This window comes from Filicampus tigris, chromosome 6, assembly GCF_054856515.1.
Source record: "Filicampus tigris isolate MCC_2025a chromosome 6, RoL_Ftig_1.0, whole genome shotgun sequence".
NCBI lineage: Eukaryota > Metazoa > Chordata > Actinopteri > Syngnathiformes > Syngnathidae > Filicampus > Filicampus tigris.
In genome coordinates this window covers 8,347,837-8,589,044 of record NC_141222.1, presented here as the reverse complement: position 1 = coordinate 8,589,044, position 241,208 = coordinate 8,347,837, and the positions used below count along the sequence as shown (strand labels likewise).

At 40.2% G+C, this 241,208-nt stretch overlaps 7 protein-coding genes and 1 pseudogene across 26 annotated transcripts; 5 read left to right on the top strand and 3 right to left on the bottom strand.

Moving 5' to 3' along the window:
- The first annotated feature begins 8,777 nt into the window (after nt 1-8,777).
- Nucleotides 8,778-36,380, top strand: chrna6 (cholinergic receptor, nicotinic, alpha 6). 2 transcript variants are annotated; one of them, XM_086033186.1, is made up of 8 exons: nt 8,778-8,970; nt 21,973-22,112; nt 25,281-25,325; nt 26,863-26,972; nt 28,611-28,800; nt 30,731-31,333; nt 32,094-32,366; nt 34,250-36,380. In XM_086033186.1, exons 1-8 carry the CDS (start codon nt 8,913-8,915, stop codon nt 34,373-34,375), a joined length of 1,545 nt encoding a protein of 514 aa, XP_085889312.1. In that variant the 5' UTR covers nt 8,778-8,912; the 3' UTR covers nt 34,376-36,380. The 2 variants fall into 2 exon arrangements, with proteins under 2 accessions (XP_085889312.1, XP_085889311.1); XM_086033185.1 differs by having other exon boundaries at nt 28,611-28,818.
- An 11,020-nt stretch (nt 36,381-47,400) lies between these two features.
- Nucleotides 47,401-62,507, top strand: chrnb3a (cholinergic receptor nicotinic beta 3 subunit a). The gene is made up of 8 exons (XM_086032935.1): nt 47,401-47,665; nt 56,744-56,895; nt 59,455-59,499; nt 60,305-60,414; nt 60,499-61,012; nt 61,464-61,654; nt 61,737-61,929; nt 62,058-62,507. The coding sequence occupies exons 1-8, from the start codon at nt 47,617-47,619 to the stop codon at nt 62,187-62,189; spliced, it is 1,386 nt and encodes a 461-aa protein (XP_085889061.1). The 5' UTR covers nt 47,401-47,616; the 3' UTR covers nt 62,190-62,507.
- Nucleotides 62,508-69,908: 7,401 nt separating this feature from the next.
- LOC147145618 (neuronal acetylcholine receptor subunit alpha-7-like) lies at nt 69,909-101,694 on the top strand. 2 transcript variants are annotated; one of them, XM_086032934.1, is made up of 10 exons: nt 69,909-70,348; nt 75,447-75,586; nt 83,812-83,856; nt 88,543-88,649; nt 91,327-91,406; nt 91,619-91,786; nt 95,916-96,110; nt 97,334-97,420; nt 98,546-98,655; nt 99,204-101,694. In XM_086032934.1, the coding sequence occupies exons 1-10, from the start codon at nt 70,279-70,281 to the stop codon at nt 99,804-99,806; spliced, it is 1,605 nt and encodes a 534-aa protein (XP_085889060.1). In that variant the 5' UTR covers nt 69,909-70,278; the 3' UTR covers nt 99,807-101,694. The 2 variants fall into 2 exon arrangements, with proteins under 2 accessions (XP_085889060.1, XP_085889059.1); XM_086032933.1 differs by having other exon boundaries at nt 88,540-88,649.
- On the top strand, nt 80,552-81,196 carry LOC147145619 (uncharacterized; annotated as a pseudogene).
- Nucleotides 101,695-103,162: 1,468 nt separating the features above from the next.
- Nucleotides 103,163-170,374, bottom strand: dnah6 (dynein, axonemal, heavy chain 6). 3 transcript variants are annotated; one of them, XM_086034276.1, is made up of 81 exons: nt 169,661-170,374; nt 168,397-168,461; nt 167,744-167,923; nt 166,896-167,252; nt 165,413-165,547; nt 164,773-164,851; nt 164,618-164,690; nt 164,345-164,531; nt 164,156-164,257; nt 163,952-164,059; nt 163,763-163,843; nt 163,568-163,688; nt 162,690-162,841; nt 162,408-162,560; nt 162,061-162,309; nt 161,813-161,941; nt 160,924-161,037; nt 160,669-160,812; nt 160,416-160,568; nt 160,169-160,219; nt 159,852-159,944; nt 159,646-159,765; nt 159,013-159,193; nt 158,810-158,906; nt 158,397-158,622; nt 156,250-156,414; nt 154,490-154,600; nt 154,273-154,398; nt 153,970-154,125; nt 152,606-152,767; nt 150,201-150,338; nt 149,938-150,105; nt 149,658-149,806; nt 148,003-148,110; nt 146,105-146,231; nt 145,679-145,891; nt 145,363-145,584; nt 145,112-145,234; nt 143,507-143,689; nt 143,249-143,392; nt 142,597-142,822; nt 141,745-141,888; nt 141,369-141,526; nt 140,855-140,986; nt 140,596-140,767; nt 138,367-138,513; nt 138,171-138,244; nt 137,603-137,757; nt 137,013-137,244; nt 136,788-136,940; nt 132,823-132,963; nt 129,185-129,427; nt 128,892-129,059; nt 128,560-128,795; nt 127,589-127,733; nt 127,257-127,373; nt 126,596-126,719; nt 125,768-125,964; nt 122,982-123,185; nt 122,605-122,730; nt 121,636-121,800; nt 121,331-121,398; nt 121,016-121,196; nt 120,376-120,555; nt 120,023-120,256; nt 117,232-117,367; nt 116,958-117,130; nt 116,211-116,401; nt 114,342-114,502; nt 114,038-114,126; nt 113,675-113,821; nt 113,441-113,579; nt 112,777-112,896; nt 112,340-112,461; nt 111,892-112,021; nt 111,643-111,770; nt 105,846-106,031; nt 104,880-104,952; nt 104,476-104,627; nt 103,420-103,642; nt 103,163-103,316 (listed from the first exon to the last, which is right to left on the bottom strand). In XM_086034276.1, exons 2-81 carry the CDS (start codon nt 168,427-168,429, stop codon nt 103,213-103,215), a joined length of 12,009 nt encoding a protein of 4,002 aa, XP_085890402.1. In that variant the 5' UTR covers nt 168,430-168,461; nt 169,661-170,374; the 3' UTR covers nt 103,163-103,212. The 3 variants fall into 3 exon arrangements, with proteins under 3 accessions (XP_085890402.1, XP_085890401.1, XP_085890403.1); XM_086034275.1 differs by lacking the exon at nt 169,661-170,374 and adding an exon at nt 168,914-169,243; XM_086034277.1 differs by lacking the exons at nt 164,773-164,851; nt 165,413-165,547; nt 167,744-167,923; nt 168,397-168,461; nt 169,661-170,374 and having other exon boundaries at nt 166,896-167,105.
- A 164-nt stretch (nt 170,375-170,538) lies between these two features.
- sclt1 (sodium channel and clathrin linker 1) lies at nt 170,539-203,288 on the bottom strand. Of its 8 annotated transcripts, none has more exons than XM_086034280.1 (23): nt 203,196-203,288; nt 198,543-198,686; nt 197,473-197,520; nt 197,210-197,277; nt 196,920-196,972; nt 196,692-196,764; nt 196,114-196,169; nt 194,460-194,595; nt 192,934-193,056; nt 192,725-192,790; nt 192,318-192,388; nt 192,041-192,131; nt 188,890-188,981; nt 184,510-184,687; nt 181,402-181,500; nt 178,895-178,966; nt 178,694-178,768; nt 178,007-178,149; nt 176,789-176,981; nt 175,776-175,972; nt 175,268-175,346; nt 172,542-172,637; nt 170,539-171,139 (listed from the first exon to the last, which is right to left on the bottom strand). In XM_086034280.1, the coding sequence occupies exons 2-23, from the start codon at nt 198,565-198,567 to the stop codon at nt 171,080-171,082; spliced, it is 2,094 nt and encodes a 697-aa protein (XP_085890406.1). In that variant the 5' UTR covers nt 198,568-198,686; nt 203,196-203,288; the 3' UTR covers nt 170,539-171,079. The 8 variants fall into 8 exon arrangements, with proteins under 8 accessions (XP_085890406.1, XP_085890409.1, XP_085890412.1 ...); XM_086034283.1 differs by lacking the exons at nt 198,543-198,686; nt 203,196-203,288 and adding exons at nt 197,648-197,693; nt 197,835-197,906; XM_086034286.1 differs by lacking the exon at nt 198,543-198,686 and having other exon boundaries at nt 203,196-203,287.
- c6h4orf33 (chromosome 6 C4orf33 homolog) lies at nt 197,949-202,450 on the top strand. Of its 2 annotated transcripts, none has more exons than XM_086034297.1 (6): nt 197,949-198,131; nt 198,507-198,700; nt 198,805-198,865; nt 199,001-199,052; nt 200,921-201,120; nt 202,015-202,450. In XM_086034297.1, exons 2-6 carry the CDS (start codon nt 198,514-198,516, stop codon nt 202,109-202,111), a joined length of 597 nt encoding a protein of 198 aa, XP_085890423.1. In that variant the 5' UTR covers nt 197,949-198,131; nt 198,507-198,513; the 3' UTR covers nt 202,112-202,450. The 2 variants fall into 2 exon arrangements, with proteins under 2 accessions (XP_085890423.1, XP_085890422.1); XM_086034296.1 differs by having other exon boundaries at nt 197,949-198,433.
- Nucleotides 202,333-227,168, bottom strand: LOC147145614 (sodium channel and clathrin linker 1-like). Of its 8 annotated transcripts, XM_086034287.1 has the most exons (17): nt 221,213-221,645; nt 216,575-216,630; nt 216,373-216,508; nt 215,974-216,099; nt 215,213-215,283; nt 214,645-214,735; nt 212,058-212,149; nt 211,738-211,924; nt 210,833-210,931; nt 205,310-205,381; nt 205,127-205,201; nt 204,863-205,002; nt 204,514-204,706; nt 203,981-204,177; nt 203,705-203,783; nt 203,196-203,291; nt 202,333-202,552 (listed from the first exon to the last, which is right to left on the bottom strand). In XM_086034287.1, exons 1-16 carry the CDS (start codon nt 221,390-221,392, stop codon nt 203,199-203,201), a joined length of 1,887 nt encoding a protein of 628 aa, XP_085890413.1. In that variant the 5' UTR covers nt 221,393-221,645; the 3' UTR covers nt 202,333-202,552; nt 203,196-203,198. The 8 variants fall into 8 exon arrangements, with proteins under 8 accessions (XP_085890413.1, XP_085890417.1, XP_085890419.1 ...); XM_086034291.1 differs by lacking the exons at nt 202,333-202,552; nt 221,213-221,645 and adding an exon at nt 226,977-227,168 and having other exon boundaries at nt 203,199-203,291; XM_086034293.1 differs by lacking the exons at nt 202,333-202,552; nt 221,213-221,645 and adding an exon at nt 226,981-227,168 and having other exon boundaries at nt 203,199-203,291.
- Nucleotides 227,169-241,208: the final 14,040 nt, after the last annotated feature.

The window sequence follows — 241,208 nt, the reverse complement described above, 5'->3', positions numbered from 1 at the left end:
GACCCCTTAACACCATCACAACATACAAGGATATGCTCTGATCACTTCATATCAGTTGCTGTTTTCATCTGCAGTGGGTCACAAGATTAACCTTTGATTGTATATTCAGGGCAGACGTGATGCTTACCTGTTTGCATACCCATTCAAGTTTTAGTTCGCATTGTCGTTCAACAATCTGTTAATTATGAGGTGTGCAAATTTTATACATTGATGGAACATTATAGAACATTTCTTCAGTTTTTCACTCAATCACAACTAATCAAACGCATCTCTCTGTTAGCACTTAGCAAGCTAGCGCTAGCTTGAAAGGTTTCAGCGGCACACAAAAAAATGAGTTTATCCAGACACAAACAACATACATACCTTTGCCAACATGCTTTCCCCATCGGAACACAAAGTAATTGCAAGACTCCAGGCTCATGTCTGCATCAAAGTCCCCCCAAGCAACTGCCTCCAATCTGGCAACGTGTGGACAGGTGTCCTAAAAGGGGCCCTTTTCACCAAACTAGACTAATGACCAATAACACTAACAATGAATAAGGTTTCACTTCCTATTTTCCTTATGGGAGCGTCTCTCAAATATGCGCACTGAATTATACCAGCATCAATAACCGGCATCGGCGCTTCATTTGTTAGTGCTCGCCGATGACAATAACAGCATTTGAATGCCGTATCGTGATCCATCCCGATACCAGTATTGGTACAACACTTATATATACAGGTCCTTCTAAAAAAATTTGCATATTGTGATAAAGTTCATTATTTTCCATAATGTAATGATAAAAATAAAACGTTCATATATTTTAGATTCATTGCACACCGACTGAAGTAGTTCAAGCCTTTTATTGTTTTAATATTGATGATTTTGGCAAAAAAATAAAGCAAAACCAAAAATCCCCAAAAATTTGCATATCATGAAAAGGCACTCTAAACGTGCTATTAACCTATTCATCTGAATCAACGAATTAACTCGAAACACCTGCAAACGATTCTTGACGCTTTTAAAAACTCCCAGCCTGATTCATTACTCAAAACCACAATCATGGGTGAGACTGCCGACCTGACTGCTGTCCAGAAGGCCATCATTGACACCCTCAAGCAAGAGGGTAAGATACAGAAAGAAATCTCTGATCGGATAGGCTGTTCCCAGAGTGCTGTATCAAGGAAAAAGTGTGGCAGAAAACGCTGCACAACCAGAAGAGGTGACCGGACCCTGAGGAAGATTGTGGAGAAGGGCCGATTCCAGACCTTGGGGGAGCTTTGGAAGCAGTGGACTGAGTCTGGAGTAGAAGCATCCAGAGCCACCGTGCACAGGCGTGTGCAGGAAGTGGGCTACAGGTGCCGCATTCCCCAGGTCTAGCCACTTTTGAACCAGAAACAGCGGCAGAAGCGCCTGACATGGGCTACAGTGAAGCAGCACTGGACTGCTGCTCAGTGGTCCAAAGTACTTTTTTCGGATAAAAGCAAATTTATCATGTCATAAATGTCATTCGGAAATCAAGGTGCCAGAGAGGGATTTTTGGTTTTAATTTACTTTTTTTGCAAAAATCATCAATATTAAAACAATAAAAGGCTTGAACTACTTCAGTTGGTGTGCAATGAATCTAAAATATATGAAAGTTTAATTTTTATGGAAAATAATGAACTTTATGACAATATGCTAATTTTTTTAGAAGGACCTGTATATATACAATAGTAAACAGTCTCATCTTGCTTTTATCTTATTAAAATGCCTCAGGTTGCACTTAACAATGCTGATTTCCATTCTCACGCCTTGTGTGAATGAACAGTGCTTTGCATCATGGTGACTAGTGTGGCTTTCTGCTTGAGTTTCCTGAGGTACGCTCCTATATAAGCAGAGTGCGTCAGACAGCCGTGCAGTTGTCCAGAGGACTTACAATCTCTACGCCAGCGGGAGAGAAAGCACAACTACCCCATCATTAACACTCAGTCAAACCCTGACACCAGAGATGGAACAAGTGCCATCTCTCTTGCCCCTTTCCTCCCTTTTTTCTCTTCCTTCTAACACTGCAGTAAACTCAGCATTACACTGGAACAGAAGCTACAAATGTTCCATGCTTTAAACCCAATTATGGGTCCTTTTTCACACTACATGTCCAAATTGATTCCATTTGCTTGTGTGTGAGATCCAACATTACAGCTACCTGCTGCTGTTAGCAAATAACGAGGCATTAATCACAAGGCCAGGCTATGCTCAGTTATTGACATTATTGTAGACCATAATCACATTAGAAAGACAAGTGAAAGTATATCCCTGCCTCAGTGCTCATTCTGATCCGGTTAGTCCCAGGTGGTCACTTCAGCTGTGCACATCATCTAAAAATCTAAAAAAAAGTGCATCCTTGTCGTACCTGATGTACAATGATATGTAGCTGGGTTGGTACTCTCAAAGACACACTGGGTACCCTTGGCATTTTACTTTTACAGTTTAGTAAACTCCTTGTCACCGTTTGTACCTCTGTGCCTTGCACCCACAGTGAACATTACTCTGTAAAATGCTAATGTGAATGTAATCTTTTTTTTAAAAAAGTGACACGTGCATGCCTAAAACATGAAATCATTATGTTAAGGTCTGATACGCTTTTTAGGGCTTGTAAACTACTAGTCCTTCTTTTCCAGCTGCATGGTAACGACTAAAGTATACATAGCACTTCTTCTACTTTGTGTTTGCCTCCTTGGCTCTCACACAACTTTACCAACAACATTTTTGTGTCAGTGGTCTTTTCTTTGGCTTTTCTCACTATTCTTTTTTTGACTGTACAGCCTAATCATTACATTCTTGGTATCATCTATCCATCTTCTATTGAGCCTATCCTGTTCTATCAGTTTTCTTAAGAGGAGGGTACACCCTGGACTGTCATGTCTGTTTTCAGTTGTGTTTTTCTGCTTCAGTGCTTGGTGAGCATGGTGGGTGGTGCCTTGGAGACACACCTGTTTCAGACCACAATCAGTAGCCTTTTAGGGGCATCTGTGGCAGTTTGCTAGTGTTGGACTTTTGCATTTCTTACCTCCATGTGTTCAGTATTGTTTAACTGGTCTCTGTTTTCTTTCGGTGCTTGCGGTTTCTTGTCCTGTCTGTTGACTGTTTTGTCTTTCCTGCTAACTGCAAGTACGTTAGAATTTTTGTTTGTGTGTTTTTGGCCGAGATTTTTGATACTTTACAGGTTTTTCACTGTGGCACCATACGTAATTTTAGTGTCTGTTCTTGAATATTTTTCATAGCACCAACCATTAGTCTTGTCCTTTTTGGTTGTTTGCTAGATTTGAAATCCTTAGGCTATTTCATGTGTCCCTGAGTTTGTATTCACCTTTCTCATTCAGAAAACAGGTCAGCCATGATTGGTCGTCGTGATGTCATTTTCAGTCGACAGAAGACAAAATGGCCGCCCCGCGAGATGGCTAAAAACGAGTGCATTTTGCTGCTTAACTTATATTCCACAAACGCAAAATTAATCAGAATGCCGTGTTTCAACTAGTGGGCCTGCTGGTATCCTATTCTTGAAAAAATATGTTTGGGTTGACTTCCTCTTCAAGAACTAGTTGCCATGAACTGATCATCGGTTCAACATAGACTTGAAAAAGAGAAAGACCTCCATTTCAATTGAGATTCAGTTTGGAGCCGTAACTCTGACATAAATGGTGGAGTGCAGTCTCGTTTGTTCCATATAAGATCATCAAGTCTTTTATGATACAATTGTAAGTCCATTCCTATGAACAATCCTTTTTCATAAAATAAATATGTTGGACATGTGTGCCGGTTTATTATAATGTGAGTACTTGTGGATATAACCAACAAAAGAACACAGGAATGTATTTAAAAGTTTTTATTCCAAAATAATTTCTCACACTCCACAATAGGTTTTAGGCAGCTCCTCTTCACGCTCACGGTTTTCCTACCTTTTGATAATTTGTTCATATGACACTGATGATACTGGAAGACACGCATTTGCAAGCCACTTCCCACAAATGGTATAAGATCGAAACGATCCCAAACTTTTGTACGTCGCATTTCACAGGTCACCATTGCTAACACGCACAAAAAAAACCCTCCGATTGTTCAATAGTTTAGTGGTTATTACACAAGTTAGTGCCGAAACAACCTGTCAAACTATTCACAGCCACCAAGCGGTTTCGAGCAGTCAAAACGCGTTGTGACGTATGACATTTTGAACGTAATCGGTTACGTGATATTAGAACAATACAAGCTCCAAGGCACTATTTTGAAGCGGTGTGCTTCAGGAATGGTGACAACTATTCATCAGTCCAGGAAACTATGTGTATGTGCTGTCCACACTCGAAAGCAAGGGCCAGCGTTTTTAGATCCATCCAATCAGGGGCCGGGTAATAAAAATGAAGATTCGTTCTTAAGAAAAAAAAATCTTCAGTTACAGTTCTGCAGTATAAAACTGCCACTTCTATTTGTGTTTTAAAATTGCATGCAAAGTTTGATGGTTCGAGTCAGGTTGTCATTTTAGATACACAGCTATGAGCAGCCCACAGCATGTGATCTCCGGTGCGTCACCTTGTGTGCACATGCATGGGTGGCAAAACTTGAACGACCTGCCTTGTCAAATAGATTCAAGAGTCATGAAAACCAAAATATCCAACTTGTCTTGAGTGTGAAATAAAACAAGAGTTAACATTCAATACATCAAAAATGTACCACATTCATACACACTTGCTTTGGGGGAATGTCTCATTTGGCATTCTGAGTTGATTTAATGTGATTTGTAACTAAGGCATGTGAGAGGGTCACAACTTGTGTTGACTGTTGCTCTAATTTCAATGCCCTATCCTTTTACTGCTTCATCAATAATGAAACTATCCAGCACTTGACTTTAATGAGTGGGATGCTCTTAGACAGCACTTATGATGTACTAATGGCGGTTTTCAGCTTGTTTAAGTAATTAATTTGCCTGTGGCTTCAGACTGTGAAAGTGTCAGACACTCCATCCGTCTCATTTCATGAAAAGTACCAATCAGTGTTGTCAGACTAAATTCCAGTTTTATTCATCATTTATAGCCGTAAGTTTTTATTCACTGAGGAGTGATCTCTGATGCAAATTGAGACCTGCTAAATGCTGATTTGCATGACTTGCAAGTGTGTGTGTGTCCTGTACTGTACTTTAATACTAAACCACACAATGGACTTGTGCAAACTGGTGAGCTAGTATTTTTATATTTAATTTGGAGCAAAAATAAAGGTGGTAAATTGTATTCTTGGAGCAGACGTCAGCATACTGTAAGAAAACCCATTTGGGCTACATGCACCAAACCACATGACCCTCAGTACCCCTGGGGAGATTCTTTTATAAAATCAGCTTGTGTACTTTCTGTGTACTCTGCATGTTTTAAAGTACGGCACCTGAAGCAGATTGTAAATCATTGGCCCTGTATATAGGTCTACAACCGGCACAGGTGTGCAGAACACACAGTCCATGCAGAATAAAATGTACACATTGCTCGAGACAGATTAGGGCTTTCCTTATTCAAAAACACTAATATCGTGGTTGTGTTTTTTTTCCACATTGGTGTGTGTTAAAAACTACAGTAATAAACCAGTAATACAATACAATACAAATTTATTTATATGGCGCATTTCCTAGCAGCTACAGCTGTAACAAAGCACTTTACATGAACAAAATAGCAATAAAACAACAAAGACAGTGAAAGCAATAAATTCCATCCATCCATTCATTATCCATACCGCTTCTCCTCACAAGGGTCACGGGTGTGCTGGAGCCTATCCCAGCTGACTTTGGGCAGTAGGCAGGGGACACCCTGAATTGGTTGCCAGCCAATCGCAGGGCACACAGAGACAAACAAACATTCGCATATTCAATACAATAAAAAACAAAACGAAACACAATTTACTATAGATGTAAAAGTATATATTTTTTCAGGAGATTCATGAGTAACGGAGAGAATTCGAGTCAAACTAAAATATTTTTCAGCCTCTGATAATAGATAAGTATGGTACGTTTTTCTTTTTCCTTTCATCTGTGCAGCTCGGTGGTTGGGGACCCCTGTGTTAAAACATGATATGATACATTTTATTTTCCCCCTTTGTTGTTTCATAAAAAGGGTCTTTTTCAAAGGAATGACAATGATTGGCAGCCGTAATGATTCTTGGGCATTACTATTTCATACGGTGTCACATTTAATCTACTGCAATGTTTGAAATGACTGAGCATGGTATAGTTCCTTTGAATTGCATTGGAAAGGGCAGCCAGTAATGAAATGGACCGTACAGCAAAAGGTTAGTTGATATGATTTCCTAGACTCAGCAGCAATGGATCGACAGTGTATCCACCTCCATGCTTTGTAGAATCGTCTGGATAGAATCTGCTGATCATCTGTGTTCTACTAAATCCACCTCAGTGAGGCGATGTGGCCAAGAAGTGTAAAAAAAGGACATTCAGATTTTATTATGTGGGATTGAGAATAAAAGCACTTATCTTGGGGTCAGGAATATGCTGCAGATATGTGTGTGTGAATAATTCAAGAGAGTCTAAAAGTTCTTGCGGGGGAAGCAGATATTGTTATGTGTTATGTTTCACTTGAGGCAGAAAGATGGCACTAGTGTACGTTGGATGAACGAGAGCAGGTGCAAAGGGGAGAAAGCCTCTTCACGTGAGGTGAAAGGAGAAGGAAGGATGGCACGAAGGGTGAAAGACGTATGAAATAAAAAAAGAGATATTTAATGAATGACAAGGAGAGATTGTTGGATGAGGTGAACTGAAGAGTTACTGTGACACTAGGGAGTGAAGAAAATGTGATCTTAATGGCTTTTGGAGTGTGTGCAGCCAGCCTTTACAAAAAAGAAGCATGAATTAAACATGTCTGGAGGCAGAGCAGAGGGCCAAGCTCGGGTGCGTCAGACTAAACAATCCTGGCAGAAACACTGACTCGCATCTAGTTCTTCCTTGAAACGTCCTCACTAATAAGACGGGCAAAGGGAAGCATATGACAACGCTTCGCACCAAGGTCCGATGGCATCACCAGCAACAACAAAACCACATTACATCTTTTCATTGTGTCCCTTGTTGTGATTGTGTGCGGGAATTAGACTCGATCGTGAAACACTGACAGGTTGCACTAAAAAGGAAGTGAGGAAACTGATGGATGGTTTTGTCTATGATAGATATTGTTGTGATCCAACTAACATGCTCACTGGAAGTTTGATCGACTTTACCTGGATTCAATATGGAGTGCGAATAAATTCACCTACCACACGATCGGCACTATCCTGTCTCATTCTCCACTTTCGGTCTATATTCTCTCTAATCCTCTCACTACTTAAGTTTGCAGTAGTGAAGAACGGCACGTCTAATGGAACTGCAAAAGGTAACCGCGACCGCAATATGAAGGCACATTTTCAGTTTGACAAAATAAATACACACACACATTGCACATTCCCACGGGCACTCAAACAAGGTGCATGATTGGTTCCTGGTGGGAGATTGACCAATGAGAGCATGAGTGGATTTATCCCGTGATCTGATTTGCTGCGCATCATCGCAGCCTCACCAAGCATCAAGAAGAAGAAAAAAAAAATAAGGCAAGAAGAAGCAGCAGCAGCAAAAAGAGCAGAAGTAATGACACTAACTTTTGCTTTGCACAACCACAACAAGGGTTTAAAAGTGCATTAATCCACCAGGATTGTACCTTTGGCTAAAATGCACCGCAGGATTCTAGTTACAGTAAGCCAATTCTAGGATATTAATTAAAACTTTAAAGCAGCAGTGGGCAAGAATTCGACCTTAATATTTTTTTCCCACAACTCTTTTGATGAAACATTGACTTACAAGTAGTTGAATGGGACTTTTGTCATGCCCTGGAGTGGTCTGTATCGTTTTTACTGGCACTAAGCAACTTTGAAGGATGGAAGCAACCCTGGCACACACAAAAAATACAAATGTCCTGAATTGCTTTACGGCATACTCACTTCCTCCTTTCGCTATAAGGACGGAAGTCGATTCAAACGTCTACGCGCTATTACTGGTGTCACCAGGAGCTACATCCAACACGGGCATTAAAAAAATCCAGCACAGCCAACTGCAAAGACAAAGGAATGATTTGGCGTTTTTATGGTGTTGTTGCAGAGCATACAACTGAGAACTGATTACAATAAAAGAAATCCCAGGTGCACGCCTCCTTGTTCAACTTCCCCCCAAATATAGGGGAGAGTCAACTGACTACTAGGGTCCAAACAATAGAAACATCCCTAAGATGCAGTGCATTTGCACACCACTGCAAACTATAACCAATATGCATATTTCTATTAGTTATACATATGTAGTGTAGCAGTGTCAAAAAAAAAAAACCTCCACTTTTGTTTCATCAGACCTTTTCATACAGTTCTCATACTTCATTTTGTTGTGGTACAAAATAAGATCTAAGCTTAACATGATTTTAAAAAAGTATATACCGTATTATGTATATATTACAAAAAAGCACAAAGTTACATTGAGGACACAACCTACTCTTATTTAATGAATGTCACAACAATTCATGTTTGGAATTTTTTTCTTTGTACATTGAAGCGTGGGAACTATTTAATCATTAATATCGTTATTATAATTCCACTGGGTTATAGTATTAAGGTTTTTTTCCCCTTGCACATGTTTGCATGTGTGTGCGTGCATGGAGTGAGTCGTAGGGATGCAGCAGACCCGAGGAGGAGGGGGAGGAGGAGGAGGAGGAGGAGGGACGAGCTCAGTCAAGTTTGGATCAGTAAAGAGCGACCCGGCAAATTCACACCGACGGCACTGGTTGAGAGACGCGAGCACAGTGCCACTTGTCTTCTCAAATCACATTGAACTCCAGCGATTCCCACAGAAAGGTGAAGGACAGCGGCATAAAAAAAAAAAAACAACAACAGATGAGAGATGCATCCAGCTGTAAAATGGACTTGGCTACTTCTTCTTGGAGGTTTGGTGACACAAGGTAAGTAGGATTTGCCTATAGAGTTGTAAGTAGGATTTGCCAGTTGTCCATGTGCGTTAGACACCTATAGAGTTACAGATGACTAGATGGCATGAGTTCTCTTTAAGTCGCAAGAAGTCAGAAGAAAGGTCCATTAAAGTACGGTATACTGCATATATGAGTGTAAGTAGCCAATTACTAATTTGCAAGCTGTAGACAACACATACATTATTCTTTTCTGGAGAGAGGATAATGATTGTTGTTAACTAGGCCATCAAAATGAAATGCACTGAAGGCAAATGAATTTTGATGAATGCAAATGTTGTTTTGGAGACGTGAGTCATGATTTCAGGAAACAACATCCAGATTACTGGATCTAATTTCCTCTTTGCAGCTAATGAGGGAGGGTAGCTGGCGGTCGGTGGGCTTGTTCCAATATGACCTTCTTGTCTTGTTTTGGAATTTATGTTCTGATGTTTGCAATTGTGTGAGGGGATATTTTTAGTTATCTGTGCTGTTATTGAGGCTGACAGTCCGCATCTGACATGTAAATTTTCACAGAAAGGGTAATTATGTGGTGGCATTTCAAAGCATTAATGCAAACATTTGGCTGCAAGGGCACTGATACAATGGCATCAGGTACAGTATCTCATCTATGTCATGCGACACATGGAACTTTTCTAAATTATCAGCCTCTGCACATAATTCTTTATTCAATATACAGTACCCAGTTGGGATGGAAGGTGTGGCTTTCATTTGCTCTCCATCAACATCATATTATAATCAGAGGTGGATGACTGACGGACCGGTCCGTCTGTCCGTCACTGACGGACGCCCGTTTTGCTGACACTAGACGAGAGAGAGGAATACAACCCGCCTGCCCCGCGTGTGTTGTTTTGAAGGCATCCTTCCTGGAGTAGACTGCATTGACTGAATATGCACAGTAGGCGGGGGTATACACCAAAGAGAGACTCATGAGTTAGGCTGGCTGTAGTGCAAGAACTAACTACGTGCTAAGAGGTAAAAAAGTAGCTTTGAATAAAGTGACAGTTTTACAGACAGAACTTGTTAGTTAAGGTTTCTAGTTTTAATTTTTGGAAAGAATATGGTTAGGATGTTGTGAAACGGTATTTTGAAGCCCCCCACACTCAATTTCAGAAGATGGTAATAATAAACCAAAGGTTGTTTGCCGACTGCTAAAAGACAGAAGTTGAAGAAAAAGACGAATTTGGGGAAAAAAACATTCATTTATTGTAATGGCTACTTTATTTCGGTTTGCACAAGGACTAGAACACATTTTAACCCAACAGGATTGTACCTATGGCAACAATGTGACATGGGATTTTATTAGTTAAAGCGGCAGCAGGCTCCGTCAGATGTATGTGCGTGAAAATCTGTTTGCGCAGCAAGCCGACAATATGATGTATGACATTCCATTTTAATCAAATCGGTTCAGATAATGGATGGATTGATAGATGGATTTTTCATATGTTGGAGCTTTTTTTTTCCCCCGGATTGACGGCTGGATTACCTTTGTGATGTTTACTGATGGAGCCTCGGTTAAAATAACATGACGGACTGACCGATAGACGATTACAGTTTGGTTCGGCTTGAGAAAAAAAAGACAGCTTGACGATGATGGACAGGTACCCAGGCCCGCTGACAGATGACGAATGACGGACCGGCAAACTTTAGTAAAATTCCCACCTCTGATTATAGTAATCATAGACATCCAAGTTTTCATGAATAATTTCTTTTTAAATTAAATCAGTAATTGTCACTAATGGTGCAGTGGTACATTTGCCTGACTTTGGTGCAGGTAGTGCGGGTTAGATTATCCCTGCTGTTCTTCCAGTTTCTGGCTGTTTGGATCCATCTTAATATATGTGCAACTGCATTCGATCAGTACTGATTGAAGGTCCGTCAGTCCGTTAGTGAGAGACTGACGGTTTGCTGGTAAATGACACATGGTGGACTAAGCCCCGACAGAAGTTGGCTTTCAGCCATCTCCCAAATCATTACTAACCGGATCAGTACAGAGTAGGGATGGCTCGATACCACTTTTTCATATCCGATACTGTACCAATCCTGTAACCTCGAGGATCGGCCGATAACAATCCTATACCGATTTGATCCATTTTGGCACTCCAAAAGTTGTTAATCCTTTGGGTAGGTCTGCATAACACATTTTTCCGGATGATATACGTATATCACGATAAATGATAATATCACCCAAATTCAGCTCTCGCGAGACTTAAAACGTCAGTGCCAAAAATGCACAAATTGCTCTGAATGCTTGGCTTGTACTTTTACGTTTTTACTGTCTACTACTCAACAGATATGGCAAAAGTACTTAATTTGAAGTATTGATACTAAAACAACAAAAAAACAAAAAACGCTGACGTGCTGATTTAGCCGCTAGCCGCGCCAGCGCACCATTGGCTAGCACACTAACCATCCCAGCCGGCTAGCTCGCTAACCGCAACGAACTACCCAGATCCCGTTGAAAATCATCGGCACAGTAGTACTAACATCGACAGACTCTATCCGTGCCACATTCCACCCATGCCTCCTTCTATTTCTCCGTCCGGCTGCGCCGGCTGTGCCGGCTGCGCCTGCCTCGCTGAGAGGATCTCTGAGCTTGAACAGAGGATCTCCACACTCCACTACATCGGCGAAGCTGAGCTGCAGATGGACACAATCACCTTCGGTCCTGCTCAACCAGAGTCTCCATCGTCCACCGACTCAACTGCTGCTCAGCTTGCTTGTCCGTTGGCTGATGACGTCACCGGTGCGGACCCGGCTGCTGCAGTCCACTCGCCGCTCGCCGATCCGGACGACACCTGCAAGCGGCTGGGTGTTAAGCCCAGGTCCATGGCCAGCTCCACCCCACAAGGGCCTGAGTCCTGGTCAACTGTCCCTCACAGCGGAAGAGGCACGGGCCGCTCTCCCCGCTGGACCTTCTGGATTGCCTTAACTTCACTCAACATGTCAACTTCCCCACCCACAACCATGGCCATACTCTGGACTTGGTCTGCTCTACCGGTCTCAGCATTCAAAATCCCTCCAGCACCAACCTCAACATTTCTGACCACCTGGCTATCACTATGGACCTCCACCTCCCCTCTCCCCTCCCCAAGGAAAAGCGCACTATATTATTCAGAAACCTTAAATCCATCTCCCCACTTGGCTTCACTACCTCCATCCTTACCCACCTGTCCACCTCACCTCCTCCTCTACCCCACGACCCCACTGTCCTTACTAACTACTACAACAGCACTCTCTCCACCTGTCTGAATCAAATCGCCCCTGTCAAAACCAAATTTGTCTCCTTCACTCACTCAGCCCCCTGGTTCACTCCGGAACTCCGCATACTAAAAATCCGCAAGCGCCAGCTTGAAAGACTTTGCAACAAAACAAATTTAACGGTCCATCACATTGCCTACACTGATCACCTTCAGCTTTACAAGACAGCCCTCAACTCCACCCGTTCCGCCTACTACTCCAACCTTATTCGCACCGATTCCAATAACCAAAAGGCACTCTTCCCCACGGTCAACAAACTCCTCAAACCCTGTGAGAACATTTCTACCTCTTTCAACACTGAAAAATGCAATTCATTCTTATCCTTCTGTCAAACTAAAGTCGATATCTCCACTCCTCATTAACCACCACTCCCTCCTCCCCTCTCTTCCTACCTGCCTCTATCCCTCCTACCACTCCGCCCTTCCTCTACCGATCTCACCAAAATCATCTCTACAATGAAATCGTCAACCTGCATACCGGATCCCATTCCATCATCCCTCGTTCAAGCACTGCTTTCCCACCATCTCTCACCTCATCACCACCATAGTTAACTCCTTCCTCAAATCTTCCTCTGTTCCCTCCTCACTCAAACTTGCTGCTGTTACCCCCATCATCAAAAAACCTGGATTCAACCCTGACATCTTGAGGAACTTCCGAACCATCTCCAATCTCCCCTTCCTGTCCAAAATTAAAGAACGTGATGTCGCATCCCAAATCAAAGCCCACCTCGACAATAACCAACTCTTTGAACAATTTCAATCTGGATTCCGCACACAACACAGCACTGAAACCGCCCTCCTCAAAATCACCAACGACCTCCTCTCCTCCTCTGACTCCGGCCAACTCTCCATTCTCATCCTCCTCGACCTCACCGCCGCCTTTGACACCATCAACCACTCCATCCGACTCTCTCGCCTGCAATCTGTCAATATTACCGACAAAGTCCTCACCTGGCTTCACTCCTACTTCACACACAGGAAACAATTCATCCACATCAACAACTGCTCCTCATCCACTGCCCCCTTGTTCCATGGTGTCCCCCAGGGTTCTGTGCTTGGTCCTCTTCTCTTCATCCTCTACCTTCTCCCCCTCGGTCAAATTATCCGTCACCACGGTCTCCGCTTTCACTGCTACGCCGATGACGTCCAATTGTACATCTCCACTAAATCCATCACCTCTACTACCTACTCCACTCTGTCCAACTGCCTTTCTGATATCAAATCCGGGATGCAAACAAACTTTCTTTTCCTCAACTGCTCCAAATCCCACCTGCTGATAATTGGTCCTAACTCCCTCACACAGACTGCCTCCAACTTCAACCTTACTCTTGACAACTCCACTCTGTCTGCCTCCTCTCACTGCCGGAACCTTGGTGTCCTCTTTGACAATAATCTTTCTTTTGATCAACACATTACCCAAATCACCAAAACCGCTTTCTTTCACCTCAGGAACATTTCTTGCCTCCGGCCCTCACTTTCCTTTACTGCTGCTCAGACCCTCATCCATGCCTTTATCACCTCCTGCCTTGACTACTATAATAGCATCCTCTACGGCACAAGCTCCAAACTCCTCAATAAATTACAATACATCCAGAATGCTGCCGGCCGCCTTCTCACTCACACCCGTTCCCGTGATCATATCACTACCATCTTTACAAACCTCCACTGGCTCCCCGTTCCCCACCGCATCCAATTTAAACTCCTCCTACTCACCTACAAAGCCCTTCACAACCAGGCCCCCTTCTACCTCTCCGATCTTCTCCACTCATACACCCCTTCCCGCACCCTCCGCTCCTCAAATGCGAACTTCCTTGCCATCCCCCGACCAAGTACAAAACCTGGGGGGACCGAGCTTTCTCTGTTGCCGGCCCCACCCTCTGGAACTTCCTTCCAGAACACATTCGTAACTGCACAGACCTCATATCCTTCAAAACACTCCCCAATACTCACCTATTCCGCCAATGCTTTTTAACATCACTGAATCTTTGTTATTTTTTTCTTCTTCTGTTGGTTTTAACTGTCTTTGTTTTAACAGCAGGTTTTATTTTACTCACTTATTTTTGCTGTGAAGCGTCTTTGAGTGATATGAAAAGCGCTATACAAATAAAATGTATTATTATTATTATTATCATTGTTGTTGCTTTTTTTTAATGCATCATCTAGTGATGATGTTAAGTAACAAGTACATCCTTTTTAAGTGCAATTATCTTTAAATTCTTAAAGATATTGAACATTCACATTGAATAATAAAGTATCCTAGATAAAAAAAAAATAAATAAATAAAAATGACAAGTTCTGGGTTAGGCTCTGTCAACGATCTCCTATTGACAAAATGAGTATAGCTTGGTTTATTTTGTGATAGCCAATTTGGACATCAATAAATGTTAATAAAACTCTTTTTTCTACTCTGTGGTAATCGATCTGTTCATCCATTTTGTATACTGCTTATCAGAGGTGAGCATTCCGTCAGACTGATGGACCGGTCCGTCTGTCCGTCACTGATGGACACCCGTTTTGCTGACAATTGATGAATGACTGGACATCGTTTAACAATGACGTATTGACGAATGACGGAAGTGGGTTTTCATCCGTCAGTCTAATCATCACTAACCGCGTCCGTCACTGATGCTCCGTCGCCCGTTCTTCTGACATTTTTTGCGGGGACCGACTGATGGACCAACGGACTTCTGATGGACTTAAAGGGGATATGGCGGAGTGACGAATGACGGACGGGTACCCAGGCCGCTGACGGATGACGAATGATGGACCAGGAAAATTTAGTAAAATGCCCACCTCTGGTGCCTATACTGTTCAGCGTCACGGGAAGATGCTTTGGGCAGAATGGAAACTAAACCCTGGACCGGTAGCCAGTCAATCATAGACAGACAACATTTCACACTCACATTTACAGTCACTGAGTAATAATTCAATTTGTCAGGGCACAGTCTAGGGGAGGGGTCCTCGAGGGCCGCTTTCCTGCATTTTTTTTTTTTAAGTTTCCTCAACACACCTGATTCAAATGTTCGGGATCGTTATCAGGCCCTTGCAGAACTTGTTGATGAGCCGATCAGTTGAATCAGGTGGGTTGCAGGTGGCAATCTTATTAAACATAAAGGAAAAAGCGGCGCTCGAGGACTGGAGTTTGAGACCCCCTGGTCTAGGGACATTCTAGTGAAATGAAAGGCTATGTGATGATCTATTTGATTTTAAATGTAATATTATACATACGGTGTAAAAGTTGCAAAATGTGTCTCTTCAAATGTGTCATTTGAACTCCACTTTAGTTTTAACACATGCAGACGAGGCCCTGTTTTGTCCAGTATTTAAATGCATGACTGACGAGCCAGTCAGTGAACTGTGCAATACAACAATGGTATGGTGTGTGTTTGTGTGCATGCGTGTGCATGTGGTGTATGTAGTTGTGCGCTAACAAGGATTATATCACCAGAACATTTATAGAGCAGAACACAGAACAGAAGGGGCATGGCTAAGCACCAAATGAATCACAGACAAATGTGTCGAAAATACCTCATAAACAGCTGTCATTACCAGACCATTTTATTAACACTATATTTAACTTGGATAATATGCCATTTCAACATATTTACACCTGATATGACATTTTCCAACCAAATATTACTACTGAAGTCTCATTCTAATGTTTTAAGGTCAAAGTCATGTTCTAAAACCCCAGAGAGAACAATAAGACCTTCAACATGCTCTCATTTAGCAAGCAAATCATTTGCAGAACAGTGGAACAATTTTTAATTTTATAGGTTGGAATGATTGTCACGTCGTTGAAAGAACTCACTTTTGGCACGAGTGTTCCTCAAGGGAAATTTGTGCAATTTCTTTTTCACCTGCTCATGTTGAAAGCATAAAACAATTACCGTATTTTCTAGACTATAAGCTGCACGTTTGTATATTTCTCCTGTATTTGAAATCACTTTAATCATCTTCTCTGAAACCCATGTAGTCATCTTCTATGTTGAACAATTAAATATTTACTGCATTTACAGAATGATTTTGAACTGTAAATGTACATGTATGTACCTGAACAAATTCTTTTCGATTGGGCAGCAACTTTGCTGATTAAAACGGAATTTAACAAAGAGGAAATAACCAGTACTTATCTTCATTTCACTTCCTGCTGCTGCCACCATAGATTCATTGATGCTAAGCTTGCATGCAGCAGCGCGGTTTCCTTTCCCAGATAGCAAGATCGATTGCCTTCAACTTAGAACTTGCATCATACAAACTTCTTCGTGTGGGTTACATGATGAAGGGGCAAGGATTTGAAAATAATTGACTGTTTGTAATTTGTTGTCCGTGTTCTATCTGCTAAAGAAAAAAGTAGCGTATTCTTCCTCGCATTGAGTTTTTCTTAGTTTTGATTCTAATTCCGGTTAGAGCGCCCCTAGCAGTGGAAGAAAAATCCACAGAATAGCCGCACATTTATATAAACTGCATGGTTCAAAAGATAGGAAAAAAGTAGCGGCTTATAGTCCGGAAAATATGGTAATTAGCTAATTGGAAAGAGATGGGTGAGAAAGCCAGTCTTTAGCCACTCTAAATGCTGGTGTAGCCCTGCTTGAGACAATGTCATCCTATCCCACTGGTAAAGTTGTCACTCACACTGCATTTAATGTTAAGGACATTGAAAGTTGACTCATCCAATGCACCGAAACTCAACTTTCTCTCGCATTTAAAAGCCTTCAAACACTCAAGAGTTAATCAAGCCAAAAAGGCTTTCACACAGCAAGGACTCATCTACTTCATCAGCGCGTCTCTCCTCCCTGCTTCCATTCCCTCCTATTCCCTCCCCATCATCGTCCTGAATGACACTCATCCGCAGCCATTTTTCTTCTCACGATCCAAGTTGACCGCCAATCCTCAATGCTTGGCTGCGTTAAATATCCCTCATGAGAGCTACACTTCAAGAAACTTGTGCTCCAAGTTTTGACAGCTTCGGCACATTATGTTGAATAATTCATATTGTGCATTTTAGGACATAAAAGGAACATCCTTTGCACTTCAGGATGTCTTCTATTCTCGTCTCTGTAGTATTTTAACATAATCCGTCTTATTTTTTTTCATAATTGTGTTTTGCAATTGACAAAAACATGTCAGATTATATGCCATGCGTGTCCATGTGTGTCTGTTCAATAAGCATCCAGGTCATCACAGATGCTTTCAACTAATTCCAACATAAGCCCTGCTGGCATTTTGAGATGTACCAGATAATATCACGGAGAGGGGGGAGCAAATGTAGCCCATTATTCAACCAGTGGATAAAGGTGTCTATTTTCATATAGTATTGTATCATAAAATATGTATTTTTAGATGTGTAGGCCTATAAAGTCACAGAAAATTTAACATTGACATTTACTGGACATTTTATTGGGAACCGCTGAGTTATTAGTAAGCTCCCTTAGACGTCCTGTACAGTACATGAAAAAAATCTGCCACTAATATAATGAAATAAGTCAAAACCCCTTAAATAAATATCAATATCAACATCAGCCCAAACTGAGCATTGAGATGGTTTGATATGTTTTGTCTTTTATCAGACATTGCGACAGACTGTGGTCAACAACATGCTGGAGCTGTCGCAGTCAGTCATTTGGGAGTAACTGTTAAAAGGTGGTGGAAAAAATCATGAAGTGTAAACTAGAAAAGAACATGCAAATACACTTCAGTCAACCATAAAAAACAGGGACAAGCAACTGTGATGAAATTGGGGCTGGATTGTGAAAATGCACCTCTTCTGCCCAGGATTTTATTTTATTATTATTTTTTTATGACAAGCAAACAAAAAAAACTGTTAGAAATTATTATACCTGCATGAATACATTATACATTTAATTTAAGTGACTGATGCTTGTACTCATTAATTATTTAAAATGAACGGAACATTCATTTTTTAATGTTTTTTTTTCTTTTGTAGCTTTTACAACGGTGATTTGGTAGTTTTAATACAAATATCTCACTGTGCAATTCAAATAAAACATCAATAGCGCCTGTAAATACTTTGTACAAGTAGCTGGCCTTAAAAAAAAATCAACAAAACAGTTAACAACAATAGCTAGAGTAGTTTTCCTGGTCTGTAATCTACATAAGTGAGGAGTGACCGACCATATTTGGTCCCACATAAGAGAACCAAGTCGAAGGGCAGATGTCATGTACTTTAGCGGCACAAAAAACATTTTACTTCATACCGCCATGCTGATTGATGTCAAGCTTTTAAAATCAACTTCATACATGCTCATACAGTTTTTATGTACCATGATGCACAAACATCAATGTCCATCAAATTTCACTTTATGATACTCCAGTTTGACTTACCTCCCTTAATGTTTACACACACATCTTATATTTATTTTACGTTTTATTTGGTCAAATTCACTTTTGCATATGAATCAATGTACCTTTCATCAGGAGACTTAACGTAGTTAATCTCTTATAATCCAATAGGAAAAATTCTGCATGTTTTTCCAGGAGGATTATATTATAGGATCAGGACAAATTCTACTTTTATTCCTCTTAAATTAAATGAGATAGCACAGATACTTAAGTGGCTACTAAGTGTACATACAAACTGATAGTTTGGGATAACATGGACAGTGCATTTTAAAGTTTTAAATTTTAGTCAAATAAAAAGAGTTGAAGTATTTGTTAAAGGAGTTTCAGGAGATATTTTCAGTTGAATTGCGTGGGTCTTTTTGATGCAATTCATTTGATGTTTTCTATACACCTGTATTTCACACCATTTCATATCTTTTCAAGTCTTACTTCCTTCAGTTTTTTATATTTTGCATTCTTACTTCGCTACCTCTCATTTTTCATCCTTTGATGCCATCTTGCTGATGTATATGTGATATTGATCTAGATATTAATAGGAAGGGAAAGACAGTGAGGTTTTTTTGTGTGTGGTTTCACTGAGCATAGGGATTGTAGGAGGAAGAATGGGGAGATTACACAAACAACAGATTTGGTCCCTTTTATGACTCACTTGTTGAAAGACAACAAACTGTGTGGGGAAACTTTCTCCTGGTTTTCCTTTATGTTCATTTCATACCTGGTTTTTATTTAGGGTGAGATGTTTTGCTTCATCATCTAAATAATCTAATTCAAAACTATGATTGTAAAGATAAAGTCCTAATGGGTATTGAAATGTTATTTTACTGCATTTCAAAAGAGCAGTAAAATAATGTTTTCTATTGCACATACCAACCATTGTGATTAATGATAATAATAATAATAATAATAATAATAATAATAATAATAATAATAATAATAATAATAATAATAATAATAATAATAATAATAATAGTCCGCTGATAGTGTAGTGGTACACACGTCTGAGTTGTGTGCGGGCAGCGTGGGATCGATTCCCGCTCAGTGACAGTGTCTATGTGTGCCCTGCGACTGGCTGGCGACCAGTTCGGGGTGTAGTCTGCCTTCGCCCATTGACGGCTGGGATAGGCTCCAGCAACTCCCCGCGACCCTATATAGGATAAGCGGTTTGGAAGATGACATGACATGACATAATAATAATAATAATAATAATAATTAATCGTGGTTGTTGTTAGTAGTATAGTACAGTAGTGGTGTTGTAGTTGTATTATTATGTATATTGTACCTCTGTTTACTGTAATATTTCCAAAGTCACAGTTCAGATCAGTGGCAGTGCCAAAAATCTTATACCTCGTTATCATTCATTACAGTTTTGCCAGTTTAAAAGGTCATACCTCAATTGTTTACTCATTCTCTCTCTCCATACATGTGCAAAACCGTGAATAGATAAGAGTATATACGGATCAAGATAACAATTATGAAGGTAAATTATAGTAAAAATTGTATAGCGATCCATGATGGACCCTCTCGACTCACAAATTGCCAGGCCATGAGAAGAAAGCATATGGTCACAGTAGTTTTACAAAAACAAAATAACTTTGTACAGATATTGGCTCACTTTGTTTGTCATCACTGGTGCAAGTGTGAATTGCTGGGAAATTGTTCTAAGTAGGAGTAAGACTGCTGGGGATCCTGGCTCAGTAGACCAGCTGGTGGCTTTCAAATGAATTGAAATAGATGGAAGCTGTGAGACTCTCTGCCGTCATGTGATTCAGGTCAGGGTAAAAGGTCAATGTGGAGCCCACAGATCTCAAATGTAATTTTCCCCTGACATTTTAATGTATATTGTCACTATATAATGGAACCAACATTGTGAGATGATATACTGTAGGTACAACCTCCCCAACGGCCCACACAATTAAGATGATTTTGAATTAAATGATGCGTGTATGACTTAAACCAAATTAATATTGGAGCTTTTGTTTGGGCAGCATGTGACTTCTTGGTTAGCATGTCTGCTTCACAGTGGTGTGCTTACCATGGGAAGGATCACCACTCTTCCAGTTTTCTCCTTTCGTTGGTACAGTCCTGACAGTGGTTATTTTGAGTCTTGAAGCCTTGGTAATGGCTTCGTGACATTTTACAGACTGATAGATTTCACAATGCTAAGGCCAGAAAAACGAGCTGATCCAAAGGATGCAGGAGACTCCCGTTTTCAGCCGTTTACTGAACAGGACAAAGCTCTTGAAACAGAAAGCAAGTCGAACCGAGGAAGGAAGGGACAGGAGAAGTTCGCTACAATTGACGGTGTCAGAAGGAAGGCTGAATGGAGTAACAGGCACACTGATGAGAACTGGGACAGCAGTTAGCAAAAAAATACAGGCGTGAAGACACATGGACAAAAGACCTAAAGCTTAAATCACTGGAGAAAAATTCAGTATGAAAAGACATAAGACTACCTAACTTGACGGAATTACTGTATCTGGAAGGATGGTTTTCCGGATAAGTTGATAAGTGGCTAAAGGAATCAGATGTTCTCTGTTGCAGCTCAGTGAATGTCGGTCAGTTTTTCAAAAGGGGCCAGGTTTGAATTCTTTCACCTTACTTAATAAAAACATTACAAAGAAACTGCATTTTGTATTTACTTTTCTTTTCTTCGTGAGATTAAAGTGGACTTGATGATCCGACACGTTTAAGTGTGATAAACAGACCTGGGCATCGCCTAACCATCACAGAGTTTCCGTCTCCATATTTACAGTTTTTTTTTTTACAGTTAGGCGATGCCCATCTCTGGTGATAAATATTCAAAAAAATCCTTAATAGGAAGATCTACTTTAATTCCAAACTGCAACTTTTGTTCACTAAAATCTAGATTCATATAGATTTTTGAAACAGAGAGTTAGTTTGATACTCATTTCTGAAATTTAATCACATTACCTTGATTACATAGTACTAATCATGAATGAAATCAGTCAATGTGAAGAGATTGAACACGTTAATGATTTCTCACAATGATTGTCAAAAATGATTTAACAGGGGCAGAAACAGCTGACTATCAGTATGTAACAATTTATTTCTTCATAATTTGAAACCCAATGTATAAAATGCAGAGTTAAACCTCTGATGATTTAAGTAAACGTATGATGTGAAGATCCTCAGGTAGTTGATCAACATCAATTACAGTCAAAACATTTTTTCACATGTCTTGAAGCAATTACATTCACTTGAACGGCTGTTGTGATGTCTGCCTGTGATTATGTTACTCATTAACATCCCGACTTATCATTTCCAAATTCAGATGCGGTTTTATCAAGCATACCTGCTCTTGGCTTGTCTCTCTCTTTTCTCACTGCACCTTCAGACTGCCTTGCATCTAAAGCAGAAGACCGCCTCTTCCGAAAGCTTTTCAGGAGGTACAACCAGTTCATCAGACCAGTGGAGAACGTCTCGGACCCCGTCACGGTGGAGTTTGAAGTCTCCATCTCACAGCTGGTCAAAGTTGTAAGCTAATCTCACACAGACAGTATGAATGGCATGCAAGGTAGAGCATTTGATTCTGTGATCTCACCTCGGAAGGTGTTTACGGCCTTGGTAATGTGAAAGACAACCTGCAGGAAAAAATACTGTAGTACAGTAGGTGTAAATACCCGTAGTCTTTTTTTAAGTTCGTGCAATTGTACAGATTCAGATGTTACAGCTCTTCAAGTAAAGCGAATACATTAAGTCCAAAACATTGCTGAATATCCCTTAGAGAAGTCATCTGTTTGGCTCCGAAAGGAAAGCCACAGATAAGGGGAAGAAAATTGCCTGCTGAGGCATTTTTGAGACTAGACTGATATGTGGCTTTATCTCTTCAAGGTGACATTACGCTAAAGGGGAGTTAATAGACTTGTAAGCAAAGATGCTCTGAGTATATCCTGTGTTTAAGAATCCTCCTCAAAAGAGGTTGACTGGAATAAATAGCCTCTTTTTGTGTTGATTTATGAATTGTCCTCATCTTACCTGCCACCCGTATCAGTCAGTAATGGAACAATTTCCCATAACTATGTGCATTATAATCTCATTTAACATTCCTTTCACATCTGTGGTGCTGTGATTTGTAGCACATAATAACGAGGTAGGTAAAAGTACATACAGTATCTAATGGTTCATTCTATCATTATAAATAAAGACAATTAAATATATATATAAAACACATTTAAAGGTTATAAATTAGTTTTATGTTGACAAAATCAATTCAGATTTACAGTTTTATAATATCATTTGATTATGTAGTCATATTATACGTATACATGCAGGATTTATTTAAGTCATAAAGGATTTCTATAGGGCTATCACTATTGAATATCTTTATCTATCAATTGAATTATTTCACAATTTCAAAACCATATAACCAGCTAATGTTGTTTTTTCGTCATTGTTTAATGATACAAAAAAACAGCAACTAAATAACAATCAAGCAATAGCACACGAAAGGGGTTGCTATTGTACTCACCACCCTCTTTGAAATTGATACAGTGTGTCTTTCGGTCATTGTTTTCCAAAGTAAAAGCAGATGTTTGCAAATGTTTTATTATGACTAAACCCAAAAGATAACACTGGTCAACAATTTTAGACAATATTTTTCAATCAGAGATGCAAGTAAATTTTTATGATTTTTTTTGGTACTGATTCCAAATCTGCCCTGATTTTTTTTTGTCGATCACATCAGGTTTTCATAATAATAATGATAATTATTATCATCATCATCATCATCATCATCATCATCATCATCATCATCATATAACGATAATATAAGAATAATATTATATGTAATATAGCAATACATTTAGCATTATGTATTAAGTAAGGGTTAGGAGTATCATTTTTTTCTGAAACATCATAGCCATAAATTACAATGCATGGTAAAATTTGTATTGCGAAAGCTTTAAGAGGTCAAACTTAAAACCCAAAAATGAAAATATCTCAAAAACCTGGGGGAAAAAAAATCAGCGTCAAAAATACATTTAGGTACTTGTAAAGCCATGTCTGTGTAATCAGTCTGCTTTCGTGAAGGACTACAGCAATCAGAGAGTAATCTCTTTTGAGAGGCTAGAATCATAAAACAATTTTAAGTTAAACAATGGCTCTAAATGATTCTTCGATTATTAAAATAGTTATTGATTAATTTGATAATCGAGTAGTTGTCAATTAATCAATTCATTTTGACACCTCTAATTTCGCACCAACTGACTAGCTGGGCCAGCAAATGCAAAGACCAACAGAATTGCTCAGATTCTTTGCCTGGTCACTTCACCCTTTCATGGTTGCCTGTTGCTATAGGCAAGTTTCATGGGGTACAATCACTTATTTTCCCAAAGACCTTTAAGTAATTGTCATACAATTGCAAGAAAATGTATGTTATAACATAGACAGCACATATACACATGATCTTCAACCCAACACTACACTTGGGAAACAGCCTGCTCGAATAAATACCACACAAACAATTGTTCATGTTTTCATTGAACACACAATGTAAACATTCAATTCATAGGGTGAATCCCTTGGCTAATAATGTTTTCCAAGAGCTACTCTGGGCCAGGAGTCAGCTAACCGATGTTGGTTAACGCTGCCCTGCCCTACAAAAAGCACACACCAACACCTCAGAGGTAGCCACTGTGGTTTGAAAAAAAACGTTGCTGCAGGTTTATGTTTGTAGACGAGTGTCTTGGGGTTTCAACGCAATAGTGGCAAAATGTTGTGTGGGCTCATGAAACAAAAATGAAATTGTTTGGAAAGCGCACAGTGCTATGTGTGGGGAAAAAGCTGTGAAGTATAGTTGAGCGGGCATCATGGTTTGGTTTTACTTTACTACCTCAGGTCTGGAATGCATTGCATCAGTGATGGAAACATTTATTTCCAAGGTACGTATTCAAAAAATTTTGTTGGAGAACTGAAGCCACAAACATCCCTCTGCCAATCAAAGCCTTCTGAAGTGGCCCAGTCAGAGTCCTGACCGACTCAATTGAGATGCTGTGGCATGACCTCAAGAGAGTGATCCACACCAGACATCTCAACAATACTGCTGAGCTGTCTCAGTTTTGTAAAGAGAAAGGGTCCAAAATCCCTCTTGACAGTTATGCAGGTCTGATCTGCAACTGCCGGACACGAAACAGTCGGTTGAGGTCATTGCTGCCCAAGGATGCCCAACCACTTCATTTCATCAGCTTTCAATGTGACGTTTATATGGTGTGTTCAGTAAAAGCATGAAAACGATCATTTGTGTAGTATTAGTTTTAAAAATAGTGTTTGTGTAGTGTTGTGAATTTGATGCAAATACGGTCACAATTGATGACAAATTTATGCAAAAATTCAGGTCATTACAAATTACATTTTTTTTTTTTGTCAATTAGGCAATGTCGACTCTGCTGCTGAACATGGATAGGGAAAACCTGCAGTTAAAAATAAAAATAATAATAATAAAAAAAAAATGAAGTGCTATATGAAATAATGAATTAATTTATCAAACAAAGCATGACTGTGAAAACAAAAACACAAAACATTTTACACCCAAGCAAATGTACTGGGACATTGTCCCCCTTTCTCCCTTTAAATTCATATACAATATTGGACTGACTGAAAAAAAAAGTTGCACACAAGGTCACAACCTTCTCTGCTTCTTTGCAGGATGAGGTCAATCAGATCATGGAAACAAATTTGTGGCTCAGGCATGTAAGTACACACACCTGCACACGCACACACACACACTATTAGGTAACATCATTCTATTTTCCCTTGTGGATCAGGACGTTAAAGATGGGCTGTCAAGGTTTGTGGTAAAGACAAACTTGTCAAATGTGTGCTTGCCCTTTTACTCATGAGGGCCCACAGAAAGAGAGCCGAAGCTCTACATATATACATATACATATTAATCAGTGTGAAATGCCACTATTAATTCTTGCGCCTCACTCCATACATGCCACCGTGCCATTTCCAGTTGTTACCGAAATGTTAAACACATCAGTCGAGGTTGTACCAGGAAAACGAAGAGATTTCAGATGGATGAAACGATCAGCGCTAACATTAGCATGTCTAGTCACGCATTACCTCTCTGCAGTCTGCAGCTCCTTAGCCACATATGCTGACCTCTTGACTCACCTACTCATTCAATCGCCATATTTGCAATCATGGCCTGTATGCATTAAAGTGCTTTTGATAGGAGCAAAATCAAAGCATTACATCAGAGTCACAATTTTCAAGTGTGTAGATGTCTGTTTGATGCTGACACCATTCAACAGAACACTGGCTGTTGTTGCGATCTCTTGCTCCACTTAAAATGCATGAAATTGTCTGTAGAGGTTACTTTTGTTCGTAGTGTCTCAGCTGTCTATTTTTACGAATATCATTATAGAAGATTAACGCCAGGGTAGCAACTCTCTGGGGGATTCCACTAATACGCCTGTTTTTAGGTGTCTTCAACTCATTCTTTAAAAACGTAATTTTCATGCTGATGCTTCATACGTTGATGTTAACCCTGTCAAATGTGTTTCGTGCTTAATGTCTTTTCACAACCTCCTTGCTAGTGATGTATTTTGTTTGATACAAAATGTTGTGTACATCAACCGATTTGAAGCGCTTCTATGTTTGCGCCAGTGTGGAATCGGTGGCATTTTAGAAACGATAAGGCATCCAGCTCACCCTACCAGGAATTTCATCTCCAGCTAAACATAATCCCAGATAAATGGAAAAGCCAGTGTAGCGTGAAGTGGTTAATTAAACAGCGCTCAGGTTGTTACTGGGCATTAATCCGCCTTGATAATGAAAGACTTCATCTTGAATGGCATGCAAATGGCCAAGACTAATGGATCCACGGCTCATGAAACGTTACCTTCATGTATGTTGACAGAATAGCAAGTGAATCCTCGCTCTCTCTCTCTGTTGATGAGATACTCACACAACTTCTTCTTTATTCACCTGGTCTTCAATACAGACTGACCGTACAGTACCTGGTAAATGTTATTTTCCGCTCACTTTTACGCTGTCTGTGCTATAAGTAGGCAATAAAGCATTAAAACCCTGCCATGCAATTATTTGTTTCTGTCTGTAGGTATTCATTTTCTGACAGAAGAAACAACACAGTAAAACCTCAAAAGAATATACTGTATGTGCAATATGAATCTGTCATTTAAGGATTTCCCGTGAGGGGTGGTGTCTTGAGGGGCCAGCACAGCAAAAACAGACTGATCATGACCTCTTTTGTTGTTTTCAGATTTGGAATGATTACAAGCTGCGATGGATGCCCGACGATTTTGATGGAATTGAGTTCATTCGAGTCCCATCAAACAAGATTTGGAGACCCGACATTGTTCTCTACAACAAGTGAGCCCTTTACTGTCCCTTTGTCAGCACGCTGGCAAGCATTGTGTATTGAATGGCTACGTTCATTGGATAACAAGATTGTTTATTCAGCTTGTGGTGCTACATTCTGTACATTTCTCCAAAAAGAACATTTACTGTCGGACTGGATATTCAAATTAACTGCATACAAACACTGGTGGAGCTACGATTTTTTTTTCCTTGGGAGGCCATTGTTTGGCCAATCATATCTCAAGGGGTCCGCACAGCAAAAACTTGTTTTATAAACTCAAAATGTTCAGCCTATGCTGATAAAAAATCATTATATGTTTTCTACTGGTGATGGGGGGGAAATGCGGAAAAAAATCTCAGAAAATAAAAATCGCAAAATACCCAAAAGTCAATTATATGGTCTGACACCTGGGGGGGTCCAAGCATATTTCGGGGGCAGTGTCCCTGAAGCTCCACGTTTTAGCTCCGCCAGTGCATATAAATGACACTTGAACAAACAGACTAAGAATATATCTCTATGTCTTATTTTTATGATCGGATACAGAACTAGAAATATGCTAGAAATGACCGTTTTACTATATGTTCAGTCGAGTGCAAATTCAGTTAAAGGGGAAGTCAACCCAAACACATTTTTCAAGAATATGTTCTATGCAGGTGGCACGGTGGTCGACTGGTTAGCACGTCTGCCTCACAGTTCAGAGGTTGTGGGTTTGATCCCGGCTCCAGCCTCCCTGTGTGGAGTTTGCATGTTCTCCCCGTGCCTGTGTGGGCTTTCTCTGGGTACTCCGGTTTCCTGCCACATTCCGAAAACATGCATGGCAGGTTGATTGATCACTCTAAATTGCCCCTAGGTGTGGATGTTTGTCTCTGTGTGCCCTGCGATTGGCTGGCAACCAATTCAGGGTGTCCGCCGCCTACTGCCAGAAGACAGCTGGGATAGGCTCCAGCATGCCCCACGACCCTTGTGAGGATAAGCAGTATCGGTAATGGTTAATAATGATTAGGTTAATCAACACATTTTCAGCCATCTCTGGGGCCAGCCATTTTGTAACTTCTGTTGACTGAAAATGACATCAGAATTTCTCAGGGCTCAGGTAACGACCAATCATGGCTGACCTGTTTTCTGAAGCTGAGCCGTGATTGGTCGTTATCTGAGCCTTGAGACACTGTGATATCATTTTCAGTCGACTGAAGTGACAAAATGGCTGCCCCCTGAGATGGCTAAAAAAGTGGTGGATTTTGCTGCTTGACTCATATTCCACAAATGCAATATTAATCAGAATGCTGTGTTTCAACTAGTGGGCCTGCTAGGAACATATTCTTGAAAAAATGTGTTTGGATTGATTCACCTTTAAACATTGATTTATCTTGTGTGCCCAAACCGCCTGTTTTCTCTATGTATTCTTCTATTATTGGTCCAAATGGTGAGGCTGAAATCTTCAAACCTCACGGTTGATTTCTTTCTTTTTTTTTTCTGAACATCACCTATTTTATCTTGTGTTCCTTGTTTTTATTTCCTCCCTCAATATTTAACATGTCATCCTTTAACCTGTGTGTCCTTTTCAAATCCACATGCGCGTTTGTCTTTCGTTACCATGTCAACGCTGATGTTGCAACACACATACACATGCACATGCACTTCATATACAGCGCTGTTGGGGATTTCCTGGTGGAGGATAAAACCAAGGCACTGCTGAAGTTTGATGGTACCATCACCTGGATTCCTCCTGCAATTTTCAAATCCTCCTGCCCTATGGACATCACCTACTTCCCCTTCGACTATCAGAACTGCTCAATGAAGTTTGGCTCATGGACTTATGACAAAGCCAAGATTGACCTGGTACTTATTGGATCTAAGGTCAGTGTTAGGGACTATACAAGTGGGGTGCAAAATTAGGTCGACAGTAATATCATATCAGTTAAGTGAGTTGGTTTTTTTTCAATTATAACTGAATACGTACTTTTGCACCACACAATATATTTGAGTTTATTGAAATGAATCTTTTTATTCTGAAGCCCTTGGACACTAATTAAGTGATGAAATCTTTCAAAACATCTAATGTTGTCATTAAGGTATCTTGTGAATTTGAGATGCCTAATTTACTTAACAAGACTGTCAGCTAACATGACTTCAGCAATATTTTTGTCAATCAAATATATCTTGTAATTTGACTGGATGAATGTTCTACTAGTCACATCCATTATGGAGTAACACAGAAATGAAATCTACAGTGTGCTAGGCTGGCAAGTATCCAGACCCTGTAGCAAGTTTTTGAAAAAAAATTAAAAATAAAATAAATAATAATAATAATAATAATAATAATAATAATAATAAAATAAATAAAATAAATAAAATAAATAAAATAAATAAATTAATAAATAAATAAATGCTGAATTGTACTGATTACATTGCATGAAAAAGAAAAATCTGATACATATCATGTGGGCAAAAAAAAAAAAAAAAAAGAACAGGATTTGACCTGCAGTATGCGCATAGCCTACTTGATTGCCACTGTCTTAAAGCGGAAATCAACCCAAACATATTTTTTTTTCCAAGAATATGTTCCATGCAAGCCCACTAGTTGAAACAAGGCATTCTGATAAATATTGTGTTTGTGGCATAAGAGTTAATCCATCCGTTTTTAGCGATCTCCGGGGGCGGCCATTTTGTCACTTCTGTCGAATGAAAATGACATCACAAAGGCTCAGGGCTCAGGTAACGACCAATCACGGCTCAGCTTCAGAAAACAACAGGTGAGCCGTGATTGGTCGTTACCTGGGCCCTGAGCAACTGTGATGTCATTTTCAGTCGACAGAAGTGACAAAATGGCCACCGCCAGAGAGGGCTAAAAACGGGTGGAATAACTCTTATTCTACAAATGAAATATGTTTCTGTTGACCTCCACTTTAAAGTTTGCAGTTGTTTCTGTTCTCGTTTCATTTAAATTCAAGTGGGTGGCTGCTCCCAAGTATATCACCTTAGCAAGAAGGAATTGCGAGACCGTCGTACGAGTTGAGCACACTGTAGTGGTAACAAAAAATGTGAACGTTTGTATGTATGCAGGACTGTGGTGCCCGTGTATGCCAAGAACTAAACCGATTTATAGGAAACTTTGTAGAAGAAAAGCAATCAATAATTCTGGTGTCGATTTAGTTAAAGTAACAGAAAAAAAAAAAAACATTTACTTTTTGTAAGAATTTTGCAAAAAGCCTTTAAAATTACATTTGGTATTACTTCACAAGGTAGGGTTTTACTTTTCATGTATGGTGGTTAAAAAAAAGAAATAAGATAAAAGTAAGCTCACATTTAAATGCTTGAGCTTTAGGGCCTTTTGTATTTAAAGGTATCGGTTGCAAATTGCAAAACAATATGTATTTCACTTTACAGTAAGGCTTCCCTTGCCGTTATACAAAAGTAGTTAATAATGACTACAGGATGAAAAGGTTAACATTAGAGATGCAAAGATACTTTGTCTGAAGTGTGTATGTAGTCCGTGCTTGCCATCAATCAATGTCAATTTTCTCAATAGTTTATCAATGATGAAACATTCATACTGTATATACATTCATAGGGGAACCCTTATAGTAAAGTGATACCATATTCACTTTCAATTTTCAGTAAAGAATGCATGCGCCGTTGGGACAAAAGTGTAGGCCTAAATGAGAGGTCTCGGAAAGTATATTAATTGGCGCAGAGCCAAATTTGGATTGTTCAGATGGGCGGATCTCTTAATTGATTGTGCAACTACAGCTTTGTATGCATCATTTAGGTCAACCTCAAAGACTTCTGGGAGAGCGGTGAGTGGGAGATCATTGATGCTCCAGGCTACAAGCATGACATCAAGTACAACTGCTGCGAGGAAATCTACCCGGACATCACTTACTCCTTCTACATCCGTCGACTGCCACTCTTCTACACCATCAACCTCATCATCCCCTGCCTCCTCATCTCTTTCCTCACAGTGCTGGTTTTCTACCTCCCGTCCGACTGTGGAGAGAAGGTCACGCTCTGTATCTCCGTCCTGCTCTCCCTCACTGTATTTCTACTCGTTATCACCGAGACCATCCCCTCCACATCTCTGGTCATCCCGCTGATTGGAGAGTATCTGCTCTTCACCATGATCTTCGTCACACTCAGCATTGTCATTACGGTTTTCGTGTTGAACGTGCACTACCGCACCCCCATGACGCACACCATGCCCGGATGGGTGCGCTCAGTGTTTCTGAAAGTGCTGCCGAGGATTATGTTGATGCGGAGACCGACCGATGAAGACGGCAAGGCTGGAGGGTTGGACAACAGTGGGGAGGCAGGAGGAGCTGGAGGGGGAGGAGGAGGCGGAGGAGCCAAGAAGAGGAAGAATAACTTGACGCAGGCAAGAGTTCCTTCATCCTTTTGTGGATAAACGTGAATGTCATGTCACAATTTGTCGAACAGAGCCACCTCTACCAAATGAGTAAACTAAAGTGCGCTACATTCAAGGAAAAATTACAGTACGCTTCTACTGACACTTCTAAACTACAGTACACTCTTCTAGTGACTTGTGTGTGTGTTTTTCTAAAATTCTATTTTCTACTCTAAACACAGTGCTTACTCCCACATTCCCATGACATCCGACCACACACGTCTGCGGAGCTGACTGAGAAGTAGATTTGCATCCCTATAGACATAAAACCTCTGGTTTGTCAAATTGTTACACAGACGTCTGGTTGATGTCAAATAATGTCATAAATGTGATTTATCTCTGATGTGGGAGCTAACTTCGAAGAGCTTAGTGGTGCATGCAGTCATAAAGCAGTTAATATCAATATTTTTTGTTTGCATTTGGTCTTCTCAGAACTGCACACTCAAGCTGAGCATTTTATAGCATTCTGGCTATACATAAATTCTTCAGTCTTCTCACAGTGCTCTGAAATACTGTATTAATCAAATACTGGCTTGTTATTGATTTTGTTGGTTTAATTTACATAATTTATTTCTGTCTACAGCAATAACAGAGGGAACAAAACTTCATCAACCACATTGTTGAAAAGAAGTTTCTTTTTAAAAGCATAGAGTACATTATGGTGCTCTTTGAGATGTATCTCAGATGATTATCAAGAGACAGAACTTTTGTTTTTATTTTTGCTCTTCAGCAGGCTGGCGGGGGTTCCCTAAATTGTCTGGAGTTTGGGGACACTACGTTGTCCTCCATGGAAGGCTGCGCTGGGAAAAAATGCTCTTGTCCCTGCCAGCATGAGAAGGAAAGTCCTGAATCGACAACAACTGTAAAAACGACATGTCAGAGGAGTCCACAGAGCATAAATTCAGTCGTGGCCTTCTCTGTTGTGTCACCCGAGATTAAGCAGGCCATCGAGAGCGTCAAGTACATCGCTGAGAACATGAGGAGCCGAAACAAAGCCAAGGAGGTCAGTTGTTGTCCTTTGTGGTTTACACAAAGTGACAAATGTCATGTCGATAGAGATTTGCATGTCAAATGTGCTTAAATTTAGGGATGCGCGAAAATGAAAATTGTTGGCCAAAACCGAAAAACGAAATAGGAAACCAATGCTGAAAGCCAAAACATAGAAAGACATTCTAAGACTGCACCTTAGAGTGGAAGTCAACCCAAACATATTTTTTTCAAGAATATGGTCCCAGCAGGCCCACTAGTTGGAACACGGCATTCTGATTAATATTGTGTTTGTGAAATATGAGTTAAGCAGCAAAATCCACCCGTTTTTAGCCATCTCTAGGGGCGGCCATCACGTCTCTTGACTGATCACCGATGCTCAGAGCTCAGCTAATGACCAATCATGGCTCAGCTTCAGAAACCAGGTGAGCTTTGACTGGTCTTTAACTGAGCCCTGAGCAACGGTGATGTCATTTTCAGTCGACAGAAGTGACAAAATTGCCCCCCCCCCGGGAACTTTTATTCCACAAACGCAATATTTATCAGAATGCCTTGTTTCAACCAGTGGGCCTGCATAGAACATATTCTTGAAAAAAAAATGTTTGGGTTGACACCACTTTAAAACCATACATTTTCCCCGACTGGGTCATTTTTTTGCACTTTGTCAAATTTGACTAAAGCCATATTCATACTTGGGCTCTTTCGTAGGTGGATATACGTAAATCGGATATGTTTCTTATGCAATTGCAGCCTGCACACTCAGCTTACGTTCATCCGACCTATACGTCATCAAAAGAGGACAAATGTCACAATTGTTCAATACAATACAGAGGAAGATTTCAGGCCGGATCAAAAGCCAGAGAATACAAATGTGTCTTCAACCGGGTTTTTAAAGTGGACAGAGAGGCAGGCCCCAAAAGCAATGGCAGGCGAAGGAAAAGAAAACAGTCAGTGGCGCAAAGTTGCTTTAGAATAGCTAAACATATTGGGGGACCGGTCAGTCCAAGTACAAAATGCTGAACCAACCACCAGTTTCTAAGGTTTGTCGTAATTAGATTGCTATTTCCTCAAATGACAAGAGTCTTTCGGACAAATAACATATATGAATATTATCATTGTTTGTTTACAATTTGAAGAATTTTTCTTCATGTTGAAAAAACGTCCCCATATATTTTCGATAGAGAGAAAAACTAGTTCATGTTGAGTTCACATTCCTGTTTGGCGTAACTACTGTACTGTATAGTTGAGAATTTTAAGGAAGGTGGCTAAATGTCCCAATGACAATTCTAACAACAAAAATGCTGGAGGGGACTTAAAACATTTCACAGTTTTGTACATCTTTTGGTCGGCTTTAGCATTCTAGGCAAAATAATTGTCAGAATTTTAGAATGAAATCTAATAGGAAATACATGATTCCAGTGTTTGGCCTTGATAAAATCCTGCATTGTTTTATCGGGAAAATATATACAGTGTGGCACACAAACCCCATACATAATGCATGAATGCAAAAGCACACCATGGAGAGTTCTGCTTGATATCAGAACACAAATGTTGCAGATCACCGCCTGTCCCAAAACACAACAATAGTATTATTTATAAACACACTACTTGGAATTGAATCGCTTTCCCAACTCACTCTGTCACTTAAAAATGCAGCAGCTGAAAATCCCTCACAGGAGAGTAAACCTCTGGTATGCAAAATGGTATGCAAAATCATAACAGCTGTGCCAAAGCACTTCTATTGACACTCTGATTTTCACCGTAGCAGTGTCTATTAAGCTGTCAATTTTCGGTGAAACACCAATAATTGTTTAACTCCTTCAATGCTTAAGGGTTATTTTTAAAACTACGACTGAAATCGTTTCTGTCATTTTGGTTTGCCCCTTCTTTCACTCACAGGTGGAAGATGACTGGAAGTACGTTGCCATGGTGATCGACAGAATCTTCTTATGGGTGTTTGTGACTGTGTGTGTCCTGGGGACAGTGGGCCTATTCCTCCAACCGCTTTTTGGATTCGTTTCATAACCCCTCACCAATCAGGGTTTACTGTTTCCCTGATTGGACAATTCTGAACAAATGATCCATTTGATGACGAAAAAAAAAAAATTACTCAAAAAGCACTTGTTGATCAGCTCGTTTTGCCTTTTGCAGAGAGCAGCACACATTTTTAATGCCTTAATTTTATGCCTCTTAACGCTGCATATTATTTTACCCCAACTACCCCCAAATTAATAGCATGGCATAAGAAGGCATCCTCATAAACGTTTTATAAATACTTTCCAAACAAGGCAATTATTCTATTCAACTCTGCAACTCATTAATGAAGCAGCAATTATGTGAGATGTTCTTGCTATTGCTGCCCTTCTCCAATATTCTGCTTTCAAAAACTACTCTTGCAGTCACTTGCGCCCACTTACTTGTTAAAAAGGAACCTTATTGAAGAGTGTAAGATATATGGTAGAACTGCTCGTTACAAAAGCTAATGCCATTTAAAAGTTCCCACAGGGCAAAACGTTAGTGCTAATTTGCTGTATAAATTTGTTTTAGGCTGGCGCCTGTGTTCACTTCAAATTACTTGTCCCCACTTGCTCTGCTGATCATGTTTGTATTTTAATTCTCAATTTAACTTATTATATGAAACCGTTTAGAATTCCTCAAGGGGGAATTCACTTTACACTGCTGTATATTTGTTGTTCCATATCACACATAACCGTATCACACACCTGCAGGCATGCAAAGAGAGATGTCAGAGTGCAAGCCGTGCTGCACTTCTTGAGCTAGCGGATGGGTTCAGTGCCTTGCTCAAGGCTACCTTGACAGTAGTCAGGAAGCAGACTAGCATCTGTCCAACTACCAAGCACTTGATTAATGACCCTACAGTTCCAAGGTCATGAACAAAAGCCACCCCACACATTACTAAAAACTCACTGATTTGATTCACATTTTACAACAATCTTTTGGCACTAGTGGCCTTCGGGCCGCTGTACTTGTTGCTACATAATGCTTGAGTGCTTACGCTGACTCAGCTATACTGAGTGTCCCCTTTTGCCGGGGACACAATGTATGTTTACTTCTACTACCTGCATTTGCCAAAGGAATGAGATGAAAACAAAATAATAGTCATTTTTAGTAGAGCTAAAAGCAGCAATAGACAGACAAGAGGAAAACACACAAGTTAAGGATGGAGGCAGATGAGTTGCGGGTGACGGGTCTTGCTAACCATCACTAAGTTAACATACATGAAGATCTCGTGTGTTGTTTTCTCTAGTCTTTATAGAGGCGTAGCGTTTTACTTTACATGATGAAACAGATTCCAATAATTACAAAATAAAAAAAAACTGGATGTGATCATTTTGGGTTGCACAACCTATTTTCTGTAGACAAAGTACCGGTAGCTATGTTGAAAAACAGACTTTAACTGATTTCCTCCCAGTGAATGCTACCTTATAGCAACCACGCTTCTCTCTCTCTTGGTGACTTTGATTGGACCACATCATACTGAGTCTGATTCATTAAGCTGCCTGAAGTCAAAGACAATCATTCACACTCTCACCGCCTCTTGGAGTCATTTTCATATTGAAGTCAGATTTGTGACGTGTACAAGCAATTAATGAATAAGGGCAGGCTGTTTTTCTTTTGTAATTAGAATCCATGTGTTTTGAAATATTCACTATGATTAACATTTCAGATGTTAATTGGTTTGGCCCAGAAAATATTAAATCCAATGTACTTGGTTGGTTGCTCCCAAAATAGCATTGCATTTAATCATCAAGGAATTCTTTCTAATTCAGTGGGTATTAATTCTTGTTTTTCTTGCCACTTTTGATTATGTACTTTAATGCTCTGTGAGAGGCAGCATTTAGGATTGTCATTAATGTATTGTAATGAAATGTGCAGTTCTGACTGCAGGGATTCATTCAATTTAATTGGGCCTTTTTGATACATTGTATGAAGGGTTTATAAAATGTTATTTGCTTTTTTAATGAGTTGACTCTGAAATACAAATAAATGTAATATTCTTTTATTGTGATACTGTATTGTACTGTACTGTCTTGTTCATCTGTACAACATACAAGGGTGGTGGTGTTGATTTAGTCTAGGCATTTATTGAAAGTAAGCATTTATCAGGAATAATTAATTACCCATGCTTAGCATTAATAACTTAAATTAAAATCCTGACACTTACAATTGTTCAAAAACAATTTCAATACAAGATGCAAGGTAAGAAAAAAATGCACTGATATGATACATGACTTGTTCAGCACGTATATGACTTATTGGGAGACATACTTCTCTCATCTTAAAAGGGAAGCCCATTAAAAAACAATCTTTACAATAATAATTTCTATGTGCATCACTTGTCGAAACACAGCATTCTGATTAATATTGTGTTTATGACTGATATGGCTCACCTGATTTCAGGATTTGGCCATGTGATATCCGCAAGCTCAGCCCTTAGGTATGCGCTGTGATGTCATTATCAGCCGACAACAAGTGGCAGTACAAGGCAAAATGGCATCACGAGATGATAAAAAAAGTGGATTTTTTTTCTAATTCATATTCCGCATACGCAGTATGAATACCGTGTTTAGTCGAGCGGGGCCACATAGAACGTATTATTGAAAATACGTTTTTTTGGACTTGACTTCTTTAAGTGCAATATAGGAAAGCAGATGGTTATGACGAAGAAAAAAACGAGTAGTTGAGTAAGTACAATATGCTAACCGAGTGAGCATTCAGCCACAATTCCACTGCACAGTAGGTACTCACCAATCTGTACTTGGTGTTTTCGGTTGGCAAACCAGGTAGTTCAAGGAGGTATTTGGCGTAGCTGGTAAATTGTTGTCCCAAGCATGCCAAACCAGAACCATATACTGTAAAAGGGTTCAGCAAACTCAAATAATCAGAGTTATTTGGAGCCACAAAACCCTTTTGACATCTAAAGTCACACTAAAATGCATATATTGTTTTTACATGTACCTATAGTGTGTTGCATTAATAAAATCAATTAACTGCTACACAAAAATGTTACTCTACTACTGTTAATGCACTCTGAAAATTGAAGGCTTAGTTGAAGCCTACTTTCAAATGAATAAGTCAGTCTCTGTTTGAGTCCTCCTCGTGTTCAAGAAATTAAAGCCACTCTAAAATGATCCACCTCTAGTGAACCGAGACTGGAAATCAAAAAAAGCCGTCTGCTTCTGTGTTCCGTCATCATTTTATCATTTTATGTGGAGCATGCAGTCAGCTGTCAACTTGAATGAAAAAGGAGTATTTCACTTAATAATATGAAATATATATTTGGAAAACAATAGCCAATTAAAATATTTATTTTAACTGGTTAATGTCATTTTTTCCCCACCAGAACCTTGGCCCCGTAGTTCTTGGAAGAGGAAAGGGGGCCAGGACAAGCTTGAGTCATCCCTGATGATAAGCCTAATAAAAAAGTTACGTTTTAAGTTTACTCTTGAATAGAGAGAGCATATCTGCCGTTTGGATTGTTTCAGGAAGATGTTTCCACTACAACCTGATAGCTTAAGGTTCTACCTCCCATTCTACATAAATGAGAATGGTAAGTACTGTGGTGCTGTGAATTATGAGTTAAGTTCTGTCACCGTGCTCACAATTCACGTGTATCTCAAATCAAATTTCCCCATTGAAATGAATGAAAACACCATTAATCTATCCCAGTGTCGCAAAAAAACACAGTAAAAATGTCTGTACAGTTGGGTCGTTCGCGAACAATTCGTTAAAAAAGAATGAATCTTTCCAGTGAATGTGAGTGAATAAATCGTTTTTCCTCAAGTGCTTCATTCTTTTTTCAGTTCATTTAAGCTCAGCCATGCACATGTTGTTAATCTTTGCGAACGACCAATCAGTAGCCAGCGTCAGATGGAGGAGGGATTTTACTGAACATACTGCGACGCTATTGGCGTACACAAAGGAATCAGCGGTGGACAATTCGATTAAGGAATCTTTTGAACGGTTCTTTTTGATGATCTAATTTTAATGATTCAGTTCAATTAAAATAACTGTCATGCCCATCACTACTGTGAAGTGTTTTATATTTTATATTATTGTTATTAATATTTATGATTAGATTTGAAGAACAATGGCAGTCTACAGCATTTTACTTAACAAATAACATACGGTACATAGAATTTAATAGAATGTATAAAATTACAAAAACATCATGATTATTCAATGGGCTTCGTGTTGCTTATTCTGGCGTGAGTGTGTTTGCTACCAGGTAGCAGTATAAAACATATCACACCCGAATATTGGCAATATTCAGGTTTTAAAAATCTATGTAAACGTGCAAAAACCAGAATACTGGCGATTCTGGTTTTTAAAAAACAGAATAAGACCTGTTGGTTACTCCTTTTCGAACCCGAATATTTGGTCATACAAACACAATTGGAATACCTCCGTTGAAAGGTTCATTGGTTTGTGTTCTGCGCATGCTCTATCCACAAGGAATCCTGGGGAATTTTTGAATTCTCATTTTTGCCCTAGGAAATGCCCTATCCTATCTAAGTGAGATGACCCAGACGTACTTGGAGGATTGAAAAATTTACAAAAAATAGAGATAAAGAAAATATATTAACTTAGATGTAACTCACAGCACTGCAATGAGCAGTCCCTCTTTGTCTTGGCAAACGATAAGGAATCCTTTTATAATAATATTCAGTCATTTTATGAGAAGGTCAGTGAGGATTCAAGAGGAAAGAAATCTGACATTTTTGTATAAGCTTTGTCCATCCAGTATCAAAAAGCAAATATGGGCTTCTGTTATCTGTATCAACAACAAACCTGAAACTCCACAGTGATTTGAAGTACCCCGATAGCCTTTCAAAGTATCTGCAGGTGACAAAAACAAACAAAAATAAAAACAAATGGCAATAACGAATCGAAACAGATCATTTCCTACCAATAAAAACATTGATGGCGTAGCGGCTCCATTTTCACCTTCCAGCTGCAGATGGAAGATAGAGAGATAGTTCCTACCTCAGCCTGGTTCCGTGAGCAGATAATGTTTGTAAAAAAGGACAATTCGAGAAATACGTTTTTCCTACTTTTTTATAGATGGTATGGTGATAGCTGCACCTGGATACTAGTGTGGGAGCCAGAATGGGAGAAAAAAAAATAACTATAACATTTTTGGAATGATTAATTTTCTTAAAAACAAAACTATGAACTAAACTAGTTCATTTTACAAATTTGCGAGCTAAATGAACTTTGAACTACTTGGTGCAAAAAAGAATTTTCCCAACACTGCTTATAGACTATTTTTATTCTTCAATGAACCCAAAACACACGTTTTTGAAATCTCAGCAGAAGCCAGAGAAAATCCATGCAAGCGCAAAGACATGCAAACTCCAAATTGGAAGGCTACAGCCAACATTTGAATACTAGACCCCAGAGGTGTGAGAAAGACATCGTGCTTCCTTTTGAAAAACAAAATTGTACAAAGAAATCTGGTGGGCCTGTAAAGGAATGCAGCTTTCAGTGGCTCTTGTAAACCACTTGTTTTATGCCCCCAAAATAATAGGATATACAGTAAATGAAATCATGAACTCCAACAAATCCTGTGTAAAGGTTATTCTACAGTATAGACAAACATTTGTCCAACATTCTCTTCACTCTTTTGCTTATATGGGGGCGGTGCTGATTTTCCCTTGCTGAGATATCAATTTGTTTGAGGGATACTGGGGGAGGAAGAGGTAGGAAAAGAAGAAAGCCAGAGATGCAGTCCATAGCAGCAGGGAGGTGTTTTCTTTGATAGCTAGCAGAGATAGAGAACAATCATATTTTACATGCATTGTTTCTCCCAGGCCCACGTTTAACGGAACAGTGGGAGGACAATGCAGAGGGAACATTTCTCTCTGGCATTACTTTGTGATTTCACAACAAAATGTATCCTATTGAATTTGATCTCAGAATATTCTCGATTAATATTATGGCCTAACACAGAAGGGTGTCGCTCATGGAATCGTTAATGTAATAAATTGCTCAAATGTTGTAACCACTGTGTTCTGTGATATTCAAATCTTTTAAGATGTCGTGAACAGTTTAAAAGTCCAATTCTGATTAAGGCTGACCTTGTAATTGAAAAATGTGAGCCAAACGGAATGTAGCTTTGGTGGTCGCTGAGGCAAAAACTTGGGCACATGAGGTGAGGCCATGCAGCATATGCCCTCCATAATTATTAGCACTCTTGGTTAAGATGTGTTCTTTCGCCTGTACTAAATTCATTTTTTTTCTCTAAATAATATAAAAACAAAAAATACAAAAACAATTTTAAAAACAAGAGGAAGCTCCAACCTTTAATTCAAGCGCAATTAGTCAGTACGTTAACACATTAAGAAGTAATTCTTTTAAATCAAATCATTTATGCCACAATTATTAGCACCACTGATATTATCACTTTGTAAACCCCCCTTTTGCCAACAAATCGCCTATAATGTTTCACAATATGAGAGAATACAGCAAGAGGAATCTTCGACCGTTCCCCTTTGTACAGTCTCTCTAAATAGTCCAGTAACCTGGGTCCTCTCCTCTGCACACTCTAAAAACATCTTGTCATCTTCCAAACCGCTTATCCTATACAGGGTCGCGGGGAGTTGCTGGAGCCTATCCCAGCCGTCAATGGGCGAAGGCAGACTACACCCCGAACTGGTCGCCAGCCAGTCGCAGGGCACACATAGACACTGTCACTGAGCGGGAATCGATCCCACGCTGCCCGCACACAACTCAGGCGTGTGTACCACTACACTATCAGGGACCACTCTAAAAACAGTTGGGTTAAAAATAACACAATTTTGGGTCAAAAATGGACCGAGACACAAATTGGGTCAATTTGACAAACTTTCTTGCATTGTTTTGTACAAAACGGCTAATTTTTCTGGGTTGTTTTGTACAAAACTACCAATTTTTGGAGTTGTTTTCTGCAAAAACAACCCAGGTTGTGGATCGGTCCATTTTTGACCCAGAATTGTGTTGTTTTGAACCCAACTGTTTTTAGAGCGCACTCTCCCCCTAAGCTCACTCCATAGGTTTCCAGTGGGGGTGAGGTCTGGGGACTGACTTATTTTGGCTTCTGCCTATCACATTTTCATTTTTTCCCCCCTATGCAGTATGTACTGTATTTTCTGTAGACATCTTATGTTGGGGTTCCTTTAGTTTTTTGCATTAATTAATTCTCAATTTGGTCACCTGTCTCTGGTTGTGTGTGTGGGTGTGTGTGTGTGTGTGTGGGCGTGTGTGTGTGTGTGTGTGTCGGGGTGCGCGTGTATGCGTGTTGCATTTCCTCAGGTCAATTATAGTAACACTATTTTAACTACTTAATGTTTAATGCCAACATTAAACAGCAGAGCTGGGCATCCTGCCAATGTGACGGACCGGTCCGTCTATCTGCCAATGACGGATGGACGGGAAACTTAAAAAAATTGTCGGACTAAGCATAGTCGGAAGCCCATTTTTTCCGTCTATGTAATCTTTATCATCTATTTTTGCGGTGAGGCTTCAATGGCCGCGGTGTGGCTTCCGTTTCCTGTTGGCCGGGGCTGAGGTCTTAAAAGGTAATCAAAGGTCCAAAAAGATCCTAAAAGGAGGCACATTTAGTCCGACCTTTGTGCGCTTGTGTGTTTAATTACATTAAACACAACACCCTCGATTTCAGGTTTCAGCCTTATCACTCGCACTGACACTGGTTTTACAGACAGGAGTAAGACATTCTTATCTCTTACTTAAGATAAACAATCATATCAATCATAATTGTGCGGCAAAGTTCAAAGCCTGTCCTTCCTGATGCAACCCTGTGCAAAGCGAATACTACCTTTCCACTGCAGCTGCTTCTGGCCACCAGAGCAACTGGGGCAGAAAATCAGACTCATCTCTTTGTCATAATCCGGATAAATGATCGTAGCCCCCGCTCCCCACACCTCTCCCCGCCTCCCAAAATATTTGAATCTTTGTTGAAAGGTTAATTTTCCTAAGAGTTGCTACTTGCTAATGACCAGAGGTGGAAGTTGCAGATTAACTTGCAATGAGATTTTATCACAGCATTTCCTCAATGACAATAATAACACAACGGAACAATAATACATTAATGGATATAGCAGAAGAAAATCACCTGCATTACATCCTGATATCTGTGTAATTTCATAAGGAATCAAACTGTAGAAACACATTAAACACACTAATATCAAATTGTACTTTTTCTGTGATGATTCAGTTGGAGAAGACAACATTTCGGAAGTTTGGTCCAGACAGCCGCGGCTTGTAAGCTGAGCTAAATAAGAAGCTAAGAATAAGAGAGGCACTGTTAAAATGAAGAAGAATACAAATGTGACACAACATTGGTATAACAACTGACAGATGCTCACAAAGCCTAAATCCACATCTTAAACTCTTTCAGGAGGGATTTCCGAAATCTTCTTATGTGAATACATTACTTTAATATCCCAATACAGTATTTGGAGGGTAAAGAAGGTTTTAATTTTTTCCCCCTTTGTACACTGCAACAATATGGTTTAAATGAATAATTGTGATGTAGGCATCAGCATGACTCGTAAGTGGTTAGCATGTTCACCTCAAAGTTCTAAAGGTTGAGTTTTTTTTAATCCGGCTTTATATTCCAAGGTACCGGTAGGTTCATTGAAGACTCAATGTTCCTCAGATGCGTATGAATGGTTTCTGTATGTGCCCTACCATTGGCTGGCGACAAGTTCAGGGTGTACGCTACCTGAACTGATCTTGGGTAGGCTCCAGCACACTTGAGAACCTAGAATAGAAGATGGACAAATGGATACTTACGATGTGATTGAAGAAGACATGCTCAATGACCTGATGTTAACCTAGTCAAGCATGATTTTCTCTGTTGATTGCCTAATCTCAAACTCACTGACATTTGACAAGGCAAAATCACAAAAACTGTAATTCGTCATGAACAGATTGGTACAGGTTGAAAGAAGGCTTATTCTGTGGGCTGGTACAACTATTTCACACCTTTTAATCTACCTGTCCATTCACATTTACCAAAAATGTAATCATCAGTGTGAGAGGGACAACAAAACAACAATTTAATGAAATTTCAAGACCTCAGGTTTCAGCAGATAAACCGGGACACTGATAAAGGAAATCTATTCTTCGTTTTCAGAAATGTTGAATTACAACACTAGCATATTGCCATCCATCCATTTTTAGTGCTTATCCTGTTTAGGTTCATGGTTGAACAAGAACCTACATCCGGTTGTTGAGAGGTGGGGTACACTTTGAACTTATTCTTAGTCTTCGCCATCCATCCATTTTTAAGCATGCATGCTTTTGATGTGTGGAAAATTATAATGCTGCATTCACACCAAATCTGTTGTGAGCGTTTCTGGTGGTGCGTTTCAATTGAAGCCAATATAGTTCGTGCCAGCGGGCGCGGTTGCGTGTGGGGCAGCGCGGCGCGGGTGATACGTTTGGTGCAGTGGGACGCGGACTGCACACTGCACTGCACTGCACGGTCAACAGAGGAGTGTGATTTTTGGACTGTGCACGAAGCCCTCGACGAGATAAGTAAACTTGGAGGGAAATTTCCCTTCTTGCCCATTTCCAGTGATGGACTTCTTGCCGACCTGCTGGTTCGAACTATCTCCCCCTCCCCTGAACTACTGCCCACCTGCCATTCCTTGATCTAATTGCCTGCCTTCTGTGGACATAGATAGCAAATTGTCCCTCCCTTGAACTCTTTTTATCACTTTTGTGGTGTGATGAGTTTTAATGTCGACGTTGCTGTGAAGTCCTAACCGCAGGCTCTGGACCAAAGTGGCACTGGGCAAGGGTGGCAGCTGGACTGATCAGGACCCTAAAGAATTGAGTGGGGGGATGGAGGTGGCCTTCAAGAGCCGGCAAGCGACTCCCACGGCGCCCAACAGTGCCTTCTATTCAAAAGACTGGTGTTACTAGACATTTTCACCTTGGGCTAAAATAAATAAAAGAAGCAGATTGCTGATCCTCTGTATTCTATTGACGCGTGTCATTCGTTGGGGCAAATGGGTACACGGCGGTTGGCCTAGCACCCCCAACCGGTCACACGTAGCATAAGAATATGGCACGCACAAAAGCACAGACAAGTGATTTAGTTTCAGTCTTTGCCTTCATTCCCATTTGTGTTTGGATTTAAAAAGGTCACTGAAAACACATGGAGTGTAAAATAGGAGAAGGTTGTTTGATTAAAAACAAAACACAATGTGTCACTGATGGTGTAGTGGTACACACGCCTGAGTTGTGTGTAGGCAGCGTGGGATCGGTTCCCGCTCAGTGATGGTGTCTGTGTGTCCCCTGCGACTGGCTGGCGACCAGTTCAGGGTGTAGTCTGCCTTTCGCCCATTGTCAGCTAGGGTAGGCTCCAGCACCCTCGTGCGACCCTGAGCAGGATAAGCGGTTTGGAAGCTGACATGACAAAACACAATGTGTGTGTGTGTGCGTGCGTGTGTAAGTGTGTGTGAATTGTAGTGGAATGATTCACCTTAAGGTTTCTCTTCCAGCTGCTGTAAGATCAAACTTAATTAGGAAAAAGCAAGAGTCCATCTCCCTCTAGAGCTCAACATGACTTGTTTATGAGTCAGCCAACTGCTTATTTGATTGCCTAACCCATTAAGCCCTGGAGCGCATAACCGCATTTCTACCACTAGAGCCAGGAGCGCTGTTGCGTCTTTCTACCTATCAATCCAATTCTCCGTCTCTTAGCCAACTTAATGCATCAGAATATACACGTGACGGTTTATCTGTGAGAGCGCGGAGGATGTCGTGGAATTTTTTTGAGCCGTAGGTAGGCTAATGGCAGACGGCGTCGATCGCCGGGAGCTCTGATTAAAGTAAGTAACGGCAGTGATATATAGACGACGTGCACGACCAGTGGAACCAGTGGAACGTGATATGATATGGTTTGTAGACAATTACGATATTGACGTCTTTGTAACAGAATAGAGGATGGTAATTACCACTCGATTTTTTTTTTTGAATTAAAATAGGGTTTCCCTTGCACTGACACGTTATTTTTATATCTTCGATTGAAACTATAATAATAATAAATTCTGCCTGTGTGAAAGCCACATGTCTAAACTCTTTAATTCTTTTGGAATTATGTTTCTGTCTGCTACAGGGGCTGAGATATTAATCATTTTGTAAGTGTTGAATTTCTGGGAGAACTTCAGGTTTTCAAGGGTAATTCCAAAGCCGACCTTAGGTTTTGGGGAGCTGTTGAGAAAGGCGCTTTAGGCCTTAATGGGTTAAACAAACGACATGTAGGACTGCTGCTGTGTGTCGTTCAGGCTGTTGGCCCCTTGGATGTGCATACATTCCCACCAAGCTTCACTCTCCACTGCAGTCTCCCAGATATAGTTTCATGTTTAAAGAGCAGATAACCTGCAAACAACAATACATTATGGAACTCTCTGTTCAGACAAGTTGATGATACAAGACACCATTACATTTATTAGTTTGATATCCATATCATCCGATCTTTGCAGTTATATTATTTACTACACATTCCCCTCCATAAATATTCGAACGACAGGGTCAATTCCTTTCTTTTTTCTGTCCTTTCCCTTTTTCAGATCAAAAAATGAATGTGAGACAAAAGTTCATAAGTCCAGCTTTTATTTCATGGTATTTACATCTAGATGTGTTCAACAACTCAAGACTCAACTCAAGCATCTTTTGTTTGAACCCACCCAGTTTTCAAGTGAACAAAAGTATTGTACCCATTTGGGTGTTTGTTGTTGCTCAGGTGTTGCCTTTTATGTTGATTTCTTAAAGGTTAGATTGTACTTGTTTGTTGTTTGGGGCTTTTGTTTTTGTTTTAGGTTTTACTTACGAAAACTGCTCTGGCTAAAAATGACACCACATGTGCTCAGGGCTCAGGTAACAACCAATCACGGCTCGTGTGATGTTCGAAAGCTGAGCAGTGTTTAGTCGTTACCTGAGCCCTGAGTACATGCAATGTCATTCTCAGTAGACAGCAAATGGCAAAATGCATTTTTAAAGGTGTTAATTGTAGATGAAAAAGCAAATTTACTATAGACAATATTAATTTTATACCGTTGAAAATGGCGAAATAGGTTTGGTATCCTTTTGACATACAGTACATGCACACGCTCTCACACACACAGACGCACGCACGCACATACACACACTCACACCTATTAGAAATCAGATTTCCAGTACATTCAAGTAATGTGTATTTACTCACTAATGTTTTTCTTAACTCCTGAAAGCTCATCTTCGGACAGATCTTATCCTGAAATTGTTGCATAAATTATTTTACTTTTCTTGCAAGTTAAACAACATATTTTTCATTGATAATATTTATGTACTTACAGTCAGTAAATTCATCAAACGTCTTCTTTGTACATCTTTTTGTTGGCTCCTGGTATCGTCGTGGAACTTTCATGGTCATTTTGGGTTGTAGTATAATCCATAATCCATCCATCCATTATCCATACCGCTTCTCCTCACAAGGGCCGCGGGCGTGCTGGAGCCTGTACCAGCTGTCTTCGGGCAGTAGGCGGGGGACACCCTGAATTGGTTGCCACCCAATCGCAGGGCACACAGAGACAAAAAAACATCCACACTCACACTTACACCTAGGGGCAATTTAGAGTGTCCAATCAATTTACCATGCATGTTTTTGGAATGTGGGAGGAACGTACGGCGAACGTCTGGCGATCATTTGGTAAATATTTGCGACCTTGAACGGACCCTGACGTGAATGCACATTTTTCTATGCATTCACGTCAGAGTATGTAATTTTGACAGTTGATCTGATGTAAAATAAGTTTTCTTGTACCGTGTTTTGCATTAGCACTCTAATTCTCGTCGCGTACATGCGCAATGAGTGAAAAAGTATCATCATAATTTCATACAACTCCACCGGGGGAGGACGTGTACAAGTATTCATATTTTATTTTTCTACTTGACACAGTGGTCCTTCTCCATCCTTTAACGGGCCCCCCCCCCCCCTTCTTCCTCTCCCACCTCCACCGCCTCCTCCTTCGACAGCAGCGGTCTCTTCACCGGGACTCACTCGCAAAGAGACGCCGGGTTTGGTGACAGAACAGCGGCACAGAGCGTCTTGACAGCAAGGGAGCGAAGACGTGCGGTGCTCGCGGCGCCCGTTAGTAGATTTTAAACAGAAGGTCAAGGTAGCAGTACGCCTGCTTGCTGCAGAAATATGGTTTGAAATAGGCTGACTCACAAACTCGAATGTTTGCACGATGAAGTTTGTGCTGGTCGTGTTGTGGTCGCTCCTGAATGCTGGACAAGGTAAGAATGTGCATTTGTAGGCTTGACAACCGCTCTGGCATTTCTCATCACGTTACATATTCATGTACTTTTTAAACGTTTTTTTTTTTAACTATTGAGAAATATATGCATACTTGTTTTTCAATACAGTCACAACTGTAGACAACGACCCAAACATATTTTTATTAAGTAACATTCATATGAATTGCATCAATATGTTACCTTTAGGCTTTTACCAACATATATTTCCACCTCAATGACCTTGAGATTCGAAGCACGTTTTAATTACAGTTTTGTGTGTTGTACATTCAGTATATTGTGTACAATTTATGTCTGTATGTGTGTTCCTTGACAAATTGATTCAATGACAAGTAGCAGGAGCATGACATAGCTGTTTTTACCGCCATATGCAATCACAGATCACTCTTTGATAGGACAATGTGTTCATAAATATAGTAAAATTAATTTCTTATACAGCACAGTCAAAGGGACGTTAATTTGTGTCACTGGGCTCCAGTCTCCACTATGTCATCACTACCCTACTTTACAGGTAATACAAGAAGTGGGACACTTAATTAGTCTCTGTAAGAGAGGATTGGTGTGTTTCTAGAAATAAGGTTCCATTTGTATTTATGTGGTCACTGTTTTTTGATAGCTTTGCTCTCCCATTAGGACAATCAAAGCCCATATAGCCCATATGTGGCCATGCACAGTTTTACGCATGTTCATTTTCAGATCAATTTTGAATGTTTTAAACTGAATGTTTGAAATTGATAAGGTTAACCATTGCAAAAAATCAGTGTCAGTGGATTATGGGTAAACAAATCCATGCAAAATCAAATAGACATTATGAGCAAATTTGAAAAGCACAGTCTTAACAAGATAAAAAAGGACAACACCAATATGAAACAGTCTTTGTAAGAACATCTTAATCTATAATGAAAGGAAAAAGGGCTCACCTCTGTGTTCCCTTGCATCCCATTTCCCCCCTCAGTGGTACAGCCCACTGTGTCTCCACAAATAGCAGATGGTGGCATTGTCAAAGGTGAAATGACTGTTTGGCATTTACGACCCGGGGTGGGTTGAATACCGAGGAGTGCTGTTGTCCTACATACACAGTACCATGAACAAACAAAGACCAAAACAAACCAATGTGTCATGATTTTTCCCCCTCAGTTAACGCCCGCTGTGGTCCAATCAATATGCTGACCATCACCTCTGTGCCCAATCACACGTGCACATAGTCAAATAGATCCAGGTGAGGGAGGAAGCTTTTGCAACCAAATGTGTTTTTTTTTTGTGCCCTTGTGAACTGAGGTTTTTGAGACTGCATCCGGAGGTAGAAGCGTTCAAATGACAGAAAGTTCTGCAGGTCTTGAATTATGTGTGTGATGCAACATCTGATGGAATGGGGTGAAATCCATCTGAGGTTGAAATCAGCATTTATTTAATATCAGACACACAAACATACGGGGAGACAGCGTTGAATGCAAACTATAATTTTGGGATGAGATAACAGATCATTTGGATACAGTCACAAGTTGGACTGGACCTTTAGCCCTTTGTCTTTATCATAGTAGATGCTACAATTAATCAATTTATTGATGCTGAATTAGCTTAGTCGATGCTTGGTTATTATTTAACTAATAACTGTAACTTGTCGTATTTAACTAATAAATCTACCTCATCAATTATCAAATTAATCGACAACTATTTTGATAATCATTTAGAGACCATGGTTAACTTAAAAATTGCCCAAATCCTCTGAATTTTAGCATCTAAAAAGTAACTATTATAAGATTTCTCTCATCCTCCATGAAAGCATTTGTTGTGTTGTTTCAAAATCAGACATTTGCAAACAGCTGCTATTACTTTAGAAAAGAATAATCCGCATTTTTGCCCATTATCTGACATGTTACTGACTGAACAAGTAACTGAATCGTAATCAACTTATGTTTTTGTATTATTCTCCCCTTCAATGTGATTTGACGTGACGTGTTTTTGATTGAAGGGATGGAAATTATTATCATTATCAAAAAAAAAATCTGATGCATGGATATTTAATAAAGAAAAAGACAGATTACTTGATTATTAATATAATTGCTAGTTATAGCTGTAACTAGGCTAGCCCTCCTTTTCCAAAGCAATGTCTTCCCCTTGTCGCTCTCTGACACCACCGGGAGTTTGCCATAGGTCAAACCGTCTCACTCTTTGTTTATCGGCTCACTCCACTCCTCATTTGTTGATGCGTCTTTGTCACTGTGATGCAGTATGAAGCACAATTGAGTTATGCCTGCTGAATATTCAGAGCTCTTGGTTTACTGCTGATTTACTGTGGCGTCCTGTGTCGTGCAACTTCAGGACAATTACTGTGTAGTGCTGCTAGTGTCCAGTGAATCCCAATGTCATCTGCTTGGGAGTAACAGTGGAGATGTTAGCCATAATAGGCCCAATGATCTAACCAACAAAACAACAAGATAAGCTACACTAACCAATCACAATTGGACATATGGACAATATACAGTAATTACATCGACGGAACAGCTGTTTAAAATAAAAACTACTTTCAAGAATCGTAATGGTCAGTTTTGCTTGACACTGTCATAGCTTCACAATATGCAATTATAGTTGTATTTGTATCCGTATGGAGCCCCTAAGGTGACATGGAAGAAAAAAAAATTCCGTCGCAATGACTGTGATTAACGGAAATTAATTAAAAATATGCGTTATGTACTTCCAGGTCATCTTTCGGGTTAACAAAAGCATCAACTATGGATCACTCCCTTTTCATGTGTGTAATGTCCACATGAGGGGCATTTCTTGACCTCAATAACCGTTCAAAGTCCTCTTCCATGACTCTTTCTGTCTCAGACAAACTGCTGTTTTATTTATTTATTTATGTATTTATTTATTTATTTTAAAAGCCATGCATTCCAGGATACAGTAGCCAAACTGACCCGGAAGTACAGAAATGCTCACTTTAAAAAAAAAAAAAAGAAGAAAGCTTGTGGTTTCCGAATCATTCGGTAAAACCCGTTTTCATGCGTGAGTGTACAGAATTAGTCACACATACGTTAATTGTGATCAATTGGCATATACCGATCTAAATTGTGACGTAAGGATAAGGTCACGGTGCAAATTGACGTCATTTTCGCTTCTTACTTTCTCCCGTCACTAAAACACATTATATTCATGTCAACCACCACAGTAATAAAGAAGTTGGATTCCTTTTCACTCCAAAAGTGTGGTTGTGTGCTACGCTGGTGAATTTTGCCATGTTTGTTTATCTCTGCTTGTGTATTTTTGGCGAGTTGCATGCCAGACGCACGGACTAAGGCTTCGTTCGCACTGCAGGGTGTGCCCAATTTGGATTCATTGTTAAATCCGATCTTTTTATGTACCTGTTCACATTACAAAAATGAATGCTACTTCTAATGTGAAAGCAACACGTCCACTATGTGACACACGTGCACACAAAGCATGACATAGAGTGATATGCACCCCAAAAAAAAAAGCTGTGACATGGCGCAGTGTTTGTGGAAGTAAATATGGTTCCTCAAGTAGGGGCTCATTTTATCATCTCCTATTGCCAGAGTAGTGAGGTGGGAGGAGGTAGAAATATTTGGGGGATATGAGGCAACGGCCCTCGATCACCTCATTTAATGGAGACGTCTACTAAGATGATGTCACATCATTGCCGCACGTAACTAATGAACCGTCTTTGTGGCTAAATTACTACTATCACCACAAATGTTCGCTTTATGCTTCATGTTTCGAGTAGGATTAAATTAAAGTCAAATGTAAAGACAACAACTGTTACTCAAAACAACTTTAAGATTCCCGGACAATGTCGAGCACTCTTTCCTGCCCGGGCGGAGCATCCACTGGGTTTTTTGATTACTTATAAATCGGATGGGTGCAGATGAGCGTTCATACTGCAGACGCATCGCATACAAATCCAATTTCTATCCACACACGAAATAGGCCCTGCTCCCATTTAAAAAGAAAAATTCCTATTGTACTGTTCACACTGCATGAAAAAACTCAGATAAACGTATCACAAGCCCAAAAAAAGGAATTGAGCTGCACACATATATGTGCATATGCACTGTGTCATTTTCGCCACAGAGACAGAAAATAATATGAAAACACAGCGGACAAATCAATGTCTTAAAGTTTGGCTTGTTTAGCGAGCGGCGACGTAAGATGGCCACCAGTGGCTTCACTTCTTGCTGTGGCGAGTAAGTGACATCGCCGTGTATACAAGTACTTCCTGTACTGAAAAGATGAAGATTCCTTGCAGCTAGATCATGTTCAGAACACAAACCAATATTCCTTTCAAAGGAAGTATTCCTATCACATTTATATGGGCCATTCTACTGAATTGCTTCAAATTCAGAGTTGGAAAATGTGTGAAATTTGTATTTTATTTCAGAAAAACTTTTATTGTATTCATGTTGCACCATATCTAAGGGGCACAAATATAGTAAAAGTACAGTCAATTTTCAAATAGTATTTTCTAGCTTTTCCCAAATATCTTGCCTGTCCCTAAAATGTGTCACTACCGAAACACACAATTACAGAAGAAAAAAAATAATTCTACTAGCCGATTCATATATTTTGCATTCCCCCTTATACAGAGTATTTTTATAAATTAATATATACGGTTTTGACATCAAAATCAATCTAAATGAAATTTTAACAGAATTTAATATTAGTTTTTCCGAAATAAATCAAAATGTATATGCTAGTTTTCATTGTAAAATGTAGAAAGTTGATCATATTGACTTTAAAAGTCATCATTAATTAAAACAAACATACCCCTAAACAAACATTATCAAAAATTGTTGGTTGACAATTCAATACTTTTTATTTTTGTTAAAACATCAGTTTTTTCGGTACTGACTGCAAAATTTCAAAAGTGACCATATTGTTGCTGCTGTTGCAGTAATACTTTGTGTGAGGGTAGCATTGTAATCACTTACCTATGTTTGCTTTCCTTCCATCTCTTATTTCTTTCTCTTTTCTTTATTAGATATTCTTTGGATTTCACTGGGTCATTGTAACCCTTCGCCTGTACTCTGTCTCTGCTAGGCTTTTTGGCATTTTGGTGTTCTTCCCTTCAAATTAAGATAAAATATGAAAGAGAATATTGTTAAAATCAGAAAGATCTATGTATGACCTATGTATCTATGTATTATATTATTTCAAACTTACTTTATTAAAAAATAAACATCACATTGTCACTACCGAAAACTTTCTGTATGTTTCCGTAGTGGCTGTTTCGGTTTGATTTTTCCCTCAAATTAAGATAAAATATGAAATAGAATATTCTATCAGACGGATCCATGCATGACATAGGCTTATGTGTCTATGTACTATATTATGTAAAACTTACTTTATTCAAAAATAAACATCATATTGTCATAAAAAAAACCATTATGTAACAACCGAAAGCGTTCTGTATGTTTCAGTAGTGACTGTTTCGGTTTTATTCTTCCCTTCAAATCAAGATAAAATATGGAATAGAATATTGTTAAAGTCAGAAAGATCTATACATGATATACGTATCAATGTGTTATATTATTTAAAACTTCAAAAAGAAACATCATATTTTCACTACTGAAACCATTATGTCACTACCGAAACGTTTTGGTAGTGACCGTTTCGGTAGTGACGTTTTATGATAGTTGTTGACAATACTCAGCAATGCTAGGCACAACGTGGCTACCACAGACAGTTTTGAGCATGTGTACAAAGTTAGAAAACAGTACATTTAGCATTAAAATCTAAAGTGCTCATTTTATTGCCGAAATGAGGTGTTCGGTAGTGACAGTCCTAAAAACCACATTGCTGATTTTCAGACTTTGGAGTGCACATAACTTAATAATGCTGTCAACTAATTACTTGCCATGTGGCCAGTGATAAACATGAAGGTAATGTCTCTTACGAGTGAAATTTCTGGGGATGTGGCTAAAATCAAGCCCTGCCTACAGACTACAAACTCTTTGCGTTTCGCTAGTGTCATGAAAAGTTGGGACAGGTTTTTTTTACATAAGAATTTAATAATTTGAAAAAAATCTACAAAATCAATGTAAATCTTTCACAATACATTTAAAAGAAACCGAAATGTTCTATTAAAGTATTTTGTAAATTGCCAAAAATCTTCTACATTTTTTTTTCATGAATTGAAATTCAGGAGTTAGAGATTGGGACAGCCACCTCCCAATAGGGAGTGACATAGAAAAGATGACTTTTTATACATTCAGTTTAATAGTATCTCAATTAATGCCTTGTGGTAAAATAGATCATAAGAAGATATGACTAAAAATGCAATGTCTGAACACTTCATTGTTTTTTAAAATTTTATTTTCATTGTGGGACAGCAATTTCAACCAATTCAGTAGAATGGCTCATATATGTGTGTATTTATATATATAACCCAGATATTTGAGTTATTCTTATTTGTGTTTTCAAAAAAACAAACATGAGCATATTCGGGTTTGGGCACGTATACGTGGCCTTTCAAAATATTGGATCAAAATATGCCAATATTCAGGTTTTGAAGGGGTTATTGACTGTATATAAACATAGTCACAGTCAAGAGGTTCTGCGTTCAACACTTGCCTTGGGTTTTCCTGTGCTTGTTTCTTTCCATGTCTGCGTGGAATTTCTTTGGGTACTGTGGCTTCCTCCCACATTTCAAAAACATGCATGTTCAACTAACTGAATTGCCCACAGTTTTGAATGTGAGTGTGAATTGTTGTTTGTGTGTGCCTGGCGATTAATCAGGTGGCTAATCCACAGTGTACCACGCCTCCCACCAAGGTTAGCTAGGCTAGGCTCAATTTATTCGCGACACTTGTCCTCAACAAGCACTACAGAAAATGATTAAATGGAATGGAAATGAAAAAATGTGCAAAACAACTCATGTCATTTGGACACTACGAACCAGTCTCCATCCATCCATCTATCCATTCTCTATACCACTAATTATCGTTTAGGGTCATGGGCATCCCGGATTTCCCCAACTACTGAACTGTGAGGCGGATGTGCTAACCAGTCAGCCATTGTGTCTCCCTCCATCAGCCTCTCTGTATTTAAAAAAGGACACCACCACCATGCGATTTTGTCTGTTGACCTGAGGGAGCTGACATTTCTAAGATTTCGAAAGAGGAGGCAGTCTTCCTTTACCGGCTGTCTCTTGTTCAGCTGACTGTTATGTCTCGTGCCTGACTTCACTGAGCAACTCGACTCTTCTCTCCTGGCAATGCTTCTGTCTGCCGTGATCATGTCAGCATGATCATTTTGTCAGCCTTGGGAGCTAAGACGCCTCCACTTGGCCGTGAACAGCTGTCAGAGTTGACAGTTTGGCTGCGTTTGCCTAGCACTGGCACTTCCTCGCCACGTCTTTCCTTTGCTTGTGCGACTCTTGAGAGACACTTTATGTTCATTGTGTGCAGGTTGATGTGTTTTGTTTTGTGTGTAAAGTGTTTTGGGTGTAATTTGTGAAATGGCATATAAGGAAGAAAGTAAGGCCCTATCTAGTGCTTTAACGTGGAAGTCAACCCAAACATATTTTTCCCAAGAATATGTTCTATGCAAGCCCACTAGTTAAAACAAGGCATTCTGATAAATATTGTGTGTGTGGAATAAGAGTTAAGAGTTAATTAGAGTCACTTCTGTCGACTGAAAATGACATCACAACTGCTCAGGCCTCGGGTAACGACCAATCACGGCTGACCTGTTTTCTCAAGCTGAGCTGGCAAAATGGTCGCCCCATGAGATGGCTAAAAAGGGGCGGGTTTTGCTGCTTAACTCATATTCCACAAACGCAATATTAAACAGAATGTCGTGTTTCAATTAGTGGGAACACATTCTGGAAAAAAATATGTTTGGGTTGGTTTCCGCCTTAAGTAAATGAGCTGTAGTCCCTTCATAGTTGTGGTACCTCACAGCATTTGACTCAGGGTTGTAGTTGCTGTAGAGCATGCAGGCAACCCCCAAGCATTACATTCGAAAAATAGTTCACCAGTGAGATGTGTCAACTTTTTTGTGTTGCTATTTTTGGAGTTCACACTTGTTTTAGTGTAAATTTAGAAATCCATCCATCCATCCATTATCTGTACCGCTTCTCCTCACAAGGGTCGCGGAGCGTGCTGGAGCCTATCCCAGCTGTCTTTGGGCAGTAGGCGGGGGACACCCTGAATTGGTTGCCAGCCAATCGCAGGGCACACAGAGACAAACATCCGCACTCACAATCACACCTAGGGGCAATTTAGAGTATCCAATCAACTTACCATGCATGTTTTTGGAATGTGGGAGGAAACCGGAGTACCCGGAGAAAACCCACGCAGGCACGGGGAGAACATGCAAACTCCACACAGGGAGGCCGGAGCCGGGATTGAACCCACGACAAATTTAGAAATGACAATTAAAAAAAATACTAATACTTCAAAGGTTAGTATTGTACTACACGACCCAATCATAGCGTTCGTGGAGACAAGCTAGCGGGCGCGGCTATGATGAGGACATGATTTAGCCCCAAATAATTTAAGCAAATGTGTAATTTTTAGAGGTGTGCATTAAACTGGTGGCCCTCTACATTAATCAGTACCCAAGAAGTAGCTCCTTGATTCAAAAACCTTGGCGACCTCTGCTGTAACGGTTAAGTACAAGTCACCAAACTTCCTTTGTTGTTGCTGTTTTTTGGTTGTTGTTTCTTCTTTGTGAATATATTGTTATATAAATGCAGAGGTGGGCAGTCCATCAGACTGACGGACGCCCATTTTGCTGACGGACCAATGGACTTCTGAAGGACTAACTGACGGACTTAGCTGACCGACTACCGATTACAATTGAGTTCATCACGAAAAATGACGGACTGACGAATGACAGACGGGTACCCTGGCCGCTGACGGATGATGAACGCAGCAGCAAAACTTTGTAAAATGCCCACCTCTGTATAAATGTACAGTAGGCCTAAACGCAGAGTTGATGGCTGGCTAGGATGGCTGAGGTCAACATTCCAGCCACATGTGCAATACATAAGGGATTAGTTATTTTGCTTTAGTTTTGGTGTTTGTTCTCTGCTTCCAGCTCAAGATGACTTTGTCTCGCTGGCCGAGTTGGAGGATTCCTTGCTGAAGAACCTCTTCCGAGGTTATCAGAAGTGGGTTCGGCCTGTGGAGCATGCCAATGACACCATTACTGTGCGCTTTGGACTTAAGATCTCACAACTGGTGGATGTGGTGAGGACTCAACACATGCAACTGCAATGTAGCTTGACACAAGGCAGTATTAGTTCAGCACTCATTTTTCCTTAATATGAAAAGGCTTACTGTCCTTATTGTTATTCAAGTGTGAGTACTGAGGTCAAAACAGTGTATAAAATATTTACCTGAAAGCAGTTAATTCATTTTAACAATGGAATAACAGTGAATAATAACCAATTTGTGACCTCACTCTTTTACACCATCAGACAATAAAAACAAAAGAAAATCTTTCTTTTAATTTTGAAGACAAATTTATACTGAAATCACCTTTAACTCGATATTTCATGCAACAAGATAGCCTATTACAACCATATGTTTGATTCTAAACTCTTGTACAATTGTACAATAGTTAAGTAATAATAATAACTAGAATAACTTTCTTAAAATACAGCATAAAAACACATGCTGTATTTAGAAAGTGCTTTGAAAGGCAGAAACACATACCGGTACATACAGTAAAATGAGTCACAACCACAAAACCCAAACTATAGACTACATACACACACACGCACATGCATACACACATTCGGTGAAACCCCGAGTTATGAACGAACTTTTTGTTGCGAAGCTTCCTTTAGTTGTGTAAATGTTCGTTGTGCAAACCTTATCAGCATGGATTAGCAAATGGATTTGTGTTGTGCTTCTTGCCCTTTTTAACCATCATTGGCTCTGTGTGTTTTTACCGCAATAGTTGTGCTGTTTTTTTACACAGAATGACTTAAAGGTTACTGTTGGTTGTAAACACCCCAAAAACCCAAACGTTGATGCCTTCTTCTTTACAGCAGATAGAAAGCTGTTGTGTGCTTCTTCCAAACATTCCAACAGCGGCTGCCTAAATTTCTGATGAATGTGGCAAAAAAGACAAGTTTCTCTCAATCTTTTGTTTGTGTGTGTATCAAAAGAACAACAACATTTAGACAGACCAAAGGAGAAAACATCTGAATCAGATTGTTATTTTGGAAGGAGGCTCTTTTTCAATGGAGGAGCTGTTGTCCTTCTCCCCTCCTCACTTAAAATTAAAACGCAATAAGTACAATATTTATTTTCAACCACACACATTAAAATTAGAAGAATCGAACACAATTTGGGGGCTGGAATGGATTATTACATTTTCATTCATTTCAGTGGGAAAATTTACTTCAATTAACAAAGGTTTTGAGTTACGAACAGAGTCACAGAACGATTTGAGTTCAGAACTAAGATATAGTGTACTTAAAGCGGATGTCAACCCAAACATATTTTTTTCAAGAATATGTTCCCAGCAGGCCCACTAGTTGAAACACGGCATTGTGCTGAATATAGCATTTGTGGAATATAAATTAAGCAGCAAAATGCACTAGTTTTTAGCCATCTCTGGGGGTGGCCATTTTGTCTTCTGATGACTGAAAATGACATCACAACTGCTCACAACGACCAATCACGGCTGACCTGTTTTCTAAATCTGAGCTAAATATGTCGTGAGCAGTTGTGATGTAATTTTCAGCCGACAGAAGACAAAATGGCTGCCCCCACAGGTGGCTAAAAACAAGTGGATTAACACATATTCTACAAACGCAATTTGTTTCAAGTAGTGGGCCTGCTAGGAACATATTCTTGGAGAAAAAATATGTTTGGGTTGACTCCCGCTTTAAGTTTATATTTATTTATTTTATTTTTTTTTATATGTATTTATGATAAACTGTCATACAAGCTATCATATAAAACTAGCTTTCCCAAAAATTCAGACTTCCCTTCATTTGTTCATTGGCTTTTAGACCATTTTTAATGGGGGTCCTGGGGTTTTGTTAGAGGAGCGCAGTCTAAAACACACACCAAACGCACACATACAGATTTATTAAAAGAAGTGACTCAGCATTTCCCTGTCAGGGTTTACCGCAGCATGTCACTCACATGATGTGCTTGGCACAGTTTTTACACCGGATGCCCTTCCTGACGTAACCCACCCATTTTTATATGGGCTGGATCGGCAGTGGCTGGGAATCGGATGTTATCGTTCACCCTGAGCAGGTCCCCGGTCCCGTATGCGCAGTCAGCAGTGTTACCCCCTGAGCCATCCAGCCTCTTATTACTTGCCTTAATGTAATGCCACTCTACATCGTCACGGTACATCAGGTGAGTGTGATGCCTTACAAAGGCACTGGTTAGTATCTACTCTGTGTGAGGCAGGGGAGGAGGGTCAGAGTTAAGGTGGTGCAGGCTCCCCTGATACCTCCCTCCCTCCTCTCCCTCCCAGAACCGCCACTGAATTTGTTACTTCTATCACACTTCTGAGTTGACTTGTTTTCCTTTCGTGGTACTAATAAGGCTCCAGCTTCCGGTGACACTGTTCTCATACTTTCTTCTTTTTTTTTTTTAGTTACTGCTCATTAGTATACCCTCAAGCAAGGTGTAGTGATGCATACATGCAAGAGAAGCAAAGCTACTTTACCCCACAAATAGGTCATTTAAACAAATTCAGTGTTACTTTGGCTCTCACCTCCTCATAAAATTTGCATTTGTTAATAAAAAAAACAAACATTGCCTTTGTTCCAACAGGATGAGAAGAACCAACTGATGACTACAAATGTGTGGCTTTGGCAGGTACAAATAAGCTCTATGCTTCATGCAGAAATATTATAACTTTTCTGAAACTGTGTTTTCAATGCATAATTTGTTGATGAAATCGTACTCAACGTTTAGGAAGAGCTGGTAACGAAGAGGGCGGGGCATTGTCAATGTTAGGGGTGTGCATTTCGCCAATAAAAGACAATTAGATATGTATCTCCATACATGGGGTGCGATCCGATTCAAGGGTGGTACATTTGAAAGTGGAACGATTGGTTCGATTCAATGGGATTACGATTCGATTCGATAAAGTATGGCTCAGTTGGAAAGGGTGTGATGTAATGAGTTTTCGTTTGATCATTTTACAATATGAATCAACTTGTGAGTACTGCAAATGTGGCCATTTCCTTCAAAGAGATTTATCAAAGACGGAGAGGTGTATTTATAGCTTTTGTCTTGTTCACATGTGACATGTAAAAGCTCTCCAGTTAAGTAAATTCCAGGAAGCACCAAATCATTAGCAACTTCAATCCGATTTATATTTTTTTATCGTTTTTGACTGTTTCCAGCATGTTCGTGCACCGATGCACTGACATCATTTAAATCAAAACCGATTTTCCAATTCAAAACGTTTTTCGTTACACCCCTCGTAAATAAGTTAACCAACACCACTGTACATCAGTGAAGACATTCGGATCACCACCCATGTATGTAACATGAAATGTTAATTTCCGGCCAGTTCCAAGGTACTGAGACACAATCCAGATTCAATCCTGTTTTGATGCGGTGGAAATGTCAATTTATCACGCACACATTGCCTGTATTCATGACTTTTATTAAGGAATGGGTCGATGTCAAGATGAAGTGGAATCCAGATGAATATGGCGGTATTACATCCATCCGAGTACCTTCAGAGACAATATGGCTGCCAGACATTGTCCTCTATGAAAAGTGAGTGACACGATATTCTCTTTTTTTCCCTTCATCCTGTCTTAATGATATGTTTCGTTTTATCCCTTTCCCATCAATTACTAGCGCGGATGGTCGTTTTGAGGGTTCCCTGATGACTAAAGCCATTGTTCGGTGGGATGGGACAATAACATGGACCCCGCCGGCCAGTTACAAGTCCTCTTGCACCATGGATGTCACCTTCTTTCCTTTTGACCGCCAAAACTGCTCCATGAAGTTTGGCTCCTGGACTTATGATGGAAACATGGTTGATTTGGTTCTGGTGGATAATTATGTTGACCGCAAAGACTTTTTTGACAATGGCGAGTGGGAAATCCTCAATGCAACAGGAATGAAGGGGAGTAGGAGGGACAGCGTGTACTGGTATCCCTTTGTAACTTACTCCTTCATCCTCAAGAGGTTGCCCTTGTTCTACACCCTCTTCCTCATCATCCCGTGCCTCGGTCTGTCCTTTCTTACTGTGCTGGTCTTCTATTTACCATCAGATGAAGGGGAGAAACTGTCACTTTCCACATCTGTGTTGGTGTCACTCACTGTCTTCCTCCTGGTAATAGAGGAAATCATCCCATCATCCTCAAAGGTAGACTGCCTTGAGGACTTAGATTGATACATATTAGGGCTGTATTGACGAAACATGCGATGTGCAATATGGTTGTTGCCTGTAGCGCTATCGTCGATATTATTGCGATATTTCTCATGTACCAAAGGAAATTACATTTTTATTATCTAATGAAAGAAGTACATTTTTGTAAGTACAAAACCTACACTGATAACCCTCCATTATGTGTTTATCACAAAAAATCCCCCCCAAAAATAACCGGCCATCTGTGCTGTGCTTCATGACTATCTATACACAGTATGGTCATTGCAGCAACAAATCTAATTGAGTTTTTTGCATAGTACCGTACCAATTGTTACATAACGTAGTAATTTACATGTTTCATCCTTTCCCGTAATTAAATACTGACTAAAGGTGATGATATTTGCAGAATATTCCTTGATACATATTTTTTTGTCTTTCCTTACCACAGGTGATCCCATTAATTGGAGAATACTTGCTATTTATTATGATCTTTGTCACCTTCTCCATTATTGTAACCGTTTTCGTCATTAACGTCCATCACCGCTCCTCTGCAACCTACCACCCCATGGCCCCCTGGGTGAAGACCCTCTTCCTTCAGAGACTGCCCAGGCTGTTGTGTATGCGGGGGCACACGGACAGGTAACACAAAATCAATCCTCTTAAGTTATGTTGACATGCATACAATTGGATGTAATTATGATGACATTACTTGTACTTGTAGATACCACTACTCGGATCCTGAGATAAGTAGCCCTGAGCTGAAGCCTCGTCGTGGTATCGGAAGAAAGGGGGCTCCTGGACAGCAGAGAGGGAAAGAAGAGGAGAATCAGGCCTGGCTTGCCATGCTAGAGAAGGCTACACTTTCCGTTCGCTACATCAGTCATCACATCAGAAAGGAGCACTTCATCCGTGAGGTGTGTGGCTTCTGAGGGATACAATGCGGCATATTGAGCCTGGTTTCACTTGCCGTCATCATCTCGAATGTTGATAGCAATATTCACAGAAATGTTTACGGTTTAATTGGGTCTTCCTATTCATACAGGTTGTACAAGACTGGAAGTTTGTGGCTCAGGTGTTGGACAGGATTTTCCTGTGGGCCTTCCTCACTGTGTCAATATTGGGAACAGTCCTCATCTTCACACCGGCCTTGCAGATGTACCTCAGCTCACCTTAACATGCACATACCTTCAACTCTTCTTCTAGAATAGATTTTTTTCCAGAGTGCAAAGTTTAATATTCTTTTTCCTTTAACATATGCTCAAACCACAAACTTGTAACGACAATACTTTAGTAAGTGTCATGCACAAAAGTGGGGGGACAAAGAGCAATCGGCAGGTAATCGTTGCATGAATGGTTTTTAGACAGCCATTTAAATGTAGTAACGTGCTGTCTTGCTGAAAACCACACAACCACTATTATTAATTCAAATAAATTGTTTTGTGTCCAATAGAGCATGCTTGACAAGGTGATTGCACTCAATACTCTGCAATTATAATAAACTTTTTAATAAAAATGTGTCATGTCATTACTAAAAATGTTCATTAACTCAAGAGTTAAAAATAACTGATGATGATTACGCCTGACTGTAATGACATTGAATAACCACTAAACGGCAGCAAATACATTCTTATTGCATTAACTGACACAGACAAGATATCTTTATTACCAATAAAATATGAACTACAGATTTTATGCACGTTTCTAATTACAGCTCCGGTCTGATAAGCAGCAGTCAGGGATTCCTAAATTACATTTCTTGTCAAAGGGCACCTGTTGTATATAATGGACGGAAGGCTCTTTAGTTGATTTAATTCTTTTCAAACAGCCAAGCCTTTTTACATCAACTGCAACTGGGCCCGAAAGTTGGAAGGACATTTTGTTTCTCCTCGCCGTTTTTGTAGTATACTGTCTACAGTTCAGCAGCCTGTCACACATCTCTAATTGTCTGGTTCTTGCTGGATCCTGCTCCAATCTCTTCCCTCTCCCCCAAGACCAGCACATCTTCCTTCCTTCGGCTCAGGGCCCAAGGTGATTGCCTGGATTGCCTGCCCTGTTGTAGCACCTCAGTCTACTTGAACAGTCTACTTCTGATGGGACTCGGAGGGAAAGATTTAGGAATGTATGCTTGTTCAAGCGCACCATTGACAATTTTTGGGAAGGGCACAGCATGTTTTTTAGGTTCTGTCCAGGCCTCTGGTGAATCCCCCGCTGGGCTGGGCTGCTATACACTAGGGATGGGATACTTGACTTAACTTCTAGGTATTTTCCGATTTTTCCGGGAATTGTTTCCCTCATTTCCCCCCGTTTTGTTGTTCTTTGAAGATGTTTTTTTTGAGTTAGTACATTTTTTTTTTTTAATCAAAAGTTAATCAAAGAGCCAAAGAGCCCGTCCCTGATAAACATTGTTAGGGGCGCTACTCCAGCCCGCCTATTTGTTCCTTCCGGCCTGCGGATCCAGTTTGAAAACAGGAAAATAAACTTGGTTCAATTCTAGGGATTTGGCCATTGTATTATACACAGCTCTGCCAACCTTTGTTATTAAGGTTGTCACCAAGTCGCAATAATTCTATACCAAAAGTAGAAAAAATTTACAAATGTACAATGCCTGTACAAAAAGAGGCATAACATTGTCACAAGTGTTACTTAATGACAACAAAGCATGACAGGAAAAGCCCCTCACTTGCCGTTGCTGTCAGAACGTTAGCGTCAATCGGCTAAGTATGCACCAGAAGTGGTTTGAACAGGTTCCAAAATAACACTATTAACAGGAAGTGCAATGTTAGTTGCCTCAATCTGGTTTAACAGTGTTTGGTAAATGTGCCTTAGGGTTAGGGTCTTAAGGGCCTTAAGCAGAGCTAGGCACTTGACCCTTTTTTGCCGTACGGCCGCGACCCTCCACCCTTGACCTGGGTACCCTTCCGCCCGCAACCCTCTGGCCATATTCATAAACATTGTTGGCCCCCGCCCCATTCCGCCCCTCGAACCCCCCCCCCCCCCCCCAAAAAAAAAAACAAAGCGTCCGTGATTGACGTCGCCACAGGAGAGATACTAACGGCAGAAGCTTTTTAAAGGTCATTAGCTGGCTAATTTACAATTCAAACTCGCTGTGGACTTCAAATGCGGCAGTAGTACTTTCCCAACTGCGTGTGCTCACTTGCATTGCAAGCCCCGGGGTTGGATTTGTAGTATTGTATGTACAGTATAATCATTTGGGTCCAACAGACGGCCAGAAGTCGCAGTCAACTAGTTATTTATTTATTTTGCACACTTCTCCTCCTTCACGGCCTTCAAAATAAAAGCATACCAGCAAACCACTATACACAGCAGGTTTGCTACGCCGTATTTCCGGAAGTAGGGAAGACGAGACAGAAGAAGTGCATGAACTCCACCTTGATGTGCCGGCGTCATCCTTGAGTGCTGCGCGCAGTTTGACTATACTCGTGGACACAAGTTGTTTTGAAACAGTTACGTTCCAAGTCGGGGGGCGTCGCTTCAAAAAGACTGTGATAACAATGGATATCATGCTTGCTACAACCGTAATGGGACCGAGATGACTAGACGATGCATTTAAATTTATTGCGAAAATGATCTGGAAGGTGGCGGCTAAGGGGGAACGTGGGTGAGTACCTTCTTTTTACACATACGCCGCTGCCAAACTAGTTTGCTTTGCAGCAGCAATGAGCTGCATTTTATGCATTCTCTCCTCCGGGTGGGAAACTGTATGTCATCGCATGTGACATAATGGACCGATCAGAGCAGCAACAATTCCTGATGGCTGCGTCGCATGTGTTGCAGACCTGTCGCCGACAGCACAATGTGTCGAGCATGTGAATCAATGCGGCAGTTGTTGCTCTCGCCGTTGTGGGAGTAGAAAGAAGCCTAAGAAGCCTTTCACCGAGTAGGCTGAGATGAAATTTGGCCGCCTCGCGAGCACGCCACACGCATGAGAGCCAATTAGTGGGCCAGACAAAAATCCACTTCCGGCCATGCTTAGTCCAGCTCGTTTTTAAAATTTGTCAGCCGTGTGTTACATGCCTATTGGTTGCGTTTGGCCTTTTGTCTATATTAACTCTTTATGTTCTCATACTTGTTCAAATAAACACAGATCGTAATCTTGTTTGCACATTCATTTGTAAATTTAAATCACTTAATGGAAACTAACCAGGTACTGCTTAAGGACTACATTAGTGACCCACTCTCTGGATGATGACAAACGTATCATATTCCCGTATCGGTGACACCCAATTAACACTAAGAATTGCTCCATACAATTAACTGGAATTAAACACTTTTCAATATACTGAGAATCACTCACAGGACGTACAAAAAAAATATTGACCCAGAAAATAACATTTTTCATATCTTCAACAATACCTGCAAGTACTACACAGATGAACAATATAACACAATTGACTCTGCTCAAACCGATCAATGATCCAATTTAATAGCAGAAGGCTGTATGCCAATTTTCACAATATCAAATCTTATCTAAGACAGTTCACACAACCCTTTAGCATAATTTCAGTATCAGAAAATGGATTAACAAAGAAAGAAGCATGTACTTGGAAATAGATGGATATAAAATGGTTTGTATGAATAGAGAAAACAGGAATGGAGGTGGGGTGGCTTTATATATAGACAGGAATTTATGTTTAGGAAGAATGTCACAGGTGGTGGACTGTATGGTAGAATGTGTCACAGTCAAAATGGAAAAAAAGAAAACAAATGCGTACGTAAGTTGCATATACTTAAATAGGCATATAGAACACCAGGTTCTAAAAGCTGGATGGAGAAAGTCTACACGGAAACAAACAAACAAAAAACATTGTTCACAAGTGGTGACTAAAATATTGGTCTTCTCAATCCGAACCAACACAAAATGACAGAAGGGTTTATTCATACAGTATATAGCCTCAAACTCTATCCAAGTATTACTAGGCCCAGCAGAATCCCTACCCATTGTGCAACATAAATAGAAAACATCTTTACTAATATGGATAACAATATGGTGAGTGGACTACTGATAAATGACATTAGTGACCACTTACCAGTATTTATAATTTATGACTGTAAATACAGCAAAAACAACCAAGATACTTTCTTAAAAAATTTAAGCAATTATATGATATTAACTGCCCAATCAAACAATACAAAATAAAACCAAAGCATAATGACAATCAGTGGATAACTAAAAGGGCTAATAAATGCTTGCAAAAAGAAAAGCACCCTACATAGGGAATTTATGAAATATAAAACTAAAGAAAAAGAAAACAAATATAAGAAATCTAAAAGTTAATCCGTATTTTGAAAAGATGTAAAAAAGAATATTATACCAAACTATTAGAAAATAATAATTAGAATATTGAAGGAATCTGGGATATTTTAAACAATGTAATGAGAAATGGTCATAGAAAGGACAACTATCCACCTTATTTTATAGAAAATGAAATACACATTAACAATATGGATGAGGTTGTGAATAAATTCAACTGAATTTTTTGTCATCGTTGGACCAAACCTGGCAAAAAAAAAAGAAAATCCCAATCCTGACACAGCTAACAATACTTATACTGACTTAATTGAAAGAAATCTAAGTAGAATGTGTCTTAAACCTGTTGAAGAAAAAGAAGTAATTGATATTGTTAATGGTTGTAAAGTATCTACCGATGTGTGATGAAATCGATATGAAGTATAGAGTGCATGAACAGAACTACAGTACACAGCAACATAACCAAGCTTACACATTCAGGCAAGAGTCCCATCTCTGCAGGCTAAGCTGAAAAGCCATTTCTTAATGTAAGCTGATGGCAGTCAGCATACATATAGGACACAGTGCCCAGACCAAAGCCGGAAGTAGACCTGCAAAAAGGGAGATGAGAATAGGAGGGTGGGGGCTGTATGTATAAAGACTAAAGCAAGTGAAAGGAGGGGTGATAAATAGCGAGAGTTAAAGAAACGCTGCGGGCGCTTCTTCTAATGGTCTTAGGACACTGCTGCATCTGCTGCACATTGACAATTCAGCCCAAGAACAGAATGGAGAGGTGGGAGAAAGTAAACATACAGCATGGAAACAGATGGAAGGCAGACGGTTGAAGGACAGAGAGGACTGAAGAGAAACATGGAAGAAGTGACAATGAAGGAAAATAGAATCAAAGGAGAACATTTAGCAAAAGTGATGACAACATGGATGACTTATACAGTACGGCCCGTATGCATGAAAGTGGAATAGCGTAAGAATAGATTATACCAGGTATAAAGTGATCATTTGACCACTGTTGGTATGCATGAAGATGGTATGGGTATTAACTGTCGTATAACTTCAAACCTCGAATCGTGAGTCACGTGCACAAAGGTGGAAGAGCTTATTCTGTGGTGTAGATACTGTACGTCAGATTTCTTGGTGTAATTTTGCACCAACCAAGGGGTAGCTTTAAAGCGGAAATCAATCCAAATGTATTTTTTTCAAGAATATGTTCCCAGCAGGCCCACTAGTTGAACCACATTTTTTTTCCTTTTTTTTTTTTTAATATTGCGTTTGTGGAATATAAATTAAGCAGCAAAATCCAGCAGTTTTAGCCATCTCAAGGGGCGGCCATTTTATCACTTCTGTCGACTGAAAATGACATCACAACTGCTCAGGTAACGACCAATCACAGCTCGCATGTTTTCTAAAGCTGTCATTTTCAGTCGACAGAAGTGACAAAATGGTCGCCCCCAGAGATGCCTAAAAACGGGTGGATTAACACTTATTCCACAAACGCAATATTTTATCAGAATGCCTTGTTTCAACTAGTGGGCTTGCATAGAACATATTCTTAAAAAAAATATATTTGGCTTGACTTCCTCTTTAAAGGAGGGGAATAAGACCAAATGGAAACATACTGTTGATGAAGTCACTGCATGTTAACAGCAATGATGCCATGTTTTTAAACATTAGGTGCTTTTTTCAAGCCCACTAATTTGAATGAATATAATATGTAATATTTATGAAATGCCCTATAAATTAAGTAACAATCCTGTGTGATTAACAGATAAGTAAATGAGGTGAAGGCAATGTTTTGATAATGTTGTTCTTACCCTCCATGTTTGCTCGTTTCTTTGATAGAAATGACATTTCCCCCAATTTCTCAGTGAATAATGCCTGAATCTTTCAAGAATATGGGTGGCGGGTAGCAATGAATGTTTACCAGCTGGTTATGATCCAAATTAAGATTGTGATTGAGGTCTACATTCCACTGAGTGCCTTTTACTTTGTTGCAGGTGTCACCACCTAAGCTATGATACTTAATCAAACATTTGCACACCTTTTATGCATGCTGGGTGACACTTTCTCATTATTAGAACAAATGTGCTCAAATCACTCATTTATTGTTTAGTAAATCCCCCCCTCAGGTTATCTGCTTACTCCAGGACTCGAGGTGAAAGGAGTTTTGCCACATTCGGGTTCTTTTTGCCTCATCATGGCTGCATCCTTGTAATTCGTCATTCATCATTTCATATATTACTTCAAATTGAATTACTGGGAAAAATTACACAACTTCTACCTCTATTCCACTTTATTCATGAATACCACGCTGCTGCAGTAACAGACTCTTTATTTGAATTTATTTTTTGGGGCTCATGAGCCAGGTATAGGGACATATTCTACTGTTCGCGCTTAAGTCAATTCTTTCCACACCTTTCTTGCGCACTTTCAAGGAACGGCGATTCTCCCATCTAGGGCTCTGACACACCCACCGTGTGGAACTTGGAAATTCATGCGCAATCATCAAAAACCCTGGTACTGCTATAAGTGTGAGGAAGATGGACATACGAAACCCCAATGCAAAAATGATCTTAACTAATCTCTCATGAAGTGAAAGCAATTAAAACACAAACAAATGACATGGGACAAGTAGATGCTGCAGAATATGAACATTTAGATCTGGCCACAGTTCGGGGACGAAGTGGAGCCAAATTCAAGATAAAGTGTCCCAACAAAAGTAAACGTGCCTTATGTCATACCCAAGCATAAGGGTTGTCTTTTCTCCCCAAAAGGTCAGATTATTACTAAAAAAACAAACGTGAGGAACACAAGGATGAGTGAACTGGTATGACGAACGCCAGATACGGGGAAAATGGATGACAGTCGAGGCACCGACATCAACCTCCCTACCAGGTGGTTTACTTGTCACATATACACCAGAAATTCTGCCATCTGAGCTCTCACTTTGCCCACCAGATGTTCTCAGAAATGGAACATACGATCACACTTTAACCAAAAACAGTTATAGCAGAGAGATATTGAAATTGTTGCTTCTTTTATCTCGGACAGGTTTTTAGGTACTAACTTGCCGCTGGATGTCCATCCCTGCAGAAAAAGACACACGTTAAAGTGGACACAGACACCGAAAAGTACCCCAATTCTTGGATTCGCTGACCTCAAACAACCTATTCTGCACACAGATTCAACTACTTCAGGGTTAGGAGCCGCTCTCTACCACACACAACTCGGTCAAAATGTATCTGCGAGTAAATTGAGAAAAGTGTGTGATCATTTCAGAATTCCTACTTTTTCTACAAATTTTTGTTTCGGGGTGTGCCTTGAGATATTTCTAACGGGAAATGAGTGCCTTGGCTTAATAAAGGTTGGGAAAAACTGCTTTCGAAAAAGAGCACTCCTCATCTTGGACAAAGTTTGGGGAAGTTGACCGAAGCAGGCAGGTGGCTGTTGAAACCTGCATACAAGCTCACGGGCGCAATGTTTGTTTTTAGCAAGAGACAAAAGGGGGTGGGCTGGTGTGTGTGTGTGTATGGTGTGAATAGCAAGAGAGAGACAGAGAGAGAGAGAGAGAGGCAGACCCGGGAGAGTGACAGATGGCGAAATTGTGAGAGAGTGAGAGAGAGCGGAGAGAGAGCAAGAGGGAATGGAAATTGAGATAGATAGATAGATAGATAGATAGATAGATAGATAGATAGATAGATAGATAGATAGATAGATAGATAGATAGATAGATGGATAAATAGAGAGATAGAGAGACAGACAAGGAGAGAGAAAGGGTGAGATAGTGAAAGAGTGAGAGAGAGCGGAGTGAGAGAGAGCAAGAGGGAAAAGCAGAGAAAGCAAGAGGAAAAAGTAGAGAGAGAGAGAGAGGAAGAGAGAGAGAGAGTGAGCGAGAGAGAGAGAGAGAGAGAGAGAGAGAGAGAGAGAGAGAGGTTCTGATGAAGCTCACCAAGTTTGACACCTTCCGTGGGCTAAAAAGGAGACCTACAACATCGCTGTGATGGAGTCACGGAGGACTAGTAAATCAATACTGGTAGGATTTTACCTTTGGGCGACTTTGAGCTTTCAAGGTAGGTCACTGAATGACTCGCCAATTTGTCCAAATAACCATACACTTTAGCTTTTTTATTTTATTATATTTGCTTCTGACCATCAATGACGCAGACGCAGACATATTCCCTGACGTGACTGGGAGTATGTGTAATACTCTAGCATGTTTAGGAATTCCATCACATCACTCCAGTTGAACATATTCCAGTGTGCCTGGAGTGCAAGTGTGGGTCAGTGTGTTTGTGTGAGTCTTGCTCTTTAGACCAACAACATCTGGCTCAGAAAAAAAAAAAAAGGAGGGCATACCAGCAATGATGCACGAAGCCCGTTGGGACTGTTCATCCCTTCAGAGTAATCTGTAGTCAAAATTAAATGCATGATTAGTGGAGCAGAAAGACCATCAGATGAAGTGTTAAAGCTCTTTTAACATGTTTGAATCCATGGTTTCAGTATTTGTGATATCTGGACACTGTTGTACTTGTACTATTAAGTAACACACCCCTTTTTTTAATTTTTTATCTTTCTTCACTTATCAGTTGAGTTAGGGTTAAGTGTTTTGTCACAGCAGGTTCTATTAAATTGCATGACTTTTGAGTGGATGTTCATGAGTTAATTACCATACCTAGTTTTTAGACATCCATCCATCCATGCATTTTCTATACTGCTTACCCTCATTAGCGTTGAGGGTGCACTGGAATGCCAGCTGACATTTGGTGAGAGCTGAGCTAAATCCTGTACTGCTCACCAGTCAATTGCTGGGCTAGTTTCAATACATTAAAGTGGTACTAACCCCACTACTAGACCCTTGCTCCCCCCCTCACTAATGTTTGAAAATGGCGCTCAAAGTTGCCTGGAGGACTATTGCGCTCGTGAGGAGGGAGAGGGTTAGGCGTGGTCTCACTAAACAATACTAAACTATGACCTAAATAATTGATAAGCTATGCTAAATAAACTACTCAAATGCTATGCTAATAAATCACTAACCTAATGTATACAAAGATTTTCACAAACACTACTATTCCTACTCGCTACGGAGGCGTATATGAGACTGAGCCGCTTGTATACCCCATGGTGGCAGAGCGACTACGGTACGATTCCGGAAGTGATGTCGGGATTCCCTGCTAGTCCAATCAGAGGACAGAAAGCCAAATTTTCAGTGTTTAATCTGAAGATGGTAAAAATATGACCAGGACATGTAGACAGCAGACACACGTTTATATGATTTAACAGCAAAAAAAAAAAAAAACATTTGGATGTGAGTACCCCTTTAAGAACTGATTTTTAAAAAAATGATAGTGATATCTTGTTCCAGTCACACTACACTACCCAAAATTATTCATGCACTTGGAATAGACTCACTGGAAATTTCAATTTTAAAAAAAACAACCTTGTCACTCAAAAGTTGTAACCTAAAGCCCTTATTCCACTGAGCGGCGAAGGTTTGAAAGTGTTTGCAAAGGTAGCGAATGTTGATTTTTTCATCAAGGTCGCAAACGGTCGCAGAGACGTCAAACGTTCAAAAAACTGTTTGCAACTGTTAAAGCTGTTTCAAATGTCTTTGCGACCTTAAATGAATCCTGATGAAAAATCAACATTCACATATGTAACATTCTCCACTCAACGAGATATGGTTTTAAAATTGTAAAACTCAATGGCAATCGATATATGAATAAGTGCAGCATTATTAGCTGGCTCTAAACAGGAGAGCTTTGTTGATGTAGGTCATCTCTTTTCTCTTTACTTGTCTTGTCTGACTTACAAATAAAATGTTTCCACCAATCTATCTTCAGGGGCAGCATGTGAGGTAGTGGGTACACTTTCTGCCTCACAGTGGACAAGTTCTGGGTTTAAAGAAGCCTTTTTGTCCCTAACGTACCCCATCTTAATTAAAGGCTTTAAATTTTGCATGGATGTGAAATTGAATGTAAATGTTTGTGTATACAGTGTGTGTGGACTGTGATTGACATGCCCAAAATCAACTGGAATAATAATGCGACCCGAATGAGGACAAGCGTACAGAAAATCGATGGATGAATGGATATCGGAAAAATTTGGCAGAATTTGGTTTTCGTGCGAACGTTCTTAAAGTTATGTGCATTGTAAGAAAAAAATACCTGTACCCAAATGAAATGCAACCATAGATATGATTGTCAAAACTAGACAATACAGTATACTGTATGGGTGAAACTCTTTTGGAGAATAAAGTGGTCCAAGTGGGATTATTCTTTCCTAGATTTTACTCAAAAATGTGTGAAAAAGATAGTTTAATGTGATTTAACTGTGCTCAAGGACACTTATATTAACAATTTAATCTGTCACCTTGTAGAACAGTTGCCCTTTTCTGTTCCTAAATTCCACGGTATGCAGTTTCTTTATCGGATGAGGCTAATAAATTGTGGCGGTTCTCTGTTTATTTGACTCATGAAAGAAAAATATACATATAATTGAAGGTGTATGATCATGTGTAATCACATAATGTACTAAAGGATATATGATTTTCACATGCAACATAGGGAAAAATACAATGAAAGGATCACCCATCAAGGACAAAGATAACATATAATCTGTGTGCAAATCTAGATTAAACTCTGGATTTCTGAAAGAAGGGCACGTAATGTTTTTTTGTGTCGCACTTGCTGTAAATATTAATACGGATTCTCTTTGTTGCAGTGGCATTGATCCTTTGTGTTTGCAAAGCTCCGAACTATATTTTGCCTTTATTGTTCTCTATTGTGTGCAGTTTTGCCATTTTCAGTAACTTCAACTGCCTCTTAAGGTCTTTCCTTAAGAGGTCCCTCTTAGTGGGAAGTCAATGTTGCTGTAAGGAACAAGCTGTTAGGGGGCCTGCCTTCGTCTGGCACTCGAAAGCCACAATATGGTGCAGACAGAGGGGAAACCCAGTTTTGGTCTTTGGTATTACATTTTTGTGTGTGTGTGCGTGTGTGTGTGCTTTTAATCTGTCTGGGCCACCATTGGCTCACATGCAACAAAATGTTTCCTCTACATTTGTAATTGTCTCCACTGAGAGTTTGCGGTTCACTTTGCACGTTCTTGAAGGTGTACATGCGCAAATAGATTCATTTAGCATGGGCAATGTGAATTACCAAACAAAACAAAACAAGATAAACAAAAGTCCTTTCAACTCTGTGATGTCCTGCATCTGCATGGGTACTGTGCAATTCGTACCAATTCCCAATGCAGTTTCTCAGGGTGTTATGCCAAGTTTTAACTATGTTTTAACAGGATAGGCTGGTAGTTCCAATTGCCATACTTAAGACAATTTAAATCAAACAAAACATGTCTTTAATGCAGCTCCTGGCTCCCACAAAATTATCAGGGCTATAAGATTTATTTTTCTGTAACTCAGAAAAGTATGTTTTGTACAAAATGTTATTAATATTAAAGCGGGCAGCAACAATCTGGATTTAAGTTGCCTTTTTTTTTTTTTTTCTGATGACGTTTTTTATATTTGATGCCAATTCCAATGTTAAATGATTTTGAGGTCCAATGCACATTTAATGAAACCTGCCCTATGTCCCTTCTGGGGTGGGATACAAATCAACACCAAAACGACGGTACATATAACACTGTATACTAATTGAATGGATAAAGTAGCTTGTAGGAGCACAATTGATAAAATGAAAGGCACCTTTAATAAATGAGACAAGCTGCCTTGGGACACACCAGACATCCCAACTAACCAACAAAAGTTTTTATGAATTACCTGCTGGCCATCTGTTTGTGATTCAGGCTGCCCAAGGACATTTTTTATCACTGCTGTGCTCCTCAGGTAAAAAGTGATAGGATTCCTTCTTTGCTGGTGACCGTTCAGCACACACTGCCACTATCTATTATTATGCTGATAAAGGCCACATATGGAATAATTATTTAAACTGTATTTTCTCATTTTCATAAGTGATATTATCTTTTATGTGGTGGTACTCAATAGGTGCCATTTGGTCCACCAGGACCAAATAATTAATTACACAAACAAACTGAGAGGTGTTTGACAGAATATTCAGACAATTATGGATTGCATTATATGCATTCTTACATGATTTTATGTCTCACATTTGCTGACTTTTTTAAAACAAGTATTCCGTGGCAGGCGTTAGGTGAATTAAACACATGATGTAGCATAAGAGTTAACTATATGACGGTGGTGTTCTTCCACTTGCTTGGGTCACATTACAGCCCTCAAATGACAGCTGACCCAAGATTACCTTTGTTTTACAGAATATGGTGACCCTGTGGTCTAAAAAGGAATTATCTCAGTTAGGGCTGTTCGATTTTGCCTAACAAGAAAATCCCGATTATTTTCTCTCAAACTCGATTTTACGATTACAATTTCTTTGTAAAATAAAAAATAATGAAAAATGAGGTATTTTAATGGCTTTTATTTAATCTTAATTTTTCTTAAACAAATGTGAATACAACTTTTTCATACAGAGCTTGGTCGGTACCTTTGAATAGTTTTTGAGAAGAAGGCAAGTATTTTTTCATGACACTGTATATTCTGCTTCAAGAAATGAGCCAAATCAATGGATACAAACTGACATACAATGCCAAAATGAGGGCACATTTCGGGGGCACTGACTTTTTACACGAGAAAGGAATTTATTTTTGAGTGAGCTGTTTTGAGGAGAGACAAGAGATATGATACTGTATACAAGAGAAATGATCTTTGGCAATGAGCATCGGTGTTGTGCTGAATGGTAAGACTACTTTGCCAAATTATTTGAGAGTTTTCAGAAAGTCGTTTCTGTTCTAAGAAAGGAGTCAACAATGGAGAAAAACTGTAAATTAGAAGACATACCACACCAAATGGCTGAATCCATGTTTTAGCATCTTATTCCTGATGTATGAGGAACTGAACATTTTGGGTGACACTTGATAAATGTACTTTTTTCTTAATTTACATTGTCCAACTACAATGCAGCTGTATGTGATTAACTAACGACTAGTCCAAATTGTAGTCTTGCTTTTTCCTTGCATGGACAATCCTAAACAGGATAAGCGGCATAGAAAATGGGTGGATTAAAGTGCATTTTACTTGTTATCTTTGCATCAATAATGTTTCAAATGCCATTATATTAATCAAGTTCTTTGCTGTTGTAGGCTGCCATGGTGGAGTATATCAGAGGAAGTTGTATCGGGACTTGATGGTCAACTATAATCGACTAGAACGTCCAGTCCAAAACGACTCTGCACCAATCCTGGTGGAACTTGGTCTCACTTTGCTACAGATCATTGATGTGGTGAGTGTGTTTTGAGTGAGTGACAGCAGAAGGGAAAGATTGGTGTCATTCGTTTTAGACAATTAAAGAGGTGAAGATGTATAGTGGAACCTCTCAATTCAACCTACAGTATGAATGCATATATATTTGGAGGGTGTTCCGAAAGGAATGAATGGAGGTGAAAGAACATGCTTTCCTGGGTGAAACTGTCACATTTATAATTGATTCATTTTACATTTTATGATGATCCTCCCTTATGCATCTTTACAAGTGCATTGGTTGAAGTCCATATTGTACAGCTTGAGGAGCATTCGACTTTAGAGGTTCAACTTTGTCAGGTTTGGTGAGCAACCTTTAAGTAATCAATATGTTTTCACTTTTCAGCCTTTGTGTATGCACTTGACTAATTGCACTTATGCTCGTTTTGCTGAAAATAAAAACGTAATCCACCGGTTTAAAAACCCGAATTGATGAGAATATTTATCTTTGCCTATTTCTGGCCTTTCATTTATTTACTTGCCACTGACCTTTTTCTACTGTGATAACTGTTCTTTAAATTGTCTCCACCATAGAGTCTGCTAATTGCATTCTTGCTGAGACTAAAGCTAAAATCGATAGCACTCTCTTGTTTGAAAATGTTACAAGTAAGGTTATGTGGGAGCCGTTTTGTTCCATTCAGTCATGGCACGTCCTGGTGCGTGGTGGTTGATAGGCTTGATACAGCGTGTTGCATTCTATTACAGTCTGGCCCGGAGCACATGGTCTGGGAGGTGGGGTATATGTGGTGGCCGCCTTAGGAGTTGGCCATTTTTGTCCACGGCGCACGATGTGATCACAAATGTGATCACAGTTTAAGCAGAAACTCAAGGGTTTTAAAAACTGAGTAGTCCAAAGCAAATCTAAAACACTGAAAGATGTTTCTTAATTTCCTACTTTCACTGTTCCCTCATGTTTCTCCCGTAAAAAAACAGCCAACAGGGGTTCACACCTTCATTCAAAGCTCTGCTCTTCCTTTTGACATGTATAAGCTTTAGGAGGATTATCTGTCACATCTCATTTTGTGTTATGGCTCTCTTTACCTCATCTTGTTCCAAACTTGTCAAATATGAATTTCAGGCTTATTGTTCCCCTCAAGCCTCACATGAAATGTTTCGTTATTAAAAAAAAAAACAACACCCTGACTTGTTGTTGAAAGTGGGTGTTTTGTTGGAACATTGTTTGTGCAAACCAATTCCCTCATTTATATGGAAGTTCTTGCCACATTTCCTACTTCACTATCATATTGTGATCCAATGAGAATGAATGATAAAAAAATTCACATTATTCATTCCATCTTCATCTTATCTGATAATATAGATCAGGGAGCCCCAATTTTTTTCCTGTGGGGGCCACATAACTTGTCCCTTCTCCAATGGGGGGTTGGGGTCAGTTAGTAACAGAAAAAGTTTGAAGATCGCAAGGGTGCCTACGTAAGTAATCTTCTCTGGGTTCTTCACATAAAAATATTAAGTGAGGAGGAAATATACTGTACAATATCACTATTAAATAAATAGTTACAAGGTTTGGACATCATTTAAATTTGGATGATTCCTATTCCGGTTCTTTGATTCAATTCCGGTCCCTAACGATTCTTGATTGTGATTCTACTAAAAAACAACAACAAAAAAAGGTCTTAGTTTTGAACAAATCGTATGAATTTCTCTGTTGTTTAATTTCATAAACTGTTTACTCCTTGTGAACTTTAATATGAGTTACTCAAACGGCTATCCATCCATCCATTATCGATACCGCTTATCCGCACAAGGGTCGCGGGGCGTGCTGGAGCCTATCCCAGCTGTCTTCGGGCAGTAGGCGGGGGACACCCTGAATTGGTTGCCAGCCAATCGCAGGGCACACAAAGACAAACATCCGCACTCACAATAACGCCTAGGGGCAATTTAGAGAGTCCAATCAACTTACCATGCATGGTTTTGGAATGTGGGAGGAAACCGGAGTGCCCGGAGAAAACCCACGGCGGCACGGGTAGAACATACAAACTCCACACAGGGAGGCCGGAGCCGGGATCGAACCCACGACCCCTTGAACTGTGAGGCGGACGTGCTAACCCGTCGACCACCGTGCCGCTCAAACGGCTATTTTTATTTTCAATTATTTTTACTATATTAATTTGTATATTTTCATATTATTTTTCACGTTACTTTTGAGAACCTCAAGAAAATACAATGCAGCAGTTACTTAAAGATATGCTACTGAACACCGATTGATGGGCTCACCTAATGTTTTTTTCTTTAGAAAGAAAAAAAAAGTATATATATATATATATATATATATATATATATATAAACACGACGCTGCATTTTAAGGGCAAGCAAGGAAAATGTATCTAATCCAAGCAGACAACATGCTGTATGTATATATGTATGCTTTAATGCATATACTGCAGCTGTCTATATGCTATTAAAGTGGAAGTCATTCCAAACTTTTTGTATTTCTTTCAAGAATATGTTCTATGCAGTCCCACTAGTTGAAATAAAGCATTCTGCGATTAACATTGTGTTTGTGGAATATGACTTAAGCAGCAAAATACACCCGTTTTTAGGCATCTCAGGGAGCGGCCATTTTGCCAGCTCATCTGTTTTCTGAAGCTGAACCATGATTGGTCGTTATCTGAGCAACTGTAATGTCATTTTCAGTCGACAGAAGTGACAAAATGGCCACCCCCTGAGATGCCTAAAAACGGGTGGATTAAAAGCAATATTAATCAGATTGCCTTGTTTCAACTGGTGGGTCTGCATAGAATGTATTCTTAAAAAAATGATTGGGTTGACTTCCACTTTAATTAAATATTAGCTGAATATGTGCATTTGTCTATTCACTCACTCTTTTAGTTCCACTTGAACTTGGTGGCTCAATGTTGGTATTAGACGGACTTAGCCGATTCTGACTTCAGAGCAGTTTTAAGGGTAGGCGCCGGCCGAGGCAGCCAGCCGGGCAGGCTCAGGCAGTATCACTGACAACGCAAAGGGCGACCGCTGCCACCGGGTCCCGGTGGCCGCCGCAGCTGGAGAGGACAGCGGGAAGGGACCGGCAAAAGTCCAGAGTTGCCGCCGCGGATTGCAGCGGAACGGCTAACCGAGAGGAACAGCCAGTGAGGACGAGCTGCTCTGGCGTGCAACCGTGCCGCAGGTTCTGCGGCAGGAGAGGCTGCACACATATCTATCCGTCCTACTTTGTTTGTGCTTCTTCCGTGTGGCTAACTAGAAATCAAAATTTAGTACTGACATTCGAAAATCTGAACGAGATGGTGGAACAGAATGGCACGTTCTATGCGTGTATTAGTCTCGATCATGTGGCCAGACTGAAAAAGAACATCATAATGCGTCTCTGGCATTGTTCAGGGGGCCTGACAAAATGTGAAGATGGGCCGTAGTCTGGGGACCACTGATGTTGCGGAGAGCTAGGACTGTATGTGAATCTAGGGGGATTCACCGGAGCACGTCATCCAAACAGTCGAATCAAAAATGTGGCCGGACACGATGACTGAGAACAACTTGGCTTTAATCGCACTTCAATCCACTTCACAGAACACAACAGCTTTCTCATCACGGCGCATACACACGACCAAAAACGGCGCCAATCTGCCGCTAACTGCTAACGGCTAACAGACCACGGACTCGATAGGACCCCCTAGCTGTCCAACAATATCTTCTTCTTTTCCCTTCAGGGGTCGCCACAGCAAATCAATTGCCGCCATCTAACCCTGTCCTCTGCGTCCTCTTCTCTCACACCAACTACCTTCATGTCCTCCCTCATTAAATCCATAAACCTCCTCCTTGGTCTTCCCCTAGGCCTCCTGCCTGGCAATTCAAAACTCAGCATCCTTCTACCAATATATTTGCGATCTCTCCTCTGGACATGTCCAAACCATCTCAGTCTGGCCTCTCTGACCTTATCTCCAAAACCTCTAATGTGCTGTCCCTTTGATGTACTCATTCCTGATCCTATCCTTCCTGGTCACTCCCAGAGAGAACCTCAGCATCTTCATCTCTGCCACCTCGAGCTCTGACTCCTGTCTTTTCCTCAGTGACACTGTCTCAAGACCAAACAACATCGCTGGTCTCACCACAGTTTTGTACACCCTTCCTTTCATTTTAGCTGAAACTCTTCTATCACACATCACACCTGACACTTTTCTCCATCTGTTCTAACCAGCCTGTACACGCTTCATCACCTCTTATCCACACCCTCCATTGCTCTGGACTGTTGACTGAAGTACTTAAAATCCCCCACCTTCTTGATCTCTTCTCCCTGTAACCTCACTCTTCCACTTGGGTCCCTCTCATTCACACACATGTATTCTGTCTTACTGCGGCTAACCTTCATTCCTCTCCTTTCCAGGACAAACCTCCACTTCTCTAGCTTCTCATCTACCTGTTCCCTGCTCTCACTGCAGATCACAATGTCATCTGCTAACATCATAGTCCGTGGAGATTCCTATCTGACCTCGTCTGTCAGCCTGTCCATCACCATAGCAAACAAGAAGGGACTCAGAGCTGATCCCTGATGAAGTCCCACCTCCACCTTGAACTCCTCTGTCTCACCTACTGGCACACCTCACCACTGTCTTACAGTCCTCATACAGGTTTCCATCTTCCCATCACACTACTGGTACCTGTCAATAGACTGCCGTCCCTATCCTTAATCACCCTAACCTGCTGCACGTCCTTCCCATCTCTGTCTCGCCAACCGGTATAGATCAGCTTCCCCCTCCTTACTGTCCAACCGAGCATACAAGTCGTCATAAGCTCCTTGTTTGGCCTTTGCTACCTTTACCTTCACCTTACGCTGCATCTCCTTGTACTCCTGTCTACTCTCCTCAGTTCTCTCAGTGTCCCACTTCTTCTTAGCTAACCTCTTTCTCTGTATACACTCCTGTGCCTCCTCATTCCACCAAGAAGTCTCCTTATCGACTTTCCTTCCAGATGACACACCAAGTACTCTCCTACCTGTCTCCCTGATTACATTAGCTGTAGTTTTCCAGTCATCTGGAAGCACCTCCTGGCCACCCAGAGCCTGTTTTAACTCCTTTCTAAAAGTCATGCAACACCCTCCCTTTTTCAGCGTCCACCATTTCGTCTTCTCCTCTGCCTTTGCCCTCTTCCTCTTCCTCACCACCAGAGTCACCCTACACACCACCATCCTATGCTGTTTGGCTACACTCCCGCCTACCACTACTTTGCAGTCACTGATCTCTTTCAGGTTACACCGTCTACACAAGATGTAGTCTACCTGTGTGCTCCTACCACCACTCTTATAGGTCACCCTATGTTCCTGCCTCTTATGGCAGAAAGTATTCACTATAGCCATTTCCATCCTTTTTGCAAAGTCAACTACCATCTGTCCTTCCGCGTTACTCTCCTGGATACCAAACCTGCCCATCACCTCCTCATCCCCTCTGTTTCCTGCACCAACATGTCCATTGAAGTCCGCACCAATGATGCTCTCACTTCTAGGTATGCTCTGCATCACTTCATCAAAGTCCAACCAGAATTTCTCCTTCTCCTCCAGCTCACATCCTACCAGGGGAGCATATCCACTAACAACATTAAACATCACACCTTCGATTTCTAGCTTCAGACTCATCACTCTATCTGACATTCTTTTTATCTTTTTACCTCCAGGCCATTCCTAACAAACTCCTCCTTCAAGATAACTCCTACTCCATTTCTCTTCCCATCTACACCATGATAGAACAACTTGAACCCTGCTCCTAAACATCTCGCCTTTCTACCTTTCCACCTGGTCTCCTGGACACACAGTATGTCTACCTTCCTCCTCTGCATCATGTCCACCAATTCTCTACCTTTTCCTGCCATAGTTCCAAGATTCAATGACCCTACTCTCAGTCCTTATACTCTTAGCGCTCCTCTTCTCTCTCTTCCTACGAACACATTTTCCTCCTCTCCTTCTTCGACCAACAGTAGTCCAATTTCCACCAGCGCCCTGTAGGTCAACAGCGCCAATGGCGGTCGTTGTTAACCTGGGCCTCGACCGATCCGGTATGGAAGTCATATGTTTGATTCGCATCTTTGATTTGGCCAAGGTTTTACGCCGGATGCCCTCTGTATTTATCCGGGCTTGGGACTGGCACAATAAGACACTGGCTTGTGTCCTCTTGTGGCTACATTAGCTGTCCAACATTATGCCCGACCTAAATTAACGTAAACAAAGGGACCCATTAGCTGCCCGAAAATGTGCCTGGTGCAAAGCACACGAACCAAACAGCAAACCAATGCATGTGTAAACACAGCAGCAATGAGGAATTTACAACACCTGATAGAAATGAATCATCATCATCCAAAACAGTCCAAGGGTACACATGCTATGTTTCTGTTCAAGTTGGTGTTTAACAAAAGATTGTAACATTGTGTTTTTTTAATGCTGTTTATTTAAATAAAAAAATAAAAAAACACACATTTTTTTTCCTTCCTCGATTAGTTTGGGTATTTGCACATTTGCCTGACTACACTTAATAATAAACAACTTTGCCAATGGGTCTGTTTAGGTGTGACTGAACTTTTTAATCTAAACTGTTTGTCACTTAAGAAAAAATACAACAGCTTAAAAAATGAGGTCAGAACAACAAAAACATAGAATTTGAATGTTAAAAAAAGTTTCTTAGTCTAGTAATAAATTATAAAATGTGTTAACATGAGTAATGTGGAGTTGCACCTTGCAGTTACTACTTGTAACATTTTTCACGGCATACGGCATATGACGTGTGTTATCTTGAAGAGATGTACTCAGTGTGTTGTCAAAAATGGGAGGTTTGACCCATCACTACCTTGCATCCTCAACCCTGCCACAGCTGTAACAATTATTAACTTTTTCCCTATATAATTTATTAGATAACAAGACTCTGTGAATTAATGCCTCCTAGAAAGTCGTAAATAATCAAACGCGAGCATGTGTGTTGGTTCATGTTCTTGTGTGTGTGCATATGTGTGTGTGCATTGTGCAACATGGCCTATGATTCTTCCATCTGGTTCTGGGTAGCTCTTTAATAAGGGAACAAGAGGAGCTTGATGCCAGCCACTGGCTTCATCACCAGTTATGGAGAGACTTGGCATGATGATCATTGAAGTGGTCTCAAATAGCTCAAAATGAAATCTGAAAAAAAATAATGAAAAATGAAGTATTTTGAATGGCTTTTATTTAAACTGAATTTCTCTTTCTTTGGACTCAAAATGCCAGTCAATTTAACTTAATTCACACAGAACAATCAATTGGGATTAACAGCACTTTACTTACACAATAGATTTCAGATCTGTTCTTAAGTAAACCAATAATGAAAGAAGAAAGTGCATATACCATCTGAAACGAAATCATCAACATGAGAGAAGGTAGACAAGTCTGTAAACCAAACAGTCTGTCAGCAAGTCACTTTGCCAACCAGCTAGTGACCAGCCTTTCACCTTTCTCCCTGGTCTTATTTAAACATGAATACATGATTAGTTTAAAACTATCACTCAATATTACAATGCACTGTCAAGCTTCAGTACACATGCATAGTAATGACCAGAGGTCCGTTGTAGAGGAGAAAAAATGTGACGCCTTTCAGACATTGAGTTACTTGCTCACGGGTTATATTGTACATGTGGGGCACACACTACACTACAGGTCTATATTTGCCCGATTTATTAACTAAACGCTCAGTTGCCTGAGCAAATAGCAGAATCGCCGGTGTTGTTGTAGTTTTTCCAGACAGCGCGCTCATGGAAGGAAGCGGAAATACAGAGGAAACTACGGTGGCTTAGATATCCCTAAAATAAAAAATCAAACGTGCCGATTTGAACGTTTTTAACATCGTTTTATCCAGAAATTTCGGTTTCGGTTCAAAATCGCTTAATCGAGCAGCCCTACTTTGAACCAATCAGGAATATACACTCTATACATTATTAATATGGTAAATGACAATTCTAGCTGCAAATGTCTGTTTTTTGGTGCAATATCAACATAGGTGTATAGAGGCCGATTTCCAGCAACTATCACGCCAGTGTTCTAAAGTTACAAGGTGTGCCCATTGCACCAGAAGGCTCAAGGATATTAGAAAACCCTTGTCCAATCATCATGACATACATTGTAACAATGTCATTTAAATACATAAATGCCGGTAAATAAATTGTCTTTTTTTATCTGTATCAAACATCGACTTAGTTATCTGACATTGCTTCTCTCTCTTCTAGGATGAGAAGAACCAAGTTTTGATCACAAATGCGTGGCTTCAGCTGGTATGTCTCCTCTTTGAGTACTTTTGTACGATCACTGCACATTAACTGTCATTTAGTATATCTTGGGAAGGTTCTGCCGCTCATATTTGCAACATTGATTTTAAAAATATGAACAATATTAACACATTTCATTGACTCACTGGGGTCTCCTGTGACAAACTGACAAATCCAAACCAGCAATTTAGGCATAAGATTACAATGGATGTGTTACAAATCAAATCTCGGGTCTAGTCTAGTTGAATGTCTCCTATCAAATCTGACAAGTGAAAAATGAATTACAAATTCTGTGTTATGACTGGTTATTACGTGATGTATCAGTTGCTATACACTTGTCTATGATCCTTTTACGCTTTGTCCTTTGTTATGTCATATAGGCCTGATTCGGACAATTTATAAGTTTGAGTTACTCAGTGACATGTCAGTACGTTAAACCTTCTTCGAGGTAGGATGCAAACTCTCTTCCTGTTCAGCTCTCTGTTGTTACTTTGTATTTTCGTGGATAAAGACTTTTTACTCGACAACTTCCGTGTCATGTCTGTGTATGGGGCCAAATCCCGATCCTCACGTGACAAAATGTACTGACCCGTCGTGGACCCAGCCGACTCAGACACAATCCATCAAGCCGAGGACGTAACCACCTGCTCCTAACCATCTCTCCATCTCCAATCAGGGAGTGACTGTCTCACCGGGTGCTGCTTTGCCTTTTCATTGGGACATTCTCGTGTCGCTCCTGCACGATGGATTGCCCAGGCCGTCGCAAGTCCCGGTCTGCCTCCAACCGCCCTCAGCCTGCCGACCACACCCACACCCTTCGTGTAAAGCTCTGTCTTTTCTTCCACATCTCTCTCATCTTTGCCATGTCCTTTTCCTAGTTTTGCACGTTCCCCTTCTAGTTTAACCCCCAATGTTTTGTTTTTAGATTCATATTTTTCTGACTGTGAAGATGGCGACAATTTGGATAATCTCCTTTCTGATTCCGATTCAGATTTTGACATTGATTTTGGTTTTCCTGGTCCATTCCCCAACGTAGGCGCCCGAGTAGAGATTCTGGTTCATCCCGTAATTTAGCCTTTTCCAAATCACGTCATTATGAACCTATACCCAAGCTACTTCACTCCCCGCCTTTTTCTGCACCTCGTTCACTGCGTACTTCTTCACCTAGTCCCGTTCATCCCGTTTCTTCTAGTTTACCTTCCTCACTATCTGTACTCCCAACCCCTCATATCTCTTGTGCTTCCCAACCTCTATGGTGGCAGACTGATGAGGCAGGGCCCAGTGCCAGCACTTCGGCAGCTGCAGGCCCCCATGCCGGCTCCTCAGCAAATGCAGGCCCCCGTCCCAGTGCCTTGGCAGTGCCAGGCCCCCTTCCCGGCGCCTCAGCAAATGCAGGCCCCCGTCCCGGCAGCGCAAGCTCTGCGGCTTCCCTTGGATTCTGTTACGGCGGTGCAAGCTCTGCGGCCTCCTTCCAATTCTGCTACGGCGGCGCAAGGCCTTTTGCTGCCCTCTGACTCTGCTACTGCAGCGCAAGCTCGGCCGCCTCCTTCCGATTCTGCTACGACGGCACAAGGGCTTCGGCTCACCTCTGACTCTACTCCGGCACTGCAAGCTCTACAGCTGCCCTCGGATTCTGCTACAACAGCGCAAGCTATGCGGCCTCCTTCAGATTCTGCTACAGCGGCGCAAGGCCTGAGGCTGCCTCAGTCCCTGTGTGGCTGTGACGGCCATCGGACTGGCCCCATCAAGAGCCTCTAATCTGGCCTTCGGGACACCTAGAGAAAACCCTTGCAATCCACACAGAAAGTTCTGTACTGAGATTGGCACTCCGAACCCCTGGCTGTAAGGCAGATGAACAAACAACAATGCCCACCAGGCAGCCTCAATATCATTTAGTTCCTTTGGAAATTGTTTTTAGCCCAGAACACCCAAACCTTTAATAAAGCAAAACCTTGAACGCCTCAGAAGGTTTGTCCTTTATAAGTAATGCGAAAATGGGCTGCACTCTCCAATTTCATAGACGTGCACATACTTAACAGAAGGCTTTTTGCAGGATGTCTTAGTTGTTAGTTAATTGTTAATGTGACGTCAGGCTAGTCAGGAAGGCACATCCTTGTTATCCCCCACCCCCATCAAGACTAGAACATTAAGAATGTCACGGTCTACATCCAGGTTGTCTGAGTCAGCTGCTGACTGGCTCACATGTTATGAATGATTCAGTTATTCAGGAAGTCACCTCTTTAACACGGCATCCACGCAGAAATCATGCCTGTAAGAGGCTTTGCAGATGCAGATCTCCAGGAGACCTGAGAACTACAAGCCCTAGCTCACAGACAGAATGACGGCAGACAGACAACATGTGCACCTTTGAGGATTACGGGTTCATCAGGAAATGGAACATCCCACATGTGAAGTGGAAGTTTTATCATCTTTGAATTGTGCTGTTTAAGGGCCTCCAAAAAGATCGTGTATGTCCACACATAAGAATGGTATAGTTTTTGCTGTGCCCCAAACCTACATTGGAATCTCTGTTAAAAAAAAAAAATCCCCAAAATAACAAAAAATTACCTTGGGTCATGCATTTATTTTTACTTCACCATCTCAGCATGGCCACGGATGGCTCAGTTGTGGAAACTGGTGAAAACTGTTAGCGACAGTGCTATTAGGAAGTCAAAACATATTACTGTTCAAAATAGAATGAATTAATAACTAATGAAGGTAAAATGTTAACAAATGATGCTCAAATTTGATAACTTCTTTGATGAATTGCCGCTATATACTAGTGTAAATAAAACTAATGTGACTTTGTGATCTCGCTGAGCACTTTGGTTTACCATCTGTATTTTTGTAGTAGTAGTAGTAGTAATCATAATATTTGTTGTTACCCTTTTGCCAATCAAAATTGCCACGGTGGTTGCTGACGGCTTGGTTTGACTTGTGGTTAGATCATGGTTAAATTACCAAAATGTCCACATAAAGATTTATTTTCTTACCATTTTGTTAAGTCGGGACCAAACTTACGCCTTTGTCCTTTCCTCTTTTTAAATAATGAAACTATATAAGTGTCATCACCACACTACCACGCCACCACGGTCCAAAACCGTTTGCCCTTCCACACTCGCAACACCTGGGTCTCGTCACTGCCTTAATTATATAGACCCGTGGAAGTGGCAAATTGAGTCCACTGCTCCCCCGAGTGGTGGGAGGTTGAATATACCAAAATAAATGCACATAACAGAAATGGCTCATACAATATTATTAATAATAACAATAATCAGGTTGTCAAAATAGCGCATTAATTGCAATCAATTAATTACGGTCACATAAAGCGTTATGTTTTTTAATCGCATTAATCTAATTTTTAATCTCTAACTTTACTGTTTATGTATGATGATGATGGGATCCGTTTTGATGCAGGGGGGGGGGGGCTTGTGCTTGAGTTGTTGCGGGTGTAAAAAAAACAATGGTTAATGTCACACCCTTAAGTGGACAAGGATTGGCTGTCATTGTTTGGCATAACCTAATGGGCTCCTATTGTAGGTGGGAGGGCAAATTCAGTAGCAGAGAGAAGATGTGAAAATGCATGTGGATTATGTGGGAGTTGTTGGTCTGATGAATGGTAAATTTAAAAAACGCCCTGACGGCACTATTAATAAAGGCAGAGTGATATGCCTTCTTTGTAAGAAGGACTTTGCTTACCACCGAAGCAGTTCAAGCCTGCCACATGAATGCAAAGTAACCAGCCACGACTAAAGGCACAGCTAATGATAACAACAAAGACGCTAATGTAGCGAGCCATTGCAAAGATCTTCGCCAAACTAAACTCGAGAACAGCCCGCGTATGTGCAAGTTGCGACCAACGGGCTGACAAATGTTCTTGCAAAGCAAATAGCAACGAACTGCAACATATAAGACAAGGGATTCACTGAGGTGTTTCAAACAGCGTCCAATGACCCATCATACAAGCCACCGTGCAGGACTGCAGTGATGACTAAAATCAGCAAGATGTATGACGGTGAAAAGAAAAGCAAGCTTGATGTTTTGGTGGGGGATTCGAACAAATTTGCTTTGACCGCAGATGACTGGATCTCCCATAACTAGGGAGTCGACGAGCAGTCTGCACTCGGCAGAGCAGGGAGGGAAGGGCGCACGGGGCAGACTTTGGCAGTGTGTGCGGGAGCAGCAGACCATTAGGAGCAGACGTTGGCAAAGCGCTGTTGTTTTGGTATGGGTAATATCGATGCCACAGCAAGCTAGTATTGTTTCCGTTCAAAAGACGACACTACCCAGTATTTACTTGGTATCGGATCGATACCAAAAATTCCCAGTATCGCCCACCCCTAAAAACAACTAATCTCTATACGCATGAATTTAAATTGGATTTATAATAACAGAAGTGATCACAACAAACATTTTTTGACGAGCTGACGGACTTACCCTGGCAATGAAAAATAAATGTTTTGATCTAATTTTTCAAGTTCTAATCTGGCATTTGTAGAGACTTACTCCACAAAAGACACAAAATATTGCAGGGTCCATGTCAGTTATGAATAAAATGAATGCTCGGAAGCAAACCGCAATCCATCAAACCAAGAGCCTGATCGACTTTTAATGGGTTTGAATTTCAAATTAACTCCGCTTACTTGAAAATTCCCTCGTCTTACCATTCTTTTTGTCTGTTTCTTCCAGCAGTGGACGGACACATACCTTACATGGGATACCGAGAGCTACCCTGGTGTTCAAAACCTGCGATTCCCTTCCAATTTGATATGGGCCCCAGATATTCTCCTCTACAACAGGTTGGGATTTTAAATGACACTTTAAATTCAAAACCCAAAATGTTAGAGCTCTCAGTTAAATACATTGTTGTTCCATACCTCTGCAAACTACAATCACATTAACAAGCATATGAAGAAAACAAATGTTGGTGTGAATGAATCTTATTGAGCTGTTGAATGGAGATATAGTAGCACATTGGGCATATTTTAAACAGCATCTTCTTTGGAGTCAGAGTGCACAGTCACATATTTTCTGTATCACACTGCCTATACAATGGACAAGTATTACATACAGATGTGTCTTGAGACTTCTGACAGTCACCTTGCACATTGTGTGAATTTTTCAACAGCCTTGTTTTGTGACGTGATTTCTTCTGGAATTGCGTAATACCGTGCAGTGGGAAATAACTAATTATGGGAAATACTGTTGTACTAATAGTAGTAATAGTAGTTATTACTAACATCTTACCAAAAACAGTGTATTGCCTATATTCTATTATGCCCCACTCAAAATGTTCAATATGTCGCGAAAGATTTTCATTTTGTACCTTTGTCGTAGGGATGAAATGGTTTATGGTTTACAGATGATGATATTTTTTCATCGACCAGAGAGGACTTGGGGCCATATCAAGGGCCCATTTCATTTATTATGAAAAGATGCACTTTGTTCCATTAAAATTGATATGATTATTCTATATGCAAAGATACTCCGGTTTTCTCCCACATTCCCAAAACATGCATGGTAGGTTAATTGAGGACTTGAAATTGTCTGGAGGTGTGAATACTGTGTTTGTCTATATACCCGCAACCATAGTGAGTATAAGTAATACAGAGAATGAATGGATGGATATATGCAGAGAATGCAGGAAAAAAACAAACTTAAATGGTCACCCATGCATGAAATTTAATTTGAGTTCTTGCTGTTTACAATTTGTAATGGACAAAAAGTACATAGGAATCATAAGATTTCAAATTAGATTTTTTTCTGTTTAAAATGAAAATAGTTTTTGTTTGTTTAAATTTATGCGGGTGGTAGTGTTATGATGAACGCGATCATTTTGGTCACTATGGGCTCAGCTTTCGTAGTCTGCCACACGTACGTTTGGCATAAAAAACGGGCGTATTGTATTATTGTAAAAATCGTATTGTATTTATAAATATAACAACAGTGTGCATCCATCCCTCAGAATCAGTGTAGAAATTAATTCATTGAACAAGTTATTATTATTAATCCCTTTAATATAGTTTTAAAAGCACGCCCCTGACCGCGGCACAACTATTGTGGGATGAGTGGTAGTTTTGTCACTCACAGACAAACGATTGGGGGGGGGAAGAAAGTCTTGAAGTGCCCACTTCATAGTGGACAACATTACATCAGTTTCAAGTTGAGATTTTTCAGTCCCTTTTACCGGTAAATGTACTTCGCAACGGAAATCTCCAGCATGGACTCCAGCAAGCCACTTTCACCAAGTAGATCATGTGACTCTCCTGCGCTGAATTTCAAGAGAATGAGGGGAGCCGCTTTGATTGTTCGGGAAACAAGCCAGCTGTGTTAACCTCCTTAACAGTGCAAACGCCCATGTCTACCTGTACATGTCTACGAAAATAACAAAAGAAATAAAACTCCACCCATGCACACAGTTAGACTGCACGAAAATAGGGCTCTGTGACCTTGATGACATTTTTGTACCGTTTCATCTACTATGACTTTATTATAAAAGATAATCTCTTGCACAGCACATTTGATTGATTGAATACTGAAACCACTGAACAATCTCCTTATTCCACCTCATCATGTTCTACATTCCTCTTTTTTCGTCGCATTAGAGACACGAGACCAACTTTTTCATTTTAATTGCCTTTTTCTTTCTTGACACACACTCGTTCATAATTTTAACACGATTATACGTGAAAAAGAAATGTCCGTATTTGAAAGTTAATCCGAGGAGTCTGGGTTTTTCCATCAGCTTTCTCTCTAACCAACTTTAGTTTTTCTACATATCGAGGTCGAACGACAGGTTTCAATGGTTCGATGTAATGGACAAGTGTCCAATAATAGGAACCTTTTTCATGAAAGTAGACATAAGTAGACCAATGATCGATAACATTAACAATGGATAAGGCTTCACATATGCAAACAGGTAAGCACCACCTCTGCCTCGAATTTACAATCAAAAGTTAAACTTAAAACCCACCACACATGAAAAAGAAAAAAAGTACCTGATGTAAAGTGATCAGAGCCTATCCTTGCGTGTTTTGATGGTGTAAAGTGGTCACGTCAAAGATTTGATGGTCATCATGCCCGTCTTCTTTCACACAACTGATTCGTTTACAATCACTGTCGGTAGCAGAAAGAATGACTTCTTTTCTCCAGTTGAGCGATTAGAGCATATGTGTCAAACGGGGGCCAGATCCAGCCATTTTATGTGGCCCGCAAAGGCAAGTCATGTTTGTTGACTTGACATATTTCTTTGAAATGTTCTTCACTGTTAACACAACGTATGACATATTGCAAGCATCAAATAAAAAAAAGCAACAAATCCCTCCTTTACATATAATGACAAATAATTGAACACACTATTTACTGGCTTCTGATTTCAAAACTAGTTTTCCATCAATTTGTTGTTAATGTGATAAAATTAATTCTAACGTGATGTCTTCCCTTGCTGGTTTTAAATTCCATCTAACTCCTTTGCAGTGCTGATGAGAGATTTGATGCAACGTTCCATACAAATGTATTGGTCAATGCTACAGGTTCCTGCCAGTATATACCACCAGGTGAGACAATGACGCACTCACTCCACTGATGACCTACTCATGTAAATGCATCAGTATACACTATGACAACTTAAATGTCATCATGCTCTCTTATTCTTGTTATATAGGAACATACTTACTTTTTCATAACCTCCTTTTTTCTTCTCTGACTGAGTTTACATCAATCATCAAACACATTTTATGGCTAAAAAAAAAACCACACCTCTATCCAGGCATCCTAAAGAGTACCTGCTACATCGATGTACGCTGGTTCCCATTCGACGTGCAGAAGTGTGACCTAAAATTTGGGTCTTGGACGCACAACGGCTGGTTGCTAGACCTCCAGATGATGGACGTGGACATATCCAATTACATACCCAATGGAGAGTGGGATCTTGTCGGTAAGAAGATAATAAAAAGATGCCTCGTTTGCCGTTTTTAATTGAGTCACTACATTCCAATATAGTAGTCTAACTGCAAACAGATGACCAGACATATAGACTCCAGAGGATTCTGGGCCTTCACTGCAGCAAGTTTCAGTTGCTGAATATAGTCAGGGGTGGAAACTAACACTTTTGGTTTGTTTCCCAAAGGAGCACCAGTGGTTGTTGCTTGGTGCTCTTTTTTTCCCCAAGGCCCACCGTACCGTATTTTCCGGACTATAAGTCGATTTTTTTTTTTTTCATACTTTGGCTGGGGATGCGACTTATTCCTCAATTTCCCCCCAAAATGCGACTTATACTCCAGTGTGACATATATATGTTTTTTTTCCACTTTATTATGCATTTTATGGCTGGGACGACTTGTACTCCATAGCGACTTATAGTCCGGAAAATACGGCACTAGATGTACTTAAGAGGACAGATTTTCTTGCCCAGCGCAAGTCTAGCACAAAGTGCAATCTAAATGTGCACATGGGTGGAGTTTTCTTTCTTGTGGTATTTTCATAGATGGGCGCAGTTAGAAATGGGGATTTGCGCTGTTGTGGGAGCGAACATAGTCGACTTGATTCCCATCAAATAGAAGTCGCTCCTCTCATTCCCTTTAAATTCAGCGCACACGGTCTACATGGCAGAAGCCTCTCTCTCTCTCTCTCTCTCTCTCTCTCTCTCTCTCTCTCTCTCTCTCTCTCTCTCTCTCTATATATATATATATATATATATATATATATATATATATATATATATATATATATATATATATATATATATATGTATATATATATATATATATATATATATGGCTGCAATCAGCCTATTCTAGGTTAGCAGTGTGTTGCTGCCAGTGAAGCACAATGTTCGTCTCTGAATCAAAGCCAAATGTTGAAGAGTGTGTGAGAGTGCTTTGATTGGACTACAAACTTTTTTTAACATGCAGTTTTAACCAAGCTGAGTATTAACAGATAACTCCCCAAAAAGCAGATGCAAAGGAAAACAATAATTTCACATGCAGTCCACCCATTATGCACAGGAAATCTATCAGACATTGCAATCACTGGTCCAAGGCCTACTGTTACGGAATGCATTTCACACTAATATTTGAAGTTGAGCATGTATACATGCCCGCATCCACACACACACCCGCACACACCCCTTTATGACTTTCACCTCTTGAAGGTGATTTTGAATTTTGTATTGGAGTGGATGCCATAAAGACAGATTAGTGGGGTAAAGATGATTATGTTGACAATGGAGCTTCCATTATGACCAGCGTGGTCTACATCCTGAATTTGGGGTTTTAAGGCAAAATGGATTATTAATGGATTGCAGAAGGCATAAAACATGAAGGTGGTGAAGTTCAGTTAAAAGTAGCACAGCCTGACACAGGAGCTGTTGAGACAGATGTACCAAATTGCAATTGCCAGATTGTACATTTAAGACTACAGAAAAAATTGTCCCCATTTTGAGGAGCCTTCACACTTCAAGGACTAAAAAGCGAGCAGGCAAAATTCTCTTGGGTTCATCCCACCATGTACACCACCTTGTCTGACTTCTTCCTCCAGTAGATTCTAAAAAACTGCACACCAAAACCACCTTATATGCCAACAGACTCTTTCTTCTTGCCACTAATGTTTGAAATAATTGATTCTTAAGTTCACCTTGACACATGGCCAGAATTTTGCACATTTCTTTTGTATGCATCCTTGCAGCATTGAAACCAGACATAATTTTGCACATCTCTTGTACATTATCACTATATCCATCATTATATTATCATCACCTTGCATAACTGTGCACACTTCTGATGCTAATCAGATTTAGAGTATCATGCTGCTGTCAAAGGAATGAGATGAAGGAATTGCCTCTGTTTTATTGCTAGAGTCTTCCTTCCGTCTGCTGTAGTAATCAATAAGACGTGACTTGAAAATACTACCATCCATCCATTTTCTTTTTAGCCTATCCAGGGGTCGAGTCATGGGAGAACAGCTTAACATTGACCTGAACATTGGCACTTATATAATAGGTATGTAGGTAGAAATGATGTCAGCTCTAAAATCCCCGCCCACAAAATGGCTTTTTTGTGATGACTAAAGCCGCAGATTCGCAAACCCCCTTTTGGTGCGTAGTTTGGGTTCTTTTTCCATCTCATGCTATCTATGTCACAAAAGGGAGGCAAGCATTGTAATACATACGTGCTGTCTCCTGGCTGTCATGTTGTGTTGTCACCTAGTGTCTGAAACAGTGATTAATTGCCACCAAAATTCATATGCACATTCCTACTCTTGTTGTACTTCAACCTGTGAAAATATAAAAGTGAGCTGCATAATGTTTTGGATTTAATGACATCAACTGTCAGCTCCTATTAGAAAAAAACTACTATCACCTCCGCAAAACCAAAATGATTGGGCTGATCTTTTTTTTTTTTTTTTTTTACAGGTTGGAGTGGACAGTGGTAGGAATGTGCATATGAATTTTGGTGGCGATTGGTGGAATTTTTTGACATTTAGCGATGCTAAACTTATTTTATATCTCCAGAGGCAGACAGGCAGGCAGCCATGGCTGTTAGCTCACGCTAGCTCGCGTGACTTGTCGAGGCAGAATTGGCTTTCAATTTCTAGCCAGTCAAGGTTCGCAGAACCATCTCAGCTTCTTATCGTCTAGATATGGGGCTGGTGATTTATGAAAGAAAACGACATACTTGACAGAAACTGACCTAAGCTGCCTGTAGGCTGTTCATTTCATGCTCTTTTAAGTGAGCCATGGATAGGCTCATCGTTTTGTGATGTTATCAGAGGTTGAGGTGGGCCTTAGGAGAGATGTCCACATACATTTTGAGGGTGATCGAGCCCCGTCATTTTTGACATAATAGCGATGTATTTACGATAATTTTGAATGGACAAATTGTGATTGGTCCCTTGAGTGGTTTCCACCAAGACATGGAGGTAAGGGAGGGGGCGTGGCCATATTGCTCATTTCCAGGAGGCGTTTTTAAAGATCTTACTTTTGTATTGATTTCTCCAAAACAAATTGATATAACTGAAAATGCAAGCTACTATCGTTTTCCTGAAAATGAATAAATAGATAAATAAATTGAGCTTGTTAATGAAAAATGGACCATCCCACCTGGATGATCCCTTTAAGCTGGGAAGCTTTCTTATTTGAAGCTGTAATAGTACCCGCCTATAGGCCAGTCCACCTCTGATTTTAAACAGGCTCCCGTCAGCAATTCCGACTGCAAAATTCAACAGCACCCAAACTAGCTCCCGAATGTGGCTTCAATCGGTCTTGCAAAAATCGGATTTCATGTGCTTTGTGACTGTTCAGACTACAAAAAAGGCATCCAGTTTCAGTATGGATGGGCTAAAAATCAAATTTTGGCAGGCAGTCTGAACAACGGGGGGCCTCAATTAACAACAAAATCACGTGTGGAGTCATCAACCAGCTCCTAAATAAGAAAAAGATTTCAACCAATGTTCCTACCGAGTTTAATGATGACATTGAAATTTACTGTGATCCTTTTAATATTGCAGGTGACCTAAACAATGTATATATATTTTATTTACAATTGGAGTGTTTTATCCCAGGAGATAAGACCGATTGTAATTCTCAGATGGTTGCCATCTGAGTTTTTGAAAGGCTGGTGCCAAAAAAAACCCTGTTTTTAGCATACCCTTGCAAGGGATTTAGGGATTTCATCCACGGTCCATAATGTCATCAAAACAGTCAGAGAATGTGGAGGAACTGAGTACTCTATAGGTTGAAAGGGGTTTGCTAATTTATTGTTTATTGGTTTGGTCCAGTTAATAAAAACGTGCTTTGTTGAAGTTAATGAATATGGGCCTTACCAAAAATTCAGACTGGTCCACTGTTGTTATTAGATGACTGTACCATCAAAATAATTTTAAAGCTGGTTGTTTATCTATTGATACAGAATGCATGCATGTACTTAGCGACACATCAAAAGGCACTATTATTGAAATCAGCCAATCATAACAGTAAGAATGTCTTTTACAACAATAATCATTCTTCAAAATGAAAAGTTACAAATATGTAACGTGACTTTGTACCTCTTTACGTCATTAACTTGTAGGTGTGCCAGCCAAGCGGAATGAGCTGTACTACGACTGCTGCAAAGAACCCTATCCTGATGTGACATTCACTGTCACCATGCGCCGTCGAACACTTTACTATGGCCTCAACCTACTTATACCCTGTGTGCTCATCTCTGGTCTGGCCCTGCTGGTCTTCCTGCTCCCTGCAGACTCGGGAGAGAAGATCTCACTGGGTGCGACCCCAAATACACAAAAACACATTCACTGAACAAAACAATGATTTTTAAATTCATCAGGAAACACAAAACTTGACAGATGCATCATGCTTCGTTATCATTGTGATCGTAGTCCATCATGCTATGGCCCTGTTGCTAACCCGTGTTTTCACTAATACAATAGTTCTTCAAACACTCTACACCAAGTACCACCTAAAAAAAAATGCTTGGCCCCCAAGTACCACCACGAGGAGTGCTGTATAGGTCACAGTGTTGAATAAAGGGATTTTTTTTCCTAAAACATGTACAGTACAGCGGACAAGCTGTGAGTTTTTTTTTTAATAAGGCAACGTGATTAGTCCGCATTCAGGAGAGTAAGTTGAATACCCTGAAGATCACTAACTTCAAAATAAATCTTACCAAATAATACATGAAGTCATTAATGCCAATGCAATAGCCTTAGTTAATGTTTACTTTGAAGTTGGCCCGCGTGGTGGCGTAACGGCTAAATTGACTTCCATTTTCGACGTATCGGCAGTTTTAACGCTTGCTACCAACGCCAACACAACGCTGTCTTGAAATCATGTATATATATATATATATATATATATATATATATATATATATATATATATATATATATATATATATATATATATATATATATACACACAAACATATATATCTATACATATCTGTATCTATATCTATATATCTATCTATCTATATCTATATATCTATCTCTCTCTCTCTCTCTCTCTCTCTCTCTCTCTCTCTCTCTCTCTCTCTATATATATATATATATATATATATATATATATATATATATATATATATATATATTACAAAATAAAGAAAATAGCCTGTTGGAAATTAATTAGGACAGATTCATGGAACAAATATTAGAATCTGGTTATTAATGAAGGTCAGGGCTCCTGATTATTGTTGCACATTTTGATGATGCACACCACTGTTATATGCTGATACTGACAGTGTGGCAATGCATTTGCATTCATGCTTGATTTTAAGAATCAACTAATTACTATAAGATCGAGCATGAATTAAGACATAAAATGCAGATTGTGTTACAAATGTCACTCACTCAGTGGAACAGACTTAAAATAATGGACAATCCCCTTGTGGGCATCTATTCCAAAATAAATCTTCAATTCTTATCACTCATTTTGAGTACTCAACTTTTAGGGTCCCAGTGACAGATGTATATTCTCCCTCCTTTCCAGGCATCACTGTGCTGCTTTCTCTAACTGTGTTTATGTTACTGGTGGCAGAGATAATGCCTGCTACATCAGACTCTGTTCCTCTGATTGGTAAGTAGTGTTTCTGCTTGACTAATAGTATTATTTTTAGCAAGACAATATACTGTACTAAAAAAACTGTCTGAACATATTCAGATTTTTTAGCATAGCAGGTTTTCCCAATTGCATTTTATTTGGTCAAACAGTCAACAGAACATTTTTGAACAGTGAGCATTTATCAAGTCATTTTGAACCAGATTTGTACTCTCCAATTTAAAATGTCCACAACATACAAAAATGTGAATTTCTGTTTAGGAACCAATTGTTTCCTCCGTGTCTCTTTCAACAATATGAAATAGATGCTAAAAGTTTTATTTCTCCTTGAGAGAGTTTGTGTCATGCCATATTTATAAGGACAGTCCCTAAGTTACTGCTAAAATGTCCCAGAACATTTGCTGTAGAGATGTTATGTGGAATCATTTATAACAACTGAAAGCAACATCTGTGGTGATTTAAATTGTTTATGAAGCCACAACAAATTCACAAGAGGAAAGATGTCAAGCCAATTAGCTATTACAACAATGTTGTCGCAAAAACAACTACCCCAGTGGCAGCTCAGTTTTTCTGAACCTGAGACATGATTGCTCTTTATCTGAGCCCTGAGCAACTGTGAGGTAATTTTCAGTCGACAGAAGCGACAAAATGGCTGCCCCCTGAGATGGCTGAAAACAGGTGGATTTTGCTGTTTAACTCATATTGCACGCAATATTAATGAGAATGTCGTGTCTAGACTAGTGGAAGCGCTTGATGAACATATTCTTGAAAAAAAAATGTTTGTCACTTAAATGTCAAGCATATCGCTTTGGAGCTCAGTGAGAAAAAAAATCTATTAGCACTACTCCTGCTCTACGAGCAGACATGTTGATGCAACCCACGTAGAGCTGAACTGACAGCTTTGAAAGAAAACAAAATGCTCCGCAGCCTTCACTCTGACAGGCTTTTATAAAGCAGTATTTTTGACACGAAAATGTATTCTTTTGGTTGGATAACTTCCTCAGTGACACAAGGTGACTGGATAACAATGGAAATTTGAATTGTTGAAATTGAAAAATTAAATTTGTTTAACAATGTATTTTAACAAAGTATTTTAATCTTTATTTTCACCTATTTTTTTTTTATCTGTTTCCTCTTTTTCAGCTCAGTACTTTGCCAGCACAATGATGATTGTGGGCTTATCAGTGGTGGTGACAGTTCTGGTTCTCCAGTTCCACCACCATGACCCTCAAGGAGGGAAGATGCCTAAATGGGTAGGTGAAGATTGTTTGTTGTCTGTTAGTGTATCTGGTCCCTACATTGGGGTTGCTAAGACTCTCCTTGACATCTTCATGAGATGACTAATATAGGAGATATACGTATTATACAAACACTCAACACAACCAGTTGCTCCTCTATTTGTATCTGGCAGCAATGCAAGCTTCAAATCGCTTCCTACTGGCTATCGTCTGTGACACAGCTGAGCTTCATGTTGACCACACGTTAGAATTTTTGATTGTAATTACTGAACAGGTTTTTAACAGGAGGGATTGTCGGCCCCAACGGTTTTCTGAGTTGTTCAAGTTGGGCTTTCCAGGCGGTGGTTGGATTCGGCCCTAATATACGTGTACCCCTTTTTAGTTACCCGTATTTTCCGGGCTACAAGCCGCACCGTTATATAAGCCGCACCTATGTATTTTTGAAAACTTTTATATTTACTGCATTTACAGAACGATTACGAACCGTAAATGTACATGAAAATACGGTATAATCATGATTTATTTATTTTTCCACATCTTTTTTTCCTCGTCTCTACATCCAGGTTCGGGTTATTCTTCTCCATTGGTGTGCTTGGTTCCTGCGCATGAAGAAGCCTGGAGAGGAAAGAAAAACAAGTGGTCAGTCTGGCATTTGCTCAGCCTACAGGTATCCCCACGCCCCTCCTCACCACACCAGCACCAACAGCATTCACATGAGCACTATACCAGGCCAGACCTCCACCCAATCAACTAACACTAATGGGAACATTAACCTGTACCTGGGATACCATTCCATGGGAACAGAGAGCCCTTCTTTCCCACCCAGCACTGATCCAAGTGTGCTGATGTGTGGTAGCGGCGGTGGAGGCGGTGACAGACGCCCCACTGGTTCATCCCCAGGTGACATCCACTTGGAGCAAACGCGGACTTTGCTGCTGGAGCAACTCCCGGAAATGTCCCGGATCCTGGAGGAAGTGCAGTATATCGCCAGGCGCTTCCGAGAGCAAGATGAGGCCCAGGCCATCTGCAGCGAATGGAAGTTTGCAGCGGCAGTGGTGGATCGCTTATGCCTGGTGGCCTTTTCTCTCTTCTCCATCATCTGCACTTTCACCATCCTCATGTCGGCTCCCAATTTCATTGAGGCGGTGTCCAAGGACTTCACATGAAGCTGATCATTATGCTCTAAAGAGAAAAGAGTGGAAAAGCTTAAACATTCAGAAACTGCTCCCTTCCATGCTTCCAACTCTTTGGGGCCCTACAAGATCTACAAGTGTCACTTCCATACTTGAGTGCAGACCCTTCATCTGTTTCCATTTATTTATTTGCAGTTATGTGGAAACTTAAGAGAGCACTATCTTGCCGTTTCTTAATTTAACCCCACCGATACAGAATTATAACACCACGCCACCTTGCTTTTAAGCGTTGAATACTCTGGTAATTTCTTGTTTGATAATACTGTATAGGTTCTATACAGTATTACCATATGAAACAAGAAATTAAGTGATGAAGCAATGAAGATCTGGATTATTCACAAAAACAAACCCGTATACTAATGGATTGTTTTTCTAGGGAATACATCCAGATATCCCCCCACCCCCACGTGAACATGCAATCCAATTTTGGGGGGTTTGACATTTTTTAAGGTTTTGATTAACATTGTCTTTTTGTTGTTGTGTACAACACATTTTGTGACAATTTATCAGAGGTAATCAAACCTATGAAAAGTCACTGGCGGTGACTCACAGCTTCAACTTGTCTCCACGCTTACAGTCAGATGCACATTTGATCAGTCACACTTATTTAAACATCCATGTTCCTATTTAGTACTATTTCGTCTAAGGTGGACTGTGAGAGAGATTGATATGTTGGAAATCAATAGTTGCTCCTTTCAGTTTTTTTAATTTAAATATATTCATAAGAATATGCCACCCCAATACTGATGATGAGATGTTGTATTTCACGTAGGGCTGCAGCTATCGAATATATTGCTATTCAGATATTCGATTGAAAATTTGAATAATCGGGTGTTCAGATTATTTGGTTAAAGATACAGAAGACAAAACAACATATTCCCACTTAATAATAAATGGCCAGCTGGTTTTAATTTTTAGATAATCAACATGTTATACTTTAATTTAAACTTCACAGCTGTACACTATTTTCCTCTCTAGAAACATTTGTCAGAATTTAGATAAATCTTTCCCTATAAATTTTGGTCGTTTGAGACGAAGTGATTCCAGAACCACAGTAGCAATTTTGACATACTTAATTAAGCCTGGTTTATTAAAAAGTGATCAGAAGGAATGGTAATGGTGTCAGGCTGCGAGCATTAAAAGTGTGCAGAGTCATTAGGTCTATTCACTTAACGCTGACAGCCCTGCTAGCCCTATAGCGCATCTAGCGCTAGTAGCCCTGCTAGTTCTGGGCAATACAGTGGTGCACAAGCCTTTTTTTTCTTTTTTTTTTTTTTTAAAATTTTTTTTAGCGTTCTTAGTTAGCAGTTGAACATTATTTCAGGACGTATTTTCGTCGGAAACAATAGTTTGTGACAGCAATAAACAACCCCCCAAACACAGTCTGGGAAAACATGTTAAGTTAGCAATTATGCTACAAATCTTGAGCAAAAAGTTATTAATAATAATAATCAAATAAAAGGTTTAAAAAAAACGTTATTTTATTGCGCTGAATCTGGTATGGGACATGTTTCAAGCAACACTCACTCCCTCGCATGCGCTTAAATGCGCAGACTGGCGCATGTGGAAATCCATTAATGGGAAAAAATGCAATGTTTTTACCATTTAGCCTACATTCTACCAATCCGTTCGAGAGACTGTCAATACATTCTAATGACCTTTCAGGACATTCCAACGACTTTACAAGCTGGTGTGAATGACTTTGCAGTACGTTCAAACAGCATAGCCCAATCAAACATGTTCACTCCACATTGGTAGTTCCATGCATCTGTATTAGTGGACACATTAATGGTGATAAAATGTTTTGAAATTATGTCTTGGTCTCAGTTTTTTAAATAATAAAAAAAAACTCACATTCTAATGGGATGTGTAGAGTTTTTATATCCACTGTAGCTAGATTGCTAATTCCATGTCACAGAAGATGCTGTAGATAGAGACAGATGGACAAACGGACAACTGACAGTATCAGAAGTGCATTTTGAGTTAATTAGTCTTTGAGTCAAAAGTTACATTTTATAGAGTCAGGAATTGGAATATACCAAACACAGTCCTGGTTATTACTGTTGGTTCCATTTGGTGGGACAGTTGGTGCCTGGTCAGATGGAAGAAATCTCAGTGGACTTTGTTCAGTTGACTAAGTGTAATAAGGAAGGTCACACACCTGCCCCTCAAAGATCATTTGCTTTGCACACGCGCACAGCACACAAAATCCGAATGAGTGGAACGAGGCAGCTGGGATGTAAATACATTTCTCACTCTATAAAGAGAATTCAACCCAGATATTTTTTTCAAGAATATCTTCTATGCAGGCCCACTAGTTGAAACAAGGCATTCTGATTAATATCACCGTTGCTGTATATGAGTTAAGCAGGAAAAATCCACACGTTTTAGTCATCTCATGGGGTGGCCATTTTGTCACTTGAAAATTACATCACAGTTGTTCAGGGCTCAGATAACGACCAATCCTAGCTCAGCTTCTCTGGATTGAAAGGAGCCAGATGAAGTTGATCGGGATGCCTCCAGTACGCCTCCCTGGTGAGGTGTTCCGGGCTAGTCCCACCGGGAGGAGGCTCCGGGGGTGACCCAAGACACGCTGGAGCAATTATGTCTTCAGGTTGGCCTGGGAAAACCACGGGATCCCCTCGGTGGAGCTGGACGAAGTGGCTGAGGAGAGGGAAGTCTTGGCTTCCCTGTTCAAGATGCTGCCCCCGCGACCCGACCCCGGATAAGCAAAGATAATGGATGGATGGAATAAAATAGAGAACTGTGTGTGTGTGCCTATGCAAGTGTGTATAAGACAAAGATGGTGTTTGTCAGCTCCCTGCCATAGCACTGAGGCGGATGCACATACCCAGTGTGTTTGCACAGCATGCACTAAAGACACAAATAGGAAGCTGCTGCACATAGGGGTTGTGGCGGAAACATTTCCCGATTCGATGTCCAGCACTCCATACAGTGCTCCTGCTTGTTAACCATGAACATTTTTTTGCGTCTGCTCAGCAAGCTTGCTTTACACATCGATGCTCTATGAACTCCCATTTCTATTTTTTCTCATTGCCTGAGGCAAAACATGTTACTCTAAATCTTGTAAGCACATAGATGCAGTGACTTTCCACAAATAGTGACTGGATATCTTGAGTAGACTAATTCAGTGTGTGGGGTGACGCTCGTGATGCACTCCTCGCAAGTGTTGACTTTATAACTGTGTGTGTAACTGATCATAGCTGTTTTGGGATCATTCATGGCTCACTTGGTAGCAAACTTAACATATGTGCAATGACAGAGACGATGACTGAAATCCATGACTGAAGCCACTACATTGTGGTATATCTTCCATTTATTTTAAATTCTAAAAAAATGTGTACCTATTGGAAAATACTTAGTCATTCAACTGGCACAACAGAGCAGATGCTTTGGATATCCAATAGTCGCTTGATCGGTTTGACGGAAGCATTACAGTCACAACAAAATTAGTTGAGTGTCCTAGAGGGAGAGAAAAATGCAGAATGGGGAAGAAATTTGTCATGCTTCAATTTTGACATGAACATTGGGCATCATATGTGAGGGTGCTGGATGAAGTATGCACCTGTGGTGGAAAGAGTTCCTGCTCTAACTGAAGTCTTGTACAGTGGCGCATGGTAGAGCTCGGGCTCGGGCTCGTAGTTCTGTTGTGGCTCAAAGTGAACAACTGGAAGAATGGCATTCATCACTCGAGGTAATGCATCCTCGATCACCATATTGTCATCATCCCAGCGACTAGCATCCATGAACATGCCGTGTACGAGCACACCGTTCTCAGGCATTGGCAACTACAACCACAAATAAGAAACACTGACAGTAATTGCGTTGTATTTTGTACTCATCCAACAATGCACTCACAAATACCAGGATCTGCAACCTCTGAACAATTGTTCAAATTTTTAGGTCATATCCGAAAGCGTTGAAGCATTCTGATTGGTATTCACATCTGCTTTGCTCACAGATTGGTAACCATTGTAGGTGGGTCCGCAATAAACTGGGGTCCACTGAATTACAAACAATAATACAGCTATTCGGTCGTTTCTGCCCGTTACATGGCACGAGTGATCAGCCCGCAACACACACAATATATCTGTTCCCGCGATTTAAGCTTAGTTAAAAGTTCAAGACCCAACTGCCCATACACATATTGTCTTTTTTGCCACAGTAGTAGCTAGCAGTATTTATAATTACACATGCACTACTGAAAATACACACACTTTCTGTTACCAAAATGTGGAGTGAATCATGAGTGCCTCAGTGAATTGGAATGGAAAGCCGCCCTTGATGAAGCAAATAGTGCTGGTTAAATTATATGGCTGTCAATGTGGCAAATTATGCATCCAGACTTGGATATTTATTTAAATCATTCACGCGCACTGTGCAACCAGATTAAATTTTTACTAGCACACTGAGAAAATGGAAGCAGTTGCGAGGGTAATGGTGGCAGTGTTGATGCCCTGCTACAAGGTGACTTCAACTTCAACCAAAGTTATCTTCTGTTTGGATACGTGTACTTTGAATGAAGTATTGCATTCAGGTATTTTATACAAGACAGATTTTTACACATTTCAAAAATAAATAGCATCTAAAAAGGCATGATCATTATGTGGTGACTCTGTACCTCCAAGTCCATCGGAAGTTCAGCGTTGCTGTTCAGATTGCGAAGAGCCTCGGCCACAACGGTCTGGTCCCTGTACACAGGCACCATGTTGAAGCGGAAGTTCAGCTCATCGATGGGCAAATTGTACTGCCGGGCGTGATTCTGCAGGACTGCTACATGTCAACAGTTAGGAGAGAATATCTGTGTTACCTCAAAAAGTGTTTTTTCGTCAAACACGCTTGTTGGCCTTATAATACTCCGAGCTGTGAAAAAGGATCTTTTTAACAAACTCAACACATATGGTATCAATTACCATGCAATAGCCATAACTTCAGAACAATATACTGGCAGTTTAGAGATTGTCCATAACATTATGGTCCATTAAAGCATGACAAGGAAACATTTTTAGTGCAGCAACGACATACCAGTTAGAAATCCCTGAGGAAAGAAGAATCCAGATATCCAAAAAGATTTGGGGTGGCCACGTGTGATCCAAGTCTAAAAGGAGATTAACAAAAAAATAGATAAATCTAATTAAACTTGTTTTTAAATAACTCAGGCAATGTGCATGCATTTCAGCCATCTAATTGCATATGAAAGAAAATTAGAGGAGTGGTGCAACTGGCACAGTGTGTAGAACGAGTCGTCCCCACTCACTTCCCCACTCACAATTGTGACGTTATCTTCTTCCTTGGGGCTTCGTTTGGAATATGTGCGGAAAGAGAGGGCACACATTTTCAAATGAGACCGTCTCATCAAAGACATTTTTGTGTTGGGGGAGATGTACATTGCAAAAGTCGTAAGATACCCAGGATGTGCTTATGTTATTAGAGTTTTCAAATTTCAAGAGTAAAGTACACGTGCGCACAAACAAGTGCTTGGATGCACATAAAAATGAAGGACTTCATTGAACATAAGAGTGTCTGATACAAACTTATCACTAGCTAGAAGAAGTGAATCACTGTATGGTCAGCGAGATGAAGTTTGCTTACATTATTTTATTATTTTCTTTTTTTGCACGTAGGTTTTCTGTCACCAAAAAAGAGGCAACAACAGATTTGTTGTCAAGTGGAGGTTTGCAGGTTCGAGATCAGTTGGGGAATCAAACTACAGACATTTGGTTGCTCTGACTGCAACACGGTTCAATTCAATTTTGCTAAAATGCCCTTTAGCAAGGCAGCCAACCCTCCCTCATAAACTGCTTCAAAGTGTGACACTTGTGCATGGCTTCTCTCTGACACTTCTCCAATGCCACAAAATCCGGTGTATATGAGTGTGTAAAGAATCTATTTTGAGTAGTGCTTGTAACAAAACACAAGAGTATACATGAGTTAAGAGTTTATCCTCTGACGATCAAGAAAACATGAAATAATAATAAAAAAAAAAAAAACCTCAACAAAGTAGATCCTGATGTAAAGGTCTTTGACCCAAGAAGCTAAGCCTTTTAGAGATGGGTAGGAGGAGTTTGACCATTGGGCAGGAACATTGTTGTTAACAAAGCTTGTGTAGATCCGGTCCATCTCCTCGGACATCACCACCAGACCTCCAATGGCCTTCTGCAGAGTTATGAGAGATACCTGGAAACACAAAATTGCTTTCATCACTTTAAAGCTGCAGTATTTTACATAGTTTACATGAGATGTATCAGTAATTACTTTCCGTAGTTCCCATCACTTTTCCCAAATCCTTTATTTTTCCTCTCTTTGTCTCTGTTTCCCTTTCCTTTATCTCTCTATATCAAGCGGGCGTCCAGTAACTGAATGGTTGGCTGTTCAAATTCACTCATTCAAGACACTTCACCCACCTTACCTCCAGTGTCACTCACACTGGTGTACGGCTGGGTATGAATGTTTGGTGGTGGTCGGAGCGGCCGTTGATGCCACGCTTCTGTCAGCCTGCCCTACTGGCCAGCTGTGGCTGCAGAACGTAGTTTAACACCACCAGAGCGTGAATGTGTGAGTGCATGCCTAATGTATCCACTATGAAGCGTCTCTGAGTGCCCAGAAAAGTGCTGTATAAAGCTGATGCATTATTATTATTATTATTAGCAACCTTTGGTTCCAGACCCTCATTTGGCTCTTTCATCCATCTGTTGTGGCTCTCTGTTTCGTTGGAAAATAAATACAAATTTGATTGAGTTTTAAATCATGCATTTCTAAATTTGAACATTATGGTGCTCTTTGGTGGAAGATCCCAGTCCGACCCGGCAGACTCAACCGTGTTGTGAGGGTCTCCTAAAAACGGCTGGCAGACGCCAGTCAGGAATTTTGACTTCCACCTGCCACAGAACTTCACCTACATCCCAGGGGAGGCGGGGACACTGAGTCCTAGTGGACAATGTTCCGCGCCTTCATTGTTGAGGCGGCCGACCGGAACTGGGGCCGAAAGATGGTCGGTGCCTGACGTAGCGGCAAATCTCGAACCCATTGGTGGACTCCAGCGGTGAGGCATGCTGTCCAGCTGAGGGAGGAGTCCAACTGGGCCTTTTGGGCCGGTGGGACTCCGGAGGCAGCTGATGGGTACCGGCTGGCAAGCACAACGCAGCTTTGGTGGTTGCTCAAGCAAATATTGCACCAATCTGTACATATATACATATTATCGAAATTCACCTTTGGCGCTGGACAGTAGAAAATTGAATACTGGGAAATGTTTGCAACAATTTTTCATTGGGTTTGGTCCATTTGATTCGCCTACTACTCCAGCAGTTGGCAAAAGGTCCCAAAAAGTGGCAAAGGTGTGGGAAATAGTGGCTAATCTTCGCAATACTGTTCCAAATATTCACCATTTGGGGTGTAACGGTACGCTAAAATAACATTTCGGTTAGGTTTCTTGAAACTTCAGTTCGGTATTTTTTCGGTACAAAAAAAGTTTTTTTTTTTTTTTTTTTAAATATATTTATTTTGAAAATAAAAGTGAACCATTCAGGTGATATTCTATAAAATTACACTAAAATGATAGAATAGTATAGAATAATAATAAAACAAAGATGTCTTAATTTTCTAAACTGTTAAGAAATCATTAACACTCAGGAGCAGCAGCCTATGACACATCTAAGCATTCAAGTTAAAGACAAGTTGTCATTACAGTATATGTATACACTTTTTGTGATGAAAAAACTACATAACAGTTACAATTATTGCTAACTATATTAGAACTCTTTTCATAATGAAAAGAATACAGTAACTTTAAAAAGTCTTTATGAAATTATATACACTTTTTAGGCATGGAAATGTTTGAATGTTAAACAGCATATGATAAATCTCGCTATTTAAGTTTGAAGTTTTGGGCGAAAAAGACTGCTTTCTTCCTCCTGGAAGAAACATTCACAGTCGGATGATGCCGTATTAAGTGCATTATTATGTTCGACGTGCTACCTGCAACATAGTTGCCGATCTCCATGTAGCAATGTCGGCACACAACTTTGGGACTTATACACGTACCGTACCGCATCAGCGATTTTAAAAGGAAAGCCAAAATGTTCCCAAACAGGAGACTGCAGTGTACGGGGGGAGCTGTGGCTTGTTTGCGTTTGCCATAATAATGCCATTTATCCATGCATTTATGATTTATCATGGCTTTTGGCGTACCGGCCCCTCATCTGTGCCCCCACTCTTCTACACGTGCAACACTCAATACACCGTGTGAAAACTCACCTATTTGCGCCTACGCCCGTGCTAATAATAAAAACTGATCAGAAACAGTTCGCAAGTGGACCGAACCGAATATGCCGTACCGAAACGTATTAATACACCCACGTATACCGTTACACCCCTAGTCACCATACGTCTTTCGCAAACTTTCCCAAACATTTGCTCATTGTATCGAAGCTAGGCATGTCAAGAGATTAAAAAAAAAAAGAGAAATTAATTAAAGAGACGGTGGGTCCGGGATGGCCATGTTTTCACAAACAATATTTTTTGATTAGGAAAATGACAAGAGTTGTCATTTTGTCATGTCATGTCATCTTCCAAACCGCTTATCCTATACAGGGTCGCGGGGAGGTGCTGGAGCCTATGCCAGCTGTCAACGGGCAAAGGCAGACTACACCCTGAACTGGTCGCCAGCCAGTCGCAGGGCACACACAGACACCGTCACTGAGCGGGAACCGATCCCACACTGCCCGCACACAACTCAGGCGTGTGTACCACTACACTATCAGTGCCATTGAGTTGTCATTTTCTATTTTATCAATAAATTTGGGAGAAATTAGGAAATAGGTGACTCCATGAATAACGCCCCTTGTTAATGAGGAGAATGGCCCCGCCCCCTACCATTCTATCCTTGTTCGGCCGGAGTCATGGGAGTAGCCGATTCCAAACTCTCCATTGGAAATCATTGTACTTTCATTGCTTATAACGTCCAAAAACAGTGATCAATTGGCACCAAAATTTATGTGGACATCTCTACTAATGCCCACTTCAACATATCAAAAGAATTAACCCCTCCATGGCTGATTTATATGAGAATGAGGAAATGTGGAAGTGAACACAGCTACATAGATTTAGGCTGGGACCAGCACACACTGCTGCTTTGCTTAATAATAAAAAAATTTAAAAAAACACTACTTCTTTGCTGATCACGGTTAGGACGGGCGAGGCATTAAACATCAGTCAGGTCATTTACAGAGACTGAAGTGGAAATGAGACGTGCACATTTATTTGGATGAGGAATGGCCCCAATTTTTTGACTGACAACACGCCATCCAATTTGGAACGTAAACAACCAAAAAAGTACGTTCCAATGCGGCCACACTCGTTTGTGGAGTCAGCCTCGCTGGAACTTTTTGTTCGCTGAACATTGACGCTTGTTCGATGAGGGCTTAACTCTCTGGCGGCTGCAAGCTGTGTCTTGGCGACTGCTTGGGAGGCAACCCTGCGACATGAAGATTGACGCAGGCTGAACGTAGAGTAAGGAGCTAATGTTGTTGTGTTAACACCTATTGTTTTAATGACCTGAAGCTAGTTGTTGCTATTTGCCGTCCTATTATCCTACTTTTAGCCGGGGAGGGAAGAGGGGGGCGTAAAGCTCCAATCTGCCTGCTGCTGCTGCAAGCCGCCGTCTCCCTCCTGAGAGTTGACACGAGTTTAGCGTCGCTAAATGTCAGAAATATAACCAGTCGGGGTTCGTGTGCGCATTCATGCTCTTGTCCGCTCCAGCTTGTGAAAGTGGAGGAGCAATCGCCATGGTATTTTTGATTTTGTGGAGGTAATCATGATGACATCACGTTTTATGTCAATAAATCCAAACTATTGTACAGAACACTTTTCTACTTTCACAGGTTGAAGTGGACAAGAGTAGTAATGTGCATTTGCATTTTGGTGGCAATCGGTCGCCGTTTTAGACAACAGAACTGACAAAGGGATATTACCACGCTTGGCTCCCTCCCGTGACGTAGACCGCTGAGACCGAAAACATAATATAAGACACGCCCCAGAAAGGGGTAGGGCAATTTGTCATAAATCTAATCACAAAAAAAGCCCTTAAATCACTACAGTCTTTTGGGTGGGGGGGCAATTTAGTACTGATGTCCTTTTTACATGCAAACCTATTATATAAGTGCCAATGTTAAGCTCACCCAAGTGTCTCCTTAATTATGATCTGTAATTAATTGATCTAGTTAATCTATTTTTTAATCTCACTTAAAAATTGCTGAGAAAAGACCCCCATTGTCTGGATGTATGTATCTGTATTCATGGTGTATATTTTTTTTCCAATTACCCAGTCATTTGCCACCTTGAGGAACTGTTTTTCGCATTTATCAGCCAAGTCCCTGGTTTCACCAAAACATCAAGCTTGCTTTTCTTTTCACCGTCATACATCTTGCTGATTTTAGTTATTGCAGCAGTCCTGCACGGTGGCTTGTATGATGGCTCATCGGATGCTGTGTGAAACACCTCAATTAATCCCTTTTTTTCAACCATGTTGATAGGCCTGCAGTTCATTGCTATTCGCTTTGCAAGAACATTCGACCCCTGTCGGTCGCAGGCTTGCTCCTACACGGGCTGTTCTCGAGTTTAGTTTAGTGCTTTGCAATGGCTCGCTACATTAGCGTCTTTGTTGTTATCATTAGCTGTAGCTTTAGTCGCGGCTGGTTGTTTTGCATTGATGTGGTAGGCTTGAACAGCTTCTTTGGTAAGGAAAGTTCTTTTTAAAAAGACGGCATATCATTCTGGCTTTATCAGTAGTGCCATCAGGGCGTTTTTTTAATTTACCAATCATTGGACCAACAACTCTCACATGCTCCTCCATTTTCATGTCTTCTCTCTGCTCCTGAACTTGCCATCCCACCTACAATAGGAGCCCATCAGGTTATGCCAAACACAATGACAGCCAATCGGTGTCCACTTCAGGATGTGACACTATTAAGATATAGTGCTAGTTAAATTAGATGGCTGTTAATGTGGCAAATTATGCATCCAGACTTGGATATATATTTATTTAATTTATACAGGATGGATTTAACTTAACGCACGTTTCCACCTTCTGTGTGCAGTCTGACAGACGGGCACAGAGAAAACCATTGTTTTTTACACCCCCAATAACTCAAGCACAAGCCGCATGTATCAAAATGGATCTAATCCTCATAGGGAAAACAGTAAAGTTAGAGATTAAAAATTTGATTAATGTGATTTTAAAAAATAACGCTTTAACTGTGACTGTAATTAATTGATCGCAATTAATGCACTATTTTGACACCCCTAATCAAAGCATCGCTAAAAGTTGATAGACGTTGCTAATGACGGAGGCGACCACCTGAATTTTGCCAACATTTGGCAGAAAAGTTGATTCATCCAACATTCGCTACCTTTGCAAGCATTTGCCGCTCAGTGAGACACGGGTTTACTGACAAAAAAAAGAACATATTCGACATTGAGATCTCAAGTAGGCTACTGTCACAAATGCAAACTATTTGACAGTGATCCAAATAAAAGTGTCACCTGTGTTCTGTGCACAAGGAACCTCTGCAGCTGCGGTGGACAGACGAGTATAAACAAAATCTATCCCCCTTTGGAATAAAATGTTTCCAGACTCTATAGCAAATTTGCAGGGAGCTAAAAAGCCTTGCTAATAGTCATCATGAACTGCTCAGCATCTATAGTAATTGTGAACTGCTTCTACAAATGCTAGTGAAAATAGTGCCACAAGCAAAATACTGGTGTCATTTGCTGAAATCATTCTTATCATTACCCTTAGTAAGCGAATCAGTTTGGTGAATCTGTCGGCCTCCTGGCCCAGCACAGTTGTTAGGGAGTTGACACGACCGTTATCGTCTCTGTCGAATAAACTTTCAAGCGCCTCATCCATGTCAATGCGGTCTACACACACACACACACACACACACACACACATGCACACACAAACACGCACACATACATATAAAGATAAATAAATAACTGGTGTCTCCAATGACCAAAAAAATGCTGTGTGTTTTCGTACCGGGTAGCTTAGCAAGTATAGCTTCGGCAAGCTCACACACAATCTCGTCATTGCTTTTGGCTCCTAGTTGGGCTGAAGAGCGAGGATTAACATCTAGAATAGTGTTGATCAGATTCATGGTTTCTTGGCGCTGCGGAGACAAATATATGTATAGTACAGGGAGGACATAATTGAAGATTTTTTTTTTTTCAATATAAAATCACATTTCAATCGCATATTTATTTATTTATTTATTTATTTTACAGTATTTTCATTTACAAGGCTACTATTAGTATGGATATTTATTCCAAATTCCATTCAACAGAAAATGTATACTAAATTAACTACTATATACAAAAATGTTAATGGTAAATTAAGTGCTCATGACAGAATAACTCCATAATGGCTGGGAGATGAAAGCTGACAATTCCTAATTGTGTCTTTTGTTTTATAGCTGTAAACTCCATACCTGGAAGGCCAGGTTGGCATTTTCATGCATACCAAAGACCTCTGGGTCATCAATGATTGGAAGGTTCTCAATGTACTCTATATATAAATCCAGTGTGTCTAACGCAGGGGCATAGTAGACACCTAATGAACAGGAGAAACCATCAAATCAGAGGAACATACAGTTAAAATAACAACAGTCCAACATGACAAGATCAGTCCCCGTTATGGAATAAATTGTGTTACTACATGGCAAAATCATTTAGCAGTAGGTCTGGTAGAGTCTTAGAAAATCAACACACCCAACATTTTTTATATGCACGCTCCTGATTCTGTGCAACTGAATAATTAATTGAAAGTCTTGTTCAAAATAGCAACAGCATGGAGTTCAATTATCGTTAATTTAGTAACTGTGAAGTTCATGAACGGTCATGGGCCAAATGGAAATTTAAGAGGTACCGGATTCTGAGAAAGTGTAGCAAGGCCCCAGGGTTTTAGGGGAAAAGAAGCCTTTCAGGACTGTTCTCAGGCAGCGTTGGTCCCAGACATCTGTCACTCTGCCTCCATATGTGATCTCACCTGGGGATACACACTCACATTTGACCAAGTTGCTCCTTCCACAAGAGAAGGATCGGTAACACGCTGGATTAATTAACACAATTTAAAACATCAATTAGCTTTCTATTGGTGCACTCAGTATCATATCACATTATTTCACAAATTCATCCATCCACACTGTATACCACTTCTTAAAGGTCACAGGGAGCTGGAGACTAGCTGTGTTCAGGCGAAAAGCCAGCTGCACCCTGGACAGGTCATCGGTCAATAATGTACAGAGACAGACAATTCACATTCATCATTAAATGGGACCTGAACCGACACTGTGTAAGGTGAGTGAACAACAACAAAAGTCAGTGACTTATTTCAGAAATATGAAACTTGATTCTATTAAATTGGAAATTGTTTGATTAATTCAGTTTATACTGACGGGTGGATCGTGTGGAACACAACTATGTGAAAATAAATCCAGCATTTATCACATTGCAGCATCAAGGTGAATATTTCATTGTCAAATCTTTAAATACAGTAATTGTGATACCATCGTGTATTAAGGTTCACCTACTAGTGATGTATGTAAGAGCATCCCAGGGAATAGTGTCATCTTTGCAGTAGAGGTTGAGGTTGAGCAGAGCACACTCCCTGTCACTGTCACTGAACTCATATGGAATGTTCCAGCCAAGAGGACCAAACTTTTTGCGCTCCTGAAGTGCATACAAACAAGGTAAACGTTTAAAAGTCTATAAATACACAAGAAAGCAAAATGACAAAATAGTGAATTGGTATTTTTCTTTTGAACCTGAATGATTGCATGGAAAAAGCAGATTCCAAAGACCATCCTCTTCCAGTCCAGCCCCAGTATGTGCTCTTCAAAGAAATTGTTGGAGATCTCTGTGAAGGCTCGACGAATGTTGGCGCGTAGGCCTTTAGGAGGTTCATTTGTCACCTTGAAGAATCGAACACAGGCAAAGGGAATCAATAATTACATAATGAATCTTTTTTTCCAAATAGTTCATTGTTTTGTCAGGTCATTGCATTGTAACCACAAAAAAGAAGAGTGGCAACTATTGACACCCCTAAATCTGAATGAAATTAAGTGAATGTACAGTTATTACACGAACATTTTCTGGCTAGGGCACTTAATATTCAAGCCGATGTTTACCTTGACAGAGTTTTGTAGCACTGTAACTGGAAACACTTTAGTAGGCATGGAACTGAGAAACAAACGGAAGTTCTCGTGGATTATGGTGTCTGCGTAGGAAAAGAATGCCTCACTCAATATATAGAACATACACTACGACATAAATAAAATAAATGTGGCAAATGTTCTGCTGTTGTATCCCATGGCTAAGAGAAGTGTTTTGTAAAAGGAAAGAGGATGACTGTTCAATTTTACATTGACCACATGGACAGCAAGTTCAAATAATATCAGTTGACGAGGGTGTGTGTGATAGTGTGTGTGTTACCAGGCTCTGCGAAGGTCTTAATGATCTCTTCCATGGGAAGCATCCAAGAGACTGCTAAATGACAGTTTTGCAAGAAAACCCAGCCTCCGTCCCCTAATGCTGATTTAATCATTTTCTCTGCTATGGGCCCCTGTCCTTGACCCAGTGAAATGGATTCAACCCTAATGGTTACAGAGAAAGGATTATTTTAATATACAGTATGGCTGTACAGTATCAAAACCATCTTTATTACATCAATTTATAGATAGTGAATTAATTAATGAATTTCTTAAAGGGCATTTAAAGTTATTATTTGTTTCTACTAAAGGGAGACGTTTTTTCGGGGATCCCATGGGATTCCCACAGGATGGAGTCAGCTTTATTGAAAAGATGTGAAGTTACCTGTACATCCTTTGATAGAGCTAAACGATAAATTGAAGACATCGGGCATAGTCACAGCTATATATAACTATATTATTAAAAAAATTCTTATTACAAAAAACATTAGCATTTGATGTGATTCGGTGTAGGGAAATACAGTATTAGACTGTGATCCCAACTTTGACTGGAGTAATGATATCTAATGAGAAATCCGGATCATCATCTTATTCAGCAAACCTGTCACCGATTATTTGGCAGCAGGTTGCCTCTGATTCATCATTATAAATCGCACAGACTATCCCATTAAATCCTCAAATACTTCCATCCATCCATCATCCAGGCTGCTTAATCTCAAGAGGGTTGCGGGTGAGCAGGAGCGGAGGCGGTGTACACCCTGAACTGGTTGCCAATCGGGGGGCACACACAGAACCCTGGAACTCTGTACTGTAAGGCAGATGTGCTAACCATATATGTATGTATGTATATATATATATATATATATATATATATATATATATATATATATATATATATATATATATATATGTGTAATTTTTTATTATGGCATGTGAGTAAATTAGAGCAAGACTTGGAAGAAGTCATGTCATGTCATGTCATGTCATCTTGACTACACCCCGAACTGGTTGCCAGCCAGTCGCAGGGCACACACAGACACCGTCACTGAGCGGGAATCGATCCCACGCTGCCCGCACACAACTCGGGCGTGTGTGCCACTACACTATCAGTGGACACTTGGAAGAAGTGTTTGATTTAAAATGCTTTTCATGATTTCATTTTTTATTTTTTTGGATTTGTAAGTATTTATTTGTTATAAATTGCAGGACATGAAATGTTGAGACCCAAAGGTCTGGTTAGGGAAGGGGATATTTTACATCTGTATGTATTATATGTGTGTATTCTGTTAACTTTTTTCATTGTGTGTTTTGTATGAAAATGAAAAACATTAATAAAAACGTTTCATCACCAAAAAATAAACAGAGGTGGGAATTTTACTAAATTTTGTCGGTCCGTCATTCATCATCCGTCAGCGGCCTGGGTACCCGTCCATCATTCGCCAGTCTGTCATTTTTTCAAGCCAAATCGAACTGTAATCATCAGTTGGTCAGTCCATCAATTAATCCATCAGAAGTCCATCAGTCAATCTCCCCACCCCCAAAAAAACATGTCAGCAAAATGGGCGTCTGTCAGTACTTGACTTGGTTACTGACTATTATTCTGACGGACGAAAATTCACTTCAGTCATTGTTTAGTCATTTTTTTTAAAGTATCCTGTCAATCGTCAGCAAAACGGGCGTCCGTCAGTGACTGACGGACGGAATGCCCGCCTCTGGTTATAAACGTCAAATTTATAATTTTATTTTCACTTTACAGGGACTTTAAACTGCCCTAAGTTGTAATGCAGCAAACACGTTTTGGCTTTGATGTGTGACATTGTCATTTTCAGAGTCATCTACATATCCAATTGCTCCACCTTTGACATGGTTTTACCTGTCAAGACAACCCCTCTCTTTTGCAAAACGCTGGAAGGCACCCATAGGGTCTGATCCGGTGCTCAGGATGAAGACCAGTGGCGTAGATGGAGACATGTCATTGTAGAGATTAGCCAAATCAATGGGAGGGTTTTCCACAAACTGCTTCCCTAAACTGACAATCACAAACTCTGTTGCTGCGAAAAGAACCTGGACAAAGGAGAAAGATACAATTTACACAATATTTGATCTTGATATTAGTTTGGTACCACAGCTTCAAATTCAATACCAACCACAGAAGAAACCTAGGGTAGGTGGAACTCAACTCTACTGCAGTCCATTAACTGGTTGATAAAACTTAATTGTGTGCAACAACAGAAATTGAATGAGAACACAAAATGGCCCGCTCTCAAACAAGGCTAGTCTTGTTCTTGTAAGAGTAAAAACTGCTGTTTTATTGTTTCTAAAGATGTTACATTTTATGGCATCATTAAGGATCCCACAAACAGAATATAGTGTTTACATTTCTCCTGGACGTTTTTAAAGTCTTATTATAGTAGCAGAAGATGCACAGTAGGTACCCTTGAAAACGCTGATTATGTTTTATTTGAAGGGCCAGACTTGTGATGTGATGGCTTATAAAAAAAAACAACCTTGCATCAGGATTTACTCAATAGGAGTACAGCACTTCACAAAGCGTCTCTCGGGTGACACTTTACATAAAATATACTTTTATGATACTTTCATATTGATGATCCTAACCTACCTTCTCTTCCATGAAGCTCTTGATAAGGACCAACTTTTGAAAAGAAGTCAGCCTTTCATTCCAGTAGCCTCGGATTCCAGTTTTTTGCTTGCCCTCTTCTGACAAATCAAGAGGTGGTAACTGTGACACATAGCCTTCCCAATTTTCTGGATTAAAAGATGTCTCAAAACGGCCTAAATGAAGGTAACACGGTCTAGTTAATACTCTAGAACCCTACAAGTTTTCATAACAAAGAGAAACAAATTACTGATCAGAGGCTGGGGTGCAACTTTACCAAGCTGAACATGGATGTGTGTTGCAATGATTTCTTTGGACATGCCCTTGAAGCAGGGCACTGACTCGTCCAGTTCGCAACATGTCTCCCAGTAATAATCACTTAGCCATGGGACATCTGGCCGCTCAGCAAATTCCTATAAGATATAAGACCAGGGTTGATTACAGGAGTGGGTGGGTGTTTGGCGTGCTGACAAAAAATTTCATCATAAATCTCGCAGTCGAAGTGACGTTGATGGATGTTCGTAAAAGACAATGGCACACAAAAGTGAGAAACACAGAAGGGAGGACACTATTAGAATGACAATCAGGACACCAGGCAGCCTGTATCCCCAGACCTGTTATCATTGCATAAAATGAAATGGCACACAAATGCAATCCTCCCGGGCCAGTTTTTATTGTGTCCAAACCTGACCATCAAAAGAGCTCCTTTTACAAGTTTCTCTCTAGGTCTACTCGCTGGCTGCGTAGTAGATAATGGTCTGGGTTAAATGGGAGGCCAAATCACCTTGGAAACACAACCTTCTAGGATTCCAGGAGTGGCCGCAGAGGCTACTAACAGGAGAGCTTTTGCATTTATTGTTGCATTTATTGTTGCAGAAGATTTCTGAAATATGAAAACATTACTGGGTGAGAACTATAGCCTATGTCTTGTAAAATAAGTGTGCATCCATTTTAAGACCCTTGGCGAGACATGTTTTTAAATATAGGACAACTTTTGTTAAGGAATTTTCTCAACTGAAGTTTTAATCAGATTCATGAAAAATTCTCCAGATAGCAGAATACTTGGCACTTGTGACAGCAAATCAATTTCCATGTAAATTCAAGTTCTCTCTATCTCTCCTCATTAGCATAACATATTTATTTGTTGTTATCCACCGTCGGAGCCTGAACAGGACTGACAAGAGGCATAAAATATACAAAAGCTAAAGGCAGCATGTGGAATATCACTTCAACACAAAAACGTGAGGGAATAAGGGCCAATTTGGACAACACAAGGACTATGCAGTATGCACCCCCTCCACATCCAGTAGTGCCATGGACATCACATCAAAGAGCTGAATCTTTTTTATTCCCAGTTTGACAGACAATAAGGACCAGATGCCGCTCCTATCATCTGATAATGCTACACCCATCCTAAATTCCCACAAGGTCAGACTCTGCGAGCTGGATATCAACCCAACCAAAGCTACAGAAACCTGGGTGTGTTTCCCAAAAACTGTGCTTGTACTTTTAACTTTTATTTTTAACCGATTCTTAACCAACCTCACAAGCCTTAATGACGATGGGCCTGAGGCTCTTACTCAACCAGGTAAAAGATTGGAGGGACTGCAAGATCATGCAATTAATTAAAACTGTCACACAAACTACACGCCACCGTTACCAGATTTCCAGGGGGACAAATAAGTCAACAGAGGATGCACCAGCAATACTGCTCCACACTGCTTTGGAAAACCTGGAGGTCAAAACATATACATCATGCGCATATGCTTCATCGACTACAATTCAGCTTTCAACACAATCTCGCCAAGAAAAGTTCAAGATTCTAAACAATACCTCACTGTAGAACTGAATTTGGAACTTTATACAAACGAAATGTTTGGGGAACGTCGCTCTTTGACTTTGACTATCAGCACTGTGGCCCCCTTAAGCTTGCGTGTGCTCAGTACATTATTCCTTTGAAAACTCCACCGAACCTCAGAACAAAGTCTCAGGAGATGATTTTAGTCTTCTGGAAGTCTGATCCGAGAAATCATCTCCCACTATACCGCATGAGGAGGAACGGATCACCTCAATGTGAGTCAGTGATAGAGGAAAAAAAAATCCCAAAATAAAAACACAGGCACTTGTCAACAGAAAGGCCCAGTAACAAATATTACACCTCAGAAAAGTGAAGAGAGAAAATGTATTTCAGAAGCCGGCAGTCGTTTTCGACTGTTGTGCAACTGGGAGTGTGTACTAATAGCATATACTGGGTGGCTGTGTGGTTCTCCAGCTGCATGAATGCTTAGCAATTAGGGAGATCACTGGTGCAGAGCTCCATGATATCCAGACCATCTCCATCTCCCGTGTTTTAATCTTATGTAACAAGATAATTGAACTAAAAACATTTATTTAGGACTCCAGAGAAATTGTGTCAAATGTCAGTTAATCTCTCTGAAACAGGAGAGGACATGAACAGCATAAGGGAGTCAAATCATCAAACTATCTTCAGTACCGTATAAAATCTTAGATTTTATTTCATTTCATTTTCTTATGTGTGCATTTCACCTAGGGGAACTAGTATTTTTCATTGTATAATACAACTTTTATTCTTTCTCCTTTTTATTGTTCTGTATTAGTTTGAGCATTTCTCACCAATTTACCAGCAAGGGCCGAGAAGATGAGTGATGTTTTGTGGCATGGAATGTTTAACTATCAAATCCATCCCTGTATTAGCATCGGAGGATATGAAGATTTTTTTTTTTGTCATTAAGAGGACTGAGAAAAACAACAACACAATTTCCTATTTTATTCTCATCATGAGAATATCTGGAAACCAAATTGGATGAAATATCTTTTCTCATTAAACACTCATGAGAGTGAGAAATGAGTTGTTATCACTGCAATCCATGCAGATGGTTGCACAGACTACCATACAATTTATTTCCTCACTAGCAATACCGTTATTTCATTCTTGTCGCCAACTGGCACACAGCAGTTTCAGCACCTTTATTTTAATCCGAGGCCCCAAAATTGCAGGATGTTTTTCCAACAAGTTATTTAAATCGTAATGCCATTCCCCAGCCCACCTTTTCCATGCCTGTAGAAGACCTAATGAAATTCTGCCACTCCGCCTCCGAGATGTCACCACGGTGCTTCAAGATCTCAACACACAACATGAAGCTGTAGATGAGTTTGTGCTGCTCGAACAGGCCCCGGGAAACATTTATGTAGGAGTTGAGTAAGATCTGGTCCAATAGGATCTGGAGACGCTCTGCCAACACGTCGCTCTTTTCAGATGTCTCAATGGTGGAGTTGAAGAGCTGCAGTTGGCAAGAGAAAGAAAAAAAACAACAAACATTTAATATCAAATTTATGTTGTTCCTCACAAAATACTAATCCGAATTTGTTCATTGCTTCAATAAACAGCAGCCTTTCTCACTTGCTTAAAGTATTTAAGTGAGAACTGGTACATTGGATCAATCTCAGAGAGACTGGCGACGACAAAGAACAGGACAGAGCCTCGGGTGGCTACAGATCGGTAACCCTCTCTTGCATTATTGATCATCAGCTCGGTGGCCTCTGCCTCCTCCAGTCGTTGTTTTATAGCTGCTGATGTCACCTGAGGAAGGTAGGAATACACAAATTAAAAATAAGATGAAGGAGCAGAATAATAAAACAGTAACATCTGACATCAGGAAAAGCACACACAACCGTGCGTCCCTCTAAATTAGAAAAGTGTGGCTGATTCCTTTATATCTGTGATTTCAAACATTTGGTTTTGGCATCAAAAGATAATTTCAGAATTTGATACAACTCAAACACAAGATTTGTAACATTGTTTGTGATAAAAGACCACATTTATAAGTGAGCAAAAGTAGCTTTTGAACTCAAACCCAAATGTTTTCAGTCTGCAGAAAAAAAAATGAAACTTGGCTTCACTGTTTCAATAATACTGGAGGGAAATTAAGTTGTAAGAAGATGCAGCAACGCAACCATACAAGTTGGAAATTTTCTATGAAGTTGATGTCAAATTCAACGCCAAGGTAGTCAATCACCATTTTTTCCAACTGAGATTTTACCTTTGATTCCTGGAGAGTGGTAACAAGCTCCTCATTGTCAAGTATGTTTCCCTCAGAGGTGAAGAGAAGCTTCAGAATGCGATCCTCAATGTTCTTCAGCTGGATCCGGTCATTATTGATGCGCACAACCAGGTCGTTTCTCTGCTCTTCTAGGTGTGGACTTTCCAAGCACACCACATCCCTGAGAAGACAACGGTTCGGGGAGATCAAATAATTTGGGAGAATATGATGGCATCACTGGCTACTATTTATTCTTATTATAAAAAAAAGAGATTCCCAGCTGGAAAGCTTTTTTGTGTGTGTGTCGTGCAATACCCAAGCAGTTGGTCCTCTAAGCCAGACTTAGTCACAGTGAAGTTGATGATTGTTACTTTGATACACACCTGAAAGGTAAAAACAGAAAACATTAATTCAACAACAACATTGTCAGATACATTGCTCACATATGCCTTTTATGATTTTGTAGTTGTTTGTTTGTTTGTTTAAAAAAAAATCAACAGTGACCCTCTCGTTGAAGGCTTGGTGGGAATCAAACTTGTGCAAGCTCCATGAAAGGCAGCATGTACACTATTCAAATTCATGAAAATGTGTCAAACTGTGACAATAGGTGCTGTCACTACCTCTGGTAGGTAATGCGGATTTGCCATTTTAGTTGTCATATAGAACCGGAAATTTTTGTCATAGTCAATATCGGAGTCTCCAAGTCGGATCAAAGTGCGTCCACCCGCCACAAACGTTTGCTTCAGCAAGACGGGCTCCAGAGCAGGATCCAGGGTCTCTTTTAACTACATAAACAGAAGGAAACACAAATGTAGACATGTCAAGTATAACTGTTCGTGTAGCTTATAACTCCACTTTGGAGAGGCCATTTTTAAAATGAGAATTAAAGGTAAAATATGACATGTATTCTGGATAGCAGATGACAGTTGTGCTTTGTTAATCCTTGCACATGTACAATATGATCCAGAAGTATTTTTGACAATGATAGAGGTTTTTTTTAGTAGTTTTGAGAGGAGAGAGTATAGCCTTGACACCTTAATTCTTTTTTTTCAATTTTTCTGTCAGCAGACACATCTTCAGTCAACACCAGTGAACCTTTTCGACTAGCTGTCATATATGCCATGTCATAACACACCATGTTGGACATATTGTACATTTCTTTTTCCATCCTTCTGATACAAGTACAGGTATCCCTTGGTTAATGTTATCACCAAAGAAAGGTTCCCAATATCATCCACTTTAGCTGTCATCATCTTCAGATCTTTTGACATACTGGTAGTTTAGCTCACTGTTTGTTAAACCTCTAAAATAGAAATTGAACAAAGTTTTCATTCTCATTGTGATTATTTTATTCCAGTTATAAAACACATCTCTTTCATTGTCCAAAATACTTCTGGATCTAACTTTATGCTTTTTAGTTACTCTGCATGAATTGTAGTAAATGTGTTCAATCAAATTTGTCCCGCTATAATTGCTTTTGGAATCAATAAAACACAGCAATTTTAAAGCAACATGTACAGTATTTTTGATTAAGAAAGGATGTTTCAGTCTGGCATAAATGTGCAAAGTTCAACATAATGTGTTTTTACCTCCTCCAGCAGAACAGGCATGCCCATCCGGATGCCATTTTCTAGCTTATGAAGAAAGTTTGGGTCAGTGAGCTTGATCACTTTTAGACCATTCTTGGCCTCCTTTGAGCGTATCCATCGGTTAGCCTAATGAAGAAAGAATGGGCCATTTTTTAACAACGGCTGTTTGAACATGGAATCATTTGCTAACCTGCGAAAATATTTGAGTCAAAGAGATTTCCTCATGCTTCATTGTGTTAGTGGACATTTTAAAATCATTTGCAGTATAAACTTGCATAATTTGTTTTTTTTTTGTGGGGTGACTCATAATAAAGTGACACTATTCAGTCAACTATTCTGTACACCGTAAGTTAAGAACACTTAATTAGATAGTTCACCTGATCCTGGGGGTCAATCATAAGAGGCCAGCGGCGACCCTCATTCACCAGTATTCCATTCTCTGTGGAGACCGTGTCCCGGGGCAGACCTTCATTATTCCATTTTTGAATGACATATGGGTCACCCAGAATATTGATAAGGCTGAAGCTGGAACTTATGGGAATATTCAGGTTCTGGCACTGTATTATCCACTCATCAACAAGCTGAGGAAAAATGGCACATGTGAAAACTTGAATACATGACTTTCATTTGACAGCAGCCTTTTCTTATTATGTATCACAAGTAGTGCTGTCAAGCGATTAAAATATTTAATCATAGTTAATCGCATTTTTCATAGTTGGCTCGTAGTTAATCGCATATTTTATTTATTGTAAAAAAAATCCCTTTATTTTTCTGTCCACCTACCCTAGGTTTCTTCTGTGGTTGGTAATTTGAAGCTGTGGTACCAAACTAATATCAAGATCAAATACTGTGTAAATTGTATCGTTCTTCCTTGTCCAGGTTGTTTTCGCAGCAACAGAGTTTGTGATTGTCAGTTTAGGGAAGCAGTTCAGAGAGATGTCTTCACTCCTCCGGCTTCCCGTCAACCTTCAGTTCCCAGAAGTGGAGCCAAAGACCAGTCCTGGAAAGGGTCTTAGAGCCGTGGCCACGGACATTACCTGGAGTTTGACTCGACAGCTGTAAACCTTCCGGCTTATAGGGATCCGGCTCGAAGGACCAATTTAATTTAATTTATTAATTGATTTATTAATGCGTTCGACATTTTAAAAGGAAAATGCAAAATTTACACTCTAAATTGGTAAGGTTAATTTGTAGTGCAGGGTATAATGTTAAATGTTTCGACTATGGTGGGAGATCATTGCGTTTGATTAAATTTATATCACTAACAAGATGTATATTTATATGTTTTTAAATATAAATACTGGAAATGATATTTGGTCCAATATATAAATAATCCCAGACTGTACACCATCAATAAAATTATCAACATACTTTACATCCGAAAAAAATATTTATATTGCAAGTGTGTGTTCCTATTATCAATAAGACAATGTATTTTTATGTAATAAAGTACAGTATAATTGATAATTGGTGTAACAAATAATTGATAGATAGATGAAGTATAACTGATAATTGGTCTAACAAGAGATCAGATAGATAGATAGATAGATAGATAGATAGATAGATAGATAGATAGATAGATAGATAGATAGATAGATAGATAGATAGATAGATAGATAGATAGATAGATAGATAGATAGATAGATAGATAGATAGATGATAGATGGATGGACAGATGGATGGATGGATGGACGGACGGACGGACGGACGGACAGACAGATAGACAGGTAATGATTGACTGTTACCGCCTTAATGTAATATAGTACTGTAACACGTTATTTTTGTAATGCGTTCACCCCACACTGGGTGTGGTATAGCCTAGACTGCGCTAGCATCTCAGAGTTGCAACATTACGCAAAATGTAAAACAGAATACAATAATTTGCAAATCCTTTTCAACCTATATTTATTTAATATTTGCAAAAAAACAGTCAAGTTAATCAGTTTAAATGTTGAATATCTTAACTTTGCAGTGTTTTCACTTTAATATAAGTTGAAAAGTATTTGGAAATCATTGTATTCTCTTTTTATTTATGCGACACAGAATGTCCCAACGTTACTGGAATTGGGGTTTGTACATCCAGTGCATACATACATAACATATACACAGAGGAGATCATTCCGTAGTCCGTCACTGACGGACGCCCGTTTTGCTGACAATTGACGGGAAACTTAAAAAAAAAAAAAAAAAAAAGACAGACTAAGCACTGATGTAGATGGGTTAATGTAATCGTAACTAACCGGATCAAGTACAGACGGACCTCTCAGTCCGTAACTGATGGACGCCCGTTTTGCTGACTACTGACAGAAACACACCCCGCCTGTCTCAAATGTTTGTTCGCACGGCTCAAAATTGCTTCCATTGACATCATATGGAAATGCTTTCCTCTTCCTATACAATAGATGGTGGTATGCACTAAATAGCTGTAATCCGCCCATGTACCAAGAAGAAGAAGAAGAAGAATAAGAAGGTGAAGAAGCAGATGACGATGAGCATTTATAGACAGGAGTAGGAGTACAAGATACTTGGATTAAATTTTAACCTTGGCCACAATGCACAGCGGTAGTCTAGCTAATGTAAGCCATTTTAAACTTTATATTCAAACTTTTTGGGTGTGTTTTAGGAGTTAAAACAGTTGAATGCAGCCACCAGCGTGTTTTCACTGACTATACTTTTACAGTTCAAAAGGTTGGCAAATAAGTGTATGTGAAATGTATGTGAGTGTAATTGTGTGTAAAGCTCTTTGGGTAAGCACCGTATGATGTTGATACACAGATAGTGCACTCCATTTATCATTTTAATCAAATTGGATTTTTCATCCCGCGGCCCTCGTGGGGAGAAGCGGCTCTGATAATGGATGGATGGATGGATTTTTCATCTTTTGGACTATGATGTGTTTTTTTGGGATGGGCGGGTTGTTTTGGGGGAGGGGGCGTCGGGCCTTGACCAATGTTGAATGACGTATCGGCAAAATTTTGTAAATTAAAATTACCCACCTCCGCATATACAAACATACGTACTGTGCAAACATACAGACATACATAAGTAAGTATGTGCACAGTGTGTATTGTGTAAAACTGCAACTGTGGTGTTTGTTTTCACAGCTGCCCATATTGCAAGTTACAACATTCTGACATGCTCTGAAGCAGGAGATTCTTCCTACCAGTTTCCTATAGTGAGAGGTGAATGCTCCGTAGTAGGCCACACAAGCAGCAGCGATGAAGACATTGCCTACAACATCAATGATCTGTTGATCAAATGTCGCAACACTTTGCTCCCAGCGCACTTGCTCATCTCCTAATGCCGATGTTAGCTTCCCTGCTCTGGTCAACCGAGCCTGTGTCACTGCCATAGTGTTAACTGTGCAAAAAGAAAGGTGTCATAGAAAATGAGAGAAATTTGCTCTGAACAAATAGACGGCAAGGGAAAATTGCTTCTCGGTATACAGTACATTCAAGAATGAATGCATAGCTAATATTTAAAGGGAAACATTTGCTTTATATTAATATGTTCTATGCAGCCCCACTAGTCTTAAACACAGCATTCTGATTAATACTGCGTTTGTGGAATATGAGTTTAGCAGTAAAATCCATACGTTTGTCCATCTCAAGGTGCGGGCCATTTTGCCGCATCCTGTCAACTGAGAATGAGATCACAGTTGCTCGGGGCTCAGGCAATGACCAATCGCGGCTCAGCTTCATAAAACAAATGAGCTGTGATCTGTGATTATTCGTTACCTGAGCCCTGAGCAACTGTGATGTCATTTTTAGTCGACAGAAAGTGGCAAAATGGCTGCCCCCTGATATGGCTAACAATGGGTGGATTTTGCTGCTTATCTCATATTCCACAAACTCAATATTAATCAGAATGCCGTGTTAAGAGTAGTGGAGGCCCATAGAACTGTACAATAATTATTGTCCAGAAAACGTTTGGGTTGACTTTCTCTTTAAGACTTTTACTTTGGAACAGGTAAAAAGGACATGACAATCACCCAATTCCTGCTTTTCATTAAGACTGCTGTCATAAGATTCCTGTAGAACTCTGATCTTGTCTTCCACACTCTGGAGCAGTAGTTGCTTTTCCCTCAGTGTTGCCATTGTGAGTTCCAGCTCTGCCTATATTGGATGTGTAGGTATAAAGGAGTATAAAGAAACAGTGGACTGTGAGGGACGTTGAAACTAAACTATTTTAAGTGACTACGTTACATGCCATCAATATTCGGGTTATTCGGTAAAATTCAGATTTTTGAAACATTCGAAAGAATCCGTTTACATGCGTGATCAGACATAAGCCGTGCGGGGTCAAATGTTAGATCATTAAACGTATCTAATTCTGTGGACGCCGTGCATACAAGTAGTTCCTGTACTCAAAAGGCCAAGATTCTTTACCGATAGAGCATGTGTAGAACACAAACCAATGTTTCTTTCAATTGAGCTATTTTGATACATGTTTATATTTCAAAATAGTCACGTTACAAAAGTCGTAACCCAGGGGGCTTATTCATGTTTTTTAAAACCGGAATATGAGCGTATTCAGGAAAAGCGGAACGTAAATACTTTGAAAGGGTTTTTGACTGCATGTGAACGTAGTCACTGATTGCAAACTGTTCCATTATGATTGGGCATGTCTGTACTGTATACTAAATTACTGACCTGTGCCTTGGCAAATGCTTCTCTCTTTGGACCAACTTCTTTGAGGATTCTGGAGTATATGTCCATAGCCCTAACCCACATACACATGGATTTGCACGCTTTGGAGACCTTCTCCACCTTGAGGTCCAACAAAAAGATACATGCATAAATGACTGATGAAATCCCTCTAAACTTGTAAACGTACTGTACATTTTAGTGCCACGTATATAACCTAGAAGCCATCAAAGAACCTCAGTCCATCTGTGACACTGTGTAGTGCAAATTTTATCAAAGCCAGTAGCTCCCACTCAAAACAATCCCAAAATCGTTTTTGAATTAAAATGTAAACAGACCTTCTCGGGTATGAAGTCTGGGTTGTTAATGTATTTCTGCAACTTTGCCAGGACTTGAGGCTTAATATTGTCCTTATCGTAGTCAGTCAGAAATCGGGTGAAATTGGAATCACCCAGCAACTTTTTGGCATTGGGCCAATCCGGTCTATTTGAGGAAAAAAAATCAAAATGCAATTCAAAACATACTGGTCAAATTAACGTTACTTTATGACAAATACATTGAAGTGGCCTGTCGTTTGTACTACTGTATATTCATGATTGCGACGTTATTGTCACTTTGGATTAAAAACAAAAACAGCATACATGATCTAAATGGTCATTCGATTACAGCAAATATTCCTGCAAATTTAGAATACTAACTAAAAATACACAAATTCATGTATATGTATTGAAAGGTTTATACACTGTCATTTATTCTTATAATAATTTTTCTTAAATATTATATGAAATATAAAAAAACAATCCAGACATTTCTTCATGAATTAGAATTGGACTAGAAGACCCCTTACTTTCCCCTGAATCTTAATTCTTCATTTGCATGCTTCCAATGGTTTGGAGCAGGCCCTTTTCTGTTTCAGTTTAATTGTGCCCCAGTGCACAAAATAAGGTTCATAAAGGCCCACTTGGATTTTGTAATTTGGTATGGAAGAATTTGCACAGAACCCTGAACTCAAGCTTACAACTTTGGGATGAACTCGTACAAAGATGGTGAGCCAGGCCTAAGTGATCACTGCCCTAGTACTTAATGTTTCAGACAAAAAATTCCAACAGATTCTCCAATATTTTATAAAAAAGGCCTTCTAAACTGTTACAACAGAAAAAAACTGACTGTAAAATTTACAAAAAGGGGTCTCATCGTTTTTTCATTTCATTTGTCACTCTATAAAAAAAAGGTTGGTTTAGGTTCTCTTGTCATTATATTTTTACTGGAGTTTAGTGCTTGTTTTTAAGAGAGAGAAAATCATACAGACTTGCAGTTGAGCAGGATGCAGACAGCCTCCATGACAGTCATGACCATGTCAGGAGGTTTGGTGAACACTTTGAGCTCAGATATGTCAGCCTTGTCCAGAGAATTAAGAGCCTGGTTCGCACCCTCCAGGGCAGGCAGAGCCTCATTCAGGTCTCTTTGGGTATCATCAGCTATTGCCTGAGTATCTTCAGCCTTGACCTTTGCTATCGCCTCTTCTTCTTTCACAACCCTACGTGTCTGTAAGGTTCAAAAGATGCGTGCATCAAATAACCTGGGATTTATTACAGCAATTTATAGATTGTATGGCACCTTAATAATAAAAGAGTAAAATACCTCATCAGCACTCTCTTGGTCTACAGACAATTTTTCCATTAAAGCATCAACATCAATGCTTTTCTGTTTGAGAAGTGGCTCCAGAGCAGAAAGTTCCACTTTCATTGTGGCCACAAGCTCATTGGTCTCCAGGAGCTTAGTCAGACCACTCTTCACACGATCCCTTGCCTATGTATGGACATGACAGTGTGATAATTCACTGTACTGGTATTATATTAAAGTAACTCTTTGACTGACAAATAATCACTATTTTCTACACACATTTTTGCATTTATTTTTGGGCTTAGGCTTACAAGCACTAGCTGCTGCCTCTTGTTGTCTAGCATGGACAGGTACAGGTTGATAAGTTCTAAGTAGGAGGTGGGCGTGGTATAATATCGACGTCTCAGCTCTGAGTAGAATCTTTCAGCCATGACAGAGACGCTCATGTGCGTCTCCACACACAAATCTGAGAAGCTCTGCTTGAGTTCCTCCGTACCAAAGTCCACATTCTGGAAAAATGCCTGAGAGACAGAGAGCAGGGCCTCACGGGGCCACTGAAAAAAAAACAAAATAGATGGATAACAGGTGAGGGAACGGCACAATTCATCATCTGTTTACAGACCATCCCCCTTCTAAAAGTATTGGAACAATGAGGCCAATTCATTTATTTTATGTATTGATTATATATTTTATATATAGAAAACAGTAGCGTTTTACATTATAAATATTTCAGCTTTTATTTCCATGGATTGACCTTCTGGATATGGCGCACAACTTAGACGACAGCAGATTCGGGTTTTGCATCTGCAGGTTACATTTCCAAATAGAGGTCTAACCTCTTATGGCAAAGCAAAAGTTGGGGGATAAAAATGTTCTACTCTTTTGACACCAAACCAGGATAATCTGTGAAACCCAACGGAGATAATGTCATGGGTTGGGCTTGCACGGCTTCTTCTGGGGCGGGCTCATGAATCTTGTAATGTAAGACAGGATAGCAGCAGCAAAATTGAAGTCTGAAGTCTCCAGAAACATTTTGGGCCCTATTTTCGTCCCAAGCGCAAGTCTGGCGCACGGTGCCGTATAAATGTGCAAGGGGCAGAACCAGACGAAGTTCTGGCAATTTCATAGACCGATGCAGCTTGACACAGTTAGACAACCGCTGTCTGCACCATTTGGCGTCAACAGAGCCGACTCGAACCGTGTCCAATCCATGGACTTGTATATGAATGGACAAACAATGTCGCTTACTCATCGTCAGGAAGAGTTAAGCCACCGGCGGCCATCTTACATCGCCAATTGCTTAGCCCGTCTACAGTATCAATAATGAAATGAAAGTAAAGCTCATCAGGAAAAAAACTGCTGCAAAATGTAAACAATTACCGTTATTTAGGTAATATACCCTGAATGGTTGATGCAAACAGTGAAGTTGATTCTTTGAGAGGCTCTCATTACTCATTACAGGGATCCTAGCCTAAACCACTCATTTATAAAAGTGTTTTCTGAAAAAAAAAAAAAAAATAACAGAAGTTGTCAGTGACAACATAAGATGGCTGCCCTCTGGCTTCAGCCCTTTGGGGCCTATTGATGGCCCATTCATTCATAAGTCCGTGGTCTAATCAGTCAAGCGGTTTCTTCCCATCCCTTTAAATGTGGCACACCTGACTCGAATAGAAATTCAAGACATGCGGCGGAAGATGGAAGAAACCCTAACTTCAGCAAGGAGGAGATTGATTTGCTTGCTCAGGTGGTCAAAGCACGCAAAGTACGTCAGCTACGGAAATACAAGCAGCCCTCCATGGGCAGATTATGTTAAATTGGCCGGAGGAAGTCGCAACTATTGTGAATGATTCCTCCCATGGCACACAGAGAACCACTGCCCAGTGTTGGAAGCAGTTCAATGTCCGTGTCACTCCTCCCCAAAAAAGAAACACACAAACCCACACTCATAGCTGTGCTGCGGCCAGGGGTACTGTTTGGAAAAAATATGGAGATGGTGATAATAATGTGTTCAATTATTTTATTTCTACAATAATTCAGAGTTATTGTCCCGCACTGTTGCCATATTTATGAATGAAAAAGGACGACAAAAGCGGGAAAAGAGTCTCCGTGCACTTTGATCATCCATTCATCCATCTAATATCTATACCGCTTATCCTCACAAGGGTCGCGGGCGTGCTGGCGCCTATCCCAGCTGTCATCGGGCAGTAGGCAGGGTACACCCTGAATTGGTTGCCAGCCAATCGCAGGGCACACAGAGACAAATAAACATCCACACTCACAATCACACCTAGGGGCAATTTTAGAGTGTCCAATCAACTTACAATGCATGTTTTTGGAATGTGGGAGGAAACCGGAGTACCCGGAGAAAACCCACACAGGCACGGGGGGGTGGAACCCACGACCTCTGAACTGTGAGGCGGACGTGCTAACCAGTCGACCAGCATGCCGCCCCGCACTTTGATGGGCGGCATGGCTCAGTGGTAGAGTGGTCGTTTCCCAACCCGGAGGTTGTGGGATCGATCCCCGGCCATTGTGACCATGTCGAAGTATCCTTGAGCAAGATACTGAACCCCCAGTTGCTTCTGATGCTCCGTCATCAGTAGATAGATGAGGTACAGTGTAAAGCACATGTGATGTCAGTGATGTCATTTTCAGTCGACAGAAGTAATAAAATGGCCGACCCCTGAGATGGTAAAAAATGGATGTATTTTACGACTTAACTCATGTTCCACAAAAACAATATTAATAATCAGAATGCCTTGTTTGAACTAGGGGGCCTGCATAGAACATATTCTTGAGAAAAAAAAATGTTTGGGTTGACTTTCTCTTCAATTGAAAAAACAAGCATTCGATTCAACTCACGCAAACAGCCCCTCAGCCCTTTTCAAACACACACACATACACTTTCAGCTGTTACTGAAAGCATGCTACTGAACACCAATTGATTGGCTAATCTTGTCTTGCTTTAGAGAGAAAATATAATGACAAACACAACGCTGCATTTTAAGGGCAAACAAGGAAAGCAGTTAATCTAAGCAGTCCATGCAACCTTAGGATGTATCTGTATGTACAGTATTTATGTATATGCTGCAGCTACGTATGATGTAAGCTAAATATTAGCTCGATATGTGCATTTGTGTGTTGAACTTGTTGGTTCAATGTTGCAATTAGACGTACTTAGCCGATTCTGACTTTGGGTCATGAGCCGCATCGCGTCATTCTATGGCTAGGCGTCGGCCGAATGAGCCGGCCCGGGCAGGATGACCGACCCCGTGAAGGGTGACTGCTGCCACCGTGGTGCCGCGCAGCTGTGGAGATCTGTGGGAATTGGCCGCCGCCGCTGCCCACGCTTGCCGACCGGGACGAAGCGGGCCGAGGAGCTGAGCGCGAATGGAGCCGAGCTAACGTGCTATTGCTATGCAGCTTCGCCGGCAGGAGCCCGAAGCTGCGCACCATGCGTGCACACATTTTTTTTTTTTTTTTAATCGGTCGTACTTTGTTCGTAGCTCTTCCGCGCGGCTAACTAGGAATCGAAACTTAGCACCGACCTTCTAAAATCTGAACTGTTCCGGGTGAACCGGAATGATGGAACACGCGCACGTGTCTGCCGAGCAATTCATCCTCATCGTCAATATTTTGAAGCAGATGTAACGCCTCCTCTACTCTAAAGCTTTTTTTTTTTTTCAAGAAACATGTATAGATAATGGTGACCAGCAGCCTTTATCAATGCAGACACTGGTTTCTATGGAAACCTTAATCACGCGATCCAAAAAATTGACGGCGGCAAAAGGTGGTCGGATTAACTTCGAAAATTACGCGCTAAATCGACACCCCTAATATGTATATATATATATATATATATATATATATATATATATATATATATATATATATATATATATATATATATATATATATATATATATATGGCAGAGTGACTTGAGCATACCTCCACAAACCAGTCAATGGTGCAGCAGTTGACCAGCGAGGGAAACATGCGACAGCGGGACCTGAAGGCATCACCAACTGGACTCATACACAGCACAATGTGGAGCTTCTCCCGTACACGAGAGATAAAATACTGAAACACCTGAAAATCACAAACATACAACATGTTTGAAAAAGCCACATAGTTACAGTTTCAGATATGGTATCAAATCACCTGTTCAATCATCTGTCTAACCTGATGTAATTAAATTGTAATGTGTTCCAAAGCTGTTAACTCGACACGAAATGAAGAACAATAATAGCCCGTTGTTGTTTTTCACCTCAACAACAACTCATATTTTTTATATCCGTTTAAATAAAGTTTAAAATGCTATTTTTATGGCCCCATATACCTTTCATATTACAATATCCTACTTTTTCCCCCATTAAAACAAGTCATTTTATTTACAATATTGAAGCCAATGAGTAACTATGTTAACTGAGTAAGGCACCCATTTTACTTTAGAAAAATCTCACGGTGCACCACTAAATAAAAATGGGGGGGGAAATTATCAACACTGAAATAATGATGATCTCGTCTCAAGTTTAAAAACACAATTAACTAAGTGTGAAATGTGGGCCCCTTTGTTTTAACACAAAGCGATTTACTCACAGGAAACCATGACTTAACCTGTTGTATTGCAGTCTCTATTTTCTTTATTTTATTCTTTTATGACCTGTATGAAACTGATTTGACTGGAATGTGGGATTTAAAAAAATATATAATCATGAAGAGAACAGACTCCATTATAGTTGAGTGGCTTCCACAAGTAAAGGAGCAGGACGCACTAAGAATGTTTCAAATGAAAGGCTGCTGTTGCACGGTTGCTAACGGCGGCTAAGACCCTGCCTGCACATGAGGCAGAAGTTATTAAAAAATAAATAAATTTAAAAAAGCATATGCTTAAGTCATAGGCGAGATTGGCATTAAAGAGAGACACGTATAAACCAAAAGCAACTTGAAGTGCCACTCCACATACTCACATTGCCAGGAATTGACCAGGAATAAAACAGGAAAAAACAAATATGGATTTGACTAAGCTGCAGCTATCGAATATTTTATTATTCGAGCGTTCTACTTACAAATGTATGGAATAATTAAGTATTTGGATAAAGTATATTATTGTTTGGTTAAAGACCAATTATGAATACAGAAGAGTAAATAGGACATTTCACCTAAAACAGGGTGACCCAAAAAAAAAAAAAAAAAAAAAAAAACGTGCACCAACTTTCATCATTTCTAAAACTTTTTACGGAATCAAATGCAACTTGAGGTATAACTAGTTTATCGTGTTTATAACATCACATTAAAATATTATAGTCATTAGTCTTTTGTTCTTCAGAAATCCATTTCAAATTTCCAAATCCAAATCTTCTTTTGGGGCCCATTTTATTAGGGGTCACCCTGTAATAAACAACCAAATAGTTTTCTTGTTTTAGATAATCAACATATTTTCTTAAATTTAAACTGAATACCAGCAACATATCAACACTGTTTTTTAAAATTAAAATCTGCATAGCAGCAAAATGTATTTTCTTGACTAGAAACATGAGTAGATGAGAGTTTGGGCTATGGGACACAGTGACTTCATAATCTCAGTAGCACTTTTGCCTGCTAAAACGGCACATTTGAGTAAACCTGGTGCGTTTAAAATGGATTGGTAGCAACTTCAACTTTTGTGATGCTGTCAGCATCAAAGGTAAGCATGCAGATTCAGCCTTTGAAAAGCAGTTCAACAGCACTCGTTGCGAGCCACTAGCAGTCGCGGAGAAAAAGTCAACTGCAACAATGATTACAGGAAGGTGCTGCCAACTTCAAGCTAAAAGCAAACAAAGGCTGCTGGATTGATAGTCATGCATTATTTGGAAGGATTTATTTGAAGTTGGCCTCCACAGTGCGTTGGCAGTGTGTTACAGCGAAGTGTTGCCTCGGCTGGCTTGACTTGCCTTTCTGGTGGTGCAAACCAAATAAATGTTTAGCAGAGGCATAAAAAAATCCTTAAAGGAGAAGTCAACCCAAGCATATTTTTTTCAAGAATATGTTTCGAGCAGGCCCACTAGTTGAAACATGGCATTCTGATTAATTTTGCGTTTGTGGAATATAAGTTAAGCAGCAAAATGCACTCGTTTTTAGCCATCTCTGGGGGCGGCCATTTTGTGTTCTGTCGACTGAAAATGACATCACAACTGCTCACAACGACCAATCACGTCTGACATGTTTTCTGAATCTGAGCAGTGATTGGTCGTTGTGAGCAGTTGTGATGTCATTTTCAGTCGACAGAACACAAAATGGCCACCCACAGAGATGGCTAAAAACGAGTAGATTAACACTTATTCCACAAATGCAATATTTATCAGAATGCCTTGTTTCAACTAGTGGTCTTGCATAGAACATATTCTTGAAAAAAAAAAAAAAGGTTTGCGTTGACTTCTTTTTTAAGCATTTTCTTAAATTTTTTAATTCGAGGTACCCAAATTACTTGAATACTCGTCGTTCCACCCCTGGATATGAACATGAGTTTATTGCCAGCATATCAGCCCCAAACTCGCTAGATGAGACTTGCACTGGCACAAAAATGAAGTTACGCACGTTTTTACGCCGAGTACACTGGTGCCAGTCTAATGAAATAGACAGTTTCTCCTGGGAGCGCAGCAGCCTATCAGGAACTAACAGAGATGCTTTTCCCACTGGTTGGTTTATTGCTGTTAACACCCTCAAATCATTCCACGAACACTTCTCCTATGTCAGGCACCTTCTGATGTCACCTAGACACTGTCTTGAGTTGAACTTTTTCAACTTGAGGGCATGTCGTGGCAAATGCCCACCTTGAACGTTGCGGTGCGACGTGACATGGCGTTCCGTCCTTGCGCTCTCACAGCAAATATCCAACGAATGGGTTTGTCGACTGTGCACTACACATTGCTAAGTGTGGTGTGAAAAGGCCTTAATGATTTTTCACGGCACATTAATGTACCACAGCACTCTGTTTGGGAATCACCGGACTACTCTTAGTCAGAGCGCCCATTTAAAAACAAATGTTTGGCCAGCGTTTCAAAGTTCTTTCTCTTGGAAAAAAAAAAACATACTTAACTTTACTCAGAAGAGCAAATTAAAAAAAGGTCTTGTTTTGTGAAATGAAAACTAAACCTGTATGTGCATGCATGTCCCATTCAACACTGAGCTGGTGCCAATGCTGGTTCAGCAAAACCCTGCAAACACCTGTTTGTCTTAACACTTGAGCGCTAACCCAGCTCCAAAGCAGGTCGTCATCATAATGTCCATAATGTGACTGAATGCATTTTTTGTTTACAAAGCAGTGTGTACCTAGAGCTAAAGTCTTCCTGTCGTGAAACGGCAATGACATTTTGATATATCTCTGGATAGAGAAAGAAGGTGCTACTTGTCGTCGGGCACCAGTTTTGAAAAGTCCAAATGTGTGATTTTGCTTCAAACAACAAGGTGAAAAAAGCATACGCTTGAAGAATATAGCGAGAATACTGTCCCTATAATTGCCACGGTGACCCAGATTGCCTTAGTTTGGCATGATCATGATATGATCAGCTAATCAACGAGCTTTGCAGGGGCCTGATAATGATCCCGATCATTTGAATCAGGTGATGTTGCAGAAGGAAACCTCAAAAACATGCAGGAAAGCGGCCAACGAGGACCGGGGTTTGAGATCCCTGGTATAGGGACATCCAAGGTGCCTCTAAAAATAATTATGCTGTCCTTCATTACAGGCTAACGAACTACTGTACATTATGTGCAAGAGTTCATTTCAACTAGAAAGTAATTTGCTAAAAATCACCTTCCCAGCGAATGTGAAATCAACTGTATGTAAATATAGTGAATTGCTTGTATAAAAATTGCATCCCTCCTTACTGAATGGTAGAGATATTTATGTGATGCTATATGTGCATGATTACCTCATCTCTGTTCTCCTCACTGATTCCAGCTTCTTTGGCTTTTGGGCGGGTTGCAGCTAGCACATGTTCCAGCTCATCTTTTTCAAAGAGGTTGGGCACTTCACCAGAGTTCAACATATTGTTGACATCCTCCAAAAACTCCTCCACAACAATCTTAAACATGCAGGTTAAGAGACACACTGCTCAGGATGTGTATAGGTTCTTGCTTTTTCATTTTAGTCATACCTGAGTATCTGTAAAGAGGAATACAGTATCCTTCCTTTCCACCCCGGCCATCTTGTAGAGCCTCCTCAAGTCTTCGTGGAAGCTTTCGTAGTTATAGCCTCGACTCAGCTCAATCTCAAAGCATTGGTATTCACAAATGTGGGACGCTAATCGAGTGAGTGACTGCTTGCCTGTGCCCCCCACTCCCACCAGCAGGCCGTTGCCTCGCTCCAGGCGAACCATGCGAGCAATCCTACAAAGTGCGATCGGCAAAAATCATTTTCATGACAGGACAGCGGCGGTCTTTATGGTTTCAAATTTAAGTGTTTCGGTGATTGGATTTCAAGTAAAGCGGTCAATGGCTTTCTAGTAAAATGCACCAGAGGTAAGAGAACTTTTGCACTGAAAGGTAGACAAAAACACGTTTGGACAACAATGGGGTAGCTTTGTTTGAATACCAAGTGAATGTATTTGAGAGAGAGAGAGAGAGAGAGAGAGAGAGAGAGAGAGAGAGAGAGAGAGACAGAGAGAGAGAGAGAGAGAGAGAGAGAGATAGCAGACCCAAACAAGAAAACAAGATCAGTGTTAGTGAAGTGCTTGCTCACAATTACCTCGAAACATGCTCAATGGCATCCTGGAAGAAAACCAGCTTGCTCTCCTTGGAGTAAGTCATGTTGTAGTCACACAAATAATCCAGAAGAACAGTTTGGATCTTATCAAGGTCTGTAAGGTCTTCATACTGACGTTCTTCCTTTTCTGCACCCACCTAAAGGAATAACATGTTTAGTTTTAGTTTCACTTTTGTCTCATATGAATACATGGTACTTAAATGGTGGGTCTGAAATGTTAGCAGAAATGTTATCAAAAACGGAGCAAGACAGGAGAGGTGACTCGGAATCATCTGATTTCCCAGTTGGTAATTTTATGATTATAATTTTAAGTTTTTTTCTCTAGATTTATTTTCTATCTTCTTTTCTAAAGTTTGCTCTACATTGAATTATTTTAATTTGTATTTAAAACTTAATTATTAAAAAAATGAATAAATATTTAAAACATTAGCTGTTCAACGTGAAAGTTTTCTCATGGAAATTCTTTTCAAAAACTGAACTGATCGAGTGAATAAACGCCCTCTGAAACAGACTGAATCTGAATGTTGGGAGTGTGTGGGAAGTATCATACCTTGATGAAGTCCCCAAATATGATGGGCTCATTCACAAAGTATGAAGGATCCAAGTTAATACCAAAATATTTGCCTGAACAAAAGAGACATGAGTCAAAGGTGGAGTACTCTGCAACAAGTATGAGAATAACAAGGATCCAAATCTTGATATGTGCTTTTTTCAAATGACAATTTGTGTTGTGTGACTGTTCTTACTGGCTGTCTCACAGACGATGGTGTTGAAATACTCTTTATCTTGGCCATTGATGAGTCGATCATGGAAAACCCGCTGACATTCATGGCAGAAAAGACGAAAGATCTGAGTCTTATCTCTCACTTGACTGGGTTCACATTGCAGCATACCTTGAAATAAAGACAATGACCCTCATTTACTAATAAATGCGTAGGAATGTTCGTACTCTGTGCACAAGTTGAGAATATAAGCAAAATCACCAACCATACGTACATCCGAGGATAGTAAGATCACTTGGCTTCACCAAAGACTTTCAATATGAAGCCGAAACTCTGATTGCCCTTGCAATTTATATCGTTATCATTATTATTATTTACCGTTATTTTTTGGTTTGTTTGTTTTTCACCTGAAATTTCTCAGTCAACAGACAGCGGAGGTCATCTACTCAAACATCTTAAATAATTTGCAAAAGTTGAAGCCTTTGTCCTCTGCTGTCCTGCTTGTTTAATGTTTCTCCTTGTAAGTCAGCATCAGTGCACTAGAGGAGGGAGAGGCAATATATGGAATAATCATGGGACTGTGTTCATTTCCTGCATCACAATGAATTTGAAGTGATGAATCTTAAATTGTCATCAATGCCAGGAAATCCATTCCAGCCAACCCCCCAAAAGAAAATCCCAATATCTCAATACAAGGCACTGCACTTGACTCTGAGGGAATTTCATCTCAAGGCACAGGTGACAAACTCAAGGCCCGGGGGCCAGACCCGGCTCGCCATCTCATTTTATGTGACCCACCAAGGGAACCCATGTGCCGACGTCAAATTTCTTGATAATATATGAAAAATTGCTAATTGTCTTCACTTTGCATAACATTGAGATACTGTAGGCATTTCTGTGTTACCAACCATCCTTTAAAAAAAAGCAGTCAATCACACACCATTAAACTGTCTTATAATTTTGAAATTAGTTATCCATCAATGTATTGTGTATGTGATAAGGCAATCATACATTTGTGGTATATGGGTTCAGAGTCAGAATGGTCCTCCAAAGGGAAACCATAACTACAATGTGGCCCGTAACAGAACTGAGTTTGACACCCCTGATTCTAAATAATTTAAAGAATACAGTAAAAAAAAAAACAGCTGTAAATAAAATGACTAGTTAAGAGAATTTTGGTCATTGCTTGACATTAGAGGTGCTAGCAGCCTGAAACCGTGGTAACCAGTGATGCCAGTAACGCATTACAACTTAGTGCATTACTCCATAAAGTGTGAATTTAAAGTAACTGCCGATGTAACGCGGTGCTTTAATTAGTCACATAGACAGACTGCTACCTTTCAAATAATGCGTGAAGTTACTTTGCTAAATGGCCCAGGTCGCATTTGAAAAATTCGGAATTGAGGCGTTCGGACTGTCATAAAAAAAAAAAAAAAAGGAAAAAATCAGATACAGGTCGCATATGGGCAAAAAAAATCCGATATGGGAAGTTGCCTGCGGTGTGAACCTAGCCTTTGGTATTTATATCTTGCACATAGTGAAAGGCATTGTGAGAGTGTTCAAATTCACTGAATATTGTCTGAGGGAGTGACATCATTGTTTTCCACTTAAGGACTAGTGGCGTGTTCATAAACAGCCATGGAGGAAAGGGTCAGAAAGATCTGCGTTTTCAAGCTGGTAGTACAGTCATTATTTTCATCTAAAAACAAAAAAGTCTAGGCTTATTGCACACTCTGTGTTGTCAACAGAAGTTTTGTAGCTCCCACATTCTAAAAACATACACCCTAGGTGTGATTGTGAGTGCAAATATTTGTCTCTGTGTGCCCTGCAATTGGCTGGAAACCGATTCGGGGTATACTCTGCCTACCGCTCGAAGACAGCTGGGATAGGCTCCAGCAAGCCCGCTACCTTTGTGAGGTTAAGCATTCGTCATCCGTCTGCGGCCAGGGTACCTGTTCGTCACTCATCAGTCTGTCATTTTTTGTGACGAACTGAAGTGAAATCGTCACTCTGTCAGACCGTCATACAATCCCTCATAAGTCCGATAGTCCGTCAGTCAGTCCCTCAAAAAAAAAAAAAAAAGTCAGAAATACGGGTGTCCGCCAGTGAGGGCGCGATTACACTGACGGATGAAAACCTACTCTGTCATTCGTCAATCATCAGCAAAACGGGCATCCGTCAGTGACGACTGGCGGACCGGTCCGTCAGTCTGCGGAATGCCCACCTCTGTATGTATGCATACTCAATGCTCACCCTGGACACACTTGGAGAGGTCCCTAAGATTGAAGACATAGTGAGACTTGGCTGGAGTGGGAAGCAGATCCACACTTAAGCGGTTGTAAATCTCCACAGCTGAATCCACAATCTGTTTTGCGCAGTCCTTCACGGGTTGCGGGAACTCTTTGAGGAAACCAGACAAGATCGCCTGGAGGAAAGTTGAAGAAAAAACAGATATGCAGTACAGTACATACAGTATGCCTTATGAGTATATTTATGTGATGTGTATCCTGACAATGATTATCTGTTTTAGGCTTTGCTCTGAGGGTGTGGGCAGACAAAGCATGCTGAAGTGGCGAATGAAGCGCGGAGTCACAGGGTTGCGTCCTCCTCCTGGTGGGGCACAGGCGGCAGCGATAGTCATGTCCTGGAGAAGAGAGTGAGGAAGAGCTAAGGCAGGGAAGAAGGCTCTGGATTGTTTCATATGCAATAGTAATTGATTATTAATGTATGGAATTGTGTTGAATAGAAACATGACCTCTTACAGGGTGGGGTTCTTCAATTCTCAAGCTTCTAGTTAGTGCCACATTATCAATTGATATTTTGTATGCATATAAGTTTTGAAGTTACGAAGATTGATGAATTATTTGCAACTTTTTTAAAATTAATGATAAGATACCCTTTTGTCATGTATACAATATGGTTTAAACTCTTTTTAAAAATGCTGATTATTTAGCACATGCCTACAGGCACAATCATTTCTATAAAGTTATATATTAAGTTATATGTTATTTGCACAATAGTTTTACCTGTATCTCCTTCCAGAAGAAAAGCTCCCTGTCATAAAATCCAGAGAAGTCCTGGAACTGACGTAGAAGTTCAATAGGGGGCTGAGAGCCATAACTGTCCAATTTGGGCATATTAAGATCGTCCACAAACACCACTACCCTCTTATCCTTGGGTGCACCTACGCAGAGTGAGAGGGAACAGGATTAGGATACTTGGTCAATGAAACCAGTGAAAAGGAACATAACTGTTTTGATGTAGTACAGCTACAGCAGTGAAAATAAACAAATGATTGTGCGAATAGACATACAGACCATACTATGTGGTCATAAAAAAATGTTATGTTCTTTTTTAATTTATCACAGTGTGGTGTGGGAATTAGGGGGCCGTCCTTTTTACCAAGCATGTTCTTCCTCTTTTTCTCCAGCTTAGACTCAATGATTTCTTGTGTGCGGGCAGAAGATGTCTGAGCAGAGAAGTTGATATAGATAGGAATGTAGCCACAACTTTCCTGGATACTGTTGAGAAGGCCTCGAGCTATCACTGACTGAAAAAGACACAACCTTGTTTAGGGTTCCTATGGCTTAGGGAAAATTAAATTCAAGGCTTTTTCGTTTCATTTGAAATTCAATTTAAAACCAACTTGTTCCGAATGTGCCATATTGTCCAAACTTGCAACAGTACATAACTGGCGCACATCTGCGCTTAAGAGTCCCAATCAGGCATGAAAGTCACTCACCTTTATGCGAGTTTTGCAGTTTTGAAACAAAATAGGTGACTATGTGAATCGTGGAGATCCGATAAGAAAATCATATTTTTATGGAGGTATACCAGAGACCCTAGAGGGGTCCTACCCTATATACTCTTCACTTTTTTACCCTTGACCCATTTTTATCCCTAGTCCTGACTAAAACCACATCGCTCCGCTATCATGATTGTGCAATGTTACCATAAGTCATTCCGTAAATTAGTTAAAAAAAAAAATCATTTATTTTGAGATTTTCTGTCATAACCCTGTTGATTTAAATTACCGGTACACATATTTCTTTGATTTTTGCATTCTGCATGCACTATAAAGTTGGGAGAATTCTGACAAATAGCAAAAAGCAGTAGCTACAATAGTACAGTAGTCCACTGGTTTATGTACAGACATTTAGGATATTAATACAAGTATAATAAAAAAATAATCATAAATACTCATACTTTTGAACCCGGTCTACCACTGAAAAAGTCTATCTTTTTTGTTACTACTTGCCTTCCCCACTCCTGTGGAACCAGTGAAGAGTACAGAATGGTGCACTGAGAGCAATTTCTCCATCAAATAGCCATAGCGGACGGTGTCTGCAGTGGGGACCAACATCTCGAAGAAGGCTTGTTCAGCGTCGTATGCAAATAGAGGTATTATTTTTTCCCACTGGACAAACGAATTTTTGGTGAAGTTGATGAATACATCCCACAGGGCTCCATTGGTAGGAAGCTATAAAAGACCAAATGAAAATGCAATCACTAAAACACCTGCAAATACGGCAAAATATTCTAAATTAAACAAATAGGTTGCTTTCTTTTATAAACGCTTAAAGCAAGTGCTATCACATTGTATTGTTTTTTTTTCTCAATTATTCATCATAGTGTGTATTCTCAGATAATCTCAAATTATAGAAATTGAGTCGTTGTGTTACGATATTGTTTATTGCTAATATTGTTTTATCAGATAAAAGGGAGCTACCCTTTATTTCCATTTGCTCTAAGGCTGAGGAGCACACAAGATCTTTTTGTCTGCACTGTGTTTTTTGACAACAAGCAGAATTCTGTACTCAATAAACAATACGTTCCTATTCCTTTAACTGAGCAAATTCACCTACAAGACAGTTTACAACGATCATGTCCATCTGTTGTGCAGTACCTTTGCATTGTTGTTGTCTTTAAATTGCTCTCTGACAAAGTTGTCAAAATCATCCCAGTGACCACTGGGCAGGTTGCCCCCCACTGCCCACAAGTAGCAAAATATGAATGTCTGACTTATCACATCAGTAAGGCGCTTGGAATCCTGCCGTGCACCAACACACACAAAATATGTTGTCAGAAGATAATGTAATCGGACAAACAATGAAACAATTTACATCAGATTCATCCCGTCATTGATTGTCTAAGTATCAAGTACCATATTAAAGTCTGGTCCGTCTTTGCCGAGCAGTAACGACTCCATCAGCGAACAAAGAGTGCAGACTTTACTTATGTCCACCTGGCGAATTGCTTGGATGCAATGTTTCCATATAAATCTGAGCCCTTCCTCCACATAACGCTCAAACAACTCCAGCAATAATGTCTTCACCGGGTCTGGAAGCTTGAAAGACAGCAAGATGTGAAAGAACATGGGTACAGTGAGGTTAGAGATGCGTGCAAATTTCATTTGCATTGGCTGGGCAGAGAAACAAACCATCCGACTGGTAAAGGAATTAAATAGCACTACATATTTGATTTAATCTCAAATGACTGAGAATAACTGAACAAGAGTGCGTCTCCTTAAAATGTTGAACATGGTAATTACGGTATCTATTAACTTTTACGTGTTCCTATTTTGGTAGACTGGCGCCCGTGCGTAAAAACGGGCGCAACTTCTTTTTCATGCCGGTGCAAATCTCATCTGTGTTACACCCCATCTGGGCGTTTCGGCACACCAAGTTGCCTTGCCCCCGTCTCGTCCAACTATTTGGTAACAGAAAGTAGCCTGCACTGAGGGTGGTACCTGACGCATTGTCATTTTCGTGCCAGGGCAATGGTCCAGTTCATTCAACGTGTTTGTGAATTTGATAGACGTGCTACGCCTCACTGGGTGTTTCTGGCTCGCCCCTCGCAGCATTTGGTTAAAAAAAGTAGACTAGATTTTAAATTCGCAAAAACCAGGTGATCTAACACAATCTGATCAAGACGCAGACAGACAATTTTGGCCCTCCGCGGATGTGTTTGGTAGGCGTCATGGGATTTCATTCATAAATATGACACCAGTGGGGGACAATCCCCCTAAATCATTGTAGAACCATAAAAATATGATAAACAATAGCAACCCTGTCACCATCACTATTGTGGGCGTGGGGGTTGTCACCCAGATGCATGATCGAGGGTGCAAGGCGGTCTCCAATTGTCCATGTGTCATGCACGGCCAACTACATAATCTGCAAGGGGAAAGCTAGTAGTTTACCAGCCAATGTAATGGACCCCATTTCAGTTTCTGCAATGTCAAGCACGGCGTACTCGTGCGTACTCCGTCTCCGACCATCCTGATTTTAATGCAAATGAGGCATGCCGCTAGGATCGGCCGGGAAAAGACTTTCCACCCCACAGTGGAGCACAAAGTATGGGTGAGATGAACCTAACACATCAAGAATAACCTTAAAGGTAAACACACAGCAGTAGTCACTTTTTTGGCCGGAAAAAAATGTCACTCTATGCAACAGTTTTTTTTTTTTCATATATATACTGGTATAGTATCATGCTGTTAAGTAAATGCTGGTATCAAATCTGCCCACACACCCTGCAGTGGGAACATAACCCAGATTTTGTGTTCCAAATCATACTATGGAAAACTGACATGAACTGTGCATAATGGAAACACAGCTTTTCTTTTTTTTTTTTAACTCACATGGGGAACATAACATAGCATGAGTATTATGGACAGTAGCATTGACTATACACTAGTTTGGCAATATTCCAAAATTGTAAATTGTAAAATGTAAATTTGCCAGAAACCTTTTAGACACAATCCTACCTTGGATCCCAGACCACTGAGCCATGTCTGGACATAGGGCATCCACTTGAGTTCATCTGGGTCAATGTAGACCATCCCACAGCGGCTGACTGTGGCTGGAGATGCCACAGCCAAATCCTGAACCTGAAAAACAGAAAATCTGCTATTTTAAAATTTCTCAGGTTATGCTGATGGGAAGAACCAAAATATCTTTGGCAGTATGCAGTATAAGATGTGCACATGTAAAATTATGGTTCTGCAATAGCTGTTACCTCAAACACCATGTGTATGGATGGTGAAAGTTTGATACGTTCACTGTTCGCCAGACAGAGCATCTTGTTGTCATCCAGCACGGTATTCATGTTCTCAATCCACAGGGCATCAACTGGTCCATCACAAATAACCCACTTGTGGTCATCGCTGGGGTTGTCAACCGCATCGCGGACACTCAGCGCCATTAATCCGTCACGCCATTCAAGAGTCAGTGTGTTAACCTAAAGCAGAATTTATTTCAAAGAAAACAGAAATTTAGTGAATGTGCCAAAATGCCATTCTGTATGTACTGTATATCCCCAGTGTTCGTGGTACCTCTCCATAGAGTTCTCCCATTGTGATAGATTTGGGGTTGAGCACATAGGTCTTTACAGGCTGAAAGAAAGGGTTGTCCTCCTTGTACTCAGAGTTATAAAGCGTATCTAGTGTATCTGCCAAGACGGTGTAAACGGTGGTCTTTCCACCACCAGTAGGTCCAACCAACATGACACCGTGACGCACGATCATGGTCTCGTAAAGTTGGATAACCTAGTGTTCAAGAGGCAGGGGCTTCAGTCATTTCCTAAAACCAGCCAATTACTATCCATCAAACACTATGAATTGAAAAGGCTTGGGCCAGCTCATACAATACATACAACCATACTGTTTAATCACTCTTCATTGCCATCTGATTATAACTATTTATTTCCGATACAGGTTGATAAAGAAACCAGCGATTATAAATCCCTTAGTCAGTTGTACCTTATTAACCATGGTGGCCAGAGGCTGCAGGTTTCGGTTCACTATAGAATCCACGATGGTTGAGTGCAGTACACCATAGTCATGCTCAGGGATGGACACACCAGGGAACAGGTCAGACAGGATGCCACTAGATGATTTGTATAGTTACTGAATACAGTTCTTCCAGAAATAATTCAAAGTGCTTCACATGTTACACATTTTATTTTACAGACTTTTCCCGAAATGAACTTTTTTCTTTCAACATTTTTAGATTTTTGCAAATGTATCAAAAGAAAAACAAACAAATAAATCATATGTACATAAGCATCAAAAGAGCATTCCCTCAGCCTCAAAATTCAGCTTACGATCATATGTAAAACAGTGATCATCCGTGAAATGATTCTACAGCATAATTGTAGGTCCACCTGAGCTGAATTCGTTTGAATAGACATGGGTGGTGGTGGCTGGGGTTATGCGGTATTGGATATGGGGATGTAATGTGGGTGCAGACAAAGTGGTGATAATAGGGTTCTGTGTGTAGCCCGTTATTGTGAATGTACTGAATGTGCATGTTAGTGTCCCAGCTGGTACGCCAAGCATATTGTCTTGTTGCAGTGGAGACAGCCACGGCCATCCTAATCAGGAACACAGGAGGGAATGGGGCAGGGGGGCGGGATAAGTGAACACTAGCAACCAGATGCAGTAGACCTCATCCAGTGGAAATGTCCCCCAAAAACCACAATTGTTTTGGGAGCAGGCCGAAAACAAGTTTGGTCAGCCTCTTTGCCGATGACTCTCAGGGGGGCATCAATTGGCCTCATAGTTAGGAATCAATTCTTCATGGCGAGACTCCAACGTTTCCAAGGCGGTAGTCATTCTGTGAAGTAACTCAAGAGTCGCATCCGACTTGTGATTGATTTCACTCATCGCCTGAACCTGAGTGTTGATCACTCATCCCACACCATCCACAAAGATGTTCACTTCCAATAGAGCTGCTCCCGAATACTGAATTTTGCAATAGATCAGGAAACTGCCAGCTTCAAACAGCAGGATTCCAGTTCTCAGAATTCCAATCATGTATATGTCCTCCACATTCTCAACGGACAGAATTGAAAGGCACACCATTTTCCACTTATGTCAGGAATCTAGGGTGTATTCAGCAGCAAATTTCCCAGAGGTGCAAAAAGGCTCCCCACTGCCTGCTTTTCTCATTGAGAAAATGTTGTCGATTGTGCCGAGAGTCCAACTGACCGATTCCATGGTTCAATTTTTGGAAGAAAATACATGAGGAGGCTAGGGTGATAGTTGAGACAAATTGCAGCACAAAGACAAGCGTTCTTGATAGCCAAGCAGATAAGATAATTATCCAAATACAACCCCAATGAAAACCTGCTCGAGGGTGCTCTTGAAATCAGACTGAGGTGACGGTTCCTCTTTCAGCAGGACAACAACCATAAGCACACAGCCAAGACAACAAAGTAGTGGCTTGGAACAACTCTGTGAATGTCCTTCAGTGGCCGGGTCAGAGCCTAGAGAACTGAAAAAGGCTAAACTCCAATGCTCCCTGAATTCAACCTAATGGAGCTTGAGGGGTGTTGCAAAGAAGACTTGGCAAATCTACCCAAAGACAAATTAGGTGTGCGGCATCTTATTCAAAAAAATACTTGAGACTGGCATTGCTGCCAAAGGTGTATCAACAAAGTGTTGTGTGTAGAATTTTGTAGAATACAAAATACAGCAATCCCTTTTTTAAATAAGGCTGCAACATAATGAAATGTGGAAAAAGTGAATCGCAGGTAACACTGTATATAATAGCAATGCAAAGAAACACCCTTTATGCAATAGAGAATATGACGTTTTATTGGAACGAGAGAGAAAATGATCAAATTGATAGCTCCTCATAAAACTAGCGCTCTTACCCAAACAGTTCTGCATCATCTGTTAGGAATTTTGGCAGGTTGGAATCCCTCAGAGCTCTAATCAGAACCACATCCTCAATGAGGTCAGGGTTTTGTCTCTTCAGAGACCTGAAGAGAGACAATCAGATGATATGCACACTCAAACAATAAGCATGATTAGTTTCTATAGCATGCATGGCACTGTACTGTACTATGTTATGTTACACTACACTCTTTTACATTTATCGAGATGGAAGTATTACAAATGAATGAAGAAAATTACACAATAACATTTTCCTTTTGACGAAAGACTGATTCATTCACGGCAATATATCTAACAATACAGACTGTTGGGGATCTTCATTAAAATGGACGGGGTGGATCTGCAAAAACAAATACGTTCGGGACTGCTGTGTGGTGATGATTACCAAAGCCTGCTTCACTTGGCTATCCCTCCAATTTCGTTATATTTCAATACAATGACAATAAAGGCACTCTGATTCTGATTGTTCTGTTATAAAGGGATTGATTTTGTGAGAAGATAAATAAGGTTGAGTCTTTTATCACAGTTGTAACAAAATAGTCAGCATAGTCTTAAATGCAATAAAGATGCATGCATTCAGCTAAAGTGAGGTTTGATATTGAGCATCTGATTCTAACAACTTCACCATCTAAAAATGGAACAAAGACAATATACCGTAGTCATTAAAGTGGTGGATAATAAACATTTGGAATTGGCCAACTAACAAGGAGACCGAATGTGGGCATAAGGAAAAGACACGCAATGAATCGTGTCATTTGCTAGAGTATCCTGAATATAAGCCAATAACCAACAGTGTAGGAGCATCCATTGAGCATCTGCCTTAGTGTTAAAGCACTTATGCATACCAAGAGCAATTGTGGCTACTGCTCAACGCCAGAGATGGAAAATTCAGGTCCAGAAAGTAAAATCCCTGCCACAGTTTGTCTTGAGCCACAAGTGCTTCGGATCAACTGAACTCGTTGACCTGCCGGTTGGGTAGAAGCACCTGTGGCTCAAGCCAAACTGTGGCAGGGTTTTTACTTTCTGGACCTGGATTTCACATCTCTGCTCAACGCTTATTGTAGCAATTGTTATGTATGTTAGTAGGTTGTCTTATAGTAGTTCTTCTAACAACCCTTAAAGGCAAAGTCACCCAAACATATATTTTTATAAGAATATGTTGCATGCAGGCCCATTAGTTGAAACACAGCATTCTGGTTAATATTTCGTTTGTGGAATATGAGTTTAGCAGCCAAATCCACCCCTTTTTAGCCATCTATGGGGGCGGCCATTTTTCCACTTCTGTCAGCTGAAAAAGACATCACAGTTGCTCAGGTTGGCTACCGTATTAAGTAGTAATATCCCTTCGTTCATGTAATTTGAGCTATGTGTTCGCCCCCCCCCCCAAAAAAAGAAATATTTAAGCCCTCTGTGACGGAAAAAGAGATTTTATATATGTACTACATGTTGTCAGCCTCTGAAAATAATGGCCTACTCATATTTTGACAAAGAATATATATCTATATCTTTTTGCCTTAAAGCGGAAGTCGACCCAAACATTTTCTTGACAATAATATACCCTATGCAGCCTCACTAGTCAACATATGGCCATAGGCCATTGTTTAAGTAGGGTGACGATGTGTGATTCTCTGACCCTGCCATGACCAGAACAGATTTGACAGCTCTCATTCCAAAGTCGTAGTGGTCCTGCTGAGACAGTTGCTCAGAGCACAGCTTGTACATTTGAGTCATCTTCCTTGCTAAAGTCTTACTGGACTCAAATCCCTCTGAGTATAAAATCACCTGCATGGAAAAAGAATGGGATTAAGGTACAAACAGGTCCAGAGACCAAAATGCAGTTCAGCAAATGGCCGAAACACATGTTTTTGTATTCTACTGTAAGGTTGTGAACACGTTAGTGGCTCAATGTTTACCTCAGCAATGAGTGCATAGTTTGGCACCATCATAGCTACGGGCCTAAAGAGAGATTTAAGATTATCAGGCAGCTCTGATCTTCCAGCATAGCCTGGGTTCATGGTAATAAATGCTGCACAGGTCATCACCAGCTTGATCTCCCGGCCCTCAAATCGAAACTTTGTCATCTAAGAAGTAATGCAGTAAGACTTTAAAACACTCTATTGAAATGTTACATGGAGCGATAATATCTGTGGTAGCATTTCTAAATGTTTGTACATACCTTAGCAGCTTTGGCATTCCGTATGGTTATGAGCTGCTGTGCAATGACTGACAACACCTCAATATCGATTCGATTAAACTCATCAAAACAGCACCAAGCGCCAGACTGAGCAAGTCCACTGAAGAAACGCCCCATCATCTGATGGAGAGATATTGAGTAAAGGATAGAAAAAAAGATAAACACTTATTTTAGAGGATTATCATAATTTATATTTTCATATTGAAAGAGGAAGCACAGAGGAGCATGTGGTTAGCACGTCTGCTGCACAATAAAAATGTTCAGGGGTTATGCCATTTTGTAGGGGTGTCCGATTGTCCAGGAAGTGTAAATGTAGGTCACTCAAAATTATCCACAATGCACTTGGAAAAGTAGTGAGCATCGATGTTCACTCGACAGGTTAATATAGACCACAATGCATTGCAAGCAGGAAAACATGTCGCAAGCACGAATGTCAAAGAGATACATAACTGTAGGCCACGGAAATAATCAATTCATTTTATTAAATTCAAAATATGTACAACAAAGAATTAAAATTGTGTTAAAAATATTTATTTTTTTATTCACAATAAATAGTCAGAAATCTTAATGCGCCGGTGCATCATAACAGGTACGGTGGTCACGTGATATGCGATGAGGCGCAAGTAGTTAACTGGCTGTCCAAATCGCCAAACAGAATGAGGAGACTAGTACAAAATAGTGCAATGTATAGTGCGGCACTCTACATTGAATGAGGGGTTAGGGGATAAGGGTGTACATTTGGACACAGACCTAAATTGCCAATAGGTGTGAATGGTTGTTTCTACTACATGTGCTTTGATTGGCTGCAGACCTGTCAAGGTGTACCCTGGTCTTCATGAACATTGTAAGCGATAATGGATGGATCGATGGACTGTACACTGTGTTCTAAATTATTATGCATGCATGATTGAAGTTGAATAAACATTTAACCATTTAGATGACCGAGTTAATCGCAGGTTTGATAATTACTTTCCCAGTTGAACCAATCTAAAGGGAAATTACTAAAGGATGTTGTTCCACCTTACTAAGCCAGAATTCAATTTTATCCATAATGAGAATAAAAATGATCAATTGTGTGAGGAAAAGGTCAAGTGCTTTGTGAATGGAATAAAAACACAGGATATTTCAAGAAATCTTAAGTGACATCATCATATTGTTCATATTTTCTTTTAATAAAGATACATGTCAGACCGAATCACAGGTGTCAAGTAACTAAGTCAAAATAATTTGTTACTTTACTTAAGTATAAATTTTAGGGTATATATATATATATATATATATTTGAGTAGAAGTAGTACTATTTCAGCCTACTTTTTACTTTTACGCCTTACAGTTTATGTCATTGTTTTGATACTTAATTGGCTTAAACCTTTTTTACAGGAAATCAGATCCCATTTATGCTTGCACTTTTATTCCTTATCCACACTGACTAATCGAATGCTGGAAAATTTAATTTTGACCAATCTGTTTCTTTAAGGTGATATTTTAGTGATGCAATGTAATGACAAATTTGATGTTGTTTTGAGAAATTTGGCAAAAGACAAAAAAAAGTTGTGTCGTCATAGCGGTGCTTTTGTTCAATAAAATCCAGATTTCATTAATACTAATATAATAAAAAATCATGAAAAATGTGTTTACTGTCAATCACCCTGACAGTTTAGGAATATCAAAACAGTTATACGCCGGACAATTTGGAAAATAGTGTGGTGATGGAAATATTATCTGAATGAGTATGTGTGAACTGATGTTGATTATTTGTACAAACTTAGAAATGAACGCAAAATGAAAGCATAAGATGATGTTGTCCTGATAACTAGAAGGGAGAAAAATTGGTGTGAAAAAAATTGAAATAGACAACAGTATTTCATAGTCCACTATGATGACATGGAGCAAGGAATGAGACTTGATTGCTTTGGCAACAGTGCCATCTAACAGCAGCATATAATACATGCAATAAGTGTGAGCCTGCAAGAGTGAATAGAGCTAACTTGATGAGCTGTCCACTTGCAAAGGCGCTCCAAAACCATGTGACTGCAAATCTCCTCTTTAAATCCCCACTGAAGAATGATGTCATGTCTCCAGTGCTTTGGAAATTGTGTTTAACGTTCCTATGACCGGTAGGCTACCTTTCAGTCTGATCCCAGTTGGTATTCACAACTGCAATGTAGTTGTTCACTCGAATTGCTGGCAGGTGTGCTGACCACTATTTATCATTCGTTTGAATGTAGTAATTCCCCTAATATCATTTTCATTAAATGTTTGCTTTTGTTAACGTGAAGTTAATGTGTATTCTTTTCACATGAAAATAAATCACATTTGAGGGATGTTTATTTTAAACAAAGACTTTAGAAAGATAGCCAAATGCAATTACTGTAGCCACATTGCACCTTGTAGTCGAGTCCATCTGAACAGTTGAAGACCACACACTGAATTGCCAAAGCTTTAGCCAAGTCCTTCGTAGTCTCTGTTTTGCCTGTCCCTGCAGGTCCAGCTGGAGCTCCTCCCAAGTCCAACTGGAGGGCTCCCATTAGACACAAGTAGCAACGATCCTGCATGATAGTGCATGTAGGTAAGTGTAAAAAGGAAAGGAAACAGAAAAAATATATGGCAAAATCAATTATGTTCATTAAACCCAAGCCTAAAAAGCAGTGGATCCAGATCTTGTTTCACAACATTGATCAGTGAAGCTGAAAGGAAATGAACCCCATGCAGATATGGAGACAACCAACTCCACAGACAAAGTCAGCTGCAAGATTGGATTAAAGCTGGAATCAAAACATTCCTTCCTTCTGCCTCATCCACCACGCAGGTTAGAGATAAGGATGCAGACGAACACTAGGGGAAGTTTATCTTTTCTCTGAAATATTGTTTTCATGTTGTAAAATGTGGTTGTTATTGTCATGTCGAGATTGCCATGTACACTGCATTTAATTATGCTAATGCTTAACAAGGCCATGTCCACACGAAAATTCAGACGCATTAAACATGGAATCATTTCAAGAAACAAACGGGTGTATCCGCACGAAAAAGCTGAAGCTCTGCAGTATACATGTCAGGCCTATGTGGTAACGCTGCCACGGGAATTCACCAAAAACAGAGATTAAGAAGCTGTGCCATGTGAACATAGTCACAAAATTGGCGGTGAATGCAAATCGAGGAAAAAAAGGAGATATTTGTGTGAAGGTTTTGTTGGGAAAAACCCTATCATGCTCATGGGGTTTCTGCAGTGTGAATATAAGACAGCAATCCACCATTGTTGTTGTTAATGTTGGCTGTGTTTGCACACGGTCATGCGAGAACTGGGACAACTGCATCATCCTGTCAGCATCTATGTATGCGTTGTACACGTGCAATGGCGAGGGCAGCGTTTTAAGACTTGTCCACTCCGGAATCCAGTTTAAAAAATATTCGCTTTCAGGCTCCCAAAATGCCAGCTCATGTCTAGGAAAGTTAACGATTAAAACAAAACACAATTTGTGGACACACTGGAATTCATTTCTATGTGGAATGTTCCTTATACATTTCTGACCTCAATTTAGAACAACGTGATGGTACAATGCTTGCAGTTAAGCCATTTTAACGACTTAACTTGTATTTTATCATTATTTAAGCTTGGCCATTTTAACATGTCCATAGACACTGTGGAGTAATTTACGTGCTCAACAGACTAACAGATCTCCTGTATCTGCCCTTCACCTTGTGCATCTATTCCTATGTATTATGTATGTATGCATTATATAGCCCATGTTACCGTAAGTGGAGTGATGACCAGCCTAGGACAGGCTCCTAGGTACTCGTAGCCATAAATGTAAGTGGATAGGGCCATGCAGGCTATACAGTTGTCCAGGTCAAGATCCCAGTAGTAGCGTAATTGTCTCTGCCATTCAAAGTTACTCCTGCAGTCCACCTAAGAAAGAAAGGCTCAAGTTAGCGCGCCACCTCAGGAATGAAAGGAGCCACAGACCAAAGTGAAATGTGCCTTAAGCCAAATCTAAAAAGTAAGATGCTTGGCCGTATGTGTGTGTGTGTGTGTGCATCTGCCACAGTACTCCACCTTCTGTCCGACTAAATCTGTCACAATATCACGGGCATGCACATCAATGGTGATAAGGGCAGTGATGATGTTGCGGTGTAAAGCCGGTAGTTTGCCTCTGACCAAAGCTGCGAGAGCATTTAACCTCTGAAAAATACAAGAATTCTCAATACTGGATGAGTAGATTTTGTCTTCAATTTATTAAATAATCAGGAAAAAGTAATTCAGTATAGTTTACATCAAAGTTGGTGTATTCAAATTTCTGCAAGGCAGCAAAGTGGTCATGATTTCCCTCCAAACAAGCTTCCATATCCCTGCACCACATCATCTGCGAAATAGTCAACACCACCTGATGGAAGAAAAGAAAAAGAAAAAACGTTTGCTAAGAAATGAAAGGCAGTAAAGGATGACAAGGACAGAGGAGTGCATTGCCATTGCCAAGGACACACACTGATACGCTCGAGATAAATATTGGGCATGCAGTAAATAAGTGTCAGAGAGCGTGGGCTCTGCAAATCATGGGGTACCCAAGTTAAATACTGTAGAGGATACACCAAAGAGGACTACAGGAATAGAGGAAAGTGAACAACCACAGAAAACAAAGCTTCATAATTCAGATAAAAGACTAAAACGCCACATTTGGAGGATTACTAGGGTGACCATATGTCCCGATTTGCGCGGGACTTTCCCGCATTTTAATGATTTTTGATGCGTCTCGCAAATTGATTCGCTGTCACGCATGTCTGATCGGGAGGCACCAATTTTTAAATGTGCGTCTAAAATCGCCTGTGTGCTGAGAGCAGACAACACACAGTGGAGGCTATTATGGGGGCGGGTCTCGGGCTGTGTGTGTGTGGTGGGGTATGGTGTTCAGGCGGGTGTGACTGTTTGCGTGCGAGACTGTGAGAGGCAGGGCTATGCTGTCAATCAAACAGGCGGGCGCACATGCAGGCAATAGTTGTTTATAAAGATACGCCTACAAAAACAAGCATTTTAGCGACGCGTTCCATTAATTTGTGATGAATTAATTAAAATGGAGGACTCTAAGGAAAGTAAGAAGACTGCAAAGAAAATGTCAACATGTCCGTAGGTGAAGCCAGTGAAAGACGAGTCAGATAAAGCTTTCTGTGTGAACTTTGTGGCTCCTGTTGTTGTTATGGAGAAAAGTGAAAGACTTGAGTTGTGATGGACATAATCGAAAGTGTTTCATCAGTGCTTTCCTTGCTTCTGGAAGTGCTATGGTGGACACATTTGTTTACAACTGAATTGATTGTAGTTGCAGTATTGTAACCCGAGTATTGATATACTTCTTGTTTTATTTTCGTTTTATGCTGTGGCTGTTTGATTTGAAAATAATTTGAATTGCAGTAGTTGTAGTAGCCTGTCTTTGTTTGGATTGTCTTTGTTACTGTAGTAAATTGTTACTGCACTTCATCCTCCACATGTTGACTTGAGATTTGACAAGGTTTTATTGTGTGTGTGACTATTGTTAAAGTGCATCTACCTCAAGATATGATGAGACCGACTAATTTCAGCCTTTATTGTGAGCTCCTATTCAATTGATATTAATGTCTCAGAGATTTTTACAAGCAGTTTGTGTTGTATTTTTGTAACTGCAGATAATTTCAACTGCAATTCTGTGTTCTGCGTTTTTATTTGTAGATCTATTATTGTTATTTTGTTCCAGTTTATTATATTATATGTAACTGAACAGTTGACAAGCTGTGTCATATGCATTTTTGGTGTCCGTCGCGAGCGTCAGCTACGTCCCACATTTTCCCCCACCAGCATACTCCCTGTCCCACATCTGCTGAGTTTGGATCTGGTCACTCTAAGTACTAACAATCGGTCACTTTTTTTCACATCAAGATGCTTGATCAATGTCTGACTTTTCTGAAGGCCACAGTGAGCTGGCTCCAGTTTGGGTATAAAAAAAGTGTAATAATGGAAACACTGTAACTATAAGAGCAGTTTGTGTGACAGTGTGTGCGTATTTACCTGAGAAGGATACCCAGACACTACCCATTCCTCCCTTGATGTTACTTGGTAGTCAGCTATGGACGCCTTGCTGAGGTGTCGCAGTGAGTTGAACATGGCCTCTTCTACCTTGCAAAGCCAATCTTCCACATTGCCTCTTGCCTTCAGACCTTTTGTTAAACCCACCTGCACTTGCACACAAAAGAACCAGATCAACAGGTACAACAGTGATGTATCAGACCTTTCCATTTTATACAGCACATACTTGCTTGAGGTGTTCAAAGGGTTACACGGGTGATGCCCCTGGTAATCAATACACACTGTCTGACATAGTGCAATGTGGACCTGGTAAATTGCCTTCTGACTACAGTGCCGTGAAAATGTATTTACTCTCAAATTCTTATTTTCTTGCATAGTTTCCCCACTGTAATGTTTCAAGATCACCAAATAAATGTAAATATCAAATACAGATAACCCAAATAAACAAAATGCAGTTTAGAATGGTGATTTTATCAAGTAAACACAATATTCAAAGCTATCTGTGTGGAAAATGTACTTGATCCCCAATCCTAATAACCGGAGATGGGCATTCTGTCCAAGGGACGGAACAGTCCGTTTGTCGCAGACGCCCATTTTGTGCACGGACGGCGCAGGATGAGAAGTTTTTTAAAAAGGACGGACTAAGCATCGATAGAAGTGGGTTGTCATTCGTTCCTCTATTCGCCCCTAACCGGGTCAAGTACAGACTGAACGTGTTTTGTTGGGTTAAAAAGCATGACCAATGCATGTTCTCTTCTACAGAGCCGTCTTGATTAATTGCCTGCACTTGCACAACGCTTTTCATGTAGTCACATTCCACATGAATATTTTGCCCTCTTGTGGTTCAACACATGTAATACCATGGATAATGCTACAGGAGTCAAGGACGCCATTTCACTGACTGACAGAAACACGCCCAGTCCATCCGTCTTGTCGCCCAGCTCATCCGTACTGTGTGTGTAATCCGGGTTAGCAATTTTGTTTTGTTAAGTAACTGTTCACATTTAGTACCTTATCCCTTTGCATGCGAAGTATGTCCTTGTGTGGGCTATCTTTAGACCGTAAAAATCTCTAACACCATATACATTTAAACAATGCAGAAGTCGTAGTCTTTTTTAGTCTTATTTTGCAATAGGGCGGCACGGTGATCGACCGGTTAGCACGTCCGCCTCACAGTTCAGAGGTCGTGGGTTTGATCCCGGCCCCGGCCTCCCTGTGTGGAATTTGCATGTTCTCCCCGTGCCTGCGTGGGTTTTCTCCGGGTACTCTGGTTTCCTCCCACATTCCAAAAACATGCATGGCAGGTTAATTGAACACTCTAAATTGCCCCTAGATTGTGATTGTGAGTGCGAATGTTTCTTTGTCTCTGTGTGCTCTGCGATTGGCTGGCCACCGATTCAGTCAGATTGACAGAATGTAAGGACGGAAGCGCTTTGAAAGGCTGAGGATGGACGGGGTCGGAGGATGATTATTTTTATGAATAAGAGAGACGGACAGAAGGTCGCGGACTGAGGACGGACTGGTAAAAAAGGGTCAAGTGCCCAGCTCTGCTAATAACTGGTAGAGCAGCAGCAACGACTGAAATTAAGTATTTTCTGTAGCTGGCAATGAGTCTTTCACATCTCTGTGTAGATCTGTTAGCCCACTCTTTGCAGAATTGTGTTAATTCAGTAATACTGTATGGTTTACAAGCATGACCAGCCTTTTTATGGTCATGCCAAGGCATTTCAATCAGATTCCAAGCAGGAATTTGACTTGGATCGTTGGTGTGATGCAGAACCCAGGTGCGCCTCAGCTTGAGGTCACAAACTGGTGGCCGAACATTTCCCCTCAAGATTTCATGGTTCCATCAGCGAGTCATCCAGGTCCTGAAGTAGTATAGAAGCCTCCAGACCATCGCACTACCACCCCGTTTGACTGGAATGTCGTGTTATATTTACGCCAGATGTAACAAGACACATACCTCCCAAAAAAAGTTACAAATTTCATTTAAAAACTACTTTTTACATTTACTAGTGGTATCTCGGTCTATTGAAATTGGAACTTGGGAATTTGCTTGATGATCTTAAACATTAAAATCACTAAAACAGACTGATAGAGTTCAAGGCTTCAACGTAACCACAGCTGACCTTCTCTGCTTCGGGGGAAACCATATTCAAGATGTCCTTTGTGTAGACCTTCTCTTGTTCTCCAGGCTCCAGTGTAGCTGGACCGGTAGTTGACTGGTCAGACACCAAGGCAAACTCAAGGTGTGTAATTGCATCAAAACATTTTCTCAAGTGAGGTTGCACTGCCTGGGGGTTTCTTGTCTGAGCCAAAATCTTAAGCAGTTCATCATTGGATAAGAAGTAGAATCTGGAAAGAAGAGAGGAAACATTGCAAAGTAAGCAACATTCACGTCAGACGTTCTGGTAAATGGTAAATTGGTCATTTTAATGCATAAATCATAGTACATTAAGTACAAAGATGGAACATGGTATTATTAATTACAGTGTTATTTTTTTCTAACTAAAAAAAAATAAATCAAACAAAATGAGCATACCTGGGGAATATAACCCTCTTGGATTCTAAGTAGTCTTCAAGACACTTTTGTATCTTGTCCAACAGAACATTATTTTCTTGAAATGTTTCCAAAAGGTCTGTGTAGGATAATGTAAACTTTAAGGGTGTAACATTGTGAAAACGTAGATTTTTTACATGGGTACCGCTATTTTTTTTCCCATGTGTTAAGCTGTGGGTACCTACCAGGCTGTGTGGCCGCTTTGAGTGCATTGGGCATCTTTTTGACCTTAGTCATGATGGCCTTCCATGACTTGTCCACTTTGAGAAACATTTTGGACTCAGCAGGAAGCTGTCTCTTAATATCTGGGGCCAAGAAAATACTTTCTAAATACAACCAGTTTCGTTGGCACGTAAGCCACTCATCCTGTGCAGGAAGAGAAGGTACATATGAAGAGGTGCTCTTGTTTTGCAAATGGATTTGAAAATGTATCATTTTTCCTGTTAATGCAATGCAATGGATCATTCAAAGACCATAAATCACTGGCGTCAGGCGAAATTCTCGTAACACTTTTCAAGAGACCAAAAATGGCTAGATTGTTCAGCTACTTTGTATTAAGATTGCATCAGTGTCATAGAAAGCATTATTATTGTGTATTATAAATATATTGTATACGTATTATATAATAATAACATAAATTATATGAAATAATACAAAATATATATATATGTATTATATAATATATAAAATAATATTATATATTATATCATATATAATAAGTATGTATGTGCACGGAAAGATTAATATTTTCTAAGCTTCATGAAGACAGACAAAAAAAAAAGTACTGCTTTTGCTTCAGTTTTTCTCAAAGCCTTTACCAGAGTTTGGTTGAAGCGGGTCAGTCTCATCAGGAGTTTGTCCACCCTGGCTTTGATTGGAGCAACATAACGAGAAGATGCCGCTGTGCCCACATTGATAATGCTGTCATCCAGGAGTACCTCAACAAGAAAAAAAATAATACTAAAAAAAAATATCAAAACCATACAATATGTAATTTATCAAACAATGTGCGCTTCATGTTTACTTGGATATCATCTGTGCCTCCCAAGATGAAAACCTCTTTGGAGTCACCATGCTGCAAAAGAGTGAAAGTAGTGGTCCACCACACATCCTCCACCTGCAGCGTAATCAAAATGCAACTCATGTCAAGGGGACACTTTTCAGTGACCAATTAATCAAAAGCATAACCCCCAAAATATTCACTAATAAACACCATCACCTAAGCTGCAAACTGAAAGGGAATTAGAGCTTAAAAGTCAATAAGCGCCAAAAGAAGAAGAACGGTGACAAACATCTAAGAGGAAGAAAAAAAGACATGCATGAAGTCCTCTCTTCACCAACCTTATTAATGATCGTCTCCACTGATGCCTCGCCTGAAGCCTGTGCTGACACCTAAAAGTCAAAGAGTGTGCTTTTTCAGTCTGCATCAGTTATATCAAACATTGAAATATCAGTAGTAAAATACAGTAGCGGTATACACTTTTTATACAGTCTAGTCGGGATAGTTCAGATATCAAGATATAATGTAGATGTCCTATAACTGACTGAAAGATAAAACGTTGAACAATAAAGAGAAGTTAGTAGGGACCTCCTGAATCTCTGTGCCATAGGAGAAAACGTTGAATTCCTCCATAACAGCCACAGTGAGTTCCACACTCAATGAGCTCCCCACAACAGATTCCAGGGTCCTCCAGTGTTCTGGTTTCATACATGGGTTACGCATATCTGTGAGCACAGGCACCTGAACAGAAATCATCAATGGGAAGGAAGTACTCCATTATAAAAGAAGCCCATACGGTAATGATATAGTTTCATGAAATGGTTATTTACTACACACCCACCCTCTGTTTCATAAGTTCAACCTTTTCTTTAAGACATGGCACTACATTATTACGTGGCAAGCCTTTCTCCATTTGGTTGATATACTTGGTATACTTGTTGACTTGTGAATTTAACTGTTCCAGGTCCAGTTTGTCAAGCATGCTCTGAAGATGCAACCAACAGACAAATAAATGAAGATGAATTGAAATACAATTAAGTAGCATTTGACGTAGCTTATCCTCATCATGCTGCACGTTGTTTTGAGAGTGACTCACCTGCCGCCATCCCTCTTGTAATAAGTCCCATTCCACCAAAGAGTCCCAAAGAAGCCTCTTCAGCCTAAACTCTGCTTTTAATTCATCTAGGTCATCAAATTTGGTTACCTCCAACTAAATTCAAAACAGTATTCACAGGGAAACGATGGGATTGAGTTGGTTGCTTAGAATTTACTGACATGACTTGAGCAGTTATTAGACTCTATTATTCAGTGAGTGTCAAAGACATGTAATAGGGTTTATGCTTGAGCAAAACCAAAGTCGCCCAAACAAAACTAGTGAGACACATTTTAATTAATTATCTAATCCATCAATTTTGTGTTGGGCAAGCCGCAGCAAAAATGCTGTTCAGTTTAATTTCCAAAACCTTTAATGGAAGTTAATTTGCTGCAGACTGCTTTTAGTGAAGGCCAAACACTTTTTGTAATGGCAGACATGAACATTTACTCTGTGAAGTGGGACCATCTTTGTGATGCAAAAACTTCATTTAACCTAATAATTCAAAATGATCTAGGTAGTCATTGAGCATTAAGAAAAGTGATATACGAATTGGATGCAATATTATTATTAGTATATGTTTACCATAAATTAGAGTCTTGCCTATGATGCTAAATTGACCGAATAAAGAGGACAAGGCGCAGAGACACTAAAGGAGCATGTGGAAAAAAAGCCAGGGAAGCTAGGCAGCCAATTGGAGAGGAGACAGGAAAATAAGGTTCAAATCAAAAGGTGTACCAAGACGGAGCCTAAGGAAATTTCAAAGCCCAAGAGAAAAAAATTCAGGAAATGTTTAAAAGACAAACATTTGTCAAGTATTAAAAAACAATCATTAGATCAGAGGAAAAAATAAATGACTATTTTCAGATGTTGTCCTTAATGAGCGCATTACCTTGAATTGTTTCTGGTAAGAAGTATATGCTGAGGCCTCGGCTTGCAGCTCATCTATAGAAATCTGAAGCTCCCCAAGCAGAAGACGCACTTGGGGAAGATCAGCAGTGACTTCGAGGATTTGTGGATCCTACATGCACATCCATGACATAAACGCATCAGGAAATCCTATCCCAACTTGGCAACCAACTCATAGAAACTTTACTCTTGTTTATAGAATTTAAGACAATCTGTAATTTCTCACTATACCTGTGATTTTTCCTTGATTTTCTTGACTTTTTGGTTCAAATTTTTTATGTCCACCTGCAAAGACTTGGAAAACTTGTCCATCATTTTGTACCTGTCAAACATTGCATCATTGATCATGTTGTGTAATGAGTTCATGTAAGGCTCCATGGAGGCAAAGGCCACATCGTCAGCTGTGACGGGAAGTGAGGACATGTTGATCAGATTGTACATCTGACACACCGTCTCCTGTTCCTGCTCCAGCACTTTCATCTGCGTCCAGAAAAAGTAAAGCATATGACAAGAGAGCTCTTTAAGTTTCTATTTTCCGGTGAGACATGAATTAACATTTACACATGAACAAATCTTACCCTATCAGGTATCTCATCTAGGAAAGTGAGGTAGCTGGCTAACTCGGTTGTAGTAGTGGGGCTGAGTTCTAGCTTAAATTGAGCTTCACCAGCTTCCGCCATGACAGCTTTGAGCTTCCGCTTAGCCTGCTGTGTCAGTATCTCATTAATGACCTATAAAAGAGAGCAGAAAGTTACTATTCCGCCATTGCCCTATTCACCCACAGTTAAAGGAGTATTGTACGCTTGCATGGGCACTTTCCTTGTGTTTGCGTGCTCAGTGTGATTGTGCACCGATCTGACCTTGAGACAGCGGAGGGGGGAAGAGATGAGTTTCTCTTTCATCTCGGTTTTGTCCACAAGGAGGAGGCCAAGATGTCTCTGTGGCTGGAGAGCAACAGCTTCTTCATGTTCATTGTGGTACAAGTCCAGCGATGTTCTGAAAAACTCCAAACCTTTTGGGAAATAACGATATCCAAACATTACGATACAATATTATCACGATGTGAACCTCATGATACGATAATTATCACGATATTGAGGGGTGGTTAGTGAGCTCATGATATCTTATTAAAAAAAACTTATGATATTGGAAAAAAAAAAAAAAAAAAACTCAACAAAGCTTGTGTTTTTGACATAATAACAGCAGCGACAAAACAAAATGAAATAGTCTTGGCCAGTTGTCAGGTGCTCCTTTTCGCTCAGCAAAGTATCATTGTCTATGTAGCTCTCAATGCTGAACCGGGCAAATGGTAATGTTTTGTTTTTGACAGAGATATGCTGCTTTTGATATCGTGAGATGAGATGACAATATTGTGGCAGTTTTAATATTGCAATATCACAAACTTTTTGTTACGTTACATCAATACAAACCTGTTCAACAAAGTATAGTGAACAGTAAAAGAAAGTCTTGAAAAGGTCTGAGCCTAAGATTTAAACTTCTCAACGTGTGTCAGGCTCCAGCATTAATCACTTCTTATGACAACGGATAATCATGTACTATATCGTCACTGTCCTGTGAAAAACACTTACAGGTATGTCCAATTTGAAATGTTTTTAATTTCCACGTTAATGCGATGTCTGTAATGCGGAACCAACATTTATGTAAAAATAAGAAAATTGAAAAAAAATGGATGCAAGTGTTTTTCACAGGACAGCAACGATTTATAGGAAGGCCGTACCGTGATCTTGCTGTCGAAGAGCATTTAAATCTAGACTTTCGTTCTCCTTGTAAAACAGCTGAAAACGCTCAAACATGCGTGAGCACACTTGTGCAGCTTCAAATGTGAACTGCAGTGACTCCTGCGGGGAAAACACACACATTGTGTCATCTGGAGTGTTAATTCCAACAGGAACTAATGGCAAGTGGAACTGACCTTGATTTTTTGACAGATACTTTGAATGTATCCATCGTTTTCAATGACCGATTCCAAACTGGGAGCATCTCTATACTGGCTCTTAAAGTTATCACACACAAATTAAATTACAGACTTGTATCTATCATACATACAAAATAGAGACAGTGTAATTACAGCTAATAAACACAGCGAGTGTTATTTGTCTACCTGAAAAGACTCGTGACTTAACAGTAAAATGAAATCTGGATCAGCTGTTAGTGTTTCAACGGACAACACGGTCTTCTGGAACTTCCCAATGATCTCTGCAACAGTCTCCTATTGGAAAAATGAAAAAAAAAATACATTTGCTGTGCTAAGTTTGGTTTAGTTTCAACTGGTATCAAAAGGTTGCTGAAGCAATCTTTCTTTAACCTGAAAGTTCTGCTCAGAGGGTCTGTAGGACAGGGCGGTTGTGTCTAGCACAAGTTCACTCATCAACATTGGTTTACTCTGGGAAGATTCTGACTCCGTGGCCTGTTAAGACACGCATGTAGCAAACCTTTTACTAAGGTATGTAGAATAAAAAATAGAAGAAGTCGTGGTACAGAGGCAACGGCCTACCTTTCGATCCACCTTTTCCTCAGTCGGGTTGGCGTCAGTCTCCAGCTGCTGGCCCCAGGTTTGAATGATATCATGGCTGGGGGTTTGACTAACCTGCTCTTTGAACGCAGCCAGAAGCTTGTCCACTGCGCTCACAAACAATGTGTGCAGGGTGTTGACCACCAAATAGTCAACAAGTCGGATGAAGCTGTGTGGGTGTGAGATGCAGGAGGGAGCGACTGAGTTCATGCGAAACATTTACGGGAAACAAAATCGAGAAACAAGAAAGCCTACCAGTTCAGGCGGTGACAGAAGAAGCCCTTGTTAATCCCCAATAGAATTTGGATTTCACTCAGCTTGTCGCTATCTGTAACAAACAGATAAATGGCTAAAAGAACATCTCTATTAATTTGGGCACAAAAATGTCAAGACAATAAAAATGCACACACGATCTGACAGGAAGCTGCTACAGGAACACAGTGTCACTTCCTTTACCAGGTCTTGGAAGTTTTGCAGGTCACTCAGTGCCTAATTAAAGCAAACAATTAAGGTCGAAGATAATGTGAAAGACAACAAAAAATGATATTAGTCACCTGAAGGGAAATCAACCCAGACATATTTTTTTCAAGAATATGTTCCCAGCAGTCCCACTCGTTGGAACACGGCATTCTGATTAATATTGGGTTTGAGGAATATGAGTTAAGCAGCAAATTCCACCCCGTTTTTAGCCATCTCAGTGGGCGGCCATTTTGTCACTTCTGTCGACTGAAAATGACATCACGACTATTCAGGGCTCAGGTAACGACCAATCATGGCTGAGCTTCGGAAAACAGGTGATCTGTGATTGGTTGTTGCCTGAGCCCTGAGGCACTGTGATGTCATTTTTAGTCAACAGAAGTGACAAAATGGCTGCCCCCTGAGATGGCAAAAACAGGTGGATTAACTCTTATTCCACAAACACAATATTTATCAGAATGCCTTATTTCAACTAGTGGGCTTGCATCGAACATAACCTTGAAAAAAATGTTTGGTTTGACTTCCTATTTAAAGATTTCAACATTGGTGTTTTTAGGAAAAAAGCAATTGTACCTCTTCTACTTGTGTGTTCTGAGCTTCATGAAATTCCTGCAGAGTATAGGTGTACTTTGTCTCAATATGACACAAGTTGGTTGTTCTGATTTGATAACACATTTTCCAAACATCTGACAGTGCTGTGCTTAGATCCTGAAGAGACACAGGACAAAGTTTCACTATATTATTTAAAACCAGTCCAAAGAGAATACATTTCTAAACATCTTGGAATAGAGTGACAAGATTGATGGTTTCCTGAATAGATTTGTCATACATTGTGATCTGATGTTCATGTAAGCCAAAGCAATTGACAAATACAATGTGTAAAAAATTAGGTAGTTTTTTTCTGGTTTATCTTTCATAGAGCTAGTGGAAAAGCTTGTTTAAAAATTATGATCAATTTCTTAAAGTGGAAGTCAACCGGAAAATTGTCTTTACAATATTAGGTTCTATGCAGCCCCACTAGTCGAAACATGGCCTTCTGATTATTTTTACGTTTGTGGAATATGAGTTAAGCAGTAAAATGCACCCATATTTGTCCATCAACTGAAAATGACATCACCAATACTCAGGGCTCAGATAACGTCCAATCATGGTTCAGCTTCAGAAAACAGGTGCGCCGTGATGAGTCGTAACCAGAGCCCTGTGCAACTGTGATGTCATTTTCAGTCTCCAGAAAGTGGCAAAATGGCCGCCCCCTCAGATGGCTTAAAATGGGTGGATTTCACTGCTTAACTCATATTCCACAAACACAGTATTAATCAGAATGCAATGTTTAATCTAGTGAAGTCAAATGACATATTGTCAAGAAAATGTTTGGGTTGACTTTTCTACGGCTACATTATGCCGCCGTCTCTGTGTGAACTATACCTTTGCTGCTGTAACGATAAAAATTTCCCCACTGTGTGATCAATAAAGGCCTTCTTATTCTTATCCTTATTTCCCTTCAAGTCTTTGCAATGACTGAAACCTTGACAACTTGATGCAATTCTTGCCCTAAGATACTCTGAAAGTTTTTTTTTTTTTTTTTTTTTTACCTATGCATGGCTTACATAAGCCTGCTCTTCTTCATCAGAGTAAACTTTAAACATTTGTGGGTTTTTTATCAGTCTAAGTAGCTGGCGTCCACAATGTGAATCTCACGCCATGTATGGTAAAACTTGACTCAAATTAGCTTTGATTTTATGGCATAAACTCAAGGGTTCATTTACTTTTTCCACAAGAAAAATGGGATTTGTTTTTGTTGCCGTCATTTTCTCAATTCAACTCACCTTTATTTATATAGCGCTTTTTCAACAGCTGCAGCTGTGACAAAGCACTTTACAGAACACGAGATGAAACATTAACAATAATACAAACATAATAAACCAAATACTCAAATCACTATTTATGACAAATGTATTCATCAAGAGCCATTAAATTAAAAAAGGATCACATTATTTTTCTTGCTACTGAATTTTCCCAGCCAGCTAGGCAGAGAAGAGAGATTTTCTCAACTTACCGGATTGATCAAGAACAAATTCTCTTTGAGAGCCTCTTGAGCCACGTGTATCTTCTTGGCACATACTTTTTTATGCCAGATATAGAAAGGTTTGAATAATTTGAAGCGAGCAAAGAAGGGGATGAGAACCAGCTTGCGGTGGAGTTGATATTCCTCTTCAAACCGCTCAAGGCTTACAAAGTCAAAGGTTTCCCGACAAGTCGACAATACGCCGTCTTTGCTAACCATCGTGTAGTCATCTTTGCTGTGCTCAAAAATTCGGACTTCAGAGGGTGTTTCCAGGTTTGCGTCGTTCTTAAGGGAAAAAGGTCTTTTTGTAGGATAAGAGACTGATGCTTCATTTAGGGAGGGCTGATGCTAGAAGAGTGAAGAGAACACATACATTTCCCTCTGTTATTATTGGCACCCCTGGTTAACTTGTGTTATTTAGCTTCTAATAAATTTAGCTTTTTTCTAAATAATATAAGACCCCCAAAAAAGTAGCAAACCCTGGCATTTCTTATGGGCTCTGATATGGAATTTGCCATTAGTAGTAGTATTGCAGCTATTAACAGGCAGGATGATTCCTTTGTGTAAAGGAAGTTGCCAACACTGGGACAGGTGTGTGAAGTTTTACCTTAAACCTCATTTCTGCCACCCTGTAGTGATGAAAGCAAACCAGGAAATATTTTCTCACACAATTCATTGTTGCGAAAGCTCACAGTGTAGTTGCAGCAACATCAGCCAGTGCAAAAGGCCAAGGTGGACCAATGCCAAATCTACTACTCTTACTCTGATGCGGAAATTTTGAGGGATCTCTGTCACAAGTGGTTCATGTGATTGTTTATCATCTTCTACCTCACACTGACCTTGGTGCGAGTTTGCAGTGGAGGCAGTTTTACATGCGTTGGCACGCTGCGCCTCTGCGGTGGCTCCTTTTCTTGCGATAACGGCGCCTGAGTATGCCAGCCTGGGAAATACCTCTTTTCTTGGGATCTTAGGTGCTCTTCAACTGGCAATTTCCGTTTAAAACGTCTCTTCAAAAGAGCCTAGATTATGGGAAAGAAGAAAAAAAAAGACATCAGCAAACAATAATATGCATAACAACAGCAAGACTGAGACAGGACCAACATAAAATTTAAATCAATCCATCTCTGTGCTGCTTATCCTCCCTAGAGTCATGGGTAAACTGGAGTTTCTCCCGGATGACTTTGGGCAAGGGGCGGGACACATCATGGACTGGTTGCCAGACCATCATGGGGCACAATTTACAGTCATATTCATACCCATGGACAATTTAGACTAGAGTCTTCAATTAATCTTCATGCATGTTTTTAAAATATGGGAGGAAAGCAAAGAGAGCCCAGATTTGAATCCGCAACCTCTGAGGCAGATGTGCAAACCACTCGGGCCACCATGCCTCCATAAACATTACAATCATTGAAATGAATGAAATGGAATCAATGCTCAGTGGAAATGTTAATCTAGTTTCAGTTGACTCATTATATCTGCTTGCTCATACCTGTGTGCCTTTATCATGGAGTGGAGGTAACATGATGGGGCTTTGCTGCTGTGGGAGCTCAAGCTCTGGAATAAGATGTCAAGTGGGCATGAGATATATTATTGATGCTTAGTGTCAGAATCAGAAAATACTGAAATCCTACTTGTTTGTCATGTAATCACAGTCAAGACAAGCAACATGACACTAAAAGCACAGTTTAAAAAAACCCACTTGTACTCTCATTAAGTACACATACAGTATGTGCAATATGAGTAGGTTGCTGTATTGGGGGAAAAACGCTATAATCATCTATTTTTTTGTTGTTGCATTCATTAAGCAATATGTTATTGTGGACATTTTACATAGGGGGTATGCCGATATGCTAACCCTGAACCAAATAACCACACTGTGCAAATGTATACCTTTCTGCTAGGGTCGAAATTGAAATTTACTGTCTTTGAAAAAGCCTAACTATAAACACAGTTCTGAATCTATAGTAAATGCACATGTGCATCCAATAAAGACTTCGGTGTGTTACCCATGCAATCATCCTCCCCGCTATGTCCAGACGAGGAACATTTTGATGTAGATGCCATCTTCGGTAAAAAGTCCTAACGCAATACTGACTGATTGCAGGATAGCATTATGTAACTCACATAGCTCTTTGTTTTCAATTCATAATTAATCCACCACGTCGCAAATGTTGTGCAATATCAAAATTGTGCACACAAGTGTTGGATTGCGCATACGTCAGAGTTGCACATAACACTGACATCAGTCATGGAATGCTACACGCGCAGATAACACGCCAGTGACCTAAAACAAAAGAAAGTTACGCGGACGCTGGCGAGTGGAAGCCTCTGACGACTGTGGCCGAATTTAGCTTTCCACTGCGTAGTTGAAGCCAAGCAACGGTTTCAGTTTATTTGTTTATTTTTTATATGAGTTAATGCCTGCATGTGAAGAGTCGCAGTTTGGAATATTCAAAATGCGTTATTTATGATTTGTTGTCATGGTGACATGAAAGTCACAAATAAAACGCTTCCACTAGAGAAAATGTCCATAGTCAAACATATAAACAAATATTTTTGCGGGGGACGCAAAGCTATATTGGCAAGGAGTTGGTGTTTTTTTTTTTTTTTTAAATTAAGAACTTAAAATAGTGTTCAACGATTTATTAATTTCAATGTCAATAAACATACGGCATACAAATGTACATTTAAATCACAAACTTATTGTGAGCACTGTTTATCGTACGTGGCATTATATAAGTAATCATGCCTACCTTTACATTCCAGAATACGTATATAACATCGTCAAGTATCGCGTCAGCGTTTTACCAGCAGCTCACGTTTCCAGTCTCCTGGCAACATAAGGTTTTCCCAACATGCATTGCAGACAAACAACCTTACAATGGCCGTAATAAATATATGAGCAAGAGACCCTTCCCAATCTTTGGCCACTTGTAAAGACATTTTGCCAAATGCATAAAATATACCCCCTCTCTGTACAGTACTTCGAGTTATGGTACTTATAGTTAAAAATAAATGAATACAGAAATAAAAATTACAGTAATTACAGCAAGTAATTTAATCCATTCCATCACATTGTCGGACAACCTTTTTACACCAGAAACTGGTGCAAGCCGAGGATGGGGAATATCTTGTTTTTTTTTCCATCATTAACTTCATATGTAAATAGCAACAAACATGGACGGGATTGTGTCAGCATCACTGCCACCATATTGGATGTGAGCGATCGGTGAAGATGCCTCATATTGCTGCTGGGAGTCTTTTTTTTTTATTTTTTACATCACATTATCTGGGGAGGCTGAAAGAAATAACAAGCCTATTTTGACAAAGTAAGGAATATGCAGTACTGATAACTGTTTTCAAATGAAGGGAGTAAAGGTATATAGTTGTCAGAAAAATAAATACTCAAGCACATATACAGTCGGAGGACCCCCTGCTATTCGCAGGGGATAGAAACCGGGACGACTTGTGAAGAGCAAAAATCTGCGTATAATTGATGGCCATTTAAATGTTTTTGATCCTCTTCGTCAACAAACTTGATCCAATCTCGATGAAATAAATAAAACTTCTTTCACCCATCCAAAAAGAGATACTGACCATTCTAAAATGAGGATTTCAGTGACATTATGAATGTGTTCATTTTGTCCATTGTTTAATTAGAACGTTTCTGAAAAAATTAATACAAAACATCAATTTAATACATGGAAATAAATACTGCAGATAAAAAGTCGCACTCACACAAAGAAATAACAGACCCAACAATGGCAACAACATTCGATACAAATAAACCAGTGCATCTTGTTTTCCACTGACACTATATTACTGTATATAAAATATTAGGTTTGTATAAAAACTAGCAGACTTGCTATTAAACAGATGTAAAGAACTAATAACACAACCTCAGCGCCATTTAGACACTTTTCCCTCTGAACTGTTTCATATTGCAAGCTTGAATGCCCGAAAATACATTTACAGTATGTATACAGACATGATAAACTTCATTAAAAACCACGTGAATTATAAATTGGTGTCTGTTGTGTTATCTATTACCCATTGATGTGCATATGTTGATGTTGTGTCAAGACATACTGCACATACTATTTGTGTAAGATTGGGATCAGGAGAAGAACAACATTTTTACTTCGGATCCAATAAATCTATCTAAAGTGTCGTTACTCATGCTTTGGCTCACAAAAGTATGTTTTTCTTTGCTTGGATGCCATAACTGTAATCTGTGGGAGGAACAGATAAAATCCGTTACTATTTGTACATAATCACATCAGAATCAAAAACAAGGACACACATGTAGGCCACCATTCATTCTTACCTGCACAATCACAGTATTCAAGAAGTAGTGGTGAGGCTAAGGTTTGAGTACCACACTATGACACCATGACTACCGTGTGCTTAACATTAGTTGTACCAAGAGGCGGAGCTACATGGTGGCCACCCTTCTCACTCTCTGCCCCATAACCTACCACCCACCCCACAAGGCTATATCTGGGGGAAATTTTGGATGTGTGATTTTTCTACAATTTTCACATGTATGCAGTATTCTTCCACCCCTTGATACTCTGCCACATGTTTTGGTTTTTTTTAAATATTGTCTGCAAATTAAAATACATGTGCAATTGATCTGAATGCAAACTCTAGAATGTCTTAAAGGGAACCCAAACTTTTTTTTTTTCAAGAATATGTTCTATGCAGGCCCACTAGCTGAAACAAGGTATTCTGATAAATATTGCGTTTGTGGAATGAGAGTTATTCCACCCGTTTTTAGCCATCTCTGGCCATTTTGTCACTTCTGTCAACTAATAAATGACATCACAGTGTCTCAGGGCTCAAGCAACGACCAATCACAGCTCACCTGTTTTCTGAAGCTGAGCCCTGATTGGTCATTATCTGACCACTGAGACACCGTGATGTTATTTTCAGTCGACAGAAGTGACAAAATGGCAGCCCTCTGAGATGGCTAAAAGCGGGTGGATTAACTCTCATTCCACAAACGCAATATCAATCAGAATGCCTTGTCTAAACTAGTGCGCCTGCACAGAACATATTCTGGAAAAAAAAAAGTATTTGGATTGACTTCCCTCTTTAAGGACATTCAATTCTTACGGTCGGCGTCAATCAAAATGATTACTTTCACACCACAGCAAGCAAACATGGCTGCAAAGGCCTTGTTTATCAGGCGCAGTCATGATTTCCTGAATTAAAATACACACATATACCACATTTGGACACACACTCATAATACAAGCAGGAACAAACCTTAACAAAAAGCATCATTAAGAATTGTGAAGAATATTGCGATTTTTGTGTCCCTCTGATTTTTAGATCATTTGGATGAATGAGCCTTGAAGTAGACTATAAAAAAAAGCAACTGCAAATAAAATGGCATTTTCTAGTGAATTAAGCACAGCAAAACATTGCTTTTAATTTTGATGTGTTCCTGCTTGATTAGGAGTGTGATGGGCATTGTTCTGGATGTGTGAGAATTTTTTTTATGAAACCCTTACTGTGGATGGTATCATAAAGAATGCTGCACGCACACACGCAAGGCCACCCTGACTGAAGTGTTGTGCCACCTTGGCCACCCCACTGAAAAATTTCTGGCTACACCCTTGATTGTACCTGTTGTGAAGCAGTAGTTGCACGTTGCTCAACATCAGTCAGTCGTCTCTGGAGGCGACTGGCCTTCTCTTGATATTCTGCGAGCTGTCTCTCATACTACACAAAGACAATACAACACACTACATTTACATGGAGACAATGGAAATTTGGTATCCTGCTCTTGGACCTCCTTCGATTGTATTTGTATAAGTGTACCCAGAGCGCATCCAGAAAATATTCACAGCATGAACTTTTTCCTCATTTTGTTGTTACAGCCTTATCCCAAAATGGAATTGATTTTTGTTCTCCCCCAAATCCTACATACAACACCCCATTAAGACAAAGTGAAATATTTTTTTTATAATATTCCTACAATTTATTAAAAATAAAAATAATAAGACTTCATATGTGCATAGGTATTCACAGCCTTTGCTCGGTACTTTTGTTGATACACTTTTGGGAGTAATTACAGCCTCAAATCTTTTTGAATATGATGCTATAAATTTGGCACAGCAGTCTTTGCAAAGGCAGTTTTGCCCATTCCTATTAGCAGCACCTCTCAAGCTCCATCAGGTTGGATGGGGAGCGTCGGTGCACAGCTATTTTCAGATCTCGCCAGAGAAATTCTGAAGCCTGAAGCCACTCCTTTGTTGCCTTGGCTGTGCGCTGTTATCCAGTTGGACGTCAAATATTCGCACCAGTCTGAGGTCCAAAGCACTCTGGAGCAAGTTTTCATCCAGGGTGTTGCATTACATTGCTGCATTCAACTTTCAGTAATGACTAGTTAGTCTCAGTTGCTACGGCTGAAAAACATCGCCACAGCATGACGCTGCCAACACCATGCTTGACTGTAGACATGGTATTGGTCCGGTAATGAGCGGTGCCTGGTTTCCTCCGAACATGACGCCTGGCATTCATGACCAAGAGTTAAATTTCTTCCATTTACATAAGATGGAGGTCAATGTCTTCATTGGAACCTTCAAAGTCCCAATTTTTTTTTTCTGTACCCTTCGCCAGATTTGTGACTCAGGACAATCCTGTTTTGGAGGTTTACAGAAAATACCTTTGACTTCATGCTTGGTGTGTGCTCTGACATGTACTGTCATGAGTGTGACCATATACACGGTAGACACGTAGGCCTATGTGCCTTTCCAAATCATGTCCAATCAACTGAATTTAGCACAGGTGGACTCTAATTAAGCTGTAGAAACCTCTCAAGGATGATCAGAGGAAACATGATGCACATGAGCCCAATTTTTTGGGCAAACGTTGTTGATAGTACATGTGGCCTTTTTTTTTTTTTTTTTTTTCCTAAATACATTAGCAAAAATTTCCCCAAAACTTTTTTCCATGTTGTCTTTCTCAGGTGTTGTGTGTAGAATTTTGAGGAACAAATGAATTTATTCAATTTTGGAATGTGGCTGTATCAACAAAATGTGCAAAAAGTGAAATGCTTGAATAGGGATTTCCCGATCACACTTTTTTGAAACCTGAGTTTGAGTTAAAGTCTTTGGTGTTAAGGATCTACCGATACAGATTTTCGATACGATACCTTGGCAATACATGAAAAAAAATAAATAAATACACATAAAAACGGTCTCAAATAATATAGAAATGTGTATATAGATAAAGATATATATGTTATGTAATTATATATACACTATTTATATTCATATGACATGGTTTAATCCACCAAATCAGTGCCAATTGCTTTTTTTGTTGCAATTGTAAGACTCAAAATAAAATTGAGTTCCATTTTCTTTTTCTATCTTTAAATTTGATGATACACATAGTGAACAAGTCAAAATGTGTATTGGTCAATCTCAGACAACCTATTTTAGGTCATTGTTTTTTTTGTACTAGAACTCTTCATATGTTTTTAGCATAATTAGCAAATACATGAATTATAGCCATGACATGTATACTAATTGAATGTTAACATTAAGCACAATACATACATATGGATGTGCTGGACGCTTCATAAAAACGTGTGTGTGTGTATATGGCTGTTACTGACATTCTGACTGCTACCCCCCAAACCCCCGGAAAAAAAAAAACAAAAAAAAAAACATGTTATTACTGCTCCATTTAACAAAACATTTATAGTTTTGGACTATTTGGTCGGACTAAATTTTCAGAGAACGTAGAAAAACAATCTTTTTGCCCCCATCCCTGATCATTTGAAAAGAGATCGGAACAGCGCCAGCTGTGAATACTTTCTGGATGCGTGTTATTCCTGAGGCCAGAGAGCATATCATACAACTAGTAAAATCTTGAAGATGGACCAACTTAAAAACCTACTGTGAAGTAATTTCAGACAATGGCAAATGAACTCTAAGTAATTAAACATTAGATAAAAAATGAAGAAATAACTCTCGCCGAAGATTACCAGAGATTACCGAACATTTGCATTTTCGTTCTTAAGTGCGTTGCTATGGGCCTAATTAGGAATCTGGGTGGGTGGTGTCATAAAAGTATGCTTAAAATAGTTTTAGCCATGGTTGACAGCAAAAAAAAATGAAAGTCATACATTACACTGTGTTTATCTCATTCACTGCCAGACATTTTGAGATGCCTCTTTTATCCGAACGTTTAAAAAAATTTGAAAAAAAAATAAATTCCTGGGATTGAATGGCTGGACTGTGAAAAAACAAGTAAATTCGTCAATGGCAGTGAGTGAGTTAAAGGCTATCCTAAGACGTGATACTCTTGACTCCAAATGAACATTATTTGTGTGTTGCACACACCTCTCCAATAATTTTGAGATTATTTCCGAGCTGGAGCTCTAACTCATGTGACCGCTGCTTGTGTTGATTCAGCTCCGCCCTGAAAGACAAAAGAAGCTGTCAAGACACCTCACAGAAGTACCTAAAAAAAATGACAGAAATACTTTCATTTTTACACGCAGCAAAATTAATGTTATTTATTATTTATTTATGGTTGGTAATACCCCTTGATACTGTAACTGTTCTCTTATTTGATGGCGATACGCATTAAGGTTGCATCCGATTGGTCAAAGTCAGGTAAAAGCATACAATTCCATATTCCAAGTATTAATTTATTGCACGCCATTGCAATATGCAATATCATGATTAAAAGTATTGTTTTTTTATATGTATATATTATAGAGCCCTAGATGTAACTACTAGAATCTATATTAGTAGTCAGGCCTCAATTCTACAGTTTTTGATTAAAGCGCCTGGCATGGAGAAGCTGTACTAAGATCCTTAAAATACTTCAATCATCAGTTCTTACTTCAGATTTTTCATTTTAATTTCAAAAGCTTGGGCCATGTTCTTTCCCTCGTCTTTCCAGCGCTGAATACTTTTGTTCTGTGCAGTGAGAAGGCGCATCAGATCAGCACTTGAGTTACGACTGCTCTCCTCCAGGTCACTCATCTGTGCACTGAGAGTCTTCTGTTTCAGGCTGTACTCTTGTTCCATCTGTGACACCTGGAAAAAGACAGCGCAGTAGTAGAAGTTGGGTACAAAATGTCATTATTCCCCTCAATTCAAGGGCATACTTTTTTTTGTAGCCCAGTGGTGTCCCAGCATCTACTTTTCAAACAGCCAACCTCCCACAATCGACGTGTCACCGTCGCAAACCCACACAGCTTTTCCAGCCTGCAGTAACTAATCGTACTAGCGGTGGCCGATATATATCATCTTCGATATTATCGTCAATGTTGCTTCCACAATCTGCAATTTTAAAATATAAACAAGAAATGTTGTTTACAAACACTGCATATCGATAATTGTTCTGTGAAGCAAGTGCAGATTTTCTTTTTTTTTTTTGTAGAATATCGTCAAGTTATCGTTAGTTTAAAAAAAAACCCGTTTTTTTTAAATGTACAAAACCAGAATATTGTCAGTTTTTCAAGCTCCTTTTTCTTAACAATATCGTGAGATTTTATACAGTATCGTAAGCGCTTTATATGTCGTCAAACCCTCCACAATATTGTGATAATTATTGTACAGTGAGGTTCACATCGTGACATTTGGATATTGTGACATCCCTAGTTCAAGGTGATTGATTTTTTTCCATTCTTCTTTTTTTTAAGTAACTTTTTGGAAAATGAGACTGATAGGGAGTATAGGCTGTGCTGTACACCAAGACAAAATATAGAATAATAACAACGCGCACACACATTCAAAAACACCTACACCCCTCGCGGTTGACTTGGGCCAGTCCACGGTCTACCAGTCGGCCATGATCAACTGGCCGCACTGGTGTTGTAACCTATGCGCCTTTTCTTTTTTTCCCCTTACTTGTTGTTTGGCCTTCTTTTGGACAAGCATGGAGGCCTTGCGCAGTTCATCCATTTCCCGGCGTATCTGAAAGTTCTCCTGCTGTAGTTGGAGTCGCTCGTCACTGATTTTGACACAGTCTTCTCTTGCTGCAGCCAAATAAGCCTTCAGCCGCTGCACTTCTTCCTGACTACGGGACAATTCTTCATTGTAGCTATAGATAGAAATATGGAATGATGTGGGAGAATAATTGGCCAGAGTTGTTGTACAACTACATTAGGGGTCACCAATGTAGTGCCTGTGGGCACCAGGTAGCCCCAAGGACCTCATGAGTAGCCCGCAGAGCTGTTCTAAAAAAAAAAAAACACTCGCCAGAGATGGGACAGTGTCATTTCCGAGAAATGTTGTAGAAGTGATCAATTGAAAACGTGAACACTGGCAGAGATTTACAGAAGAAAAAAGTGTTGCATACTGATATTTATCCGTCTCCTAATTATTGTGAGAGCTAATTAACATGATCAGTGTCTTCACGTAAATTAATACCATAAACTCATTCACTGCCAGACATTTTCAGACCCTCTTTTACTCTGTTTGAAAAAATACATTGAAAAAATATATAAATAATTTGCAGAGATTGAATGACTGAACTGTGAAAAAGTAAATTCATCAATGGCAGTGAATGAGTTAATCACACTGGTCAACAATTTTTGACAAAATGTTTTCAATCAGAGATGCAATCGAATCTGCCCTTGTTTTTTCCCTAGCACATCAGGTTTTCATAATCCTAAATATAATATGAAATATATATAACATATTTAGTAATATTCATAGATTAAGGGTTAGGTTCAGCAACAGGTAGATTTTTTTTTCTGAAACGTCATAGCTATAAAATAAAACACATGGTAAAATCCATATTGTGCAAGCTTTTACAGGTCAAACTTAAAAACAAGAAATGTCTAAAAACCTAATGTGCTAGAAAAAAGAAATAGATTTTTTTTTTAATCACCATCAAAAATACGTTTAGGGACACAAAGCCATCTCAGATTGACCAGTGTGTATCAAACTGGTAGTCCTTCGCATTAATCAGTACCCAAGAAGTATCTCTGCTTCAAAAAGGTTGGTGACCCCTAAACTACATGGTCAGAATGATCCTGTCTGAGTAACTGATCTGCAATTTACAGGAAGTTATTAACAATTGTGATCAAATGCCTGAAGCGTTCAGGTATTCATTCCACTTACCCCATTTCCATTTTTTTTAGTTTGCTTTGTGTACTCTGTAACGTGATGCTTATTTCATCTTTCATCCTCTCTGCATTGAGACACCTCTGGTGAAGGACATCAAATTTCCCAAGCTCTGGTTCTGCCCGACCCTCCTTAACCAACTATATCACAAAATAAACAAACAAAAAAACAATAACATCAACCTCATGGTTGATGATGATGATGATGGCTCATGAAGGCAACAAGCATAATTAAACACAGTAAGAAATGTGGTGCTGACTTTAATATGATCTTCAGTGCAAATATATATGGATGTAAAGACAATGGTGATATAACACTACAATATTAAAAGCAGCACATCTGCGTAAAAAAAACAAAAGACTACTTTTCGCCTGCCTCAGCTGAACAACATGATACTTTGCGCCACTGAGCCAATAGGAACACATGACAAAATGTCTGGCCAAGCCTGTTTCTATGTCAGTGCTGTTATGTTCAAAAACACAATACTGTGCTTCACCCCCCAATATCATGAGATTTAAAAAAAAAAAAATACTGTAAGTTTTTATACAGTATCATGAGCTTTTTTTTTTTTCTTTTTTCGCCAAACCTCCCCACAATACCCTGATAATTATCAGATCGCGAGGTGCATACTGTGATAATATCGTATCGTGACGTTTGGATATCGTTACATCCCTACAAATATACCTTTGCCAGTTCCTCCTCTAAAGCTTTTCTCTCTCGCTTAGACCTCTCATTCTGAGATTCTTTTTCTGCACATTCCTGCAAACAGGTGTGGAGAGTAACAAAAAAAAACAATCAGGTAGTAGGTTAAGCAGAGTAGTAAAGAGTGAATGGGGATTCAAGGTGAGTTGGAAGTATATTTCTGTTTGTGAGAAGGACACTTACCAGTTGCAATAAAGACAGCTCCTCAGCCATACGACGGAGTTCAACATTGCACTGCTTGCGTATATTATCCACCTGTTTAAGAAAAATGTATCATGCAGCTCCAATAAAGCATTATACTGAACGATTGTAATTCAAGGGCAGAGTTCAGACAGTAAATCGTATTGTACAAAATGTATCACAGTTTGTGACCTAATTCTACTAAAAATATTCTAAACTAAAGAAAATTTGAGTACTAATTACAAAGTGTGGATGTCCTATCAAATTCAGGGCAGACTTCAGATTGAACACAATGAAACTAGACAGAAGAAAAACGTTCCTACAGTGGTTGAAATTCTACATACAGTTGTAACTAGTGTTGTTCCGATACCACTTTTTGGGCCCCGATACCGATTCCGCTACCTGGCTGTGCAGTATCGGCCGATGCTGAAACTGCACCGATAAATTGCCATTTGAAAAATCAAAATATAAGCGCTATTTTTCTTGTAATTCTCAAGAATTGCATACTCACTTGAATGTAGAATTATTCATACTTAAATCATCAATTGTGAAGTATCTGTGATAATAGGGCTGCTCAATTATGAAAAAAATATTAATCACGATTATTTTGGTCATAATTGAAATCACGATTATTCAAACGATTATTTTTTGCTACAAAACAAGAACAGGTTTAAACACAAAATTCTTTGAAACACTATAATAATTTCAGTTTATTTTGGACCTAACAATATTTATTAAATTAATTATTTGAAAAAATGTAAAAAGTGCAAATTTATCGATTAAAGTATGGTTTCCTTGTATAAACAAACAGAGAATTGGAGTTAACTTGCTATGCACTTATAAATTGCCAAAGCAGTGAACTGCTTGGACTAAAATGCCAATTTTGACAAAATAACAGATATGTCTATACATTTAGACCTTTGTCTGGAGCCTTTTTTGTTTTGTTTTTAAAGTAATATTTAAGTAATTTGCTATTGATAAATTATAAATTTAATATGCTGATTGGGTCAAACTAACTTAAATGTTGACTGTTACATACTAGTACGTAATCTATACAATACCTCTAAATTATAGTACGTAGGTCATTAAAAAACTGTATTACAATATAATGACCAATAATATGTTTGCAAATTGCATTTGAAGCCATTTGAAACAAAAACAAACACAAAAATGTTTACTTCATATTATAGACTACACAAGAAATGTAACTTAAATGTCACAGTAATAATTTTTAGCATGGCATCTATTTTTGTGCTAGTAAAAGTAGTGTATATTTGCATAAGATATGTTATTTAAAATAAATCCCTCGTGCCGATTGCGAAATGGAGTCTGTGCCCTAAACATTTGGAACGCTTGTCCGGGCAATAGATTCTGTTATCTTTTCGTGTCCCTCCGGTGTTGATGGGTGGGGGTTGCATATAGTATATGATTCAACGACTGAGATTTGCGTTGCGGACGACGCCAAATCTAACTCTGTGTTTTCTTGTTTTGGTGTATCATAACATCATCGTAAACCAAACGATGGTTGAATAGATTCGTCGCGTTGCCGGTGGCTGCAGAGACAACTGGCATTTTATACGCCTTTGCTCACCGTCTTCCACGGCGAACCCAAAATGTAACCAAATAAGCGATTTCGATTTGCCTTGCTTGTTTACAAGTCCTTTCTGTGGCGGGTCTTATGCCATTTTTAGGTCTGTTACTCTGTTAAAACGTTGAGTAGGAGCGTATGCAGTGTGACTTTCGGGGTGCGGGCTGGCTGGCTGGCTAGTTAGCTAGCAAGCTGGAGAGGGCGGCGCGGCGGAGTAACTGGTGTTCGCATGGCTAAAAACAACTCCAAATTAGTATTAATAATCGTTTTTTTACGATTATGCCAATTTTGTAATCGTGGAGTGTAATAATCGAAAATGTAATTGAATTTCGATTGCACTGCCCTATGTTGTAACATATACACACAGAATATGTGTGTTGAATAAACAGCCTATTTCCATAATTCTTCGTGCGGGTGAGATTGCGACATGGGCTAGATATTAACATGCATGTGCATTTGGATAAGGCTCTTCTCTTTCCCTCCCATGTGCGGCTCTCAAATATGCGCGCTGCATTCAAAGAATGATACCAGTGTCAATAGCCAGCATCGGCGCTTCAATTGTTAGTACTCGCCGATGCCGATAGCAGCATTTTAATGCGGTATCGGGATACTTGCCGATACCAGTATCGGTATCGGAACAACACTAGTCGTAACACTATGTTAAGTATTATGACCTTTCTGTTACTACGATTGCGAGCATTTATGATCCCAGTGTAAACTTTTTTCAGAGTTAGCTGCATAATTGTGACATCAACCTTTTCTTGCAACCTTGACCAAATTGTTATCATTGGATCTGAATATACATTCCAACCTTTTAGTGTGATCTTGGTATCAGTGAAATCAATCTAAAACCCTGCCATATCAGCACAAAGAATCCTATTGTAGTTTTGCTTGTTCAGTGACCATTCAGAAATACCCTTACCTCTTTTCTGGTGCGAACAGCAGCATCCTCAATCAGCTGTGGAATGACCTTCTTTGTCTTCTCAAGCTCCTCCATCATCTGCTTTTCTCTTAACAGAGCCTAAGGACAAAAAGCATACAGCATTGATGTGAAGATTGTTTGAAACTTTCCTAGGCAAGGCAAGTTTATTTGTATGGCATATTTTGATTGATGGATTGATTGATTATTTTCAGCCCTGATTTAAATGAAGAGACAGTTTGAGCAGATCTCGGATATTTGGGGGGTTTGTTCCACACTTGAGGAGCATAGTAACTTAAATGCTGCTTCACTTTGTTTGGTTCTGGTACTGGGAACACGCAATAGACCTGTCCCAGAAAAATTAGGGGTCTGAATGCGTCATAGGGTACTAATAAATTTTACATGTATTTTGGTCCAACAACATTTAGAGATTTATAGACCAGCAGCAAGATTTGAAAATCTACGTTTTGACTCACTGGAAGCCAGTGTCGTGATTTGAGGACATGTGTGATGTGGTCCAGTATCCTGGTGTTTGTTCGGGACTGGCGGCAGCATTTTGGATCAGCCGCCTTATTGATTTTTTATTTATTTATTTATTAAGACAGGTAAAGACACCATTACAGTAATCGAGAATACTGAAAATAAAAGCATAAACATGATTTTTTTTTGGTGTATCAACACAGAAAACTCTTAATTTGGGCTATGTTTTTCAGATGGTAACAGGCATATTTAGTAATAGCTTTTAAGTGTTAAAATTCAGGTCTGAGTCATTAATTACAGCAAGACGTCCGGCTTGATTAGTAGCTTTCAATGACAGAGTTAAAGTGAGCGCTGATCTTGGACCTTTCATTTTTGGGGGCCAAAAACTATCACTTCTGTCTTTTCTAGATTGAGCTGGAGAAAATTATGCTAAATCCACTCATTAAGTTTGATTAAAATAGCTAGAATAAATTTCCACCCAAATATATGCATGCATATATGTACTTGGAATGATACACAAACATAGCTATGCTTTGTACTTTGCATAGTTACAATCATAAAATGACTATTTGTCATACACAAAGAATATCATAAAAAAAGCAACAGCAATGGCATATTAACCCATTAAGATGAGAATGCCTTTATTGATCCCACAGTGGGGAAATTTTCAAGGATGGGAGTGCATAACCGTCTTTCTACCCTTAAAGCCTGGAGAGCATATACGTCATTTTCTTTTTTTTTTATCCAATTTTTGTTCTTTAACCAATGAAATGCATCAGAATATACATGTGACGGTGTCATGAGCCCGCAGAGGATGTTCTGGAATTATTTCGAGTCATAATGGCTGACGCCATCAATCGCGGGAGCTTTGAAATGAGCAGTGACATAGACGATGCGCTTGTGGACTTTGAACCAGTAGAACCAGTCGAACGTGATATATGGTTAAGATATATGTTTGTAGACAATGACAATATCGACGTCTTTGTAACAAAATAAAGGATGGTAATTACCACTCGATTTTTAAAATTAAAAATAGGGCTTCTCTTACACTGACACTTTATTTTTACATCTTTGATTGAAACAGTAACTAATAAACTCAGGCCTGTGTGCAAGCCACGTGCCTAAGCTCTCAAATTCTTTAGGAATTGTGTTTCTATCTGCTACAGGGGCTGAGATATTAATTATTTTTTAGGTGTTGAATTTCTGGGAAAACGTCAGGTTTTCAAGGGTAACTCCAAAGACGACCTTAGGTTTTGGGGAGCTGTTGAGCCAGGCGCTTTAGGCTTTAATGGGTTAAGTAGCTAGCACACAGAACACATGGAAATGGAGAGAAGGGGACCAACTCCTGTGTTCATGGAAAATCTCTGAGGTGACAAGATGAATCCAGTGGGTTGCCAGGGTTTTCCGGGCGTGATGCAACAATAATAATTTGCTGCACTAACTTCTTTTCAATATTGACTGATTTCGAAACATTTACTTTTAGGTTCAGAATTCCATCTTTTATTTCACTGAATATTATTGATGCAATGATGTTGTGATATCGCAATATTAAAATTGCGACAATATTGTTGTCGCTATGTCATGATGTTATTGTGAACTGCATAGACCATGATACTTTGCGTCACTGAGCCAATAGTAACATGACAACAAAAGGACTGGCCAAGACTATTTCTTTCTCAATGCTGTTATTATGTACAAAAATACAACATTGTGCCTCTTTTTTCAATATAAAATGTTTTTTTTTCCAATATCGTAAGTTTTTATACAGTATTGTCAGATTTCTTTTAATATTGCCAACCTCCCTACAATATCATGATAATCGTATGAATATTGTATCGTGAGGTTAATATTGTGATGATATCGTATTGTAATGTTTGGATATCATTACATCCCTACTGTATTTACATCTAGATGCGTTAAAAAAGTCATGGCAGAGGACCTTTCGTTTGAAGCCACCCACTTTTCAAGTGAGCAAAAGCATTTGAACATTCATCCATTATCTATACTGCTTATCCTCACAAGGGTCACGGGAGTGCTGGAGCCTATCCCAGCTGTCAACGGACAGTAGGCGGGGGAAACCCTGTTTTGGTTACCAGCCAATCGCAGGGCACACAGAGACAAACAAACATTCACACTCCCAAACACACCCAGGGGCAATTGAGAGTGTCCAATGAACCTACCAAGTATATTTTTGGAATGTGAGAGGAAACCGGCGAAAACCCACGCAAGCACTGGGAGAACATGCAAACTCCACACAGGGAGGCCGGAGCCGGGATCGAACAGATATTATTAAATGAACTTAAACTGAATATTTAATATTTAATGGCATAACCTTTACTTTCAGTAACTGCATCAAGCCTGCAACCCATTGACTTCACCAGACTGTTGCTTTCTTGTGGCTTCAGAGCAAAGGAGCTCTGTCCTGAGCTATTTATCCCATCTAGATGTAAATACCATGAAACAAAAACTGGAATTCTGAACTTTTGTCTGATATTCATCTTCTCATCGGAAACCCAAATGTTTTCAGTATACAACATTAACAAAGGGGATTGACCTGCAGTTCTTTGACTTTGAAGGGGACTGGACATACAATGTCAACATTCTGAGAGGCGATGAAAGAGTACAAATTACCTCATTCTTCTGCAGTACCGCCTCCTCTGCCATCTGTACACTCTCTCGAACTTTGTCCAGAGCATCGTACTTCTCCTGTTCTAAGGTAGCGCAGCGGGCCTTAAGGTTCCCTGACATTTGCTCCCACATAGTTTGTTCTCCTCGAACATCATCTGCCTCCTGGGATGTCGTTTTGAGCCTCAGCAAATGTGAAAAAAAAATGACATTGATGGTGAACTGCACAAATTACCTCTACAATCAATGGATATGCCCAAGTCAGGTCCTCAAGAGCTCCTATCCAGCCTGTTTGAGATGTCTCCCTCCTCCAACACACCTGATTCATACAATCAGGATTGTTCTCAGGCTTCTGCAAAGCTTGCTGATGATCTTATCATTTGAAGCAGGTGTGTTGGAGCTGGGAGACATCCAAAACACGCTGGGTAGGGGCGTATATATTGTAGTGAAGGGGTGCCCGCACTTTTTCAGCATGCAAGCTACTTATAAAATGACCAAGTCCAAATGATCTACCTTATTTACGTCATGTGTCATCTTCCAAACCGCTTATGCTATACAGGGTCGGGGGGAGGTGCTGGAGCCTACGGCCTGCCGTCAACGGGCGAAGGCAGACTACACCCCGAACCGGTCGCCAGCCAGTCGCAGGGCACACACAGACACCGCCACTGAGCGGGAATCGATCCCACGCTGCCCGCACACAACTCGGGCGTGTGTTCCACCACACTATCAGTGACCAGTCCTTATTTACGTATGTATGTATTTATTTTAGGGCCGTCAAATGATTACAAATTTGAATCGATTTAATCACAGCTTAAAAAATAATGGATCGTAATTAATCGCAATTCGAACTCATTCCAAAATATGCCAATTTTTTCTGTAAATTGTTGTTGGAATGGAAAGATAAAAGACACAAGACGGATATATACATTCAACATACTGTTCATATGTAATGTATTTTTTTATTACAACAACAAATCCTCATGAGATGAAAATTAAAATTTTTAAATTAAAATGATTAACATTCTTCCTTTAGTAGACAGTATTTTTATTCACTACAAAAACAAAAACGCAAAAGGACCCCAGAATAGTGAGAAATATTTCAAATGTGTGCAAACAAAGTGTGTGTGTGTGTGTGTGTGTGTGCGTATGTAATGTACACATTTATATGTGGCCATTGTAATATTCTCAGAGTTTATGTTTTCCGAGTGGTCCCTGAAAGTGCACACGAATGTGATTGGCTCATTTTATGCTGTGCTATGCTGTAGGTCAGGGATGCTGAACTCCGGTCCTCGAGGGCCGCTTTCCTGCCTGTTTTCCATCTCTTCCTGCTGCAACACACCTATTTCAAATGATAAGCTCATCAGCAAGTTCTGCAGGAGCCTGATCTTGATCCTGATCATTTGAATCTGGTGTGTTGGACAAGGAAACCTCTACGATATTCAGGAGGGCGGCCCCCGAGGACTGGAGTTTGACACCCCTGCCAGCGTAGGTGGTATCAGTACATCGTGTGTTCCTCCTTTAAACTGACTTTATTAACACAAGACAGCCCTCTTCTCTACTCATCCTCAGTGGCTGAGGCAAACCAATTTATTCACATTTCTGAGATTTAAAGCTGCCCCCTTCTTTCGAAATGCTTCTTTATACTCCCGCTCTGCTGCTCACTGTGCACCTTTGAGTGGGATTATGCATGGGCGGTCATTCTGCGCATGCGTTAAATGCGTCAAATATTTTGATGCAATCAATCATAAAATTAAATGAACACTTGGATGAGCGTCACATTGACACCTATATAATAGGTTTGCATGTAAAAATGACATCAGTACTAAAATGCCCACCTCAAAAGACTCTGTAATGATTTAAGGGCTTTTTTTGTGATTAGGTTTACGGCAAATTGCCCCGCCACTTTTGGGGGCGTGGCTTATGTTATGTTTTCGGTCTCAGCTGTCCACGTCACGGGAGGGAGCCAGGCGTGGTAATATTGCTCGCTTTGTCAGTTCTGTTGTCTAAAACGGCGACCGATCGCCACCAAAATGCAAATGCATATTACTACTCTTGTCCACTTCAGCCTGTGAAAGTATAAAAGTGTTCTGCACAATAGTTTGGATTTATTGACCTCAAACATGATCTCATCATGATCACCTCCACAAAATCCAAAATACTGTGGCGATCGCTTCTCCACTTGCACAGGCTGAAGCAGACAAGAGCAGGAATGCGCACACAAATAAAAACTTGTGTCAACTCTCGAGAGGCAGACGGCGACTGGCAGTGGGCAAGCAATCAGGCAAGCGTGGATCTTTACTTTAATAGCAAAGAAGCAGTGTGCGCTCGTCCCAGCATAAATCTATGTAGCTCTGCTCACTTCCACATTTCCTCATTCTCATATAAATCAGCCACAGAGAGGTTAATCCTTTTGATATGTTGAAGTGGTCATTAGTAGAGATGTCCCCATACATTTTGGTGCCAATTGATCACCGTTTTTGGACGTTATAAGTAGGGATGGGAATTTTGACTAATTTGCCCGCCGATTAGTCTCAAATTTTATTTGCGACTAGTCGACTAGTGTATAAGGAAGAAAACTTGAATTTTAATACATATTGAATTCAAAGTTTAAAATGCAATTGTTGTGTGTATTTAGGGGCTATTTCAGCCCAAACATTCAGGACAGTTTGTTAATTTAAATTCTATTGATGTAACAACAAGTGACTGAATAAAGGCGAACAATTGAAATAGAAATACATTTCTGATACATTTTCCAATGCAATGCATGGCATTTATTATGAATAATGTAATGAGTAATGGTACCGACTCCCAGTCCAGCAGGGTCTCATTCGCCAGCACCATGTTAGTGGCATTATCATGCACACAGGTGACAACTTTATTTTGTAGCGCCCACGTACCCATCACACTCCGCAGGTGAGCAGCCAAGTTTTCAGCTGTGTCTTTCCTCTAAGGCACATGTCTGAAGCACACAGCAGCGGAGATGTCCTTCGTCCACATAATGACACGTTCTAGTCATGTAAAATTTGGTGGCTATGGACGTCCATCCGTCTGTCGTTATGGCCACATACAGTAGTTGACCCGCTCAAAACGCTTGTAGCATCTCCTCTTTTATTTGGTTATGGCTACTCTCGAGTTGGGACGTGATTGTTTTGCGACTTGGCACCGCGTACACAGGCTCGATATACAGCATGCAAACCCTTTGCCTTCAACAAAAAGCGACAGCATATCGCGGGCAGTCATTTCACAAATTTGTAGGGTCATCCTTGCTGTGCATGCAGTGCATGGCTGGAACAAACGCTCTCATGCTCGTCTGCCTGGTCCCGCCGCCATGCCCACTGTCATATGCTGGATCAAAATACTGCCAAACGGTGCAGTTTTTTTTCGTGGTAGCTTCGACATCTTCATAATTTACTTTTCTAAATATTCTTCCGCAATCTTAGTGTCCCCGCCCCCTATTATGTGTGTGTGGATGCGGGGGTGGGGCGGTTAAGGGGGGGGAGCAATTCTCTCTCTTGGTGCTCAGCATGTTTACAGAGGCCGAGGCAGAGGCGTGCGGAACACGATGCGTGATACTTAATGCCGCATTTAACCGACTAGTAAAATACAAAACGTTTAATAAATCGTAGACCGTTAAATGACTAGTCGCGCCCTAGTTACAAGCAATGAAAGTACAATGATTTCCAATGGAGAATTTGTAATCGGTTCCTCCAGTGACTCCAACTGAACAAGGATAGAACGGTAGGGGGCGCGGCCATTCTCCTCATTAACAAGAGGCGTTATTCATGGAGTCACTTATTTCCTCATTTCTCCCAAATTTATTGATAAAGTAGAAAATGACAACCCTTTCCAATTTCCTGCACAAAAAAAATATAACATGAACTTGTTAGTGAAAACATGGCCATCCCGGCCCAACGGTCGCTTTAATTACTGCCCGATAACGCGTTAAGTTTGACAGCATTAATTCATTTATTTAAAAATATACGTTGAATTCCTTATATGTACAATACATATTGGTGTACTTTGCAAAACTGCATGAACCCATTTACATGCTCTATACGTGATGAGGCATGCCAAAGGCATATGACTGGCTGCCGTGTATGGTAATCAAGTGAGAGATTTCACAACCGATGATAGGTGGGAGTCTACTTTTTTTTTTTTTGACTCATTCACTGCCATTGACAGGAAGCAATATGAATAGGATTAAAATGGGAGGCCTGGCATTGATTAATCCCATGAGAGCTACGAGCACTCCCTTTGTGATCTGCTAATAGCTCACAATCTACTTAATGAGCACCCCTGCTGTTGTAGAAATTCTGAAACCATAAAGTCAGTCTATAGAACGAGCCAGGTCATTATCAAGTGAAGCTACAGGTCATTTGTACTCACCTGGTCTCTTTCTGACTGATGGTTGACTGAAGCTGTTGAATTTGTCTCTCTGCTGCTTCCTCTCGGCTACGAGCCTCGACGAGATCTTCCTCCTGAATACATACAATATGTGCATGGTTTATTGCAGCAAGCTCAACTATATAGTATACCTACGTTCTTCCGCTTATCCGGGGTTATGTTGCACGGCAACCGCTAAAGCAGAGTTTCCTCTCCCTGGAACCTTCGCCAGCTCTTCTGGGAAAATGCTAAGTCATTGGGCTGCGCAATATATCATTGTTGTATTGATATCTAGATATGAACATTCAAGAGGCTGATATCGACGATGAAAACGATATCCGTCAACTGAGGACTTTCCAAACTCGCGCTGCATGTACAGCTCAGTCCTACCAACTACATACCTCCTTTCATGTTTGGCGTTGATCCACAGCTAAAGCCTGCCAATGACAATCATCTGATGGATGGAGGAAGAGAGACTCACGTTTGGGTGTATGTGTGTGTCTCTCTCTCCTGCCGCATACACGCGAGAAATCAATTTCTAGATTTTAACTCATTCACTGCCACTGACGAATTTGTCTTTTCACAGGCCAGCCATTCAATCCCAGGAATTTGTTTGTATTTTTTTCAATTTTTTTCAAACGTTAGGGTAAAAGAGGGTCTGAAAATGTCTGGCGGTGAATGAGTTAAGTGAGCGAGACACAGCCATGCGCCACCGATACATAGAAATACAGTACACATATATTGTGTTTATCAACAATACTTAACCATATTTATAATTTCATATCTACCTGTGGATGAAATACATAAATATATGCGCGAGCGTTGCACACCTCCCTGGGTTCATTCAAGTGAATGGGAGCAAGCGCTGCCTTTCAATATATTCCAGTTTTTGTATTTGTCACCCATGTCTTCTTTTTGTGTGTGAAACCTGTGTGTTTCTTGACTGACACTATATGTTGTGGATTAAAAAAAAGTTATACATTATAATATATTATATAGGGAGCCTCAAAACGCAATACAGGCTTGCACAGATCACATCGTAGGGCGTCCATACATCAAATGGTGCAATGTACTGGGGATGAGTGTCCAAATGTTACTTTTTGCAATGGTCTGGTCCAAGGCAGGTTTGGAAGCATCGTGCAGTGTGCCTTAGTGTTTAAGTTACAAAATTGCCTTTCGGCTCTGCTCTTCTTCACCACGACAGACCAACTTACCTGTTGAAGTCCCATTCCAATCTTCCCTAACTCGGCCAGGGGTGGCCAAGTCCGGTCCTCAAGAGCCACAATCCAGCCTGTTTTAGGTTCATACCTACGGCAACACACCTGATTCAAATAAAGGTGTGTTGCCGTAGGGGTAAACCAGGCTGGATTGTGACTCTTGAGGACCGGATTTAGCCACCCCTACTCTAGGCTATATTCACAGTTCTGGACGTGATGCCCAATTCAGATTTTGTTAAATCAGATCTTTTTATGTAGCTGTTCACATTAAAGAAACAATGTGACTTCTAATGTAAGTGCAACACATCCGTGATGTGACACGCATTTGCGCAATGCACGACGTTAAGCTAAAAAAAAACAACACCACATGTTCACAGAAGTAAATATGGTCGAGCGTGTAGGGGATCATCTTATCAACTCATATCGCCAGAGGAGCGAGGTCAGAGGAGGTAGAAATATTTTGGGGAGCTGAGAGGAACTGAGACGACACTTTGATCTCCATTTCATGGAGACATCAAGATGATGTCACGTCATGGAGCTGTCTACTAAATATGACGTCACGTTATTGCAGCATATAATTAATAATACTATCACTAAGAATGTCAACTTTATGCTTCAAGTGGGATTATATTAAAGTCCAAATGTAAAGTCAACACTGTTATGCAGATTCACCAACGATTAATGTCAGTTGTCTCCCTCCCAAGCACTCTTCAGCCCGCGAGGAGCCCATATTGGACTTTTGATGACCTATAGGTTGGATGTGTCCGGAAGAGTGTTTGTACTGCAGATGCATTGCATATATATATACGATTTTTATCCACATAGGAAAGAGGCCCAGGTCAGAGCTGGGAAAAAAAAATCTGAATTGTACTGTTCACACTTGCATGGGAGAAAAAACAAAAAAAACAAAAAAAAAACGAAAGACAACCATATCGCATATGGGCAAAAAAAAAAAAAAAAAAAAAAATCTGAATTGAGCTCTGCAGTGTGAACTAAATACTTGGACCATGGACTCAGATTTAGAAGTGCTGATTCTCATCAGAGTTGCTTCATAGTCTGCAGTACTTCAGAACAGAATAGAACAGAACAGAGTCGGAGACAACAGGCAGCCTTGGTGAGTCCAACTCTCACTGGCAACAAATCTGACTTACCGCGGGAATTGCGGGTCAAACTTTGACACTGGTTGTACAAGGACCAAATACTCAAGGAGCACCTCCCAGAGAATGCTCAGAGAGCACACGTTTAAATGACTTTGCCACAAAGTTCGACTCTGGTTGCATGATGGACCACATGCAATGACAATGTCCCTCAAATGTCCCAGCATGTTCAAAAATGAGTCATTTTCATTTTTCTATAAACTGCTAAAAATAAAATTAAAGTGATTGCTGATTGACAAACTCTGGAAAATATTGTAGAAAGCCACTCCATAAGAGTGGAAGTTATTCTCACTATAAGGGTAAAAAAAATCTCCTTTCCTTCAGCTTTGACAACACAGGAGCATACTGCATATCAAAGTATGCACCACTCTAAAAACAGTTGGGTTAAAAATAACACAATTTTGGGTCAAAAATGGACCGATCCACTACTTGGGTTGATTTTACCTAACTTTCTGGGTTGTTTTTGCAGAAAACCCCCAAAATGGGTACTTTTGAAACGACCCCCCAAAATGGGCTGTTTTGTATAAAACAACATATTGTGGGTCAAATTGACCCAATTAGTGAATCAGTCCATTTTTGAACCAAAATTGTGTTATTTTTAATCCAACTGTTTTTAGAGTGTAGTGTCAAAAACATGTGCTCAAAACTGTAAATCATTCAACGTGGGTAAAATGACAGTCTTAATGATACTACATCAGGTGAAATAACAATAAAACAGTTGTTTCAGCAATCCTGCTCAAGAACCAGTTATATCATATTCTAAAATATTTATTTGTTCACCTGTCGCTTTAGCTGGTGCTGAACTAACTGGAGCTGTTTGTTCATTTCTTCCACTTTGGTTGTGGCCATCCCCAAATCACCTTTGGTCGTTCTACAACACAATGCCCATAGAACATTTCAGTCAATAGTAACTTTTCTGACTCATTACCCCATTTAGTAAACTATTACATAACCATTGGTGTTGCTGGATCCTGCACCCACCAACCTCCGACAGAACATAATTATGGAGGATTACCTTCTGTGACACCTATTGTAAATCCAAAGGTTATTTACTTACCTGAGCTGGCTGTGAAGCCCCTCCATCTCCGTACTCTGTTCTGTCACCGTTTTTAGCAGCTGCCGATTTGTCTGTGTGTGACAACAAACACAAGTTTGCCTTTTATGTAGCATTGTTCTTGGTGTACCCTTTGACTCAAAACAAACTGTGGAAACATTCAAAATCAATTTACATCAATGCTACTTTTGCAACTGTTCTCGCATGAGATCGTAAAAGTTTGAGCCCTAGCTTTGTCCTCTCATTAAAAATGCATCAGAGGTATAATGTTACTCTCGCTTCTTCATGCGACTCCAGTCAAGTCTCCATATGTATTACTGTACACTGTTTGTGTCCCGGTTCATACATGTGAGAGCTATCAAACATGCAGAGGGAGTATTAAGAATTATCATGCTCTACCAATTACTTACCAATTGTAGCTCCTGATTGGTCACTTGGAGTTGGTGTGTGTGCTGGTGGGTAACTACGATTTGATCCTGTAAAATAGAAAAACAGTTTGCAATTAATTGCCTTATAATTTCAATCAGGCAAGGTCAAAATCGTTCAATTATCTTATTCTTAATTAGTACTATGATATTCACTCCTACTACTTCAAGGAGGAAAGTACTTTGAGGAGTACCTTGAGCTGCTGTTCCTTAGCATCAGCACTCTGCCTATCAGTGAGGCTCTTCTGGTAGAACTCCTGGAGACGATCAAGCTCCAGTGCTGCTGTTTGCCACAACTCCATGGCCTGCATCCGCTCCTATTCAAACACAGAGAACACATTCAAAGACACGAAGCATGTGAAGGGAAAGGGTCATACATCAACCAAACAGCATGATAAATAATTGAATTGCAGTCAGTTTCCATGATAAAGGCACGTCATCCATACATCCATCTTCTGCTTAACTGGGGTCGAGTCGTGTGGTCAGCAGCTTAAGGAGGGAAGCCCAGACTTCCCCCTCCACAGCCACTTCATCCAGCTCTTCCATGAGGGGCCCGAGGTGTTCCCAGGCCAACTGAGAGACATAGTCTCTCCAGTCTCACCACTGTTTCCTCCCGGTGGCATCCTGATCAGAAGCTTGAGCCACTTCAGCTGACTCCTTTCAATGTGGAGGACCAGTGGCTCTACTCTGAGCCCTTCCTGGGTAACAACTTCTCAAACTATGGAAACCTTGCAGAGTAAAGTCATTATGGCCGCTTGAATCCGTGATTTTGTTCATTCGGTCTTGACTCACAGCTCATGACCATAGTTGAGGGTAGGAACGTAGTTCAACTGGTAAATCAAGAGCTTTGCCTTTTGGCTCAGCTCCTTCTTCACAACGACAGACCAATACAGAGTCCACAACACTCGTCCAACTTTTAATAACCTCAGGGATTTCAACTCCAATAATAGGAGAGCCCGCCTAAAGCTTGTATCTCTCCGAGCGAGTGTTTGCATACGTAGCGAATCGTTTTTTGTCAGCGTTCGTTGAAGGTTGCAAAGACGTTCACCAGATGTTGGCAAATAGTTTCAAGGTAGCAAAGTTTTTCTTTTCACAAAGAGAAAAAACATCTGCCCAACACCTTTGCAACCTTTAATGAACCCTGACGAAAAAACATTTCCTATGTTTGTAAACAATCGCAAGCCTTCGCCGCTCAGTGAGATACCACCATAAAAGACCCCAGACTTCTCAGTGGGCATGCGTGTTGGTAGAATTGAGGATGTCTTCGAATCATTCTTTGCACCAATTCACAACGTCCAGAGTAGAAATCAGCAGAGCCCCATCCACACTATACACACTGTTGATGGTGCTCTGCTTCCCCCTATACAACACTGGATGGTGGATGAGAATTTCTTAGAAGCCATTTGCAAGTCTTTCTCCATGGCCTCACTGGACTCCTCCCACGGCCGAGTTTTTGCCTTGGAAACCGCAAAAGCCACATTCTGCTGCATCAAGCTGCCGCTGGAGTCTGACACGCCAAAACGGCCTGAGATTGCTCTTACTCCAGCTTGGCAGCATCCCTCACCATTGGTGTCCACCTAACGAGCTACAGCTAATAAGGAATTACCATAAACCATGGATATTTTTATTTGATCAAAATGCTAGATGTTGCCACAAAGCAAACCATATCTGCTACTAGCCAAAACGGGGAGTAATCACATAGGAAAGTATGTATGAAGACCTGTTCCGAAAGCTTGACTTGTTCTTGGAGATTTTTAACCACTGCTTCCTCCTCCAAAGTGCTCAACTCCACTCCAGAGATCTTTGAGGGTGACTGAAGTTGCTTCTCCACCGATTCCCTGAGTTCTGCATGCAGCCTGCCAGGGAGGTGAAAATATTGAAAAATTCACTAACCACTTATAATCAAATACAGTATGACTATTGTCACGTAAACACTGTCAAACAACATTCATCAGTAGGGGTCTAACGGTAAACGTGGGTGTATTAATACGTTTCGGTATGGCATGTTTGGTTCGGTCCACTTATTAGCGCGAGCTTATGCAGGGGCGCTATTGACTGTTGCATGCGGGAGAGGAGAGTGGCGGCACAACAGTGAGAGCCTGAAAAGAGCCAGAGCTCGAAGGTCCCCCCACTGATGTCTCCTGTTTGGGAACGTTCTGGCTGTCCGGTTAAAACTGCAGATGGGGAAAGATACGTGGTTAAGTCCGAAAGTTGTGTGCAGACATTGCTACATGAGATGGGCGGCAGGTAGCACGTCTAACATGCACGGCATCATCCGACTGTGAATGTTTCTTAGACGAGGAGGCAAAAAACATCCAACTTAAATAACGAAATTTATCATATTGTAGCATCTTCCAGGAACACGCCGTCAGACGTAGTTTAATTATCACGTCTTTATTAATCCAAGTACAACTGCTCGCGCTCTTCTTTCTCCGCTGCTCCACTCGCTTGCCTTACGATGCATTCATGAACCTCGGAAACATCACAACTCAGCAACACGCAAAACCGACCACAACACAGATAACCCAATTCGTTACAATATGCTGTTGAACATTCAAAGATTTCAATACCTAAAAAGTGTATACAATTTCATAGACTTTTTAAAGTTACTGTATTTTTTTCATTAAAAAAAATGTTTTAATATAGTTAGCAATAATTGTAACTGTTATTGTATGTATTTTTTTCCATCACAAAAAGTGTATGTATGTACTGTAATGACAACTTGGCTTTAACTTGAATACTTAGATGTGTCTTAGGCTATTGTGGCTGAGTGTTTAAAGAAAGATTTCATTGTCTTAATAATTTACAAAATTAAGAGATCTTTATTGTTAGTGTATTTTTTATTCTGGTGTAATTTCTTAGAATATCACCCGAATGATTCACTATTACTTATTTCTTCTAAAAAAAATGTACCATTTACTTGTCATCTTTTCAAAGAAACATAAAAAAAAATAAAAAGATTTTGTACCGAAAATATACCGAACCAAAGTTTCCAAAAAAAACAACCGAAATGTGATTTAGCGTACCATTACACCCCTTATACATCTATATGTCTATAATCCAACCTTAAAGCAGAAGTCAACCCAAACATATTTTTTTCAAGAATATGTTCCCAGCAGGCCCACTAGTTGAAACACGGCATTCTGATTAATTTTTCGTTTGTGGAATATAAGTTCAGCAGCAAAATGCACTCATTTCAGCCATCTCTGAGGGCGGTCATTTTGTCTTCTGTTGACTAAAAATGACATCACAAAAAAAATATGAAAAAAATATGTTTGGGTTGACTTGCACTTTAAAAGATGGAAAAAAGTGAAGCGCTGTGAATACAATACTTTCCAGGTGCATTGTATCAGACACCAACAGATCCCACATACCTTTCATTTTCCTGGACAACAGTTTCCAACTTTTCTTTGACATCTATCATGGACACCTGTAGACATGAATTGACGTATATGAAGCCTAAGTACATAAATGAAAACAATGAAGAATACTCAAACTAGAAAATGATTTTAAATGAGCAGTGACAAAAAATATATAAAAATGTTTCCACATGTACAGGGACTTTATAAAATATTGACACACTTATAAAATCTTGACTAATAAATCACTTTTAAGCAGTGACTATTCCCATGCAGTACATTGAGAGTTTCAAGCACCTGTAGAAACAGACCGATAAATAATCATGTGAACAAAATTGAGAAATGGTCTGAAAACGAACGTCAGATAAACTCGACTTCTTGTGTCAGATCACTCAAATCTAAATAAGAGATGAGTGAACGTAATCACATGTAGTTTTGTCGCTTTGTGGGTGCTCCAGTAACATAACAACATAATATCCTTGAATCAGCTATAATTTAAACGACCTCATTTGAATACATAAATAAAGAGGTAAGTTAACACTTCGTTCAGAACTTTGAGTGCCCCATTAATTAGTTAATCTTGTGTTTTTCACCTGGTATTTCTGCAGCTGTTGAGACATATCATCAATGTGCCGATCATACTCGGCTATCAGCGGAGCCATTATACTGTAAAACAGAAAAAAATATCTTAAATTATTACTTGAACTGCACAGTACATTCAAAGCCATCATGATACAACTCAACTTACAAATCTTAATGCTTTGTTACATCTTTTTTTCTAAAACAATGTACAATGAGAAAGTGACTATGTTGAGTCAGACCTCATATCTGAGAGCCAGGGAGCATCAAACTCAGTCTTCTTTTCATCTTCAACCTCAAAAAGAAGACAGTCTATAATACTCAAATATCATTCAGGTAATTCAAGCACATGAGCAAATCATAACATAACATAACATAATATAACATCCCTCCTCCACACATCAATTTGCCCCTAACTTAAGACGACGATATTGTTCACGAGATCAATGTAACTGTTGACAACTATAGTGTTCACTAAAGAATTTATAAATGTGTTACAAGTGAAATGTATAAAATAGCTTCTTTTTTGTACCTGAGATGGTTTGTTTCGTGCAGGCTGCTCACGCTGATACTGGCTGAGAGAATAATTTAGCCTGCGGACTGAGAACACAAACTTGCAGTTTTTCCCACTCAGATTCATTTATGCCCTCTTAAAACATGCAGATTCATTTCACGTTCTATACATGTTGGCAATGAGTAAATCTTCTTGGTGGGTGATATCTTATAGGTCAACGGTATGGTGTCGAATTGAAGCTAGATTTAACTCAGTATTTAATTTATTTTCAGGTTCCCTACCTTGATCCCGAAGAAATTCGACCTCTGTTTCCATGTTGGTGATGCACCCTAGACGGAAGCAAATTCAAAACATCACGCTTGCAAGGGACGCAGGAACAAAATCAGCATTGCTTATGTTACTGACATAGGAAACATTGCTGGCCTTGCAAAGTACCAATATTTTAAAAACGCGTACCTAGACCAAGAGAGAGGACTGGCGCTAGCTGCTTCTTTGACAGTAGCTGAAAACACAGGAAGCTAGCACTGGGTCAGCTATTTAAAATAACATATCTTTTCTTTGGTTGAACAAGGGTATTAATTCACTTTTAAGTTTACGTCTGACAACTGCTTTTAACAATTATGATTAAAAATGAGCGCATTACTTGAATAGAGGTGCGCCGTCCGTTTTGAAGACAACAAACAGCAGCCAATGACAGCTAAGCTGTGCACTGTATAATTGTTCCGATGTGTACAACTTCCCAAACAAAACAGTTCTGGTTTCTACAGTAAGCTGACTGCAGTTTGCTTTCAAGCACGCAATTGCACTCAAATGCAATGAATCGCAGCAAATAGTGTGAAATGTTCATTTTCACTGGTATATTCTACATTGAGTGGTGATGTCATATTGTCATTTCCTAAACTCGACATTCGCAACAGAACAGGTCTGACCGAAACCATACGTAGGTTATGCTTCTTACCTAAGCACGTTCGTTTTACGAGTTTAATGATAAGATGTGAATGATCAAAACTGCGCTGAACATTAACCTAATATGATAACGCACTGCGCAGAGTAATTAACTGCGAATACGTTAGATAACGCATTGCGTAAAGTAATTATCAGCGAGGGCGTTAAAAGCTGAAGTACAGGCTTTAATGGAGTTAACAGCGAGGCGTATTCATTGAGGTGGAAGGACAACATGGGGTTAGTTCGTGGACTGCAGTTTGTGACAGTCATCTGCATGACTCTCAGTTGTGACTCTGTGTAAGTCTGTCCTTAATTTCTTGTACTGGGGCCACATGGAACCTCATAGTCCATGTATGCAATTTACTTACAGGCCGAATATGCAAGCAGAGTTTGAGATCCTGCACACCTGGGACAGCAATCCTGTGAGTCATGACCCCATCAGGATCATCTTCTCTCCTGGTGTTGGAGGGCTAAAAATGAAGACTTTTGCTCCCTTCTTCAATGACCCAGAGGCCCCAGCAGGACCACCTGGCCAGCCTTTCCCAGGGCTCTGGGATTATGAAGGTGGGTAAAACTCAGACTACAGTATGAGGTTTCAAACAGTATGCATGAATTTATATTGTGTTTAGTAGCCTGGTGCTGAACACATTTCCTCTTTATGTTCTTAGTTGTTGAGGCCTTCTTTCTCGATAGTACTACAGACAATTACCTAGAGGTGGAGGTTTGTCCGTAAGTAAAATTTTGTCCGTAAATAAAATTTTAACTTGCTTTAAATTTTGACACCTAAATGGACATCTAATAAATGAATGCATGATACTGAGATTTCCGCCTTATTGTGTATCACTTCCTGTGATTTAAATGTAGACATGGTCAGCACTTGGTATTACTGCTGTCAGGGGTCGGCCAAGCATTCCAGGTAGGCACCTGTGATGGGAGTAATCAAAGGGTTCATATGGGGTTATTAACAGAGCTGGGCATTTTACTAAAAATTCGTGGTCCGTTTATCGCCTGCAGCCGGGGTACCCTTCCGCCGTCCATTTATCCGCCACTTGTCCAGCCGGACCAAATAGTAATAGTCTTATCGGTCAGTCCGTCTATCATTTTAAACGCGCTTCTGTCAACCAACCCCCCCCTAAAAAAACGTCATAGTCGAACACATTGTACACTGTTGCGGAGAGCTAGCACTGTATGGTAATTTTGGGGAGTTCACTGGAGCACCTCAGAAGTACAAAACAGTCTGGTTTACATTTTTCCTCGTCGTTCATTGACATCAGGCACGAGGAGTAGGGCCAAACACCAAGCAAAAAAGAAAGAAAATGACAGAAATGGCTTACTCTTCGATGCAAGTAGTGACTGGCAAGGAATCGTCCAGATTGTCATCTATAACACCATATGGCCCTCAACGAAATGTTTATTACATTTGAAGGTAACATGTTTCACCTTGCTGGCGCTAAACTTGGCCATCCGCACAAGATCCATCATTCAAATTTATCCCTCTTGAGTTTTTGGCTTCGGGAAATTAACAAAGAATACATCCTTCATATGTGGACGGTCGTAATGTCTGGAGTTATTTCTGCAAGTTCCATAGCAGCAGTGTTTACTCGGCATGTTTCTTTCTGAGATAAACCGGCAGAATACAAGCAGCACTAACAGGAGTTGTCTGCGAGCGCGCACCTACATTTGCCTACAGTCTAAGGCTAGGTTCACACGACAGGTCTTAATGCTCAATTTGAATTTTTGGAAAAAAGAAATCAATTTTTTTTGTGTAAGCGCTCATAATACATTATAAATGCAACCTCTGTCTTTCTCGTGTTGTGAACACCTGCGTCTCCAAAGTGACCCGCATGCGCAGAAGAAGAGACTTCACTCATGACGTGGTGTTTATGGAATTAAATGTGGTCCAAGCATTTGTACAGTGAAGTGATTCGGTAGGAGGTAGAAAATTGTATTTGGGGGAAATTATGAGGTGAGGCTTTTCTCATTTCATGGAGACGTCACTAAAGATGATGCTACGTCATAACTGAGCGTAAAAAATAAATCGACCTGAATTACTACTATCACCATCAATGTCCACTTTATGGGGTTAAATGAAAATCAAATATAAAGTCAATATTGGTACTCAAAACAACTTTGCAGATTTGATCTCCCCGCTGCCAGCACTTTACCTCCGCCCACTTGGAGCACATTTTTGGGCTGAGGATGAGGTCACTGTCAAATATATACATCCTGGCGATTCAGACTGCGATCGCATTGCAAAAAATCGGATATGTATCCGATCTAGGACCATATCTGAAAGTGGCCCGGGTCGCATTTGGTAAAATTGGAATTGAGCCGTTCAGACCGCATAAAAAAATCAGATACAGGTCGCATATGGGCAAAAAAAAATCTGATCTGGATCACATTTGCCTGCGGTGTGAACCAAGCCTATGTTGTGACCTGCTCAATGTGATGTCACACGGCATGCTATTAGGACCCATTAGCTGACCAAAAACATGCCTGATGTAAAATACACGAATCAAGCAGCAAACTTACCTGCATCAACAAATCAATAATCATCATGTCCAGTTATAGACGATTACATAGAAGGGCGAAAATCCACTTCCGCTTATGCTTAATCAGTCTTTTTTTTATCATTTATTTTCCTTTTATCGTTTATCGCGGGCAAAATGGGCGTCCGTTATAGGCGGATAGACGGACCGGTCGGTCGGCTTGACGGAATGCCTAGCTGTGATTATTAATATGCTGTGCCATGTTTTAAAATATTTCCCTTCTATCCGCTTGTAGCAACAACTGCCGATGGTTTTTAATTCTACACTCGTTGGAGACAAATGGATGGGTGAGGCTCTCCTTCCGTGGATTTACTTTCCTCCCAATGTGAACAAGATGAACTCTTATGCTATTCATGGCTCTGGAGTGAAGCGCACATACGAAGCACTCTATCCCATCCCCAGTGAAGAGATAGTCGAAGGACAAAAGCCGAACTTGTAAGTATACCATTATCCATTAACATAATAGTTTTGATATGAGAAAACGTTATTTTATTTTGCAGCTAATTAGGACACAAAACAATTAGGATATCAGCTTCCGATACCACTTAACTCACTCGAGGTTGCGGGTGAGCTGGAGCCCATATAAGAACTGTCAGGCAGATGTGCTAACCATTTGGCCACCATGCCGCGTTACAACAGAATTACAATTGCAAAATCAATATACATAGTATATGTGGGGGAGGGGTTCTATAATATATCACAGGGGGGGGGGGGGTCACAAAAGAAGTTGACTATTCTTACTTGGCTGCTAAGAATTCATCATTATGTTTTTAAAGGGGAAGTCAACCCTTTTCTTTACAAGAAAATGTTCTATGCGCCTTAACTAGTCCAAACACGGCGTTCTGATTCATATTGCGCTTGTGGAATATGAGTTAAGCAGCAAAATCCACCCGTTTTTAGCCATCTCTGGGGGTGGCTATTTTGTCACTTCTGTCGACTGAAAATGACATCACAGTTGCTCAGGTAACAACCAATCAGGACTCACCTGTTTTCTGAATCTGAGCCATGATTGGTCATTAGCAGAGCCTTGAGCAACTGCAATGTTATTTTCAGTCCACAAGAAGTGACAAAATGGTAGCTCCCTGAGATGGTTAAAAACGGATGGATTTTGCTGCTTAACTCATATTCCACAAACGCAATATTAATCACAATGCCGTGTTTAGTGGGGCTGCATATAACATTTTCTTTTTTTCCGACTTTAGGAACTAGATATGAAATATTTCGACGTGATCCTACAACCTTGGTAAACATTTACGCTCTGAAATTGGTTATGCTACATGTATGTATAGATTGTACATTAAATTTTATGTTCTTTCTTTTTCCTCTTAGCCACGCCTTGAAGTATTTTGACAATTTCCACCTGCAGAGCATCATGGGGGATGGCTGGGTGCAGCCAGAGTCTGATCTGTGGAAGGGAAAACCCTGAGCAACTCAGGAACTCATTTGTCCTCTCCCTTATCCATGTCCTGTACTTGCATTCAACTACCGGTATGTACATCTGTGTGTGTTGTCGTCACTAATATGGAAATTTGTCTTTCGTTAATTGGTGCCGTTCGTTTTGACTTAGTCATGTGATGTAATCTAACAAAATGTATTCCATGCTTTGCTGGATTTTTATATTATATTGATATTAATATCGATGGCATGTTTGTTTTTTAAATTTGACTGTGATAATGCTTTTCATTTCATTTCTAATTTTGGGATGTTTGTTTGTCCTTTAGAAAGATTTTGTGGTCAATCATTAAACACATGTCTGGTGTTTGTATTTTATAGTGTTTATTATGAATGTTCTAAATATGAAAGATTGACTGTTAAAGGTTCAGAGGGCTTAAGAGTGTTTTTCCCCCGCTGAGATGCCAAAACCAAGCTGCCGGGAAAAGAACAGAATCAACATCAATTTAAATTGCACATAAATAGTTGCAAGAAAAAGTGTGTGGACCATTTGGCATTACCTGGATTTTTGCATAAATTGGCCTTTAAATGTGATCTGTGATCTTCATTTAAGTCACAAAAAACAAACACAGTCTGCCTACACGTATGCTTGTTTGGACACATCACATAGAAATAATTTAATATTTGAACCCTTAGGCTCAGGAATTATCTAAGAGCTAATTAGGAACAGATGTCAGCTAACCTAGAGTCCAGTTAATGAGAAGAATTCAAGAAGCACTGCCCGTTGTGACCCAAAAGGGTTCACTTACTTTTTCTTGCAACGGTATATATACACTTGATTATTTCAGATCATGTACACGCCATGCTCATGTTCCTGTTTGGCCAGAAACAATGTTATGATTAGGTATTCCCTATCTTTCTTTAAAAGTTATTTTACAACACAACTCTGAATTAAGTTGTGCTTTAACCGCCAGTGATGAAAAGTTAAATAAACATCTTTCTGACTGTGAGTAAAATACTTCATAAAGGTCGTCGGTATTACTAAGCTGTTGTCATGTAGGGCATTAGACATTAACGCATTCATCATATCACTACAATGTGTTGATTATTAGCCGTACCTGTTAGGAAGGTGTCGTCTTGCGTTGCTCAACTTCAGTGAGTCGTCTCTGGAGGCGACTGGCTTTCTCTCGAAATTCAGCCAGCTGTCTCTCATACTGCACAAACAGAATACGTATACACTTTATCTACAAGGAGACTTTATGTAACCATCCTGACACATTTATGGTTTCTCTGCATGTGAGAAACATCAAAGACAGCGGATTTCCAACGATCCTGTATGATGATCGTACACATGCATTACTGGCAGTTATTAAAGGATTACCAATACCACTTTCATATTTACAGTAGGTTCATAAAGTAGATCGTGCCTATCTCAAATGACTTGGTGTGAGAGAGAAGGATACACTGGATTGGACACCAGCCAGTTGTAGGTCACAAAGTCATACAAAGAATTCACACTGACTATTGACTTTAACGTTTGGGAGAAATTTGGGGTCTTAACATTCATGTTTTTTGGAATGTGGGTGGATCATTATCCTCCACCTCACTTGTTCACTCATTCACAAACCTCCACAATAGTATCATTGTTGTTTTTTTGCTGGATCTCAAACTCATGAGAACGTTGTTGGTGTAGATCCAGCTCTCCTCTGAGAAAACAAACAAAAATAACCCCACAAAGAAATATAACTCACATATCTCTTTTTTAAAATTGCACAGTTTTGGTTATCAGAATGTCCTCAAAATTGATGTATTTCCTGTCCCTCTTAACAAGCAAATGTCTAGTCTCAAATGACATTTCACTTTAAATTTGTATCCTTTTCAATCAGCCGTTTTCAGTTCTTACGTCAGATTTTTAATTCTGGATTCGAAAGCCTGGGCCATGTTTGGGGCCTCCACTTTCCAGCGCTGGATACTTTTCTGCTGTGCTGTCAGAAGACGCATCAGATCAGCACTTGAATTGCAACTGTGCTCCTCCAGGTCACTCATCTGTGCTTTTAGTGTCTTCTCCTTTATTCTGTACTCTTGCGCCATCTGTATAATCTAGGAAAATGTAGCATCTTGATCAGTAAATATTATCTTGTTAATATTTCTTATAGTATTACCATTTTCTCTCTTGCCAATGTCCTTAAAGTTGACCAGGCATCCATGTAAATGTAAAAGAGCAAATAAAATGAGCAACTGTGATGTCATTTTCAGTCAACAGAAATGACAAAATGGCCGCCCATTGAGATGGCTAAAAATTGGTGGATTTTGCTCCTATTCCACAAATGCAATATTAATCACAATGCCATGTTTAGACTAGTGAAGGCGCCTAGAACATATTATTGCGAAGAATTTTGGGGGGGAGGGTTCACTTCCCTTTTAAATGTAGGATACCTGTTGTTTGGCCTTCTTTTGGACCTGCAAGGAAGCCTTGCGCAGCTCATCCATCTCTCTGCGGAACTGAACATTCTCCTGTTGCAACAGGAGCCGCTCATCACTGATTCTGACACAGTCCTCCCTTGCTGCAGTCAAACAGCCCTTGAGTTGCTGCACTTCCTCCTGGCACCGAGATAACTCCTCACTGTAGCTATAGATAGAAATATGGATAAATAAAAGATACAAATGTACATTCTGCTATCTTTGAAGGGCTCTGGGTGATCATATAGATTCAATTGATAACAACGTGATGTATTCACTGACTGGCTTTAAAAGCAGTGAATTTTGATTGAACTATTCCACCTACTCCATTTCCAACTTTTTTAGTTTGCTTTGGGTGCTTTGCAAAGTGATGCTTATTTCATCCTTCATCCGCTCTGCCTTTAGACACCTCTGGTGTAAGGCATCAATTTTCCTAAGCTCATGCTCTACCTTGCACTTGGACATCTTAAACAAAAAAAGACACTTCCAATTAACATTGCATAAGATTATTATGTCACTGTTGTGCCTAATAAAACATAAGAAAGACTTTGGATCTGAGCTGTTTCCTGTACTATAGTTAAACATCTACCTTTGCCAGTTCCTCTTCTAAAGCTTTTCTCTCTCGTTTAGACCTCTCAATCTGAGACTGTTTGTCCACACACTCCTGTAACAAAGAGGGAGGGGAGAACAACAACATACAGGTCAAGCCAGGTGTTAGAAAACAATGTTTAGAATGAATAGGGTTTTGAGAGGAAGCCGTGTAAAAACTTGCCATTTGCAGTAGTGACAATTCCTCAGCCATTCTTTGCATTTCTGTGTTGCACTGCTGACGCATATTATTCAGCTGTTAAAGAAGTAAAAAGTACAGTTCTGTCAGTGCAACAGATTTAGTTAATCAGTATATCATGAGCTGTGGCATATGTCTTAACAGACTATTGTCACGAACACCACAAACAAGAATAAACAATAAAGCACAGAGGTGTTGTGGTTAGCATGGCTGCCTCATAGAGAGGCTCTGGGATCTGCTTTGGATTTCTTCTTTGGGTACTCTGGCTTCAATGTCCACCCACAGACACACTACACACTACGCCCACCCAAAGAAAACTGGATGTAGTTCTGATGAATGTGAAATAAAAAATCAAAATCAAATCAACGTTTTTATTTGTTTAGCCCAAATCACAACAGCAGTTAATCTCAATTAAGGAGAAAACAAAACACGTTTTAAGGTGCAGTAGCCCTACGCTGGATTTTGACCTACTTGAGCATTGTAGCACTTTTTTGCCCCCCCCAGGTAAGACTAATGCCCACCCACACCTGGCATCCTGGTAACACCACTGATTGTGTGCATGAATCCTTGCAAAGAACCAGAACTGGGTGTTCCGTCTATCTGACGGACCGGTCCGTTTATCCGTCGCTGATGGACGCCCGTTTTGCTGACGGTTGAGAACGACGGGAAAAATGTTCAAATAGACGGATTTAGCATTGACGAAAAAACGCTTTATTTAGTCCGCCGTCTGTCTGCAGTCCGTCATTAGTCTATTTTTCGTGGCGAGGCTTCGATGGTTGTGGCGAGCGCAGGGAGGACAATGGTGAGTTTTTGTTGCTTGGGGGACAGATTTGAATGAGGGTCCAGGCTGAGAAGAGGCTTCGGCCTAATCTCAATACCCACACTTGCACCCTTGTGCCCTTGTGCCTATCCGCTACGAACAATGCTTGTCTCCAGAATAAGTCAGCAGCCTCAGGACCCAATGAAACTAGAGAAGCTTGTGGTATAGCTGTGATTACAAGTGACAGAAAGTCAGCTAAAGAACTGAGAAGAAAAAAGTCTAGATCTACTTACCTAGGATATCTTGTCGAACTCTGAGCAAGCCAGTGTCCCCCATGATCACTGCAAGATTAGCTCTATTTAATATTAGATCACTAATTAACAAAGCACTACTAATTAATGACATCATTACATCTTATGATCTTGACTTAATTCTCCTCAGCGAAACATGTCTAACAGAAGGTTTCCAAAACACTATTATGAATGAGGCAACACCAATAAATTTTAGTTTCCTGAACAAATATCGCAGTGGCGAAAAAGGCGGCGGAGTTGCTGCCATTTTTAAATCATCATTTCAGTGTAAAGATATTGTATTGGGTGATTTTAATTCATTTGAATATCTCAGTTTTTTAGTGAAAAGGTCCAAAGATTATTTTTGTAACCATTTATCGACTTCCAAGACAAAAAGGCAAATTTATGGAGGAATTTCAAGAAATGCTGTCAGTAATCTGTACTATGACTACCTGGTAATAGCTGGTGACTTTAATATTCATGTAGACAACAATTTGGATAAAAATGCCAAATAATTTTATACTATATTTGATACCTTTGGTCTCTCACAACATATAAAAAGTCCAACACATACTCAAGGTCACATTCTTGATCTCATTATCTTGAAAGGTGTTGACATCTCATCAATTGATGTTAAAGATCAGGATATTTCAGATCATTTCTGTGTGTTCTTTGAAGTACAAATACCTGTAATCCCAAAAGTTGAGTCAACCATTGTGTCTACTAAGAAAATATATATAAACGACGACACAAGCGATATGTTTATGAAAATGATGGCTGCCTCAACATCTGTGAATGCAGAGACTGTTGATGAACTTCTGGATAGATTTACTTGGAAAATCTCAAATGTCCTGGATGCTGTTGCTCCTCTCCAAACTAAGACCATTTCATGGCAACCTAAAACACCTTGGAGGTGCACTACAGGTGTAATGACTTTGAAATCAAAGTGCAGGAAAGCGGAGCGTAAGTGCAGAAAAACTAAACAGCCAGTGTAAATTCTCTAAATTGTGGACAACACTACAAGGTAAGATAACTTTAAACTCACCAAAACGGTCGTAGATCGATTAAATAAGTATTTTATTTATCGCCAACCATATGGAAAGTTTCCAAGTCTCCAAAAGTATTTATGTATTTGGTCGTAATTATCTCTTTGTCGTGGTCCGCATTGTACGTGTGTGTAAGACCACATGCAAAGCAAGTAGATGTATTGATAGTCAAATTGCCTTTTTATCATACCAGGCCCCAGCACTCCCGCGATCCTTGTGAGGATAAGCGGTATAAATAATGGATGGATGGATGGATATTTTAATTACTTATTTAACAAAATATTATGATTTAACTGTTTAAGTTATCCATACATTTTAATAGCGTTAATGATTTATCTTTATGTGTCTTTATGTGAAATGATATTACAGGTCTGCCCTGCTCTGCACTACAGGTTATTCTGCCCGTTGTAAAGTCAATATGTAACGCAGGTTTATATGCAGCCTTAGAACGCCCTCCTGTGGTTGTTTGGTGTATTGTTTTCTGACCTTGAAAAGGAAAGGGATACAATATAATAATGTGTTAATAATTGCACACATAAATCGCTCCGGAGTATATGTCGCCCCCCCCCCCCCGGCCAAACTATGAAAAAAAAAAAACGCGACTTATAGTCCAGAACATACGGTAGTTGCCTTGACCCACTACCGGCTGACTTTTTCAACACTATTGTGAATTCTGTTTTAACTGAATTGCAGTGAATAATCAACTGCTCACTTCAGTGAGGCAAGTTTCCTAAACCCCTAAAAGTAGCTGCTGTCAAGCCCCTTCTAAAAAAGAGAACTCTGGATGACTCCCTGTTAGTAAATTATAGACCCATCTCAAACCTTCCCTTCTTATCAAAGATTGTTGAAAAAGTGTTTTTTACTCAACTTAGCAAATTCTTGAACTCAAACCGACTTTTTGATAAATTCCAATCAGGATTCTGACCTCATCACAGTACAGAAACCGCTCTTATCAAAGTAGTAAATGACATAAGATTGAACGCAGGGAAAGTGTCGGTGCCAGTCTTATTGGATCTCAGTGCAGCATTTGATATAATTGATCATAACATACTGTTGAACAGGTTGGAAACTTGGGTGGGATTAAATGGAACAGTCCTAAAATGGTTTAGGTCTTACTTAGAGGAAAGAAGTTACCTTGTGACTATTGGAAGTTTTGAATCAGATTGGAGGGCCTTGACATGTGGGGTTCCTCAAGGTTCAGTCCTTGGGCCCTTTCTGTTCAGTCTGTCTATGTTACCTTTGGGTCAAATGCTTCAGAACACCAATGTTGCCTATCACAGTTATGCAGATGACACACAGCTATATATATCAATGTCCCCAAATGACACCAGTTCAATCAGCGTATTGTGTCACTGTCTAGAGCAAATTAACAACTGGATGAACCAAAATTTCCTTCACCTAACCCAAAACAAAACAGAGGTAATTGTTTTCAGCAATAAAGAAAGAGGATTGCTGTTAGAAAACACCTGGAGTCACTGCATTTAGAAACCAAAGACCAAGTCCAAAATCTTGGGGTACTGATAGCCTCAGACCTGACTTTCAGCAACCATATTCAATCAATCACTAAATCAGCCTTTTGTCAGCTGAAAAATATATCCAGACTGAAGGGTTGCATGCTGCGAGCAGACCAGGAGAAACTTATCCATGCTTTCATCTACAGTAGACTTGATTATTGTAATGGTCTTCTTACTAGTACTACTTCTAAAGAGATCGGAACATATTACTCCAGTCCTAAAGGCTTTACACTGACTCCCAATTAAGTGTAGAATAGATTTTAAAACGTTGCTACTGGTCTATAAATCACAGAATGGGTCCTGAATACATGAATGAAATGCTGATTGAATATAAACCCTGTAGGGCTCTGAGATCTGCAGACTTGGGTCAATTAGTGGAACTGAGAGTTCAAGGTAAACATGGTGAAGCTGCATTTAGCTGTTACGCTGCACGAATGGAATAAGCTGCCAACAGAAGTCAGTCCCGAGTGTAAATGCTTTTAAAATCCAGGTTAAACACGTTGTTTTTTTCTCATACCTTTGATTAAGGTCCTCTAGACAATTTTAATATTTTTTAAAAAATTCTTTTATATATTTTAGAAACCCAATTTTATTTCTTTACTTTTAAATGTTTTTAAAGTTTTCTGCTAATGTGCTTAAATGTTGTAGTTTTGTTGGTTGCTTTTGTTTTCTCTACTTTGCTTTTGACATGTTAACTGTTGTGTTTGTAAATGCTTGTAGGTGTTGTCTTTGCTTGTATGAAGCACATTGAGTTGCCTTGTGTATGAAATGTGCTATATAAATAAAACTGCCTCGCCTTGCCTTGTCTTCACTTGCGTGTTGCCTCGGAGAGTACAAGTACATAGGGTGTCCCAATTCTGCAAAGTGCTCTGTCGCCCCGCCCCCTTTGTGCCCTTGCTCCACATTTCGGCGAAGTCCACATCCGTGGCCCCTAACCCGAAGCATATCAACCACAATTCATTGCGGATTTGACCAAAATAGCAGGAAACTGACGACCTTCGGTGAAATTCCTGTAGGCGTCCCGAAAAAAGCGTCTCTTCAAGTGTAAGTATCCAATTATTACAAAGTTTATCATATGTATATGTGCAATTTCAATCGATGTTTTAAATCCACCATTTACCTACCTATTTTGCCCGTGTGCCGTATTTAGCAACCTTCTGCGCATGCGCTGCATATCGTGCAGGAGCCGCAAATAGTACAAATAATGGAGCCATAGCTCCGATCGACGGAAAGACAGAGACAGAGTTTTACTTTACTACTACTTTACTGACGTTTTAATATAATTTTAAACAGCAAAATTGCCAACCCGTGCTGCCATGCTCGCTGATGCAGGTGCATACGTCGATGACATCACCCAAAGTGTCCTAATTCTGCAATTTGTGTACACTTGTAACCTGCGCCCTCCAACCCTCGTGCATTTCGACTACATGTGCACTTCAGCGAAGACTATAGGGTGCAAGTGTGGGTATTGGGATTGGACGTTACAAAACGCAGGGGGGTGTTTTGCTCGTGAAAATCTAGTCGGACGGCCGTTTAAAATTAGAGGCGGACTGGCCTATAGACGGTTACTTTTTATTTCACCCTCGGAAAAAAAAGCAAATGACAGACGACAGAAGGGTACCCACGCTGCAGACGGATGACGAATAACAGTACGCTCAATTTTTTGTAAAATACCCAGCTCTGCTAAGAACATGGATTGATGTATTTATAAGCCCATTTTGGATCTTTCAACCATCTCCGGTCTTGCACCCTGATCTAGATGATAGCTTGTTACAATTTTAACTTGACAAGCGCATTTTCAAACTGGCGCATTTTCAAACTGGCACACTTTCATATCCAGACCTGTTGAAAGCCTTGCCAGCGGTTCTTGCTTCCTAAGCACATACAACATTCTGTACCTCTTTATTGGAGCAAAGACTAGCCTCCTGGATCAACTGTTGGAAGGCTTTTTTTGTCTTTTCAAGCTCTTCTGTCAACTGCTTTGCCCTTAACTGAGCCTGAGGGGGATAAATGAAGGGTCAGTAGGTTACAGGGTTTATGCTTCAATGATTGGAAGTCAGACTCAAATTCCCAAGATCAACCACCGCCACATATTTGATATTGACATCAATGCTTTGTTTTGTCTTGTTTTTTATAGTCCATGACCGGTAGCCCACATTCCAAATCTTCATTAAATAACATTTGCTATTTATGTCTAATTTGTAATGAATAAACAATCTTAACTGTCATTGCTAATGCTGCCAACATTGGCACTTATTTCATTTTATTTATGTCTGCAGAAAAAAAAATCCCCCAGATTACATTCAATAGTAATTTTACGCTTGTTTTCTCATAGAATCAGATTGGATAATGTATGGATGGATAGTTTTAAGCAAATTAACGCCCCGTCCACATTTAGGTCGTAACCTTACGACTTTAGGCTGACTTCAGCGACAGAAGATGTTTGCCTTATAGGAATCGTCGAGACCAGTGACTTTGGATTCAGTCCGATATCAAGTAATACCTAGGCCAAATATCGTGATACCTAAACAATATTGATAGGGAAAGTAATTTATTTATTTATTTAATACACAAATTGCAAACAAAACCACATGTGGTCTCCCGTTGCGTTCACACCAATCATGAGATGAAGCAAGCTACTTCAAACTATTTTGTTATCACTTCAGACACATGAAATGAAAAAAAAAAAAAACAGTTATCTGCTGGGGCTCTTCACAACAATGCAAATTGAACAGCATCTACTGTATATAATGTTAATTGAAAATCAAGTTCAGGTGAAAGGTAAAAGAGAGAAAATATATACCTTGCCTACCTCATCCTTCTGCAATGTTGCTTCCTCAGCCATCTGAACACACTCTCGCACTTTGTCCAGACTCTCATACGTCTCCTGTTCTAAAGTAGCACAACGGGCCTTTAGGTTCCCCGCTGTATTCTCCCACATAGATTGATCTTTGAGTGCAGCCTCTGCCTCCTGAGATGTAACTTTTATCCTAAGCAATTGTAAACATCAAGAGCTGATGAGAAAATCCCACAGTGACCTTCCCATATATATAATAAATAATTAAAAACGTAACTAAGAACAGTAAATACTAACAGATAAAACCTTATTTTATATATAATCACCTGGTTTCTTGCTGGCTGATGGTTGTCTGAAGGTGTTGGATTTGTCTCTGTGCTGCTTCCTCACGACTCTGGGCCTCTACTTCATCCGCCTCCTAAACATGCATGGTATTTACAGAAAAGCAGATTTGGTGCCAAATTATGTAGAGCTTATTCTTCACATTGATTTCATACAGTATTATGATATTGGTATACGTTACAGAGTCAGAAGTCATTATGACGAGTGCGATTCAATTTCAAAACACTATGTGGATCTTCACCAATCAATTAGGGTTTGAACAAAACCCCCTAGTCCTGACCCAATCCAATTATCAAACTCAGGGGTCGGCAACCTTTAACACTCAAAAGAGCCATTTCGATCCGCTTTCCACGGAAAAGAAAACACTAGGAGCAGCAAACATTTTTGACATCTGAAATGATTTTTTTTTTTTTCGCATTGCTAATGTCTATAAAGCTCATGTTAAAATGAAACACTTACCCCACGACACACAATTGAGGAGGGTCTTTTTGCAACGAAGCATCTCATCGATCCGTATATTAAACAAACAAGCTGACGTAATCCAGCGAACCTTACTATATTATTGTCTTTAAAAAAAAAAGGAAAAAAAAGGAAAACAAAACATAATAAAAATAAAAAGAAACATTGAGTTGGAGTAACTGTATTGTTATTGATATGGACACACATAGCAATGGCATTTGTGCTAGATCTGGCATGAAGCTGGCACCAGTGGTATTCAGTCGGCACTGGCATACGGCATGTGAACTGAACATGGCCCAGGACCGGCAAAGGGGGCACTGTCTTGATTCTGGCAAACAAGATATGGGCCAGTTGTTGAGTGAAGTATCTGGCTCAGAAATCAATTTAGAACTCTGGGCCATCTATGTATAGCCAATATTCTCCCACCCTTAAATGCGGTTTCATTTTTTTTCCACGCAGTTTTACTTTACATCACAACCGTAAGAATTGTATTTTATCATCACACTCACACACACGCGTGCACGTGCACACCATTACGACGTGCCATGATTGTTACGTTAAAGGTTGACTGACATCCGCGGAAGAAGCCCAAATCGCAAAATAAATAGCAAATCCCACCTGCACTTGGCCCACATACCTCAATGAATTACGTTCCTTTAGTGGTCCACATCTGGTATCCACACGTGGGCAACATAAGGCCTATATATCAGCCAAAAGCGATTTATTTATTTATTTAAAATTCTTTATTCAAGAACACAGTTCAACACATCAAAATAACAGCCAAGTAGAGACAAACAAACAGGAAAATGAATTTATTTTACAAAAATCTTACTGTAAAACGCTCACATATATACAAAGTCTTGAGTGCTTTCCTATTTGTGGAGTGTACAAGTGTTTTAATATATTGTCTGACTTCATTTTCAAACATGAAAAAAATGTGGTCTTCTGTGGCTCCGGTTGAGGTATTGGTGCAGTCACCTGCTTTGGCATGGGTTCACTTCCCGCTTGATAGACCACAAATGTGAGTGTGAATGATTGTGTTTGTGCCTAAAAATAAATAAATACATACCGGTACATACATACATAAATACTGTACATACATATATACACACATACAATAAACGGGACAAGTCGAAAAAACTTTATAAACTAATTAAAGTGGTGTGTGTGGTAGTGTTTAGTCTTTAAAATGTGCTGAGGACAGAAGGGATTAAGTTTAAGGCTCTATTGCAGTTTTTAAGAGAAACGGGGTTGAGAAAGAATTTAGGTTTGCAGAGCTGGGCATCGCTTAACCGCCACCGCGTTCCGTCCTGCATATTTGCATTATATCCGTCCATCCCTCGTCGGCGTCAGCCAATCGGCATCTAGAACGTAATCTTCACGTCACAAGCATGTGTCGCACGAGCAGACACGCCGCCAAACAGAGAAAAAATATCAAACAAAAACAACACACACACATACACACACAGCGTGGTGATTGGTGAGATAAAACAATCTGGTGCACGTCACTGCCGAAGGCAGGGCACACTGACGGCACAACGGCAGCCCACTAGCGGCACATGACCGACAGGCGATGAAAGAAACCTAGCACAAAAATAGATAGTGATAAGCCGAGGGACAGGCATACGGACGTCATCTTTATGTCAGACGCAAGGGGAAGCGCGAAAACTCCACGTGGGAAGCTGTAATGCCATGTCATTGCGTCTGTGGGACAGCAAGGTACACAACACTTATTTTTTATTTTTTCCTTACTCGGCCGTGTGCCAGGAGCGCGGCACCTACGTGTGACGTGGTACAGGTTAATTTCATTCTTGACGTTGTCTGGCTGACTCGTACCGACTGTGACCATGTGGGTCGTTTAAATATACAGGCCGGAAATATTTGATTTGGCTGAGATATGGCCCTTATGTGGCCCAAATGTGGACCACTAATGGACCTTCATTCATTGAGGTATGTGGGCCAAGTGCAGGTGGGTTGTGTGGCCCATCGCTGGGCCACACCTATTTTGCTATCTGGGGATACAAATCTAATTATGACAATGTTGTTTTACCGAAATGTGTAATTCTCCATAACCATCCGACTCATAATACCGTACTGCATTTCTTTTTTCACCTGTCTCTTTAGCTGGTGTTGAACAGACTGGAGCTGTCGGGTCATCTCATCCACTTTACCTGTGGCTGTTCTCAGATCAGCTTTGGTTGTTCTACAACACAAGACACACAGCCTACTATTCAGTCAGGCCTTATTTGGTGATTATTTTTAAGTCATCCAACTTCCAATTCTTGATTGTTCCATGTCCAGGGGTATGACACTGTTTGCTATAAAAACAGTCTTGCGGGTGTGGCTAGCATAAGCCAAAGAAATGATCATCAGGGAGCACTAATGCTCATGCTCTATGACTTCTGCCAAGTAACAAGTGTGCTGTCCAAATATGTGACATTATCAGAAAATAATGTTGCCTTTAGATGAGAAACAGTAATCATCCATCCGTTCTCTATATTGCTAGTTGTCATTATGGTTGTGGGTAACTTGGAGCCAATCCCAGCTGACTCTGGGCATGAGACGGGGTACAACCTGAACTAGTTGACAGCCAATTGCCGGGCAACACAAAATAATCCGGGTATGTTCACATCATAAAAAGGGTATTTTAGTTTTCGAAATACATGCTACAGTGAATTACCTTAGCTGGATTTGTAGGTCCTCCAACTCTGTACTGTGTCCTGTCATTGTCTGTAGGAAATTACAGTTGGTCTGTGAGTGACAAAAGACACACGATTACTATTCATGTAGCAGGATTTCCAACATACATTTGAATGTATCCATCAATTTTCTGTATTGCATATGTCGCTCAGAGTCCCAAGGGGGCTAGAACCTATGCCGTCTGACTGAGTGAAAAAGGACAACTACTGTATACCTTGGGCTGGTTGCAAGGTAATCGTGGTGGTGAGTGATTTTGTGAACTACTCAGTATAAGACCGTAGTTGAACTCCAAAATGTACTTTATGCTACAACTCAGCTCTGTGAAAAAAAAAAAATCCCTCTTGACGCTACATCTGTTTTGTTCTGTTCAGTCACACATTCATTCCAAATGTATGTAGTTCCTTAGTTGTCCCTTGGTGTTTGTTTGATAATTGTTGGCAAAGTGCAATCAAGTGTTATGCAGTCACCTCGAAAGCAATGCCAACATTTTAAATTACAGTATAGCATAACAGTTGTTTGCCATTCCATCACACGATATAGCACATGCGTACATTTTTCTTCATCCTAAAGCCTCAAAAACTATGTAGATGACGTATATTCTATGTGAAATCTTTTTTGGAGGATACCTGACGAACGTAACAACAGTCAAAATTCATATAAGAAAAGGCATATTTCTTATACGCATTCTGTTAGGGTAAATCGTAAAACTGAATCAAAACAGCACAGTTAGGTTGAAAATACTGGTATAATCTGTTGTCCTGTAGCATTGGCATTGAGTCCATTCATAAACAGTTTCTGGTAGAACTCCTGTAGATGGTCAAGCTCCTGTGCTGCTGTCTGCCATAACTCCGTGACCTGCATCCGCTCCTATTCAAATACATAAAATACACTGATACACATTCTAAGCAATTTATACATACAGATGTTAAAGGCCAGAAAACATTTTACATCCCCAGTCTAGAAAATAGTTTTGCAAAAACAGAACTTCCAACATGAATAATAAATTACGGATGATTAAGATTAACATGGAAAGTCTAAGGACTTCTCTGAAACAACATGATAGCTAACAATATATTGCATGCACTATTATTACGTATGCAATTAACTCAAGACCAAAACCTCATATGAACATATGCAGACCTGCTTAAAATGTTGGACTTGAGTTTCATAGTTACGAATGATTCCGTTCTCCTCTACTATGTTACACTCCACTCCTGATGTCAATTGTAGCAAGTGAAGCTGATTTGTGCCTGGCTCCGTCAGCTTTCTGTGAGGCCTGAAAAGGTAGTGGGAAGGTTTATATATATATATATATATAAAATTTAATTAAAGATTACCATACCACTCGTTCTCCTTGACATCGCTTTCCAACTTTACTTTGACATCCATCATGGTCACCTGTATAAGCAAAGTTTTCACACTATAGTGGTGGATAGTTGTGAATACAGGATAAATGACATGTCTATTACACTAGAATATAAATACACAGTACAGTGCAGATTAAAGATAAACAACTGTCTTTGTGTCTGCATGTGACTGTCCTTCCTTTGTTACATCAATTTGGCCATTAAATAAGCACCTGTGAAGTCACGTGATGATGTCCTTTTTAGGCCGCTACACTTGTCAAAATATACGCAAAAAGGTCTTCAAATGTTTGAATATGACTGAAGTTTAGTTCAAATGCATATGGCAGTTAAGATTTCCAGGACTGCACTGTTTCCACACTGACACTGCCATCTGTTGGCGTTATGTGGCTAGAAGTACACTAGATCCGTTTGAAAACAAAACAACCTCGCCTGCACAGCCTGCCGAAGAGTCTCTTCCAGGAACACAACGAGGGAGGTCATGGCTATCTAAACCAGCAGCAGCAGCATTGTCCATAGCCACCAAAGCCCGGCCGTCTGCCCAAGAGCCGGCTGAAAGTCCTATTATTACCCCAGCAGGAATGGAGCTCTGTCAAATAGTCCCTTGACGCAGAGACAGAAAAGGCAGAAGGATATCCACGCTGGAAGAAGGCACTCTCAGGAGGCGATGGAGACTGCTGAGGCACGCCCAATAGCAGCACTGCGAGGCACTTCTCAAAATGGCCTGCATCAAGCCTTCCCTCGCAGAGGACGGGGGAGACTCCGAAACAACAGAGGCCAACTCCAATCCCGAACCCTTGAAACAAGACTCAGAGGCAGCCAGATAAACGGCGGCATCATCCCGCAAGCACCGGCACAGGCAGGACAGATGCATACAACACACCAGTAGAAGCAAGAAGGAGACGGTCCTGAAAGTGGGACCTCACCTCTTCCAACTAGCATGTAAATGATCGACCTCCGAGGCAAACTGCCACTCTGCAGAGAATTTCTTCTTGGAAAGACCGGGAGCAGCAACAGGAGCACCACCAGCAGGGTTGTGAAAACGTCTGATAAGGAGTGTAGAGGCCCACCACCCGAACCAGGTGACGACAGCCCTTGACCTTCAACCTCCATAGCGTGAGGCACATCGTAGACAACGCCCAGGCCGACAGACGGGCAAGCTTTAATGCGAGCAGACTCGTGGCCCCCCGGCAACGGTCAACCTGGTCATCTGCAGCCTCAACAAGGGAACCACAGTTAATACAACAGGGGGAACCCTCAATATCGGAAAGGCCATGCTAAGCCGGAGGCAGGGCACACTGACGGCACGACGGCAGCCCACTAGCGGCACATGACCGAAAGGCGATGAAAGACACCTACCACAAAAATACATAGTGATAAGCCGATGGACAGGCACACGAACGTCATCTTTATGGCAGACGCAAGGGGAAGCGCAAAAACTCCACGTGGGAAGCTGTAATGCCACAGGCGAGGAGAGAAGACACGAACGTGGGTAGAGCTTTTGGGCGGGTGGACAGTGCAAACAGCGACCGTCACCAACCAAACATAATTGTCGACAGGAGGGGAGGCATACGGAGCGGTGACGTCAAACACTATACGTGCTTGACAATGCCTTCATTCTGACGACATTGCTACAGCAACCTGTCAGATGGCTCAATATTGTGGCCCAGTCTGAACAGGACCAGATTCTATTTGGACATTTGCTAAAGACAATGTGGACAGTTAGCCCTAAAAATTGCATTTGAGGAGGGATCTGATTGATATGCCTGCAGTCTGAAAGCAGCCTTATACACACTGTAGGTCACCCGGGGCATCACTAATGACATTTGTTGGTGTTCATTCTTGCCCTGTGCATGCATGAAGGGACTATTCCATGCTTTAAGCACCGCCTCTGGCAGTCTAGAAAGCCATAAAAGAACTAGAGGTAAACAACACACAGTCTGACTGAGTCACTGTTTAGCATCTTTTCTCACTTCGCCAGGTGATGATGTGCTTTGCCGGCTTCCTAGTGCAGTGGTTCTCAACATTTTTTCATTGTTGTGCCCCCTGTGAAATATTTTTTTCAGCCAAGTACCCCCTAACTAGCGCAAAGCATCTTAGGACGAAAAAGCAAAAAGACTAAAAACAGCCTGCAATGCCATTAATGTCTGATTTATTAAACTTTGGAACCCCATTTGGAGTCATATCTAGAACACTGGATACGGAAAGTATTCAGACCTCTTGAAATTTTTCACTTTGTGCCATTGCAGCCATTTGCCAAAATCAAAAAAAGTTCATTTTATTTCTTATTAATCTACACTCAGAACCCCATTTTAACAGAAAAAAACTGAAATGTAGAAATTGAGTAGAAGCACCCTTTTGAGCAAGTACAGCCATGAGTCTTCTTGAGAGTGATGCAACAGGTTTTTCACACCTGGATTTGGGGACCCTCTGCCATTCTTCCTTGCAGATCCTTTCCACTTCTGTCAGGTTTTTAAAAAATGTATTCAAAAATTAAAAAGAAGACTGAAAGCATTACCAAGTGTCAACTGAACTGAACATTTCATTGTTGCAGTGAACTGAGTCTTTTTGCATTTAGTGAGACACTTGGGCTTATGCTTTCCTGAGGATCTTTGTCATTCTTGGCAAGGAGAAAGCTGCTGTGATCAAGCTCTTTTTTTTGCATTGCAGCTTTTTAATCATATTTCAAAATCTCATGTACCCACTGAAGTGCCTTCAAGTACCCCGAGGGGTACTAGTACCCCCATTTGAGAACCACTGTGCTAGTGGTTAGCACGTCGGCCTCACAGTGCTTGCATGCCTGTGCTTGTATGGGTTTTCTCCGGGCACTAGGGCCTCAGGTTTCTTTCCACATTAAAAAAAAAACATTAATGTTTGATTCAACGAAGACTCTAAAATTGTCCATTAGTGCAAATGTGCGCGTTAATGGTCGTTAATGTTTGTCCATGAGCCCTGTGATTGACTGGCTTCCACCCTTCCACCCTTAGCCTCTCACCCTAAGTAGCTAACCTTAAAAAGGACAAGAAGAAACAAAAATGGATATATGTGCAGTCAATTTGTGAATTTGACACAGATTTACACTTCTGCCTCTGCACGTACAGTCTGTTCTTCTCATTTCTCCATGCTGATGCTGGGATGGAGATTATACAAGCACTGACCTTCCATATTTACAAATGTGGAGCCCCTCCTTTAGAACACATTTTCAAATACGGTTCGTCATTGTGGCATCCCTCTATATCTGCGAACCAAAGAATATCCACCACCATGACATATTCCTCATAGAATCCTTCCGGATCAATATCGCTTGGTGTTGCAGACCTGGACAGAATCACTATATTCCTTGTATAACACAACAGCCGTGAAGCCAAGTTTCAATACTTTGTAGTTAAAGATGGTCTCTGAGAAGTCATCTCTCACTTATTTCTTGGCTCTTTTATACAAATTATTGAAATTAGCCTCACATTTATTTGCCAGATCAGATCAGGCAGATCAACTTTAAGATGCTTGAGTTGGTTCATAGAAAAGCAAAAAAAAAAAAATAAAAGCCTTTCAGTCTTTTGTCTAGTTTTTTTATTTTCAGGCCAGTCAACCTGAAACACAGAAGTGATGCAGAATGATTTAGCTTCAAAGGCTTCATTGTATTCTGAAAACACTTTTAAAATTCGACTGAAGAGGAGAAAATATATTTCAGGTAATTAACTCCAGAGTCCTTCCACAACATTTTGGAGCATCTCTCATTACCAACACACATTGGAAATATTTGGTCAGTGGTGGCATACTGTATAATCCAGGACAGCACAGTGTTACATTGGCATCCAAACCCCCATTCATGCTTGATGAGGCTTTACACATACGGATTCAGATTGGAGCCGTTCTTGCATATTCTGTATTCATTTTGTATTTTCATCCATCACCTGAAAGCTTACGAATACACACGGAATATAGCAGTAACACAGCAACTTGGGGGGCAGAATTGAGATTCAAAGTGAAAACCATCAATGGAATAATTCACCATCGATATGCCTTACTTTAATGATGTTATCAGTACGTGCTTGATGCACACACGGTGTCCAGACACATGGGTTCTAATTCTCCTTTTCCCTTCAGTGCAGAAAAAATATAACAACAGACTCCGCCTGTGGTTTCCTCTGGGGAATTATGTTCACAGTGACAGAGCAACACAAAACAAAAAGTGTGACTGCTCCCTTGCTCTTGCAGCACCCTACAGTCTCACTGCTTTGCAACCGCACACAGCAGTTCTATTTTGTCCCCTGTTGACTGGCAGGGGTGGTGCTTAGCAGCACGGAATAGTCCCTTCGCACATCAGGTCATAAATGCAAACCATCATAGGTCATTAGTGACTCCCGGAGTCCCAGGTGACCCAAGGTGTGTATAAGAGCCTGTGACACACGGAACACGGTCTCTCAGAGTGATTTCGGTTGCTAGGACCCTTACGACCATATTGCTCAGGGCCGCGGATTTGTTTTTTTGCTCTCCTGTGGCTGCGACGGCTTTGCTTGTGGTTGCCGAGGTGGCATTGTGTTTGTTAGCAGCTCTGTGTGGACGTGCGGCATGAGGTGAAATTCCTCTGTTTGCTCATCTGCTTTGTTGCTTACCGTGCATGCCATGTACCTTGGTTTGTGCTTGGCTTGGCGGCTGTCAGCGGCTGTCCTGCCTGCTATTGGACTCTGCCGCCACTGGGTTTTCTCAGCCGGAGTTGCCTTTTGTTGTTTAGTGTGCGCTTTGCCTGTGACGATAGTCTGCGCGCCCTCCCCCAGCTTGGTGGCGTGTGGCATTGCTTCGTAGCGACTGCCGCTACCGGGTTTTGCCTGCAGCTTGCCTTGATGAACCTCTGCTAGCGATGGTTGCTTTTACACGCCCTCTCCTATATTATGCTGTTGTGTGGCTTACTATTTTTACTTACTGTTTCCTCCGCCTCTCTTAGCATTGGCACATCAGCTGCCATGTTTCGCCAACACACTTGCCTTGATGTTCACTGTGTACCTTTTGTTGATGATGGCTATGCTAATGTCCTCTCTCCCAGCCTGCTGCATAACAGCTTCCCACATGGGAATTATAGCACATTACGGGGATTTGAGCCGAAGCTTCCCATTTCCTGTCTACCGTGCAGGTGGCGACCGCGCCTTCTTCCCTCAGCTTGTCGCTCTATCTTTTTAGTGCTGGGTGTTTTTCGGGACCTGTTCGCCAGTGGGCTGCTGTAAGGCGTCCGCATCATCTACCTTTTACTTGTCGCATGCATGTCCTGCATTACTATGTAGGGACGGTGGTTTCCTCGTTGAAGCCTCCGATGAACTGTTTGACCTTTGCCGGGGGTGCCGCGAGTCTTCCTGCAATGACGGTTGCCTGTCTGTCGATCCAGGTGTTGTCTACAGCGTACTTCAGGAGCTGGAGGTTGCCGGCCATGGGCCGTTGTCGCCCGTTCGTGTGATGGGCTCTTGCCCCCCTAGTCAGCAAAGGTTTTACTTTCCTTTCATCAGTCATCTGAGCTTTAATGAGACACTTGAGCGGACATACAGCTGTTTTTTGCCGATTGATTTTGTCTGCGCCACTGGTTATTGTCTCTGCGGGGACTTCATTGATGGGCTTATAAAAGGACTGACAAGATTTACTTATCACCTTGGAAATTAATGATTAAATGTTTTCATCATCAAGCTCTGTTGAAGCCTGATGACGGAAACATCTAGCATGCAGGATAGTGGCCCACGAGGACTGAGGTTGCCCATCCCTGCCATAGGCGTACACGTACCCCTGGTTGGGAAACACTGCAGTAAAGTATGGAAGAAGAGGTAGTGTCTTAAGAGATGGTTCATACTCCACGCCATCATGTTGGACAAAACACCCTCATGCAAAACCAGATCTAAAGTGTCCCGGCTCTGTGCTTCAATAAGCTGCTCATCTAGCTCTGCTGCAGCTATGGTCGTCGCAAAAACAGCAGCAGCAGCAGCTAAAGCCGTCTTGCCTTTCCCAGACAAGACACATGCTATAACTCGAGCTCAAATATTGGTGACACTGGTGAGAGATTAGAGTTACCCAATGTTTACTGTAAACTACAAAATGTAATTGTCATAAATATACAAGTTAAATGAATAAAATTACCAGAGCTGGGCATTTTAGTACAAATTGAGCGTCCGTCATTCGTCATCCGTCAGCAGCGAGGGTACCCTTCCATCAAAAAATAGTACCCGGTAGGCCTAATAGTCTATAGGCCGGTCCGCCTCTAATTTTAAACGGGTTTGTGTTTGCGGTTCCGACTAAAAACGAAATGAAAAGACTCACCACATGGAGGTCTTCACTCACTGCGGCATGGGAGCCTCCATGCTCCATGTCCAAATGTCTAAATGCGTCGTCTCCTTTTAGGACCCTGAAGCTGCAAGCCTCGGCCACGGCCAATGGGAAACGAAAGCCTCTGTTATAGGAATTGTGGTATTGCCCTTCCCCTCTTGTAATATGCCCCAGCAGCAGGAGGGAGGGGCGGTGGACTCAAAGTTAGAATGAAGAAATACAGGCACGCTTGAACGCACACTACTGTCTCATATCTCTCTATACACAAACAGCCTCGCCACGGCCATTGAAGCCTCATCGTAAAAATAGACTATAGACGATTATTTGAACAGAAAGAGTGACTCATTGCGCCATGGAAACTGTTCAGAGCCCTGCTCCATCACTCAAATCTGTCCCCCAGGCAACTACAGCTCACTATTTTCCTTGCCCTGCTCACCGCGGCCAACAAAGCCTCACCGGGAAAAATAGACTAATGACGGAGTACAAACAAATGACGGATTAAGTATAGATGCTTCCGACTATGCTGAATCCGTTTATTTTAAAATTTTACCCGACAATCGTCAGGAAAATGGGCACCCGTCAGTGACTGATAGATGGAGCGGTCCGTCACATAGACAGAATGCCCAGCTCTGAAAACTAAATTACTTTAAGTAAACAGCGCTGCCTCTTCATTAGAAGCAATATACTGTATACTTTATATACTTTTTTTTTTTACGCGAGGTTGCTAGTTAGTTGATGTGTGTGTATGCGTTGACTAAATACGGTGAATCTATGAAGAACTGAACAGTGATTGGTAATTGCCATGTTAGTAGGAGTAGTAGTAGTAGTAGGAGGAGTCAGAGGAGTTGGAGGCATAGGCACTGACTGTACACACAATGTTCTCCATTTTCCGAATCAAGTCTCATTCAAATACAGTACTGTATATCGAACAGATGTAAACATTAAAATGCCTCTACTGTGCGCATAATTACACAACGAGACCAGGGAGCGGAAAACACGGCACAATAGTAAACAATGAGTAGCCTTAATTACCTAAAAAAATCCATCTATTCAGAAGAAGCTATTAATGTTATGTAAAGCTGGGTTGATCTGTGTGGTAAAGCCCTGGGTCAATTAATAGCTATATTGCATAAGCCATTCAAAAACACTCACTCTACCTCTCTCATTAAGACATGCCACACGTGCTCACACACACACCGATTACAGAATAATAGTTGAAATTGCTCATTGGCATTGAGCAAGGAGCAAGCCATTTATGTTAATTAATGAAGGCAAAACCTATGACAGCAAAATTGTCATGAGCTTGTTTCCCTTCATAGTATACACCATCACGTGATACTCACACACACATCTATATCTAATAATCAATTTGGCACCTAATGCAGGAACAATCACTTTGACATTCTGCTCTTGTGTAACTTGCGGGACATTCTAGAACCTTTACGAGACAGCCAATAACAATAACCCAAAACATCAGATATTTAGTGGAAAGTGTCTCAAGAATGGATGGTTTCATTTATAACAATATATTTCATTGTTGTCCAGCAGAGAGCAGCAAATACTTACGATTGTATTTTGGCTAGAGAAGGGGCTTTTTCCTTGCTTCAAATTGAAAGTCAATATCCGTATGAAAAGTTAACTGGGATAATTGTCCAGGACAATTGGCAGATACATTTAAAAGTATAGAGCTGAATAGTACATATCTGTTGTCATTTTACTTCTAAAGAAACAAGTCTATTTCGTTTTTTTTTTTTTTAATTGAATGTTGTAAAGGTCATTTCAATTGCAGATGGGTGCCTCTGTGTTATGTATTTTTATTTTTCTATTTGTTGAAGCTTTCGGCTTCGATCCTTGCAAATGGGGTTGTTGGGGGTGGTGAGAACATTTAAAGGAAAAAAAAACTAGGATTACAGACGAACAAATCTGTTGTTTCCTTTTCACTATCCCAAAAATCCACTCCTACCTATGTGCTGTAGGCTGTTAGACAGGCTGTGTGTTTCAGTCTCGTCTGGCATCACTGGCTGACTGGGTAATGCGGCTTCTCTGGAACAGGAGGAATGACTGATTGATTTTTATGTTGGATGTTGGATTGTTCTTCTTTCTAACAGCCCAAAAGCCCATATTGAGTCTGATCAGTTTTAATTGGCCGTTTCAGCTTTGAAATTTGAAAAAAACATGTGTGCAGCGGTTAGGTGAAGAAATCTCACTCCTCCTTGGTGACGTGCAGCCCCCACTCTCCTGCCTCCTCTCACACACACGTTATGAAACGCATGTATAAAGGTAAAATATGTGTGTCCCCACAATGATTCAAAGCTAGTTCCTTCTAATTAGTTTGAGGAGATGAGAGGGGAGGGCAAGAACAGGTAGCTGCCTCTCGTCTGATTCCAAATCCCCGGTAGACAGGCAGGAACAAGAATTTTCTCATCCCCCACAGAAAAGAGATCCGCCTCCTCTAAAACATTCACAATCAGCTTAGGGGTGATTGTGCTTGCCAGAAACTTTCTGGTGTTCACCCAGACTTAGCTCTTCTGTTCAGGGGCTTGGGGTCTCATTTCTTCAAGTTTGAAGAGTGTTGGAAGCGATGAACGAGGATAAAATTATGATTGAAAAAAAAAATTGTGGAAGAGGGATAAAGGACTGGTCTAGGAACATGAAGCAAGCAAGCGTTTGAAAATGTAGAATCTGCAATTAGTTAGTCTCATTTTTAAGGTTCTGTGATATAGACCCAAACGAATGATTTATTCTGGAACTTGGGAGATTTTGGAACATTGTATAGCCTTAGCAGAAAAACGCCAGATTGTACAGAGCGATTGTACTTAACAACACCGAGCAGTACAAAAACCCAACTTGACTTGATTCCAATGAGATATGTTCCGCAAACAAAAGTAAACTTTGATCAGTCTGCAAGTGAGACTTTATCTTCCAAAGTGCCATGCTAAACATATTATCCCCAAAACAGCCCAGACTAAAAAAGTCTCAAAAGTGATAATTCACCTTGCGGTTGTGTATACAGTATTATCAGCAAAAGAGATAACAGTGAGGAATACATCAACCCCCACTTTCAATGAACGTACTGAAAACCTATTAGCTCTGCTTTATTTTGCTGAATTGGAACATTGTTACTGAGAGAAATGCAGTAGTGAACAATGTGAGAACTATAGCCACTGGACCTAGGGGTGATTGTGCAGTGCGGACTGGGGCCAGTGTCCATCATGTTTTTTTTAATTGTATTTTTTGTGTGAGTGTGTGTGTTTACTTGACATGTTTTTCCATGTGTAAAAATCCTTAAGGAGGGCAGATGAAATGCATGGGGGGCGGCCTAATTATTATTAATACCATACAGACAGCACTTACTTTGCGCCGTATATTCACATAACACTGCCGCTCCCAGTCAATAGTCTTGAATGGCGCCCTTTGCAACAACCACAAGCATTAACATTTACAACACATTATACAAAGATGCCTTCTTGAGTACGTTAACGCCCCAGCCATATTGGATGTTTTGGAAGTATCTAAACTGAGTACTAGATCAACAAATTTGATGTACAGTATATGCTGTGCCTGGAATGTTAATATCTATTTTTGTCAAACCTAATTTTTTTTAGTCGGTACAAAAATAAATGAATTGGCCTTACTGTTTCATTACTTTTGAAGAAGAATGTAAATCCTTTAGGGTGCATACATTTCAAATTTTCTCTGTCAAATTAATTACATTCCTTTGGGTTTGGAAGGACAACGTTAGCAACCAACAATGTTATCATTTTGTCTTGAACTATGCTAAAAAAAAACAAATGCAGCCAATAACAGACATGCAGCAACATAATTTACACCATGACTTGTGCATACATTTCGCCCCTTTGTTTTAGGTAGGGTTGACATCTCAGAGACTGGGAATTCCAGTCAGAACTTAACATCAACTTCACAAGCTCATTGTCATGGCCACACAAAAACTATGGCCTTTCAGAAATGCATTCCATCATACATCACAAGTCGCGTGACCCGTCACCACAGGCGGGCCATAGGGGGCCGTGCCTGCCCATCAAGATGCTTGTGCATTATGTGTTAAATGTTGCCCACTCACTTGGGGTCCAATCCAATCCTGGGGAGGGGCGCCCAGCGATGAGGTCAAGTTGGTGGCGGTCAGGTGTGAAGCAGATGATCAGCAAACAAAGACAGGCAGGCGTCGACGTTGAGTGTTGTAGATTCTGGCAGTGTGGTGACATCTAAGCCCATCTTAAAAAGGGCAGCGGTTGATTAAATGATGGGCTGCAGCTGCCGAGCAACTCCACCGATCTGCAAAAACACACACACACACAATGAAGAAGGCGGGGCTCAGGGTGCAGAGGCAGCAGACCTGACAGGAGGTCAGATGAAAGCTCGTCCCTCAATTACTTTTTATGATCATACAGATTTCACATATAGAGTACAATTACTCTAAATCACAACTGGACAGAAAATTAAAAGTCCAATATAAACAGTGAAGTCAAATAATTTTGTAAAATATTATGAACCTTTCCTCATGCACGCGCCAGAGGCTGTAGTAACTCCAGCACCACGTGAAGGTAAAACATCATTTTGTAAGTTTTGAGTCATTTCAGTTGCACTTCGATGGCCGGTGACGGCTCGGCTGACTCCTGCTGATGTGCCGAAGTGGCTCATATCCATTCACCATCTGCCCAATAGCTGTAATGCGTCACTCCAACATGACGGCGACATTATATCATATTAACGGGTGAAGAAAGAATAATTCCCTGTGAGAGCACTTTTTTTTCATGTGCGAGGATCATTCCCGCCTGCTGATGGGGATTTGAAGTTTGAAAGCGGCGATCACAAACAGCTGTATTGATGTCGTAGTGGTGCCATGAGTGCATCATTTGCCCAATCATTTGGTTTTATTTGATCATGCAGGTTGAAATCTGTTAAAATGAACAGATGTGTGTGAACACGCATGTGTGGCTTGAGCCGAAGGTTGCTGGGCAATGGCTGATCAGCACTCACTTGCTTTTCAAACAACGCGAACACATCCCTGCAATCACCGCAACGATGATACAATAATTTGTGTTGGATTCATTAAAAAATGAATGCAAAAAAACAAAACAAAAAAAAAACACACATGCTCCGTCAAAGTAGTCTGTATACGAGCTACGAATGTCACTGGCGATTAGCAGTATACCTGATGTATTATTATTATTATTATATTTCCAAATGAATTTCCATAGCTGGGCAGTCCGTCCCTGGGCCCGACCGGTCGGACCCTCCGGCCCGGCCGGATGCCCATTTTTTGGGCGGGTCGTGGGGGCTGACAAATTTTAAAAAAGGGCTGGACAAAGCATGGCCGGAAGTGGATTTTAGTCCGGCCCACTAATCGGCCCTCATGCGTGTGACGTGCTCGAGAGGCGGCCAAATTTCATCTCAGCCTACTTGGTGAAAGGCTTCTTAGGCTTCTTTCTACTCCCGCAACGTCGAGAGTGACAACTGCCGCATTGATTCACATGACCGATGCATTCTGCTGTTGGGGACAGGTCTGCAACACATGCCACGCACACATCAGGAATTGTTGCTGCTCGGTCCATTATGTCACATGTTGCGATGACATACAGTTTCCCACCCGGAGGAGAGAATGCACCACGCAGCTCGTTGCTGCTGCAAAGAAAACTAGTTTGGCAGCGACGTATGTGTAAAAAGAAGCTACTCACCCACGTTCCCCCTTAGCCGCCACCTTCCAGATCGTTTTCGCAATAAAATTAAATGAATCGTCTAGTCATCTCGGTCCCTTTATGGTTGTAGCAGGCACGATATCCATTGTTGTCGCTGTCTTTTTGAAGCGACACCCCCCGACATGGAACGTAACTGTTTGAAAACAACTTGTGTTAACAAGTATAGTCAAGCTGCGCGCAGCACTCAAGGATGACGCCGGCACATCAAGGTGGAGTTCATGCACTTCTTCTGTCTCGTCTTCCCTACTTCTGGAAATATGATGTAGCAAACCTGCTGTGTACAGTGGTTTGCTAGTATGCTTTTTTTTTGAAGGTCGGGAAGTGTGAAGGAGGGTAAGTGTGGAAAATAAGTAACTTGTTGACTGCGACTTCTGGCCGTCCGTTGGACCCAAATAATTATACATACGATACGACAAATCCAACCCAGGGGCTCGCAATGCAACGAGCACACGCAGTTGGGTAAGTACTACTGGCGCATTTGAAGCGTGTCCACATCGGGGTCGAATTTTAAATTAGCCAGCTAATGATCTTTAAAAAGCCTCTGCCGTTAGCATCTCACCCGCAGCGACGTCAATCACGGACACTTTTTTGGGGGGGGTCGGGGGGCGGAATGGGGCGGGGGCCGACAATTCTTATGAATATGGCCGGAGGGTCGTGGTCGGAAGGGCACCAAGGTCAAGGGTGGAGGGTCTCGGCCGGACCGGCAAAAAAGGGTCAAGTGCCCAGCTCTGTGAATTTCTGTGGAGGGGTAACACTGTGTCCGACTGGTTAGCATGTCCGCCTCACAGTACTCACAGAATCCTTCCTGTGTAGGGATTGCATGTTCTCCCCGTGCCTGCGTGAGTTTTCTCTGGGTACTCCGGTTTCCTCCCACATTCCAAAAACATGCATGGTAGGTTAATTGAACACTCTATATTGTCCATATTATTCTATTATTGTGAGTGTGGCTCGTTGCTCGCTTTTGTGTGCGGTGCAATTGACTGGCATCCAGTTCAGGGAGTACCCCGCCTACTGCCTGAAGAAAGCTAGGATAGGGATAGACTCCAGCACTCCCGTGACGCTCGTGAGGATAAAGCGCTTCGTATAATGGTTGGATGGATGAATTTGTGTAATTGATGTCTCATGAAAACTCCACGCTCCAGAAATTAGACTTTAGCCTTAAGACTTTACCGAATCATGCCTCTTTGGTGGTTGCGCACAAATTTCCTGGTTGCATGGTGAGTGTGTTAGAAGTCTGAAAGGGAGAATCACTGCACCTTGAAAGTGCACATGCCAAGCTCATTAAAAAATGACTTAAGTGCATTCGGTGAAACATGCCCCATAAATCTCACTCGTTACTCGAAACTGTCATCATAGCCCGGCCCTCTCTCATGCACAAACTAGCTATTGAAATGATTATAATGACTTCTTAATGAATTACAGTGATCCCTCAATTATCGCGATTAATGTGGACCAGAATCCCTTCTTCTTTTAAAATGAAGAAGCACGGTTGCCGGAAGTAAACATGGCTTAAAGCAACACTCTGTCATATGTCAGTTGTTGTTGATTATGGCGGCGCCATGTGCACAAAACGTTAGTGTTTTGACAAAAATCAACCACATTTCCCATGCATGACAGCGCGTTGTGTCGTGAAATCCTGAGCCGTCCATATAGCGAAAGGAGGAAATGAGTATGCCGTAAAGCAATTCAGGACCTTTGTATTTTTTTGTGTGCCAGGGTTGATCCCATCCTCCTCAAAGTTGCTTTGTGCCAGTAAAAATGATACAGACCCCCTCAGGGCATGAAGTCCCATACAACTGTACTTGTAAGTCAATGTTTCATCAAAAGAGTTGTGGAAAAAAAAAATTATTACGGCCGATTTCTCTCCCAGTGCTGCTTTAAGTTTTTCTTTGCACAATAACCTCAACAAGGTCCTTTGGATGAAATGCAATGCGGGATTCTAATTAAGGTAAGCTGTTTTAAAACAAACTTAAAGGGACAGTGGGGCCGGGATGGCAATGTATTCACTAACAAGTTCATTTTATATATTTTTTGATCAGGAAAATGAAAAGAGTTGCCATTTTCTCTTTTATCCATTCATTTTGGAGAAATTAGTAAATAAGTAACTCCATGAATAACGCCCATTGTTAATGAGGAGAATGGCCGCACCCCCTAGCGTTCTATCCATGTTCGGCCGGAGTCACGCGAGGAACCGATTCCAAACTCTCCATTGGAAATCGTTGTACTTTTATTGCTTATAACGTCCAAAAACGGCGATCAATTGGCACCAAAATGTATGTGAACATCTCGACTAATGCCCACTTCAACATATCAAAAGGATTAACCTCTCCGTGGTTGATTTATGTGAGGATGAGGAAATGTGGAAGTCAGCAGAGCTACATAGATTTAGGCTGGGACGAGCGCACACTGCTTCTTTGCTTAAAAAAACAAAAACAAAACACTGCTTCTTTGCTGATCACGGTTAGAACGGGCGAGGCATTAAACACCAGTCAGGATATTTACAGAGACTGAAGTGGGAATGAGTGGACGTACACATTTATTTGGATGAGCAATGGACCCAGTTTTTCGACTTAGAACGCGCCGTCCAAATTGGAAGGTAACAGCCGAAATGGCACGTTACAGTGCGGCTACACTTGTCTGTGCAGTCAGCCACGCCGAAACTTTTTGTTCGCTGGGCTTTCGTCACTCTCACGCTGCTTCACTCAGGCAGGCCGCGGCTGCAAGCAAGCAAGCAGGGACACTGCACGCGACTGCTTGCGAGGCAACATGAACACAGAGGCTCATCTTCACCTCCACACGCTGGGCGGACAGTAAGGGGCTAATGTTGTTGTGCTTACGCCTTTTGTTTTAACGGCCTGAAGCTAGTCGCTCTGTTAGCCGTCCCAATCCTACCTTTAGCTGGGGAGAGAAGCGGGGGGCTCCAATCTGCCTGCTGCTGCTGCAAGCCGCCATCTCTCTCCCTCCTGAGACACGAGTTTAGCGTCGCTAAGTGTCCAAAATATAACCAGTTGGGGTTCGTGTGCGCATTCATGCTCTTGTCCGCTTCAACTTGTGAAAGTGGAGGAGCAATCGCCACGGTATTTTTAATTTTGTGGAGGTGATTATGATGAGATCACGTTTTATGTCAATAAATCTAAACTATTGTGCGGAACACTTTTATACTTTCGCAGGTTGAAGTGGACAAGAGTAGTAATGTGCATTTGCATTTTGGTGGCGATCGGTCACTGTTTTCGACAACAGAACTGACAAAGCGAGCAATATTACCAAGCATGCCTTCCTCGTGTGACGTAGACCGCTGAGACCGAAAACATAACGTAAGCCACGCCCCTTTCTGGGGCGGGGAAATTTGTCGTAAACCTAACCACAAAAAAAAGACCTTAAATCACAACAGAGTCTTTTGAGGTGGGCATTTTAGTACTAATGTCATTTTTACATGCAAACCTATTATATCAGTGCCAATGTTAAGCTCACCCAAGTGTCCCTTTAAGGCAAAAAACTAACAAACACTTTAACATTTTATTTGCCAATGTTTCGTCATCCTTGTGTTGAGCGCGTCGTGTTTGCCGATTGGCTGAGCACACTCCGCTCACAATTGATGAACACAGCTGTTTACTATCCTCTTATCTGGCTTGACTCTGACTAACGGCACATTTGCATAACGTTTCCGAACAAAGAACAACGTTTCCGAACAAAATGTTGTTCAAAAGTGCTGTTCGTTTGTTAGCGTGAACGAGACTAGCGAGAGGCTGTGATGATGTGCACCCAATCAGACCACAGCATAAATACACTAGCGCTCTCGTTGGTTGGTCTCGCGCTGAGAACCAATCACGCGCCTTTTATGAGTGCCCGCGGATATGTACGAAGCTTCGAGTCAGCTCATCTCTTTGAAACAATATGTCTTTCTGCAATATTGCTGTATTTTTCATTTTTATTTTTGAATGAATACTTTTTGAAAACCAGCGATACACTGAGGCCGCGCAACTCGAACCGCAAAGTGTCGACGGATCACTGTACGTCTTAATGGTTTTTTTTCAACTCTGTGATCTTACATTTTGTTGTTGAAAGGCCCCAGACTTAAACACACTTGTGCATATGCAAAAAAAAACAACAACAACGAAAAAAGATCAGTTTTTGCATCAAGGGGAAATCAGGTGCAATGGCATCCATAGCGCCTAGCCCCGCACACCCATGATTGCTTGCTATAACTGTGTGAAGTCTGTGACCAATTGACACGTTTGAATTATTTTCATTGCAGCCTCTTCAGTTTTTGTCTGTTTCGGGTGGTAACTCCTTTCAGTCTCCTCTTCAGCAGGCAAAATCCAGTTCATGCAATTTAGGATTTAAGTCATGAGATTGACCTGGCCATTCTAAAAGCCGCTGTTCCTCCTCCTTGGTTGTTTTGGCAGGGTTTTTGGTGTCTTTATGTCTTTTCCTGATTAATGATCACCCCATCAGTATGCTTGCATTTTCTTTACTTTGTAAAATGTTTCTGTAGACTTCTGAGGTCATTTTTCAGCTGCCGTCACAATAAATCAGGAATTTTGTCCAGAAGAAGCCATGCAAGCCAAAAGACATTACTAAGACTGTGCCAACAATTTGTTTTTCTTTTCTCAAGACAATAAAGGTTTTTATTTACGTTTACTAGTTTGGACGTTCACTGCCGCCTTCTTCAGTTTTCAGCTGAGTGCTGTGATGTTTATTTGTATCAGATGATGTTTGGATTACGAAGACTGTGTTTTGTTGTTGTTTCACAGATAAAATTGTATGGCTGTACTTTGTAAAGAAGTGGTTTCTTTCTTCTTCACTACAATTGGAATGGTTGTGCTCACGATGGTCTATGCTTGTGCAATAGCTTTGAAGGATTTTCCATCCACAATTGACTTCACAATTGCCATAGACAGCTCTCTGGTTTTAATGACAATTATGCCTGTAACTGTAAATACTGGAATGTTACGCTCTTGTTTCATATTCATATTGTCACATCAAGGCCTAATGTTTTCTGTAGTAAAAATAAATCAATTGGCTTCACTGTTACTTTTGGAGGGGAGTCTAAGGGGAACAGCAGTTAATAGAGTTCCGTTTTCAAGTGGTTTATACAGGACAAGTACTTCATTTTTTTTTTCTGTTTTGATGGGTGTTGTACATGCAGATGATAACCATAAGAATAACATTCGATGTTCACGGTAGAACATTTTGATCATAGCCATAAACATACAATTTAATGTATGCAAAATGACAAATAGGCGGCACGGTGGTCGACTGGTTAGCACGTCCGCCTCACAGTTCAGAGGTCGTGGGTTCGATCCCGGCTCCGGCCTCCCTGTGTGGAGTTTGCATGTTCTCCCCGTGCCTGCGTGGGTTTCCTCCGGGTACTCCGGTTTCCTCCCACATTCCAAAAACATGCATGGTAAGTTGATTGGACTGTCTAAATTGCCCCTAGGTGTGATTGTGAGTGCGAATGTCTGTCTCTGTGTGCCCTGCGATTGGCTGGCAACCAATTCAGGGTGTCCCCCGCCTACTGCCCAAAAGACAGCTGGGATAGGCTCCAGCACGCCCCGCGACCCTTGTGAGGAGAAGCGGTATGGATAATGAATGAATGAATGAAATGACAAATAACCATGCAAATATAATTACCTACCTCAAACAGGTAGTGTATGTTCAATGATCACACTAAGTGTATGAATTCATCCATATACAGTAGGGGCTATGTATAATCATTTTACATAAAACCAATTACTGTACTTTGGCATTGTATTCATTGAACATGCATCCATAATGTACTATACATGAAATTACGAATCAAAACACAGATAACAGTGATCAGTTTATGTGACACAAAGGGAGTGAAATGAAAGTGACAGCCTACTTGCACAAACAGAGATGGAACAAATTATATCAGGAAGAAAAAATATTTTCTTATACAACTGAATATTTACATTCTTTGCTGTCAATATAAATCGTGAGTATACCAGTTGATTCCTTTATATTTCCACTTGTCAACTGAGTCTCACATATTACAAATGTGTTTTTCTTCATTTATGATTGATGAAAAAGGTTGGTATCGGATGAGTAACCTGTTTAATCTCATACTTTGTAGCAAATAGATCCACAGTCAAATTATTTTGTACAGAAAAATTAAACCAAATGTTTTTTGTTTTTTTGTGAGGTACAAAGTGGGATTTTTGTTTGATTGTTTTGAATGGTAAATAGACTGCAGTACACATGCGAATAATTTATGTGCAGCCTCTTACAACTGTTTATAACTGAATAAGTTTACTTATAAATTATGCCGTTTGCTTAAACAATATTTTTTTTAATCTGTGTCCATTCATTTGTTTTTCCTCGGGCTCGTAACCATGCAATGTGCATGAATAGAAGATAATTCCAAAATGTTCTTTTGTAAGGATAATTCGCACCTGAAGAACTGTTCAATTGTCTAAAAATCCATTTGATATACATAATGAACCAAATGATTAAACCACAGTTATCAAAAGAATCACAAGATAATTCTCCTTGATTTTATATTTTGCCCTTTCCCAGTTAAACTGCACCTTTTCCACTGTATACAAATAATTTACACGCAGCTTCTTCTTGTACTCCCCCTCACACCACCACCCCCATTTCCTGTGCAGAGCCCTGCCCTCTCTTTCTACATCTCTCTGCACTTTAAATGGATGGACGCAAACAGAGCATTAGTGTAGATGAATGGAGTGACTGGCCAAACACAATCTGGCCCACATCAGTCGACAATTTAATATGAACTCACCCACAGTGCACTTACTCATCCCAGGCGTGGTACTAAATCTCACTTTGAATTGATAACACAAGCTATGATGGATACAGATTTGACTAAAAAAGAAAAAAAAATGTGTGTCTGGTTGTGTATGTGTTGGTAGGAGGATTGAAAGTACGTGCATGATGGATATGACGGACAATCGACAGACGGGTGAGCTGTGAGAGGCAGAAGTGATAATGATAGTATTTATCTGGGTTAGGTGTCATGGCTCCTTATGCTGCAATATAAACAGATAAAAGGCTATAATGTCTTTCACTACTTTCCATCACTTGTGACACCTTACTTTCTGTCTTGAAAGAGAAGGGGTGAAAACACATTCAAATACAGACGACTGCCGACGTCTTCCAGGCAAAGTCTCAGTACTCAGAAGTTGCTTTGAGAGGATGTTCAGACCTGCTATTAAAATGCATCTCCACATTCATCTTGCATTACAGATCTTATCAGACTTCACTGCATTGCTCCGTGAGCCAATAAACATAGTGGGAGGCAGCAGATGCAATGCTTTTGAGTTAGAATGAGAATAAATCAAAGTAGCACGGAGAGATTCACATTTCATATATCACCCCAAAAGTTGTGAGAACACACATTAAAATATTACATTTGCAAACCAACTGTGGCCAGAGTCTTTCTGATCTGTTGCCACTTGTTTACAGGAATTCCTGCAGCTTGTTAAGGACTTACAACTACAAATAATACAGGAAGAAAAGCAGTTAAGTGAGACTTCAACAAATACATAAACATAAATTAGCACAGAATTTGTGCACTGAATGACGCAATGTATTTCTCCACAAAACCAGACTTTTTTCTGATGTCCATTTTGAATTGATTGCAGCTTGGAGTGTGAATGCGGACGCATTTTAAGACCACTTGTTCAATCTGATGAGACCCAGTACTTTTGTACTGAGGTAACTATGTTTGGCTCTTAAATTAATCCTAATTCACTGAATTATTTTCCGATTTTGAATTCATTGGCTTGTTTCAAACATTTCACATGCAATTGTGGTACATGACACGTGTGCAATTTTATAATTGGGAGGCCACCATACCATGTTACTTTAATGTTACCAGTCAAGCACCTGAAAGGTATGAAGACGTGGTAATATTCTGTGGTGAATGGTTGCACACATTTTATGCTACATTCACACCAATTCCGTTGGGAGCGTTTCTGGCGGCGCGTTTCAATTGGAGTCGATGTATTTCATGCGGGTTGTTAGCGTGGCGGCGCGAATGATATCTTTGAAGTGGTGGGACGCGGAGCGAAGCACCGAAAATCCATCCATTCGCCGCGTATAAAACAAATGAACTTTTTTGCCATACCGCTACGCGGCAGCCAATCGGTATCGGGCATACTACATCACACACAACCACACAGCGTCCTGTTCACTCTGCGTTTTTTATTTATTTATTTTTTTTTTTACAGTTCTTGAACTTTATAAAGACAGCAATATTGTTTGCATTAGCATAGTTGCGATGTTGAAAAATGCGTCGGCGTCTACTACCAAGCGAAGCCCCTCCCCTCCCCTCTCCGCTGTGCGTGAATGAGCGGCTGCTGCATTAAGGTTTCAAATTTCCCGCGGTCAAACGTGAGCGAATGAACCGAAGCGTAACGCTTCATCCGCTATTGGTTTAAACGTAGCATTAAAGATCTTGGCTGTTAGTTGCATTGTCCGTGAGTGGTCACTGAGGATGTGCTTCTGCAGGGGGAAGAGAGACAATATGGTATTGACAATCACCATATGTTGTTGTATTTGGTCATGTCCACATTTAGGAAAATCTGACTGCACCACATTTCAAAACTAACATCACTACAATTACAAAGTGGCAGCACTTGTTAAAAGGTTAGTATAACGGTGCTATTCCATGAATTTAACATCACTACAATTACAAAGTGGCAGCACTTGTTAAAAGGTTAGTATAACGGTGCTATTTCATGAATTTTAGTGCAATGTAACATGTTATTTGACAGTAACATGATTTGAGTGGAAATCAAATCAATCAAACTTGATTCTTCTTACGTAATATGCTATAATGTGCCACATTCTACTTTTGTATTTACATGAATATTATTTTATCTTATTGTAAATTATATATACTATGATATTATATATACTATGATTCCATGTTTTTGGAATGTAGGAGGAAACCGGAGTACCTGGAGAAAACCCATGCAGGCACGGGGAGAACATGCAAACTCCACACAGGGAGGCCGGAGCCGGGATCGAACCCACAACCTCTGAACTGTGAGGTGGACCTGCTAACCAGTCGACCCGCCCGCCCTATGATATTTTACTGATATAATGTTTAAAGTACAATAATGTTTGTCTCATGCATCCAACTGCATTTCCTTAAAAGTAAGTTTTTGAGTGAACATTTTCAGTGAACACAGATTTTTTGCGTCATGGTCACATCATTCACACATTTGCAACAAAACAAAGTGTATGAAAATCACCTTGAATATCAATGAGGTATGATTTTTTTGTGCTTATTCCCAAAGTCTCAATAGAAATGAATAAAGTGGAGGGGCAGGACCATAGTGAGACTCCCATCCAAGATGGCGGCCACTCTACACGTCACTCCACTTTTCTCTTGAAGTCCAGGCTTCATCGAGTGTCATAGACGATATACTGCATGTGTATTTGAATACATCTGCTGGTTAAAAACCCCACAATACTTTGCCTTTCATCTACGGACACACGATAACCGATAACTTTCTGTTTCTCCAAACCGAAAACGATACAGATAACCAACATTTCTTTTGTGTACAAAAAAATGTATCTGTTGTTACAGTTTAAAAGAATAAAACATTTCAATCCCACTTCCTACTAATGTTATGGGGTCGGAGGATGACTGATAAAAAAGTAGTCAGTGACTACATAGTCACATGTTTTGCTACATTAAGTGGTTGCCAACTCCTCATCCGCACCCCATTCTTTTTCTTAAATAATGTCACTCATTTGTTAATAACACACATTACGTTTTCTGATTTCACGCTTCAAGGGTGCTAATTAAAGAGTTTCACCCATGAGCTAGCATGCTTTAGAGCTCAGGATTCACACATCACAATTTGTACCTATGGACAATAAATAATAATAAGGTAAATCACTGTGTTAACTCTTTCCTCCAATAATTCAAATGAATATGATGGAGAAAACGCATCCAGCCACGGGGAGAACAAGTAAACTCCACACAGGAAGACTGGAGCCCAGATTGGAACCCTGGGACTCTGCACTGTGAGGCGAATGTGCCTAGAGGTGAAAACCCCAACATTTTATCCCTGGATATTTATTTTAAAATTTTGAAAAGAAAAAAAAAGTAATAGAAATGACCTGAACAGTTTGAATCTGTGAAATGCAGTGGAAATTACAGGTTTGTTTGTCAATGCCCTGATTCGACACTGATTTATACTACAGTGTTACCTCTACTTACGAAATTAATTGGCTCTGGAAGAAATTTCTTAAGTAGAAAATGTTGTACGTAGAGACGCGTTTTCCATGTAAATGCCCTAATCCGTGCCAAGCCCCGCAATATTCAGACATAAATGTTGTATAAAGCATAAAACTGCATCAAAACATGTAACAAATACATGTTACAATTAGATTATTTCACAATAAATGAGAGTTGTGCATAATGTAAAAAACAAAGAATAGAGTAAAGAATAAAAATAATGGTCGTTTACCTTTTAATTGCTGTCCTCATCGCTTTTTGCCCTCTTCATGTTTTCTCTCTGATACATTACGGTCATATTCTTTGGCGAGATCAACCAAACGTATCCCTTTTTCCATACTTTTCCATTATCTCTTGCTTTGTTTGTATGGACAAAAAAAACAAATTTCTTCTTTTTTTCTTTTCCTCGTTTCTAATTCACGTAAAACTATCGGAACACCTCATGGCCCGAGGGGCGAATGACGAGGACGCGGCATTGACATATCTATCACAAATAAATCTATCTACTTGTCTAACTACACGCATAGACACATACAGTAGAGGTCCCTCTTAGCCAATGGGATGCCAGGAAGATGCTAGGTAATGAAAGATAAAGAGCAGCTATGAGTATGTTGCGTTCAGGAAACTCTGGAGCTGCGAGTAGCAGCCCATACTGTATTTTTACCTTTCGTATCCTGAAATTTCTTTCGTAACGGGGCAATATTTTCCTGTTGAAGCGTTTCATAACTCGAAAATTTCGTATGAAGAGACGTTCGTAAGTAGAGGTACCACTGTATATACTTTCCAATACATTAGAAATCTTATGTTAAGCTAGTATTAAAATGAATACAAAATTACAATATGGCACAGTATAGCATATACTGTATGTACATAATTGAAAAGTATGCAAGTTTGATTGGTTAGAATTCCAATTTAAATTTCTTTACCCATCTTTTGGGTGCTGCCGCTGTGTAATATATATATACATATACATAGACATATATACATATACATACATATACATACACATATATATACATATATACATACATATATATACATATACATATATATATATATATATATATATATATATATGTATATATATGTGTGTGGGGGGGTGCGTGCATGTGTAATTTAACATTACAGTGGGTTTTTTGTAAACTTGGTCCCTGACCCCCGCAATGGCCTTATTTAGAATAATTCTGATAGTACTGTATCTAATTTTCAATCAATCAATCAATCAATCAATCAATCAATCAATCAATCAAAACACTTTATTTGTCCCCGAGGGGCAATTTAAAAGGTGTAACAAGCAGCATTGTAGGACAACACATCATAAAAAACGTACATCGCTTACAATAATAAATGAAAAAATATATATCCATCTACTGCCAAATAAAAAGTGCTCTGTGCTTGATGCTAAGTGCTGTGTGCGTTCGGTCCATAAGTGCCGGTTGGGACAAGGCAGGGTCATTGTTCAGGAGCAGGACTGCTCTGGGGACAAGGATGGCCCTCCTCCTTTGTGTTCTGCAGCGTGGGCATCGCAGCCTGCGCCCTGATGGGAGCCACTCAAACACGGAGTGGAGTGAATGTGAGGTGTTATGCAGAATCCAGTGAGCAAGGCGGATGGTTTGTTGTTCGCAAAAGGCAGGTAAAGCTCTAACAGGGTGGCCAATGATTTTAGAGCAAACTTTGGTGATGGCGAGTAGGCGTGTGCGATCTTGCAGAGTGATGGAATAAAACCAGGCGATGAATGAGAATGTTAAGACGCTCTCAATAAGAGTGTGATAGAAGGTAATGAGAATGTCTTTTTTTACTCGAAAGAATGTAAGCTTCCTGAGCAGATATTGTCTCTGGTGGCATTTCCTGATGATCTCCTCAATGTTAGAGGAAAACCTCAGGAGATGGTACCCAGGTATTTGTACTCATCTACCACCTCCTCAGACTCCCCCCGAATGTTGGTAGTAGCAGCCTCTGCCAGTTGTCTCTGCTTGCTGGAGAATATTACAATCACCTCTTTAGTCTTGGTAGGATTCAGCTGGAAAAAGGCACTCTCACACCAAGAAATGAAGTCCTGCAGAGCAGAGCCATGATGAAGGTTGGGGCCAGAGAGCAGAAAGAGCAGGGCTGTGTCGTCAGCGGATTTTACCAAATGACAATTTGGCTGAGTGGACCTACAGTCATTGGTATAGAGGATATAAAGCAGAGGTGATAGGACACAGCCCTGTGGGGAGCCGGTGGAGGTGTGGAGGATGTTGGAAAAAGATCCGTTAACAAGCACCCTCTGTGACCGGTTGGTTAAAAAGTCAATAATCTACATGATGAGTTGGTGGCAAATTGAAGTGGGTTCTTAACTTATCTGCAAGGATG

Excerpts from the sequence above, each read along its gene's own strand:
- sclt1 (XM_086034280.1), bottom strand. The coding sequence starts at position 198,567 with ATGACTCACAGGATTGCTGTCCCAG. Across the intron at positions 192,791-192,933 it reads CTAAGGAACAGCAGCTCAAG|GATCAAATCGTAGTTACCCA; the intron begins GTACTCCTCAAA and ends TCTATTTTACAG. Across the intron at positions 175,347-175,775 it reads ATTAAAATGAAAAATCTGAA|GGCGGAGCTGAATCAACACA; the intron begins GTAAGAACTGAT and ends TTTGTCTTTCAG.
- LOC147145618 (XM_086032933.1), top strand. The coding sequence starts at position 70,279 with ATGGAGTCACGGAGGACTAGTAAATCAATACTGGTAGGATTTTACCTT. Across the intron at positions 96,111-97,333 it reads GGGAGAGAAGATCTCACTGG|GCATCACTGTGCTGCTTTCT; the intron begins GTGCGACCCCAA and ends CCTCCTTTCCAG. Across the intron at positions 97,421-98,545 it reads AGACTCTGTTCCTCTGATTG|CTCAGTACTTTGCCAGCACA; the intron begins GTAAGTAGTGTT and ends CCTCTTTTTCAG.
- chrna6 (XM_086033185.1), top strand. The coding sequence starts at position 8,913 with ATGCATCCAGCTGTAAAATGGACTTGGCTACTTCTTCTTGGAGGTTTG. Across the intron at positions 31,334-32,093 it reads GGAAGAATAACTTGACGCAG|CAGGCTGGCGGGGGTTCCCT; the intron begins GCAAGAGTTCCT and ends TTTGCTCTTCAG. Across the intron at positions 32,367-34,249 it reads GCCGAAACAAAGCCAAGGAG|GTGGAAGATGACTGGAAGTA; the intron begins GTCAGTTGTTGT and ends TTTCACTCACAG.
- chrnb3a (XM_086032935.1), top strand. The coding sequence starts at position 47,617 with ATGAAGTTTGTGCTGGTCGTGTTGTGGTCGCTCCTGAATGCTGGACAA. Across the intron at positions 61,655-61,736 it reads ATGCGGGGGCACACGGACAG|ATACCACTACTCGGATCCTG; the intron begins GTAACACAAAAT and ends TTGTACTTGTAG. Across the intron at positions 61,930-62,057 it reads AGGAGCACTTCATCCGTGAG|GTTGTACAAGACTGGAAGTT; the intron begins GTGTGTGGCTTC and ends CTATTCATACAG.
- c6h4orf33 (XM_086034296.1), top strand. The coding sequence starts at position 198,369 with ATGGGGTTAGTTCGTGGACTGCAGTTTGTGACAGTCATCTGCATGACT. Across the intron at positions 198,701-198,804 it reads AGGGCTCTGGGATTATGAAG|TTGTTGAGGCCTTCTTTCTC; the intron begins GTGGGTAAAACT and ends TTATGTTCTTAG. Across the intron at positions 198,866-199,000 it reads CTAGAGGTGGAGGTTTGTCC|ACATGGTCAGCACTTGGTAT; the intron begins GTAAGTAAAATT and ends ATTTAAATGTAG.
- LOC147145614 (XM_086034287.1), bottom strand. The coding sequence starts at position 221,392 with ATGCCACACGCCACCAAGCTGGGGGAGGGCGCGCAGACTATCGTCACA. Across the intron at positions 216,631-221,212 it reads CAAGGTACATGGCATGCACG|GTGACCATGATGGATGTCAA; the intron begins GTAAGCAACAAA and ends TTGCTTATACAG. Across the intron at positions 216,100-216,372 it reads AAGTCCAACATTTTAAGCAG|GAGCGGATGCAGGTCACGGA; the intron begins GTCTGCATATGT and ends GTATTTGAATAG.
- dnah6 (XM_086034275.1), bottom strand. The coding sequence starts at position 168,971 with ATGGCATCTACATCAAAATGTTCCTCGTCTGGACATAGCGGGGAGGAT. Across the intron at positions 129,060-129,184 it reads AGAGGCAGCAGCTAGTGCTT|GCAAGGGATCGTGTGAAGAG; the intron begins GTAAGCCTAAGC and ends GTCCATACATAG. Across the intron at positions 104,628-104,879 it reads TCCTCAGGGATTTCTAACTG|CAGTCCTGCAGAATCACGCC; the intron begins GTATGTCGTTGC and ends GTTGACATGTAG.